This window comes from Bos mutus, chromosome 3 (assembly GCF_027580195.1).
Source record: "Bos mutus isolate GX-2022 chromosome 3, NWIPB_WYAK_1.1, whole genome shotgun sequence".
In the NCBI taxonomy this organism is placed as follows: domain Eukaryota; kingdom Metazoa; phylum Chordata; class Mammalia; order Artiodactyla; family Bovidae; genus Bos; species Bos mutus.
The window spans coordinates 107,474,481-107,762,838 of record NC_091619.1 but is presented as its reverse complement, the minus strand read 5'-3'; the positions used below and the strand labels follow the sequence as shown (position 1 = coordinate 107,762,838).

Here is a 288,358-nt window from a genome sequence, read left to right as displayed (position 1 = left end):
GACCAGCAGCCCAGACCAGGGTTGGAGTGTCACAAGCAGCATGGGTGGCTGGAGCCCTGCCATCTGGCACAGCGTCCACTAGCAAGGCTCCCTCTGGCAGCATCTGGTCTCAGGGGGGAGCACTGATACATTCGAGAAGGCCAGTGCCATTCATAAACCTTGACTGAGTGAGTTCTGGCTTTCACTCTCAGACGGGTTCGCCAAGTGCCCGTCCTCAGACGGCTCAGACATAGGATGTGTAAACACGCTCAGTCGCTGACGGCTCTGCTCCCCTCTCTAGGACAGAGCTGAGATTATAAGCTCACTGTCTCTCAGGGGACAGCAAGACAGCAGCAGGGGAGTAGCTTTTAGCTGTGGGAAAGGAGGGCAAGGAGGAGAATTGGTTACTATTGTGGGCAATGGCACCCCACTCCAGTACTCTTGCCTGGAAAATCCCATGGATGGAGGAGCCTGGTAGGCTGTAGTCCACGGGATCACAAAGAGTCGGACACGACTGAGTGACTTCACTTTCACTTTTCACTTTTATGCATTGGAGAAGGAAATGGCAACCCACTCCAGTGTTCTTGCCAGGAGAATCCCAGGGATGGAGGAGCCTGGTGGGCTGCCGTCTATGGGGTCTCACAGAGTCGGACACGACTGAAGTGACTTAGCAGGGCAATCATTCTGTTCCATACACCCAGGAACATGCACATCTATGGTTTAACTTCTTCCTCACAACATCCTTCAGCAGTAGGTGAAGGGGCCTGTCCCAGGTTCGTAGAGCTAGTATGCTGTGGAACTAGAATGTGAACCCAGATTGGAAAGTCTGCTTTCTGGAGAAGCTGGGAATTCACCCAGAGCTTTCCACCTAAGCCCCTCCGCTGGACCATTTCTAGCTCCCACAGTTTACCCATTACTTGTTCATTCATTTATTATTCTATACATTTCCCCAAACAGGCATTTGGTGCGAAGTAACATGTTAGGCAGAGAAGGCAATGGCACCCCACTCCAGTACTCTTGCCTGGAAAATCCCATGGACAGAGGAGCTTGATAGGCTACAGTCCATGGGGTGGTGAAGAGTCGGACACGACTGAGCAACTTCACTTTCACTTTTCACTTTCATGCATTGGAGAAGGAAATGGCACCCCCTCCAGTGTTCTTGCCTGGAGAATCCCAGGGATGGCGGAGCCTGGTGGGCTACTATCCATGGGGTCGCAAAGAGTCGGACACTGAGCAACTTTCACAACAACAACACAACATGTTAGGCAACAGAAACACAAACCCAAATACCCAAATAAGGCATAAGTCCTGCTCTCAAGGATTTATAATGTAATGGGAACCAGTCTTGAATTGAGACATAAGACCAAGAGCTGAGCTAATTATACTACCAAGGGAAACCCTGTAGTAGCAGTCTGATAAGATGGTAACTGGTTTTAACATGAGAATGAGAATTCAAGGTTTGGTGACATGCGGGGAGTGGGGGGGGGGATAAGTGGGGACGTGGCAAATAGATTGTCAATTCTACACTCATCCCCCACCCTGTCCTGTAAATGTGTGTGGTGTGGGAGAATGAGCAGGCACCATCAGAGAGAGCTGAGGGGGAAGTGGTATTCTGGGGCACAGCTTCTTCTCAGCCACAGCAGGAAGTGGAAGGAGAGCTTGTCAAACATACTGAGGTTTAGGGGAGTTTAGTGACTATAGAACTTTGGGTTTGGGGGTTCAGTCAGAAGGGTCTTCAGAAAGGGGGCAGTAGTTGCCTGAAAGGGAGTGAGTTTGGGAAGAATGTAGATCCTCACAGCAGTCAAGAATGACAGGGTGAGAGACTGAGGGACTGAGGCACTGCAGTCCAGACTATGCCCAAGTACATTGCATACTCTGAGGTTTCTGAGGCTATTTTCAGTACAGGAAACAAGCTATGTTCTCTGCTCAGCATACCAAATAGAATATGGCAGGAAATTTGTTAGGAAGTGAGAGGGGGAAAGTCAGTCTCAAACCAGGCTGGAAGCTACCAGCCCTATGTGAAAGGCAAAAATTTAGCCTGGAGTGAAGGGAAGGGAGGTGGCTATTAGATTTAACTCAAAACTTGACCTTTAGTCGGTTTTCCTTATCCTCTTAACTGTCTACTACTCTGTTCATTTAGTGAGTACTTATTCCCCTGCAAACTTTCTGACCCCTATCATAGTTTTCAGTTAATATCTGGCTTAACAGAGAAGCACCATGGTGCTATGGAAAGAACTTGGAGTATGGTATCAACAGACTAGGGTCTAGTGACTTGATTAAAAGTCTCAGTTCTATAGTCAACCAGGGATGGAATCAGTCAGCACTAGACCTCAGGATTTAGAACTCCAATTTTTCCATGCTTCTCAGCTGTATCATGTATTGCAGAGCCTGACTTTCTTAGCTTCCCTGAGGTGCAGTTTCCTCATCTGTACAAATACTTTCCTTAATAATACCTACCTTACTTACAGGTGGTTGAGAAGACTAAATGACATGTGAAGCCCATAACACAGTGCCTGGCCATGGTGTGCCCTGAATATTTGTTTAGATCATTTTTATCATACAAAAATTTCTTGGCTCTATGGCTGCACATTGTAGATGCTCAAATGACTATATCACTACACATGTTATGGGATGGATTGTGCCCCCAAAGAATTCACACATCATTAAACTCCTAAGTCCCATTACTTCAGAATTCACTGTATTTGGAGAGAGAGTCTTTAGAGAGAGAGGTAATTAAAGTAAAATGAAATCTGTAAGGTGTGCCTTAATCCAGAGTGACTGACGTCCTTACGAGAAGAGGACATAGACTGTATATAGAGGAAAAACCATGAGAAAACACAGGGAGAAGAAGACATCATCTATATGCCAAAGAGAGAGCTCTCAGAAGAAACCAATGGATGTTGGATGTTTATCCTCTATAACTGCAATAAAATTACTTTTGGTTGTTTAAAACACTCAGTCCTTGATACTTTGTAATGTCAGCTCTAGCAAAGGAATACAAGAGATACACATTGTACCTTTTTAACTGGTAGCGGGAGCGCTGCCTTATTCTGAAGACTACAAACTGCTTTTGTCCTATGTTCTCCAACTCAAAGTCCCAACTGAAAGTCCCAGATGCTGGGTCTACTGGGCTGACCATGGAGCTGGGAATTGCTCCTTTGACTCTTGGCTGCCATCGTGAAGTCATCCAAGAAAGCAAAACTTTTCTCTCTGAAGTGACTGGTGACTTGCTGAGCAGAGGGCATAGTCAACGAGAGAATGCATCATTATCATAGTCCATTCCGGTGGTACTTTCGGCTACGAGAGTCGGGAAGGGCACCTAGGAGTACACTCTTGGATGAAGAAATAGAAGGAAATTGCTGCGTCCGTGTGACCTCGGTGTTCTCAGTCCCAGGACAGTGGAGAAAGAGGAGACAGAAGAGAAAGAAGTGGTCCGAGGTGGGAGGAAGGAGGAGAGGTGTCCGATGTGAATCTCAAGACACTTTCCACCGACGAAAGTGCAGAGCTGTGTCCTGATCAGCGGAGTCTGGAATGGCGACCTTTCTCCGGCCACCGGGTGTTGGGAGACTCTGGGTGGATAGAGCGTAAGCCCCCCCCGGAGCCCCGCGGGAGAAGGCCTCCCGGGGCCACAAGGCTGTGCGGGCGGGCGCGCGCGCCTCCGACAAGTCCTCGGGGCTCTGCCCTCCTCGGGCGCGCGCCCGCGCCCTCCCCACCCCGCCTCTGCCCCACGCCGGGCTGGGTGGACCTGGCGTCCCGGGCCGCGCACGCCCCCTCCGTGAGCCGGGACCCCGGGCCGCGCGCGCCCCGCGCCCCGTGCCCCCTCCCCGCCCGGCGGGCGCGCGCGCTGGCTCCCGCTCCCGCTCCCGCTGGCAGCCGCGGCTGCGGCGGGGATTGTTTTTGTTGTCGCTGAGGCCGGAAGAGCCGCTGGAGCCGGGTCCCTGTCCCCGGGCCGGGCGCCGCCGCCGCCCCTTGCCCAGTGCCCGCGTCTCCGCGGCGCACCCCGAGCGCCAATATTCCGGAGATCAAGCGTTACGCGGCGGCGGCGGCGGCGGCGGGGCCCGGAGCGGGAGGCGCCGGGGACCGGGGCGAGGCGGCCCCCGCCGCCGCCATGGAAGCGCTGGGACCGGGTGAGGAGCGCGCTCGAGCCGGGACCCGGACCGGACCTCGGGAAGCCTGGGCGGGCGGGACGGCTGGCCGCTCCGGGTGGCCCGGATCGGTTCGTGCGTACCTGGATTGGGCCGTCAGGCCTGGGGGAACGGGGCCGTGCCTCACTGCACAAGGCGGAGGGAGCTGACCCCGGCCTCGGGAGGCGGGCGGCGGGGGGACGGGTTCCGCGCCCCAGCCTGGAGAGATGAGCCAGTTCTCTAGGTCTAAGGAGGGGGAGGCCCAGGAAGGTGACCCACGCCCCTAGGTAGAAGGGAGAGCTGACCCAGCCTCAGGGAGGTGGTTTGTGCTCCAGGGTGGAGGCGAGGCCAGTCTGGGTCACAGAAGGAACGACTGTGCCAGGTACGCAGCGGGGGCCTGGCCCGGACCGGACCGGGAAGGACTCCACCACCAGGGATATTTTGGCTTGGGGCCGCACCCCTATTTTTCTTTGCCTTGGCAGACAGTCCAGAGCCGTCAGATAAGGAAGAAGAACTTCCCCTAAACACTTCTCCTTTGCCCTGAAGGCAAGGGGCAAAGTGCCCACCCTTTCTCAAAGGCCCTGAAGTCTCGAGGAATATGTATCTATGCCTGTGTCTACCTGTCATTCTGCGCAGCAGACCCGCAGTGGTCTGTCCTAGCGCCTCCGTGACAGGCGAGTTACCCACCGGCGACTCCAGCTCAAGCTTTAATGCCCTGAGTATCTTCTAATTGGGTTAGAAGTAGTTGTGAGGATCAAATGAAGGAGAAAGTGCTTTTGAAACTGTAATTCCTCGTTGTTATGAATGGCTTCTGGTTATCTCCCCAACTTTGCCCAAAGTAGAAGAACTATTCCAGGTTGTAACAAATGCCCTGCAGGTTGAAGTCTGGAGCTCCCACTTGGAATCCCAAGTTTCTAATGTAGGTCAGGGTTTAGGGGGTCTGTGTTAGAATTAACTTTAATATTATGCCTTATCTACATAGTTGACTTAGTTGTAGAGCATTTCGTTTTTTTAGTGCATAGAAAACTCAGTCTACCATATGAGTTTGAAAACTTTGAAGGTGTGTTTACCTAAAACTTGTTTACATGGCTGAATGATCCAACTCCACCTTTATTTGCTGCTTAGAGTATTTTTTAAAGGACTTCATAGTCAAATTTCATATGCCTCTGAAAAATAAATTGGTTTTGTCACATTAATATTATTTGATAAACCTCAATGTGAGTATTACACTGGGTTATTTCAGCTACATTCCCAGCTAAAAGCAGGATCTGGTCTTTAGGAATGTAACAGACTTCTGTTCAAATCCAATCTAGCAATTTAATAGTTGTATAACCTTGGGCAAATTATTTAATTCCTTTGAACTTTCATTTCCTCATCTATAAAATGAGGGTAGTAATAATTATGTCCTGCAAGATTGCTGTGAGAATGAAATAAGGTAATGTATGTGAGAAGTCTTGTAGATAGTAATGCATTGAAAATACTCAACAAATGTTTCTTCCCTCCCTCCCCTGTTAGTAGGTCATAATTGAATCAACTGTTGGCTTTATGAGCTGATATTGAAAGAGGCTTTGTAACTGTATACAAACTAAATTTCACGGAAAAGATCAATCTGGTGGTGTTAGGAACATCCCAGGGACTTTCTTTTTGTTTTTAGCTTTTGCGGGTTTGAGGGCTTATCAGTTCACCCAGGATTATGGAAAATTAATTCTCACTAACCACATTTACAAGACACTAATGAAGGAGCCAACACAGATCTTTTCTGTTGGTTGGAATATTTTCTTGCCTGCTGTCTAGCAAACTCCATTTTTGGTGTCACAGTACCTTGGAAACCCAATTAATAACAAGAAGCTGCTTGTTGAGCATAGAATCAGAGCAAAGGGAGTTGCTAGTCTTGTGGGATATTTCATCCAGGCCAAGAACCTGGAGAAGCTTTCTTGCTTCTTTGTTGAAGCACATAGATCTGTTGCACTGTTCCCTCCTCACTTGAATAATCACTGAAGCATGTTTAGTCTTGCTCTGCTCTCTCTCACCCAGTTTCAATTTCTAACAACAACTAGGAAGTTTTAGATTAGATTACCATTTATTTTGTTTATATTAATAGTAGGGCTTCCCTACTGCCTCAGTGGTAAAGAATCTGCCTGCAATGCAGGAGACCCATGTTCGATCCCTGGGTTGGGAAGGTCCCCTGGAGGATGAAATGGCAACCCACTCCAGGATTCTTTCCTGGAGAATCCCATGGACAGAGGAGCCTGGCGGGCTACAGTCCATGGGGTCACAAAAGAGTTGGACATGATGAGTAACTAACATTGTCATATTAATAGTGCATGCGTGCTCAGTTGTGTCCGACTCTGCAACACCATGGATTGTCCATAGAATTCTCTCGACAAAGATACTGAAATGGTTTGCCATTTCTTACTCCAGGGGATCTTCCCCACCCAGGGATTGAACCCAATGTGGAATTGAACCCACATTTCTTATGTCTCCTGCATTGACAGGTGGATTCTTTACCAGTGTGCTAACATTTATTTTTTACAGTGCTTTACAGTTTGGTAAGTGCTTTCTTAGCTGTTAGTTCATTTGATCCTCTGTGAGGTAGGTAAGGAAGGTATTATCCCCATTTTACAGATGAGGTTCAGAGAGCGTAAGTGACTATATCTGGGGCTCAAGGCTAAATGATAAGGATGAGTCTGGATCACCTGGCTTCTAGTCTAATGCCCTCCTCTTCTGTTAAGCTGACTTCATCCAGTCTGTGTTGAGTTACCTTTTTGGAAGATGTAATTCTCAGATTTTGTCACTAAGTTCTTGAGATGCTCCCAACATGAGGACCTTTGAGGAATAACTGTAACATTTATATACAAATGCAGTCATAATAGCTAACACATATCGAGTGCTTACCATTATGAGGCACTGTGTTAAGCCTTTTGGGCTTCCCGTGTGGCGCTCGGGGTAAAGAACCCGTCTGCCAACGCAGGAGCCTAAAGAGACGTGGGTTCCATCCCTGGGTTGAAGATCCCCTGGAGGAGGGCGTGACAACCCACTCCAGTATTCTTGCCTGGAGAATCCCATGGACAGAGGAACCTGGCAGGCTAAAGTCCATGCAGCAGGCTGCTGCTGCTGCTAAGTCACTTCAGTCGTGTCTGACTCTGTGCGACTCCATAGATGGCAGCCCACCAGGCTCCCCCGTCCCTGGGATTCTCCAGGCAAGAACACTGGAGTGGGTTGCCATTCCCTTCTCCAATGCGTGAAAGTGAAAAGTGAACGTGAAGTCACTCAGTTGTGGCCGACCCTCAGCAACCCCATGGACTGCAGCCTTCCAGGCTCCTCCGTCCATGGGATTTTCCAGGCAAGAGTACTGGAGTGAGGTGTCATTGCCTTCTCTGGTGCAGCATGGCACATCAAGCCTTTTATGTACATCACCTCATGAGATCCTCACAATAGCCTTATGAGATAGGTGCTATTATTATCATAACTCTTCCATTTTATAGATAAGGAAACTGATTGGCTAAGAAACTGGCCCTAGGTCATGCAGTTAGGGAGTGGTAAAACCAAGGTTGAAACCCAGGCAGTTTGGTTCCAGACTTGATTTCTTCAGAAGTTGCTTGATAAATTCAAAGAAACCAGCTTTGGGGATGGAAAAGTTTAGAATATATTTTTCTAAATAAATCTTCTAAACTTATTAAAAGGAATGATCACTCACTTTCTAACTTTTCTCTCTTGCCATGGAAAAGAAACACACTATTTGCTTTTCTCCACTTCTTAATCCCTTTCCCTCATTTACTCTGCCTTCATTTGCTCTGTCTCTTTAAAGAGCATCAAGTACTTCTGAGAGGTATAAATGCCATAGGATTGTGAAATATACTGAAGAAGAAAAAGCCCTGAACTGGGAGTTAGGAGACCTAGATTCTAGTTGTGATTTAAAATCCAAGTCATATGTCCTTGGGCAAGTCATTTGATCCAGATTTTTGTTTGTAAATTTCTATCATAAAGCTGGATTTGTGATACAGTGACTGCTTAAATGTATCTTGGAATATGCAAGGCTGACTTACCTATATGATTTAGTTGGGTGAATTCAGTATACCTGTCCACCTCTGATGTTATTTATTATCTACTTCTTACATTGTTTATAAATGCTTTATCACACCCAGAGTAGATCCCCTTGTTCACTAGAAATGGAACTCAACTCCAAGAAATAGTTTTTAGTATAAATTATGTGCTTTTGTTTTAATGAAAAATAATCCTTTAATTTTAGACATGACTAGATTTATGTTTCGTTTCTATCTGAAACTGCTACAGAGATTATTAGTACTGTTCAGTTCAGCATTCATTGAATTCCTACAATGTGCTCATCATTGAATTAGGTTTTAAGATAACTTTGAATTGGAAGTCCATTTTTTCTAAAGGTTACAGTCTAGTGAAGGAAACAGTAATTTAACAAGTTGTTTCTAGATCCTTGTCCCACGTGTTCCCTATACAAAGGATCTTGGGGACACAGAAGATGCATCCTCTAGCCTAGGAGAGTCTGGAAAAGCTTTCCAAGGAGGTTGCACTTGACCAGAGTTTTGAAGGACGAGTATAATTCACAGAAAGAATGAACAGTGAATTTAATACATGAAAAGATTTTCAGTATTTTAGGAATTAGTGTGTGGTGATCCGTCAACACAAATTTCATTGAAGTGTTTGCTTTGATTTTCCTAAGTGATATTGGACCAGAACAGCTTCTTACTTCAAAGTGTTCTCTCCTTGGTGAATTGTCTTTGTTCCTGGTAAAATACCATTGCAACAAGAGAACCTGTTGTAACTTTCCTTTGTAAGTTCAGCTCACTTTGCTCAACACTTATTCATAGCAGAAAAAGTGTTTATTTTTTGGACCAGTGTCTATTTGACAATCTCATCAGAAAGGAATAAGGTTTTCTGTAGACAGATATTTCCCAGACTGTTTCCTTAAACCCTAATTTACTGACTATTAATAGATGTTTGATTTTAAAAACAGAGAAAGAGTTGTGTGTGTGTGCATGTGTGTGTGTTCTGGGGAAAAATAAGTCAGGTAAATGATAAATTAAACAAGCTTATTTATTACATGACTTGTTAGAGAATTTAATGTGATAATATATATATTGGAGTTTTAAGAAGGGAAGAGAATATGTAGGGTTTTTTTAGCTGATGGAAACCTTTCTTTTTTTTATAGAATATCTTGTAAACCACCAATAGAATAATTTGGAATGACTGCTCTATCTAGACCAGGGTTTCTCAGCCTCAGTACTATTCGATACTTTGGACTGAATACTTCTATATTTTGGGGGGCTGTCGTGTGCATTGCCAGTATCATCCCCCAATTCGTGACAACCAAGAAGGTCTCCATATATTTGGCAAATGTTTACTGGGGGACAAAAGCTCCCCCAAGTTGAGAACTGCTGGTCTAGACTGTCAGTTCCTTGAAGGCAGAGGTTCTATCTTTTTTTGAATCTACAGTACAGCTTAGACATGGAATAAATGAATAAATGTTTGTTGAAGAAATAAACTAAATCTTATGGTCAGGAAATACCAGATTGTCCAGATTTTTTAAATATCAGGTTATAAGGAAGAAAGTAGCCTCACTGGTATTGTTTCACTATCCAAATTAGCAATTAAATTGATAAAGATAGCTGCTGTTTAATCTCTGACAGTCTGTACAAAACTATAACAATCAAGCTAATTTGTGGAGGATTAATGGATCATCTCCAGCATGAACTGATGATGGCCTCCAGAGTTTAGAGATGATTTTATTTTAAAATGCATACAATTTTGTAAGCCTAGCTGTAGATCTACTGATACTGATAAAAGGTTTTAGACAGTAGAGTGCATCTGAGAGTTCATCATATTGTATCTACTATTGACATCCCCCTTATTCAAAATAATAGCAGCGTGGAAAAAATATTTAGAAATCTAGAGAATCTTAGGCCAAAAAGCTTTTGACATAACTTTTTATATCGGAGTATGTTCAGTGAAGTATAAGATCACAGTAATTGTAGCTGTTTTTGTTTTGTTTTGGCTGGGCTGCACAGCTTGTGGGAACTTAGTTCCCTGACCAGGGACTGAACCTGGGTCCTGGGCATTGTCAGTGCAGAGTCCTAACTGCTGGACTGCCAGGGGATTCCCAACTGTAGCTATCATCATCATCATGATGAAGGGAATATTATCCTTCACAAACAATAGTACATCAAATAATCTTTCAATCTCTTCAGGACCTCCAGCCAGCCTGTTTCAGCCACCTCGTCGTCCTGGCCTTGGAACTGTCGGAAAACCCATTCGACTGTTAGCCAACCATTTCCAGGTTCAGATTCCCAAAATAGATGTGTATCACTATGATGTGGATATTAAACCAGAAAAACGGCCTCGTAGAGTCAACAGGTAAGGATTAAAAAGAATAGACTTCTATATGTATTTAAATACATATAGTTTATTTATTATGAATCATCTTGTTCTCTAAACTCTTTTAACATGTAAGCTTTGTTTTTCTCTAAGACAGTGAGTTTCTTGATAGCAGATATGCTATCTCATACTTGGTTCTCCTTCATAGATGCTAGCAGAGTACTGGACATATCATCCTTCAGTCAGTAAATAATGAATGAAGAATTGTCCCTCTTTCACTGTCCAAAGGTAGCAGAAATTTATAAGAAGTAGATGAAACCATTGATATCCATGGAAAATAGAACTATCTGGAAATTCAAATTTTATTATTAAGTGTTGGCATTGGACATGAGAAAAATGTAAGTGTAAAGACAGAAGAATCATCTTGGGGTATTGAAGAAATTAAACTCAGAGAGAAGCTCTGTTTAATTCTAGCATTATCCAAGAGGGGTCTAGATAGGATGATTTAAGTATTGTGGTCTGTATAACAGGAATTTACCAAGGGTGAAGATATAGCCCTATAACAGATCTTATTCTAGTGTGCTGAGATCACTCACTTTCCTTGTCTCTGTTTCTTCACTGATACTCAGACAGTCATTAATATTATAGTTCTTGCCTTTTCAAGAATACTTTTACTGTCAAGTGAAATATTTTTTTGTGGCTTGATTTTTTTCTCATTGTAGATCAATTTTTTGGCTTTCTGGTATAGTTCAGTCTCATGTAAGCCTTTAATTGTTTGACTGTTGTATAACTGAAACCAACAGTAATAGAAGTGATAGTAATGGCTAATATTGATTCATTCAACATATAGTGCTCATTGTATGTCAGGCATTGTTCTGTGTCCTGGGAATATAACATGAAAAAACAGGCAACAGTTCCTACCCTCGAAGAACTTATGCTATAACGGGGGAAAAGTCCAAAAATAAATGAGTAAACAAATAAAACATATTATTGCTAGCTGATGATAACTTCTATGAAGAAAAATAAAACAAGGATGGAAGGTACAGGTTGAGGATGGGCCATTGATTTTATGTGTGTGTGTGTGTATAGATACATACATATGGTATATATGTATATTGTAAATATGTATCTCTTAAGACAGTAAAGAGGCTACCTGCAATGCGGGAGACCTGGGTTCAATCCCTGGGTCAGGAAGATCCCCTGGAGGTGGGCATGGCAACCCACTCCAGTATTCTTGCCTGGAGAATCCCCATGGACAGAGTAGCCTGGCGGGCTACAGTCCATGGGGTTGCAAAGAGTTGGACATGACTGAGCGAGTAAGCATGTATATGTGTTGCATATATATTATGTAAGATGTGTGCATGCATGCATGTGTGTATATATGTATGTGCATATTATATGTACATGTAATATACACACAATGTGTGTGTGTGTGTGTGTGTGTGTGTGTGTATGTTATAATAGTGTAGTTAGGGAAAGTCTCACTGAAAAGTGACATTTGAGGAGAAACCTAGAGGAGGTGAGGGATAGCTCCTTGAACAGAACCCCAGGCAGAGGTAGCAGCTTGCGTGGTGTATTCAAGGAATAGCAGATAAAGCCTGTATTGCTGGAGTAAGTGAGGGGGAGAGTGATAGAGAAACTCCTAAGGGCCTTATCAAGCAGAGTCTTGTAGGTCGTCCTAGGCCTTTAGCGCTTACTCTGATTAGATGGGTTTTGAGTAGACATTTGATATGACTAACTTAGATTTTGAATGGTGGATCGTTCTGGCTGCTGTGTTCCAGATGGAGCCTGGCAGTTAAGGCTGAAAAGCCAAGAAATCAATTAGGAAGCTCTTGTAATGATTCGAGTGAAAAGGGATGGTGACTTTAACCTGGGTTGTAAAAGAGATGGTGATAAGAAGTGGTCAGAGTCTACAAATATTTTAAAGGTGGTGTCAGCAACATCTGTTGATGGATTAAAGGTGAGGTATGAAAGAAATGAATCATGGCTAATTCCAGGGGTTTTGTCCTGAGCAGAGGGAAAGATGGAGTTGCCATGTATCGAAATGGAGAAAACTATGGGAGAGGCAACAGGGGTGGCAGGTCAGGGGAGCTGTAGTTTTTGAAATGCTATGATTGAGATGTCTGCTAGACATCCCAGTGGAGACCTCAAGCAGGAAGTTGAATAAATGAGGTTGGGGCCATCATCAGGGGCCAGGTTACAGGCTGGAGACAGACATTTGAGAGTCATCAGCATATTGATGGTAAAACCATGAGACTGGGTGAGATCATGTAGGAAGTGAGTGTGGTTAAAGAAAGTGAGACTCCAAGACTGAGTCTTGAGGTAACAGTGCTTGCAAACTGGGGAGATGAGGAGGAATCAGCAAAGGAGACTGGTGGCATGGAGAGAGGCCACTGGGATGAAAGAAAACCAGGGCAGAGTGAGGAGGCAAGGGAAGAACCTATTTTAAGCTGAAAGAATTGATCATCTAATGTTCAAGGAGCATTTAATTTTGCAATGTGGGGCTCACTGGGAACCTTGATAAGAGTAGTTTTGAAGGAGAAAAAGCCTCATGAAAGAAGATTGAAGAGAAAATGGAGAGAAGCAGTTAGAGACAACTTTGTCAAGAGACTGACGCAGTGGGAAGCAGAGAAATGTACTGCTCAGATGAGGAGGAAGGGTCAAATTTCAGTGTTTTTAAGATGAGAGAAATTATAGATATTTATATGCTTAAGAGAATAATTCAGTAGAGTGGAAAATTTTGATGATTCAAGAGAAATGAAGATTCCTGGAGTTATATCCTTGAGCACTGGTTAACAGCCATTTAGTCCTTTTGTTTTATTAAGAGAGTCCTTTAAAAAAAATGTTTGTGTTAGTTGCTCAGTTGTGTCCAACTCTTTTGCAACCCCATTGACTGTAGCCCGCCAGGCTCCTCTGTCCATGTAATTCTCCAGGCAAGAATACTGGAGAGGGTTGCCATCTCCTTTTCCAGGGGATCTTCCCTGGCCCAGGGATTGAGCCCAGGTCTCCCACATTGCAGGCAGATTACCCACTGAGCCACCAGGGAAGCCCCCTTTTTAAAAAATACTGATTTTTATTTATTTATTTGGCTGCACCGGGTCTTAACTGTGGCACGTGAGATCTTCGTTGTGGCATGCACACTCTTAGTTGTGCAAACTCTTAGTTGTGAACGTGGAATCTAGTTCCCTGACCATGGATTGAACCCAGGCCCCCTGCATTGGGAACGCTAAGTCTTAGCCACTGGATCACCAGGGAAGTCCCGCAGCCATATAGTCTCGTCCAAAACATCCATAAGATATTTGGTCCACGTCAAAAGGTCCCTGAAATTTGGTCCTATTCAAAACCTCTGTGAACATATTCAGCCCATGCCAGATTTTTGTTTTGGACAGAGCTGAATATGAAGGCCCTCTTGATGTGGACCAAATGTTTCACGGATGTTTTGGACCAAATGTCCTGCAAGGAGCAGGCTTATTGCATGACAAGCACTGTTCTTGTCTATGTGTACTTATTCACTTAATATGATGATTTTTGTGGTGGGCTTTATGATTATTGTAATCCTACAAATGAAGAAATAGATGTGAGAGAGCAAGTAACTTGTCCAAGGTCATACAACTCTGCCATTTAATCCTTGTGTGACCAGGGGCAAGTTACTTGCCATTCTGAATTCTTATTTTTTTCTCTTTGAGAAAAATTATTGCACTGCTTGTCTCACAGGTTGTTGTGAAGATTAAGTGAGAATAGAGGTGAAAATATGTTTTCTTACTGTAAAATTTTATGATTATATTTGAAGAATGTAAGATAAGAAATTACCCTCTCAGTCTGAAAATATACTATTCTTAAGTCAACTTTTTAAAATTGGGAATGTATGAAACTATATTTCTCCATCAGTTTTTTGCAATTGCATGACTTAGTTTGAAAAAATATGACTTTCCCACAGATTTCGTTTGTGGTAGTGTTAATGCCTTAGCCTTTTGTGTGTTGTTGTTTAGTTGCTAAGTCATGTCAGATTCTTAGTGACCGCACAGACTGTAGCCTAACAGGCTCCTCTGTCCATGGGATGTCCCAGGCAAGAATACTGGAGAGGGTTGCCATTTCCTTCTGGAGGGCATCTTCTCCATCCCAGTGATCTAACCTGTGTCTCTTGCATTGGCAGGTGGATTCTTTACTGCTAAGCCACTAGGGAAGCCCCAGTGCCTTAGCTAGTTGTGATTTATTTTGACTTTTAAGATACAATTCACACACATGGGCTCACTAATATTGGTGAGACATAGCACCTGATTTTTCATTGACTTTAGCATTCCAAAGTCTCACAGATTCACTTTTATCTATCTTAAACAGTAGATTCTAGTTTCCCCACGTCTGCATTAATCTTAGATCCTGCATACAGTGTGATCTGGTGTATATGACAAAACACTGTTCATGTTTGATTGAGAGAAAGGCTTTCATTCTAAAAAGAAAGAAACTACACTAGTAATGGAATGGGGATATTTTATGGGAGGAGGAAATTTTATGATGTTCCCTTCTTTATACTACTTGGAAGCAATTTGGCATATAATACGACATTAGAAGGACTAAAGCTGAAGCTTCACTACTTTTGGCTACCTAATGCGAAGAACCAACTCGTTGGAAAAGACCCTGATGCTTGGAAAGGTTGAAGGCAGGAGGAGAAGGGGACAACAGAGGATGAGATGGTTGGGTGGCATCACTGACCCAATGGACATGAGTCTGAGCAAGTTCCAAGAGATAGCAAAGGACAGGGAAGCCTAGTGGGCTGCAGTCATGGGGTCGAAAAGAGTCGGACATGACTGAGTGACTTCACTTTCACTTTTCACTTTCATGCCTTGGAGAAGGAAATGGCAACCCACTCCAGTGTTCTTGCCTGGAGAATCCCAGGGACGAGGGGAGCCTGGTGGACTGCTGCCTGTGGGGTCGCACAGTCAGACACGACTGAAGCAACTTAGCAGCAGCAGCATTAGTCAAAGGAGTTGCCTTAGTCTGTTGACTATGATGCATCTTAGATTTATTGATCCTCAGATGTCTGCCTACTCTTTTTTCCAAAACCAGTGTACTTGAATAAGGATGCATATTTGATAACAAATGTATTATCATTCAGTTATGAACATGCCAAATTTAGATACCTAAGATAGGTTACTCTTATAAGGTTCTATTTATCATAGGAGAGGATTTTCGAAAGCAAGAATTTGAGAAGGTGCTGCAAATTTTCTTCTTTCCTTTTATTCCTTCCTTTTGTGTTGTCATCCCATGACTGCTTTTGTTCACTTGCTTTTTTTTTTTTTTTAATTATTTGAATCTGTAACTTTAACTCTTGCTTTTTCCAAAGAATTTTGATCCTCATATTCCAGGCAGAACTGGCCTGGGTCATCTTTTTCTTTTTTTGTTCTGAGCCATTTTTAAACTCTTTATTGACTTTGTTACAGTATTGCTGGCATCTTAGCTCCCCAACCAGGAATCGAACCCATACCCTCTGGGTTGGGTTCTCCAGGAACCCAAGTCTCAAGACTTCTCCAGGAAGTCTTAACTGCTGGACCACCAGGGAGGTCCTCCAAGGAGTTTTGACCCGAATTTAGATAATTAAGGTATAGTGATAGTTTCCTGTTCACCACCATTTCTCAGAGCTAACCTCCACTGTCTCCATTACTGTTAAGGGAGGTAGTAGATACAATGGTGCGGCACTTCAAGATGCAGATATTTGGTGATCGGCAGCCTGGCTATGATGGCAAAAGAAACATGTACACAGCACATCCACTGCCAATTGGACGGGATAGGGTAAGTGTTAACAGCAAGAAATGTTTATTAGACCTAGGTCATTTAGTAGTAATTACATAGGACAAAGATGTTTCCCTTTCTAATGACAATTCAATTCTTAAAGCTGTTTCTCATGGTGATGATAGATTTGTTATTCTGTACATATTCTCTTGTTTTTTAATTAATCAATAATTGACTGTTAGAATTTAGGTTGATTATTTCCACAAACTGTGGGAAATTCTTAAAGAGATGGGAATACCAGACCACCTGACCTGCCTCCTGAGAAATCTGTATGCAGGTCAAGAAGCAACAGTTAGAACTGGACATAGAACAACAGACTGGTTCCAAATCAGGAAAGGAGTACGTCAAGGTTGTATATCGTCACCCTACTTATTTAACTTATATGCAGAGTATATCATGCAAAATGCCAGGCTGGATGAAGCACAAGCTGGAATCAAGATTGCCAGGAGAAATATCAATAACCTCAGATTTGCAGATGACACCACCCTTACGGCAGAAAACGAAGAACTAAAGAGCTTCTTGATGAAAGAGAAAGAGGAGAGTGAAAAAGTTGGCTTAAAACTCAACATGCATAAAACTAAGATCCTGGCATCTGGTCCCATCACTTAATGGCAAATAGATGGGGAAACAATGGAAACAATGCCAGACTTTGTTTTGGGGGGCTCCAAGATCACTGCAGATGGTGACTGCAGACATGAAATTAAAAGATGCTTACTCCTTGGAAGAAACATTATGACCAACCTAGACAGCATATTAAAAAGCAGAGATATTACTTTGCCGACAAAGGTCCGTCTAGTCAAAGCTATGGATTTTCCAGTAGTCATGTATGGATGTGAGAGTTGGACTATAAAGAAAGCTGAGCACTGAAGAATTGATGCTTTTGAACTGTGGTGTTGGAGAAGACTCTTGAGAGTCCCTTGGACTGCAAGGAGATCCAACCAGTCCATCCTAAAGGAGATCAGTCCTGAATATTCATTGGAAGGACTGATGTTGAAGCTGAAACTCCAATACTTTGGCCACCTGATGCGAAGAACCGACTCATTGGAAAAGACCCTGATGCTGGGAAAGATAGGTGGGAGGAGAAGGGGACGACAGAGGATGAGATGGTTGGATGGCATCACCGACTCGATGGACATGAGTTTGAATAAGCTCCGGGAGTTGCTGATGGACAAGGAAGCCTGGTGTGCTGCAGTCCATGGGGTTGCAAAGAGTCAGATAACAACTGAGATACTGAACTGAACTAATTTCATCTTTACATATGTTCCCACTTTCTCACAGTGTGAAAGTGCCACCTGAATCTGAACAGTAGAATTTTTATTACTTGTAAAATATTGTGTAACACTCACTTATGAAAATATTTATAATACCACAATAACTTTTTAAGACATTTGCTCTTAAAATTTAAAAGCAATACATAATTATATACTCGTTATAAACGTGTTCAGACAGTCTAGAAATGCTATGGTTTCCTGCTTCCCCACCTGCTCGCATCCTCAATCCCTTTTCATTTTCCGAGGAAACTACTATAATAGTCCGGTGTGTGTCCCTTCAGGTACTTTTATGTGCATTAGCTATTTACACATGCTTGCTGTTGTTGTTGTTTAGTCGCTAAGAGGTGTCTCACTCTTCTGCGACCCCATGGGCTGTAGCCCGCCAAGCTCCTCTGTCCGTGGGGTCTCCCAGCCAAGAATACTGGAGTAGGTTGCCATTTCCTTCTCCAGGGGATAGTCCTGGCCCAGGGATCAAACCTGTTTCCTGCATTGCAGGTTTTTTCCTGCATTCCCTGAGCCACCAGGGAAGCCCATTTCTGCATGTTTATATATATTATTATTTGTTTGCATATTGTTCTGTGATTTATTTTTTCATCTTTCACTTAACAATATATCTGGGAGATATTTCCATCTACCTTACTTAAAAAATTTTTTTTATTGCGGTTAAATAATATATAACATAAAATTTACTATTTTAACCATTCTTAAGTGTACAATTCTGGAGAAGGCAATGGCACCCCACTCCAGCACTCTTGCCTAGAAAATCCCATGGACGGTGGAGCCTGGTGGGCCGCAGTCCATGGGGTTGCTAAGAGTCAGACACAACTGAGCGACTTCACTTTCACTTTTCCCTTTCATGCATTGGAGAAGGAAATGGCAACCCACTCCAGTGTTCTTGTCTGGAGAATCCCAGGGACAGGGGAGCCTCATGGGCTGCCGTCTATGGGGTCGCACAGAGTCAGACACGACTGAAGTGACTACAATTCAGTGGCATTAAATATATTCATATTATTATGCAACCATGACCACTATCCATCTGTAGAACTTTTCATCATCCCAAACTGAAACTCTGTACCCATTAAACAGCAACTCCCTATTTCCTCCTCGCCTATGTCTGGTAACCACTGTTCTAGTCTTTATTAATTTTTTTCTAGGTACCTCATATAAGAGGAATCATACAATATTTGTCATTTTATGTCTGGCTATTTCACTTAGCATAATGTTTTTAAGGTTCATCTATGTTGTAGCATCTACTTTATTTTTAACTATTATATAATATTCAATATTAAATTATCCCCCTACTGATGGAGCATAGGTTGTTTCCAATGTTTAGCAATTACAGAAAGTGTTAGATATCCTTATAGGTATACTATATTGACTATTCCTGGGGTCTCTCAGCCTTTGTAAATGTGTCTGTATATGTATTTTTCCTTAGGTTGATATGGAAGTGACCCTTCCAGGTGAGGGTAAAGACCAAACCTTTAAAGTGTCTGTTCAGTGGGTATCAGTTGTGAGCCTTCAGTTACTTTTAGAAGCTTTGGCCGGGCACTTGAATGAAGTCCCAGATGACTCAGTTCAAGCACTTGATGTTATCACAAGACACCTTCCCTCCATGAGGTTAGTTTGAATTCTTTGCCACAAATGTCAGACTTTTGTTGGTAGGTTGCATTGGTGCCCATGACTTCTGCATAAGTCATAGTTCAAACTTGGTTTCAGTTTGCAAAGTTGAGAGTGAAATGAAAGATCCTTTCAAGTTTTTATTGTGAAACATGCAAATTCTTGTTTCTTCAGGTACACTCCAGTGGGTCGCTCCTTTTTCTCACCTCCTGAAGGTTACTACCACCCTCTGGGAGGGGGCAGGGAGGTTTGGTTTGGCTTTCATCAGTCCGTGAGACCTGCCATGTGGAATATGATGCTCAATATTGATGGTAGGATGGAACTCCGTTACCATTTATTCTTTGGGCTGGTTTTTTGGTCTTTTCCCTTTCCCTGAAGCTAAGTATCCTTCTCTGTTTTAGTATCTGCAACTGCTTTCTACCGGGCTCAGCCTATCATTGAGTTCATGTGTGAGGTTTTAGACATTCAGAACATCAATGAACAAACCAAACCTCTAACAGACTCCCAGCGTGTCAAGTTTACCAAAGAAATCAGAGGTAGGTATTTGCATCATTGTGGTCTTGGTCAGGCAGCTCAGTGTGGTCCAAGGAGCACTGTCTTACAGATGGAAGCCCAGACACCCCTGGGCTTAGTGTATTCATCTCTAAGGTAAAAATAATAATATGAATCTTGTAAGGTTGCTGTGAGAATTAAATGCAACTGGGTGTATAAACTTCTAGCACATGTCAGGCACTTAGTAACTGTTACTTTTAGTTACTTGAAAACCTCTATTTTAATAAAACGGAAGGACTGAAATGTCTCATGGGCGCCCACTCCTTCTGTGATCTTCCCCCAGTGTTCTCTGATTGGGGCAGAGATGGATACCCCTGGTGCTCGCCTGTGTGTGTGTGTGTGGGCATGTGTGTGTTTCCCCAGGTGTCTAACTTCACATGCTGTTCTTGCTCCCCTTCCCCCATCCCTCATCTCTCTGCATTCCCCTGTGTCTTCCTTCTATGCTCTGGGGTTCAGGGTGGCCCTCCTCCTGGCTTCCTGAAGAAGCCTAGAGAAGGATCAGGATGAGTGAGTCTCAGATTTCTCAGATTAATACAATAATACAAGTTTGTTTATCCTCAGAATTTCTTTGCTTCTTTACTTGTTAGCTATCTTCTCTCATTATGCCATAAGCTTCATTAGGGCTACCTCTAGGTCTAAGACTAAGTAAGCACTAAATCATTATTGATGCATGATATATATTTATTGAATGAAGTAATACATTTAAGTAGGATGCTAGTCTTCACTCATCTGGGTTCTAATTTTTTCTGCTTGGCTGAGGCTTTTTTGGCTATGCATGATGAAATTGTTCCCATATGTTTGCAAACTTTGTCTTGTACAATGTCATGCCTTCCTGAAGAAAACCTTCAAATCTTTTTTTTTTGTGGTCACTATGATTTTAATTACTACTGATGTTTTGATGTTTTTTTTAAATTCAGGTCTGAAAGTTGAGGTGACCCATTGTGGACAGATGAAACGAAAATATCGAGTGTGTAATGTGACGAGACGGCCAGCCAGTCATCAAACGTATGTTCAGTTCAGTTGCTCAGTCGTGTCCAACTCTTTTCGACCCCATGAATCGCAGCATGCTAGGCCTCCCTGTCCATCACCAACTCCCGGACTTCACTCAGACTCACGTCCATTGAGTCAGTGATGCCATCCAGCCATCTCATCCTCTGTCGTCCCCTTCTCCTCCTGCCCCCAATCCCTCCCAGCATCAGAGTCTTTTCCAATGAGTCAACTCCTCACATGAGGTGGCCAAAGTACTGGAGTTTCAGCTTCAGCATCATTCCTTCCAAAGAAATCCCAGGGCTGATCTCCTTCAGAATGGACTGGTTGGATCTCCTTGCAGTCCAAGGGACTCTCAAGAGTCTTCTCCAACACCACAGTTCAAAAGCATCAATTCTTTGGTGCTCAGCCTTCTTCACAGTCCAATTCTCACATCCATACATGACCACAGGAAAAACCATAGCCTTGACTAGACGGACCTTAGTTGGCAAAGTAATGTCTCTTCTTTTGAATATGGTATAGGTTGGTCATAACTTTCCTCCCAAGGAGTAAGTGTCTTTTAATTTCATGGCTGCAGTCACCATCTGCAGTGATTTTGGAGCCCAAAAAATAAAGTCTGACACTGTTTCCACTGTTTCCCCATCTATTTCCTATGAAGTGATGGGACCAGATGCTATGTTAACCACATCTAAAATTGTACCATTACATTTTTTGTATCGAAGGAAGCTACTATAATAATTTGAGAAATTGGTATCCCATTTTAGCGCTAGTGGTAAAGAACCCACCTGCCAATGCAGGAGACACAAGAGTCATGGGTTCGATCCCTGGGCCAGGAAGATCCCCTGAATGAGGGCATGGCAGCCCACTCCAGAAGAATTCCATGGATAGAGGAGCCTGGAAGGCTACAATCCAAAGGGTCACAAAGAGTCAGACACAACTGAAATGACTTAGCAAGCACACACACATTATAATTAAAAAACTCACCCAGATCTTCATTTTAAATACCAAAGCTTTTAAAGAGCTTTTAAATGTTTTTGATAGAAATACTAATAAAATGTTTTCCTTGCCTTTAAAGTATGCTGAACATAGATCAACTTTCATATAATGATGCAGAGTCATCATTATAAACATCATTTATTCTAGTGTTGTAATTCTCAATGCATGGCCCAAAAGGATCTATTAAGAACTGTATGTCATAAAAGCTGTCATGGGAAGATATATATTGCTTTGAGTTTTATGTGGATTTTTCTCCCCCCTTTTGTAGCTAACTGTCATTTCTTCCAGCTGTCAGTGTGTATGGCATGCCTCCAGCAGCAGATTCATTTATCCTTCCTCAATTTCATTTTTCTAATCACCTAACTTCTAATCCACTGTGAAATGTGCCTAATGAGAAAATATATATGAAAGTGCTTTTAAAATTACCATATATGTAAGTTTTATTCTTGTAATCAAGATCATTAAACTCATGTCTGGCATAAATATAAATATTGGCTTTTCTAAGAGCATGAACTTAACTATATTAACTTTATATTATTTTACATACTTACTAAGAAGACTTTTTCAAACAAGTGTAATCAAAATCACCTACATGACTTTGCTCTAGATAACTGAAATTTTAGAGTGGCCTCTGGATAAATGTAGTATATCAATTCAGTCTGATTTGAATACATTCTTCAATATGAATTCATGTACACATCACATGATTTCTTGAGTTATAAAGTGATATTCTATTTATTTTTCGTGTTATACCATTGAATATATTCTCTAGGGAAAATAAAAGTCAATATAGCATTTGTTATAGTGACAGATTATAGCATTTTTTTTTTTTCTTTTTACATCCTGTCTTTTTTCATTATTTAATTACTGCATGTTACCCTATAAGAATGGGCTTCCCTGGTGGCTCAGAGGTAAAGAATCTGGTTGCAATACAGGAGACCTGGGTTTGATCCCTGGATTGGGAAGATCCCCTGGAGGAGGGTTTGCCACCCACTCCAGTATTCTTGCCTGGAGAATTTCATGGACAGAGCAGCCTGACGGGCTGCAGTCCATGTGGTCGCAAAGAGTCAGACACAACTGAGTGACTAAGCACAGCACAGCACTCCTGATAAGAATAATTAAACTTATAGAACTATATAATTTTTGCTTAAAAATTAAAAGCACATAGATTTAAATATCACATAGATGATCCTCACTGCATTATTACTTCATGGGACATTAACAGTTAAAAAACAAGATTAAAGGTATTATTGTGCCAAGTTGTTTGAGATAATTTGTCTCCTGGAAGAGCCAAATAAGGAGTCTCTTAAATCACATTCTCCAGTTTGTATCAAGTATCTTGACATGGTCTCAAGTTCATGTATTTGGTTTTGTGGCCTCCAAATCCACATATATTTGTCCTGGTTTGGGGATCTAAAAATGTGACCCCAGTAACTATGCTGCACTCATTTTACCAGAAGTTCTCTTAGCAATTAAAACTCATATGTGGATGGTCCAGGACCTTATTTGCATTTACTCATCTCTAAGAGGATGAGTCAATGGCACCCCACTCCAGAACTCTTGCCTGGAAAATCCCATGGACGGAGGAGCCTGGTAGGCTGCAGTCCATGGGGTCGCTAAGAGTCAGACACGACTGAGGGACTTCACTTTGACTTTTCCCTTTCATGCATTGGAGGAGGAAATGGCAACCCACTCCAGTGTTCTTGCCTGGGGAATCCCATGGACAGAGGAGCCTGGTGGGCTGCCTTCTATGGGGTCACACAGAGTCGGACACGACTGAAACAACTTAGCAGCAGCAGCAGCAGCAGCAGCAGCATCTGTAAGAAGTCAGCAAGAGGGACTTGCTGGTGGTCCAGTGGTTAAGACTCCATGCTCCCAATGCAGGGGGCCCAGGTTTGATCCCTGGTCAGGGAATTGCATGCTGCAACTAAGACCAGTGCAGCAAAAAAAAAAAAAAAAGCCAGCAAGAGATTGTATTTATATTGATAAGTGTTAACGGACCTTTAGTGAATCTGTATTTTCTGGTTCTGCAGCTTCTTCTTAATATAAGTTCTTTTTCCATTTTAATTAAATTTTTTTCTCATCCTAGCTTCAACAAACATGGAAAATTCCAACACAATCGCTGTCTTGATTAAATACTAAGATGGCTTAAGTGAAAATGGCTAAATAAAGATTGACCTTTGTTTTTTAAGTGATTGGTCAAGGTAGAAAATGTTAGTAGGCTTTTGTTTGCTTGCTTGTTTAAAAAAAAAAAAAGAGCATGAAGAAATTTCTAAAAAGATATTCTCTCTTATAGTTTTCCCTTACAGTTAGAAAATGGTCAAGCTATGGAATGTACAGTAGCTCAATATTTTAAGCAAAAGTACAATCTGCAGCTGAAATACCCCCATCTTCCCTGTCTCCAAGTGGGACAAGAACAAAAGCATACATACTTGCCACTTGAGGTAAGCTAAACTAAATTTTCTTTTCCAGTCTGCCAATCTCTTGAATGTGTGCTTGTGTGTTTTAAAGTCATGTTCTAAACTAGTGATAGAATATAGTATTAATCTCTGAAGTATTTTGGATGGGTAACTTCACCTTATAGCAGAATTTTCATTTGTTTGGAAATGGAAGATGTAAGCTGCACTTCAGCAAATATTAAGATACAGAAGCCCAAGACACAAACTAATTTCTCTTTGCCTCTTGATAGGTTTGTAATATAGTGGCAGGACAGCGATGTATAAAGAAGCTCACAGACAATCAGACTTCCACGATGATCAAGGCCACAGCAAGATCTGCTCCTGACCGACAGGAAGAAATCAGTAGACTGGTCAGTAAGGCATGGTCTTTAAGATACGCTAGCTTTCAGATTACAAAAAGAAACAATAGAAAATGCCGGATGGGACACAGTTACTCTTTGGTTTTATATATGCAGGCTTTCCTGTTCTTTAGGTGAAGAGTAACAGCACGGTGGGTGGACCTGACCCATACCTTAAAGAATTTGGTGTTGTTGTCCACAACGACATGACAGAGCTCACAGGCAGGGTTCTTCCAGCACCAATGCTGCAGTACGGGGGCCGGGTAAGCCTTTGTTTTGTTCAGCAAGTTTCTTCTAGCAATACCACACTGAATTGACCCATTGCTTTGCTCATTGCTGCTTTTTGTCTTTTGACTAATATCAAATAGAGTTCTATGTATCCTCTCATCAACTTTAAAATGGACTTAGATTGTAATGTCTTTTCTCTTTTGTTTGTTTGTTTTAAAGAATAAAACTGTAGCCACACCCAACCAGGGTGTCTGGGACATGCGAGGAAAGCAGTTTTATGCTGGCATTGAAATTAAAGTTTGGGCAGTTGCTTGTTTTGCGCCTCAGAAACAATGTAGGGAAGATTTACTAAAGTGAGTATCTTCATATTTTCAGCTTAGTAATATCCCTTGCAGATATGAAAATACCATCTTTATGTGAACGTGCTGTGTACACTGGCACTGAATCCCTGACTCCTATAGTGACACCATCTGGCTATAGGAAAAAGACATTGTTCTTATAATGAATTGCAAACTTGGGAATTACCTTGAGAATCTGACTCAGCTTCCTACATTTAGAGCAGAAATCTGTGACTAACAAGGTTGAAGTGGTGCTGATTGGCAATTTCTTGAGTTCTTAGTGAAGCTTCCTTTGGGGTTAATTGTATCTTTCCAGCTAAGATAAAAACTAGTTCATTTTTAATCATTGTAATTAACTAGGGAGCTTGTCTTACTGCAAGGTCACTGATTCAGATCTTTGGTTCACATCTTACAGATGCAGTTATCTATATAAAGGAAGTTAGTGACAAGGGTGGAAAACTTACCACAGGAAAAGTGAACTAGGGTGAAAGAAAGGAATCCTACAAAATGTTGGCAAATGCACAAAAGAAATTATCCTGAAAACTTTATTACATAGACTGGAGTAACTTCTCAAATCTAAAATTTAAAACTTGACTGTGAATTTTGCTTTTTCTTAAAATGATGTTTTCTTTGGCATTGTTACGGAATCAAATCTGTTATGAGTTTGAATATAATCCTAAATATGGTGATTTTGTGACAGAGTGTTTCAGTGTTCTCAATTGAACACAAGTTTACCCAGCTATTCTTGTACCTGGCTTGCCAAAATACACGTTACCTGAAATTTTGACCTTGCTTTTATCTTCGGTCCTGAATCACTGACTTGAATGTTTAAAGAAATTCTTTGAACAGAAATGCTATTCTAGGCCCTGAGGCCCAGCTGAGGCATAATTTTTTTAAAATTCCAAATGATAATCTGATAGTTTAGTAATACAGAATCTTCTGCATTATAATTGCAGTGATAGAACTTCTAGGCTGTTTTTGGCAACCATTTAAAGATGGGCTTTTTTTGTTTGTTTGTTAATAATTTTGGCTAAAAATTTACAGAACTGAAAGAAATATCTTAGAGGGAGCTAAATGCTAAGAATGTGCCCTGAAATGAAAGCACTGTGCCACCGGTTGTATTTTAACAGGAGTTTCACGGACCAGCTCCGTAAAATCTCTAAGGATGCAGGAATGCCCATCCAGGGTCAGCCATGTTTTTGCAAGTACGCACAAGGTGCCGATAGCGTGGAGCCCATGTTTAAACACCTGAAAATGACGTATGTGGGCCTACAACTTATAGTGGTTATCTTGCCTGGGAAGACGCCAGTATATGGTATGGACCCCTTTAATGTTGAATGAGGGATGATTTCAAGTAATTGGTGTAGCATTCAGGATAAACTAGGCTATGCTGCAGTCTAAAACAACCCCAAACTCTCAGTGGCTCAAAACAACAAAGGTTTTTTTTTGCTCTTGCTGTGTGTCCATTGAAGGTAAATTACAGCCTCTGCTCCATATCATCATATCATTTTCACTCTGGAACCCAGTCTCTGTTTGGAATGTTGCTGGCCCCAAGGCAGAGAGAAAAGAACTCTGGAGATCTGCCTTTTTTTTTTTTTTTTTTTAACACAGAAAGCCTGGGGAGGTTTTTATTTATTTTGTGTTTTTTTTTGTGGGGGAGTTGTTTTGGCTACACCCCGAGGCATTTGTGGTCTTTGTTCGACCAGGGTTCAGACTCACGCTCCCTGCATTGGAAGCGAGGAGTCAACCATCCAACCAACAGAGAAGTCTCTGGAGGGTTCTTAACTTCTGCAGTTTCTTGGCCACAGCCAACTATATGGCCCACCCGACCTGGGATAGGGGGCAGAAAATGCAGTGGGAATGAGGGCAGTACAAGTCTACCATAGCCCCCAAAGTAGGGAGAACTAGAATGTCTGGTGAGAAGCACTTAGGAGTATCAGGATGGGGGAGCCTACCACTTCCAGAACAGGAACTGCTTAGTTTGTATCTCTTATAAGAGGAATGATACAAATTTCTTTTGGCTATTATCTAAGCAAAGGCTTTGGAGACTACATAGACCAGCGATTTGAACTTTATAAAATGTCTTCAGCTCTCTGTATATTTGTATCTTTTGTTAGCTTCTCTTTTTCTGTCCTGTTTAGAGCAGGGAGGGGGGTGGAGGAAGGAAAAGAATCCCTTAAAATTCAAACGGCTGGTGTGTGTACTAAGGAGGGGGAGCTGGAGAGATTAATTTCTTCGCCCAGACCAGTCCTGTGAGAAAAGGAACCTCAACAGACTTTTGAGAGAGTGGTGGCAGGCAGCATGGTGGAACAGAGGAAGTGGGCCGGCTTCCAGGCCTGCAGGAGAGAAGGGAAGGGAGAGGACCTATCCAAAAAAAAGAATTGCCCTCGGGGTTTAGCAGATAAAAGGACCACATGTGAAAAGCTGGTAGCACAATGTACAATATATGGTAGGCACTCGGTGGAAGTTAATATGTAGGAGTTTCCCTCTTTACTTCTAGGATTTTGGAGAATATAGCAACATTTACAATGAATTAATAAACTTATTTTTATAGCGGAGGTGAAGCGTGTTGGAGACACACTCCTAGGAATGGCTACACAATGTGTCCAGGTAAAAAATGTAGTGAAGACCTCACCTCAAACCCTTTCCAACCTTTGCCTGAAGATAAACGCAAAGCTTGGAGGAATTAACAACGTGCTTGTACCTCATCAAAGGTAAGATTCTGAACTCTGTGTTTTCCATTTGTTTTTTAAAATCTAACTTACATGATTTACACTAAAACAGATCTCAAATATACCCCTTGGTTACTTTTTCTGATGCACAAACGCACTCATGTAACCACCACCCAGGTTAAACATAGAACATGTCCAGCTCTTCATCAGGCTTCCTTGTGGCCCCTCTCAGTAGATAACCCCTGACAGTACCACTAGACTTCCCTGATGGCTCACAGGAGCCTGGCGGGCCTGGCCCGACATGTGTGTGTGTGTATACACAATAAGTAAAATAAATGTAAATTACGTGGTCAAAGTGATAAACACTATGGAGAAACACAGAATAGGGACGGAGACGAGCTTTGTTCTCTTCCTTAAGTCTCGCGTCTTGGGGTTTGGTCCTGGTTTCATGTGCATCCTGCAGTTCAGCATCCACTGTAGAAATCCCAGGATTCTAAGAGAGACTGTTCTGGGAAAGTTTTTCCTTTGGTGGTGGTTTAGTCGCCAGGTTGTGTCTGACTCTTGCAACCCCGTGGACTGTAGCCTGCCAGTCTCCTCTGCCCAGGGGATTCTCCAGGCAAGAATACTGGAGTGGGTTGCCATTTCCTTCTCCAGGGGATCTTCCCAACCAGGAATCGAACCTGGATGTCCTGCATTGCAGGCAAATTCATTACTGACTGAGCTATGAGGGAAACCCAAGTTTCCCCTTTACACATAGAGATTTTGTTAAATTTGAGTTAGGTTCTTTTCTTGACTCTTTCCTTCCTGCTATTGCAGAAGAACCATGTTGGGCTTCCCTGGTGGCTCAGCTGGTAAAGAATCCACCTGCAATGTGGGAGACCTGGGTTCTATCCCTGGGTTGGGAAGATCCCCTGGAGAAGGGAATGGCTACCCACTCCAGTATTCTGACCTGGAGAATTCCATGGACTATCCATGGGGTCGCAAAGAGTTGGACATGACTGAGCAACTTCCACTTTCACTTGACTCTTTCCTTCCTGCTATTGCAGGAGAACCATGTTGGCTTCTTTAGTCAATTCAGATTCATGATACTGGGTGGTAGGCACTCAGTGGGCTTTAGAAGTCTCTCCCAGTGGGCACACCTTTATTCTCTCTTGCAAGATTGTGTCTGTGATTGTATCTGGTGAGCTTGCTAAATGAAAGCATTTTCATCCATATGTCTGAGTGGCAATGTCTCCTTAAATCTGATCAGGCCCTCAGTGTTCCAGCAACCTGTCATCTTCCTGGGAGCAGATGTCACACACCCCCCAGCAGGCGATGGGAAGAAGCCATCCATCGCGGCTGTGGTTGGCAGTATGGATGGCCACCCCAGCCGGTACTGTGCCACCGTTCGCGTGCAGACCTCCCGCCAGGAGATCTCCCAGGAGCTCCTCTATAGTCAGGAGGTAATCCAGGATCTTACCAACATGGTTCGAGAGCTGCTGATCCAGTTCTACAAATCCACACGCTTCAAACCCACTCGGATCATCTATTACCGTGGAGGCGTATCTGAGGGACAGATGAAACAGGTAATCTCATTATTCTATAGCTTCCCTCTGGGGCATCTACATTTTTTTTTTCTTTTTTGGTCACACCATGTGGCATCTGGGATCTTAGTTCCCTGACCAGGGATGAAACCCATGCCCTCTGCATTGGAAGCATGGAGTCTGAACCACTGGGCCACCAGGAAAGTTCCCTCTGGGGCTTCTCAGTGTCTAATGGAACTTCCTCCAATCTACCACTCTGGGTAAATCAGATCTGAGAGATACCTAAGAGATAGGCAAGTTCTCAATTAAACGTCATTCCATTTCTAACTCCTAGGTAGCTTGGCCAGAACTAATAGCAATTCGAAAGGCATGTATTAGCTTGGAAGAAGATTACCGGCCAGGAATAACCTATATTGTGGTGCAGAAAAGACATCACACACGACTCTTCTGTGCAGATAAAACAGAAAGGGTAAGAACACATAGGATAAGCTTTATTATCTGATGCAAGTGAATGTGGTTTTGAGCAGGCATACATACAATTTTTTTCTAAAAGCAGAAGTGCCTAATAATAATTTAGTAAACATACTAACTCCAGTTGAGCTTAGATGAGCAATTCTGAACGATATAGGTTTCAAGACTGAATATTTCTGTTACGTGACAGCAATACTGGTTTCTAGAGTTTTTAGAGGGGGAAATAAAAAGCTTGCCAGGTACACTATGGTGATATAGACAAGCTCCAAAGAGAGGGGTTATTTATTTGGACTTTATTGCCATTTGCTACTTTTTGTTATCAATGTCTAAGGCATGGGTCTAGGGTATAAAGAAGCATTTCTTTTCCAAATAATTTTATATCAGTGCAGAGGATTTTTAGGGTATGCACTTTGAATACTTATGATGTCATACTTACTAATCATGGGCAAGTTAAGTTCTCTAAGCTTAATGGTTCTAACTATAAAGTGTGGTAAACAAAATACCTAGCTTCCATGGTTGTTAAGGGTTAAATTAGTAAATGAATGTTAATTTTGGATACAATTGCCAGCATTTGATTAAAAAAAACATTTTGTGTAACCTATTTATAATCTGATATTAAGGTACAAGCTAGGTAAATTATAGGCACATAGTGTTGAATGACTTTAATTCTATGGTCTTTTCTGTGACATTACTTTATCTTTTTCAGGTCCCCTCTGACTGGCTCCCAGAGAGACCGGTTCTGTCCATTGCCCAATCTTGTGGTCTTGTGGGTGACCCTCACTGTTTTCTAGTGCTTGCTTAGTTTTTGTCTCTGATCCAAAACTGAGCTGTTTCTTCTCATTTTCTGAATCATTAGAGAACTAAGGTTTTATGCTTGGGCCATAGGTTCATCAATCAGCACAGATTCAAAATACTGTCTTCCAAATTGCCCAGACTCTGACTTGGTAGTACTTCTTAGATTCTGCTAATTCACCTTCTCTGAACTCTTGCCTGAGCTCTAGGCACAAAGTATCCTACCATCCCCTCCTTAGGAGGGAATGCATAGTCACTCTCCATTCCTCTGTCAACTTGCTATTCCTGCAACTTAAGACCTGGATTATGTTTCTAAAATCCCGATCTCATAGCTTTATTTTTGACTATCTGGTGTTACTCCTGACCTTTGAAGATTGACAGTCCCAATCCTTGGTCCACTTTACACCCCTAACACTTACCAACATCTTCAGTTCTCTAAATATGCCTCTTGCCAGTCCCCAACTCTGAATTAATGCACTTGCCTGTTTCCTTTGCTTCTACTCTTAGGCTGGTTGAAGTTGCTGAGGAAAAAAGTCATTTATTCAGTAATGAACCATGTTACAAGTTCTTGATAGCAAATCTCAGCCAGGCCTTTGATGCCGCAATTTTTTTTTTTCGTTTTTCCTATTCTCCGTAGCATCTGTTCCAATCCTTTATACTCTTCTCAAGTCCCCAACCCTAACCATGACACCTTCATTGCCAACAACTTACATTGCCAGCAATAGAGCAACCTTCTGTTTCCTCCAGAAAACAAAATTGTGAAGGCATGAATTTTCTCAGCTTCCTCTCCTCTGCTTTCAAATTTAGCTAAATCTTGTGTTTTCTTACCCTGTTCCTTGAATCTTGGACGCTAACCGCTCCCACTTACGCTTCCCCACTCCAGCCTGTGCTTTTGGTTTTAATCCTTTCTGCCTTCTCCAGAGCCTCACTTCATTAATTATCCATTATTTTTCAGAATTTCAATTTTCCCCATTCCATTGGCTCCTTCTCCTCATCCTCTAAAGTTTCTTAACTTTTCCTCAGGCTTCTCTAAAACTTCCCTTCTCTCTCAGTCTACCTGCCATTTTTTTCCTTTCGGCTCTTTAATGACCAAACTTATAAGAAGAAAAGACTTGACTTTCTTTCTGTACCTTCTCACGTAATATTTCAGTTCTCTGTTGCCTGACTTTGACTTCTTTGACTCCACCAAGGTTGTCTCTCAATGACTTGCTCATTTTGAATCCAGTGACAGCTTGTCGAATTCCCACACTGACCTCTTTGCAGCACTTACGGATGGTTGCCTTCTTTGGACTTAGCAATGTGATTTTTCAGGTTCACTACCCACCTCTATAATTAGGCTTTCTTTGACTCTTCTTCTTCCTCTCTCCATTAAACACTAATGCTTCCTGGAATTTCATATCTCTCTCTTCTGAATTTCAACTGTCTTTAGTCTCACCTACTTTTCTGGCTTCACTGATTTGCTTATTGATTACCAAGTCTGTATTTCCAGCCCCAGATTTTCTGTGCAGCTCCTGATCTGTACTTCTAATTGTCTGTCGGTTTACTTAGATGCTCTGTAGGCATTGTGTCAGTCAAAATAGGCGAGGCTGTGCTGTGGTGACAAAAGACTCCAAAGTCTCAGTGGCTTACAAAGATTTATTTCTTGCTCACATTACACATTCATTGTGGCCCTCCTGAAGCTGTGACCTCGCTGTGCTCCCTTTGGAACCTAGGATGATGGAGAAGCATCTGTCTGGAACTTGGCCAGTCATTGTAGCAGAGGAGAAAAAAGATACATGTCAAGCCATATTCTGGCTCTTAAAGCTTCTGCCTAGAAGTGGCGCATCTCAGACCACATTTTATCAGTCAAAGGAAGTTACGTGGCCACTTGTGAGTTAATTGGGTAGGGATGTATAATGTACCCCCACCTCCTAGCCCCCCCCACCCCCACCAGAGGGTCTCTAGAATATTTGGCCCCAGTGATCCAATCTACCACAGGCGTTTCAAGCAAAACACATATAAACCCTTTCCTGATTGTTTTAGGATAATCCAAAACAATAGGATTCTCCTCATCCAAAAGGTATTCCTCCCCTGATTCTCTGTTCTTCTGTTGCTTGGTATCACTGTGTTAGTTAGCCAAGCTAGACAATTCTTAAGAGTTGTCTTTAAATTCTTCTCCTCTATTCCCCTCCTCCCTTCCTGTGTTCAGTTGGTCAAACAGTCTTCTGTGCTCTGTCCTGAAATCTCTTGTCTCAGCTCTTCTCTTGTGTGTCCCATCTGCCCTAGGCAGAACTCGTTAGGATTGCAGAAGACTCATAGAGGTCTCCTTTTTTCCATTCCTCTTTCACAGATGCATCCTCCACCTGCTGTCAGGGCTAGGTTTTTAAAATACAGATCTTATCCTGCCACTCCACTGCTCAAAAGTCTTTGTGTTTTCCCCCATTGCCTATGCTTGAGGGTACGAAATGCTTTCTTATGGTGTTCAGTGTCTTCCCGAGGTAGCCAAAGCATAATATTTCAGTTTGCTTTTTCAACATGTACTCATACACCTTCTATTACTGATGTGATTATTTCCATTTCCTATGTATATTGTATATTTTTATCCCTGGAATGACCACATCCATCCCACCTTTTTCCCCCCTCGTTTTTATAATAAGATATAATGTAGACACAGTAAAATTCACCATTTTTATTGTGCTGTTGTACAAGTTTTGACAAATGCATATAGTTGTGTAACTACACCCTAATATGAAAATGATTCCATCGTACACACTTGTCTTGTGCCGTTTGTAGTTAACCTTTTCCCTCACCTATAGCTGCTGACAACCACTGATATATATTCTGTCCCTCGAGTTTTGTCTTTCTCAGGACATCATATGAAAAGAAGTCATAGCCTTTGGTCTGGCTTCTTTTACTTAGCATGGTGCATTTGAGATTCAACCAAGTTTTTATATGTATCAGTAGCTTGTTCCTTTTTATTGGTGGGTAGTAATTTGTGATACAGATGAATCACAGTTTGTTCATCCATTCCTGACTTTAAAGGATATTGGAATGTCTTCATTTCTATTCCGTCCCCTCTCCATTCAACCTCTATGTATTCTATAAGGCAGGGGTCCCCAACCCATGGACCACAGACCAGTACCAGTCCAAGGCCTGTTAGAAACTGGGCTGTATAGTAGATGAGCAGTGGGCAAGCAAGTGAAGCTCCATCAGCCACTCCCCATCACTCCCCATTGCTCACACAACTGCATGAACTGTCTTCCTCCTCCCCCTAGTCTGTGGAAAAATTGTCTTCCACGAAACTACCTGGGCTCCAGAAAGGTTGGGGATCACTGCTATAAAGCATGGCTCAACTGTTTCCTCTTACCAACTTTTCTCACTGCCTTCCGTAAGGCCCTTACTACATTGCGTTGCTGTCCGTTGCATATGACTGTGATGAAGAGTAGGAGGGCAGGGTTATTAGTTCTCTCTGTGCCTCTGTCTTCATCCCCAGCATCTGCTGCAGAGCCTTGCACATGGTGCTCAAGCAATAATTATTAAAATGAACATGACGGGACCCTTTTCCCCCAGAGCAGCACCTCTTTAGGTTCTCATCTGTAGATTCCAAGAGATTTTTAAAAAGGGGATTCTATGGTCAAATAAGTTCAGGAAGTGCTGTATACTCCTTCTCCCTCTTGAAGGTTATGCATGACTAGATAAAGATTCTGAGAAGTCATGCAATAGAAAGGCCTTTTAACTTTGGTTTAAACCAGTGTCCCTCAAATTTATTTGACCATAAAACACCTAAATACATCCTGCAGAACTAACATTCCTAAAGCATACAGTTTGGGGAAGGATACTAGAATGATTACAACTCAGTTACATTTCCTCTTGTCTAGATAGGTACCCAAGGTCACATATGAATTTGATGGAATGAGACTTTTCTATACTCATGTATTTTATTATATGAATAGCATATGATACTCAACTGAAGTGAACGATAGTTAAAATGGAGTCAAATAAATTCCCATCAAATTTGTGCCAACATGCTAAATATACTTCCTATATGGAATCTTTCTGTACAGCAGAAGTGGTTGGAAATTGACCAAATAGCAAGATTTTTCTTATTTCTGCTTTTCTGGAAGTTTGATTTTAGAGTTTGATTATAGAAGAACTTGAGAATTTTTAAAATGTAAGCAATCATCACCTAATTTTGTGGATGGTTAGATTGAGGCCAAAAGATACTATGCTTGGTTCAATGCATGTAGTTGCAAGGAAGGGCTTAGAACTGAAACTTTGGTTTTCCTAATTCTCATTTCAGTACACTCCTCCTGATAATGCATGTGCCAGTGAATTCTTTTATTGATCCTGTACAAGCATTAGTTTTGTTGAACCTGGTGAACCAGTTCGAAGATTCCTTCATCTTAACTTTTACTGGAAGTTGACTTTTTTTTTTTTTAACTCCAAATAAAGAATAAAACTGATTTTTTTCCCTCAGGTAACTTGTCCATCTTAAATGTCTTTTTTTCCCCTCTGTGAACATACCAGTGTGTCATCTAAAAAATTGATGACAATAATGCAGCCCAAAGCCACAGGTAGAATAATTCATTGTCTGGATTCCCTTAGTGAAACCGTGGAGTATATTTGTTTGTGAAAATATTTAAGGATGAAATAGTTGGGCCAAGGGAAATTTACAGAAAATTCAACATCTTGAATTAAACTGATTTTCAAGAGTTCACTTAAGAGCAGTTTACTTACTTGTTACTAATGGCCTGAACCCAACTTAGCTCTTTGATGACTAATTATACCCTTTTTTTTTGGTAGGTAGGGAAAAGTGGCAATGTACCAGCAGGCACTACTGTGGATAGCACCATCACACATCCATCCGAGTTTGACTTTTACCTCTGTAGTCATGCGGGAATTCAGGTAATTTGGAAGCTGGTCCAGATACTTGTCTTGATAGGGAGGTGTTTGAAAATTCAGGAACTAGTTTAAGTAGACTTGTCATTAAACACTGTACATAACTTTGTTAATACTTGTGTCCTAAAACTGTTACCTCTTGGTCTGAGTATCTCCTTGTAGGTGTGCTAGGCAGGACTATTTCTGAATTTAGGTAGGTTTCCATTCTCCTCTCAGGTAGTACACCCATGTCAGAGACAGTAATCATACAATTCTTTCTCCAGGGAACCAGCCGTCCTTCACATTACCAGGTCTTGTGGGATGACAACTGCTTCACCGCAGATGAGCTCCAGTTGTTGACTTACCAGCTTTGTCACACCTATGTGCGGTGCACACGCTCAGTCTCTATTCCAGCCCCTGCCTATTATGCCCGGCTCGTAGCCTTCAGGGCAAGGTATCATCTGGTGGATAAGGATCATGACAGGCAAGTTTCTCAGGCAAATAAAATCTTTCTGTTTGTGTTGGCAGTATGTTTCTTTTTAAAAATGAGCTTCCATTGAAAACTTTTAGGAAGAGCTAAACTTCCTTTTAGGGTCTACATTTCATGGAGCAAATAAAATTACATGTTACGACTTTTGGTCCAAAAAGCTGATATTGTGACTTTTGGTCCAAAAAAGTGCCCAGGCTCGTTCACACTTGTATGGTATGTCTGTCCCCCTTAAAAAGGAATCTTATTTGGAACTGCCTGTGGTTTTCCTTTAGAGCCAAATGCATTTCAGTTCTGCTCAAATACTAAGCAGCCTCGCAAGACATCCAGCCCAGTGCCCTGGCTCCAGTCAGAGCAATTACAGGCCTGTGGATTCCAGTTCATGCAAGGGGGAGGTCCTGACCAGGTCACTTTACTTTCAGTACAATCTTGGAGAATGCATTAGAAGGAACCTGGGTTTGTGTTGGGAAGAGGTGGGGTACCAGACCATTCTCACCCCTAACTAAAGATCTCAAAAGAATCAGACATATTGACCTGTTACTGAGCTACTATTGAGTAGCTAAACAAGTTCTCTCCATTAATTTTTCTTTTCAAATGACCATCTGTGAAGTATAGCAGTTTCTGGGCTCTTCCCCAAGTCTGAATTCAGCTGCTAAATAGTAGACATTCCACTGCGAGTCTATTTCTGTACGGGTTGAAAGTACTCTATTATGGAAAATGCCCAGCTGTGGCTTTGTACCTTTCATTCTGTAATATACGTATTCATTCAACACAGTTATTAGGTATTCACTGTGTCCCCAGCACTGTGCTAGGTACTACAATCAGTAAGTTGAGGAAGACATGTCTCCTGGGATTTTATGTTTCAGTATGGTAGACAATACAGGCAAACATAAAACCTGACGATTAGCTCAAAGCAGTAGAGATGAAAGTGCAATTGAACATCAGAGGAAGTCTGTTAGAGATTTCGTAGCTGGATGGGTAAGATTTGGCTCTATAAAGAAGAGAAAAGAATTTTCCAGGCAGAGGGAATAACAGACACAAAGAAGACAAGACAAGTGACGTGTTTGGACAGTAGCAAGTTTTCTTTGACTGGAGCATTTGAATAGAGATAGCAGGCATGAAGCTGGAAAAGTATGTTAGAGCAAGATTATCTTTGTTCAAAGTAAAAGGCTAGTCATGGGATTAAATAGATATTATTTAACAGTCAGTTGGATGTGCGTGACAGAGAAGAGGATGAAGTAAAAGATGACCAAGATTTTGAGCCTAGATGATAGGGGGTAATAATAATTTAAGTAGAGAACTCAGGAGGGATGATAATTTCCCATTTACTAAGCCCTTTGTATCACATGGTGCTCTTAAGAGGTATGTTCAGAAGTTATTGTTATCCTAAAAGATCAAGTTCAGAGGGGTTGTTACTTGTCCAAGGTCCTATAGCTAGTAAGGGGAAGACAAGAAAGGCTGGTGGCACAGTATCATTTGCTGAGTATCTGTTATGTTCCAGCAGTGTGCTCAGCACATTCACTGATTCATCAAATGGTTATTGAGACACTGTTATATGCCAGGCACTAAGGATTTCCTGGTAAAACACAAATCTACTAGTTTCTTGGAGATTCTATCCTGGTAGAGGAATAAATAATTATCCAAATAATGATCTTTTAAGTGAAATAAAAGTAGAGGATTTCATGAAAGTATAGTTCATGTGGCTCTGACCTGAACTTCAGAGTCAGGGAAGATTTCTTTGGGGGAAATGACATTTAACTGAAAACTAAAGAACAAGTGGGCATTAACCAGACATAAAAGACAGGGAAGTCCCTGCTTAGGCACTGATAAAGATCTGGGTCTTTGCAGACACTATGCTATTTAATTATTGCAACAGTCTAAATAAGTTGTATTTTTCAATTGAGCAAACTGATGTTTAGAGAGACATTACAGATTACTTAAGGAGTCACAGTTTGAGCTCAAGATCTCAAATCCAGTACTATTCATGCTATTTGAAACCTGAAGTTTGAAGTGGTCTTTTGTTACACTATTTTTTTTTTTTTTTTTTGCTTTCTTTTTTTTACAGTGCGGAAGGCAGTCATGTGTCAGGACAGAGCAATGGCCGAGATCCTCAGGCCTTGGCTAAAGCTGTGCAAATCCACCATGATACCCAGCACACCATGTATTTTGCCTGAGAATCTCAGAAAAAGAACTCAACCAGTTTGTTATCCCACGCAGCCTCAAAATGTTTCAAATGCCTACTGCCTCTAGAGAGAGTCAAGTTGACTTCAGGTGGTCTTCTACCAGCAACTCGGAATAGTTGCACTGAATCTATACTTCACAGCACTGTCTGATGCATCAACAAAATTGAGCCATTTTTTAAAAGTAATAGATACTCATAGATTATCTTTTCTGATGCACTGGACTGAATTTTTACCTCATCATGCAAAGGCTGATCAGCCTGAACTTTCTAAAGGACTTTATGAGAAAGGTTTCTATGGACTATTTTGCTAGCTGTGGTGTTCACCGCATCCCTCTAGTCTTACCAGAGAAGATTTTTTTTCCTTTTTTCTGTATTCATTGAGTGGGGTGTGTGCATAAATGGGAGAGAAAAACCAAACAATCTACTTTAGTTCAGTGTAACTATTTAATTGTGTGGGTCCATAGGCTTTTTAATGGAGATTTCTGACTTCGCCACTGTAAATGCCTTGAATGAGCATTAATTTTTTTGTAAGTTTTACAGAATTTTATGAGTTTTTACTACTTTTCTCTGTTGATCTCTACAGACTGGTGCTGGTGCAAGTACAGGCTGCCAGGCAATTGCACTATATTTGGCTGCAGATTCAGACAGGCAGTTCTCTTATTTGGTTGACTTTTGTGAATGTGTAACACAGACAGATGTGATGCATGCCATGATGACAGATAACACTGCCATGGCAAAAGTACTCATCTTTCCCCCTCTTTGGAAAAAAAAAATTAGCTTTTAGTATTTTTCAGAGTTCTCAAAAGTGCCCATTTTATGCTGCTGTGTGGTTTGTTAGATCTAAATGATTTTTAAACTTTTCTCATAGAAACTTATCTTTGGCAATAAACATTTTTTAAAGTCCCTCCTCTTCCTCCCCCTGACAATGTACTTTTTTAGATGAGATTTCGGTATGATTTTTATCAGCTGTTTCTTATAGATCATAATCTGGCAATTTCTGAAGCTGGTCAGAAAAGACATATATTTCCATGCCTTTTTAAATAATTATTTTTAATCTGTTTTATAGTCACAGTTGGTGTCCTATCACTTTGTTTTAAAATAAGCTAGAACCAGGATGCTTCCTTATTGGATAGGCTCTGCTAATCCTTAGGGTACCTTGAGTGATGCTGCAACTTGCAAAAATGTACCAGCATTTAAAACTTTTTTTCCCTGGAAATCAAGGTCACTCACAATTACTTGTAGCGCAAATGTTTTGCTTCTCTTTCAACCTGAAATACACTTGGTGGGGTTTCCTTCCTTTTATTAAACTAAAACTGCATAGAAAAGGTCGATTTTTCTTAATAGATTTTGGATCCTGTTCACAGGGAGACAGGATTCCTTTCTTCTTCAAACAAAGGGAGTTGATCTAAAGCAAGCATCAGTTACAATGTGGGGGAAAATGTATTTTGTATTTAGTGTAGATAATACTTTGTGAATGGACAACAGTTACATAGAGTCTTGATAGTTCCAGGCAGTGTTTCCCAGCCCACCTTTTACTGACTTGTAATTCTCTGTCCTGGAACCTTGGGAGTGAGAGCTGGAAGGAGGGATAAAAGGTCCAGAGCCCTTCCATATGGTTGAGGAAGGTGCCGGGGGAGGAGACAGATACAGTGTGGTAAAACATTTTTGCCACCTCTGTCTGGAAACTGCTGGTGGGGGAAACACTGGATCTAACAGTGAAGGATGTTGCTTGAACTCATTAGCTGATCCAAATCTCTTAAACTAGCCTTCTCAAAACCCCAGCAATATAAAGCACTGTTTTCCTTCAGTCTTTTAAACAAGCTTGTAAATACATTAAAGTTTACATTTCCATGTGCTGTTGATCAGCGATGCCACCAGTGTTTGCTGAGACTGGTCTCCGAGAGTTTTATAATGTATATCGAATCCTAAAAGCTCATTAAGATACGAGTGCAGACGTCCTTGTTCTCTGCATAGAGTGGGATGAAAGCAAGCTCTGTAATTGAGGCACAACATGGGCAGGAGTGAAGAAGATGGCAGATGTTAATTTCTTAAGATTTTCCTTTTTTGCAAATACCTCACTTGGGCACTACAAATCAGGACACGTTGGTGAGGCGCTGGCTGCTGCTTTTTATTCACACTTGTTCAGGGAGAGCACAGAAAATATCCTTCAGCTTGGCTACCCTTGACCCAAGAGGAGGAAAAACAAAAGTTTTCTTAGGAGATGGAGGACTTGCTGGAGTCCAGGATGTGAAGAACTCTTGGTGGCTGGCTGGCTGATGGGCACCACATCTGGACTTGAGTGCCTCGGACTTGCTTGTTAATAATGCACAGAAGAAGCGTCCCTTCTCACCATCTCCTGGCATGTATGAAGCAGGGAGCGAGGCAGAGTGCCAGGAAGCCCTGACTCGCCTGCCTGCTCTTGGGCTATATGCTCGACCTTGAACTATAGTTTGTAAGACCTCAGTCAGTCCTAGTACACTGGGGCAAATCAGTGTAGTGGTGGAGGAAAAGCCGGGAGGCCTATTTTTATAGGAAAACAGTACCTTGAAGGGTGCAATGCTATAGTTTTAGACAAAAGGAAGGACAGAGAACTGAGATTGTTGGGGAAAAAACTTGCTGAGGGGTGAGTAAGAGGTAATCACTGCAGAATCAGAGTTGCAGCAATACTCTTGCATGCAGGTCTGAAAGCATAGTTTTAATTTGGCTTGACAGTTTGAACACAGTAAACCCTTGGGACTGAATCATTATGCATGTGTCAATCAATGGGAAGTGTGCATTCTCTAGAAGTAGGTTTAGACTGTTTGGTTGTTTTTTTTTTAATGCCGCCTGTTTAGGCACTGTCATGTGGTGTGAAAGATTTAAATGTAGCAATGCTAAAGAGTAACAATTTGGGGAGAAGGCACAGGGACCTTCAAAGAGTGGTGAAGATCCAAATGTTGAACCCATTATGTTTTGTTGTGGTGGTTAGCTGCAAAGTGAACTCACTGGCTTAACACAGCCAGCAGTCTGGGCAGGCAGAACATATTCACTCGTACTATAATTTCTATTTGCTGCTTCCAAAGGTGACGATTTACAAGCAGACATATTCTATACAGTCTGTGTTTTAGGATCTGGTGCCCAGTCTATATCAGAGCTTACCTAACTGGTTCAGCTACCTGTATGAAAAGGTAATCCGCTGTTTAATCGGGCCCACCCTCTCCACCCTGCCCTAGCGACCCTCTGTGGATGTGCTGTAAGATTTTCTTGCTCGATAGCAAGGTGGTAGCTCTGCTTTCATTTTAAGAAAGTGGAGGCTGAGGGCATTGTATCAATATTGCTTCAACTCCAGGGACTTTTTCCTTGTAAAATTAAAAGGAAGATCTTGTTATTGATTAACCATTTTCTTATCCCTTGCTATTGACATATTCATGCTCTTTCTATGTCTAGTGACTGAAAAAAATGTTTGCATTTGTTCATTTGACTAATGGTGTCATTTTTGTTTCGATATTGTTAGACTTGTAATGTTTTAAAATGTATTTTTATTAAATTTGGACTGGATGTATGTCTCTAGCAATACGAGGTACTTTTTAAACTATTAAGGGAGGGGTGATATCCCCATGTTGAGATAAGATGATGGTTGTTTAAATTTGCAAATTTTTTTTTTGGCCTGCAGGGATATTTTGTGTTCATGTGTCCAAAAATGAATAAATTGGCATTCTTTTGCCAAATGTTGTTTTGTTTTGTTTTGTCAACTGCCTAATAAATATAAATTATACTATCATAGCAATACACATGGTTACTTTTTAAAAAGAAGTTTGAAAAAGAACAATGGGAAAAGTTCATGTTTTTAACTCCTGGGTCTCCCTATTTTTATAAATTGTTATTTGGGAAATTTAGAAGAGCTTCTCGGAGCATTTCACATGTGAAAACGGACAAGCTTCATCCCGGTTCTGGGTATAGCTCTTAACAGGAAGATCTATTTCAGTGATATTCTGAGAAAAATCTTCAGGCTCCAGAGGGCAGTATGGCCATGTACTTTATAAGGCTGACTTCTTGAGAGGAGGAGCTGCCCGAATTCACCCATCCTGCGGCTATCCAATCTCCTGTCTTTTAATTTTTAACAGCAAAGCTGTTTTGTTAAGTTATGGCAAGGATAATGCAGAGATTTACACAATGTGGCACTTATACTCAGGTAATTTGTAGTTTACCAAAGGACCAAGTCCTGCTAACAGCCAACTTTACTACAGGTAGTTATTTTTTCCCATCAGTACAGTATCCTCTTCTCCATATTTGTTATCAATCATTTATCATGAGGCCAGAATATGCCAAGCTCTGCCTAGGTTGCAACACAGAAAAGTAAAAACTTAATTCTTCAAAGAATTCATTTTAATACAGCATAAGGTGGGGAGGAGGAGGCAGCAAGATTAACATTATCTGAGTGCCCAGTGTATGTAGTCACTTTATATTGACATCCCCAAAACAATCTTTTGAGGTCGATAGTGGTAGCCCCATTTTAAAGATGAGAAGTCAAAGCTAGAATCTGAATCCAGGCCTATCTAACTTCATTATACCTGCTACTGAGCATGAAGCTATAGGAACTTAAAAAGGGAAACAACTTTGGTCATGGGATGTCAGGAAAGACTCTACAGAGTCATGAATTTTGGGGTAGTTCATGAAGCATGACAGTTTGCCAGGTGGACAAGAGGGGAACAAGGGGATTCTAGACATATTGTTTCCTTACAGTAGGTTATAGTAGCTATAATTTTTATCTACCCAAATTCTTTCACTTATTACTTCTTTAGGTAACAGAATCCCTCTTTCCTATGGGAACCCCATTATTTGGTGTGTTTCAAGTGAGTCCAAATGGCCTTCCTCCTGCTTCATCCTCTACCATTTGTGTTACATTCATGTACATCCCTGGGGGATGTGTTACAACAGCTACGATGGATCATGTGCCCACTGTTGTGGGGGGGTGTGGCCTGGCCAGCAAGCAGGGAAGTCACAACATAGTTACAAGGCATGTGCCTCTTCTGTCTCTTTTTCTGTCTCTTGGCTCAAAGCCCTTGTCTTTATTCTCCAGAAGCTATTGGCATGTCTTTAAGGAGAAGAAAAAAATTAGATGGGGAAACTAGCAACTACATTACAAGTTGACTGGAGAAGGAAAGAAATTATTTTAGTTTAACAAACATTTCTGAAGCTCCTATTTTGTGCCAGGGAATACAAGGATGAAAGACAAAGTTCTGGCCATTGAAAAGTTCACTTGGGGGCCGTATATGTCACAAGGTAGCTTTGAGGGTTAAGTACTATGAGAAATATATACACGAACCATGGGACCCCTTCAGTTGTTAACCCAGTTTGGGGAGATTAAGGAAGGCTTCTTAGATGACATGATGACTGAGCTGTTTTACAAATAATGTGTGCGTGCTCAGTCATATCTGATTCTTTGCAACCTTGTAGACTGTAGCTTGCCAAGCTCCCCTGTCTGTGGGATTTTCCAGGCATGAATACTGAAGTGAGCTGCCATTTCCTCCTCTGGGGGATCTTCCTGACTGAGGGATTGAACCTGCGTCTCTTGGGTCTTCTGTGTTGCAGGTGGATTCTTTACCACTCAGTCTTACAAAGAATAAATGAGTTTTACAAGGTGAAAGTACGAATTCTTGTCACGGGCAAAGACACGAGGAGAAAACAAAGATCATGACTTGTTTGGATGAATTACAAGTAATTTCAATACTCTTAGATTGTAAGGGGTGTGTAGGGAGAAGTGATGTGTTAAAACTGGATCATAGAGGCAAGCACCAGCTCCTGACAGGACAGGACTTGAATGGCATTCTAAGGAGTTTAGAGTTTGTCCACAGGTACAAGGGAATAGAGCAGTCTGATTTGTGTTACTTATGCAGTCAGTAGTGGAGTGGGTAGTTTGAAGCTGAAGTTCTGTTGAAGGGAAGTTAGAGTTGTATTGTTGGTAACTCAGCTAAAGATGATAAGGCATGAACTTGAACAGTGATGATGCAGTTGGAGAGAAGGAATGAACACAAGAGTTATTCAGAAGGTAACAGGGGCCTTCCCTGGTGGTCCAGTGGTTAAGCATCTGACTTCCAAGGCAGGGGTTGCAGGTTCAGTCCCTGACTGAGGAACTAAGGTCCATCATGCCCTGGAGCAACCAAGCCCGAGAGCCACAACTAGAAGAGAAGCCCCTTTGCTGCAACAAAGACCCGGGACAGCCCGAAAGGAAAGAAAGTAGAAGAAGCAGAACTTCAGGAAAGTGGATTTGGAGAGTATGGAGGAGGAAGTAGACTCATTAGAAGGGCTCCCAGTTTTCTGGCTTGGGTAGCTGGGTAAATAACAGGGCCACTGAGACAGTAAGCACAGAAGGAGTAAATTTGTGGGAAGGAGAAAGGCATGAGTATATCTATCTATATATCTATCTATGCGTGTGTGCGTGCATGCTCAGTCGCTCAGTCACGTCTGACTCTGCGACCCTATGGACTGTATAGCCCACCAGGCTCCTGTGTCCATGGAATTATTTTGGCAAAAATACCAGAGTGGGTTGCTATTTCTTCCTCCAGGGAATCTTTCTGACCCAGGGATTGAACCTGAGTCTCCTGTGTCTCCTTCTTTGGCAAGAGAATCCTTTACTACTGAACCACCCGGAACGCCCATATCTATCTATATGCACATCCGTACTCTATTGGTTCTGTTTCTCTAGGGAACATTGATTCAGATAGGCTGCTCTTGAACGAGGGCGGGGTCCTATGTTCCTTGCACCACCCCTCCCCTTGCACCACCCATGTCCTCTGCCTGCCTTTTGCCTGTGGAAAACTTTAGTCAAAGCATAAGTTTAATCAGAGAAATGAGAACATACAGAAACAAAGGAAAACAGTCAGAGGAGACCAAATAGTAGCAGTGTGCTCATTAAGTGTTCGGAGAAGGCAATGGCACCCACTCCAGTACTCTTGCCTGGAAAAGCCCATGGACAGAGGAGCCTGGTGGGCTGCAGTCCATGGGGTCGCTAGGAGTCAGACACGACTGAGCGACTTCACTTTATTTTTTCACTTTCATGCATTGGAGAATGAAATGGCAACCCACTCCAGTGTTCTTGCCTGGAGAATCCCAGGGATGGGGAGCCTGGTGGGCTGCTGTCTATGGGGTCGCACAAAGTCGGACACGACTGAAGTGACTTAGCAGCAGCATTAAGTGTAGTTGAAAGCCTTTAGTGGCTATAGATAATATTCTGAGCCATGTCCTGTGAGCTGTCTTAAAGATACTGAAACCCTCACCAGGTGAGGAAGTTAACTACATGATGACCAGACTGTACCCACGACATGAGCTGCCACAATTCCCAGAATTGTCCTCAAAGAAATGGAAACACACCAACCCTGGAACTGAAGATTAACTGTACCTCAAACAATCAAGATGACACTGGTCAGACCACTGATGACCAATCTGAAGATGACTGTCAGAGCTTACTGTGCTGTTTCTGCATGTAGGGCCCTCTTTCTGTCTATAAAAGCTCTTGCCCCATTGATTGCCAGTGTGAGTGGTGGTGGGAGATAGCCTCTGGATAGATGTCCAACATCCCTCCCTGCCCCAGTTGCCAGCATCCAAAATAAAGGAAACTTTCCTTTTCACCCCTAAAACCTGTGTGGCTCAGATGGTAAAGAATCTTCTTGCCAATGCAGGAGATCAGGGTTCAATCTCTGGGTCAGGAAGATCCCCTGGAGACGGGAATGATAATCCACTCCAGTATTCTTGCTTGGAGAATTCCATGGACAGTGGAGCCTGACAGGCTACAGTCCATGGGGTCACGAAGAGTTAGACACGACTGAGCAACTAACACTTTCCTTTTCACCAGTCTGGCCTGTTTATTGGATTTTGAGTGGCAAGCAGCCAGACCCCAAGCCTTTTGGTAACACTGTTACTATCTTTTCTTTATTTTTGATTTTCTACACATTTACTTTAATAGGCCTAGGCATCTTTGTACTTACCCTGCCTAGAACTTTGTCTTATTCACCTTTGTGAAACCAGCATGCAGTGTCTGGCATATAGTAAATACTCAACAAATGTTAGCTAATATTATTATTTGAGGAAATCCCTCAACACAAAAGTCAGAAGACAAAAAGTAAAGGCAACTCAAAGAAAATAGAGCATGCAAAGGGAGCACAAGAAAGCTCCCCCCAATCCAAATTGTATTTTATATTCTCAGAAAGATAAAAGAAGATACCATATTCATTCAACAAGAAGAGACTGTAACAATAGGAACAACTTGAGGGAAAATAATAAGATAGCAAAAATTTGTAAATTCATTCACGAAACAAATAAAATCCATAGCCTCCCACAGATATTTAAGAAAGTCATGCTTGAACTCCCCTCCATTCTAACCTTTGCTCACCAGTGATCCTCTCTTCTAATTCTGCACTCCAATCTCTGTGCTCTCTTTCCTTGTCCCTGCTCCTGGCCCCTGAACTTGATTGGCATTTGGATTTGGTTTCTCTCGGTTTTAATCCTGTTTTCTCCAACTTCCTTCACTTGGCTGCCCTTAGAGTCTCAGTGTCCCCTGTGACATTAACTACCACAACCCTCCCACAACCCATATGCATGGGGAGGGAGGTGCTGGGGGGTAGGCGATTCAGACTTTAGCAGTAGTGAAAAGTTGAAAAAATTATTGTTAGAAAGTTACCAAACACAGGGACTTCCCAGGTGGTCCAGTGGTTGAGAGTCCGCCTGCCAATGCGAGGGACACAGTTTCCATCCCTGGTCTAGGAAGATTCCGTATGTCACAGAGCAACTGAGCCCACGCACCATAGATACTGAGCCTGAGTGCCTAGAGCCTGTGCTCCTCAAGAAGAGAAGCCAGCTTACTGCAAAGAAGAGTAGCCCCCGCTTGCCACAGCTAGAGAAATCCCACACACCGCAATGAAGACCCAGCATAGCCAAAAATAAATAATTTTTTTAAAAAGATACCAAACACAATGGCAACTTATTTTACATATCACGTTTCAATGAGCACTCATTTTTATATATGTACAGGATTTTGCATTATGTTATTTCATTAACTATTACATAATGAACAGTTACCCTTTTTCAAGACTGAAGTCATGTCATTTTGTGGGTTAGGCAACCATTTATTGAATACCTATTGCCTGCTTGGCATTGTGCTAAGCACTGAGGCTACAAAAATCAGTAAAGTATGGTTTTTCTTCATGCTTTTGAGACTTTTACACATTTAAAGGGAGGAGGAGGAAGGAGAAGGCTATATCAATAAAGGAGAGCAGTTAAGTGTTACCACATGCACCACAGGAAGCGAAGCAGGGACACGTGGGAGGGAACATCAGGAAGTTGTCACAGACACAGGAAGCCTTGAGCTGAGTTTTCACATACAAGTAGATTTCACCAGTCAGATGGAGTAGATGTTGAGGTTTTAGGCGGTTAATAAATCATACCCCTTTCCCTACAACAGTTCAGAACCAACTGAAAAATAGCCATAGAGATCAGATGGTGGGGCAAAGAGCCAGATGTCAGCTTTATTGCTGATAAGACTTAGATAAGAGGACTTGCTTAGAATTGAGGGCAAAAGAGAGTATGCTAAGTCACTTCAGTCGTGTCCGACTCTGTGCAACCCTATGGACAGCAGCCCACCAGGCTCCTCTGTCCACGGGATTCTCCAGGCAAGAATACTGGAGTGGGTTGTCATTTCCTTCTCCAAAAGAGAGTATAACATTCCCCTAATAGCTCAGATACTAAAGAATCTGCCTGCAATGCAGGAAACCTGGGTTCAATCCCTGAGTCGGGAGGATTCCCTGGAGAAGAGAATGGCAACCCACTCCAGTACTCTTGCCTGGAGAATTCCATGAACAAACCATGGGGTCCTAAAGAGTGGGGCAAGACAGAACTATTAACATACTTACTTAACATATTTGCCTTCCTAGTCACGGTGAGCACAGGAAAAGCTTGGTTTTCCACAAAGGGAATTTACTGATTAAGCAATTTTCCAAATTTACTGATTAAGCAATTTAAAATAAAATGGAAAAATAATTAAATCCCATTTAAATAGCATCAAGAATAAAAGTGTTTAGGAACAAATTTGAAAAAAAATGTGCAAAATCTGTACACCGAAAACTATAGAAATTAAACACCTACATAAATGAAGAGATGCACTATGATTATGGATCAGAAGACTCGATAATAGGTGGCAGGTGGGAGGGAGCTTCAAGAGGGAGGGGACATACATACACTTATGGCTAATTCATGTTGATATATGGCAGAAATCCACATAACACTGTAAAGTAATTATCCTCCAATTAAAACTAAATAAATTTAAACTTTAAAAAAAGCCAAAAAAAGAAAAAGAAGACTCAATAGTGTTACCCAAATTGATCTATAGATGAATTCCAATAAAAACTTCAGCAGACGTTCATAGAAATTTATTGCTAATTCTAAAATGTATACAGAAATTCAAAGGACCTAGAATAGCCAAAAACAACTTTGAAAAGAAAAACATACTTGGAACTTATCTGTGGAGGATGCAGTCTAAGATGGCCCCATGTCCCCACCTCCTGGTATACAGGGTCCTCCAGACCCGGGTTCGATCCCTGTGTTGGGAAGATCCCCTGGAGAAGGAAATGGCAACCCACTCCAGTGTTCTTGCCTGGTGAATCCCGGGGATGGAGAAGACTGGTAGGCTGCAGTCCATGTGGTTGCTAAGAGTCGGACACGACTGAGTGACTTCTCTAAGTGTGGACAGGGCCTATGACTTGGTTCTAACCAGTAAAGTCTGTCAAAAATGATGGGATGGGATTTTTGTGATTACATTATGTCTGATTCTGTTTGCTAGCAGACTCACTAGAAAGTCCTTCTCCCCACTCCCCTCCCTTCTGACTGTGTTGGGATGCCAAGGTGGCAAGGAACTGGGAGCGGCCTCTAGGACCTGAGGGCAGTCTCCTGCTGCCAGCCAACAAAAACAGAAACTCTTGGTTATACAGTTGCAGTGAACCAAATGACAAGCATAGGAGCTGGAAAATGGACTTTTTTTCCTAGTCAAGCCTCCAGATGTGAACCCAGCATGGCCTGTGCTTTGAGATATTAGGTGGATGATCTAACAAGCCATGCTTGGATCCTTAACACACAGCAACCGTGAGATAATAAATGTATATTGCTTTAAGCCTCCAAATTTGTGGTAATTTGTTACGCAGGAGCAAATGATTAATATGCTACCTCATTTCAAGATTTATTATAAAGCTACAATAATCAAGACAGTGTGTTGTTGGCATAAAGATATACATATATGGAACAGAATAAAGAGTCAAGAAATAGACCCATATATAAATGGCTAGTTCATTTTCAACACAAGTGCCAGGGCACATTAATGGGAGGAATCTTTTCAACAAATGGATAGATGCGTGCAAAAAAAAAAACCTGACTTTTACCTCTCACCATATATAAAAAGTAGCTCAAAATGGATGCTAGAACTAAATATAAAAGCTAAAGCTATAAAACTTCTAGAAGAAAACATGGAAGAAAATCTTAGTGATCTTGAGTTTGTAAGTATTTTTGAAACACAAAAGTCAACCACAAAACAAACATATCAATAAATTGGATTTCATGAAAATGAAAAATTTTACTCTTCATAACATACTGCAACGAAAAAGAAGAGGCAAGCCACAACCTGAAAGAAAATATTTGCAAAATGTATATCGGATAAAAGACTTTATCTAGAATAAATGAAGAGTTCCTACAACTTAAGAAGGCAAGTAATCATATTAAAATGATTGACAGGGACGTCCTTGTCCATCCAGGAGTTTAGACTCCACACTTGCATTGCAGAGGGTGCAGGTTCCATCCCTGCTTGGGGAACTAAGATCTCACATGCAGGTACTGCAGCCATAAAAAGTTAAAAAAAAGATTGATAGATTTGAACAGACATTTCACCTCAGAAAATATACGAATGGCAAATAAACACTTGAAAAGATACTTAACATAATTTGTCATTGTACATGCCAAGTCACTCTTTGCGACCCCGTGGACTGTAGCCCGCCAGGCTTCTCTTGCTATTCTCTAGGCAAGAATACTGCAGTGGGTAGCCTTTCCCTTCTCCAGGGTATTTTCCCAACCAAGGGATGGAACCCAGGTCTCCTGCATTGCAGGCAGATTCTTTACCATCTGAGCCACCAGGGATACCCGAAATTCTCATACACTTCTGAGAATGTAAAATGAGGCAGTCACTTTGGAAAACAGTTCGGCTACTTTTAAAAAGTTTTTTAAGTTCTTTTAAAGTTACACACCTACCCTAAATCCTGCCCACTTGCCTCCTAGGTGTTTACACAAACAACTGTCCCTAAGACTTGTAGACAAATATTCATGTTTTATTTGTAATGGCCTCAAATTGAAAACAACCCAAATGCCCATAAACATGTGAATGAATGAACTAATAGTCCTATATCCACGTAATGGAGAACTATTCAGCATTGAAAAGTAATTGACTCATACACACAGCAAGGTGCTTCCCTGTTGGCTTAGCCGGTAAAGAATCTGCCCTCAGCACGAGAAACCTGGATTTGATCCCTGGGTCGGGAAGATCCCCTGGAGAAGGGAATGGCAACCCACTCCAGTATTCTTGCCTGGAGACTTCTACGGACAGAGAAGACTGGCTAGCTATAGGCCACGAAGGCATCACAAAGTGTCAGACGCTACTGAGTGACTAACACACACACACACACACACACACACACAGAGCAACTTGGGTGAATCTCAAAATAATAATGGTGAGAGAAAGCAGCAGCCAAAAGAAGAATTTATTCTGGTTATATAAAATACTAGAAAATGAAAACTAATCTATTACAAAAGCAGACCGGTGGTTGCGGAGTGGAAGGCAAGAAGAGACAAGAGGTAGGATTACCAGGGGTGGTAGGAAAGTTTTGAAGTTGATGGATGTGTTCATTTTCTTAATTGTGGTGATAGGGTCATACGCGTATACTTTATGTCAAAACTCATCATATTGCCCATTTATTGAATGCCAGTTAAGCATCAGTACAATGGAAAAGAGCAGTTGCAAGACTGCAAGCTTTCTGCAGCCCAGAGACTGAAATTAGGGGTGATGCGCGGCGCTAGGTCGCGCATGCTCAGTTCTTTCTTCGTGCTCACCAATCAGATCCCAGCTCGACGACCTGGCCCGCTGAGGCCAGTGGACCTCAGAGGCCGCCATGGTGAGATGGAGTCACACAAGAAGCGCGTGGCAGGGCTGCCTGAAGCCTTCCAGAACTCTGTGGCTTTCTATCCTGAGCGTACAGAAGCGCCAGGGAAGAACTCTAAGCAGGTAAGTGGCTTAAACTGGCGTCCATTTTGAAACAGTATTTTGAAAGTGTATGGAAAATAGGCCCGAGACGGTAGGGAGATAGCCGTCGATAGGCTGTGGTAATTTTTTTCTTTCTCATTGGTCTCTTCGTTCAATCGTGAACTCTTGGAGGGATAGGACTATTTCGTACTTATCACCAAAGTACTCTTGTCCAGTGGCTGGTGGTCAGAAAATTTTTGTTGAAGGGGTTGAGTAATCTCAGGTCACACAAGCTTGTAAGTAAAGCGCTTTTGACTCCAAACCCTGAACTCTTCCCTTCCAAGCAAAATGAAAATGTGAAAAATATTGAACCTTCATTTTGGGATTCAGCAGTCTAATCAGTACAGTGACTTTGCCAGCCTTAAAATGCCTGCCATCAGTAATAAGGTATTTCCTAGGGTGAGTGGAGAGACTGGAGTGTTTTTAAATATTAGGCAAGATTGATTTAATAAATATTATGCACTTACTTTTCTCCAGGCAGCTCATTTGGCTCTGGATGTATCAGTGAGGAGGGTGGACATTGTCTTTGCCCTCACATAAAACAGACAAGGCTGTATATTGTCGTCCTGCTTATTTAACTTCTATGCAGAGTACATCATGAGAAATGCTGGGCTGGAAGAAGCACAAGCTGGAATCAAGATTGCCGGGAGAAATATCAATCACCTCAGATATGCAGATGACACCACCCTTATGGCAGAAAGTGAAGAGGAACTAAAAAGCCTCTTGATGAAAGTGAAAGAGGAGAGTGTAAAAGTTGGCTTAAAGCTTAACATTCAGAAAACTAAGATCATGGCATCTGGTCCCATCACTTCATGGGAAACAGATGGGGAAACAGTGGAAACAGTGTCAGACTTTATTTTTGGGGGCTCCAAAGTCACTGCAGATGGTGATTGCAGCCATGAAATTAAAAGATACTTACTCCTTGGAAGGAAAGTTATGACCAACCTAGATAGCATATTCAAAAGCAAAGACATTACTTTGCCAACAAAGGTCCGTCTAGTCAAGGCTATGGTTTTTCCTGTGGTCATGTATGGATGTGAGAGTTGGACTGTGAAGCAAGCTGAGTGCAGAAAAATTGATGCTTTTGAACTGTGATGTTGGAGAAGACTCTTGAGAGTCCCTTGGACTGCAAGGAGATCCAACCAGTCCATTCTAAAGGAGATCGGTCTTGGGTGTTCTTTGGAAGGAATGATGCTAAAGCTGAAACTCCAGTACTTTGGCCACCTGATAATGAAGAGTTGACTCATTGGAAAAGACTCTAATGCTGGGAGGGATTGGGGGCAGGAGGAGAAGGGGATGACAGAGGATGAGATGGCTGGATGGCATCATCGACTCGATGGACGTGAGTTTGAGTGAACTCCGGGAGTTGATGATGGACAGGGAGGCCTGGCGTGCTGCAGTTCATGGGGTCGCAAAGAGTTGGACACGACTGAGCAACTGAACTGAAAACAGACAAAATAATTAATAGAAAAGTGTGCTAAGTGATCTAAGACCTCTTTTTATTTTCCCTCTGAAATTTGAAATTTTACTATGATCTGCTCTTATGTGAGTTTTTCACGTCCCCCTACCTTTTCCCAGTGTGTTGAGCACAGAATAGTTCCCCATTGGGGTGCTCAGCCTGTTAGGTCTGAGAAAGTTTTTTTGTATGAGATGTTTGATAATTTCTTCTTTTCCATTTTTTTCCCTCCTCTTTGCTGAATTGGAACTTCTGTTGTCCAGCTGTGGAACCTAATAGGTGGCACCTCTAATTTTATTTCATTTTCTGTTTTCCACCTCTGCTTTGTTTTACTTTCCTGGGATAATTTCTCAACTTTGTTTTTCATGTGTGAATTTACAGTGTTAGCTATTTTAATATTTTACTTTAAATCTTTCTTTTTGTTATAGTCTCTTGTTTAGTGAGTGAAGTATCTTCTGTCTTTCTGAGAATGTAAAATGGTTTGTGGGGAAGTTTTCTGGTGTTGCATTTGCATGTTCTCTATTTCCTTTGAGTTGTGTTTTCGGTTTGTTTTGTTCTCTGACTTTCATGTTGGAGACTTTCCTCAAAAAATATTAGCTAACATTTATCGAGCACTTACGGTGTCGTGGGCAGAGTTCTAAGCTCTTACAGATACTATTTAATCATCATAGTAAGTAATGAAGTAGGTGCTATTACCTGGAATTTATAAATGCTAAAATGAAGGAGATGAGAGCTTGAGTAACTTAACAAAGCTGACATAGTTTAAAAGTGGTGGAGCCAAGATAATCAAGGTAGTCTGGGTTGTGTGTTCTTAAGCTCTATTCTATTCTATATTGCCTCTTTATTTATTTAATTGAAGTATAGTTGATTTACAGTATTGTGGTAGTTTCTGGTGTACAACCAAGTAATTCAGTTACATATATGTGTGTATGTGTATATATATACACATATACATAATTTTTTTCAAATTGTTTCTATTATAGATTATTATAAGATGTTGAATATAGTTCCCTGTGCTATGTAGTAGAATCTTGTGTTTATCTATTTTATCTATATATACTGTATCTGTTAATCCCTCCTCCCCTTCCCCTTTGGTAACCAAGTTTGTTTTCTGTATCTCTGAGTCTGTTTGTAAATAAGTTCATTTGTATCTTTTTTTAGATTCATTATGTAAGTGGTACCATGTTTGTCTTTATCTGACTTTCTTCAGTTAGTATGATAATACCTAGGTCCATCCATGTTGCTGCAAATAACATTCAGTTCAGCTGTTCAGTCATGTCTGACTTTTTGCTACCCCATTAACTGCAGCACGCCAGGTTTCCCTGTCCATCACCAACTTCTGGAGTCCACCCAAACCCATGTCCATTGAGTCGGTGATGCCATCCAACCATCTCATCCTCTGTCGTCCCCTTCTCCTCCTGCCCTCAGTCTTTCCCAGCATCAGGGTCTTTTCCAATGAATCAGCTCTTTGCATCAGGTGGCCAAAGTATTGAAGTTTCAGCTTCAACATCAGTCCTTCCAATGAACACCCAGGACTGATCTCCTTTAGGATGGACTGGTTGGATCTCCTTCCTGTCTAAGGGACTCTCAAGAGTCTTTTCTAACACCACAGTTCAAAAGCATCAATTTTTCTGCACTTAGCTTTCTTTATAGTCCAACTCTCATATACATACATGACCTCTGGAAAAACCATAGCCTTGACTAGACGGATCTTTGTTAACAAAGTAATGTCTCTGCTTTTGAATATGCTATCTAGGTTGGTCATAACTTCCCTTCTAAGGAGTAAGCATCTTTTAATTTCATGGCCTATCTGCAGTGATTTTGGAGCCCAGAAAAATAAAGTCAGCCACTGTTTCTACTGTTTCCCATCTATTTGCCATGAAGTGGTGGGACTGGATGCCATGATCTTAGTTTTCTGAATGTTGAGCTTTAAGCCAACTTTTTCATTCTGCTTTTTCACTTTCATCAAGAGGCTCTTTAGTTCTTCTTCACTTTCTGCCATAAGGGTGGTGTCATCTGCATATCTGAAGCAAATGACATTAGTCCATTCATTTTTTGATGGCTGAGTAATATTCTATTCGGGCTTCCCTGGTGGCTCAGATGGTAAAAAATCTGCCTGCAATGCAGGTTCGATTCCTGGGTCAGGGAAGATTCCTTAGAGAGGGGAATGGCTACCCATTCGAGTATTCTTGCTTAGAGAATTCCATGGACAGAGGAACCTGGCGGGTTCTAGTCCATGGGCTTGCAAAGAGTCAGACATGACTGACTGACTTTAACTTTCAATATTCCACACACACACACACACACTCACACACACATATGTATCACATCTTCTTTATCCATTAATCTGTTGATGGACACTTAGGTTGCTTCCATGACTTGGCTGTTGTAAATAGTGCTGCTATGAACATTGGGGTGCATGTATCTTTTCAAATTAGAGTTTTCTTGGAATATGTGCCCAGAAGCAGGATTGCTGGGTACTGTTTTTAATTTTCTAAGAAATCTTCATACTGTTTTTGATGGTGGCTGCACCATTTTATGTTCCCACCAGCAGGATAGAAGAGTTCCCTTTTCTCCACACCCTCTGCAGCATTTATTATTTGTATACTTTTTGATGATGGCCATTCTCACTGGTATGAGTTGATACCTCATTTTAGTTTTGATTTTCATTTCTCTGATAATTAGCAATGATGAGCATCTTTTCATGTGACTGTTGCCCATTTTTATGTCTTCTTTGAAGAATATTTAAGTTGTCTGACTTTTTTAATTGGGTTGTTTGGTTTTGCTTTTTTTTTTAAAAAAAATATTGAGCTGTTGGAGTTGTTTGTTTCTGATTTCCTTTGCTTACACTGCCTCATATTTAAGAATGAGAACTTGCTTCTGATTAAAGATGGTGGGTCACACACCCATATTTACCTGTTTCTTCCACTAACCCCTCAAAACAAGAATAAATGAGTAAAATAATAAGTAAATAAATAATACATTGAAAAAAAAGATACAAACCCATAATGACCTGCATAAAAAAGGAAAGGAGAAAAAAGGAATAAAATTTTGGAAGTTAGAAATCCTGTGGACCAATGGTAGCTGAATTTGCATGTCCCAGAAAGCTAAATCCTAAAGTGATGTGGGTAGTAATGGTGGTTTAGTTGCTAAGTCGTGTCCAACTATTGCGACCCCATCAACTGTAGCCTGCCAGATTCCTCTGTCCTTGGGATTCTCCAGGCAAGAATACTGGAGTGGGTTGCCATTTCCTTCTCCAGGGGATCTTCCCAACCCAGGAATCGAACTCAGGTCTCCTGCATTGCAGGCAGATTCTTTACCAACGGAGCTACGAGGGAAACCCTTGATGTGGGAGAAAACCAAAAGGCAAACTAATTTTTCCTGCAGTCCACCTTCATTTTTTTCTCTCAAGCTTTCCATCTTTCTCTCAAACACACGCAGATACACACACAGGTTAGAAATTGGAGACACCAGGAATCTTTGGACATGGGGATGAAGGTAGGGCAGAAAATAGGAAGGTAAGTTGAAAGAATAGTAAAAATCTATTAGGCTCCCAGAGCTTCTCTAACTTCACAGTTGTCAAATGACAGCCCATCTCTGCTATATTCAACCTGACAGAAGATTGAAAGTTTATTCTCTAGAGAGGATAAAACACTCTTAGTATATAAGAGTCTAGAGTACCACACTGAAAACAGAGAGTAAGTGAATGCTTACATACTAAATTGAGGCACTTGAATATATATTAAACAGTTAAATTCTCCCAACAGCTGTGTAGGTGTGGGCATTACTGCTTTTCCCTGATTTACAGAGGAGAAAACTGAGGCACAGTAAGACTAAATTAATTGTATAACATCACATAGATAGTTACAAAAGAATATAACATGTATATATATATAGTGTATAGTATATGTATATATATATATAGTATAAAGAAGAAGCTGTAACAGATACCTATAACGTAACATTCAACCATTCAGTTTACTAAAAAAGAAAGAAAGAGAATATCACTTTCATCATTGTGGGTTTTTGTGAAGCTTTACCTTTTGAATTGTGTTCCTTTGAAGTCCAGTTCCAATTTTTTCCTTCCCAGATGTAACTACCGTCCTGAAATTTGGGTTTACTGTTCCCTTGCTTTTCTGTTTTCCATATGTTTTCATCTTTAAACCATACATTTTACTTTTGTTTATTTTTGAATTTAAAATAATTAGAGGTACGTTGTATGCATTCTTCTGCAGCTTGTTTTGTCACTCAGTGTCATATTTCTCAGGTCTGTGTGTCATAATTTATTTACCTATTCTATTATTAATGGTGTTAGTATTTTTTTCAATATTTTGCTATTACAAACAGTGCTACTCAGAGCATTCTTATACATATCTCCTCTTAGCAAAAGCAGAAATTTCTCTGGACCACAGTTGCTGGATTGTAGGGTATGCACTTTTCAGTTTTACAAAACAGTGTGTTCATTGTACCGATTTACCCTCTCACCAACAGTATCTTAAAAGTTCTCATCATTCTCCATCAATTTTTATCAAATTTGGTGTATGAAATTGTCTCATTGTGATCTTACCTTTTATTTTCCTCATACGTAATAAGACTGAACTTTCAAAAAAAGTATTTTATTGAAATACAGTTGATTTATAACGTATTAATTTCTGCTGTACAGCATAGTGATTCAGTTATATAAACTGAATCATGTGTAAACATGAAACCTATATAAACATTCTTTTTCATTATGGTTTATCACAGGATATTGAATGTAGTTCTCTGTGCTATATACAGTAGACCCTTGTTGCATATCCATGCTATATGTTATAGTGAGACTGAACTTTTTAAATACCTTTTTTCATTCTTCATGTTCCCCCTTTTAAAAAATTGTCTTTTTCTTATGGATTTGTAGTTCTTTTTTTTTTTTTTTTTTAGCAGTGCTGCATGGATTATGAGATCTTAGTTCCTGACCCAGGAATGAACCCAGGTCACAGCAGTGGAAGGGCCGAGTCCTAACAATTGGACTGCCAGGAACTTCCTGTAGGAGTTCTTAATATGTATTGGATACTAAAATTTGCTGGTTATATATATTTGTTTTGCCTTGTCTTCACTTTATGTCTTTTGATGAACTTCTTAATTTTAATCTAGATGAATTCATAGTCTTTTTTTTTAAATAGCTAGTATATTTTTGGTTAAGTAGGTTATACTTAAGAAGTTCTTCCCCATCTTAGGACTTCTGTCGTGGTCCAGTGGTTAAGACTGTGGCTCCTAACGCAGTGGGTGGAGGTTTGATCCCTAGTCAGGGAACCAAGATCCCACATGCCATGCAGTGTATGCTGCTGCTAAGTCACTTCAGTCGTGTCCGACTCTGTGCGACCCCATAGATGGCAGCCCACCAGGCTCTGCTGTCCCTGGGGTTCTCCAGGCAAGAACACTGGAGTGGGTTGCCATTTCCTTCTCCAATGCATGAAAGTGAGAAGTGAAAGGGAAGTCGCTTCAGTCGTGTCCGACTCCTAGCGACCCCATGGACTGCAGCCTACCAGGCTCCTCCGTCCATGGGATTTTCCAGGCAAGAGTACTGGAGTGGGGTGCCATTGCCTTCTCGGCATCGTATGGCAAAAATTAAAAAAATATTTTTTTTTATTAAAAAAAGAGAAGAAATTCTTGTCAATCTCAGGTAGCTTATATTTTTTTCCTACACATTTTTCAAGACTTGCCTTTTCATAGAAGTTGATTTTTATGTGTGGAGTGAGGTAGGTCTCCAGTTTTATATTTTTCCATGTAGATAATTTGTTGTCCCAGTTCCATTATTGATTAGTTTGTTCTTTGCCTAGTGGTTTGCAGTGCCTCCTCTATCATACCTGCGTTGCTTCCACACATGCATGGGTTTGTTTCCAGACTCTGAATCTGTTATACTAGTTGATTTGTTTAACCCAAGGCCACTACTTCACTGTCTTTATTATCACAGTTGAGTACAAGGTTTTATATCTAGTAAGACAAAGTCTTCCACTTTGTTTTTCTTTGTGTCTTTGCTATTCTTTGGGTGTTTGTTCATCAATAAACACCTTAAAGTAAGCTTGTCTGGTTATATACATACAAACTCACACAAACCTGGTGGAACCTTTATTATGATTACACCGAATCTGTAGATGAATTTGAGAATACATCTACGTCTGTTCCTGTCCAATACATCTGCTCCTATCTGGGAGCAGTTTCTCTCCTTTCTCTCCATTTTAAATCTCTCAAAATATTTTTCAATAGAATTTTTATAACTTTTTTTCTGTCTAGGCTTTTTCCAGATTTATTCTTCAGTGCTTTGTTATTTCTATTACTATTGTAAATTATCATCTTTTTAATACAGTAGATTTTAAAGAATATTAATCTCTTATTCTTCAGTCTTCTTAAAAACTCTTATTTCTTATATAATAATTTGTCTATAGGGTATTTGGAGTTTTCATTTTTGACAGGTGTATCATTTGAAAATAATAACCATTTTATTTCTTTCCTTCTAGTCTTCTTTTTTCTTTTGGTCCTACTGTGTTGGCTGGACTTCCAGTATAGTGCTGAGAGAAGTAAGGGCCTGTTTGTTTTATTCTTGATTTTGAAGACAACGCTTCTGATGTTTTACTATTAAGAATAAAGTTTGCATCTTATAATCCTGATTTCTGGGGACTTGCCTGGTGGTCCATTGGTTAAGACTCTGAGCTTCCACTGCAGGAGGCATGGGTTTGATCCCTGATCGGGGAACTAAGATCCCATATGCTGCATGGCATGGCCAAAAAAAAAAAGTAAAATATCATTGTCATTTCTAGATGATGGGTACATGCGAGTTCATTATGCCAGTCACTCTAATTTTGTGTATGTTTGAACATTTTCACAATATAATAGTAATTAAAACAGTGTTTGTTACAGGGTTTTGGTAGATACTTTTTAATAGTTTGAGAATTTCCCCTTTTCTTAGTTTGCTAAGAGGTTTTTTTTTTTTTCCCCCCAATCATGAATGGGTGTTGTGTTTTAGTAAGTGATTTTTTCCCCTTCATCTGTTGGCTGGTCATATTGCTTTTTCTTCTTTAATCTGACATTTATGTATTTTCAAATGTTAAACACCTTGCTTCCTAGAAATAAGTACAATCTGGCCATGATATACATATTATGTATCTATATATAAATATAGAGCTTCCCTGGTGGCTCAGAGGTAAAAAATCCACCTGCAGTGTAGGAGCCGCAGGAGATGCAAGTTCAATCCCTGAGTCAGGAAGATCCCCTGGAGGAAGGCATGGCAACCCATTCCACTATTCTTGCCTGGAGAATCCCATGAACAGAGAAGCCCAGTGGGCTATGGTCCGTAGGGTTGCAAAGAGTCAGACATGACTGAAGCGACTTAGCATGTATACACACATATATAAAATATTAAAAATACTAGATTTAGTTTCTGTTCTTTTATATTCTGTTTCTATTCTTTTAATAGCTTTTAAAGCAATTTGATGTTGCTTACCAAATTCTGAAATGAATCAACACCTTTTTCCTTGTCCTAAACAATACAGGGACCTTTAGAACACTTTAACCCTGATTACTCCACCTCCCAAGTTATGTTGATGATCATTATTTTAGTTCTATCCTACTTGTGAAATACCTCCATCTTTATTGACAACTGATATCAAACAGTTGTCATCTCTGATTATTTTCTTTTTCTGCCTTACATCAATCTTTTGTTTTCCTTCCAAGCGTTTATCTTGAAATAAATTTTATTTTTCTTGTTGATTATCTGTGTCACTGTAACTTTGTGAGAGCTGGAAACTATATGTCTGCTTTATTCACTGCTTTGGAGGCAGTTAGTAAATGTTTACTGAATGACTGAGTATGTATTTTTATTTTTGAAAGATCACCCTATATGCAGTTAGAGAATGGATCTAAGGGTGCAAGACTAGATGTAGAGAATTAAGAGTCTGTTGCACTGATCCAGGTAAGAGTTACGGTAACCTGGACTTGGGTAAATAGTGGTAGGGATTAGAAAAATAGAGAGGACTGAAAGATATTAGGAGGTAGAATCTACTGGATTTTATTACCATTTTGATAGGAGGGCATACGTTCAGTGTTTTGTTTTTTTAGGGTGATAATTTATCTTTGCTCTCTTCTGTCTTTGTGCAGCATCCCCTCTTTGAAAATTATTGTTGATGCCTGTAACTTTCAAATACGGATCTTTAAATGTAACATCATTTTTGGGTTCCACACCGTGTTTTTAACCATGCAGGATATCCTTCAGGCACTTAAACTTGTCAGACACTACACTCATTATCTTTCTTTCTAAACCTGCTTCTCTAGTGTTTTCAATCCTCTAGTGTTTTAGGATCAGCACCACCAACCTTCTACTTGCTCACGCCAGACAACCTTCTACTTGCCCAACCCATAATAGGGGTTCTTTTGAAGCCCAACCTAGGAGGGAATAGGGGTATAAGAAACTGTCCTTTAAATGGTGTGATTAATTTTCTTTCCTCTTAATTTTATGTTTTTATTTACTGTTTTTAAAAGAATTAAAAAAAGTAAAGCCATGAAAATGATTGTGATGAGGTAGAAAGAAAAGAAATAAGGACCTGTCCCAGGAACAAAGCAGAAGGCCATGGGAATTATCAGGTATTGAGCATGTATGAATACTAAGCTCTGTGCTTAGCTTTTGACATTTATTAATTGAAAGCAATGTGAAAGTGAAAGTCACTCAGTTGTGTCTGACTCTTTGCAACCCCATGGACTGCATAGTCCATGGAATTCTCCAGGCCGGAATACTGGAGTGGGTAGCCTTTCCCTTCTCCAGGGGATCTTCCCAACCCAGGAATTGAATCAAGGTCTCCTGCATTGCAGGCGGATTCTTGACCAACTGAGCTATCAGGGAAGCCCAAAGTGAAAGTGAAAGTTGCTTAGTCCTGTCTGACTCTTTGTGACCCCATGGGTTGCAAATGAATTCAATTCATTAATTGAATCCTCCCACAACTCTATGAAATTTTTACAAATGAGGAAATTACAGTTAATAATGGGACTATGCCTTTTCTTGAGGTCAGATGTTTACATGTGGTAGAGCTTTGACCTGGAGAAGGCAATGGCACCCCACTCCAGTATTCTTGACTGGAAAATCCCATGGATGGAGGAGCCTCGTGGGCTTCAGTCCATGGGGTCTCGAAGAGTCAGACACAACTGAGCGACTTCACTTTCACTTTTCACTTTCCTCATTGGAGAAGGAAATGGCAACCCACTCCAGTGTTCTTGCCTGGAGAATCCCAGGGACGGGGGAGCCTGGGGGCCTGCCGTCTATGGGGTCGCAGAGAGTCAGACACGACTGAAGCGACTTAGCAGCAGCAGCAGCAGCAGCAGAGCTTTGACCCAGGTTTGTCTGATACTAAGTGTTTCAGTAAGTAACTGGGTGGCATATTGTAAGTCACAGAGCAGAAACATTGTTATAGCTTTTGATAAATATTGCTACATTGCTTCCAAAGGATCCTACTGGTATAAAATGCCAGTGTACCAATTCCTTAACAGTATCTTGCTCAGTGAGTATGTATAAGAAATTTTTGAATTAATGGGTATAGGATTATTATTTTATATTGACTTTCTTATGAAGGAATGATAATTATATAGTTGTGCTTGTGCAGACTGTCCTTTTCCTTGGCCCACTGATACACTGAGGCCATATTTATTATAAATACTTTTCCATTGAGCCCCCTCGTACATTAATGGAGAAAACAAGGATTAGTTCTGCTCCTGTCCTTTCCATTAATCAGCAGCTTGATAACTGATAGATTCCGAGAATCAGAACAGAACCAGATAGATTCTGAGTGGAATTTTGAGCTGTAGTTTACATTCACTAAGGGATTAAAATAGGACAACACAGATGACTGCCATCTTTGAAGTTCATTTGGTATAGTAGATCTGCATCTGTTTTATTTTAAAGAGGATGCCTTTCTTGGACATACCTGACCCTAAACTTCAGTATCCCAGAGTTCTGTTCCTAGACTTGGATGTTCCTAAAATTCTCTAACCCACTAAGGGCTAGCCTGTCCAAAGGACTCTCCTGTTCTACCAGGCCAAGTGTAGGGTTTGGGGGCTTCCATGTGTGCTTCAGAAGACCCAAAGAAATAGGCTTGATCTCTGTCAGTTCCAGCTTGGGTGGCACTACACTGCAAATCTGCCTTGGTGTCAGAACCAGGGACAGCTCCTTCTATCCCTCCCCCAGTGGCCCCTCCCCTGGCTTAGGCTGGGGAGAGATGGGCGCATTCGAGAATGGTGTACTTCTCTAGCCTCTTCTCAGTGTTTCTTGCTTCCTTCTTTATGCTAGGATAGCAATATTGAGAGTTTCTGGTATAAGTGCTATTTCTCACCTTCATGCTCTCAGCTGATGCTGCTTAGAATATCTTTCTCCCATCCTTCCTTTCCCTGGCTAATCCTCCTAGGCCTGTTTAAGTAGGTATCTCTTCTAGGAAACCTACGCTGATTACCGGAGGCTGAGTTAGACTATCTCCTCTTAGTTCCCATGGCACCCATGCTTGCCTTTGTCATACTCAGAATTGCATTGAAATGACCATCTGTGCTGTCCAGTACAGTAGGCATTGGCCACATATCTTAAGCACTTGAAATTTGTGGCTAGTCTGAATTAAGATGTGCTCAGTTCAGTTCAGTCACTCAGTTGTGTCCAGCTCTTTGCAACCCCTGGACTGCAGCATGCTGGGCCTCCCTGTCCATCACTAACTCCCGGAGTTTACTCAAACTCATGTCCATTGAGTTGGTGATGCCATCCAACCATCTCATCCTCTGTTGTCCCCTTTTCCTCCTACCTTCAGTCTTTCCCAGCATCAGGGTCTTTTCAAATGAGTCAGTTCTTTGCATTAGGTGGCCAAAGTATTGGAGTTTCAACTTCAGCATCAGTCCTTCCAATGAATATTTGGGACTGATTTCCTTTAGGATGTGCTATAAGTATAAAATATGCAATAGATTTCAGACATATTTTTAAATGTAAAATATTAATATTTTTATATTGGTGATATGTTGAAATGATATTTGGAAATTAAATAAAACATATTACTTTTAATTTTTTATAACGTGACCACTAGAAATCTAAAATTACATATGTATCTCACATGATATTTATATTGGCTAGCACTTATCTGTATGTTTGTCTCTTCTTAAGGGTAAGAACTGACTCAAATACATTCTTATCTCTTTGTATTTCTAAAGCACGATACATAGGGAATGATGGGAATACCTGATGCTAGTCCTCAGAACTTGGGCCTGGAATAGCAAGGGTCCAACAGACATCACATGGTTTGGTTTTTCCATTCAGGAACTTGGCCTTTCTCTCTACTTAACCCAGGCTTTTTTTATATGTCTTCTTATTGATTCTTAGGAATTTTCTTTTAGATCACAAGCATCTCTCATTAAATTTATTCCTAAGATTTTAAATTAGCTATTTTACCATTATAGTTTCTAATTAATTAATACTTGTTCTAGGAGTGAATGCTGTAGATTTTTGCTATTTTCTTGAATCTTTCCACTTAGTCTTACTAATTTTAAAATTAGTGAGACTGCATATTTTCTTATTATATAATTGCAGCTAGAATAAAGATTTTTTTATTATGTGTTTAAGTTTATTTCTCTCTCTCTCTCTGTTCTGGCTAGAATATCCAAACCAGTATTAAAATAGTAGTAAAGAGTGACCTCATTTATTCCTTAAAAACAGGAAAGCATCTCTGCTTCTCCACTAGCTAAAGATAGATAGTCTATTATCTTGTTAAGGTAATTGATTTTATTTTTATTAAGAATGGGATTGAAAGAAAGTGAAAGTCACTCAGTCGTGTCCAACTCTTTGCGACCCCATGGACTATACAGTCCATGGAATTCTCCAGGCCAGAATACCAGAGTGGGTAGCCTTTCCCTTCTCCAAGGGGTCTTCCAACCCAGGGACTGAACCCAGGTCTCCTGCATTGCAGGAGGATTCTTTACCAGCTGAGCCACCAGGGAAGCCCAAGAATGGGGTTAAAATTTATCAAATATTGTTATCTATTGCAATTATCAGGTTTATTTCTTATTAATCTACATATATGGCATGTATTTATTTTTGAACCACTTCTGAATTACCCTTAGGTATGTGATATGCTGTTCTTTTAATAATAATATCATGTAATGTTGTGGTTAAGAATGTTGATTTTGGAACCATCCAGCATGGGTTCATGTTCTACCTCTGCTAGTTGGAAACTGTGTGATCTTGGTCAAGCTTCTTAGCCTCTCTGTGTCTTTATTTTTAATGATAATAAAATATCCTGTGTGTGCTCCTTAGCCCAAACTCACCTGTATGTTCTGTAATACCCCAGGACTTTTGTGAGGATTATGTGAGTTAACTTATGTAAAGTGTTGGAACAGTATCTGGCACTTAATATTAAGGAAATGTTTAATAATGTTAGGTGTTAATATTATTATCATAATTTTAATAAATCTCTTACAGAATTCTGTAGGTTGGTATTTGGTTTGTCATTATCACATCCATATTCCTGAGATCTCTTTTTGTAATATCATTGTATGATATGAGATGTAGATCTTTATCTGCTAATGTGAACAAATTGGGAAAATTCCCCCTTTTCTCATGTTCTGGAACCATTCATATAACATGGAGCAGAATTATGTCTTTAAGGAATGATTGGATGCATTACACAGTAAAACATCTGGGCCAGAAATTCTTTGGCAATTTTTGATAACTTTCTCAGTGTTCTCTTTAATTGTTGCTTAATTGTTGCTTTTTATTCCTTTGCAGTTTTTAAAGAAAAAACTTGTATGTAGATTAAAAGTTTGATCAAGTATCAAATTCATTAGTTTATAGTTACGTAAAAAATTCCCTTGAAACTGTTAGTCGCTCAGTGGTGTCTGACTCTTGCAACCTCATGGACTGTAGCCCACCAGGCTCCTCTGTTCATGGGATTTCCTAGGCAAGAATACTGGAGTGGGTGCTGTGCTGAGTTACTCAATCATGTCTGACTCTTTGCAATGCCATGGACTGTAGCCCACCAGACTCCTCTGTCCATGAGGATTCTCCTGGCAATAATACTGGAGTGGGTTGCCATGCCCTCCTCCAGGGAATCTTTCCAACCCAGGGATTGAATCCAGGTCTCCCACATTGCAGGCAGATTCTTTACTGTCTGAGCCACTAGGGAAGCCCAAGAATACTGGACTGGGTAGCCTACCCCTTCTCCAGGGGATCTTCCCGACCCAGGAATCGAACTGGGGTCTCCTGCATTGCAGGCAGATTCTTTACCAGCTGAGCTACCAGGGAAGCCCACTGGAGTGAATAATTAGTTCCCTTATATTTATTAAATCTCTATCATGAGTTTTAAAATTGGAGGGCTATAAATATGTTCACTGTCTTCATTGTGATGATGGTTTCACAGGTTGATACACATGTTCAGTCCAGTTCAGTTCAGTTGCTCAGTTGTATCTGACTCTTTGTAACCCCATGGACTGCAGCATGCCAGGCCTCTCTGTCCATCACCAACTCCTGGAGTTTACCCAAACTCATGTCCATTGAGTTGGTGATACCATCCAACCATCTCATCCTCTGTCATCCCCTTCTGCTCCTGTCTTCAATCTTTCCCAGCATCAAGGTCTTTGCCAATGAATCAGTTCTTTGCATCAGGTGGCCGAAGTATTGGAGTTTCAGCGTCAACATCAGTCCTTCCAGTGAATATTCAGGACTGATCTCCTTTAGGATGGACTGGTTGTATCTCCTTGCAGTCCAAGGGACTCTCAAGAGTCTTCTCCAACACCACAGTTCAAAAGCATCAATTCTTCAGTGCTCAGCTTTCTTTATAGTCCAACTCTCACATTAATACGTGACTACTGGAAAAACCATAGCTTTGACTAGCTGGACGTTTGTTGGCAAAGTAATGTCTCTGCTTTTTAATGTGCTGTCTAGGTTGGTCATAACTTTTCTTCCAAGGAGCAAGTGTCTTTTAATTTCATGGCTGCAGTCACCATCTGCAGTGATTTTGAAGCCCAAAAAGATAGTCTGTCACTGTTTCCACTGTTTCCCCATCTATTTGCCGTGAAGTGATGGGACCAGATGCCATGATATTCGTTTTTTGAATGTTGAGTTTTAAGCCAACTTTTTCACTCTCCTCTTTCACTTTCATCAAGAGGCTCTTTAGTTTTTCTTCACTTTCTGCCATAAGGGTGGTGTCATCTGCATATCTGAGGTTATTGATATTTCTCCTGGCAATCTTGATTCCAGCTTGTGCTTTATCCAGCCCAGCATTTCTCATGATGTACTCTGCATATGAGTTAAATAAAGCAGGGTGACAGTATACAGCCTTGATGTCCTCCTTTCACTATTTGGAACCCATCTGTTGTTCTGTGTCTGGTTCTAACTGTTGCTTCCTGACCTGCATACAGATTTCTCAAGAGGCAGGTCAGGTGGTCTGGTATTCCCCTCTCTTGAAGAATTTTCCACAGTTTGTTATGATCCACACAGCCAAAGGCTTTGGCATAGTCAATAAAGCAGAAGTAGATGTTTTTCTGGAACTCTCTTGCTTTTTCTATGATCCAGTGGATGTTGGCAACTTGATCTCTGGTTCGTCTGCCTTTTCTAAATCCAGCTTGAACGTCTGGAAGTTCACAGTTCATGTACTGTTGAAGCCTGGCTTGGAGAATTTTGAGCATTACTTTGCTAGCATGTGAGATGATTGCAATTGTGCGGTAGTCTGAGCATTTTGGGCATTGCCTTTCTTTGGGATTGGAATGAAAACTGACATTTTCAGTCCTGTGGCCACTGCTGAGTTTTCCAAATTTGCTGGCATATTGAGTACAGCACTTTCACAGCATCATCTTTTAGGATTTGAAATAGCTCAACTGGAATTCTGTCACCCCATGAACAGTATGAAAGTGAACCCCATGAAAAGGCGAAAAGATGGGCCACTGAAAGATGATACATATGTTAGGATTGGTTAAATTTTATATTTTGTATATGTGTAGTTTACCTCTGTGAATGATACCCTAATTTTTAAAAGTCTGCCAGTTTCATCTTTCCAAAGTAGAAGCTGACATTTATTAATTGCATTGTTCATGATTTCTGATTTTTAAAAATTTTCCCTGAAGTAAGAAATACATTTTATTATTGATAAAAAGAAATGGTGTATGCTGGAAGTGTTGGTGATTTATTTCCTGATAGAAGGGTATATGATTTTATGTTTATTATACTACCTTGATTTCATTGTCCCTAGGCTGTTACATAAGTATTTTTAAAAAGAAAGCATTGATGGAGATACAGTTTTTTTTTCTTAAGCCATTCTTATTGTTTGGGGGCCAGAAACTCTAGGTTCTGAGAGGGTGTGTAAGTGGAAAGACCTGAGTTTTGGCCCACATAGTAGAGGTGCTTGGGTGTGAATTAGCTATGAATTGAGATGCAGGGATTAAACTGGAGACAGAAGGAGCCAGTAGCTTTCTGGGAAGGTACATCAGGAATTACTGGAAGAAGTTTGTCTGCATAAAAAAAACAAGATGCTGTCTGGAATTCCTTTATACTCTACTACTTTGCCTAGCCAAGAGTGAAATCCTTGATAATGAAGACACTCTGCAAAAAGACCCTCAGGCCAGAGCCAGGCTTGACTTCACTAGCCACTTTGGAGGTGGATCAGAATAGTGACCAGTGCCTTTCCACAAAGTTAAGGTGCCTTTCACGGAGTGAGGCTTGGCATTTAGAACAGGAGATTCAAACTCTTCTTAAGAATGCTGAGCTTCCAGCTTAGTTACACCAAGGCAAAGACCTTGGTGTTTCTGAGGATGTTTTGATGCCTTGATTCAGATCTTTCTGGATTTAGTAATCATTCTGGGCACTGCTTGTGTGAAGCACTAAAGGGAGACTGAAATGCATCTTGACATAGTCCCTGTTTTTAAAGAATTTAGAATGTAGTACAAGAAGCAGACAGTAATTATGGGAGCAGCCAGTACTTTGCCTGCATTCTTCTAGGTAATGTCCTAAGCTTTTATATGTATTAATAATAGTCCAATGAGGTAGGTACTATTTTCATCCTCTAAAATGGAGGAGGAGGAAATTGTGACACGTGTGTATGCTAGGTCACTTCAATTGTGTTTGACTCTTTGTGACCCTATGAGGCCACAGCCTGCCAGGCTCCTGTGTCCTAGGATTCTCCAGGCAAGAATACTGAAGTAATGGCTGCATCAGGGTTGGAAGCGAAACACTGTGGTTCTGGAGTCTTTGTTCGTAACTTTATCTTGTAGAGCAGTAGTTCTCAAAGTGTGGTCCCCCAGGTCAGCAGCATCAGCTTCATCTGGAAACTTATAAGAAGCATATATTCTTTGGCTCCTACTCAAGAGCTCGGAGAAGGCAGTGGCACCCCACTCCAGTACTCTTGCCTGGAAAATCCCATGGATGGAGGACCGTGATGGGCTGCAGTCCATGGAGTCGCTAAGAGTCGGACACGACTGAAGTGACTTAGCAGCAGCAACAGCAGCAGCAAGAGCTACTGAATCACAAATTCTGGAGGTGGTGCTTAGCAATCAGTGTTTAAACAAGCCCTTCAGGTGGTACCTGCTGTTGGAGAACCTCTCCTAGAGAAAAGCAAAAAGCATACTATTATGAGAAGTGTCAAAAATTAATTTTCCTAGTGGGTAGCAACTGGGTATGGCTTCTCTTCTTGAGTTCGTAGCATCTGGTGTAAAGTAGGCATCAAAGATACAGATGGATTAATACATATGAATGAATATATGGAAAAGTGATGTTTGAGCTGGGTCTCTTAGCACCTATCAGTTGATGCAGACTGAATAGGAGAAATGTTGGTAGAAACTGTGAAACTAACAAGGAGGTGACTGTGATACTTTTGTCAAGATATGCTAAGGGTCTGCATCAGCACAGGGAGCCATCACAAGAATGTCAGGAGATCATGTGAGCAGGTAAACAGGTCAGGACTTTGTGAACTGCTGTATAGGGTTAGAAGCAAGGGAGAGAGAGAAACTGTCATTTCTGGGATGAAGGTGCTCTTTGTAGAGACAGGAGGTATAGGGCAAGCACTTTTGTGGGAGGAAAGATGAGTTTGGTTTTGAACTCTTTAAATTTGAAATGCTGGTAGATCCAGGTGGAGCTGTCCAGCAGACACTTGGAAATGAGTCTGAGACATGGTTGGAAATAGAGATTTGGAAGGATAGTTAAGCCATAAGAATGGATGAGACCTTTAAGCAAAAAAGTGGAGAGTAGAATGAGAAGACAGCTAGGTTTGAAAACAAGGTGAACACTTTTCTAATGGATCAAAAACAAGAGGGGGGGCTCTTGAAGAAAACCGAAAAGGACTTAGGCAATAGGAGACCTCAGAAAATGCTGAAGCCAAATAAAAGACTCAAAAAGGAAGGAGAGGCACAGTGTCAGATGCTGCAGCGAAATAATTGAAAATTATCCTTTGAATTTTGACACAAAAAGTGTTTTAAGTGACATGGTGAGGTCAGAAGTGGATTGACTGAATTCAGGCGTGAGCTGTAAGTGAGAAAGTGGAGACAGGTGCTTCCCAGCCCATAGGTAGAGCTCAGTAGATGCACTTAAGTTGAGACGGTGACATCTTCCAGGGTAGGCAGCGTCTCTTTCATATCTCTGGTCTCAGCGCCCAGTACTCGGCCTGGAAGAGAGGGTGGCGTCAGTGAGTTCAGTGACTAGGGACGGAGAAAGGCTTCGCGGAGGCAGTCGCTTTGCAGCCGAGGCTTGAAGGATGAGGGTGATTGGGAGGAGAGGTGGGAGGCAGGGCCCCTGGGTGTTGGGGCTCTCGGAGTGTGTGAGGGTGGCCTGGGAATGAGGTGGCAATGTGCGCGTGGCTTGCGTGGCTCTGTGCGAATGGGGGGAGGTTGTGTGTAGGCTTGGAGGAACATGTTTGGGGAAAAGACAAGGCCGGAGGCTGCTGCGGGGTGGGGGTGGGGGGGTGTGTTGTCCTCCCGCCCCGCCCCACTTACGCCACTGCGCGGTTCCGCGGCGCCTTTACCGGAGCCTTCCCGCCGGGCTGCATGGCAATGGGTGACCGCCAGGGGCCGCTGCCTCCGGTCCCCGGTGCCCCCGCCCCTCTCCATTGGCCTTTGTTGCCGTCGGAGCGCCCCGTTTGACTCGTTCCCGTCCGCCCCCTGGGCCTGGCGGTCGCGCCTGCGCACTGGCAGCTGGCCGGGCGCTCGCAGGGGGAGCTGCTGCAGGCTCCGCGGCGGCGGCGGCAACGGAGGCTGCGGGGGCGGCGGCGCGAGCGGCCGGGCTTGGGGGGGCAGCCGAGCCCGGCCCGGGAGCCCAGGCAGCAAACGTGCGGGGTACCTAGGCCCCTCACGCTGGACTCCACAGTCTCCGGGCCGCCTGATCTCCGCACGGGTATATGGGATGGAAGCGGGACCCTCGGGAGCAGGTAAGGGCCCCCAGGAGCGGGGACGGTGCATGCTCCAAGGACTAGGGGACTCTCGCGTGAAGAACAGGATTTCGGAGTGAGGAAGGGTTTCCTGAGTGGGGAACGGGGCTCTTCTGGGATGGGGGGCCCAGTTTGAAGGGGGCTGTGTGCAGTTCCGGGGGAAACCTTGCGAAGGGAAGCTCTGAGACGGGGGCCATTTATCAAAGGAGCCTGTATGCACTCGTGGAGGTGGGAAGTGCTTTGGAAGAAGGGCCTGAACGCACAGGAGGACTCCTGGAGGTACCAGGAGGCCTTGGGAGAGGCCCGGCAGGTGGCAGGGGGCGGGCTCCAGGTGTCCAGGAGAGGGGGGTCGACACAAATGGGCCCAGAGCTGCCGCATGCCCTGGGCGGGGGCTCAGCCGGTATGGGTTGGGCTGGGTTGATGTCTTTTGGGAGAAGGCGCCAGAGCTGGGCTGTGAGCTCCGCCCCAGCCGGGCCTGACGTGGGGGCGAGGGTCAGGGGGCAGTGGGTGGGGATCCAGCCCTGGGATTCCCCCCCTTAAGTCTGGGATCTGGAGTGGAGGCGCCGGAGCATGCGCGGAGGCAGCTGGAAGGGGCTGCCCGATGTGGTGGGGGCGTGGCCGCCCGAACCCCACTACCCCTAATCCCGCCAGGTTGACTTGGTAAAAGGAGCGCGCTGATGGGGTGTAGTCTCTCTTAGGTTATACTAGCAGGACACAAATGGAAATGGGTCCCTTCCCCATCTTGGGGGTCTTTCGCTTGGCTCTGAAACCTTCAGTCTCAATTTGCCAAGAATAGGTTGAGGGAAATGGACAAGTTTCTTCTGCCACTAGGATGAGGAAAGACATGGGAGCAATGTTTTAGGTTAGGGACAGGTCCTACTTGAAGACAGGCCTTAGAGAATGTATTGGTTGCTGAGGGACCAAAGCCAGGACCAGGTTTCCGTAGAAGGGATTGTTTGCCTGGTTTGCATGTTTCTGGTTCAATAGCGAGCAGAGTTGGGATCTTTTAATCCAAGGATAATGACCTCTCTATTTGAATGTTTCCTGAGTTGACAGCCTAATCTTTCTATGCCTTAATGTTTTTATGGTTGCTGTCCCCTACTGGGTATCTTTTCTTTTTGCTCTCTCTACTCCCCAGAAATTGTCAGAGCCATGTTATTAGACCCAGCGTTGTCAGGCTAGCCTTTTGTCATATATAAGTTGTGTGGGGTATGGGGAAGTTTATAGCCTTCACCATAGTGTGTCCCAGGTGATAGCCTTAACTTCTCCTTATTCACAATCAGGAGAAAAGGAGATTAGAGGGGAAACTGAGGCAGGGCTGTCCCAAGAAGGCCAGAGTCCCTGGATGGGGTGAGGGTGGTGGCACCTCCTGTGTTCTAGGTGTCTTATCTTTTTGGTGGGAGGAGCAGTCTGGACCTGGGAATCTTTTAGATCTTGTCTCACTACTTCCATTTGATCTGGAGGGGAGAATAGAATTTCCATTTGGGACATGAATTTTATTTCATTTGGGACATGAATTTCATTTCTGATTGAAGCAAGCATCTTTGTCTTTTATACCAGATCTTATACCCTTAAGGAAATAACTCTTGCCAACTCATTCAAGTCATTCATTCAGTGATCTTTTACGTGTTTAGTGACTACTTTCACCAAGATGGAAACAACCTTGTAAAGGCTGTATAAGCCTTAAGGTGGAATGCAGGGGGCAACCAACTTCAGAAAACTATTAATACTTCCTTTTCTCTTAGGCTGCTCTCTCCCTTCCATGAACTCTCTTGGTTTTCTGGGCTAGAGACTACTTGCAACAACCCCTGGAGCTAGAGTAGTAGGACACGGAAGTCCAGATGGGTTGATGGGAGCTGGCACCCATACCAGACTGCTTGTGATTTTATTCTGATGAATTCCTAGTGGTCTCGAGAGTGATGAAAAAATTAACGTTTTGTTTTTGGTTGTTGTTACAATAAATAAGCTTCTACGGAAGGAACTAGAGCCTGGTATCTGGAGTTGGCTGTAGCCTGATGGGGCAGGCTTTACCTCATCAAAGGGTGTAATTGAAATTCATTCTGGAAGCTGTGAGTAGAGGGATCCCATAAGTGCCTCCTTCCTAGGCTAGGACTATTTTCTTGGAGGTTGGAGGACATAGTACACAAAGCAGTGTATTGTTTCTGGCTTCACTGGGCTCAAGGCCAGATGTGCCGTCTGTGCTTAGGTGTGTTTCAAGCACATATACTGGACTGGGAGCTCCTAGAGGGTGGAGTTGGTGTCTGATTTATCTGTGGAACCAACTAATGTCTAGGCCTTGATACAAGTACATCTTTATTTTTTGAATTGAGTCACATTCCATTGTGAACATAAATGGTTAAGTACATTGTATGGCTATCTAATAATTTGTGTGTACTTAGTGTGTGGATAAATTCTTTTTGAAGAGTTTGTCCTCTTCCTCTTCGCTTACTGGACAGCTAACCCAGCCTTGAGTTTGTCTTTTGAATGGGTAGTCTAGCTTATTGGTAGGTATGTGGGCCTCAGAACTGCAGGGAAGGGGTCCCTGAGCCAGGCCTTTCGGCTGTTACTTTTCCTTCCCAGGGCTGGTTGGGGATGGGGGAGGGGGAGTGTCCTTTTCATAGCCCCTCCCTCCTTGCTTTTGTCTGCAGAGGACGGCCCCGCCCCCTTCCCCCAAGGCCCAAGCTTTGTCCTCCGTGCTGGGGCCCTCATCTGCATCACAAAGTGGCCGTCTGTCCCTGTCTGGGTCTGAAGGGAAGTGTCTCCCTTTCTCAGACTAAAAGCTGGGGGCAGGGTGGGGTTGGGGGAACTTTGTACTGCCGTAAGACTTGCTGGAGGATGGGGTGGGAGAGAGGTTCTCTCTTCCTGCTGCCTTCCCTAGTTTGGGTATGAAGGGCAGGGTGGGGGCCTCCCTGTTTTCTCAGAGCCTCCTAGGAATGGAGGGTGCCTAAGGCTAAGCCTGGTGTGTAGTCCTATTTCTGAGGAAGAGAAGCCTCTGAGGCTAGAGTGTCTGTCCCATCCCCCATCATTTCTACCCAGCCCCTAGCTTTAGGGGATGTCTTTCTCCCAAGACTCCAAACAATTATTCAGCCTGGGAGGCTACGGAGGTGAATGGAATGTAAGAACTTGGGGAGGGGAAGGGTATCTCTTACCAGCTACTTCCTCTAGGGTCTTGTTTGTTCTGAGCTGGATTTATAATTGTTTCTGAGCAGTTTGCAGGTGTGTGTGTGTGCGTGTGCGCTTGTGCTTGTGTGGTCTTTGTGGTATGTCTACGGTTCTGTTTGTTAATTGGTTTCTTATCTGTGTGTTGAACACCTCCTGTATGCCAGACACTGGAGATTCAGCAGTGACCAAGGCAGATACATACAGTCTTTGTATCTTTGAAGAACTCACAGTCTAGGTTGGTGAGGGGTATGTGTACGAAGGTAAACTGTCCAGTTCTAAGTATGTGTTTGGATGTGTATGTCTGACTATGGCTTGTATATAATGTCTGTCCAGCTCTTTCTACAGTTGGTGGCCAGGGGCTAGTAGTTAAGCTTTTACTTCCCCAGGTAGCTGAGTTCTGAAGGCCTTTTCTCCCCAGGCTGGGCCTCCATTTCTCTAAGTTTCCCTGTAGGGTAGGCTTGACCAGTGGTTAGAAGGAGACACAGCAGTTAGCTCTGGGAAGCATGCCCCTCCTTGAAGGGTTCTGACCTCTTCCTGACCCCCCCAGCTGAGGATATGCCCCATCCCCCCAGCCTGGCCACCTGTGAAAGCAGATCTCTCTGATAATGGGAGGTTCTCGGCTGTTTTATCCCTCTCTCCTCCCAACTGGGCTGGTCCTCTCTTGGCCAGGACAATAGTAGATGTGGACAAAGGGTTCTCTTAGGCAGTTTTCCTTTTGTCTTCCCTTTCTTCTCAAGCTAGAAAATAAAACTAGGGGCAGCAATCAGGCTGGTGGCAAAAGAGGAGAAAGTAGTGGGAGTTGGCCCAGCCCTAGCCCTTTCTCAGGGGCCTCTGGTGTCTTAAAATTGACCCCTACTGCAACTGTTGGGGCCCTCTGTGTGGAAGGAGATGTGGGCCTGGAGAATCTTGTATTCTTCCCAGAGCCAGTAATCTCATCTTCTCCAGCATGATAATTGCTGCCCCTCCTTCCTAAGTCCTCTACTCTAGCCTGCTCTTGCCTTAGTCACCTATGTTTAGCGGACCTTCATTCCCTAGATTTTTCTTCTTTTGAACTTTTGCTTCGTTCTCTCCCCACTAGCAGCCTTACTTCCTGCCTAGGCTGTCAGCTCTAACCTATCTTGCCCCAGCCCCTATTCCAGCCTTTCCTCCTTCCCAATTCAAGAATTTTTCTGCTGTGATCTCCAGTTCTAGCCTCTGTAGCAGCTCCCTGTGTCAGCCTCTCTCCTTTCCTTGGTCTCCAGAATCTGTCCTCTTAGCCTTTTCTCCTTTTCCAACCTCAGCCATTCTGTTGCCTTAATCTTTTCCCAGACATTGGCCTTCTTCCTTGCTTGTTGCCCCACCCAACCCCTTTCCCTGGCACTTGGCCTTCTTTAGGTCTTCCTCCTGCCTGCAGTTGGAGGAGCTTTAAGGTGATGCTTTTTTGTGTGTTCAGGATGGTGATGAGTGAAGTGAGCATCTAGCTGACAGGTAATAGGGTCTGCTGGGTACCTGGTGGAGGCAGATGTCTCAATCTAGTAGAGGAAAGAAAGAGCCAAATTTAGTCCCTTTATTTAACCTGTAATAGGAAGTTATTATGTACTCACTTGATGAATTTAAGATAGATAACAAGGGTAATTTTCCTAACTGGAAGGAAAAAAAAAAAAATGGCCTGGGTTTTAACCAGTGGAAGTCCTCATTCAGGTTGGGTAGGCAGGAAAGAGGCTTCCCCTACACTCTGCTGCTCTCATGCTAGGAAGTCTTGTGCTTTCTCTGATCTGAGTGGTAAGGAGATTACCAGACTACCCTCACCAGGCTTTCTGTCTTGTAGCTGCAGGCGCCTACCTGCCCCCCCTGCAGCAGGTGTTCCAGGCACCTCGCCGGCCTGGCATTGGCACTGTGGGGAAACCAATCAAGCTCCTGGCCAATTACTTTGAAGTGGACATCCCTAAGATTGACGTCTATCACTACGAAGTGGATATCAAGCCAGATAAGTGTCCTCGCAGAGTCAACCGGTAAGTGATGCACATTTAAGCCATTAAGTCAGGTAGTCCTTGTTTTCCTGAGTCTCACAGCCTTAAAAGAATCCAGAGAGGTAAAAGAAAAACTCGTTGAAGGTGGTATCACCAAATTCAAGAACGTTTTCCAGGAAGAGATTCTAACTTAAGGTAAATGTTGAAATAGATCACTGGATTTGGCTATTTGGAGACTATTGATAACCTTTTGCTACAGCTGTTCCAGTGGAGGAGTTGGGCTAGTAATCTAAGAGTAAGTTAAGGAATAGGGGCTTCCCTGGTGGCTCAGTTGGTAAGAGTGAGTTAAGAAATAAGTGGAAGGTGATGTGGTAGGGATAGTGAGAGCAGATAGCTTTTTTCTAGATAAGTTGACAGTGAAGCATGGGAGAGAAGGAATGTGTTGGCTTGAGAAGATTATAGGGCTCAAGCCTGCTGCATTTCATTACTTGTTGAAATTAATAAATGAAAAATTTTTAAGAATGAGACATGGATATGTTTATAAACCAAGAAGGAGCTAGTGTAGGAGAGGTTAAAGGTACAGGACAGAGAGAAAAGGAATGAGTGGGATGTTCTGGCTAAGGCAGGAGGACATACAGGATACACAATTTGAGGAATTAGCCTTAGAAGAAGTAATAGTTCTTCTTAAAATTAATTTATTTTGTTATTATTTGAAAACTATTCATGCGCAGTATAAAAAAAGTTTTTAATATTACAGAAAGAGTAACAGTGAAAAATGTCTCCTATTACCCTGACCTCCAGTCCCCTAGTCCCTTTCCCCAGATTCATTTGTTATTACCCTTCAGTACACTTCCAGATATTTTTCTATACATATACAAGCATATCTGTATACAAACATTTTAAAACACGCGGAATACAGAATCTTATACATCTTGCCCTGCATCTTGCTTTTTCCACTGAGCAACGTACTTTGGAAAATGATACATATCAGTACCTACAGGTGCCTCATTCTTTATTATAAGATATTTAATAATAATCTCTTCAGGAGCATCTAGGTCAAGTCTAAACTTTTGCTACAAAAATGAAACTCTGTAGACTATTAATAGAGATACATTTTTGCTCTCAAATATGAGTGTATCTGTAGGATAAAGTCCTAGGACTAGAATTGCTGGCATAGTACATTCACCATTTTTGAGGTAGTGCCAGTTTTTGTTTTGTTTTTAAGGTAAGTTATACCAATTTATATCCCCATTAGTAAGGTATCCCCCCATATCTGCACCAATTCGATATATTGGATTTTTTAATCATTGGCATTCTGGTAAGTAGAGAATTATATCTTGGTCTGATTTTAAATTGTATTTCTCTAATGAGTGATGTTGAACATATTTTCAGATACTTAAAAATTTATACATAGAAGGGATATTTCAAGTGTGAGAGGAAAGAAAAAGGAAAGGCTTGTGTATATCAATGTGTTTGTTTATATGTCTGGAAACTTGAGGGTGGCCTTGCCTTCTACACTGTGTTCTTTTCAAAATTATAAAAGATGCTTTTTGATCTGAGGTAGGAATGGGTGCTATTGTTACGGGGGTAGTGGAGAAGGTTTGCCACAACCTACGAGGATGGAAGTGATCAGAGTTAAGAAAAAGATTGCTGGGCAGCACCGAGGCCTAATTGACATTGAAAGCATGTGTTTACAGTTGGCTTCCAATAATATTCTCAGTCTTTTTATCTGGCAGTATTCAAGATGTTTGATTTTGAAAGTGAAGAGGTCAGATGGGTTGGGATTTTGAAGGATAGATGGATATTCTGGAATCTAAATACAGAGGACAGGAAGTGAAATCAAGAAAGAGAGAATAATGGAGAGAAAACAGGATGGTAGCACTAAAGGCTTCAGAGAGAGATGGAAGAGATGAAGTTCTTCTTCCACACTTTATTCCTATTCCAACTCAGGCTTCTTCCTCTACCTTTTTTGATTATCCATTTATCAGCCTGCATTTTTGTTCCTGATTCTGGATGGACCCTGAGATTAAGCTCTTGTCCCCTCGGCTTCCTCTTTTGTTCAGAAGGCACTCACAATCATCCTTTTGGGTCCTTTGGAGCCTTGGTGATCCAAGGACCAAAAATACCACCTGACAGCACGTTAGAGATGTAGAACATCAGACTTAGCTCTAAATCTGCTGAATCAGAATCTGCATTTTATATCTCCAGGTCATTCATATGAAGCTTGAGAAGCACTGTTATAGAGATTAGTAGCTGGTAGGACAGAATTAGTAGCTGGTAGGTAGATGGAACATTGCCTGGACTTTAAATTAGTTCCAGGAGTTTGAAATAGTAGTCTTTCAGCTTCCTCTGGCCTTTCCCATTCTCCACAGGGAAGTGGTGGAATACATGGTCCAGCATTTCAAGCCTCAGATATTTGGTGACCGCAAGCCCGTGTATGATGGAAAGAAGAACATTTACACTGTCACAGCACTGCCCATTGGCAATGAACGGGTACGGTTGAGAGTCATGCTGGACCTGTGTCAAGGGTCTGGGGAGGAACAGAGCTCAAGTAAGCCTGTTTGGAGTCTGGTGTTCGCACATCCCTTTCATTGTTTGTGCTGAGAAAGTGTGTTTTAGGTTGAGGAATGGGTAGGTGCTTATGTTTATTTAGCCTACTGTATGTCTGTCTGTGTCCCAAACAGACTGAGATTAGACTTAAAATAGACCTGAAGGACTTCCTACGAAGTGTGTTTGAGAGGGGCAGAGAGATACACTGAGCCAAGATGGCTGGAGACTTAGGGGCTGGATTTACTCAGAAGTCTTCACTGTGAGTCCTTATCAGCCTAAGAAGCAGATTCTTGGCAAATCTTAGGGGTTAGGGACAGTAGGGGCAGGGCAAGAACACTGAACTGTGGGAAAGCATTGGAAATCTCTCACTCCTTCCTCTTTCCTGAAGGTTGACTTTGAGGTGACAATCCCTGGGGAAGGGAAGGATCGAATCTTCAAGGTCTCCATCAAGTGGCTGGCCATTGTGAGCTGGCGCATGCTGCATGAAGCCTTGGTCAGTGGCCAGATCCCTGTTCCCCTGGAGTCTGTACAAGCCCTGGATGTAGCCATGAGGCACCTGGCATCCATGAGGTACTTGGTGTAGTTAATATCTGGGCTACTAGTGGTGGCAGAAGTGTATGGGAGGAGGAGGGAAGTGAGCATATATTTTAAGGTCCCGCAGTATGCCTTTCAAATAAAAAATTCTTTGAAACCCTACTGTATGCCAGGCAAGTGTGCATATACAATTAGGTGGTACAAAGCTTTGGTCCTGTCCCTTTTAGTTATTTTTGGACCTCACCCCATCTGTCTCTGCAGGGCAGAAAAAGGGTAGAGTCTTGTACAAGGTCAGTCACACAGCTAGTAAAAGATGAGAGCTGGAATTAAAGCCCTGGTGTCCTGCCTTCCAGGCCAGGGCTCCTCCGTGCCCAGGATGCCTCACAGGGTGGGGGCCTGTGCCCGAGGGACCAGTTCTCTGCCTGTCCCTGCCAGGTACACCCCTGTGGGCCGCTCCTTCTTCTCACCGCCTGAGGGCTACTACCACCCGCTGGGGGGTGGGCGCGAGGTCTGGTTCGGCTTTCACCAGTCTGTGCGCCCTGCCATGTGGAAGATGATGCTCAACATTGATGGTGAGTGGGGAGAGCTATGGAGCCAGGGGCACCCCGAGTCCAGTGACCACACTCCCAGCCTCATCCCTCCCAGCTCTGTAACCACACTCCTAGTCTAATCCCTGCAGCCCTGGGAGCCCTCCCCCTTCCCTATACCCTATGAGGAAGAGGGTGTAAAGAGCAGTGCCTCCCTTTATTCTGGAAGACAGAATCTGAGTTGAGCTGTACCTACCCTGTCCCCACAGTCTCAGCCACTGCCTTCTACAAGGCACAGCCAGTGATTGAGTTCATGTGTGAGGTGCTCGACATCAGGAACATAGATGAGCAGCCCAAAGCCCTCACGGACTCTCAGCGTGTGCGCTTCACCAAGGAGATCAAGGGTGAGGACCCAACCAGGTGGGGAGGGGAATCAGTGCTACTTTCTCGTGTGCGCTTCACCGAGGAGACCAAGGGTGAGGACCCAACCAGGTGGGGAGGGGAATCAGTGCTACTTTCTCTTTAGTTCTAAAAGGAAATCCCCTTGGGATATATTCAGGCGAGAGGCCAAGCCTGGGCACATGAGCAACCTTTTCCAACTCTGACAAGCAGTGTGTATATCCCAGGCCTGAAGGTGGAAGTGACCCACTGTGGACAGATGAAGAGGAAATACCGCGTGTGTAATGTTACCCGCCGCCCTGCCAGCCATCAGACGTAAGTTGATGGGCTGCTAAGCCATACCACTGGTGGAAGAGGGCCACCAGGAAGATATTTCAACATACTCCGTTCACACTCTCCACCCCCCAACCTGGCCCTGAGGATAAGCTCTGTGTTTGAAGATAAACTGTAGGAATTTGGCATCCCTCCCCTAACATTCCCAGATCCATTGATAGAGACTCTCCCTACCATTTTTACCTTCTTGGTCTCTACCTTTCCTTCTTGGACTTTTACTGTAGAGCAAGTGTCTCCCTGGCTTCTTTCTCAGTTCTATAAATGTTAGAATCTCTCTGAACTTACTCCTGAAAAAGAAAGCTGAGATCCTGGGTTAGACCTTGGGGAAAGTTGTCACTGATTTCATCTAAAATCTTCACTTCATACTGTGCTGGACCATGAGTGACTACTGTTTGTCAGACTTCATGCTCAACATTAGAAATACAGATGAATCAGATATGATCTGACCATTGTATAACTTGTTTTTCAAATCTTTGGCTTCACTCTTGGAGCCCTGTGTTGCCTCTGCTTTCCTATGAGTGGCAGGAGTGTTCACAGAGGCTGGAAAGGAATGAAGTCAAGTCTGGCTCCATGCATGGTTATAGGTCTAGAAAGGTGTTATTGAATGCTGGACTATGACACCTCTTTCCCTTCCCCCAAACAGGTTTCCTCTGCAGCTGGAGAGTGGACAGACTGTGGAGTGCACAGTGGCCCAGTATTTCAAGCAGAAATATAACCTGCAGCTCAAGTATCCCCACCTGCCTTGCCTGCAAGTTGGCCAGGAACAAAAGCATACCTACCTGCCCCTAGAGGTGAGGCTGCCGAGTAATGGCCGGGCTGGGGAACAAGCATTGTACCTGCACACAGATCGCCAGAGGTCTGTTCTTCCGTTCATAGTCTCATCATTTTAAGGCTTGGAAAAGTGATATTCTGAGAGGTCGTTCTGTGAAACGCAGTCATCGTTCTTAACTGCTGAATTCTTTACTTCCGTCCTGCTCTCATGGTTTTTCAGGACTTCCAGGCAGAGGCGAAGCTGTATGTATTTACTGTTTAATAAGTAATCAGTTCATTCAGGACAGAGATTTCAGATACCTGCACGCATGTCCTTTATTTATTTATTTACTTATTCATTTCTGTATGGCTTTATTTATAGTTGACATACAATAAACTGCACATTTTACGTGTACCATTTGATGCGTTTTGACATCACTACAATAAAGATAATGAACACTCTGAGATACACTCATGTCCTCTTAATTTCTCTTTCCCTATCTGGAGCTGGGAATCCTAAATAACCTAAATGTACAAATGTACTTTATTTTACAGATATTGGAGGTGAATGTTACCTGTAATGGAAATCCTATTTCCCCAGTCGTCAATGCATTCGTTTTGAAAAAGTTTTAACCAAGATTTGTCATATTTTTATGCTTCAGCCAATCTTTGAAATTCTACAATTAAAGAAAGAATAGTAATGCTCTTTAAGTCATAGAATGCAAATGAAGAACCACTAGTCTGTATTTGGTTGTTATACACTAGCCATAATGTTTAGGCCTTCCCTGTTGGCAGCCAGAATGTGTACTGAGAACCAACCTCTGACTGCTTCACTGTCTAGTCCAGTGCTGCTCAAAGTGTGATCAGCAGACCAAAAGCATAGTTATTACCTGAGAGCTTGTATGAAATGCAGAATCTCAGGTTCCGCCTAGGCTTGCTTTATCAGTATCTCTTTTTACAGAATCCAAAGATTGTGTCAAATATGAATGTTTATGTTGACGAAGCACTAGCCTAGATTACTGTCTTATTCTCTTCTAGCAGTGGGGGTCAGATATCTGGGGGTCAGATATCTGGGACCTAAACCTTCTGTGAGCTTTTGGGATTTCAGAACTAACCAGAGGAAGTTAGGCTGAAGGGAGAAAGAAGAGATCCCCAAACCCAAGAACTCTGACATAGTTAATAGCTGCTGATGCATAGAAAATGAGATGAGGACAGCATGTTCTCTGAGATGTAAGCAGAAGTCTTTAGGGACAGTTCCAGCTAAGTGGATAGGCTTTAGGTAATAGCTATTGCAGCTGAGATCTATTAGCAAATTGACATGATTTCTGTTTAAACAATAGTTTCCATGGTGAATAACTTATATAATGACATATTTTGATTTTTACTGTTGCTTGTTTATTAACAAATATTTATTGAGCTCCTGCTAAAGTCATATACTCCTAGGTGCCAGGAAGGCAACAAGAGAGGCAGGGTCCTTGCTGTCATGGAGCTTAAAATCTAAAAGGGGAAAATAGACAAATTAAGGTAGTTTCAGATGGTGGTAAGTGTCAAAAGGTTGAGGTGAGGTGAGGTGAGGTGAGGTGAGGTGAAGTCGCTCAGTCATGTCTGACTGAGCTGTAGCTCAGTGGGCTGTAGCCTACCAGGCTCCTCCGTCCATGGGATTCTCCAGGTAAGAATACTGGGGACAGTCATAAACTGGAGGGGGTTGGAGATTCACTTTAGTTTCTGTGGTCAGGGAAGGCTTCTTTTAGGAGATAATTTGAGCTGAGTCCCAAATTATGAGATAGAACCAATCTTTTAACAACCTGAAGGAAGAACCTTTTAGGCATGAGTTTAATAGCAAGTACGTAAGCAGCAAAGAGCTTGGATATTCTTGAGAGAGATAGAAGGACGTAGTGACTGGCATGTAGTTTAGGAGAAAAGTAGGAGATGATTTTGGAGAGAGGTACAGGGTCAAATCATATAGGCTATTGTAGGTGATATATTTTTTTCAGAATAGCTTTATTGAGACATAATTCTCATCCCATAAAGTTTGCCCTCTTAAAATGTACACTTCAGTGGTTTTTAGTGTATTTACAGAGTTGCATAATCATTACCATTGTGTGATTCTAAAGCATTTTCATCATCCCTCAAAGAAAGACCACACCCATTAATAGTCACTTACCATTCCTTTTATCCTCCGCACTAGCCCCTACTAATCTCTGATCTGCTTCTGTCTTTATGGATTTGTCTATCCTGGACACTTCAAATAAATGAAATTATATAATACATGGCCTTTTTAAACTGGCCAATTTCACTTAGCGTAATGCCTTAAAGGTTCATCTATGTTGTAGCGTATGTCAGAACTCCCTTTTTAAGGTTGAATAATATTTCCATGTATGTATATAACACATTTTGTTTATTCATTTATCGATGGATACTTGGGTTGCTTTCACCTTCTAGCTATTATGAATAATGCTGCTGTGAAGATAGATGTACAAATATTTGTTCTAGTCCCTGCTTTCGTTTCTTTTGAGTACATACCCAGAAGTGGAATAACTGGATCATATGGTAATTCTGTGTTTAATTTTTTGAGGACTCACCATACTGTTTTCCACACAGGTGTACTGTTTTACATTCCCACCAGCAATGCACAAGGGATCCAGTTTCTCCACATCTCTGCTTTTTTTTTCCTAGTGTTGATTCTGTAATTGAAATTATCTCCACCTTTAAATTGCCTTCAAGAGAGCAACCTCACAAATTTTAACAGTTCTGGGTTTTCATTAAGTAATTGACTAATGTGTATTCTTTGAAATACAGAGTTTAAGGGTAGGTGACCTTGTCCTGGTTTTCCCTACCATTGTTCACCATGAACTCTGGAAATTAGGCAGAGAATCAGTACTTAGAGTGTTGGCCCTATGGGAGCAAGTTTTACATTTCATTTCATCTCAGTCCTCACAACAGCTTTAAGAGACAGCTAGTGTTTTTTCCTGTGACTAAAATTAAAGAAGCAGAGCCTTCGAGTGGTTAAGAGTCCTGCCCAAGGTAACGTCATCTAGAATTGGCAAAGCTGGACTTCACACTCAAGTCTTCCAAACCTGTTGTTTCTCTCTCCTCTGCCAAAAGGCTTCCTGTTCACAGCTTCCTGAATATCGTGTACATTCAGGAAGCAATAGAGTGGAAATCTTACATATCACTAGAAAGTCTTTTCTGGTCTCCACTGTGTTCTCTTAGGCCCAGTGCAGAGGAACCATGTGGTAAGATGTTCCTCATACCAGCAGAGGACACCGTCAGTCAACAGAGACAGTGATTTCTATAGTCCGAGGGCTCAGTGATCAGCTGTATACTGGGGCTTAAGAACTAACCAGGTCTGGTTCTCCTGGTGTGTTGCAGGATGGAACAACCTGCTGCCTGCTACCATTGGACAGCTGCGTACTAAGAATCCAGTTTGTGTATATTGAGTGTTCTTAGTATTCAGAAAAGTTCTAGGTTGGGTCCTTTGGTAAATAATAATTTATGATACAACTTACTAAGTGTTTGGGGATGGCAACCCACTCCAGTATTCTTGCCTGGAGAATCCCATGGAACCTGGCAGGCTACAGTCCATGGGGTTGCAAGAGTTGTACACGACTTAGTGACTAAACCACCACCACTGAGTATTTACTGTGTTCAGAACTGTACTTGATTCTTTAAGTGCTTTATTTTATTTAGTCTCCAAACAATTGTTACTGTTCTCTGTATTTAACATATGAGCCCTGAACCCACATCTGGCTCTGGATCCTAAGCCCTTAATCACAAAGTGGCTGTTTAGACTTTTGTATTGCACATGAATGTTTTCTAACTTACCTGTCTGTGAACAAGAGATTTTGTAGTTCATTTCTCAGGACTGGCAGCCAGGGCCTTTCTGTGGGGCTCTGGGTACAGGGTAGACTCTACTCAAGCCAGCGCTACCTGTTCTTCTCGTTTCCTTAGGTCTGTAACATTGTGGCTGGGCAGCGCTGCATTAAGAAGCTGACTGACAACCAGACTTCAACCATGATAAAGGCTACAGCTAGATCGGCCCCAGACAGACAAGAGGAGATTAGCCGCCTGGTCAGTGAGGATGCAGAGAAACGTATGCTTGGTTGCTCAGTCATGGAAGTCCCTGGTAGCAAGTAGATGCTTTTCTGCCTTGGCAGGACTCTTAGGAAAACAAGTCTGGATTGGTTACCTGGGACTGCTTTTCCTTCTTGACCCTATAGCTGCTTTGCTTCCTATCTCTTTTTTTCTCCTGTATTACTTCCCTGTGTTATCTGCTCCCACTTACCTCATCTTCTACTTTCTCCCCCTTTCTAGGGGTATTCCTTACCAGCCTCAGCTGCTCTTCAGGGGGACCCGGAGGGTGAGCAGTATTGCCAAGCTACTGCTCTCCTGAGATCCCCTTCTTTTGTCTTGCAGATGAAGAATGCCAGCTACAACCTAGATCCGTACATCCAGGAATTTGGGATCAAGGTGAAGGATGACATGACGGAGGTGACGGGACGAGTGCTGCCGGCGCCCATCTTGCAGTATGGCGGCCGGGTGAGCAGGGTCAGGGCCAGACAACGTCTCTGGGGCTTATGGGGGGAGGTTGGGTTGTTATAGCCAGTGGCTTTTGCTCTCCTACCCACCTGGCTCTATTGAAGCTCACCTGGGCACCCCCTCTGCCTATCCCCAGAACCGGGCCATTGCCACACCCAATCAGGGTGTCTGGGACATGCGGGGGAAACAGTTCTACAATGGCATTGAGATCAAAGTCTGGGCCATCGCCTGCTTCGCACCCCAAAAACAGTGTCGAGAAGAAGTGCTCAAGTAAGGAGGTTGAGTGTATGGGTGGAAAGGTGGGAAGGACCCTAGAGTTGGCCTGAATTCCTCTACTCCCAAGGGGCCAAGATTTGCTCTGTAGTCTGTTTTTTCTGACTTTTGACTCTGCCCCCTGTGCTATCTGGCTTAAACTTCTCCCTGCTTCTTTTCTGTCCCACTGTGGTCAGGAGTCTTGATAAGGAGCCATATCTGTGTCAGAGATGATAATTTCAGGACGTGAACCTCCTAAGGGAGGCCTGAATTGTTTTATTGTTACAGTATTTAACATGGGTAGTAAATAGTAGTAGTGATGACTATAATATTTATGCTGATGTTGTACCTAATTCTATGTTCTCTTATTTCATCTTCACAGTGAGTAGTGGTGGTATTTCCATTTTCAGCAGACTGAGGCTCAAAGAGGTTAAGTTAACTTGTACAAGGTTCGCATTATCAAGAAAGTGTCAAATTGGGGGCAAATCAGATCTGAAGTTTCAGAGCTTATATTCCTAATTAGAAATAAAAGTTCAGCTGGTACTCTGAGCTGTCCTTTCCTATGGACAGAATTTGTTCGGTTGGGTCCGAGTGACCTGAGTTAGGTGAACATGAGTTGTAAGGGCCTCTGAGCCACTTGTGGCTGAGTAGCTGGGAGTAGATGACAGCAGTGAAGAAACTGATACAGCCAAGCGCTTAAAGGAATTGCTTAGGGTAATAATGGTCTTGAATGAGTGAGTGAGTAAGTGAAGAAATCATTGACCCTCCCCCTGCAGTCTTCTTTTTTATTTTTCAAATACCACAAAATTTACCCACTAGAAGTATGCAGTTCAGTTCCTGCTGTCCTTTGAAGTGCTGGCTCTTTGTTTTCTTTGAATCTGGAGTATAGTCAGTGCATTCTGGAGCTGAGAAAGAATCAGTGGAGCTGACCACTTTGGGCAGTGATGGGAATCAGTAGAGATGTGTGCCCTGGTGAGTTCACCTGACCTTGGGATTTTCATAAGAATGGGTCATAGCAGCCCCTGATGAATGTGGAGACTGTGGCCCTCCTCTCCCCTCACAGATGCACAGCTACCTCCATCACAATTATAGTTCTCTTAAATGAGTATCTCTTACCTCCTCTCCTGAGTTCTTGGGATTTTGGCCCCATTTAGGCCTGCTGTTAGCCTTGGGCAGGCTTTGGAGGGCTGATTTCTTAACCAGTATTAGAAAGGCTCTCAACTTTGGCTTTGTGTCACCTTGTTGGTTGTTCTGTACTGGGTGTGTTTCTCTCTCATTCTCATGTCTTTCCCCTGTCCTGTCCTTTTGAGGAGCAACTTGTTGTTTGGATATTTTGGGGCACGAAACCTGATAAAGCTAGAATCTTTGATTTGGAAGTAGTCAGTTCATCAGACAACAGCCTTCTTGCAGTGATCTCTGAATGCAGGGGGTAATAAGTGACTTGTACACCTGGGCCAGTTGCTTGTATAGTCCTGGGCTAAAGATTTAAGATTTGGGAGTTTTCAGCTGTGGCAGTGGATGAGATTGTCTACGGAAAATGTGCATAGTGAACAGAGGCTGAAAATAGAATTCAGAAAAACTAGAAAGGAAATAGAACAAATTTCCCACATGTGTATGAAAGAATGGGATCCAGAGCATAGGAAAAGCCATCATTTCCACTGAGACATAAGGGGAAGAGAGGAAGATGGCCATGGAGGTAGAGAAATTGGTAATTGGGGATGGATAAGGGAGTCCTTGGAGAAGGCGATGGCACCCCACTCCAGTACTCTTGCCTGGAAAATCCCTTGGACGGAGGAGCCTGGTAGGCTGCAGTCCATGGGGTTGCAAAGAGTCGGACACGACTGAATGACTTCACTTTTACTCTTCACTTTCATGCTTTGGGGAAGGAAATGGCAACCCACTCCAGTGTTCTTGCCTGGAGAATCCCAGGGATGGGGGGGAGGCTGGTGGGCTGCCGTCTTTGGGGTCACACAGAGTCGAACACGACTGAAGTGACTTAGCAAGGGAGTCCTAGGGTCAACCCTCAGAATTTTTCTTCTGGCTAAAGAGGCCCTGTTACCTCAGCTGTGTCACTTTCAGGACAAGATTTTAAGACAGTCCCCATCCTAGAGTTCTCTCAACACTTTGTGGCCCCCAGCACTGGACATAATATCCCAAGTGTGATCTGGTAATATAAGATAGGGAATACCACTTTCCTTGAAGTAGAGATCCACTTATTAACGGAAGGTAGTTAACACATTGGCTTTTTTAATAGCTATGCTGTAGTTGTATGCAAAGCAGAGAAGTGGCAGAAACACTCTTAGTAGTCCTTCAGAGCCCTGGTACTTAGTTACATGAAATAATAGATTGTATTTTTTATTCTAGTGTTTATTTGAGAAACTTAAAAAAATAGAGTAATATGGAAAACATCCATGTGTCTCATCCAGAGTATTGTCATGTTTATTTTATCCTTTGTAAAAAGTAAATAAAATATTTCAGATAAATTTGACAGTCCTTTATATCCTCCGTTATAGTCTCATTTCTCCTTTCTGATGCAGTCACTTTCTTGAATTACTGTAATCTTTCCATCCAATTTATATGTATTATATACCTATATAAGTGGTTTAAAATTTTACACAACCGTTTTGTACTGTATTAATCTCATTTTTTTAAACTGATTGAAAACATTTATTTTCTCACTGCATAGGTTTTCAACCCATCTTATTGATATTTGTGTGCTATATAATAACATCCCTTAAACAATTGCTTTTATTCTCTATTTGTACACTGTTGCTTTTAATCTAAACGCAGGTTTTTCACAAATTGAATTTCCTGCTGCTCCTTTCAGTCTGTCATATTTATGTAGCTTGATTTTTTTTTTAATCTATTGCATGTGTACCCTCTTTTCCAACTTTGTCTTCCTTTCTTAGGGTAAAGCTCTAAAGCCCAAAGAAAGAAGCTTGTTTAATTATTTGCTCTCAGGCTTCAAATAACCCATAGGGGAGGAGGGAGCACATGTTTTCCCAAGCATCTCCTGTGCTCTGATCACTGTTGGAAGCTCATTTGTTTTAATTTGAGCCAAGAGGCCTTCCTCTTGGACATCTTCCTATTGCTGTAGACTTAGAACACAGGAACCAGCTGCTTGAGTGGGACAGGTGGGAGACTTCGAGAATTCCCGTTTCTCTGGGCTCCCTCAGCTCTCTGCTTATACCATTGAACACTTAGCAAGTCCTACGTTGTTCTACCCAACTATAAATGTGGTTTTTACACTAGATGTGATGATGTCTCATTCCTCTTAGAATCTGTTAGTGCTTGTCATAGTGCTGGGGACCTAAGATGGAGGCGTTTGGTTAGAAGTATTCCAGTGGGACTTACTGCCTTTTGTCGTGACCACGCTTGTGCTGCAGGAACTTCACGGACCAGCTGCGGAAGATTTCCAAGGATGCAGGGATGCCCATCCAGGGCCAGCCTTGCTTCTGCAAATATGCACAGGGGGCAGACAGTGTGGAGCCCATGTTCCGGCATCTCAAGAACACCTACTCAGGGCTGCAGCTCATTATCGTCATCCTGCCCGGGAAGACGCCAGTGTATGGTACAGTTCTCTTGGAGTAGTGATTACAGTGATAGGACTCTTCTCAGGGTGGCTCCCTGGAAGATCCTAGGGGTGACTCAGTCTGGGTTCTTGGCCCTAGCCAGAGCCGTTCCTTAGTGTCAGTGCTCCTCTTAGAGGAGAAATATCAACTTGTATGAGCCAGTCAGTCACCTCTGGTCCTGTTTACCTGCTCACCCTCCCTTTCAGTAGCATTTTCTGCAGTCCTCTGTGTGCTGGTGTTTATGCCAGGCTAAGCTGAGCCAGATGCAGAGATCGGTCAGTCCAGGTACCTTTCCTTAGGAGGTGTTGTCCGTCAGGCCACAGGGCAGCACACCCAAGCACAATTTGTGGTGCTTCTGTTGGTGTTCCATTGCTGGGAATGGCTTAGACTCTTTGAGAGGTTTTCCTTCTATTTTTCCTCTCTTTTAAGAATGGAAATGACTATATCCATCTCTGACTCAGTGTTTTTCTCTCACTTTTTTTTTTCCTTCTCCAGCTCTTATCTTCAAATGAAGAGGTGTCTCTCCTCTGATCTTATTCAACCCATGTGTACTCTTTGTTTCTCTTTCATCCTGCTACCTTTGGGACACTTTAACCCTAAAACATCTTTAGAGTGCATTACCACAGTCATGCCATTTCCTTTAGTTTTTTCTTCCTATTTTCTTGCTTTTCTTCAAGAAAAAAAAAAAACTTGAAGAGTTTTTAAATGTGTTCTGTACATTTTCTATCCCCACTTCCTCACCAGCCACTTACTGCTTAGCTTTTTTCCATTTATCTTACCTCTTCCAGTCTCCTAAACCTCCTCTGCAGAGGGTCACCAATGACCTTTCTCCTCTTGACTTCTTGACACTTTCTCCTGTCTCTCCTTAATTGTTTTTCTTGTTACCAGGAATGCCTGGCATTTTCCAGAATTCTGTACTCTGCCCTCTTTTTCTCTCTTTTCATTCTCGTGAAATTCTCATACATTTCAGTTGTTTCAGTCATCAACTATTGTTAGATGTTATCATGTATTATTAAGATCTTCATTCAACACTGACCTCTCTGCAGTTCCTATTTCTTCCTTTGACTTTTCTTCCTTCCATAAGAGTTCATTGATCACCTACCGTGTATGACAAGAAATGCTGATAGATCCTTAATACATTTGTGGATAAAACAGTTGTGCCCTTTGCTTTTATAATGTGTTTTGGTGAACTGCCTCTTTAGTAGCTTGTCTTCTTTGTCTACCAGTAAGCTCTTCTCGTTGGTATCACAATTGCTTCTGGGTACCTTTATCCAAACTTTGGGGGCAGTCTGTCTTCTCTTTGTTTACCTCTAATGCTATTTTTTTTTATACAGTGTTAAGATGTATTCCCTGTTCGCCACCCATTCTTCTCAATTTAATTCTAACATTTCTTCTTAAGTCTTTCTTGTATAGATTACTGGATGAGACTTTTTGTGATTGGTACTCTCAAAAAAAAAACCTTCATTAGTCCCTATTCACAAAATAGAAGTTTTTTTGGGCCCTAATCTTAGTTTAACCTTTTCAGCTTCGTATTATACATGTCTTTGCTACATATACCAGAAAGATCACTTGTTCTGGAATTAGATAGAGCTGGATTTTAATCCTGACTATGCCAGTTTACTGTCTTAGGTTACCTAACCTTTCTCAGCCTCATTAGTTAATTATATAAAAGACAGCATCTAACACAGGCTCTGTGACCTAGTAGATGCTCTCCAAATGCGCATTCTTTCTGTGCTTTCCAGTCTCTGGTTTTGCTTAACATCATTTGCCTTTGCCTGAAATATCTAAATACTTTTTTTATTTGCTCTTAGTAGTATCTGTATTTTTCCAGTAGGACAGCCTTTTGGTTAGGTTTCATTCTGGTAATGCCACCTTGCAAGGAGTAATCCCAGTTTCCTCACACACAAATCATCATGTCATTGGTCTCAATGTGATACAGATTAACAGCAAAATAGAAGCAAGCAAGCACAACTTCCAACGCCTGGAAATCAGAAGCTCTTAATTATTTAGTCTTTTTTCCTCCCAAGCAGGTATTTATTGAGAGCCTACCATGTATTGGCCATATCTTGGTGCTAGGACTTCAGCAGCAAAACAGAGTTGTGCCCTGAGGAGTTTACATTGCAGTCGAGGAGCAAGACAAGAAGTGCTGTGAAGAAAGGGTAAAGGTGTAAAGAAAGTGAAGGATAAGGTGACAGAAAGAGATAGACTGTGATTTTAGGTTAGATGTCTACTCTTTTTATGCCCCACCTTGCCCTTAAAATTCTATCTTTCAAATTCTAATTTAAATGTATTTATTCCTGGAAGCTTTCTCTTGTCATCCCACCTTTCTGTATTCATCCAGAAATTGCATCAGGTTGCTGATTAATTAATTGTTTTGAGCATGGAGTGGATCTGATTCTGCTCAAAATCTTCTTCCCTCTGTACATACATACCCAAGGTAGAGCCTTCCGCTGACATGATACTCAGTACTTATGAAAGTTGGTTGATCTCCAATCCACATCTCTCTTGGGCCTTAAATTGATGTCCCTTGGTTAGAAAATAAGGATGCTTTTTAGGAGAATTGCCTTGAATAATTAACCATGTTTCTGGTTCCCTCCATAAAGGGAGAATCCAGTATTTTTGGCCTCCCTGTGTAGTGTAGTGTGGCATGCTTGGAGAAGTCAGGTGTTACTCAGAGTTTTCCCTACCCTGGGCTCAGTCATGTTATACCTCTCTCCAGCTTCATACCTTGATCATGACCTTGGGTTTCTTTCACTTACATGTTCTTTGATTATACCACTTAGGTAATGGGGGCATTTGACTAGGAATTAAGCCTGCATATAAGAGGAGCAGTCAGATTCTTCGAAAGATCCTTCACTGTCCTTCCTGAGAGGCCAAGTGATAGTCAAAACAAGGTCCACATGCATTAAATTGCCCCAAAAGTATAAGAGGACAGTGTCACATTTCCAGTTCTAATCTGCTAACATGCCTCATCCTGTCCTTAGTATTTTTAACTCCTTCCTCTCCACTAAACTGATATAATTTTTTAATGTAATTTTTTTATTGAAGTATAATATACATATAAAGATCTTTTGTGGTCAATTCAGTGAATTCTCACAGTGTCACAGCAGGGGTACCTAGTTCTGATAGTAAAACATTACCACAATCCCAGGCTACTGATTACTACAACTTCCTGTCAGTGATAACCACGATTATTTTGGTTTCTAACACCTTAGATTGGTTTGGACTGTCTTTGAACTTTATGTGAATGGAGTCATATATCATGTACCTTTTTACGTGTCTGTCTTCTTTCACTCAACATTATGTTTGTTAGATTTGTCTGTGTTTGTTTAATTGTAGTTTGTTATAGTTTTTCCATTATATGATTTTAACACAATTTACATGTATTTATCCATTCTACTGTTAATGGACATAATTGGGTTGTTTCAGGCTTTTACTGTTATAAATAATGCTTCAGTGAACATTCTTGTACATGTCCTTTGAATATAGTGCCCATTTCTATTGGGTGTGTAACTAGGAGGGCTTTTAAGTGTACAGATGTATACTTCCATCAGCAGCGAAATGAGGGTTCTAGTTATCTACATCCTTATCAAACTTGGTATTGTCACTTTCATTTTAGCCATTTATATGGATGTTTGTTAATACTGCATTGTGCTTTTTAATTTGATTTCTCTGGTGATTGATGAGGTTGAGTATCTTTTTATATTTTTATTGGCTGTTTCACTGGCCTCTTTTGACAGGTGCCTGCTCAGGTCTTTCTCTTTTTTTATTGGCTTAGATGTTCTTTATAATTCCTTTATTAAATATGATGTGTACTACACATATCTATAGCTTGCCTTTTTACTTTCTTAATGGCTTCTTTTGTTGAACAGAAATTTTAAATTTTAATGTAGTCCTGTTTATCAATATTTTTCCTTTATGGCTAGTACTTTCTGAGTTCTGTTTAAGAAATACTAAGGTCACGAAGATACTAGTCTGTGTTTTCTTTTAAATGTTTTTTTTAACCTTTCACATTTAGAACTAGCTTGTGTTTGCCAGAAATGGCTGTTACTTTCTCTGTCCCTTGGCAGTGGTTCCTCTTTTGGTGCAAAGCCTAGAATCCCAGCCTCTTGCCCACATCTAGAATCAGCAAATGTACCCAGGGCAAAGCAGCTGCAGCAGATGGCTCACCTCTGTGAGATTCTCATCCTCTCTGGAGTGTTAGCTCTTCCAGTTCTTTTGTCTTAGCACCTCTCTACTACCTTCAGAAAGATGATTTATGAATTTTATTTGGTTTTCTTGAATGTTCTCAACAGACACTGGTTTCCTTCTGACCGTATCTCTTGGAGATAGAAATGATCCCTTAGCTTTTTAAACAGTCTCAAATTTCTCCCATTGAAAATATATTGTACTGTTTATTGATCCCATGTTTCCTCCATGGTATTTGATATTACCAAAAACAGTTTTTGCCTCTGTCCATTAATTTTTGCCTTGGTGTCACAAAATTCTGGTCCTCGTTTTACCTCTTAGCAGCATTTGACTTGGTTGAACACTTACTCCTTCTTAAAGCACTCTCTTCTTCCCTGGTATTCATGCTGCAACACTGTCTTGATCTTCCTCCTAGATAATCTGGATTTTTGTCCTTTGCAGACTCATCTTCTTCCTGTTCTGCAAGTATTGTGAGCTCCTCAAGAATCGAGTTTAAGCCCTCTCCTTTCACTCCATTCTCTTCCTTGTTGATCTCAAGATCATGTGTTCACTTACTGCTGCTGCTAAGTTGCTTCAGTTGTGTCCGACTCTGTGCGACCCCATAGATGGCAGCCCACCAGGCTCCCCCGTCCCTGGGATTCTCCAAGCAAGAACACTGGAGTGGGTTGCCATTTCCTTCTCCAATGCATGAAAGTGAAAAGTGAAAGGGAAGTCAGTCGCTCAGTTGTGTCTGACTCTAGCGACTCCATGGACTGCAGCCTACCAGGCTCCTCTGTCCATGCGAGTTTCCAGGCAAAAGTACTGGAGTGGGGTGCCATACCTGTACCTAAATATGTCATATTTTACATCTCCATTTCAGACTATTCTTGAACTTCCAATTGCTGTACTCAGTTGCCTGATTGATGTCTTCACTGGGATGACCAAAAAGCACTTCAAACTCAAAATGTTTCAAAAAGAACTTAAGATCTGTCTGTTCTATTACAAAAGTCTAGAAACTCATAAGTTATCCATAAAATTATTTTCCCTTACATAGTCTCTTGAATCTGTTTCTCTCCATCCTGACAACTGCCTTCTTAAACTACCCTCGTTTCTTTCCTAGGTCGTTCTAATCACCACTTTCTTTCCCACATGGCAGTTCCTTTGCTCTCCTTTATAGCTGGATTGACCTTTCAGTTTCTTCAGTTTGTGTTTCTATCCCCTATCAGAGTGCGTTTTGCCTGCTCTTCCCTTGGCCTGGAATGCTCTCTTTCATATTCTCTCTCCCTTTTAAGTTCTTTTCTACCTTTAAATTCAGTTCAGTAAAGAATCCTTTCCTGGCTAGGTTATTACACTATATCATATGCTCTCTGTGTCATAGTTCTGTGAAGTTTCCTGTTGTAGCATTTATCATTGTTATGTTTTTTATGATTTTTAAAATTAGTCACTAGATAGTAAGCACTGTAAGAGTAGGGACCCTATGTGTTTCTGGTCACCATTGTGTTCCCTAGCACCTCATATACTTCCTGGAATCAAGTAGACATTCAGTAAATATTTGTTGAATGCACTAATCAGTTCTTTCCCTGCTCATAGCTGAAGTGAAACGTGTTGGAGATACTCTGTTGGGAATGGCTACACAGTGTGTGCAAGTGAAGAACGTGGTCAAGACCTCACCTCAGACTCTGTCTAACCTTTGCCTGAAGATCAATGTCAAACTTGGTGGCATTAACAACATCCTAGTCCCACACCAGCGGTATGAACTCTATTGCTTACTTGCCCTTGTCAAGCAAGGTAATATACTGGAGATTGATGAAAAGATAGCACACTGTCCAGGCAGAGTGAGCCACAAGGGAGAGGGGGCCAAAGTGGGTGCTAGATGGTGCCAGGAAAAGAAGACCCAACTCCTCACCATTTGTTTTCTCTTCCTTGTTTAGCTCTGCAGTCTTTCAACAACCAGTGATATTCCTGGGAGCAGATGTTACACACCCACCAGCAGGGGATGGGAAAAAACCTTCTATCACAGCAGTGAGTGACACTTTCCAACTTCCTCGTAAGGTTCTCTTCTGAGTCCCCAAGACTACACCTGATTTCCTTCCCTCAACTCTGGTGCTTGACCCTTCACAAGATCTTTTTATTTCAGCTGATCATCCCCATTAACCAGTCCCTTGGTTTTTTAATAAAGGTAACTCTGTATGATACCTTCTTTTCAGAGAGAGCAGTGAGAGAGTAGACTGGGGTCAGAGACTTGGTTATGTCTCCATCACTTTTGTTCCGTGTTTGAATTTCCCTCTTTCTCCCTGTACCCACTTTTGGGATATGGGAAGGACCATATCTCCTCTCCAAAATCCCTTTTAAGTGAATTACTTAGTTACTGGGATTGCCTTTTTCTCTATCTGTACCCCTGACCCATCTAGTAGATTAGATAGCTCTCTAATCCCTCTCCTGACAGCTCTGCTCCCTGTCTCACAGGGCTTCTCAATTGACTAATGGGACCAGGCCTTCTTTTTCATTTCTTTTTCTTGAACCTTCATGTTTCTCTAGGCAGACTGGGCCTATCTCAGTAAATGTGGGGAAACCCTACACTATGCTTATCTTTATTTTCCTTGTGGCCATCCATCCTAGTCTCTGGCCTTTGTCCCCTTAGAAAATAATGTTGTTCCTACCATCCACAAGAACACTGTTCACTGTAGTTCCTGGGGTAGATTAGCACTTGAAGAAAAGATTAGCTTGTTTTTTGGATGAGGTCACTCTTTGAGCTAGTAGTGCTGAACCATCACATGCCCCTCTGTAAGGTGTGGGAAAATCAAACTTAGCAAGTACCTACTGCGGGAGAGGTCCTGTGCATGATGACTTACCTGCGCCACAACAGCACTGCAAGCAGGTGTTACTCTTATCGCCATTTGAAAAGAGGAACAAGAAGATCAGGTGGGTTAAGTAACTTCCATGTGTGTGATAGAACAGAGATGGAAACCGGGACTACTGAATCCAAAAAACCTACACATTTGATTTCTTAGGTTGTTTGTTCCCCCCTCCCTGCTCTCAAGAGGTCTTTCCCCAAACCCAGAACTAACAGTGTTGGGAGGGTGGAGGTTTTAGGAGCTGATCCTGCCTCTTTGATTATCAGGTGGTAGGCAGCATGGATGCCCACCCCAGCCGTTACTGTGCTACTGTGCGGGTACAGCGACCACGGCAGGAGATCATTGAAGACTTATCCTACATGGTACGTGAGCTGCTCATCCAGTTCTACAAGTCCACGCGCTTCAAGCCTACCCGCATCATCTTCTACCGAGATGGGGTTCCTGAAGGCCAGCTTCCCCAGGTAGGGCCCACAATAGGTCAAGAAAACCTTCACATTGAGGCCATAGGGCCTAATGGTAGCAGAGAGTACTGCTCCCTTTCTTAAGCTGTTGGCACTGGGAGGTGCTTCTACTTACGGAGGTTTGCTAAACGGAACAGGCTTGGAAGCAGAGATCCCAACTGAGAGATGGTGTGTACAGTCATTGATAGACCTTTCTTCTTGTAATAAAAGACTCTCAGTGCCTGTTTACTAGTTAGTTCATGTTGAAGACTGATTCTTTAGACCAGTGGTTCTCCAGCTTTGGGCTTCCCTGGTGGCTCAGCTAGTAAAGAATCCACCTGCAATGCGGGAGATCTGGGTTTGATCCCTGGGTTGGGAAGATCCCCTGAAGAAGGGAATGGCTACCCACTCCAGTATTCTGGCTTGGAGAATTCCATGGACTGTATAGTCCGTGGTGTTGCAAAGAGTTGGACACGACTGAGCGACTTTCACTTCACTGTCCAGCTTTAGCATCCATCAGAATCTTTTGAAGGGCTTATTAAAGCAGTTTGCAGAGCTCCACTCTTAAAATTTCTGCTTCAGTGATTCTAGGATGGGGTATTAAAATTTGTACCTCTGATAGGTTCTTAGTGATCCTGCTGATCTGGTGGCCACACTGCTATTGACCTTTACAGTGTCCTTACCATTCTGTTTCCCTGCTAAGCCTTCATAGTTTATTGTTTAGACTAGTATATTGAACTGATCTCCTTTTCTACCATTTAATAAAAAGTAATATAACTACCATTTACTGGGTATCTTATGTGCCATTAACTCTGCTAACCACTTTGTATATGCTCTATTCAGTGCTTACAAGAATCCTATGAAGTAATTATTATTCCACCTGATACATGATGAAACTGAGGCTTGAAAATGTTAAATGATTTCTTCAGTGTCATCCAGGCTAATAAGCAGTGGAGCTAGGATTCAGACAAGTTGGTCAGATTCCAAAGTTCATGCTCTTAACTATTATGCTCAGTTTCCTCCAAGTCATACAATGTTTCCTAAAGTACCAGATAAATTTATAACATGTATCTGTTCAGAGATGTCCTGTGGCTTCAGGTAGCCTAGGGTTAAAATTCAAACTGCTTATGCAAAGCAGTCAGCAGTCATCAAGCCCCTATTAGGGTTTTTATCATTGGAGAAGGAAATGGCAACCCACTCCAGTATTCTTGCCTGGAGAATCCGGGGGATGGAGGAGCCTGGTGGGCTGCTGTCTGTGGGGTCGCACAGTTGGACACGACTGAAGTGACTTAGCAGCAGCAGCAGCAGCAGCAGCAGCAGCAGCAGGATTTTTATGCTTCCACTCAATTATTTGTTTTAGTCTTCAGGACAGTTTTGTGAGGATGATCTTATTAGTAACTTTAGTAAATGTGGAGAAAATGAGACTTAAAGGGGTTAAGTAACTTGCTCAAAGTAATAAAATTAGATAAAGCTTGGGGTTTAAACTTAGTTCTAATTGATTCTAAATTCTATTTACTTCTACCATATAGTTTTTACTCCCTGTATCTGACATCCAAGGCAACAAGGCAGCTACTGCCTGTGGTTTTTCACCTGTGGCTTCTTTAGCTAGTCTGTTTTCTTATGATACTGCTTTTTTTATAGAACTGAATTTATCTATTCCCTCTACAGCCATTCCTGAACTTTGTGTCTATTCTTTCATGGTGGTCCCAACCCTGTCTGCTCCCATGGGGAACGCCCATTTTCCTCCTGATCCTAAAATTGTCCTTGCTCTGGACATTGTGATTTTTCTGTGAACCTTTATTCTGTGTCTTGATGTTAGGTCTCACTATGCATAGGAACCAGGTGAGTGCTCTCTGTGGATATTAAGCCTCCCAGCTAGGTTTTATAGGAACATAGCAGGTGAACTGTCTACAGGCATACCTCGTCTTATTGCACTTCGCTTTATTGTGCTTCACGGATACTGTCTTTTTTACAAATTGAAGGTTTGTGGCAACCCTGCGGCCAGCAAGTCTGTCGGCACCATTTTTCCAAGAGCATTTGCTTACTTCATGTCTCTGTGTTACATTTTGGTAATTCTTGCAATATTTCAGACTTTTCATTATTATATTTATTATGGTGATCTGTGGTCAGTGATCTTTGATGTTACTGCTATGACTCAGTGAAGGCTCAGGTGATGGTTAGTATTTTTTAGCCATAAAGTATTTTTAAAATTAAGATATGTACATTCATTTTTTTTTTTTAAGATATAATGCTACTGCCCACTTAATACACTACAGTGTAGTATAAACATAACTTTTGTATGCATTGGGAAACCAGAAAATTCGTGTGACTTACTTTATTGTAGTGGTCTGGAATTGAACCTGCAATATTTCTGAGGTATGCCTCTGTAAGGCTGATTTTTGGTAGGAAGGGCTTATCCTCACTAATGGTTGGGTGTCAGCTATAAATATTATAAAGGGAGGCTGAACAAAAAGCCTTATAACAAGTGGCAAACCCTTAGTTCAGAAAGATGAATGAACTCAAGAGGAGCTGTATGTCTCTTTGTCTCCCTCCTCACCCTGTGCCTAGATCCTCCACTATGAGCTGCTGGCCATTCGTGATGCCTGCATCAAACTGGAAAAGGACTACCAGCCCGGAATCACTTATATTGTGGTGCAGAAACGCCATCACACCCGCCTTTTTTGTGCTGACAAGAATGAGCGAGTGAGTGAGGGATTGAGGAAGTCACTGTTCCCTGGTCATGTCTCCCTTCTCTGAGTATGAAAGGAGCTGTGGAAATGAAATCTGGGGCTTAGTCCTTGGCCTGTCCATCGCCCCTGGCACTTTTCTTCCCCCTGACTCTTGTGGTCCTTCCTCTGCTGCTTCCTTTCCTTTGTTTCCCCCTCTCCCCGCCTTCCCTTCCTCCCTTATACTTGATCTCCCTCCTCCTAGCTCCCTGGCCTATAGACCCCATATATAGACCAGCTCCCAGAGATGGGAAAGGGAACTTGAATTTATTGAACTTCTATGTGCCAGACACTGTGCAAGGCGTCTTCCTCACAGCACCCCTGTGAGGTAGGTACAGTTATTATCTCCAGTTTAACCTCAGAAAGGTTAAATAACTTGCTAAGATCCCACAGCTAATAAATGGTGAAAGCAGCACTTAAACACAGGTTTGTGTAACTTTAGAAGCCTGTTATTTCAGCGCCCAGCACTCTCTCTGGGAACAGCAACTTCTACCTTACTTTTGGGATTCTGATGGAGTCAGGGTAGAATTGAGTCGAGGCCCTAGTTAGGGCCAGGCAGGTCTTGGGATCTTGGTTGTCTTTGTTTCTATACAGATTGGGAAGAGTGGTAACATCCCAGCTGGGACCACTGTGGACACCAACATCACCCACCCATTTGAGTTTGACTTCTATCTGTGCAGCCACGCAGGCATCCAGGTAGCTGGGCTGTGTCCTGGGGTATCCAGTGGGTCAAAGATAGTTGATCATTCCCATTGCCTCTAGAATATATCATTCATCACTGAGTGGCATTCAAATCAGGATTGTTCTCTTAATAAGCCCTTTGTGCACTTGAACTTAAGTGTACTTTCAACATCTTAGTCAGGTTGCCCATACAATGGGTGCTTTATGACAAAGGTGGCTTTGTGTCTGCCTTTTCATGGGTGGGCCTTCCAACCCAGCCATACTCATAATGGTAATCCTGTTCCTTACTGTCAGCCATCCCGTCTGCTCAGCCTGGGGCCCCTCACCTTCCTATCTTCCCAGGGCACCAGCCGACCATCCCATTACTATGTCCTTTGGGATGACAACCGTTTCACAGCGGATGAGCTCCAGATCTTGACGTACCAGCTGTGCCACACTTACGTACGATGCACACGCTCCGTCTCAATTCCAGCACCTGCCTACTATGCCCGCTTGGTGGCTTTCCGGGCACGATACCACCTAGTGGACAAAGAGCATGACAGGTGAGGCCTGGAATCAGGCTGGCTTCCTTTTTGCTTCAGCCTCTGGTACCAGACCCTCTCAACTTTCCTTGGGTAGAAGGAAACAAGGATTGTCCAATTTGGTGTCCTGGGGCTTGTCAGCCCAAATCTGGGTTGGGGTTTTCTCTTAATTGGTATGGGAATTGGCACCCTAGGGGTGGGGGAAGGGTTAGTGGCAACTCAGCTCACCAGGAAGGACTTCTTTCATTTTTCCTTTTCAGTGGAGAGGGGAGCCACATATCGGGGCAGAGCAATGGGCGGGACCCCCAGGCCCTGGCCAAAGCCGTGCAGGTTCACCAGGATACTCTGCGCACCATGTACTTCGCTTGAAGGCAGAACGCTGTTACCTCACTGGATAGAAGAAAGCTTTCCAAGCCCCAAGAGCTGTGCCGCCCAAATCCAGAGGAAGCAGGGAGGAGGGAGGTGGGGTAGGGAGGAATGCAGAAGGCCCTGTTTCCTTCTGCAGAGGGGGCAAAAGCGGGGGGAACAGGGCCAGTAAGCCAGACCACCAGCCAGAAATCTCTGATATTCACCTCATGCCCTCAACCCCTCACCCCATCTTGTCACATCTGGCCCTGAACCCACTGGACCAAGACAGGCAGCAGCGGTGCCCACCATACACACAGGTGTCTCATGTGACTCACAGTGCTAAAGACTCACGCCTGACAGCTTGGTAAGGTCGGCTCTGCAGCCCTGCGGACAAAAGCTGGTAGGTTTGGGTTTGATACTTTAGATGGAAAAGTGAGGGGCTTGAGAAAGTGGGTGGGAGGAGGGAAGGATTTTTTAGGAGCCTTAATCAGAAAAGGTCTAGATTTGTTTAAGAAGAAAAACGAAATCAGATGCAGATCAATATTTTAGGATACTAGATGTTTTAATGGGTTGAGAATCCAGCCTGTAGGAAGATTTTTAATGCTAATGATTTTGGTTGCCCCCTCCCCCAGCTGCCACTCCCCTTTCCCTTATTCCTCTTTCTCCACCTTTTCTACCCCACCTTACACCTGACAGACATCCAGCCCCTAGTAAGACTTAAGGCACTATGGCACTTAGCTCTGAAGTGACACGACCCTGTCTTCCTTCCGCCTGCTGGTGGGTAACCAGTGCCTTCCCTGTAATGGTAATGCTGCAGAACTGCAACCTTTTGTACCTTTTGGGGGGTGGGGGCGGGGTGGGGGTGGGAGAGGAGGTAGGTTGGGATGAAATACCCTGTACCCAACAGGCCTCCAGCCAGAGCGCCAGCTATTTTGCATTAGAAGGAATTGACTTCCATATTCATTGAGCTTTTAAAAAGATCACGACCTCAAGATGGTTAAAATCCATTGACATTTGCACTTTCAGACATGACAAGTCTAGGAGCTGCTGAGATGACTGGCCCCTGGCCTTTCCACTTATGTCTCCTTTCTTCTTGTCCCCGCTTTCTTCCCACCTGCCTGGGTCTGGAGTTAACTTTCATAGCATTTCCCACTCTTGGCTTCTTTTCCCTGATGGTCAAGCCTCTTTATGTTTCAATATTTTTTAACTGGGGTGACTTACAACAGATGATCTTTAGGTCTAAAATAAGGGGGAAAAAAAGCAAAAACTAAACATTATTTTTATACTATAACCTGAGTCCATTGCCAAAATCTGGAACTAAATCCCTCCCATGCCCAGTGAGTTTACATCCCAGAAACATTGAGCCATCAAAGGAACTATGTACCTGACTTCTTTGGCCTGCTTTGGCTTGGCTCTGTAGGGTGTGGTTATCTCCACACGTGGGGCTCAGGCTCCACCCTTTGTGCAAATAATACCTTTCTCTTGCTGCAGGCACCTCTGCTGCACTGCCCTGCACTCTTCCTGCAAGTGCATCTCCTCCTCTGGACTATCCTCTGATGCTTGGCTTATCCCAGATTTCAGCGTGTCCTGTGGATAGGCTGGGGGATTTTGCTGCTCCCTATTGCTTCTGTTTACACAAATGACTTTTTCCTGATTTCCCACTAGGGCATGTGAGTGGATGGCATGGGCTTTTTTTTTCTCGTTTTTTCCTGTCTTCCTGGGTAGAGATGGGGTTTGGCTGTCTTGCAGAACTGGAAAAGTAGGGGGTTCTAGCTTGGGGCCTGTTGGCCTTGAAGCAAGGCTTCCTCTTTCCTCGACTGTTCCTTTTTTCCTGTCCCACTGCTTGGGATGAGGAGTTGCAGCTTCAGTGTGGAAATTCCTCTTTTTGAGGAGCCCGGGCTTGGGTTTACCCCAATCTGGTGATGAAGCCATGACTCTTCAGACCTAGCTCAGGCTCAAGGCCAGCCAGCAGAAGGCTGGTCTGAATATGGGCCTATGCAGTAGAGCTACCATTTCCCCTCCCCAGCAGCGCTTGTACAGACCCAGATTTGCTATGCAAAACAGTCTATCCCAGGTTCTGTTCTGGTTGGCTACTTTGTTCAGCAACTTCACAAAACGTAGCACAAACATTATGGAGAAGGCATCAGGACTGTTGAGTAACTCTTTCTTTACTTCTTTCCTACTGGCAACAGTATGGGGTGCCCTGTGGGCACAGCCCAGCTGAAAACAGAATGGAGGGCTCTGGGAGGAGGCAGCTCACTGGAGAGCCTACATTCCTTACACAAGTGCCTAAGAGAGTGATGCCAACACTCCCATCTGCCCTGTCCATCGCCTTCATATACTGTCTACTTCGTGTTTAGTCACCCTTTAGGGAGGGGAGCTCTCTTGGGACAGTGGGCTCTGAGGGTTCTCTTCTCGGGTGCGTTTTGGGGCTGGGATCAGGGCAGTATTCCTGGAAGGTCCAGTCATTCACCAGCATTTGCAAATGTCCATTGAGAGCTGGTGGTAGCCACCTACTCTCAGCAACAAGTTTGTGTTCTCTCCTTTTTCTCTCTTTGCCTCACTCTCTCCAGTTGGGTCTTGAGCTGAGGCTTGGCATTTTTTAGCCCTTAGGCATTTACATGCCATTTAATAAATAAAAGAAACAGCTTGGGCAATGGCAAGAACATGACATCTTGCTGTGATTTTCTTTTTTTCTTTCTTTTTATCTTTGAGACTTGAAAAACACCCTTAACCTTGAGGATTCTTCTTCTTCGAAAGGTGGTGCATGCAGATTGAGAAGTGGTGTTGGCAACAAGCTTGGCTTTCTTTGATTTGGTTAAAGTGGTGCTTCTTACTTAGGCTCAGAGGAAGTGCTGAGGAGACCCCAGCCTCATCCTCTTAGACAAGTCTCCTGGTCCCTTTGTTCTACTCTTTTGCCTTCCTTTTCCTACTCTCTCTTTCCCTGGCCTCGTTTTATTTTTTTCTGTTCATTCAGCTTGCTTGCTGGCCTGCCTATCTGCCTATGTGATGATGAATTCTCTGCATGGCTACAATGATCCCACTGTTAGCTGGCAAGGTCAGGCTTAGCTCTTTGGCTGCAGAAGACCAAGAATCTGCTTCCCAAGCCTAGTGATGTCCTTCCTGGGTTGGACCGCCCTCAAACTTATGTGAAGGTGTAGCAGAAGGCCTGCCCATCTGGCATGAAATCAGGAAGGCTTCTGGCAACTTCCACATCTGTCCACTCTTTGGAGTTGGCTTCTCTTGTTGCTTTTTCTAGATCTGGTTTCATTTCTCTCTACCTGGGGCTTCCCTTTTCTGAGGATGTCCTAGCATTGACCTTTTTGGCTATCCAGGGTTGAAGGGTTAGGGGATAGACATGGGGGAAGGAGGGATGGGAAGAGAATGGAGAGAATTTGGCTAAAACATGGGAAAGGAGAGCCCTGCTCACTGATCACTTTTCCAGTCCAGCCTGACTCATTGGGGCCGAGGTGCTACGGCTGGCCTCTGGGGATAAGCATGAGGCTGTTGTTGCTGGGAACTTAGGATTAAATTAACGTTGAAAAAGAAGGTAACTAAAAGTGTGAAACCTCCCTAAAAAGCTCCTGGTTCCCGTCTACTCAGTATCTCCTCTATAGCCTCCTCTTTGGCTAAGCAATGATGTTTTTTGGATAGTTTTCTTTTTCTTGTCCAGAATTCTGTAAATGAGGCCAGCAAGATGGGCAGCCAAGGGGACGCAGTGATTTCTCAGCTGACCCATAGGACATCTGCAAGGCTAGTGGGACAGTGTTTTAGACTTGGCATTATGTGTAACAAAGAAAGGTGAATGGTCCTTCCCCTTCAGGGTAGAAAGTCATTTCAAACTGACTAAGATGCAGTTTTGGAAACTACATCAGGGGGAAGTTATTTTTATTTATATTTGCTGGGCCACGGCCAATCCTGGATGGTAGCTGGGATGCCTTCCTTCTTAAAGTCTGATCATGGCAGGGTTATGCAGGGCACTCTTTCCTCTTTGGCCTTCTAAGCTGATCAGGGAGAAGGGATTCTCTGGTTTTCTCTTCTCTCCCATTTATTAGGACTTGCCTTCTCCCTGGGCAGGGAGAGAGGCTAGGTTGGTGCTCTCCCCTTACTCTACTCCTACCGACTTAGAACCTCTGGCTGCTGTTCGGGAGCCCAAGAAAGGTGGTGGAGGCAATGGGCTCAAAACAACAACAACAAAACCAGAAAAAGGTGAGGAAAGGCAGATTTCCTTCTTTAACAAGGAAAATAGGAAACCCTCCAAGGATTGTGCAAATAAAGACAATGTGTCAAATGCACTGACTCCCCTGGTGTAGTAGCAATAAGGAAAAATGAAATGACTTTCCTGTGCACACGGTCCAACCTGATTGGTGTGTGATGTTGCACTTAGCAGCCATCTGGTGGGCATGTGTGACTACTCTGGGTTTCACTTTAGTTTCTAAACTTTTTATCCCTCTCAAGTCCAGCATGGATGGGGAAATGTCCCTGGAGCCCCACAGCTGTGTACTTGTTTGCATTTGTTTCCCTATGAGACTTGTGTTTGTGTCCTGCTTTGAGCTGTACCTTGTCCAGTCCATTGTAAAATTATCCCAGCAGCTGTAATGTACAGTTTCTTCTGAAGCAAGCAACAGCAGCAGCACAATTCTGTGTTTTATAAAGACAACAGTGGCTTCTATTTCTAAAGTGCGGTCTCTCTCTCTCTTTTTTTTTCTTAGCAAAGCAAACCGTTGGAATTAATTATATTCTGATAGATTTTACATTAGAATAATAGATTGTGAGAAGAGCAGAATCATCACTTTCTAAAGGAGTAAAGTGGGTAAAACAAATTCCAGAGTGTTGAAACTGCCGATCATATGTAATCATTTCACAGGGTTTCCATTTATTCTTCATTCACCAAACATATAAAGCACTGTGTCTAGCAGTTTTGTTGGGGAGTAAGCAGGCATAATTCAAAAATGAGGAAAACAGTGTTTCTCTCCTTAAGGAGCTTAAAAAGTTTGGTTGGGGATATGAGTAGCGAAATGGTTCTTTGGTACCATTTAGAGAGATTATAAGGATTGGGAAGAAGGCTATAATGCTGCAGCAATGAAGATAGAAAGGAAAGAGCAAATAGAAGAGATACTCAGGAGGTAAAATTAATAGAACTCAATGGATGGTGGAATGAGAAGAACCAAGTAGAGGCTACCATCCACTTGGCTTGAGCAAGTGAGTATGTTGGGACATCCTTCCTCTAAGCCAAGATTGGGGGAAGGGAGACCGTAGAAGGAAGGTGGTGAATTTTGTGAAGAAAGACCATTAGGCTTTTATAGACTGAGTTTTGAGGTTCCCAGGTTTCCAGTAAACATTTATATTTTGGTGCTCAGGGAAGACTCCAAAACTGCAGTTATAGATATGAGATTCATAATCATAGAGATGGTAGTTAAAGCCATAGGAATGAACAGGATGGCTTAGGAAAGAGTAGGGCAAGAGAAACCTAGTGTACAACTCTAGGAAACGAGATCAGGAAATGGAACCTAAGATGACTGTCACATCACTCATAGATAGCTTATATGGTTTTGATTGATTTAATGGGGTGGGAGAATAGTGAGGAGAGTGGAATAGGATTCAACAGCGACATGATTAACAGCAGGAAAACTACTGTGGTGAAGGGAGGGTATTATTTTCTACTTGTTTTACCATCCTTCACTCCATCTTCTCTGGGATCTTGTAACTATATGGTCATTCTCCAATTTTTCTTGAAAATGAGCATTGGAAAACCTAACTTAAATCAGGCTAAGACTGAGACTTCCAAGTCGTTCACAGTCACCACCACCACTACATCCACCTCCAGCTTCCTCCTATCCTCAGGAGATACTTGTGAAACAATAAAATAAACAAACCTAATTTTGTTCCTATCCAGTGTCCTAGATCGTATTCCAGTGCACTTGGTAGCACTTAGCAGCTTGCTCTATTTTCTCCTATGACTTGTTTTCCCCAGAGCCTGCGAACTCCTAGCCGCAGAAACTACCACTCATTTTTCTCTCAGGGCCATCCATAGTGTATATCAGGAGGGGTCAGTATTTATGACTAGGATTGAAATGAGCTAGAAATCTGTGGTTCTTGAGTACGGAGGGGAAACTCAAGAAGTGATACTGAGTCTGCAGGATAGACTCAGCATTCCTGAATCTTCAGGTAAGCAGAAACTTTGAACCAGATCGTCATCACCTTTTCTCACTCACTCCAGCCTTGAGGGTCTAAGATTTTGTGCCTTAAGTTCTTGGTGCACTTATTAAGCACGTAAGTTCAGCATTCCTCCCTGGTACTCCTAGAGCATTCGTTATTTCTGTGTACTGGGAGAAGATGGCACAGGGAAGGATTCTGGCACAGTGCCCAGTGAGAAATTTCAGTGGCAGCTAGAATGTACAAAAGCGGGCCTCGCATTCCTCTGGAGGCCAAGTGTTGTGGACGTCAAATTGCAGTGCTAACCTGTGGCTACCCCTGCCAGATTCTCTTGGAAGCAAGCCAGCCAAAACCATGCTTCTCTGCAGCATGGAGTAGTGAGGTTGGTTGGAGTTGAAGAGCAAATTGGAACATGTAGGAAATTTTTCCCAGTTGAAACAAGACTTAAACTTAAGACCATTAATGAAGTAGAAAGTGTTTAGCAGAGCAAGTGGGAAGATGATCATTATACCACATTTTCACCATAAATTTCATAGCCATAAACGATTGATATTAAAAAAAATTTCAGGATTTGGCTGATGGTTGCTACTCAGGTGTTGCTAGCACCCGTGGATATCCCTTTTCAGGAGTGGTTGAGCAGCCTTTCCTCTGTCCTTTCAGTTGGCAGAATATACTGTAGCACTTTTTTGTCACTACAGTCAAGTGCCTTTAAGATAGAATGAGGTGGTATATTCGTTGGGTATCACTTGGCTTAACAGACCCCAGAATCATGGAGTAGGTTTGGCAGCTAAAGGAAAGGGTTTTATAGTGCAAAAAGAAGAATATTTTCAAGCTCTGAGTCTGGGGCATCCTCAGACTACTGGCTCTACTGCTTGAATGTGAAATAGCTTTGAATTGGAAAATCAGCTCTGTTTTCAATCCTAGCTTTCAAGGTATTTATTCCTTTGGCTATAAGCTGAGGAAACCTTGCAGGCTCAGAAGGTGCACAGAGCATGGCAGAAGCACTCTTAAAGCAGCAATGTCAAGAAGCTGGAAAAGTGGACTTGCTGAGGATGAGGTGCATTTTGAAGCTCTCCATTTAAGTACCATAACTACCTTCCCAGGATACCAGATCAAGACTTGTAGGCTACCGTGGCTTTCCCTGCAGGAACCCACTGTCCTCTTACTCTGGACCAAATCAGCTTCACCACTATCCTCTTGGCAGTGTCTTCTGGGGACAAAAGAAATTTTGAGGAACCTTTCTAGGAACCTTCCTCACCTTCTATAGGCAAGGAACTTTCCTTATAAAAAAGGCAGGTTTGGGGGTTGTTGAATGGAGGTGAATTGGAAAAGGAATAGGAAGTGGGTACTTTGAAGTACTTGGTCAGGTGTTTTGTACAGTATCCTTTATAATTTGGTTGCATCTTCCACAGCATTCAATGAAGTAATTTATCCGTTGCCTTCAACTGCACGTAACAAAACCTGATTGGTTTAAATAAGGAAACTACCACATGACAAGAAATGCTGATTTATGTGGCTCTAAGGTTGGATAATTCAAGGGCTCAGTAATAATACCAACATAACAGATTCTTGCTCTCCTATCCTTTATGTTATCTTACCCTCATGCTTGTTCACCTCAGAATCCCAAGACTGCTTGTATAACTCCAGGAAGGAAATGCTGACAGAACAAAGTCTAGCAGAAGAGGGACTAATTCTTCCCAGTGTTTCATTTTAAAGAAAGGAAATCCCTGGAAGCCCCAACAGATCTGGCTTAATGTCTCATTTGCTAGAAATGGGTCATCTTGCCATTATTCTGTCATTGGCAAAGCAAATGAGATCATCCATCATGAGTGGCTTAGATTAATTACAAGTTATCTTATGAATCATGTGAATTAAAAGGACAAGTTATGTGCTAGGCAAGAAGGGATAAGGACTGTTGGTTAGGCATCCAGCAGTGTGTTGTGTGTAGGTGATCTGTTTTTACAGAAGAGGAATGTGATGTTCAGAGAGGGTGACTGGCAAAAGCCTTCAGTGTCAGTTCTGTCCCTAAAGCCAGTATGTTTTATATTGTGTTCTGCTGCAATACAGAGTAACTTACTTTGTGCTGTGTAAAAACTGCTTGTCTAGAAGAGATTCCAAGTGTCAAGCCCATCCAAGAGGAAAGGATGCTATCCAGTTCTTTCCTCATGCAGTGATTTTTTTTTTCCTAGCAACTTTCAGAGGGCACTGATTTCTTTGCCCCCAAGATTTCTGTACTATTTTATAGTTCTTCCTCTGAGAGCAGCCAGTACCACAAGGGATGAGGGCAGAGTTACCATTCTTGAAGCTCACTTATTTATCTCTTTGTCCACCTGCCCAACAGATATTTATGGGAGGCTGCTAGGTACCAGGCACTGGCACTGTGCTAGGCACTGGAGCTATAATTAGGATACACAAAAACCTGCACTATGCCCTTAAGAGGCTCATTTGGGAATAAGGTTATCCAGAACTAGGAAATGCATGTGGTTGGGAGAGCCTCATACAACTTGGCTTTTGGCAGAATCATTCAAACTTTTTTGCCTTCCTACATCCTGATATTACAGTTCATGAGCCTTCCTATGAACTCATATGTGAGGTCCCTAGATAACAGTAGATGGGAAAGCATTATTGACATTTATTACATTGGACTGAATTAGAAGGTCCAGATCCTGTTACATCCATGTCAACAAAGAATACAGTGGTCCACCTCCAGCATTCATCACCATGTTTATTCTAGGAGACACCCAAGAAACCTGCAGTCATTTAGGGAGCCAGTTGTAGGGATTTGAGGGTGTGAAAGGCTGTTGCAAAAGTTGATATTCATCCCTGTTAAATGTTGCTAAGGACTTGGATTGTGTATAGTTTAGGATCGAAAATAACTTTTAGGATACAGTGTTTCATCTAGTGACATCTGATACTGTAAAATTGAGGGAATTTTCAGAAAAAGGGCTAAGGATGAGAAGGAAGAAGTGAGGCAGAATTGGAGTCATATGTGGGCTTGAATCCTATCCATTTACTGTTTGCTGTATAGTAGATGCATCTAATTAGTGCTTTGAAATAACTAATAAATACCTTCACTAACATTTAGGGAGGATTTTCTCAGTGCTTTATGCCCATTCCCTAACTTCACAACTGAGGACACTGAAGCCCAGAGGCTCAAGTGACTGATCTGAAGCCCCATAGTGACTGGAAGAGTACTAAAGATACGATCAAAGTGAAAGTTGCTCAGTCCTGTCGGACTCTGCGACCCCATAGCCTATCCAGTCCGTGGAATTCTCCAGGCCAGACTACTGGAATGGGTAGCCTTTCCCTTCTCCAGGATATTTTTTTCCTTTTTCTCTTTGTCCCAGGGTTTAAAAAAAAGTATTTTCATTATTAACATTCTAAACGTTGCTGATACTAGGGACAGGGAAAAATCATTAATCATTTCTCAGCCTGAATGAAATAGTTATCGTTTCTGTAAGGCAACAAACACTAATAGGCTACGCAATAGCAAACAAAACTTGCAGACTGGGAGAGGGTTTGTTAAGGAAATACTGTAATAGTATACAGGAATGCCTCACCATAGGTCCAGGAAAAGCATCAGCGATTGGCGGGCACAGGGGATGGGGTGAGCGTGAGAAAGGAGAGGGCTCCTGGTCAAGAAAATCCAAGTGTAATAGAGAACCGCTTTGCCCAGTGCCGGGTAAGCAGACCACTGTAGCTGTAGCATAATGATGAGGAAGAGTCTCGCTTGAAGGGAAAGGCAAGGACCTCCCTTTACGCCTCTAGGTTGGCCCCGGAATGGAGTTTGGGCCTTAGAGTGACCAGGCGTTATTAAAGAGTTTTTAACATGGAAATTATTCGATCTGACGTTTTTGTCAAGTCATCTTTTCCCAAGTTAGATTGTACGAGAAATATTCTCCCCAGAAATTGTCAAAACAACTCTACAAATTTGAAGTGATAAACCGTGATGGTCACTCGACTGCCTGCAGGGGAGGAGGCACGTGGGGTGTTCTCAACTGGGCGTGGTGGGAGGGCCTCAAGAAGAAAGGGGGCACTTTCCCAAGACAAGATCAGTCTGGGGCCCTCACAGCTCCTGCACCTCAGACCAGCCAAACTCCGAGGAGGCTCTCGTCCAGGTCAGCGAGGCCGCCCTCCACGACTGCGCCTCGCGCCGGCACGGCCCCGCACCAGGGCGGCGGGAGGAGTCCAACCCCTCGGGTTTGTCTCCGGCCGGCACGGCCGGGTCCCGTTCGCTGTCCCGGGTCTCAACCCGTCGCGCTCGCCCCGAACTCCGCCCAGGCTCGGCGCCCGCGGCGCGACGCCTCCCCTGCGTCCACCGCGCCGGCCGCGCCCGCACCGACGTCGCGCCCGAACGGTCAGGGCGGAGAGGCGAGGCCTGGACGTCTGGCGAGCCCGGGCGGCGGAACTGACGCCAGCGGGCTTCCGGGGGTGGCCCCCGGGGAGGTCGGCGGCGGCGTCGCAGTCGTGGAGGGGCAGTGGGAGCGTAAGCGGCCGTGGGCGACGCAAGTTCCGCACAGAGCTCTTCCTTCTCGCCTCACGCTTCTTCCTCTCTCCTAGTCGCGTGCTGCCTCCCGACGGCCGCTCTTCCTGACCAGAGCTTTCGGAGTGCGGTGGCTGAGGAGAAGCCGTCACCACCCCGCCTCGGGGCCGCGTCAGGGTTCCAGTCGCGCCGCGTCGCCCCCTGCGCCGCCTCCTTGCCCTCAGTGGCGGGCGCCCTTCTCACTCGAAGCACTCCCCCCAGCTCCATGAATGGAAATCGGCTCCGCAGGTGAGTGAGTCAGAGCTGCTGGTCTGTTCGGTGGGTGTAGGTAGCCCCAGAGCATCCTCGCCCCCGGCGCCCCGGCCCAGGTGCGCGAGGTCTGCGCCGTCCCCCCTCCGCCCCCCGCCCAGCCCTTCCTCCGCCTCCCCGCAGCCCCGCCGCAGTTCACCGGGGCCGCGGAGTAGGCGACACTGCGGGGAGGGGGCGCTGCTCTAGCGATGGAAGTTTGGGGTTCCTTAGGGGATATTACTCTTTTCCCTTCGGAGTCTAGAAGGGTTTGCCATCGTTTTCGTTGTTCCAGTTGAAGATATAATGGGGTGTGTGTCCCGTAGAGACAGAGGGTGGCCAGCCTTCTCCCTTATGTATTTCTTAAGGTAGTTGTGAAGATACATTAAGATAACAGATGAGAATTGAGTTTGAAATAGATGTTAGTGCAACGTCAAATGCAAGATGGCATTTCTTCCATCCCTGAGTTCTCGTCTGATGTTCGTGGCAGCTTGGTATGCAGTTCCTGAGAATCTTGGAAATGTCATATCAGCCTGGATCACTGCTTATGTGAGGAGGTAGATCTTAAAATTGCTGACTATATATGTATCTGTTCATTCTTTATTCCCTAGAGAATCGGCTGTCATATTCTTGGAAATTTAGGATTTAAGAAAACTGCTTCTCTCCTTGGGAAAAAATGATAGTCTTGAGGAAAAAATTGCAACATGAGCAATGCTTACATTTAAAAAAGAAAAAGCACTCTTTGTGGTCTGTAATTAGTTGAAGGACATAAGTAGGTGTTACATAACAGTTTGCTTTCCAAATGATCATATTTGGTATGTTAAATTTGGAAGTATGCTTCATCTAGTTACAGATTTATAAAGTAATTTTGAAAATGTAGAGTGGTTGGTGTCTTCTTACTAATAATACTAGAAGTCCCCGAATTTCACATCTCATTTTGTCAATTGATGAGGCAACTGAATATGAGATAGAAAAACTTACATGAGAAACCAGTGACATAATGACAATAAAGATTTTGTTGACTATATTAAGGAGTATAATTGTCAAGTAGATGTGAAAAACAGAAGTTGTAGAGATGGGCTGGGGAGAAGGGTTTATTACAATTTCTATTCTATGGAATTTTCTCTAATCAGTATCTACCATTTCTCTTTTGCATGCTCCATCTTTTTTTTTTTTTCCACCTTTTCATGTCTTCTTGAAAAGGGGAAGTTTGTCTAGACTGTGAAGAGTTTTACTCTGGTTTATCAGTGATTAGTATATTTCCGAAACTGTCCTCTGTTTTTCAGTTTTCTAATACAGTATTTAGGGAATGTGATAATTTGGGAGATATACATAATTTTTACATAATTGTTCATTGTTAAGCCTGTAAAACAAGCATGGAATTTAAATACTTTCCTAATTATCCTAAATTTCCACACACAAAAAAAAATTTAAGGTTTTCTTCTTTTTCATCTTTGGATTTTTCATATGAAATTACTCCCAAATACACGAACAACATTTTAGAAACTACTTCTGGAGTCAAATGATTTAGCCAATGGATCCAACTTGCCAAGTATGATTCAGTAAATTTTCCTATAAATTCTTGAGTTATAGATAAGTTTTACCTCTTCTTGCATGGGCCATTGCTGAAATATATACCCATTTAACTGTCTTCACATCTCTGGAGGTATAGTTTGATTTATCAACCATATGGTTGGACATCTTGGAACACAAGGTTTATTCTTCAGTGCAGTTTATACATGATTGACTGTAATTTAATAAGATAAAGTGTAATTTGGCTTAAGAGTGTCATCATCAAAAACAGAATTTTCATTCTTCCTGAGACTTTTTTCATGTAATTGTTATGCTGCAAGTGAAATTAAAAGCATAGTTGGGAAAAATGTGCAACTGAGTTTAAAATCAAGAGTTTGACAGATGTATATTTTTTGAAAATTTTAGATGCATATGTTCTCTGATAGTCTATTGAGTCAGTGTTGGATCTTGGCTCTCCAGTTCTGTTCTGAGTTTTTCTTTCTTGTGGAGATTCTCAGGAATCGGCTTATGGCAAAATTTATTAAATTCTAGTTGTTAGGTGGATACATAGAAAACTTAAATTTATTTACATTAGAGGACTTCAGATACAAATTCTATATATGTGTTGCTTAGGGAATCGTTCTTCACTAACAGTTAATATTTGTCTAGTCTCCTTTTAGGCATATAATATTTTAAGTGATTTTTTTAAAGGGTGTCCTGTACAGTGTACTGACTTAGTGCTGTGTGAACTCAGTGATTTAACCAAAAAGCTGCCAGGCACGATTGGTTTTTAAATAATGATAATCAATAGTTTGGCATCTGTGCCTAGGATTCCTTAGTTAGGGGAACTTCTGATGGAACTCTTCTATGCTTTAATTACAGCTGGTTTAAGATTATATATGTTATATTTTCATTCCAAATGAAGTGGGAATAAAAGAAGTAGAAATGTTCATTGAGATAACAGTTCTCCTGGGTAGCTATTTTTTAGGACTGCACTATTCTAGTCTGTATTTTTAGGTAAAATCAGACTAGTGTTGAAGGCAGAGAGAGTTGTATTTACCTTCCAATGGAAGAAAAACATTTTCTGTTATCCTAAATGAATGACAGTACAAAGTAATTTGTTTGATAGTTGTCTTATACAGTCTTGCAAAAGTGAATAGACTGTGTTTCTTAGTTATATTCTTGATTTCCTGTTTGAATGTAGTTTTTTTAGGACTCTGCATTTCTTATGTAATAAAAATCAAGAAAAGTCATTTGAGAAATTTCAAAGGATGTATGGAAGCTAAGTTTGAATAAGATGAATAAAAGTTGTGGATTCAAAGTACTGAAGTATATAATGCCATTAGGTTCTCAGTTTAGTATTTCTTTAATTGCTTGGGAAATGTTTTTATTGTTATATGGATTTTCTCACTTGTAGAGTTTTGTCTTGAAGAAGGTAAGATGCTGCTCTGTCTAGAGGAAACATTGAAAAATTTAGCTAGTGCTGCTCTGAAGTGGCCATTGTAATGTTTTTTCCCTAGTATTTGCTGCTCTTGACTGGTATTGGGACTTATAAAAATGTACAAGATTATTTTGATTTTTGTTTTAGAATTTAATTCCTCTGACAGTGATGGAAGACCCTGAGGGAAAACTGAAAAGGAAACAAGAAACAACTGTTTTCTTCTAAACAAAGACTTAAAAGTAAAGGGGGTGGGGGGGGTGGGAAACATATGAAATCTTCAAATGTAATCCAGTCAACATGATGAGACTTTAAAAAATTATCCTGATTTCATCACCTTGGTATAATCTTTAAAGTTTTAAACCAAATTCCAAGTTAATAAATGTGTTAAAGATTTTTTTAGCTAAATAATTTAGGAAAGTGGTTAGAATAAATAAAATAGTTTCTAAATGCTATTTTTGCTCCTTCAGAGAACTGTATGTAATAATTTGATAATTTAGACTTAATTTATTATTTTCCAGTGGGAACATTACATTTGTTTGTTTCTATATGCCTGGTCTGATAGTATGCAGAGAGGCCAGAGGCCCTGTAAAGGGAACATTTCTGGAAGCATTCTCTGTTGTATGTGGAAAAACCCTGCCTCAGGATAAAATTCTTGCCAAATTGTCATAATCTTGGGTTCTAATTGAATACTATCTTATTTTATATCACAGCCATCTTTCTTCACATTGGGTTTCATAGTCTTAAGTAAAATATTTGAGGATCTCCTTGAAAGATGAATTAAGTATTTCATAATCTAAAACAAAGTTGTAGTCTTGTAAAGCAAGTATACCCCAGTAAAATTTTTTAAAAAAGAAAAAAAAGAGGGCTGCCTTGTCATGTTACGTAGTTGAAAGTCAATAAATAATTATATGAATCTGAAAAAATAAAGTAACATGTTTTTGCTTATAATACTGAAAACCAGGATTTTAACTAATTTATGTGTAGTTTTGTTTTGTTTTAATGGATTGGGAGGAAAAGACAAGTGATCTGTTTTCAGGAAGGTAAAACTAAAAAGATAATTTATTTAAGAAAAGTATTCTTTCCAAACCTGTTTAGTCTTGGTTTGTTGGGATGAACAGCATTCACCAGACATTCCTGCTTCTCATTCAGTTGTCTGGGATACTCAATAGACCCTCATTCTTGGCTCATTAACAAAACAGATGTGAGAAAGAATATTGTGTGGTGTTTCAACCATAGTGGTTATGCTGTTAGGATACATGAACAGCCTTTCTGTGTTTGGAGGTTCTGTAGTTTTCTGCCATTATCTGTGTTTTTAATATTAATGACTTTCATTGGCTACCCATTGCTTTAAAAAAAAAAAAAGACTGTTGAGAGTTAGCAAAATCTTGTCACACAACTGATGCTTTCTCTTATATCTTAAATGTGGGCTCTTTGTGATTTGGTTGCAATAAAATATTATATACATTAATCTAGAATGTTAGTTTAATGAAATCGTAGGGAAGAATTCTTTGTTTTATGTCAGCCAGTTTTTCCCACATTATTTCTGAATTATTGAGTTCTTGAGAAATCAGAATATATCTGTAGAATATAGACTTTGGATGTTTTTATATTTTTCATTTTTGCAAGAAAATGTTCTCAACTGTAGGCTTACATAATTCTCCTTTTGAGTCATTACCAATATTTGATGTTTTAACTGATTTCTAAATCTAACAGCAGAAGTTCAGTAGTGTATCTCTCAATTTTAAAAAAGTTGAAGAATAGATTGCAAAATAGGTTTATATCTTAGCAGTGAAGTCCTTTTGTTTGAAGAAACTTCTAGCTTCTGAATTGGGACTTGCTATCTATCTGTATATTTGACATAAAATTACTCAGATTTTTCTAAATTTTTGCTTGGGTGATAATAAGTTTTTCAAAAGTTATCCAAACTTTAATTATAAAATAAATCTCAAGGCATTTCCATAGTGCATGGACTGTTTGTTTTCTGAAGGGGCGGGGGAGGGGGGACGGCGAGGTGGGGGAATGTCTTTGAAAAAATGGTTCCCCATATGGCATCTGAGAAATTTAACCCTGAACAGTCTGGATGTTCTAGAGTGCTGATTTAGCTACAGTGAATATAATAAATGTAATCTGATATGAGTACACTGTGTTTGTACAGGTTCATTGAAAAAATAGGTAGAATTAGTAGATAGGAAGTTATTAAAATCTCATGCCTTGTGAATTTAACTAGTAAACAGACATTTAATTATGTCAAGTTTTGAAGTCAACACAATATATATATTTTTTCAAAACAAAAATAGAAAACTTTTCCTGATTATAAAAGTATATGTTTATTGTTTTTTTAAAAGCAAACAGTATAGGAAAATCTAGAATAGAAATTAAAATAATATGATCTTATAATCCAGAGAAAACCATTGTTAATTTTTTCTTGTATATTTTCTTATATGTCTATCCATCATCATATTAATTGTTTTTAACCTGCTTTTTCTACTCAGTTATGTATCGTGGATATTTTTTTCTTATCATTACTTATATCTATGTAGCAATATTAGTTTTACTAATGCATAGCATTTAATTTTTAAATTTGTATTTTTTTTTTTTTGCCATGCCATTTGGCTTATGGGTTCATAGTTCCTGGACCAGGGATTGAACTTTGGCAGTAAAAGCACAGAGTCTTAACCAATGGACCACCAAGGAATTCTAGCATTTAATTTTATATTATTAGTCAGGCTTAACTGATGGCATTTAGATTTTTTCCATTTTTTAAATAAAATTTTAACTGAAACTTTGGTAAGTATCCTAATATATAGATCTTTGTATGGTGGTCCATTGATTGCTTTAGGATAAATTCCTAAAAGTAGAATTGATAAAATGAAGTATCCCATGAATATGCAAGTAAAAGTTCCCAGTGAAAATCCATAATTTGTTAATAGGCTATAGTTGATTCTGATTTGTTAATTGCTTATTTTTATTTATTTTTGTTGTTGTTGTTCATTGCTTATTTTTCATCAGTCACATTTGCTGTAGGCTGTAATTTAGCTTTGGATTCACAAGTAGAACATGTTAAATTCTTAGGTCAGTGAACACCACATACATATGCTTTGAAAATGTATAGTTTGAGGTTTATGTGGTTAGTTGTTATTTAGCCAATACTTGATATAGCTACCAGAAGAAAAGTTTGGGGTAGAAATTCCTGATAGTGCTTTTTATTTCTATTTAATTACATTTTTAACTCTAGTGGACAATATATGTATTTGTTAAATAACTAAAATATGGTTCAGTGGAAGTTTAATTTATTGTATTGACAGAATTACTTCTTCCATTAATATACATTAACTTTTTTTTTAATACTTTGAATTGATGGTTTTATAGTCAATAGAGTTCTGTTACATTGCTTATTCATGAAACAGAATTTTTATTTTTACCAGTTTGTATAAAAAGTATCAAGCAAAATAATGGTAACGGAATAAAAATGACAGTGTAATATAGTGTAGAAAGCATGGGTTTTGGAGACAAATCCTGGTTCTCAAATTAACATAATAATGATATGCCATTGCAGGTTCATCTATTGTAACAAATGTAACACGCTGATGTGGGGATATTGATAGTTGGGGAGGCTGTGCATAGGTGTGTGTAGCAGGCATATAGGCCATCTCTGCCTTCTGCTCAGTTTTACTGTGAACCCACAACTACTCTAAAAAATAAAATCTGTTAAAAGGAACTAACTGTGATTTTGGGTAGTACATTTAATCTTCCTTAACTTTAATTTCCTTATCTGTATAATGGCATAGTAAAGAGATTCAGTATGCAAAGGAAATACCATTCTTCACTTCCTAATTTGTAAGACATTTTACTATAGAAGATTGAGGGTGTATAGGCAGAACTGTAATAAACTCCCATATACTCATCACCCAAACCCAACATTCATCAACCCGTATCCAATCATGTCCATTCTACTTTCCTCTCTCCTGTATTTTTTGAAGTGTATTCTGGGCATAATATTTCATTTATAAATATCTGCTAAGTATATCTATAAGAGATATAGGGGACTTCCCTGGTGGCTCAGTCTTAAAGAATCTGCCTGCCAGTGCAGGGGACACAGGTTCAAATCCTCTTATGGGAAGATTCCACATGCTGCGGAGCAACTAAATCTGTGCTCCGCAACTACTGAGCCCGTGCTCTAGAGCCCAAGACCTGCCACTGCTGAAACCTGCACGCCAAGAGCCCATGCTCTGCAACAAGAGAAGCCAACAAAATGAGAAACCCGTGCACTGCAACTAAGAATAGCTTCTGCTCACCCAACTAGAGAAAGCCAGTACAAAGCAATGAAGACCCAACATGGCCAAAAATAAATAAATAATTTTTTTTTTTTTAAGAGAGAGAGAGAGAGAGGGAACTTCCCCGGTGATTAAGATTCTGGGTTTCCACTGTGGGGGGCGTGGGTTCAATACCTGGTTGGGGAACTAAGATCCCACAAGCTGTGAGATGCAGCCAAGAAATGAGAGATATGTACTCTTTAAATAAGCCACAGTACCATTCTTACAGCAGAATAGTAACAGCGTAATCATTTATATCAAATATCTAGTCAGTGTTCAGTTTCAGCTTGTCTCAGATATTATACTTTATTTTCTTAACAGTTTGCTTTTTAAAAATATATTTCATTTTTGAATCAGGATCCAAATAAATTCCCCACATTGTAAATGATTGTTACATATTTTAAGTATCTCTTAATTTGTAAGGTTTCTACCCTTTCCCCCTTTACAATGTATAGATTGTTTGTTCTTTTAGACTTACTCACAGTCTGGATTTGGCTAGTTCTGTCTTCATGGTATAATTTAACATGTTTCTCCAAGTTTACTGTAAACTTTTGTTGTTGTTGAGTCGCTAAGTCGAGTCCAACTCTGCGGCAACACGCCAGACTCCCCTGTCCTTCACTGTCTCCCAGAGTTTGCTCAAACTCATGTCCATTGAGTCATTGATGCCACCCAATCATCTCATCCTCTGTTGCTCCCTTCTTCTCCTGCCCTCAGTCTTTCCCAGCATCAGGGTCTTTTCGAATGAGTCAGCTTTTCACATCAGGTGGCCAAAGTATTGGAGCTTCAGCTTCAGCATCAGTTCTTCCGATGAGTATTCAGGGTTGATTTCCTTTAGGATTGACTGGTTTGATTTCCTTGCTATCCAAGGGACTCTCAAGAGTCTGCCCCAACACCACAGTTCAAAAGCATCAATTCTTCGACATTCACCCTTCTTTTTGGTCCACCTCTCACATCCATACATGACTACTGGAAAAGCCATAGCTTTGACTATACAGACCTTTGTTGGCAAAGTGATGTGTCTGCTTTTTAAAATGCTGTCTAGGTTTGTCATAGCTTTTCTTCCAGAGGGTAAGCATCTTTCAGTTTTGTGGCCGTAGTCACTGTCCACAGTGATTCTGGAGCCCCCCAAAAATAAAACCTGCCACTGTTTCCATTGTTTCCCCATTATTTGCCATAAAGTGATGGGACCAGATGCCGTGATCTTCATTTTTTGAATGTTGACTTTTAAGCCATTTTTTTTGCTCTCCTCTTCCACCTTCATTAAGAGGCTCTTTAGTTCCTCTTTGATTTCTGTCATAGGGTGGTGTCATCTGCATATCTGAGATTATTGATATTTCTCCCCGGCAGTCTTGATTCCAGCTTGTGATTCATCTAGCTCGACATTTCGCATGATGTACTCTGCATTTAAGTTAAATAAGCAGGGTGACAGTATACAGCCTTCACGTACTCCTTTCTCAATTTTGAACCAGGACCTAAAACTTGATCAGATTCAGGGCATTCTTTTTCTCTTTCTTTCTTTCTGCCCACGCCTTGTGGCATATGAGATCTTAGTTCCTTGACCAGGGATTGAACCTCCACACAGTGGAATGGGAAATCTTAAACACTGGACCACCAGGGAAGTACCCCCAGAGCATTCTTTTTGAACTTCACAAAGAATCAGTCAGGTTTTTGTTCCCAGCACTTTGCTAAAATTGCTCTTATCAAAGTCAACAAATTATTCGTTAAGTCCAGTGAAAGTCACTCGGTTGTGTCTGACTCTTTGAAACCCCATGGACTGTAACCTGCCAGGCTCCTCTGTTCGTGGAATTTTCTAGGCCAGAATACTGAAGTGGGTAGCTGTCTCCCCTTTACTTCTCCAGGGGATCGTCCCAACCAAGGGATCGAACCCAGGTCTCCTGCATTGCAGGTGGATTCTTTACCATCTGAGCCAGCAAGGAAGCCAGTTAAATCCACTAGTCAGTTCCCAAATCTTAATTTTGTCTCTTCACCCATATTTTATTACATTGCTTCCTTCTCGAAACACTGCTATTCCACTTGTCTTCCTGACTACCACATTCTCTAGGTCCTTCTCCAACCTTATTGGCTATTACTTTTCTTCTTCCTTTGCTGTTTCATCTTCATCTCCCCAGTCTCTAAACATTGGGAGTTTCTCAGGATTTATTAATATTCTTATGTATCCTGCCACAGTTTGGGTGATCACCTCTGGTTCAGTGGTTTCAAAAGCCACTAATATGCCAAGGACTGTCATATCTACATGTCCAGCCTATACCTCTTAAAATGTCCTAAAAATCTTCTTGATTTCTTCTCAAAACTTTCTATTATTCCTGAGTTATTCCTATCAGTATGTGACATTTCAAATTCTTTTAGTTGCTTAGACCAAAAAGCTTTTAGAGCTCTTTTCTTTCATACCCCACACCTAATCCATTAGCAGTTCCCACTAGGTCTCTTGTCTAAATATTTTCCACATTGACATCATTCCCATAGCTGCTACCACTGCTGCCCTAGCCAACATTATCTTTTGCCTGGAAAGTTGACTGGCCTACTAACTGATCTCTTTGCTTGTGCTTTTACGCATAATTTTTCAGACAGCAGTTAGAGTGATTGTTTAGAAAAGTTTAAGTCAGATCATAATGCTTCTAGATTCAGAACCCATTGTTGATTTCTCATATATCATAATCAGATCCAAAGACCTCATGGCTTGCAAATCCCGTGTGATCTGATCCCCCATTATCTTTCTGACCTCATCTCCTACTATTCTCTCCTGTTCACTTTGCTCCAGGCAGAATGGTCTGTTTGCTGTTCATTGAATACCAGGCAAGCTTTTTGCTTTATACTTGATTTTTCCTTTGCCTGGACTACTCTTTCAGCTATCTATAATACATGACTTTTTCTCTCACTTCTGTTTTCTGCCTCAGTTCAGTTCAGTCGCACAGTCATGTCCAACTCTTTGCAACCTCATTGACTGCAGCACACCAGGCCTCCCTATCCATCACGAACTTCCAGAGCTTGCTCAAACTCATGTCCATTGAGTCAGTGATATCATCCAACCATCTCATTCTCTGTCACCCCCTTATCCTCCTGCCTTCCATCTTTCCCAGCATCAGGGTCTTTTCCAATGAGTCAGTTCTTTGCATCAGGTGGCCAAAGTATTGGAGCTTCAGTTTCAGCATTAGTCCTTCCAATAAATATTCAGAACTGATTTCCTTGAGGATTGACTGGTTTGATCTCCTTGCAGTCCAAGGGACTCTCAGGAGTCTTTTCCAACACTACAGTTCTAAAGCATCAATTCTTCAGCACTGAGCTTCTTTATAGTTCATCTCTCGCATCCATACATGACTACTGGAAAAACCATAGCTTTGACTAGACAGACCTTTGTTGGTAAAGTAATCTCTCTGCTTTTTAATACGCTGTCTCGGTTTGTCATAGCTTTTCTTCCAAGGAGCAAGCATTTTTTAATTTCATGGCTGCAGTCACCATCTGCAGTGATTTTGGAGCCCAAGAAAATAAAGTCTGTCACTGTTTCCATTGTTTTCCCATCTATTTGCCATGAAGTGATGGGACCAGATGCCATGATCTTAGTTTTTTGAATGTTGAATTTTAAGCTAGCCTTTTCACTCTCCTCTTTCACTTTCATCAAGGGCCTCTTTAGTTCATTTTTGCTTTCTGCCATAAGAGTGGTGTCATCTGCATATCTGAAGTTATTGATATTTCTCCCGGCAGTCTTGATTCTGGCTTGTGCTTCATCCACCCCAGCATTTGGCATAATGTACTCTGCATATAAGTTAAATAAGCAGGGTGGCAGTATACAGCCTTTATGTACCTCTTTCCCAATTTTGAACCAGTCTGTTGTTCCATGTCTGGTTCTAACTGTTGCTTCTTGCCCTGCATACAGGTTTCTCAGGAGGCAGGTCAGGTGGTCTGGTATTCCCATCGCTTGAAGAATTTTCCATAGTTTGTTGTGATCCACATAGTCAAAGCCTTTAGTGTAGTCAGTGAAACAGAAATAGATGTTTTCTGGAATTCTCTTGCTTTTTTTTAATGATCCAGTGGATGTTAGCAGTTTGATCTCTGATTCCTTTGCCTTTTCTAAATCCGGCTTGATCATCTGGAAGTTCACAGTTCATGTACTGTTGAAGCCTGGCATGGAAAATTTTGAGCATTACTTTACTAGCATGTGAGATGAGTGCAATTGTGCGATAGTTTGAGCATTCTTTTGCATTGCCTTTCTTTGGGATTGGAATGAAAACTGACCTTTTCCAGTCCTGTGGCCACTGCTGAATTTTCCAAATTTGCTGGCATATTGAGTGCAGCACTTTCACAGCATCATCTTTTAGGATTTGAAATAGCTCAACTGGAATTCCATCACCTCCACTAGCTTTGTTCATAATGATGCTTCCTAAGGCCTACCTGACTTTGCATTCCAGGATGTCTGGCTCTCGGTGAGTGATCACATCATCCTACTTATCTAGGTCAGTTCTTCTGTGTATTCTTGCCACCTCTTCTTAATATCTTCTGCTTCTGTTAGGTCCATATTGTTTCTGTCCTTTATTTTGCCCATCTTTGCATGAAATGTTCCCTTGGTATGTCTAATTTTCTTGAAGAGATCTCTAGTCTTTTCTATTCTATTGTTTTCCTGTTTCTTTGCATTGATCACTGAGGAAGGCTTACTTATCTCTCCTTGCTATTCTTTGGAATTCTGCATTCAGATGGATATATGTTTCCTTTTCTTCTTTGCCTTTCTCTTCTGTTCATTTCTCAACTATTTGTAAGGCCTCCTCAGACAACCATTTTGCATTTCTTTTTCTTGGGGATGGTTTAGATCACGGCCTCCTGTACAGTGTTACAAACCTCCATCCATAGTTCTTCAGGCACTTTGTCTGTAAGATCTAATCCCTTGAATCTATTTGTTACTTCCACTGTATAATCATAAGGGATTTGATTTAGGTCATACCTGGATGGTCTAGTGGTTTTCCCTACTTTCTTCAATTTAAGTCTGAATTTGGCAATGAGTTTATGATCTGAGCCACAGTCAGCTCCTGGCCTTGTTTTTGCTGACTCTATAGAGTTTCTCCATCTTTGGCTGCAAAGAATATAATCAGTCTGATTTCGGTATTGACTGGGTTTTCTGCCTACTTGTCGCCTTTTCAAAGAGGACTTTTTTGACAGACCTAATATGGCTAGCTACCCCCTACCACATACGTACTGTCTATCCCCTTAACCCATCTTATTTTGTATAGCTTCCATGGGCAGAGGAGCCTGGTGGGCTACAGTCCATGGGGCTGTGAACAGTCGGACACAACTGAGCAATTGAGCACACACACTCATTTTTTATAGCAGTTATTATTACCTAACTGGCAAAAAAGAAATATAGTATAATATATCCTCCCACCCCTGTAAAATCTTCATGAGGATCAGGTCTTTATCGTATTTATTAAAATTACTATTCACCTGAACAATGCCTGGCACTTAATATACAGTAAATATTTGTTGAACACATTTATGAGTCAGGAAATAAATGACTTGATGAATGATAGCCTGTAGTGTAATGTGCTGATGAAAACTGCAGGCTCTGAAATCAGACTACTTATTTGCAAATCCTAGCTTTGCCATTTTCTTCCTGTGAACATGTTTTTTTAAAACATGTGCTCCTTGTGCTTCATTTTCCTCATTATAATATAGTACCTGATGCAAAAGTTATGTTGTAAGAAATCACCAAATGTATATCACATATATAATGCTCTGTATATGTTTCTGTTATTATTGTTGTAATTTGGGGATATCCCCCATTATATTATGAACTACTTCAGTAAAGTAATTGTGACTTATTAATTCATGTATCTATAAGACCTCGAACATAATATTTGTTCAATAAAAAGAATAGATAAATGACCTTTTATATTTCTGATTTTTAAAAAAAATTGTAGGTGCAATGAGTTTCATGAGAGAATAATGAATATAGAATAATAAAACATTTTTAAGCCTATCTTGATGGTTATCACATGTAAATAAAACGGCAGAAGGCGGGTTTTTTTTGTAACATATAAAAGATTTTAAAAAGTTGTAATGCCTAATGCTAGAGAGGGCATAGGAGAGAAAGAAATCTCGTGATAGTAATGTGTTCATATGCCAGTTTGGCAGAAAATACCAAGTCAGAAATATGTTTCTGTTCCTGTCCTTTGACCTGGTGGTAGGTCTATTTGTGACATTTGTCTGAGGGAAAATTTCTATATGCCAGTTTCCCTCTCTAGTTCCCCCAAATAAAACAGTAGGTGCTTGATGCAGAGAAATTTCCTTAGCATATTTATATGACATGTAGGAGTTTATTAATATTTATTGAAGAACTGCTGCTTTTTTTAATGACTTCTATGCCTGGCACATCTAGAATATATAGATCATTTTATCTCATTTTTAAAATAAGGTAACTGAATGTACTGCAGCATTATAAAGGCCATATTTGCCGAAGTCCACAGCTAGTATCATAGTCAATGTGAAAAACTGAAAGCTTTTCTTCTAAGATCAGGAACAAGACAAGAATGCCTACTGTCAACACTTTTTTTCAACTTAGTGCTGGGGACTTACCTGATGGCACAGTGGATAAGAATCTGCCTGCCAGTGCAGGGCACATGGGTTCGATCCCTGGTCTAGGAAGATTCCACACGCTGCAGAGCATGTACGCCCACGTGCCACAACTACTGAAGCCCGCACACCCTAGGGCCCTTGAGCTGCAGCTCCTGAGCCTGTGTGCTGCAAGTGCCAAAGCTGGTGTGGCTAGAGCCTGTGCTTCGCCACAAAAGAAGCCACCACAGTGAGGAGCCCACGCACCATGAAAAGGAGCCTCTGCTCACCACAAGTAAAGAAAACCCAAGCAAAGCAACAAAGACCCCACGTAGCCACAAATAAATAAGTAAAAGAGAAAATTGACTTTTATACCTTTAAAAATAACAACAGTGCTGGACAACCTAGCCAAAACAATTAGGTAAGAAAAAGAGTAGAAAAGGCATTCTTTTTTCTTTTTTTGCTATTACGATTGGTATTTATAGAGTATGCAGTAATACAGGAAAAATATTTGAGCTACACTGAAAAAAAATCAGAATACAAAAAATACATATAAACAGAAAACCACTACAATGTAGAAAAAAATTTTTATAAGAGAAGATTATACATAGAAACACCAGTGTTCAACATGGGTGATGGGACCACGGATTTTTTTCCTCTGCCATTACCAGGTATTTTCTGAACTGTATATAATTAACAATAAATCCCAATTTTAAAAACACTGCAAAATCCAGTTGAGATTTTTGCATAGAGCAAATTCAAAGAGTAAGTAAGAGAGTACACTGGAACACTGTGAGTGGAGTTTGTCAGTGTCAGGTCAGACTCAGGCTTTTCATCGCTCCTTACCAGCAAACTTGATAATGCTGCCCCAAAATGCTTTTCAAATAACAATTTATAACCACTGACTATATATTTGACCCACTGAAAAACACCCACCTTGGCTCCTGAAAGAAGCCCTGAGAACAGTGTGTGTGTGCTTAGTCACTTAGCTGTGTCCGACTCTTGGACCCCATAGACTGTAGCCTGCCAGGCTCGTCTGTCCACGAATTCTCCGGGCAAAAATACTGGAGTGGGATGCCATTTCCTTCTCCAGAATACTACCAGTGCTGAAACAAGCTGATGAACAATTCTTAACCCGTTCACACACTGGACTGGAAGGAGTAAAACTGTATTTGCAGATGATGTGCTATTATATATAGAAAACTCTAAATTGTGAAAAACTGTTGGAAATAATAATTGAATTTAGTAGAGTTGCATGACACAAAATCAACATACAAAGCCTAGTATATTTCTATATACTAACAACTATCAAAATGATAGAATTTTTAAAAATCCCAGTTACAGTAGCATCAAAAACAATAAAATGCTTATGGAAAGATACTCTATGCTCATGGATTGGAAGAATTAATATTGTTTAAATGTCCACACTATTCAAAGTTATCTACAGATTCAGTGCAGTCCATATCAAAATTGCAATGGCAAAAAAATAAATCGCAGGGCATTTTCTACAGAAATAGAAAAAGCAATACCGCAGAAGACCCCCAATGGCTAAAACAATCTTGAGAAAGATGAGCAAAGCTAGAGGCATCACACTTCGTGATTTCAAACTATTTTACAAAGCAATATCATAATAGTGTGGTATTGGCATAAAAATAGGCATATAGATCAATGTGAGCCTAAAAATAAACCCATGCATATCTACTCAGTTTTTGACAAAGGAGCAAAAAGTACACAGCGGGGAAAGGATAGTCTGTACAACAAATGGTGTTGGGAAAACTGGATAGCCATATGCAAAAGAATGAAACTAGACCCTAGCTTATACCATATATAAACATTAAAATGGATCAAAGACTAACAGAATACCTGAAACCATAAAACTAGAAGTTTTACTCCATAGCACCTAAGCTTCTTGACATTGGTCTTGACAGTGATTTTTTTTTAGCTTAATACCAAAAACCAAGTTAAGGCAACAAAAGCAAGAATAAGTGGGTAAGACTATATCAAAATAAGTCTCTGTTAGCAAAGAAAATCATTAACAAAAGGAAACTTTATAGAATGAGAGAAAATATTTGCAAACCACGTATCTGATGAAGGGTTAATATCCAGTATATACAAGAAGCTCTTACAACTCAATAGCAGAAAATAACTTGATTGAAAAATGGGCAAAGGACTTGGAATATACATTTTTCCAAAGAAGACATGCAAATGACCAACCAGTACATAAAAGGTGCTCAGCATTACCAGTTATCATAGAAATGCAAATCACAACCACAGTGAGATATAACCTCATACCTGTTGGGATGACATTTTATCAAAAAGACAAGATGATAAATGCCAGTGTGAGTGTGGAGAAAAGAGAACCCTTATACACTGTCGATGATAACATAAACTGGTACAGCCACTGTGGAAAACTGTGTGGAGGTTCCTCAAGAAATTTAAACTAGAGCTACCATATGCTCCTTTACCAGCTGGGGAAGAGTAGGGGGAGGGATAAATTCGGAGTTTGGGATTGACACGTACACGCCGCTGTTTTTAAAATAGCCAACAAGGACCTACTGTATAGCACAGGAAACTCTGCAATATTCTAAATGGGGAAAGAATTTAAGAAGTAATAGATGGATGTATATGTATAACTGAATCACTTTGCTGTGCATCTGAAACTAACAGAACATTGCTGCTGCTGCTGTTGCTAAGTCACTTCAGTAGTGTCCGACTCTGTGTGACCCCATAGATGGCAGCCCACCAGGCTACGCCATCCCTGGGATTCTCCAGGCAAGAACACTGGAGTGGGTTGCCATTTCCTCTAGAACATTGCTAATCAACTATATTCCAATATTAAGAAACAAAGAATAGAGCTGCCATGTGTCCCAGCAGTCCCACTTCTGAGTATATATCTGAAGGAAATGAAACCATTACCTTGAACCAATATCTGTACTTGACTGTTCATTGCAGCATTCACAGTAGCCAAGGTATGGAAACTATCTTAAATGTCCATCAGTGGATGAATTGAAACAAAATGTGGTATGTGTGTACACACACACACAGTGGAATATTGTTCAACCTTTGAAAAAGAAGGAAATCCTGTTACTTCTGACCATGGATGAGCCTAGCTGTCAATGAGCTAAGTATAATAAGACAAAGACAGATACTGCTTGGTATCACTCACATGTGGAGTCTTTAAAAAAAAAAGTAGAAAAATGGTTGTCAGGGGATGAGGGAAATAGAGAAAGGTTGGTACAAGTGTACATACTTTAAGATGAATAAGATTATACTGTGAGTAAGAGCTGCAGATTAATGTATACCATAGTGACTAGAATTCATTATACTGTGTTGTGTAATTGAAATTTGCTAAGAGTGTAGAACTTCAGTGTTTTAAATCCTCCCCTCCTTGCAAAAAGGTGAATATGTGAGGTGATGGATGTGTTAGTTAACTTGGTAGGAAGAATCTGTTCACAGTGCACAGGTCTATCAAACTATCATGTTGTATGCTGTAAATATCATTTAGAAAATTAATAGGCAAGTGAGTCAGAGTTGTGCCTTTTCCCTGATCATTAGATCTGAAATTTGAACTCAGATCTGAGACCATACTTCAGTTGAAGTAATTTAATATATTACTCTCTTTATATGTTAAGAGTTTAGCCTACTGCCCTCCAGGCTTATCCATGCAAATAACAGAAATCAAACTGAAACTAATTAAAGCAAAAGGGGTTTATTGACTCATGCAATCTAAGGAAGGTTGAGTGGCAGTAGGAAGAACAGATTTGCAGCTGAGCTCACATCTGGAGCAGTTGGAACTGGAAACTCATGGTATCAGACTACTACTCCATCTCTTATTTTGACTTCACTGTACATGTAGCTCTAGTATATGTAGTTTCCATTTTATCCTACTGTTGATTGGCTTTTTCTACACGTCAGAACATTTGATCTCCAATGGCTGTTATATCTCACAGCCTTAGTCCCTGAAGAGGAAATGCCTGATGGTTGTTTAGGTCCCAAGTTAAAAAAAAGTCCCAAGGGAAGGACTACTTATTAGTTTTTCTAGGTTCTGGTGTCTGTCCCTGGACCAGTCAATTGTGGGGCAAGTTCATGTAAGAACATATCAACTACAGGTATTCTTTAGTACTTGGGAAAGTGTACAGTATTCAAGAGAGTAGCCATGAGGTAGAGGAAAATGATGGTGTTGTGCTTGGCATACAGTCCTGTGAATATCCATTACAGTTGCTTGTTTCATTGTTTATAATAGTGAAAAATTGGAAGCAAGCTAAATATCCTGGAGTGAAGCTTGGTCAGTTGTAGTTCATCAACTTAATGGGTCATTAAATAGCTGTTAAAATTATGGTTATTAAGACCTTGGGCTTCCCTGATGGCTCAGTGGTAAAGAATCCGCCTGCCAGTGTAAGAGACACAGGGTCAGTCCCTGTGTCAGGAGGATCCCCTGTAGAAGGAAATGGTACCCCACTCCAGTATCCTTGCCTGGGAAAGCCTGAGGGCAGAGGAGTCTGGCAGGCTGTAGTCCATGGGGTCACAAAACAGTCAGATACAACTTAGCTACTACACAATAACATATGAAGATATGCTCATGATGCTACATTAAATGGGAACAGAATATAACATTTTATATACAGGAGCCTGGTAGGCTGCAGTCCATGGGGTCGCGAAGAGTTGGACACGACTGAGCGACTTCACTTTCACTTTTTCCTTTCATGCATTGGAGAAGGAAATGGCAACCCACTCCAGTGTTCTTGCCTGGAGAATCCCAGGGACGGGGGAGCCTGGCGGGCTGCCGTCTGTGGGGTCACACAGAGTCGGACACGACTGAAGCAACGCAGCAGCAGCAGCAGCAGCAGCATACAGTGTGTTTGCTACTGTGAAACTTCAAAATTCAGATTACTGAAACAGATTTACAAAGTCATATGACAGAGGATCGGGTTTCAAGCAGGAGACACAGGTTTGATCCCTGGGTCAGAAAGATCCCTGGAGAAGGAAATGGCAACCCATTCCAGTATTCTTGCCTGGGAAATCCCATGGGCAGAGGAACATGGTGGGCTACAATCCATGGAATCACAAAGAGTCAAACACAACTTAGAGACTAAACAACAACAGCATTGACAGAGGGTCACTGTGGTCCAAAGTCTGGTGCCTAACTTTGTAGATCCTGACCCTTTGTCTTGCCAGGCATCCAGAAACCATCATCACCATGAGGAACTGACTGATGCTAACCAGAGTTCACAGGAAACTGATATATAAATCATAATGTTAATCATTTGCAAAGAAAAATACTATTTCCAGAGCATCAAGCAGATTCATATTGACTAGTCATGAGGCAGCAAACTTCTCTCCCTCCAGTGGTCTATATGGGCATCCAGACAATAATTAGAAGATTGGTCTGAAATTGTGGAACCAGGAAAAGGGGCTTAATATGAGGCACTTGTAAGTATTAGGGATAGAAATATCACTCACTCACAAACTCTGTCCTCAGATCACTCAGTTTATATGAAAATACAGGTGTTAAATAGCTATAGAATTTTCTCTGTATAGAGTAGGCAGGCTATTTTATTAGGCTCAGAACTCCCACTAAAGAAAACTAAAATATCTGAATGAAATAGAACAAAATGTCTTATTAAAAGCATGGAATAATTAAGAATAGGTTGCTGAAAATCAGACATTCTGCATCACAACCACTAGTTGGGAGACTATTTGCCATTATGTTAAATGGGAGAAAGTATAATGTGTTAGATATTGGCCTAACCTCAACTGATTTCCCCAAATGAGAAATTGATGCTGGGAAGGACTGAAGGCAAAAGGAGAAGAGGGTGACAGAGGATGAGATGGTCAGATAGCATTACTAACTCAATGGACATGAGTTTGAGCAAACTCCAGGAGATAGTGGCCAACAGAGGAGCTGGTGTGCTGTAATCCATGGGGTCTCAAAGAGTTGGACACAACTTAGCAACTGAACAATAACAACTAACTTAAGTACATTAACACACTGTACATCTATCAGAGTGTCATGTTAGGATGTAAAATGCTTAGGAACATCTTTCCTGATCACGATAATTAATATGGTTGGTTATAAACAGTTGTTTTGTGAGTAGTACATGACAAATGGATGAGCTTTTAAAAAATTATCATTTTACTGCATTCTTTCCTTAAATTGAAATATAATTGATATATGTTTCAGATGTACAACATGATTCAGTATTTGTAAATATTACCTCCACAATAAGGAGGTAATAACATCTGTCAACATAGTTAGAAATTTTTTGTGATGAGAATGTTTAAGGTCTACTTTTTTTTCTACTTTCAAGTATACAGTACAGTATTATAAACTATAGTCATCATGTTGTACATTACATCCCTGCTGCTGCTACTGCTGCTAAGTCGCTTCAGTCGTGTCCGACTCTGCAACCCCGTAGACGGCAGCCTACCAGGGTCCCCCGTCCCTGGGACTCTCCAGGCAAGAACCCTGGAGTGGGTTGCCATTTCCTTCTCCAATGCATGAAAGTGAAAAGTGAAAGTGAAGTCGCTCAGTCATGTCCCACTCTTATCGACCCCATGGACTGCAGCCTACCAGACTCCTCCATCCATGGGATTTTCCAGGCAAGAGTACTGGAGTGGGGTACCATTGCCTTCTCCACATTACATCCCTAAGACTTACTTATTTTGTAACTGAAAGTTTGTACTTGTGATCCCCTTCGCTCATTTTGCCTACTCCCATAATGCTAAAGAGGGCTTCCCAGGTGGTGCTAGTGATGAGGAGTCTGCCTACTAGTGCATGAGAGGCAAGAGACTCAGATTCGATCCCTGTGTTGGGAAGATCCCCTGAAGTAGGAAATGGCAACCACTCCAGTATTCTTGCCTGGAAAATTCCATGGACAGAGGAGTGGCAGGCTACAGTCCATGGGACTGCAAAGAGTCAGATGCAACTGAGCGACTGAGCACACACATGGTGATAAAGAATCTGCCTGTCAGTGTGTGAGAGGCAAGAGACTTGGGTTTGATTTCTTGGACAGGAAGATCCCCTGGAGAAGGGAATGGCAACCCACTCTGGTATTCCTACCTTGAAAATTCCATGGATAGAGAAGCCTGACAGGCTGTGGTCTATGGGGTCACAAAGAGTCGGACACAACTGAGCATGTGTGCACCTCTGGCAACCACCAGTCTCTTCTCTGTTATCTATGAGGTTGGGTTTTGTTTTTTTTTCTCTCTCTGTCTCTTACATTCCACACACAGATGAGGTCATGTGGCTTTGTCTTTCTCTGTCTGATTTGTTTCACTTAGCATAATGTTTTCAAGGTCCATCCATGTTTCAGATGGCAAGATTTCCCTTTTTATGACTAAATAATTTTCCATTTTGTATATAGAGCACATTTTGTTTATCCATTCATCCAATGGACACCTAGGTTGTTTCCATATCTTGACTGTTGTACGTAATACTGCGGTGAACGTGAGAGTGGATATGTCTTTTTAGGTTGCTGTTTTCCTTTTCTTTAGATAAATATCCAGTAGTGGAATTGCTGGTGGTTCTTCTAGTTTTAATTTTTAAGGGAATCTTCATTCTGTTTTTCATGGTACATGTACCAGTTTACATTCCTACCGATAGTGCACAAGGGTTTCCTTTCTCCACATTCTTGCCAACACTTGTTATTTCTTGTGTTTTGATAATAGCCATTCTAAGATGTGAGGTGATGTCTTATTGTGGTTTTGACTTGTATTTTCCTGGTGATTAATGATGTTGAGTGTCTTTTCATGTGCCTGTAGTCCATCTGCATGTCTTCTTTGGGAAAATATCTGTGCAGAGCCTCTGCCCATTTTTTTAATTGGATTTTTTTTTCCTGTTGAGTTTTATGAGTTCTTTATGTATTTTAAGTATTAACCCCTTATCAAATATGTGTTTTGCGAATGTATTTTCTCAGTTTATGCTTGTATATTCATTCTCTTGTAGAACAGGTTTTATTTTTAATGAAAACATCAATTTTTTATTTAATATGTTGTGCTTTTGGTATCTATGTGTTTCTCCTAAAAAGTCATCACCAATGAACACTGGGGTACATGTGTCTTTTTAAGTATACATTACCATATGTAAAATAGACAGCTAATGGGAAGCTGCTGTATCACACAGGGAGCTCAGTGCCGTGCTCCATGACAGCCTAGAGGGCTGGGATGGGATAGGGTGTGGGAGGGAAGTTCAAGTGGGAGGGGACATATGTATATATAAGTATACATATATATTCACATCGTTGTATGCCAGAGATCAACACAACATTGTAAAGCAATTATCCTCCAATTAAAAATTAAAAAATGTTTAAAAATCATCATCAAGGTCACTTATGTTTTGAACTAGGAGTTGAGTAGCTCTGCATTTTACGTTGAGGTTCACGAGCCATTTGAGTTTGTTTTGTTTGGGGTTTTTGACCATACTGTGTGTCTAGTGGGATCTTAGTTCCCTGACCAGGGATTGAACCTGGGCCCTCAGCAGTGATAGTGTAGAGTCCTAACCACCGGACCACCAGGGAATACCCTGAGTTAGTTTTTGAAAAAAGTTTTAGATCTGTGTCCAGATTCTTTTCTTCTTTTTTTTCTTTAACACGTGGATATCCATTTGTTTAACAGCACCATATTTTTAAAATGTCCTTTTTCCATTGAATTGCCTTTGCTCCTCTGTCAAACATGAGTTGACTGTGTGGTTCAATTTTGGGGCTATCAGTTCTGTTCCTCAGATCTATTTTTCTGTTTTTTAATAAAAACCACACTAAAGTAATGCTAAAAATTCTGCAAGCCAGGCTTCAGCAATATGTGAACCGTGAAATTCCAGATGTTCAAGCTGGTTTTAGAAAAGGCAGAGGAATCAGAGATCAAACTGCCAACATCTGCTGGATCATCGAAAAAGCAAGAGAGTTCCAGAAAAACATCTATTTCTGCTTTATTGACTATGGCAAAGCCTTTGACTGTGTGGATCACAATAAACTGTGGAAAATTCTTCAAGAAATGGGAATACCAGACCACCTGACCTGCCTCTTGAGAAACCTATATGCAGGTCAGGAAGCAACAGTTAGAACTGGACATGGAACAACAGACTGGTTCCAAATAGGAAAAGGAGTATGTCAAGGCTGTATATTATCACCCTGCTTATTTAACTTATATGCAGAGTACATCATGAGAAACGCTGGGCTGGAAGAAGCACAAGCTGGAATCAAGATTGCCGGGAGAAATATCAATCACCTCAGATATGCAGATGACACCACCCTTATGGCAGAAAGTGAAGAGGAACTCAAAAGCCTCTTGATGAAAGTGAAAGAGGAGAGTGGAAAAAGTTGGCTTAAAGCTCAACATTCAGAAAACAAAGATCATGGCATCCGGTCCCATCACTTCATGGGAAACAGATGGGGAAACAGTGGAAACAGTGTCAGACTTTATTTTTGGGGGCTCCAAAATCACCGCAGGTGGTGATTGCAGCCATGAAATTAAAAGACACTTACTCCTTGAAAGAAAAGTTATGACCAACGTAGATGGCATATTGAAAAGCAGAGACATTACTTTGCCAACAGAGGTCTGTCTAGTCAAGGCTATGGTTTTTCCTGTGGTCATGTATGGATGTGAGAGTTGGATTGTGAAGCAAGCTGAGTGCCGAAGAATTGATGCTTTTGAACTATGGTGTTGGAGAAGATTCTTGAGAGTCGCTTGGACTGCAAGGAGATCCAACCAATCCATTCTAAAGGAGATCAGTCCTGGGTGTTCTTTGGAAGGACTGATGCTGAAGCTGAAACTCCAATACTTTGGCCACCTGATGCGAAGAGTTGACTCATTGGAAAAGACTCTGATGCTGGGAGGGATTGGGGGCAGGAGGAGAACGGGACGACAGAGGATGAGATGGCTGGATGGCATCACCGACTTGATAGACGTGAGTTTTGAGTGAACTCCGGGAGTTGGTGATAGACAGGGAGGCCTGGCGTGCTGCAATTCATGGGGTCGCAGAGTCGGACATGACTGAGCAACTGAACTGACTGAACTGAACATTTCTATTATTGTAGTCTTACATATTAGCACCAAAAAACCCCCCAAAAAACTTAGGTATGAATCTAACAAAATATGTATAAGATGTATGTGAAGGAAACTGTGAAACTTTGATTAAAAAAACAAAGAAAATCTGTGGTTTGGTGGTGTAGTCTCTAAGTTGTACCCGACTCTTGTGACCCCATGGACTATATAGCCTGCAAGGCTCTTCTGTCCATGGGATTTCCCAGGCAAGAATACTGGAATGGGTTGCCATTTCCTTCTCCAAAAGAAAATCTAAATAGAGATATTCTATTATACATGGGTAGGAAGACTCATTATCATAAAGATCTTAGTTCTTCTCAACTTGATTTATGTATTTAGCACAATTCTAAACAAAATCTCAGCAAGTTATTTTATGGACATTGAGAAACTGATTGTGAAGTTTATATGGAAAGACAAAAATACCCAGAAGAGCTACATGATATTAAAGGAGATTAAAGTCATAGAACTGATTGACAGTACCTGATTTCAAAGCTTACTATAAAATATCGTAATCAAGACAGTATATGTTATTGACAAAAGGATAGATACATCAGTGAAACAAAATAGCACAGCAGAGTGAGTTCCAATCCCAGTTCTGCTACTAAAACAAAAAGACATCCTACGGACTGGAAGAAAATATTTGCAAATGATTCAACCAACAGGGGCTTAATTTCCAAAAATACAAACAGCTCCTACAATTGCATAACCATAAAAAAAAATAACAAACAAAAACCCACTCAAAAAAACAGAGTACCTAAATAGACATTTTCCCAAAGAAGACATACAGAGGAAAACATGCTCCACATCACTAATTAAAAATGCAAGTGAAAACTGTAATGAGGTATCACCTCAGGCCAGTCAGAATGACCATCATCAAAATGGCCATCCTACACATTGTTGGAGAGGGTGTGGAGAAAAAGGAACCCCCTACAGCGTTGGTGGGAATGTAAATTGTTGCCGCCACTATGGAAAACAGTATGGAAGTTCCTCAAAAACTAAAAATAGAGTTATCATATAATCTAGCAATCCCAGTCCTGGGCGAGTACCCATACAAAACTATAATTCAAAAAGATACATGAACCCCTAATTCATAGCGGCACTATTTACAATATCCAAGGCATAGAAACAACCCAAATGTCCAACAGCAGTTGAATGGATAAAGAAGACGTGAGTTACATATATGGGCTTCCCTGGTGGTCAGCTGGTAAAGAATCCACCTGCAGTGCGGGAGACCTGGGTTCCATCCCTGGGTTGGGAAGATTCCCCTGGAGAAGGGAAAGGCTACCCACTCCAGTATTCTGGCCTGGAGAATCCCATGGACTGTATAGCCCATGGGGTCACAAAGGGTCGGACACGACTGAGTGACTTTCACTCCACTCCACTTCACTTCTTCATACATGGAATATTACTCAACCATTATGTGTATATAAATATATATAGATAAAGAAGATATGTTACATATATGTAACATAATATTATGTTATTATGCAGCCATTAAAAAGAGCAAAATAATGCCATTTGCAGCAATATGGATGGACCTAGAGATTATCATATTAAGCAAAGTAAGTCAGAAAAAGATAGGGACTTCCCTGGTGATCCAGCGGCTAAGACTCCATTCTCCCAACGAAGATCGCTTGGGTTTAATCCCTGGTTAGGGAACTGGATCCCACATGCTGCAACTGAGGGTTCACATACCTCAACTACAAGAATCCTGCATGCTACAGTGAAGACCTGGCACAGCCAAATAAATATTTTTTTTTTAAAGAGACAAATGCCATGTGATATCACTTATATGTGGAATCTAAAATACAACACAAATGAACATGTCTAGAAAACAGAAACAGACTCACAGACATAGAGAACAGACTTGTGGTTGCCAAGGAAGAAGCAGGTTGGCAGCGGGAAGGACTGGAGTTTGATAGCAGATGGCAACTATTATATGTAGGATAGATAAACAACAAGGTCCTACTGTATAGCTCAAGGAACTATTTTCAGTGTCCTGTGATAAACCAAAATGGAAAAGAATATGAAAACGGATGTATAACTGAGTCACCTTGCTGTAAAGCAGAAATTAAACACATTGTAAATCAACTATACTTCAGTAATGTTTAAAAAATAAAAATAATTGTTATAAGATGTAGTAAGAGCTTGGTAAATTTTATCTATTGTTTATGTTCTGATTTGATCCTGACAAGATTCATGAAAAAGGCAGATTAGGTATTATTTCCGTTTTATAGATCAGGAAATAGAATTTAAGGGCTATTGTTGCTGCTTAGTCGATTCAGTCGTGTCCGACTCTGTGCGACCCCAGAGACGGCAGCCCACCAGGTTCCCCCGTCCCTGGGATTCTCCAGGCAAGAACACTGGAGTTGGTTGCCATTTCCTTCTCCAATGCATGAAAGTGAAAAGTGAAAGTGAAGCCGCTCAGTTGTGTCCGACTCTTAGCGATCCCATGGACTACAGCCCACCAGGCTCCCTCCGTCCATGGGATTTTCCAGGCAAGAGTACTGGAGTGGGGTGCCATTTTCTTCTCCTTAAGGGCTATTACTGTGTAACGAAGAGCAAGTGGTTAGGGGCTTCCCTGGTGGCTCTAGTGGTAAAGAACCTGTCTGCCAGTTCAACAGAGGCCAGTTCAATCCCTGAGCCAAGAAGATCCTTTGGAGTAAGAAATGGTAACTCCAGTATTCTTGTCTGGTGAATCCCATGGACAGAGGAGCTTCGCAGGCTACAGTCCATGGGGCTGCAAAGAGTCGGACATGACTGAGCAATTAACACACACTTACTTTGTTTATTGTGAATAGTACTGCTATGAGCATAGGTATATAATTATCAATAGCCCACTTTCAGTTTTTTTGGGGTTATACCCAGAAGTAGATAATAGATCTATTGTATCATATGATAATTCTGCTTTTAATGTTTTGAGGAACCACTCTACTGTTTTCCAAAGCAGCTGTACCATTTTATATTTTATCAACAGTTTTTCAAATTTTATCTGCTTTTGTGTACCAGTAAGCTGTATTTTTCTAAGACTTTGTCTAATTCATCAAACTTTCAAATTTATTAAGTGTTTGTAATGTCTTTGGTATTTGTGGTAATACATTTTTTCCATTTATATTGGTTACTTCAACCTTTTTTCTCATGTTATAAAAGTTTGTGTTGTCTGGAATTTATCACTTTATTTATCTTTTCAAGTAATTGATTTTGTGCTTTGTTGATCTTTTTTTTGTTTGTTTGTTTATTTTGTTCATTTGCTCTTACCCTTCTGTAAGATTATTCTGCTGTTGGTCACACACTCTTTGGATACGAGTGGTTTGTGGATTTGTGGTTTGCTTATGCTCACCTGGGTTTGTGGGATTGTTTTTTCCACCCGTTCCAAAACAATTTTTCAGAGGTACCCCGTTTTTTTCTCTGTATGTTTTAATGAAGAAAGTAAATTGGAGTGAAAGAAAGGGGTCTTAGAATTGACATCATTTTTCAGCACTAGGCTTTAGTCATTATCAGCCGTACTTAAAATTCTAACCTACTCTGGTTGACAGGATTATCAAACACAGCTTGTAACAGTGTTTCTGTCTCTCTTTTTTTCCCCTTCCCTGGCAGGACCCGTTGGGGCCCAGCCCCTACTCATGGTGCCCAGAAGACCTGGCTATGGCACCATGGGCAAACCCATTAAATTGCTGGCTAACTGTTTTCAAGTTGAAATTCCAAAGATTGATGTCTACCTCTATGAGGTAGATATTAAACCAGACAAGTGTCCTAGGAGAGTGAACAGGTAAGAATCAAGAAGTCACAGAGATCTTTTGCTGTTGGTTTTTGTCTTTGCTTTAGAAATTATGTTTATCTTATATGTCTAAATAGCAGTGTTTAATGTCTAAATTTGACCAAGAACACATGGTAATTTTCTTTGAAATTGACTGTACTTCAGAGGTGTGATAATGGGGGAAATCTACAAATAGTCTTGAAATTTTTCTGTTACAGTAACCTTATATGTTTTCTCTGTGATAATAGAAAAGGTCCAACTCATTGTTACGTGCTCTTAAAATCAGACTGAACATTTTTTTCCTTTGCTATTAGGTAATATCTATCTGTGCTTTTCTTTTCTCTTCCCACCTACCTTGAACTTATTTACCCCTTCTGTAATATTCCCTTTGAGACAATGGTGATTGTCATGATTTTATGCCTTCCCATCCTCAACTCCTCTAACTGTTCCCTACTCTTATACAGGAATAAATATATATGATATATAAAGATTTGCAGTCTGCTGTTAATAAGCTTCTCTCACTCCCTCCAAATACTATGGATGTGGATATGGTTTATGTAATATAGGAAATGTGAAAGGAATTTATGACATGATGTACACCACAAAGGAGGTTTTTTTAATTGAAGTATACTTGCTTTACAATGTTGTGTTAGTTTCTGCTGTACAATAGCATGAATCATCTATAAGTATACATAGACTCCCTCCCTCTTGAACCTCCCTCCCACTCCCTCCAGGTCATCACAGAGCGCTGAGCTGAGCTCCCTGTGCTGTTCAGCAGCTTCCCACTAGCTGTCTGAGTAGTGTACATATGTCAGTGCTACTCTCTAAATTTGTACCACCCTCTTCTTGCCCCCTCCTGTGAGATAAGATCCATAAGAAATATGAAATAAATTAGTACTAAGAATCTTTGTAATAACATGTAACAGAAAACCCCTATCATATGAATGTTACAATTAACGTAATAACAGAGTTCTTTCTGAGGTCAGGAGGCAAGTTGTAGAGTATTACAAGTGGAGAAACCTAAGGTATCAACTAATCTGATACCTTTTTTTCCCCCATACCTTTTTTATAGCTGAAATCAAGAAAGGTTGAGAGGCTTATTCAACAACGCTTACTAGTAGCAAATGTGAGACCAGAACTCCAGAATCCTGACTTGATAGTCGTTAAGAAATAATTTGTAAAGCAAGAAGGGAAGGAATTGAATTAATCTAAAGAGTTGGTAGAATTGCAGATAGCTGTAGTAAAGAAAGCACTTTTTGTTTTGTTTTTAAGATAAGGCAGCAGTAACAAAGATACAAACTCCAGGAGATAGTGAAGGACAGGGAAGCCTGGCGTGCTGCAGTCCATGGGGTCGCAAAGAGTCGGACATGACTTAGCGACTGAACAACAACAAAGGTATGGCAGTTGAGGAGAACCAGGTGTACTGACCTAAGCCAGGCTCAAAGGGGAGGTTCTAGTCAGTTACTGCAGTGCTTGCCATCTGACTAGATGATTACCTAATCTTGCTGTAGCCTCTGCCTCTTTCCTGAGCTTTGGACTGACACCTTACTATCTATAAAGGACTTCAAACAACTTACTCTCTGAATCCTCCTCCCCACACTCTGCTCATGTTGCTGTATTCTTTTTTTCTACCTAAATTTCCAAACTAGAACTTCCTTTTCCTCCTATTGGTGATCATGTCCTATTGCTTCTTTTTCAGAAACTATTCCCTAATCTGGCCCCCTCTATCCGTATTACTGCCACCTTGGTTTCAGACCCTTATTTGTTGCCTAGACTATTTTAATGACCTTGTCTGCCCTAATGTCTCTTTCTCTCTCCATTCTCCTAACATATCTACACTTTTGGCATAGTTATCCTTTTAAGTAAGAAATCTGATTATTTCACTCGCCTACTTTTAAATGTGTTCAGCTGCCTATTGCCTACAGAATAGCATCCCAAGTTTAGTATAGTATGCCCTTCTTAGTTTGGCTCTAACCTTCATCTTTTTTCATATTCTGCGACTCCTGCCTTTATCTAGCTGGCAAACTTCTATTATTTTTCAAGACAAACCTTTTGAACTCCATAGTCAGATGGTAGTTCACTTTTTAAAATAAATAATAACTGGCAGTTTATTAATCGATGGAGTATATTGCACAACAAATTCCCTCACATCTTTCAGGAAGAAAACCCGTTAGATTTGAAGAATAAAGACATCACCCACTGAATTTGGACATCATTAAAAGGTGCTTTAAATATTTCTTTGGGAAAAGGGACACAACACTTCTACTCAGGAGAAACATACAGTCCAGGTCTTTTATTTTCTTTGTAGCCATTGTGGCATGAATTCATGGAGAAGGGGCTCAGCAGTTCAGGCTCCTTCCCACTGGTTCTCACAGAGTGTGTATCTCTGGGTGGAGCAAGCTGGTGCTTCAGCTGAACCCAAATACTTTTCTTTTTGGCTCCCTTCTTTTTCTAATCATTTTCCTTTACACATTTCAGGAAGCTGTCTTGGCTCTTAGACTGCTTAATGTGCTCCATGTGCACATTAATTCTCTTGGCAAGAACCTTGCCCTTAACTTGTTTGTTTACACGGATGCCATCAGCATGCTAGGTAACACTGTAGACTCTTCCAGTTATGCCACCGTAACATTGATGGGGCATTTCTTGTCAAGAATGGTGCCCTTCCCTTGTTATCTACAACATCACCTCTCTTGTTGATGTGCATGATATATGTGGCCACAGGAGCAACTCCATGTTTCCTAAAAGGCCTAGAAAACATACGGCGAGTACCCCTCCTCTCTCCCTTCGTGTTGGTCATTTTGGGAAAATGCTGGAGGGTGGCGGTTCCAGCCAAAAGGCCAGCTCATTCTACTATGACCTTGTAGTACTTGATTGGTATGCACTTTTGTTATAATATATTTAGTACAATATTTGTTGCTACCTTCTTCTCTCAGCATAACCTCTTCATGAAAAGTTATATTCTTTATCATCATCTGTATGATCATGTGATCTTAGCTCAGTGATTGGCACAGAGTAAATACTCAATAAAATGAACAAAATGCCTATAAAACTAAGAGGGGATGAGTGAATTGGTGAGAGACAGGAAAGAGAACTGGACATTACAAAGGGCTTCGTATGGATGTTCAGTACCCTATCCTCTCTCCTAGAATATGCAGGTTAGTCTTTATCATAGTATCCTTTTCTTTTGTCTGTCTTTGTGCTTACAGGGATTACCCATCTCATGCTGCACTCTCAAATTCCCTTTTTCTTGTTTCTCAAAACTAGGGTGTTAATGTGTAAATTTGAACAAAGGATAATCCTGGCCTTTCTGGTAGATGTTTACATTTTTTAAAGGCATTTATTAATCTAAAGAAATCTCTTAACCAATAGAATGTCTAAGGCAAATATTTCTTAGCTGAATTTCTTATTATCGCCTCTCCAGCTTGCCCTACCTGAAAGAATTGTCCTTAAATTTAGCAATATATAGTGGAGAATTCTCATATGTTATTTATTGAATAGCAAAATTATATAATTATAACATTAGAAACAGAGATCAAATTGCCAACGTTTGCTGGATTATGGAGAAAGCTAGGGAATTCCAAAAAAATTTGCCTCTGTTTCGTTGACTATGCCAAAGGCTTTGACTGTGTGGATCATAATAAACTGTGAAAAGCTCTTAAAGAGGTGGAAATACCAGACTATCTTACCTGTCTCCTGAGAAATCTATTTGTGGGTCAAGAAGCAACAGTTAGAACCCTGTATGGACAGGGTTGTCTGCTGTCACCCTGTTTGTTTAACCTGTACACCAAGCACATCATGAAAAATGCCCGGCTGGATGAACTCATCCAAGCTGGAATCAAGATAGCGGGAGAAACATCGACAGCCCTAGATATTTGGATGATACCACTCTAATGGCAGTAAGCTATGAGGAACTAAAGAGCATCTTGATGAGGGTAAAGGAAGAAAGTGAAACAGCCGGCTTAAAACTAAATATTAAAAAAACTAAGATCATAGCATCCAGCCCCATCACTTCATGGCAAATGGAAGGGGAAAAGGTGGAAGCAGTGACAGATTTCCTCGTCCTGGGCTCTGAAATCACTGTGGATGGTGACTGCAGCCATGAAACCAGAAGATGATTGTTTCTTGGCAGATAAGCTATGACAAACCTAGACAGTGTGTTGAAAAGCAGAGACATTACTCTGCCGACAGAGGTCCGTATAGTCTAGGCTATAGTCTTCCCAGTGGTCACATACGGTTGTGAGAGTTGGACCGTAAAGAAGGCAGAGCACCTTCATTCAAACTGTGGTACTGGAGAAGACTCCTGAGAGTCCCTTGGACAGCAAGGAGATCAAACCAGTCAATTGTAAGGGACATCACCCCTGAATACTCCTTGGAAGGACTGATGCTGTAGCTGAAACTCCAGTATTTTGATCATTTGATGCAAACAGCTGACTCATTGGAAAAGTCCCTGATGCTGGGAAAGATTAAGGGCAGAAGGACAAGAGGGCATCATAGGATGAGATGGCTGGATGGCATCACCAATGCAATGGACATGAATTTGGGCAAACTTCAGGAGATGGTGAGGGACAGAGAGGCTTGGCATGCTGCAGTCCATGGGGTAGCAAAGAGTCGGACATGACTATATGACTGAACAACAACAACAGTGTTAGAACAGCAAAATCACTTGAAGACAAAATGGGTTGGAATTGAGGGAATGATAGGAGTTGGAGACTTGGGACTTAGAGGTATGTCAGTTAAGGGTTTTTTTTTTTTAATATTTCAGATGAGTCTCTCATAAGAGACTGAGGCAGTCGCAGTAATGTTGGGTATAAAAGACCAAAATTATTTATATTAGATTTGTTCCTTTTCTTACCTTTTTTTGGTAAAGGAATAATCACATGTTATATGTGTGTATATGAAGTTGTGTACCACAGAGTTTCAACATGTTGGTTAAATTTGAGAGGAACATATATATAATAAATTAGTGTGGTACATTCTGGTTTTAACTTATGGCCCTGTTGACATCCCTAATTGCATTTCATCTTTATGTTGCTTTGTCTTCTTATGTTATTTGTCAGTAGAAGTAAAGGATCTGTAATTAAGATGTTTCCAAATGGAAATTTTTTTATCATGTACCTTTTATTTGAGTTTTGACAGGAGCTAGAGGATCTCTTTGGGACTCTAAAATTGGCATTAACCAACTTTGTACTTTGCTAATAATATTGACTTAATTTTATGTCAACATCCACGAAACTTATTCCTTTTGTTTTCTTCAGAAGACTAGTTCTTGTCTTCACTTTTTGCAGTATTACATACAAGTAGTCATTTAAAATTGTTGATGGGCTTCCTAAATTGATTTAGTTCTTACACGTCAAAAACTAGAATTCCAAAAGTTGGAAACTCAATAGAACCTTACAATTCCTTTTCAATATTAACTAAATAGTTATGAGCCAAAATGTAGCAGTATTTAAATCAACACATATGAGGTTTCTCTTGTCCATATGCCACATGCTCAAATATTTGGAACTATGACATTAATCATACTAGTAGAATGATGTATTGCAGCCAAGCAAGTTTCCACTTTAGTCAGAAGAGTTTTCTTGGACAAAATATGCAGGAAATGCTTGTGAATCATCTTGTGAGTCAATTTTTCTACCTTAGATTTTCTTTCTGTTGCTTTTTTTGTCCTTTCCTCACTTCTTTTCTGGAGTATGTATCTATGTGTTTCTTTTTTTCCCTATTTAATGATTTCATTTTAAAATCATCATTAGTTAAAAGAGTAAAGCAGGTTTCAGATGTTTCTAGGTGCTTTTTTACAAGTGAATGGTATTAATAACTAAAAGTTAATTTTTAGAAGTATTATGACCTAGAGTGTAAAATCTGTAACTTGAGATTTTTATGCTCGTTTGTCCAACTACTAAATGTATATCAGGGTAAATCCTCAGTAGGCTGTCAATGTACTTATTCAAAGTTGTTAAATAGTGAAATAGATGTGAAAATTGTTTATGCAGCGTGATTATAAATGCAAGATCTACTTGTATAAAGATAGAAGGAATCTTGAAATGGTAATAGAGTGATCAAATTTTTTATTTAATTTTCTTTCATAAATTAAACATTATCTGACAGTCATTATATTAGGATGATTGTGCTTACTCAGTCAGTCGTGTCAGTTGTGACTCTTTGCCACCCTTTGGACTGTAGCCTGTCAGGCTCATCTGTCCATGGGATTTTTCAGGCAAGAATAGTGGAATAGGTTGCCATTTCCTTCTCCACAGGATCTTCCTGACCCAGGAATTGAACCTGTGTCTCCTATGTCTCCTGCATTGCAGGCGGATTCTTTACCCATTACTATTTTATTACGATTAATGACATAGTGCTGAATATTTGTGCATATTGCATACAGAGGTAATATAATTCTGATGATTGAATTTTAGAAGGAAAAAATATATCTATATTGAAAATATTTTGGCTTTTATGTAGAAATCATCACAAGTCAGAGTGTTTGAAGAAACTCTCTTTTGTTATTTGGAATATTATTGACAGTGTTATACTAGGGTAGTGTTCCAAGAAAGGGACATTCTTTTTTTAAATAGCAACTTTATTGATATACAATTCATATAGTACACAGTTCACTCATTTAAAATGTACAATTCAGTGTTATTTAGTGTGTTTACAGTGATAGTGGACAACCATCACCCCAGTCATACTTTAGAACATTTTGTCCTCTGCCAAAGAAATCTCATTAGCAGCCACTCCCCATTTCCTCCCTCTCTGCATCCCTCCCTCCTTGCATCCCTGCCCAACACTAGCCTACTTTCTGGCTCTGTAGATTTGCCTTTTCTGGACATTTCAATATAAATGGAATCATACAGAATGTGGCCTTTTGTGTGACCGACCTCTTTCATTTCACATGTTTTCACATAATGTTGTAACAGAAAGAAGTAAAACTGTGAGTCGCTCAGTTGTGTCCGACGCTATGCAACCCCACAGACTGTAGTCCACTAGTCTCCTCTGTCCATGGGATTCTCCAGGCAAGAATACTGGAGTCGGGTAGCCACTTCCTTCTCTGGGGATCTTCCTAACCCAGGGACTGAATCTGTGTCTACCTGCAATGCAGGCAGATTCTTTACAGTCTGAGTCACCAGGGAAGTCCCTTAATGTTGTAGTATCTATTAGTATTTCATTACTTTTTATTACTTAATAAGATTCCATTGTATGGATATTTTGTGTTTCTGTTCACTTGTTGATGGATGTGGGAGTTGTTTGCACTTTTTGGCTCTTAAGATTCATGTTGCTATTCACATTCATGTTTTCATTTCTCTTGAGTGTATACCCAAGAGTGGAATCAAGTAGCAACTCGATGTTTAATCTTTTGAGGAACTGCCAGAATCTTCCAAAATGGATGCATCATTTTACATTCCTGATAGCAGTATGTGGTGATTCCAGTGTCTCTACATCCTCATTAACATTTGTTATCTGTCTTTTTCACTAGCTATCTTAGTAAGTGTTGAGTAGTATCACATTGTTACTTTGATTTGCATTTCCCTGATGGCTAATGATGTTGAGCATCTTTTTGTGTACTTATTGGCTATTTGCATATTTTCAGAGAAATGTCTGTCCAAGTCTTTTGCCCATTTGAAAATTAAATCGTTTGCCTTTTTTGTTACTAAGCTGTAGGAGTTCTTTATACCTTATCAGATAAGATGATTTGCAAAAGTTTTCTCCTTTTCTGCACCGTGCCTTTTTTACTTCCTTTTAAAATTTTTTCTTTTTTCTTGCAATTGAGATATAGTTGATTTACAATACTATATTAGTTTCAAATGTACAACATAATGATTTGACATTTAATAGATTATACTCCATATAAAGTTATTATATAAAATATTGGCTATATTCCTTTTGCATTTTCACTTTCTTTGAAACACATTTTTTATTTTGATGAAGTCTAGTTATTTTTTCTTTTGTCAACTGTTCTTTTGATGTGTTTTGAGGGGTATACTTCTGATTAAAATGATTTAGAAGACAAACCCCAAAAAACACTGCCAGTGAAAATTAAATGGTTTAGTTTTGCATGTTCAGCTGTCTTGGGGAAACTTTACCATACAAAATATATAATTTTTAAAAAGCAAGTTTTATTTGCCTTGTTAGTCGTTAGTCACTTGTAAGATAAGAAAGCTAATAGATGGTGAATATTTCAAATCTCAAAATTCTTTTAAAGTAGCATCTAAATAAATTACTCACTAATCTTTTGGCTGATATTCCTACAATATATTTGAAATTGAAAGGTATTTTTCAAAGATACTGTTGTAAATAAAGATATGTCTAAACATAGGGACTGTAGGTAGGGTTTATTTTTAACATCTATCCATTTGTGTAGATTCAAATTACAATAACAGCTGTATAATATTCCATTGTAGGATGTGCCTTGATTGTTTACTTCTAGGCTGCTCCTTTTTTTTTTTTAGACTGAGTTAATTTAAAGCAGTTATCTGAATGTGCTATATTATTGTACCAATTAAGAATGCTATTGGTACTAGATTTCAAAATTTATGGATCTGACTAGAACTATAATTCTAAATCTACGGTAACTTTTAAAGCCTTAAAGATCGTTTTTTAAATCTTGCCTATGTTTTCTTAACTGTTTAATTTATTGTGCGTCTGTTTTGTGTCAGGCACTGTGCTAAGCTCTGGGGATAACAAGATAAATAAAACATGATTCCTGCCAAGGATTTTATAGTCTGTGTAGAGTGACAAGTTCTGTGAGATGTGTGGAGTACTGATTCCCAATTTTGGTTATGGAGATAGAGTAGATGACATGCTATCTGAGCTGAATAGTTACCTAGTGGAGCAGGGGAAAGAATATTCCATATAGGGAACATGAGTAAAGGTATGACATGTTTACATAACAGAAATTAGCCAGTAAAAATAGAGTAGATAGAGTCTGAAAAGTTGACCAGGGAATAGGTTATGAAGGATCTTAAGTCCATGCTAAGGCTTGTGAATTCAGAAAGAGTAGAGAGCCATATTCCCATGGACAGAGGAGCCTGATGGGCAACAGTCCATGGGGTCGCAAAGAGTCGGCCACGACTGAGTGACTTCACACCCTCATTCAGCAATAAATAAATATATATATTTATATACAGAAATTAATTTTTAATTATTAAAAAATTATACTACTATTCTAACTTTGTGTAACTATCAAAAAATTAAAGGTGGGAAACAATATTTGAAATAAACTAAGACTATAGTAATTTGAAATGTTCTGATTTCTGTACCAGAAACCTGATAGAATATGTGCTGCACACTTGAACAGAAAAAAGTTACAGCTTGCTGAAAATGAATGAATGAGTGAGAGTTTCACTGTTAACTCACATTACAGAAATCCCATTATTCCCTTAGGATTTCTTGTGTACCTACATGTGTTGTTACACCTGACCATCTCATGTGGACTAAGTGAGGGCACCAGTGTCAATCTCTAATCATGAATATTAGTCCATCTTGATTAGTAATTGTTAGATGAAAATTAAATATAAATACTTCTAACGATTTTTTCTCATACTCTACATACCCTCTAGCACCTCTAGTACTTGCTTTTTTAAATTTGAAGTACAGTTGATTTATAACATAAGTTTCAGGTGTATAGCTTAGTGAGTCAGTATTTTTTGCAATTATACTTCATTATAGTTTATTAAAAGATAATGCTTATAATTCCCTATGCTGTCCTCTTTGCTGATCTGTTTAATATTTTATGCTGCTGCTGCAGCTGTTTAATCCCTAATTTGTGTCCAACTTTTTGCGACCCCATGGGCTATAGCCAACTAGGTTCCTCTGTCCATGGGATTTCCCAGGTGAGAATACTCTGGTGGCTTGCCATTTCCTTCTCCAGGGGATCTTCCCAACCCAGGGATCGAACTCACATCTCCTGCACTGCAGGCAGATTCTTTACCACTGAGCCACCAGGGAAGAGGTGATAGTTAAAATCTAGGGAGAGTGCATAGAATCAAGATAAGAAGACTGAGAATAGATTCCTGGGATAAGACTCAGGTTTGTCAATGAAGACACTTAGGAGATTGGAAAGGTAGGAAAACCAGGACAAAGTAGAAAGTAAGTCAAGTATCATGATTTTCAAGGATAGATCACAGTTGCAGATGCTCAAAGAAGCCAGAAATATAGAGACTGAAAAGAGACTGTGTCTGAAGAAGTCAATGGTGGTCTGGAGGAGAGTGTTCTAGAGGAGAATGGTTAGCGTAAGCCACCTTGAGTTTAAAATCTATTACTCAATCTAGTCTGTCAGTCGTTTGTGAATACTAGAAGTGTTTATAGATTAACTACTGTGGTTATATAAGGTTATGAAAGAATTCATACCCATGTGAACTGGCAGTGAAGATAGTTTATGGTGAAATGCTCTGATGTACTATGAATTTTGTAAAGTATTAAAAATTTGATCTAAAGTATAACTCTACTCTGCATCTTTAAACTTTATTTTGACACAAAAGTATTTATTGGCTACCCTCTCTGCTACTTAGCACAGAGGTATGAAGTTAAATTAGAAGTTGGAAGGATACTAGGAGAGCTTGTCAGCTGTTTGCATTGTGTTTTATAAACCACTGGGTGATTTTAGCATCTTGTTATATCTTAGCAGTATTGTTATACCTTCTCCAGTATTCTTGCCTGTAGACTCCTCATGGACAGAGAGCCTGGGGCTACAGTCCATGGGGTCACAAAATCGGACACGACTGAGTCACTCAGCACAGCACATACTTCAGCCATCTTCCTTTATTCTGTCTGTGCTATAGTCACAGATTAATTTATTAGCTGGGAATACTAAATTAAGGTGAAAAGTCACTTCAGAGGAATGTATTATTTCATGCCTTCTCCTAAAGACTAATGTAATATTTCCCATTCTACCTTTAGGGAGTAGAAAATTAAGAGGTACTTAAAAATGAGATGAATGAAGATGGGTGTCTGTGAGTTTATAGTAACAATTAACAGGAAAGGAAAATAATTTCCTCTCCTCCTTTTTATGTTAAAATTTCCCTCTCCTACCATTTTTCTGTTGTATGAGTCAGGTGATAAAGTGGAACTTACTGAAACCAATATTAAATTTTACTTTACAGTCTGTGCACCAGAGCATGATGGAATCAAAAGACTTGGTACCAGAATGTAGGAAGTGGTGGTTGAGGTAAGAGTGGGAAGGTAGGCTGTAGCCCTCTGTAAGACCTAATGTACTCAGGTAGGTTCCATTTTTGTAGTGATTGCCAGATATTCTTCAGAATTTAAAAATTGTATCCTGAGGTTCCTCAGAAATGCATCATATTATTCTCTGCAAGAATTCTTCCTTCTTCAGACTAAGATTATTACTAAAAGGAAGCCACTGAAAAGTGGTTAGAAGTTCTTATTCCCAATTATTTAGATTTTCTTTCCTGCATGCTGTTTTAGAAGTTAAAATAGTTTATGTATTTTGGTTATTGTAGCTTTACTTTTTATTGTAAGCTAAGAAGCTGGCTTAACAATACACACTTAAAATATTGTTCTGAAATTTCTACATTTGAACAAGAGACCCCCCCCCATTGTTATAATAAAAGGCTAATGCTCCCCAACTATACTGTGCAGAAAATTCCATTCACAGTTTCTGTTAATTACCAGCATTCATTCTTTGTATTATTTACAGTATTTGATGCTGGTACATTATAATGTATCTGTTAGTTGTTTGGAAGAGTTCAGTATATCAGTATAGTTCTTGAAGCATGTTTTTGAGATAATTATGCTTAAATTTTTATATAAAAATAGTACCATTCATATTTACTTTTTTCACCCAAGGTACTTTCACTGATATCCCACATTATCCTTGTAACAGTCCAAGACTATTAACCTCAGTTTTATTGATAAAGGAACTAAATTTAGAGAGGCCAAGTGAATTTCCTAACAATTTAGTGGCAGAATGAGACTAAAACCTCTTGTCTGCTTATTTTTTCTCCAGTAGTTATGTTACCACATATTATAAAGATTTTTCAAATTGGCCATTTCTCAGTTCAGACTTTATTCATAATTCAGTGAGTACTTTTGCTGCTCTAGCTGACTAGATGACTAGATAAATTAGTATTTTGGAGAGCTTTTCCTCTAGTTTTACATCCCTTCCTGATGGACATTCTGATAAACTACCCTTTGCCACTGTATCATTTGAGATAAAAAGCAATAAGTTGCAGTCCCTGGATTTGTCAGTTTGTTAACTTGAATAATAAAATTCCTTTAAAAGTCAAATATATCATTTAATTATATTGTATTAGTGAGAGGTTAAAGTTAAAATTGTTCAATGTGTCTATAATTCTAATACCATTCTGTAAAGACTCTGAAGTCTTGAGTTCAAATCAATTTTTGGTGTAATTACTCATAAAGGAGTCTCTGTATCTTATACTATGATAAAATCTGCAATTTCATATTTGATACTCTTAATTAAATTTTACTGTTAGAGGGCATTGTAGATATTATTCATTTCGATCTTCTAGTTGGTATCTTCCCTTACATAACTGCTCCTTGAACAGTTCTAGCAAGGATGAACTCAGGTACTTTATGAGATAGTGTAAACCACTTGTGAATAACTCTGGTGGTTAGAAAATGTTGGAAATTTTTGTTCCAAAATACTGCTCCTTATATTTTCCAACTATTTGTCTGATTTCTGTCCTCCCATACAAGGAAGATACTCAGGTTTTCACGTGACAGACAGTCTGTCAAAATAACTGAAGACTTCTCTAATTTCCTTTGACTCCTTCCTATTTCCAGAGTAAGAGTCTTTACTTTGATTTATTTTTATTTATATTATGTGAGGTTCGGTCAGAATTATCTTCTTCTGGTTGTGTTACATCTGTTAGGATCTTAAGTTTTTTTCAAATTGAACAGAGTACTCCAGAATTTGAAATGACCTGTGTAATAGATGGTGGGAAGGTTACCTGCCTTATACTGGCTATTTAAATACATGCAACTTGAGTTCTTTAATTTTGAAGAAACTACATCACAATATTAGTTCATTTTGGATTTATAGTCATCTAAAGCTTCCCTGGTGGCTCAGATGGTAAAAAATCTGCATGCAGTACAGGAGACCTGGGTTCTATCCCTGGATTGAAAAGACCCCCTGGAGGAGGGCAGGGCAACAAACTCCAGTATTCTTGCCTGGAGAATCCCATGGACAGAGGAGCCTGGCGGGCTACAGTCCATGGAGTCGCAAAAAGTCGGACACAACTGAGTGACTGAGCAGAACACAAAGCCCTTTTGCATGAAAGCAGTGGATAAGTTCAGATCCTTTCATTTATTTTTATTGCTATTGAACTTTTCAAACATAAGTGTTTCGACTTACAGTTACCATTATTATATTTCATCTTCATTTATTTAGTTTATTGTTGCAATTTGTCAGTAGCTTTTAACATTACTAATTTGTTTTTGGCATACTAGCCTTTCTTGTGTTTTTTATCATTTGAGAGTTTCTTAACCAACAGATATTTTTTGATTACTTATTATATGTAGGGCACTAGATATGTTTCTTTTGCTTATTGTATTAATAGTTTGGATGTGGGGGAGAACGTTACAGATTTATTTTGATAAATGTTTCCATGAATATCCAAGTTAACTTAGAGAAAGAAAAGGAACTTGCCCTGCCCCACATTATAATTTAATAAAACACCCCAGTAATCATGGAATCGTAGGATACTGGTCCAGGAACATCCAAGTAGACCACTGGGACAACATAGAAAACTCAGTTCAGAACTTAAGATAAACTGTTCTTATAAATTGATCAGTTAAGTATAGACTGTTTTAGTAGACAGTATGGGAAAATTGATTCACTGTATGGAGAAAAATAAAATTGAGTTCTTACATAATACTATTTATAAAGAAGAACCTAAGATGGATTAGTGACCAACATAAGATAAATAAAATTAATAAAGCATAATGCATCTTTGTGACTTAATATTAGCAAAGTATTTCTTAAAACCTTAAAAAATGAAACCATGATTCATTTGATGATACAGCATTAACGTTTTCAGTTCAGTAAATATATGGACATTGTTAACAGGCAGATAACATTTGGGGGAAGATATTTGCAACAACTAAACCTGTTAATGAAATAATATTAGAATAACAAAGAAACTCCTTTGGTTCAATGAGAAGACTGGCACCCCAATAGAAAATGAGCAGAGGAAATAAACAGGGAGTTCACAGAAGTAGGGAAATAGGACCCTCCAGGGGGATGGTTTAGTGCAGGCATTCTGAAGAGCAGTTTGGCAGTTCTTTATCATTTAGTTGATAAAATTCACTTGGACCTACCAGTTCTCAGTATATATAGCCAGAGATTATTCTCACAAGTTCATAAAGGGACATAGAAGGAGACAATGCCTTGCAGCATTGTCTTGGTGGCTGACTGTTAGATACTGAGTCTGTATTGCTGGGAGACCAGATAGACAACATGTAGAGTTCAGTTCAGTCGCTCAGTCGTGTCCGACTTTGTGACCCCCTTGGACTGCAGCATGCCAGGCTTCCCTGTCCATCACCAACTCTCGGAGCTTACTCAGACTCATGTCCATCGAGTCGGTAATGCCATCCAACCATCTCATCCTCTCTTGTCCCCTTCTCCGCCTGCCTTCAATCTTTCCCAGCATCAGGGTCTTTTCAAATGAGTCAGTTTTTTGCATCAGGTGGCCAAAGTATTGGAGTTTCAGCTTCAGCATCAGTCCTTCTAATGAATATTCAGGACTGATTTCCTTTAGGATGGACTGGTTAGATCTCCTTGCAGTCCAAGGAACCCTCAAGAGCATCAATCAGAAACAATGAACTAAGTGTCCCACAGCAATTTAAATAAATTTTAAAAACCTTAGAGGATAACGTTGGAATGTATACAAACAGAAGGATGTTCATCAAACATATTAGAGAAAGTAATTTATTGAGAAGAACGGAAATAGGGAAGTGGATATGGAAGGACAAGTCAGGGGTCTTAACGGATGAATGATGATAATGTGGCAATGAACCGAGGAGCATGATTAACCTAACCTTTTGTATCTGGAGAGTAAAAGTGAGGTTTGGAGGCTCAGGTGGCAGTGGTATAAAAGTTGGGCTGGAGAAGAAAAAATTAGAGGCCTAAAAGTTAAAACAATCCAGGTAGTAGGACATGAGGTTTTAGGTTGGCGGTAATTGGAATAGAAAGTAAAAGAGTGGTGCAAGAAATACTTGCAAAATAAAATTGAAAGTTGAGGGAAATAGAAACTGAGCATTTGGAAAGTTTCTCTGGGTGTCAAATCAACGTAGTTTTGTTCCAGAAAATGCTTCTTTCTCCTTTCTCTTCTACTTGACTGGGCTAGAATTGAAATTTTTTTCTCATTCTTTTAAATGTACTATAAATTATATTTAGTACTATGTGAGTATACTGTCACTGTAATATATTTAGATTATATAAACAAAATAAAAAGTCATTCTTCACTTCTTTCTCCAGAGGTAACTAACCATTGTATCTGTGTGGTACATACCCTTCTAGATATTTTTCTGCTGCTTTTACAAATTAGGTGTGTGTAAAAATAAATATTGATTTGTGGATATTTGGTGTTATTCTGTCTATAATCTGCAATTTTTTTAAATGTCTAAAAAAGAAACTTTTAAAATATCTTACCATGTAAGTATATAGGATAAAAATATTTGCTGGGTAAAAAATAGAGGTTTCAAAACATTTTTATTGGCCAGATACCATTGGAATGGGATGGAGGCGTAAGGAGTTCGGGTGTGTTTCTTGCTCTTAAAATCTCACAGTCTAGTAGAAGTGAGGTCTATGATACTACTACTACAGTGAAGTAAGTGTTCTAAGAGAGACATGTACTAGGTGCTATTTGAGCGCAAAGGAAAGAGCACCATATTCTTTGATAAATGTGTCAGTTAGTGCTTAGATGGTGAAAGGGATCTTAGATCATCTATAAGGATAATATTTTGCAGGTCAGCTGTGTCCCAGAATAATTAAGTGATTCACTGGAATCATTCCCAGGAATCAGTCTTTCTGGTATCCTAAACTATAATCCAGAAGGGAAAATCTTTGTCATGTATAATGATCTTTTAGAATTTTGTGACAGCTTTAAATAGTGTAAGAAACTACTTTAGTTAAGATTTTTGTATTTCATCATGCAGAGGATTATATGAATGCATTTTTTCCCTTTTTTAGGGAGGTGGTTGACTCAATGGTTCAGCATTTTAAAGTGACTATATTTGGGGACCGTAGACCAGTTTATGATGGAAAAAGAAGCCTTTACACAGCCAATCCACTTCCTGTGGCAACTACAGGGGTAAGATGCTAAGATACATTCCTTTATCAGAAAACTATACATTTGCAGTGTCTTTTAAATGCTTTTATGACCATTTTATTATGGTCTATATGTATCATTTATCAGTTTTAACATGTTATTTTTAAATAATTTCAAACTTAAACTTGTAAGATTCATGCAGAGAACTCATGTATACCCAGATTCATTAGCATTCTTAAAGTTTGCCATTTGTTTTATCGTTCTCTTTTTTCTTTTGCTCTCTTTGTGTCTATAGAGACAGCTATATATAAAGATAAATATACATCCTTATTTCTTCTTGAACCATTCAGGGGTAGGTTTCATACGTTATACCCTTTAGTGTGTTTTTCCTAAGAACAAGGATAAAAACCACAGTCCAGTCACCAACTTGCCTAAATTTTATGTTGGTAATTTTTGTCTGCTCTGCCCTTAGTCCAGTTTTGCCATTGTCCCAGTGATGTCCTGTAGCATTTTTTTCCCTTTAGTACAGAATCCAATCCAAGTTCCTGAATGTATTTATTTTTTTCTTAATTTATTTATTTTTAATTGAAGGATAATTACAATGTTGTGTTGGTTTCTGCCATACCTGAATGTATTTAGATGTCATGTCTTCTTTGTCCTGGAAAATTTCCCAGACTTCTTTTTTTTCTTTTATGACATTAGCATGGTTGAAGATTACAGCCAAGTTATTTTGTAGGATGTCCCTCTGTGTTTTTCTGGAGCTTCTTCTTGATTAGATTCTGATTGAGGTTTTTGGGCAGGAAAATTGCATACATGTTCTTTCCTTATAGTGTATCATATCAGAAGGCGCATAATACGTACTTGTTTCACTAATGGTGAGGTTAATTTTGATCACTTGGTAAAGATGATATCTGCCAGGTTTCTCCTTTCAAGTTATTCTTCTTTCTTATGTGGGGAATAGAGTTTTGTTTTGTTTTGTTAATTATAATTGTGGTAAAGTATATGTTCAAGCTGGTTTTAGAAAAGGCAGAGGAACCAGAGATCAAATTGCCAGCATCCACTGGATCATTGAAAAAGCAAGAGTTGCAGAAAAACATCTATTTCTGCTTTATTGACTATGCCAAAGCCTTTGACTGTGTGGATCACAATAAACTGTGGAAAATTCTTCAAGAGAGGGGAAAGAAATGGCAACCACCTGACCTGCCTCTTGAGAAACCTATATGCAAGTCAGGAAGCAACAGTTAGAACTGGACATAGAACAACAGACTGGTTCCAAATAGGAAAAGGAGTACGTCAAGGCTGTATATTGTCACCCTGCTTACTTAACTTATATGCAGAGGACATCATGAAAAACACTGGGCTGGAAGAAGCACAAGCTGGAATCAAGATTGCCAGGAGAAATATCAGTAACCTCAGATATGCAGATGACACCACCCTTATGGCAGAAAGTGAAGAGGAACTCAAAAGCCTCTTGATGAAAGTGAAAGAGGAGAGTGAAAAAGTTGGCTTAAAACTCAACATTCAGAAAACGAAGATCATGGCATCTGGTCCCATCACTTCATGGCAAATAGATGGGGAAACAGTGGAAACAGTGTCAGACTTTATTTTGGGGGGCTCCCAAATCACTGCAGATGGTGATTGCAGCTATGAAATTAAAAGACGCTTACTCCTTGGAAGGAAAGTTATGACCAACCTAGATAGCATATTGAAAAGCAGAGACATTACTTTGCCAACAGAGCTATGGTTTAGTCAAGGCTATGGTTTTTCCAGTGGTCATGTATGGATGTGAGAGTTGGACTGTGAAGCAAGCTGAGTGCCGAAGAATTGATGCTTTTGAACTGTGGTGTTGGAGAAGAGTGTTGTGAGTCCCTTGGACTGCAAGGAGATCCAACCAGTCCATCCTAAAAGAGATCAGTCCTAGGTGTTCATTGGAAGGACTGATGCTGAAGCTGAAACTCCATTACTTTGGCCACCTGATGCGAAGAGTTGACTCATTGGAAAAGACTCTGATGCTGGGAGGGATTGGGGGCAGGAGGAGAACGGGACGACAGAGGATGAGATGGCTGGATGACATCATTGACTCGATGCACATGAGTTTGGGTAAACTCTGGGAGTTGGTGATAGACAGGGAGGCCTGGCGTGCTGTGGTTCATGGGGTCGCAAAGAGTCGGACATGACTGAGCGACTGAACATTGAACATATATAACATTGGGCTTCCCTCATGGCTCAGTGGTAAAGAATCTACCCGCAATGCAGGAGCTGCAGGAGATGCAGATTTGATCCCTGGGTCGGAAGATCCCCTGGAGGAGGGCATGGCAACCCACTCCAATATTCTTGCCTGGAGAATCCCATGGAGAGAAGAATCTGGTGGGCAACAGTCCATGGGATCGCAGAGTTGGACACAACTGAAGCGACTTAGCACACATGCACACACACATAACATTATCATCTGAGCTATTTTTAAGATATGGTTCAATGGCAAAGTACATTCACAACCATTGCCACCGTAAATCTCCATCTTATAAAACTGAAGCTCTGTACCCATGAAACCCTTAACTATCCATTTTTCCTCCCTCAGTCCCTGGCAACCATCATTCTACTTACTGGCTTTATAAATTTGACCTCTCTCAGTACCTCATTTAAGTGGATTCATACCGTATTTTGTGTTTTGTGATTGGTTTATTTCACTTAGCATAATATTCTCAGGGTTCATCCATGTTGTCATGTGTCAGAATTTCCTCCTTTTTAAGGCTGAATAGTATTCCATTGTATGTATATACCACATTTTACTTATCCATTCATCTGTTGATGGACATTTGGTTTGCTTCCCCATTTGAATGTGAGTTTACTCTAGGGACCTCATATAAGTGGAGCCATACAGTATTTATCCTTTGTCTCTGGCTTTTTTTACTTAGCGTAATGTCTTAGAAACTATACCATTTTACATTTCCATCAACAGTGTACAAGGGTTCCAAATACTTCACACCTTTGCCAACATTTGTGGGTTTATCAGTTTTTGATAGTTGTCATTGTAATGGGTGTGAGGTAATATCTCATTATGGTTTTGATTTGAATTTACCTAATGACTAATGAAGAACACCTTTTCCTATGCTTATGGGCCTTTTCTATATCTTCTTTGGAGAAATGTGTATTCAACTCCTTTGCCCATTTTTTAATTTTATTTGGTTTTGTTGTTGTTGAGTCTTAGGAATTCTTTATGTATTCCTATGGGATATATGTTTTAAAATATTTTCTCATATTCCATAAGCTGTTTTTTCACTGTTGATTTTATTCTTTGCACCAAAGTTTTAAGAAAGGGAGATACTTTTAAGCACGTATAGAAAGTGCTTAAAGTGCTCAAAGCTTGTTTCTTTTAATTATCTTTAAACTTACAAAGATACTTAATAAGGGAGATACTTTTAAGAATCCTGATTCTCATTAGACTTTTATTAACTGACGATTCTTGCTTGGAAGGATTGTTATTATATAACAATGGTTATTTTTGTAATTCTGTCATTCCTTCTACATTAATAATTGGTGTTCTACTGTAAAGGAGCACATTTTCTTCTCTTCTATTTATTTATCCTTATTTATTTGCCCAAATTGTCCCAGATTTGGCCTGCAGGAGCCCCTTTAAATTTGTGTGCTTTTGTCATGATACATCTTTTTTTTCTTGAGTACTTCCTTACTTTTGGACCCAAGATATTCCAGGTTCATCTAATGTTTTCCCTCTGATAGTCCTGCAACTAGCCATATCTCAGAGGTACACTTGTTTCTTTTAGTTGAGGAATACAATTTAGAAACCAAAATCTGGTTATTGGATGTGCTCATTGCTGAGTTCAAACTGATTCTACTAGTTCTAGTCTATCCCCACTGGATTCTTCCTTCACTCCCTATGTAGCATATTTATAACTTGCTTTTCCTTTAAACCCCTGACTCCACAAAATATCACCACTTTTACGTGTTTATTCAGTCATACAGTACATATAAAATAGTTTCTGAATTACTACCTGATGTCACTATAGAAAACAAATCTGATAGTAGGAATTTAAGGTTTTATTTTGTATGCAGTTCTTTCCCACTCACCCCTCTCCCACACCTCTAACTGAAAATGTAGTCAGCATATGTTATTATGTTCAGAAGTTTTGCATTAGTGTTTTTTTTTTTAATATTCTTTCAATCTGGCTGTTATTTGTTTGAATTGCATTTGGTTTCATTTGATTTAGTATCTATTCAATTTTAGCTTTTCCCCTCCATCCTTATTTGTTTTTTTGTTGTTGTTGTAGAACTTAATTTAACATGCTTACAAAGATCAAAACTACACTGGAAAATATGCTCAGAATTGTTAATCCCTCACTTATTTCTTCCAGTCTTTTCCTTCCTATCCTTTGAAAGTTAGCTGCTTTTTCTTATTTCTGATTCATGCTTGCTGTTTCTTTTTACAAAAATAAGCAGATACATGAATGTTTTTCTATTTACCCCTTTCTCATGCAAAAGATGGCATACTATTTATAATCTTCTGTACTTGCTTTTTTAACAATATTGCTTAGAAATTATTCCATAGCAGTTCCAACAGGTCTTCCTCATCCTTTTTTTATAGTGCCTAAATGGGCATTTAAGTCATTTCCATGTTTTTCAGTGACAAAGAGTGCTAGCATAAATGACTTACTGACATTTTAGTCTATTGATTTGACATTGAGATTGGTAATTTTTTTGTATTTGCCTTCTCTTCTCTTAAATATTTTTATACGTTAAGCTTAAAAATAATTATATTTATCTTTTTAAACTTTTACCAGTTGACTCTTTTCCCATCAACAGGTGGATTTAGATGTTACTTTACCTGGAGAAGGTGGAAAAGATCGACCTTTCAAAGTGTCAATCAAATTTGTCTCTCGGGTGAGTTGGCACCTACTCCATGAAGTACTGACAGGACGGACCTTGCCCGAACCACTGGAATTAGACAAGCCAATCAGCACTAACCCTGTCCATGCCGTTGACGTGGTGCTACGACATCTGCCCTCCATGAAGTGGGTCTTCTGGCTTTTTTTTTTCCTCTTTAGATTTTAAGTAGGAAAGACCTTCCCAAGAATAGGTCTTGCAGTCTTTCCTTGGCTAACCTTCAGATGTTGTATATTTTGATTATCTCAGTTGAGGAATAGCATCCATACCAATTCAATGACAGAAGTAAGTTATATAAACTTTTCTGACTTATGAAAGTAAGTGTACATCATTAGCTTAGCTATTCTGTTGGATATTTTTCAGAAAAAAATGTCTAACCCTTTTTCTTAGGAGCTATCCATCTTGAGTAACTGATACATTTTCAGTTTTAGTATTTTAGTTAAATCACCTTGTCTTAAAGGTGATTTCATTATTTTTATAACAGTATCAAATTATGTTGAAATTATTACTGTTTTAATGGTATTAGCATCTCACACATGTATATGTGTATCTATGTGTATATGTAAAGGATCAGTGTGTCTTTTTAAAGAAAAATATTTTCTTGAGACTTCCTGGCAGTCCAGTCAGTGGTTAAGACTCTGCGCTTTCAATTCAGGGGACGCGGGTTCAGTCCCTGGTCAGGGAAATAAGATCCCACATGCTGCACAGTGCAGCCAAAGAAGAAAAATACTCTCTTACAAACACATTTATCGAAGTGGCTTTTTGGTCAGTGATTGTTTATTCTGTAGCATTTTTTAAGGTTCAAACTATTTTTTAAAACTTTTTAAAGAAAATTAAGCCTTGCTCAAACTAATGTTAGTTTTAAGTATAGAGAATTTCAGTGAGAGATTTTTTTCATTTTGAATAGCTGCTTTTTGCTTTCACAAATTCGGAGAATGTTTAGTTTCATATATTCATAATGATTGGCATTTTACTATGATAAGATTATGTACTCTAGACTCACCTGTTCTTCAGATTTAAATATTAAATAGGAAGGAAAATATTAAATATACCATTTTAATTCTTGTAGATATACACCTGTGGGGCGTTCCTTTTTCTCAGCTCCAGAAGGATACGACCACCCTCTGGGAGGGGGCAGGGAAGTTTGGTTTGGATTTCATCAGTCTGTTCGGCCTGCCATGTGGAAAATGATGCTTAATATTGATGGTAAGGGAATTTAAACCATATTCTGTGTTGGGTAGTTGATTTCCGTATGGCCTCTGTGTGTGTGTGTGTGTGTATAATTTTATATATAATTATATGTACTGGTGTCTTGAATTAATATTTGGACATGTATTAAGACAAACATATATTAAGAAAAACCTTTATTTCTTATTACATTTCATTTAGAAAACATTTATACAGAATTTCTCCTGGAATGCTGTTAAACTTGAAGTAAACAAATATAAAAGCCGTGACATGATCACCTGAGCTATTTATTATAACTCATTTTTGTCCTTAACTAGATAAGCCAGTATTTCATTGTGAAATACATATTTTAAAGGAAGAGAAGAAGACTGCTGGTCTTGGTGACCTGTAGGTTATGCCTGCCACTGATGTTTAATGTTGTACCAGTTGCATTCTCATTTTTAGGTTTGTTTTTTTTTTTAAGAATATTTTTAAGCACATATAAGTAGAGAGAATAGTATGATAAACTGCTATCTGTGTATCCATTATTCACATTGCCCAGATTTTTCTACCTTTGCTTAAACTATATACATTTCTTCCTCTACTGTAGTAATTTTAAATCAAATCCCAAACAGCATGTTATTTTGTCCCTACTACAGTATGCACCTCTGAAAATGTGGGTGTTTTCCTACACAGTCACAGTGCCACCATCGTATCTAAGAAAATTTGATCATTTTTTTGTAGCTTCTAATTCCCTGTCCATAATCAGATTTCCCTGATAGTCTCAAAGGTATCTTTCTGTAGTTAGTTGGTTCAAATCAGGATTCAAGCAAAATGCACGCATCACATTTGGCTACTTTGCCTTTTAAAAATGTAGTAGTCCCATTTCCTTTCCTTTTGTTTTGTTTTTTCCTATTTTATGTCATTGACTTGTTGCAGAAACTTTCACTTTTCCTCTAGAATATCCAAAAATCTGGATTTATCTTTTGTTTTCTTGTAGTGTCATTCCCTGTTCCTTTATCTCCTACATTCCCTGGAAATGGAAGTTGGTCCTGGAAGCTTGATTCACTTCTGATTCATAAGTGCTCCATCATGTATTGTGTTAGGAGGCACCCAGTATATAGTAGACCCAACTTCAGTGGTAACTAACATTGATCAGTATGTTCAGAGATCAGTATGCCAGAGCTCTCCATTGTATATTTCCCAATCAGTCTTTCAGTTACTGATATTCCATTCATTGACCATTGTCACCTGAATCATTTATTTCAGTGCGGATTACCAATTAGAATTTTTTCTTATTCTGATATTCCTTTTGCATTAGATGGAATTCCTATATGGAAAAGTGCATTGTCTTGTTGGTAATTCATTGTCTTTGATAGCTTTCTTGCTTTTTGGCACAGCAGAATGTTCCAGATTCACCCTGTATTTCTTCCTCTGTACCTGGCATCAGCCATTCCTTCAAGGATCCCTGGATCTTTCCAGATCAGTGCATAGTCTCATCATCATTTTCAGCTGCATCTACCGTTGTAAAGATGTATTGAGAAGATATTTTTTTAAAGTCATCTTTAGGTGTATACTGACTGCTTCCGTGGTGACTCAGATGGTAAAGAATTTGCCTGCAATGCAGGAGATCAGAATTCGATCCCTGGGTCAAGAAGATCCCCTGGAGAAGGGCATGGGAACCCACTCCAATATTCTTACCTGGAAAATCCCATGGACAGAGGAACCTGGAGGTCTACATTCCATGGGATCGCAGAGTCAGACACAACTGAGCAACCAGCATTTCATTTTCATTTAGGTGTATACTAGGGATGTTTTATTTTTTTTCCATTTCAGAACATCATTCGTATATTTGTATTTTTAAGATAGATTCCAAGAGATGAGATTGATGGGTCGAAGGCAGATATGTTTTTAATTTTGATTGTTATTGCTAGATTGCCCTCCAATGAGATTGTAAACATTTTGCATCAGTAAATGAGGCTACCTGTTTCCCTGTACCTTTGCCACTAGATGTGTCAAACTCTAGATTCTTGTCAATCAAATTTGGAAGAAATAGTTTCCTTATGTACCATTTTGCATTTGGCCATCCTTTCTCATGTGTATGGGTCACCTTATTTCTTTTTTAAAAAATTAATTCTTTATGTCCTTTGCTCCTTTTCTTCTGTTGGATTATTGGTCTTATTTACTGAGAGAGCTTTCTAAATCAAGGAAATTAGCCCTCTGTGGTATGAATTGCAGATGTTATCCCTGGGTTGTTATTTGTCTTTTGATCTTTGATATTATTTTTGGTTTTTATCCTGTAGAAATTTTTCTTTTGGTGACAGGTGTGTGTCTCAGTTGATCCTTTCTTTTGTAACTTTTAATATCAACTAGGGCTTATGTCATTTTTCTCTTCCAAGATTTCTAGGCTGTTCTTTTGTATATCATTGTATAAGCTTTAGAAACACCTTGTCAGATCTAGTGGGTGTGGGAGGATGAGCTATTACTTTTACTGTGACTCCATTATATTTTTAAATTAAGTTACTGAGTCTTAAACACTGAATCTTTCTGTCCAAGAAACTGCTATGCCTTTCCATTTGTTCAGGATTACTTTTTTTTCCTTCTGGAGTGTTTTAAAGTTTTCCTTCCCTAGTGGCTCAGACAGAAAAGAGCCTGCCTGCAATACAGGAGACCTGGGTTCAATCCGTAGGTTGGCAAGATTCCCTGAAGAATGGAATGGTGACCCACTCCAGTATTCTTGCCTGGAGAATTCTGTAGACAGAGGAGCCTGGCCGGGCTATAGTCCATAGGGTCGCAAAGAGTTGGACACGACTGAGTGACTACCACTTTCACATAAAATTTGCTGTTTCGTATTATCATTCCTGGATATTTTCTTTTTCTCTTTTTTTCTTATTAAATGAACTTATATTCCAACTAGTTATTGTTTATATACATGAAGTCTTTTAATTTCTATATAGTAACTTTTTTCTCTCTGCCTTATTGAATTCCATTAACTTTTCAAGTTATTTCTTAGCAGTTTCTAGATTATAATCATTTTATCTGCAATAGTGATAGTTTTACCTCTTTAGATTTTTACACCTCTAATATTTTTTATCAGGTTATATTGACTAATTAGAACAGTTAACTGTTAGAGAATAGTGGGCATCCCCTTTGTATTCCTTACTTTAGAAGGAATGCTTCAGTGTTTCTGCATTAAGTCTGATGTGTGCATGTATGTATGTATATGCTTAGAAGCCTCTGTTGGTTTCTATTTTATTGAGTACTTTCAATCAATAATGTATGTTTTTTGTCAGATGTCTTTTTAGTATCTGAGGAATTATTTATATGCTGTTTTCTCCTCTTTTTAAAAAACACTGAACTAAATTTGTGTTTTTAGATTCTTTTAATGTGGTGCTGAATTCTGTTTTTTAGCACTTTACCTTTTTAATCAAGTTGCAAAAAAAAAGCAAGATTGATCTGATCTGCAATCTTCTCTTTTTTTATGCAGTCTTTTTCAAGTTTTGGTATTAATGTTTAGTTTCACAAAAAATTTGCAAGTTGCCTGTGCTCTAAAATGTACAACAGTTTTTAAATAGTGTTAAAATTATCAGCTCTTTTAAGATTTCATGAAATTCCCATGTAAAATTTTGTAGCCTGGTTTGTTTCATTTTGTTCAGTGAATAGTTCTTTTAAAGCTTTCATTTATTTTGTGAAAATCAGTCTGTTTAGGTTCTCTGTATTCAGTTTTGCTTTGTTATATCTTATTAGAAAATTATATATTTTATCTATATCTTTACTAAGTAGTCTTTCTTTTTTTAAAATTTTATCTATTTCTATGGTTTATCCCCATTGATTCTTTTTAATCTTTGTGCTTTGTCCTTTTTACTCTTAATTAGGAGAGGTAGTACTTTAATCAGCCTGTTTTCTGCTCCTCACTCTGCTACCTGCCTCCACCAAAGAGGTTTTGAAATTTTTTCTTAGCTCTCTGGCTTTGTCTTCTGACTCCTTAATTTCTTTTTTAGCTTAATAAATTTTTTCCTCTACTTTTCTTCAGTTAATTTAGTTGTTTTTCCTTTTTTTTCTCTCCTACACTAGGTCTTCTTGTGGCCCGCCAGCTTTCTCTGGTTGTGGCATGTGGGCTTTAGAGGGCACTGGCTCAGTCGTCGTCTCAGTGGGCCTCTCTGGTTGCCATGTGTGGGCTTATTTGCCTCCTGGCCTGTGGGATCTTAGTTCTCAGACCAGGGATCAAACTAGCATCCCCTGCATTGGAAGGCGGATTCTTTACCACCGGACTGCCAGGGAAGTCCCTTTCCTAACTTTTTGAACTATAGTCGTAACTCAGTTAATTTCATTTTTCTCATTAAAAAGAGAATTTAAAATGATTATTTTGGAAATTCCCTAGCAATTCAGTGGTTAAAACTCCATGCTTTCATGCTGAGGGTCTGGGTTTTGTCCTGTCCCTGATCAAGGAACTAGCATCCCACAGGATTATATTATTTTCTCAAAACACCACAGATTTCATTTGTATTTCCCCTATTAAACCCAGTGTTGTTTGAGAGACTTTTTAAATTTTCAGATTGAAGATCTTTTTATTTTCAGATTGTGTTGTAAATTTCTAGTTTCATTGTATTGTTTATCAGAGAATGTGGTTTGTATTTCTGTTTTTAGAATTTATTGAGGTTTTTTTTTTTTTTTTAGTAACCTAACATACTCAGAATTTATGAAATGAAAGTTCAGTAGCTCTTTGAGAATAAGATAGAATCATTTTTTAGGATAGAGTTAAATGAATATCCTTTAGCTCTTCAGTTTTGATTATGTTGTTTACATCATCTATTTCCTTATTTATTTCTGTTTACTTGTCTCAGAATGGGAGAAATAAATTTAAACTTCCTGTTGTGTTTGATGGAACAACAGACTGGTTCCACATAGGAAAAGGAGTACGTCAAGGCTGTATATTGCTTATTTAACTTATATGCAGAGTACATCATGAGAAACCCTGGGCTGGAAGAAGCACAAGCTAGAATCAAGATTGCCGGGAGAAATATCAATAACCTCAGATATGCAGATGACACCACCCTTATGGCAGAAAGTGAAGAGGAACTCAAAAGCCTCTTGATGAAAGTGAAAGAGGAGAGTGATAAAGTTGGCTTAAAGCTCAGCATTCAGAAAACGAAGATCATGGCATCTGGTCCCATCACTTCATGGGAAATAGATGGGGAAACAGTGGAAACAGTGTCACACTTATTTTGGGGGGCTCCCAAATCACTGCAGATGGTGATTGCAGCCATGAAATTAAAAGACGCTTACTCCTTGGAAGGAAAGTTATGACCAACCTAGATAGCATATTGAAAAGCAGAGACATTACTTTGCCAACAGAGCTATGGTTTAGTCAAGGCTATGGTTTTTCCAGTGGTCATGTATGGATGTGAGAGTTGGACTGTGAAGCAAGCTGAGCGGCAAAGAATTGATGCTTTTGAACTGTGGTGTTGGAGAAGACTCTTGAGAGTCCCTTGGACTGCAAGGGGATCCAACCAGTCCATTCTGAAGGAGATCAGCCCTGGGTGTTCTTTGGAAGGAATGATGCTAAAGCTGAAACTCCAGTACTTTGGCCACCTCATGTGAAGAGTTGACTCATTGGAAAAGACCCTGATGCTGGGAGGGATTGGGGGCAGGAGGAGAAGGGGACGACAGAGGATGAGATGGCTGGATAGCATCACCGACTCCATGGACATGAGTTTGGGTGAACTCCGGGAGATGGTGATGGACAGGGATGCCTGGTGTGCTGCGATTCATGGGGTCGCAAAGAGTCAGACACAACTGAGCAACTGAACTGAACTGAACTGAATTGTGTTTCTATTTCTTTTTATACTTCCACTTTCTTAATGTCGCTACCATAGTATTAGGAGCATATGTATACCTATCTTTATTCTTTGTTGTAATTTATACCTTTACAATGATAAAGTGACTTTTTTTGTACTTTTTGGCAAAAAGTCTACATTATCTAACAGAAGGATTACAATCCATGTGGTCTGTTTTCTGTGCTTTTTAAATGCTAGTTCTGTTATTAGGAACCCCATCAGTGGTTACCTTCATACTTTCATTTAATACTCATCTTTCTCCCTCTTTAAAGCAGTATCTTTTGCTTTCCTTAATAAGTAACTTTTATATTAACTTTATTCTCTTCCTTCCCCTCCTCTGCTTTATTAACTAGTTTTAGCCAATATAGCATTATTTTATTGTTCGTTATGATTTTACTTAAATTTTTACTACTTGACTCTCATCTTTGACTCTGTTGCTGTTAAGTGTGCCATCAGTAAGTTTATTCTACTTTTTATGATTGTTCTGTTTTTCATGTGTTTGCAGATACTGTTATTCCCATGGGTTTTGAGCATGTAACAGTTACACTCCATTCTGTCACCTGTATGTCCATTTGTTTTCATCTTAAATCTACAGTTATATGTATTGGTGCTAATTGCAAGTCCTTTTGCTGAAATTTTTCCTGTCATCTCTTGGTAGCAGTTTGTCCTCGAGTTACTTCAGAAAGGGCTCATATGAGTAAGAACTGAGTTTTTTGCATATTGAAAACCATTTGTCTATAGCCTTATTCCTAAAGGGGACTGCTTGGTTAGACATAAAATAATTGAATCACACTTTTTTTTTTAATTCTATTTTTTTATTGAAGTATAGTTGATAAATTGTGCCAGTCTCTACTGCACAGCATAATTACTCAGCTATAGACATATATACATTCTTTTTTTTTAATATTCTTTTCCATTATGGCTTATCTGAATCATACTTTCTTGAGTTTCTTATACATACTTTCCCACTGTCTTCTGACATTGAATTTTCAATAGAGAATTAGGATGTCATCTGGTTTTCTTGTCCCTCATAAGTACCTTCTTTTTTTGTCTGGTTGCTGAAAATATTTTTTACAATTATTTTGCTAGATTTTTTCCCTCAGTGTTGACTATTTTGAGTCAGTTTTATTTAAAGCATGGGATCCCCTTTGAGGATGTAGGTTTAACTCTTTCATCTTTTTTTTTAATCTGTCATTTTATTTTATTTTTAAAAAATTCTGTCCTGCTTGTTCTTTACTTATGGTATAATTTTTACCATTTGCTCATTGTAGTTTTGTCTTCATTTTTTTAATTTAAAAAGTGTTTTTCGTCCATTTCTTTCATGAGTTCTGCAGTGCTTATTTCATTTTCTCCTCTTAGCTGTTTGTCTTTCCCTGAGTTCTTAAATTTCTGCTCTGATATCTTTCTTCATAGCTGCATTAAGAAATTTTGGATTCATATTGAAAAGTAGTGTTATAGTTTTATCTATTTTGCAGTGGTATATTCTGTTGAGTTTTCTTTGTCCAGGATGTTGTGCTGCTTTTTTACATTTTTTAAATGGTATTTTTGTATGGATACTTGCCACTTTTGTTACTCGTATTTGAATGAGATAAGTTTTCTCAAACCACCTGTTAGAAAAGACTGGAGTGGGAGAAGGAGGTGGGACAGGACATTAGGAGCAAGGCTGTTTTCCAGGTTTCTCTGCTCAAGATCTCTATTCTCTTCTGTTCTGATAGATTCTTTCTTCAGAATAAAGCCACATCTCCTTTGCCTCTCAGTAATATATGTTTAAGGAGTTTCTGCTACCAAGGAATTCAGCTCTTGGCTTTTAAAGTACGTGCTCAAATGTTAACAGTTAGAGAATCTGTGAAGGGTATATGGTAGTTCATTGTACTATACATTTAATTTTTCTTCAAGTTTGAAATTACAGAGGGGACAATGCATGCCTTGATTTTAAAAGGGAGTCCTATCTGAGACCTGTCACTTCTAGTTCACCCTCAGGTGACTGATGACACTTTCTACACTCCTTGCTCTGCTTCCTTCTGAGATTCCCCCATTCAGTTTCAGTACTAAACATTGCAGTTCCCATTTAGGAGAAGACCCTCTCTTTCTGGAGTAAAAATTTGCTGCTGTTGCCCCACTAGACTTTCTTTAATCTTTCATGACTTTCTCCTTTGCAGAGGTTCCCAAGTATTTTGGGCCGTATTTACTTACAATTTGGCACTTTCAGGTTTTAATTGTCTCCTAGGTTCATTGAAGATACAGGGTTTCTTCTCTTTTCTTTTCTCTCTCTCTCTTTTCAGATTATCTTTGTTGCTCTGTAATGAGTTCTAGGGGGAAAGTGGGAAATTTTGGAAATAAACTGCTGCTATTTTCCTATTGGAACTTACAAAGTTCTGCTTTGGATATTACAGAAATTTCTAAATAACTCATTGGTCAAAGAAAATTTTAAATATTTTAAACTAAAGGGTAATGAAAATAGTACATACCAGAATTGGTATGATTAGCTAAAGCAATTCTTAGAGAGAATTTAAAACCTTAAATGCCTATTAGAAAGGGAGAAAAGCAACAATGACCTATATATGCATCTTAATAAGTTAGAAAAGTAACATAATTAAATGCAAAGAAAAATAGAAGAAAATAAGAGTTTAAAAAAAAATAATGAAATAGAAAACAAATTTACTTCTATCCTATACGTAGGACGACTTCAAAAATTTTAAAGAAGGATAGTGACATGATCATATTTGTTTTCCAGAAAGAGACCTCTGGCAGCAGTGTGGAGAATAGATAGAGGAGAAAAAAACTAATCTGAGAAGCCAGTTAGGAGGCTTTTTCAATCACTAGTTCAGGTAAGAGATGGTGATGGTCTAATGTGGGATGGAGAGGAAGGAACATATTACAAGATTAAGTTGAAAAATAGGTTTAAAAACCATGTCCAGAAAAAAAGTTTGGGTGTAGTCACTGGTACATGGAACTGATTGGAAACGAATAGACCAGAAGGTTAACTAGGTTTTTAAGGAATTGGTTTTTGGATATAAGAAAATATATATAGAGAGATTGGGTTTACACAGTTGTAGGGGCAACCTAGTCAAGTCTGAAGTCCTTAGGATAGGCTATCAGGAAGGGCAGGCTAGAATGAATGGGTGTGGGCTGAAGCTCTGTCCATAAACGGAATTTCTTTTCTCTCTTAGGGACACCTCAGCCCCATTTTTAAGGCCTTTCAACTGACTGAATGAGGTCCACCCACATTATCCAGGATAATCTCCTTTACTTAAAGTCAACTGATCATGGAATTTAATTATATCTGTAAAATACCTTCACCACAATATCTAGATTTGTGTTTGATTGAATGCAACTAGTAGCCTAGCAATATTTATATATTTAAAATTTTAAAAATAAACTCGTACCTGGCCTATAAAATTCTATGATTAAAAATATAATAATAATAAAAAAATTCTGTGATTATTCAGTCTTTGAAACAATCTTCATATTCCCAAACCTTTAGTAACTGCATTTATTTTATAAACTGTCTTTCAAGAAGAGCATACTCACCAACATACATTCAGAATAGTGACTCATTCATATCATTATGAATGATTATTCTAATATGGGAGGGAGATCTGCTTTCACTGGTTAGTTGGCAGTTTATACCATGTATAAAAAGATCAAATGTTAATATGTCTAACACTTGAGGATTCTGTAGAACATATAGAGAGTCATCTAGTATGTAGTTGGAAATGCAGATGTGAAAATCTGTAGTGGAGTGAGTAAAGGTAAAAGTTTTGGGAGTCCTTAGTACATAAATCCATATTTGAAACTCTGAAAATGGAAAATTTCCTTTAGAAATAATTATTTAGATTGAAAAAAGAAATGAAAAGGAGAGAGCCATGGAGAATACTAGCATTTAAGGAAGAAAGAAGAACCAGAGAGCAGTTAATGATTATTGTAGGCAGTATTAGAGCCAAGAAATTGTGTCAAGGGAGGAAACATATTCAGAGAATAGATGATTTCACAGTTAAGCAGTGGAGCTCTTCCAATAAAATCAACAGTAAGACAGGGATGTCAGTACTATGTTATTTAGTCACTATTGTGTTTGCTAACTTCTGTTCTTCTTACAGGTTTCAGTCTACATGTTACTTCCTTGAAAAGCAGTAACTGACACCTTCTCCCCCCCATCCAACCATCCCCCAAGAGTTACATATTTCTCTCAAGTATTCTTATAGCACAGTATACTTCCCTGGTAATACCATGTGTCACCTTGAATGTGTTTATTATTCTTTGTCTCCTGTTAGAATGAAAGCTCTGTGAAGCTAGGGACTGTAGGTATATATATAACCTCTGTGCCTGACACAACTCTTGGGCATACTAAGCCAAGAATGAATAAATAAAACTAAGAACATGGAGGAGGAGTGTCTAATTGAATCTGGAAAGTTAGGAAAATATTTGTAGGAGTAAATGATGTCTTAGCTAGGCTTTTGTCAATGTGATGACATCAGGAGTTTGGGTCAAAAAGAGGGTACACAGGAATGAAAAATTTCTGAGAGGTCTCTAAAGTAAAAAAAATTTATTGAAAGATATAAGCAAAAATCTGAATGAATGAAATATGTTAAGCTTATTGAGAAGACTCTGTTTGATAAGGTGTCAGTTCTCCAAAAATTAATCTGTAAATGAATTTTAAGTAAAATCCCAATAGGGCATATAGTGAAACTTGAAAAGTCAGTATTAAGATTTATATGGAAAAATAAGCGACTGTGAAGAATCAGTGTAATTTAATATTAAGTTGGCATTTTGGATCACTGAGGAAAGAGTAAAATATTTAATAAATGGTATTTATATAGTTGTTAACTGTAAGAAAAAAAATAATTAAACCCATCTCATATCATATCCCAGATTTATTTCTAGGTAGATTATAATCTAAAATTTGAAAAGCAAAGCTTTAAAATTCTTTCAAGAAAATACTGATAAGCTTGGCTGCACAAAATTTAAAACTTATTTGTTACAGATGAATCATAAACAAAGTTAAAATGCTAAGACAGTATTTACAGCATATATAACCAAAAACTTTACAGGGAGATCAGTTGAAAAAAAAAAAGCTAATTTACAAAAGAGGAAACACGAATGGTCAATAAACCCATGAAAATCAAATTCTCAAATTCATAATTAGTCAGGAAAATGCAAATGAGATCAGTACCATTTGACACCTATCAGATTTATAAAATTTTAACAGATGTTGGTGAGGATAAAGTATAAGGGAATATCTTGTGCACTGTTTATAGGAGTATGATTTGATACAAAAACTTTGGAGAGCAGTTTTCAATATCTAGAAAAGATGACATGAAAATGAAATTGAACATATCTTAAAACCCTTAATATACCATAGAGGTGTCTTGCGTACTGAGATATTTTTTGCTGTAGCAGAAAATTAGAAACATCCTGATTCCTGTGAATAATAGAAAAAGCAAATATTGGAATGAGTACGTGAATATTGTCATATTGTGGTATATACTATTATATGTAAGTTAAATGAATGAACCAAATATACATATATCAACATGGATTTTTCTTAAAGTTCTCTCTTATCTTAATGAAATGAAATAAAGCTTAAAATTTTAAATGGGTTTATTTTTAAACTGTCAATAATATGTACTGGTGCTGTGAAAAATAATGAGGGATCGTATTGCACTCACCACCTTACTTGCTTATATTTCCTTTCTCGTTTGTATGATTTTGCAACCTTTGCACTTGGTATATTTTACTGAACAAAATAGTCTTTATTGAACTTGAGATCAACTGGAGAAGATTATTTTATTGAGCAATATATGATGAGTATTATGGAGAAGTAATGAATACAGTGGGACTGTGCAACAAAGGAATCCATTCTAGTCTCAGTGTTGGAGGAACTTTTCTCTGAGGAAGTAACAGATGGGAGCTTAGGTAAAATTTGTGGTGATGATAAACATGGAAGAGTACTTTAAGAAAGCAAGCAATTTAATTCTAATTGTGTGACTTCATCTTATTTTCAGAATGATTGTTTTCATGGTATATAGTATCTTAACTCTCAACTATATGACTAAATTTAATGAATTTTACCAATCTATATGTACTGGTGCTTTTCACATTTCACATTTTCACTTTTTTCACATTTCATCATCTCTGAAATTGGGAGATGTCTTGCAGTGGATGGTTTGTCACAATTTAATTGGAAAATTTGGCAAATACAGTACTGATGTACCTTACCATAATTGGGCTTTTAGAGTCAGTGAAATACAGTATACTCTTTTATGTTAGGCCAGACTCAGTTGCAATTTGCATTTTGTTTTTCTAAGTATGCATTTTAAGAGTACCAGAGTAACTATAGGGAATTCCCTGGCAGTCCAGTGGTTAGGATTCCATGCTTTCACTGCCAAGGGCACGGTTTCAATCTCTGGTCAGGGAACTAAGAGCCTACAAGTCACAGTACAGCCAAAAGAAAAAAAAGAATCTGATAGTTACTAGTTGTATCTCCCCGAAAATACCTGTCACAGATAGAATGCTAAACATTTTACATTAATTACAGTCAGCCCTCGTTACCTGGGTACCATGGATTCTGAGAGCTGACTGTAATGCATCATTTTGTATAAGGGACTTGAACTTCCACCGCTTTTTGATGTACAAAGGGAGTTCCAGAACCAATCTTCTGTAGGAACCAAGAGACAACTGTATCTCATCTGAACTTCATCACCGTTGTATGAGTTAGGTGATACACCCAACTGAAGTTTAGAAACACAGTCTCTAAATTTTCTCTCTCTAAAGTGACTTTCTCCCTCTAAAGATCACATAGTTTGTATTTTATATTTATATTACTTTATATGTAATGTAAACTATTAAGTGTAGAGGCACAGTCATTTATTTACATTTAAGTGATAGAGGTTAACTTTTCTGTTTCCAAAGCTTATGCTCTTAATATTCACAGCTTTTTCCTGTATCCTTTAAGAAGCAAGTTTCCTGACAGGACAAATCTCTGACCCAGGACATCTGAGTTGAGAAATGTTTTTTTATTTTTATATACTTTATTTGCTTCTTTGTGCTTTTCAGTAAAATGTAGCTTTCTAAGGAATATTCACTGTTTTGCTGCTAGAAGAAAATAGAATATATAAGCAGAATTTGATAATTATAATTTATTCTGCTTGAATCAGAAGTTCACACTGAATATGCTTTCTTGCACGGAAAACAGATTTTCAATAAATAATTTATTAATCACAATATTAGTGTCACTTGCTTCATATGATTGCCTTAAGTTCAGGTATAAGATCCCTCAGTGAAAGTGAAAGTCAACAATTTGATTTTTATAGTATTCAAATTAGTCCTCAGAAGCAGAACAAAGCAGAACCTTTCTTTAGGGTGAAATAGGCAAGCAGCAGGTTTATCAACACTGATCAAACTCAGCCAAGTAAAGATACCTGTATCAGGCTTTATTTAGTCTAACCTCACATTAGAAAAAGAGTATTTTCCAGCAGGAATTTCAGTGACAGTTTCCAACAAATCTGTTTCTTGATTCACACTGCTTCAGGCTAATTGAGTATGTTCTTCATATTTGATGCACAGCTGTCGTCTTGGGATCAAACATCATTCTCTGTATCCATTTCTCTCCCTACCCCTCATTTTTTAATATTTAGAAGTTTCATGAGAAAAGGGTACACAAGAAGCAAAAATTTTTGATGCTTTACACATTGGAAAATGAATCAACAAACCTAAATGAAAGTTTAGTTGGGTTTCTATGTTGGAAATAATTTTTCCTTCATAAATTTAACAGTGATGTTCCAACTTTTTAAACAGCTGTGGTGAAGTTTTGTTTCCCTTATATTACTTTGCTTTCTCGAAAATTTACTTACCTTTATCCTTTAAACCTCTTCACTTTTTCATTTTTGCTATTATGCTTTTAATTTCTAATCATTCTTTTTTATTTCTTGAATGTTATTTTATAATAGCATACTATTCTTGTTTCACATATGGTAGTATCTTCTCTGTGCTCACTGAAGATAATTTATCTTAGAGTTTTCTTTTTCTTGCACATGCTTATGCTTCCTCCAAATTCTGTTTTGTTTGTTTGTTTGTTTTGATCACTGTCCTCCATTTCGGAAGCTTCCTTCAAGTATATGGTGTCCTTGATTATTTATTCATGATGCAGTGGGAATCTAAAACATTGACTCGATGCTTTGAATTCATTAGTGGGACTAGTTGACTTTGAGCTTTATCATAGAGTGGTTTAATTGGGCTGATCCTAGGGAACCTATAATGTTAGTGACCTTAGTTAGGTCTTTCTTCTTAGCTGGTCAATTACCCAGAGATGAGACTTCCAGACTCCTGCCTGAAGGGTAATAGTCTTGTTACCTGCATTCTGGAAGCCAAGTTGGGGATTTTGGCTTGGGGAGTGTCTGCATTCAGGAATTAATATTTATTGTCACTTAATTCTTTGTTTTGGGTACAGTCTTGTGCCCTCAGCTGTGCCTGACATCATCCCTCCAAAAAGTCTTTTACGTTTGCCAGAGAATATGCTTACAGATTATGCCAGGATAAAGATGAGGCAGTGGTTCCACAATGTGAATGGAGCTAGACAGGAATCTAGGACTCTACCTGCTTCTCAAACAGCTTTTGTCTTTATTTTTCTGCAACACCTCCATTCTTTTATCACCAGTTTCAGAGGTACCTGATACTGCCATTTCTCACACCTTTTGAGAATTCCATCTGCTCTGTCAGTTACAGCTTGGCTACTTGTTTTTCATCTTCTAAAATGGTACATTTTCTATTTCGATCCTCCCTTCCCTCTAGATTTATGCTTTCTTTTTTTTTTCTCCTTAATTCCTTACCAGAGTTTTAGTGGAGTTTGGGGAAGGAATGAACTGAGTTGCTTGACCAGAATCTATTCTTAAAATGGAGAGGCTTTGTCTGGTTTATCTTTAAATTCCAACCCACAAAGGAGTCCCTGATGTAGTAGATACTTGAATGTTTAAATGGATGAGTAAGTCTTGTTTTATTATCTGTAAAACTCAATTGGTAAGTTTGTGCTAGAGACCTAGTTTCTTGCCACCTGGACCTCTCAACAGGCAGGGTTGGTTAAGTGTTCTCATGATGTTGTGGCTGGCTTCTTTGGAGCAAGCAATCCATGAGAGAGCAAGGCAGACGCTATAATGACATTAAGGCCTAGTATTGAAAGCTATATTCTGCCAGTTTTGTAATGTCTTATTAGTTACATAAACCAGTTATATTCAGTGTAGGAGAGACTTACACAAAGGTGCAGAGTCCCATGAGGCAAGACTTATTAGGGACCATGTTGGAGGCAGACTACCGTATGAAGTTTCTATCTTCAACTAGAAGAAAAAATTAAGCTCAAATAGAAAGTAAGAAATAAAACTCCGAGCAAAAGTTAATTAAATAGAAAACAGTATAGAAAATGAATGAAACCAAAAGTTGATTCTTTTAAAAAAGTTAATAAAAATTTTAAACTCGTAGGAAGGCTAATCAAAAAAAAGAAAAAACCAAACAGATTACTAGTGTCAAAAATTTAAGAAGGGTTTATCATTAAAGATCTTTCAAAACTGAAAGGTTGATAAGGGAATGTTGGGAACAGTTTTATACCAGTTAATTTGATAACTTAAACACAATGTTAAAAAGTTAGCTCAAAGAAAACTGGAATAGTCTGGTATCTGTTAAGGAAATTGAATTCATAATCCTTTCTAACAAAGAAAACTCCAGTGCCAGTTGATTTTGTTGCTAAAATTTATCTGACATTTAAGAAAAAATGATACCAATCTTACACAGATGCTTTCAGAAACAGAAGAAAAAAGGCGTTTCAACTCAATTTTATGAGGCTCGTATTCCTCTGAATCTGACACCTGACCAAAACAGTGTAATCTTCTCAACAGACAGAAGAATCATTCGACACATTTTAATGTTATCATGATGAAAATTTGTAACACACTAGCAGTAAAAGGAAACTTCTCCAACCTGTCAGAGAATCTAGAAAAGCAGGCAGGCATCATCATACTCAGTGTCAAAAAGAGTGAACGACTTTGTCCTAAGATTAAGAATAAGAGGAGGATGCTTACTCTCACTACTTCTATCCAGCAGTGTGCTGGTGGTCCAAGAAAAAGGAAGGTGTAATATTGTAAAGGAAGTAATACAACTGTCGCTGTTTGCAGAAGACATAATTGTCTACATAAAAAAATCCTAAGAAATCTACTCCCCCAAAAAATCCTACTAGAATTAATAGATGCATTTAGCCAGATCACAAGACACTAGTTGCATAATAATACTAGCAGTATAATAAATAATACTGGCAATCAGCAGTTGGAAAAAATGAAAAACACATGTACCATTCATAATAATATTTTTGAAATATTTAGGAATAGATTTTTTTTTCATCTTTGCGCAGGGGACATGCTAATCTCTGTATCATTCCAGTTTTAGTACATGTATTACCAAAGTGAGCACTAGAAATAGATTTTAAAAGAGATGTGTACACAGATCCTATACACTGAAAGCCTATAAAACATTCCTGAGAAAAATAAGAAAGATAAATAGAGATACCATGTCCCTGGTGGCTCAGATGATAAAGAATCTGCCTACAGTGCAGGAGACTCAGGTTCGATCCCTGGGATAGGAAGATCCCCTGGAGAAGGGCATGGCAACCCACTCCAGTATTCTTGCCTGAAAAATCCCATGAACAGAGGAAACTGGCAGCTTGCAGTTCATGAGATCACAAAGAGTTGGACACGACTGAAGTGACTTAGCACGCATGCAGACCATGTTCTTGGCACAGAAGACTGAAATAGTTAGGATACTCATTATTGCCAAATTGATCTGTAGACTCAACACAATCCCAGAATCTCACCAAAAATCTCACTTAAAAAAAAAAATTGACAAGCTGATTTTAAGATTTATTTGAAAATGCAGAGAATCTTGAACAGTTAAAACCATTTTGAAGAAGAACAGAGTTGGAGGATTTATAATCCCTGATTTCAAGACATGCTATAAAGCTACAGTAAGCAAAACTGTGATACTGAGGTTAAAGATGGACATATAAATCAAGTTATGAAATAGCTATAGATACTACACTTGATCTTAGCCAAAAAGCTAAAAAGTAATTAGAATAGCTATAAACACTTATGTGGTTGATTGATATTTGACAGAGGGGCCAAAATTCAATGGGGAAAGAATAGTCTTCTCAGTGATACTAGAACAGTTGGGTATTTGTACAAAAAATAAACATTAAAACTGAGAAACTTCTAAGAAAAGAGGGAAAATATTCATGCCCTTGGAGTAAGCAAAGATTTCTTTGTATGTTGGAAACCTAATCTAAGTGAAACCATCTCTTAAGAACACTGTTAAGATGAAAAGGGAAGCTATTGAAATTTGAAAAAGTTTCAAATATTTGCATAATATATCCTGAACAAAAGGTTTGTGTCTAGAATTTATGAAAAACTTGCATAACTCAAACTATTTTTAACAGTGGTCAAAAATTTACACTGCACAAAAGATTATGGGAATGGTCAATAGCACCTGAGAAGATATTAAACATCATTGGTCATCTGGAAAATGCAGATAAAAACCACAATGAGATATCACTTCACACTTGCTAGATTTGCTAAAGTAAAAAACCCAGCAATGCTAAGTGTTGGCAAGAATATGGAACAATTGGAAACGGTAGGAGTATAAAACAGTACAACCACTTTGAAAAATATTTTGGCAGATTTTAAAAAATTTAAATATTTTCTTGCCATATGTCCTAACTATTCTTAGGTCTTTCCCCAAGAGAAATGAAAAAAATAGGTCCGTACAAAGGTTTGTACATATTCATAATAACTAGGATCTGGAAACAACCCAAATGCCCAGCAACGAGTAAACTGAGAAACAAATTGTGATTTATTTACACGATGAAATACTATCCAGCAATTTTAAAAAACTAATTTATAAAATGGTATAGATGAATCTCAAGAAAGATGTGCAAAAAGCTAAACGAAATAATGTATACCATATAATTCCATTTATGTGAAATTCTGGAACAAATTTATTATGAAAGGAATCAGATCAGTGGTTGCCTGCAGCAGATGTGATGGAAGCTGATTAAAGAGGGGCAGGAAAGTACTTTCGGGGGTGATGATATATTTTGTCTTAATTGGAGTGATAATAGCATAGAGGATGAGATGGTTGGATGGCATCACTGACTCAATGGACATGAATTTGAGCAAGCTCCAAGAGATGGTTAAGGACAGGGAGTCCTGGCATGCTGCAGTCCATGGGGTCGGAAAGAGTCGGACACAACTGAACAACTGGACAACAACAACAAATAGCGTTGAGGTATATGTTTGTCAAAATCATTGAGCTGTACAGTTAAAATGCATTTTATTGTATGTAAGTTATACCTCAAATAGTTTTTTTAAATGAGATGTCACATCCCCAGAAAGGCTAGCAGTAAACTCTTAAACTCTGCTTGTGAGAGAGTTAGTTGTTAAAACCACTTTGGAAGATTTTGGCATTATCCAGGAAAGTTAGAGATACACATCCTTAGTTCATTTCAGTCGCTCAGTCATGTCCAACTGTGATCCCCTTGGACTGCAGCACACCAGGCTTCCCTGTCCATCACCAACTCGCGGAGCTTGCTCAAATCAATGGACTCATGTCCATGGATTCAGTGATGCCATCCAACCATCTCATTCTCTGTTGTCCCCTTCTCCTCCTGCCTTCAATCTTTCCCAATCTTTCCCAGTCAGGGTCTTTTCTAATGAGTCAGTTCTTCACGTAAGGTGACCAAAGGATTGGAGCTTCAGCCTCAGCATCAGTCCTTCCAATGACTATTCAGAACTGATGTCCTTGAGGATTGGCTGGTTTGATCTCCTTGCAGTCTGAGGGACTCTGAATAGTCTTCTCTAACACCGCAGTTCAAAAGCATCAATTCTTCGACGCTCAGCTTTAGATTCAGCAATTCTACTGAGATACCACCTTTTCTATTAGAGAAATACACATGTGTATGTATATCAAAAAGGCCATCTATAAGATAGTCATAACATTATTCTAATAACCAAAGGAAAGTGCCAGCATAAATAGTCCACCACGATTAATAATCAGGCTTTTGTTTGTTTGGTTTTTGCCGCAGGACACCTTGTGGGATCTTAGTGGCCTGGCCAGGGGTTGAACTTGAGCCCCTGGCAGTGAAAGCACAAAGTTCTATCCACTGTCCACCAACATTAAAGTGAATAAACTGTATTTTATTCAGTGGAGTGTTAGGCAGAGCAATGGAAATGAAGAAAATAGTTGTTTAAATAGAAACAATGTTTAGCAAGTCTCAAAAAGATTTTATGTTTTATGTTTCCAGTTAGATAAAATTGAAGAACTGGAAACAATAAATTGTCCTTAGTGATCTGTACTTACACGTTGTAATTCTGAAAAGAGAAAAAAGTGATTACCATAAGAACCAGGATTTGAGGGTTGAACTGTAAGTTAAGGTTGGGAAGGGGATAGGGAAGCGGTTTTGAGAATACTACCAATATTTAGTTCTTGATATGAGTGTTGGTTATGTGAATATTTGTATTCACTTTATAATTTAGTGACCCTTTAGTAACCTTTTAGTGACCCTTTAGTAAATATATTTTTTATTAAAAACAGAAAAAAAACCCAACCCTTTGATTTATCAATGTCTCCTGAGTACTATGTCAGTAATACTTTGCTAGTTAATGATAGACATGCAGAGATGTCTAACGTGGTGTCTAAATTGTTCACTATTACCATTAAAAGGCATTGTATAATAAGTGACCTTAATTTTTGTTCTCACACTTTCAGAGCCATGAAAGTAAACGTATAAAATTGAGGCATATAACCTCTCAGGAGGTTGAAGTATAATTGCAGTTATGCTTTTACCTAGATCCAACATTATTTACTGCTTTATTTTACACTCTTCTTTTGGACTTGGACTAATTTGGAACATGTAGTCCTTATTACCTTAAATATGGTAAATATTTATTATTTTTTCACGTCTGTATTTTAGCTGCATCCTAACAGAAAATTTCAGTTTTGACACAGTAAAGTGCAAACTAAAGAATCCTAATCACTTCTTCATAGAACATTCTCTCCCATTCAGCTTCTTCAAGGAGTTAGTTTACATTGACAGAATGATTTTGCCTAGAATTAAAACCTCAATAAATCAGAGCGCAAAAGACATGAGTAATCCTTCAAAAAATGAGAAAAAGAGTTCTGATGAGTTTCTGCCATTTTCTGGGCACAAGTAGGTATCTTACATTGAATCTTCACACTAATGCTGTAAGTAATGGGCGTTTTGCTAATTTTCCATATGAATGAATGGAAATTCTGAAAAATGATAATTAGTAAGTCTGGATCTAGAATTAAAATCTGTTTCATTTCCAAGCTTATTTTTTTTCTCTTTATTCTAATGCTGCTACCTATGAAAAGAAGAAAATAAACCTAATTTAAAAAATAAGGATAGGGACTTTCCTGGTGGTCCAGTTTTTAAGACTCTAAGCTCCCAGTGCAGGGGCAAGGGCTCAATCCCTGCTCAGAGAGCTGCATCCCACATGTTGCAACAGCAAAAAAAGAAAAAGAACCTGCATGCCACAACTAAGACCTAGAGCAGCCAAATAAATTTAAAAAAAATTTTTTTAAAGGATACATTTCCAACAGTAAAATAATATTTTATCAATTATCAATAAGTGAGTTATAAAGTATCACAAAACCTTAATGAGAATATTTTTTGCCTAAGTTGTGTATTGTACATATCTAGATACTAACAATTAAGTAGTTGGTAATATCTCATTTTGTACAAATTCCTCTCGTTTTTTATTCTCTATTTATCTGCATTCTAGCACCTGCTCATTTATTTTGTTTATATGAATGTAGTACAAATGTATCCATCTGACTGATGGTTATTTAGGTTGTGTCCATTCTTTTTATCATTATAAACTGTCCTACAGTAAGCATTCTTATTCATGTTGCCCTCCACAGATAATGGGATTTTTATAGAGCATATATTCCAGTAGAGTGGAGTTGTTGAGTTGGAAATTATGCTCATCTTCAAACTTACTATAAATTACCGTTTGCTCCTGACCATATCACTTTATATTCCTAGATACTGTATGAGAATTTTCATTCTTCATTCTTCCTTTGGCTTATTGTCAGCTTGTATTATCCATTGTAACGTTTTTGGCCCATTTTGATTGGTATAAAATGATAGCTCAATAGAGTTTTTATATGTATTTCCTTTATTACAAATAAAATAGTGAAAAATTGTTTTTTGACATTTAGGTTTTCTCTTCTGTGAAATACCTAGCCATGTGTCTTTTGGCACTGTTACTGTTTTAAGCTTGATTTATAGGCACTCATGACATATTCTGGATAGTAATCATTTGTTGTATGTATTATACATATCCATTTGCCTGTTGTTGTTTTTTTTTAATTTTATTTTATTTTTAAACTTTACATAATTGTATTAGTTTTGCCAAATATCAAAATGAATCCATCACAGGTACACACGTGCTCCCCATCCTGAACCCTCCTCCCTCCTCCCTCCCCATACCATCCCTCTGGGTCGTCCCAGTGCACTAGCCCCAAGCATCCAGTATCGTGCATTGAACCTGGACTGGCATCTCGTTTCATACATGATATTTTACATGTTTCAATGCCATTCTCCCAAATCTTCCCACCCTCTCCCTCTCCCACAGAGTCCATAAGACTGTTCCATACATCAGTGTCTCTTTTGCTGTCTCGTACACAGGGTTATTGTTACCATCTTTCTAAATTCCGTATATATGCGTTAGTATACTGTATTGGTGTTTTTCCTTCTGGCTTACTTCACTCTGTATAATAGGCTCCAGTTTCATCCACCTCATTAGAACTGATTCGAATGAATTCTTTTTAATGGCTGAGTAATACTCCATTGTGTATATGTACCACAGCTTTCTTATCCATTCATCTGCTGATGGACATCTAGGTTGCTTCCATGTCCTGGCTATTATAAACAGTGCTGCGATGAACATTGGGGTACACGTGTCTCTTTCCCTTCTGGTTTCCTCAGTGTGTATGCCCAGCAGTGGGATTGCTGGATCATAAGGCAGTTCTATTTCCAGTTTTTTAAGGAATCTCCACACTGTTCTCCATAGTGGCTGTACTAGTTTGCATTCCTACCAACAGTGTAAGAGGGTTCCCTTTTCTCCACAGCCTCTCCAACATTTATTATTTGTAGACTTTTGAATCACAGCCATTCTGACTGGTATGAAATGGTACCTCATAGTGGTCTTGATTTGCATTTCTCTGATAATGAGTGATGTTGAGCATCTTTTCATGTGTTTGTTAGCCATCTGTATGTCTTCTTTGGAGAAATGTCTATTTAGTTCTTTGGCCCATTTGTTGATTGGGTCATTTATTTTTCTGGAGTTGAGCTATAGGAGTTGCTTGTATATTTTTGAGATTAGTTGTTTGTCAGTTGCTTCATTTGCTATTATTTTCTCCCATTCTGAAGGCTGTCTTTTCACCTTGCTGATAGTTTCCTTTGATGTGCAGAAGCTTTTAAGTTTAATTAGGTCCCATTTATTTTTGCTTTTATTTCCGATATTCTGGGAGGTGGGTCATAGAGGATCCTGCTGTGATGTATGTCAGAGAGTGTTTTGCCTATGTTCTCCTCTAGGAGTTTTATAGTTTCTGGTCTTACGTTTAGATCTTTAATCCATTTTGAGTTTATTTTTGTGTATGGTGTTAGAAAGTGTTCTAGTTTCATTCTTTTACAAGTGGTTGACCAGTTTTCCCAGCACCACTTGTTAAAGAGATTGTCTTTAATCCATTGTATATTCTTGCCTCCTTTGTCAAAGATAAGATGTCCATATGGGCGTGGATTTATCTCTGGGCTTTCTATTTTGTTCCATTGATCTATATTTCTGTCTTTGTGCCAGTACCATACTGTCTTGATAACTGTGGCTTTGTAGTAGAGCCTGAAGTCAGGTAGGTTGATTCCTCCAGTTCCATTCTTGTTTCTCAAGATCACTTTGGCTATTCGAGGTTTTTTGTATTTCCATACAAATTTTGAAATTATTTGTTCTAGCTCTGTGAAGAATACTGTTGTTTTTTTTTTAGCTTTGTTTATGGTACCTCTTTTTAATCATTTTTGTATCTTAAGAAATTCTTTCCTGCTTTAAAGATCATAAAGATGTTCTATATTTTCCTTTAAATGTCTGTTTTTCTTTTCATGTTCAGTTCTCTAAATAGGAATTTGTTTCATATACTGTATAAAGTAGACTTTGAAGGATATTCTGCTGGTCTCTGTGTTTGTCCCCACAGTCTCTTGACTTGAATAGGATTATAACAAATCTTGATGAATGTTAGAGCAGACCTTATTCTTAGAAACTCTCTTAGCTGTTCTGGTTTAATTTCTCTTTCATGTTAATTTTAGTATCAGCTTCTTAAGTTCCAGAGGTCAAGAGGGTTATATCTTATTGGCATTTGATTGAAATTGCTTTGAATTTACAGATTAATTTATAAATAATTTATACTAATAAGGTATATTGCTCCATTTATTAATATTTAAATCTATAGTAGTAAAGACACCTATTATTTCAGTAAGTCTTCTACATCTTTTGTTTAGATTTCATCCCAAGTGTCTATACTTTTTGTTGTGATGTTAAGCGGTATCTTTTTTTTTTTTAAGTGGTATCTTTTTAAATTACATTTTAAGTTGATTGCTAATATATAAGAATATAATTTATTTTTATCTGTTGACCTTAAATCTAGCAGATTTACTGAACTCTCTTATTCTATAATTTATCTATAGATTAGAGGGTTTTCTCTCTCAACAATCATACTGTAAAGAATAATAATTTTGTTTCTTCCTTTCCAATCCTTTTATCTTTTATTTCTCTTAACTTGCATTCCTATGCCAGCTAGCACTTTCTATTAACTTAAGTTGAATTTACCATAGATTTTGGTGAATAACTTTTATCAAATTAAGGAAGCTCCTTTCTAGTCCTGGTACTGTGAAAGTTTTAGTTATGGTGCTGAAATTTATCTGATGCTTTTTTCAGAGCAATTATCTATAGAAATGATTGTACATTTATTGCCCTTAGTGTTTTAATGTCGTATATTTTGTTAATAGGTTTTTAAAATACTAAATGTAAATATTACTTGTTCAGTTAAACTGAGTTGATTTGTGAAAGGGAATGAAGGAAAAAATGCATGTATATGTAGGTTTATAAAATGTTAGGGATAGAGAGACAGATCCTTGCTCTTTGAAACTCATGCCTAATTCAGCTGTACTCACCGATTTTATCCCATCTTGTGTAAGAACTTTCTGTCACCTCAAATGCCTACATTGCTGTAGGGAAGATGGTAAATAGTAAAATGATTAAAAGTGTAAACACTAAGGAAAATTAATAGAATGTTAAACAGGATAATATTTGTTTAGTAGTTTCAGCTCTGTGAGATAAGATGAATTAATTGTGAGTGCTAGTATTATAATAATCCAGTGAAGAAAGTTTACCTGTAGGATTAAAGGAAAGACAAAATAAGCATGTTAATGACCATATATTTATTTTCCTTTATCCACTTATTTTTTTTAATTTAACACAGAAGCAGTATATGTTTATTTGATATATTTCCTGCCTGCCTCATTTTAATGTGCAACAGTATTCTCACATTTTTAATAGAAGAATGTAGGTATACAGTTTTTTAATGTATAAGATTTAAATAAGATACCCAGAATGCTGAAATAGTCTTATCAGTCTCTCTTTTTTTAGTTAGCTTGAAATTGTAAAGGTATTTCTAACGTTTATTTGGGTGGAAATACAAAACCAACATAACTGTCCATCATTAGGGACATGTAGTAAATCCAGGTAGTGAGATATCCTGCAATGTGAAAAGGAATGATATAATTCCATATTAGTACATATAAGATCTGTCTCTAAGATACCTAATGAGAAAAAGAAATCAAAGCCCAAAATAGTGTTTCTAATGTTTTATCATTTGTGTTCTTTTTCATTAAGAGAAGAATGCGATATATATTCATATATATTCACTTAATTACCATGCACCCAAATTACAGAATAATATGAAGCCATTAAAAAGAAATTATTGACATGGAAAGATCTCTAAGACATTGTTAGTTTTAAAATAATAAAACAATAAAGCAAGTCATAAAACATTTATTATCTGATCTCATGTTTTTAAAAGTTATATCTCTATTTTTATCTCAAGTGTATATTAAAAGAACGAGATATGGAAGTACAAAACCAACCTAGCTATCTATTGTTAGGGACATGTAGTAGGTCCATGTCCATAATTAGTACATGTAGTAGTTAAGTATTAGTTACTAATAATGGTTGCTTCTTAAAGATACTTGGAGACCAGAAGTCTTTACTGTTTGTATCTATGTTGTTTAGATTTTTTATGCTGAGACTTCATTCATATATTATTGAAATAATATATATATTGTTTATATATATATGTATATATATACATATATATTGAAATAAAGGAAAATGTAATATGTGCTATTAAAAAGATTTAAAGAAAAATAAAAAATATCCACAATAGTCTCACTACCTAACTACTTCAAGCCTTGTTAAATATCCGTCCAGACATTTTGTGGAAGACATTTAAACCTAAACCAAGGAGAATAAGAGAAAGGGTACCACTGTGGACATGTCTTTTAGGTAGGGAAATAATATGATAGCATGTTGACTCAGGTAGTCAAGAATCTGCCTACAGTGCAGGAGACCTGGGTTCAATCCCTGGGCTGGGCAGATCCCCTGGAGAAGAGAATGGCAACCGACTCCAGTATTCTTGTCTGGAGAATTCCATGGACAGAGGAGCCTGATGGGCTACAGTCCATGGGATCTCAAGGAGTTGGAAACGTCGGAGAGACTAGCACTTTTCACTTTTCAGCCTACTGTCTGTTTTGGTTTTACTTTTCACTGTACCCCCAGTATCTTTTAGCACATAATAGCAGCCCGTAAGTATTTAAGAAATGAATGATGGTGATCTACTAACTATTGGTCAAGCTCTCTTCTAGTTCCAAAATCCAGGATTAAGAAGTCATACTAGTTGGCTCCTCAAAGACTGCTGATTGTAGCTAGATAACATTGGGCAGATATTGTTACTACCTGTAGCTTGGATTAGCGCTAGTAACATTTAATACCATTGTCTTCTCAAATCTGTACAAGACAGGGAAAGCTCTCCTTAGAACAGATAAGCAATCTGGGGTGGCATGCAAGGCTTAGTTTAAGAAATAATACCTAACCTTGTCTTCTGAGGCACTCTGGCCTTCTTTGTCCCTTTATAGGTCTTGTCTCATAGCCAGAACACTGCTGTGTACATGTAGTAGGGAATGGAATGATTCAGATACCCATGGTGAAAGAGATTATAAAAACTGTAATATTAGGTTTCTCTGTTGTTGTGCTTGTCTTGTAGTCAAACAGGTCAAGTTGAAACTGCTTAATTTTGGAAATATTTTTATATGTATTGATATATAGGTATACGTAAGAGGGTAATTTTAACTCTATAATTAGTTATCATGGAGCCTTAGATTTGAGTTTTTTTAAAGAAACATTAATTTGTACCCTTTGTGTTTTTCTTCTTAGTTTCTGCCACTGCCTTCTACAAAGCACAACCTGTAATTCAGTTCATGTGTGAAGTTCTTGATATTCATAATATTGATGAGCAGCCAAGACCTCTGACTGATTCTCATCGGGTAAAATTCACCAAAGAGATAAAAGGTGAGTTAATTAGCATTTGGAACAACTTAACTGTAAAATGCATGAATATAACAAACTTTCATGGAAATTTTTTAAGATTTAAATCTGTTCATGTAACATCACCAGTAAAAATACGGATTAATTTTAAAACGTTACGTTAAATTCATTGTCATAACATCTTAGGTAGTGTTTCAATGAAAGAAATACCAAGTAATGGAATTAATACTAGCTAATTTTTTGTCGATACTTTCCCTTATTAGCTGAAGGCATAAAGAGGTACTCTCATAGAAAAATGCTCCTATCATACTGTTTAAAATAGGAAATTTATTCCCAAAACATTGACACTTCAGGACTGGAGCCATTCTTTGAACATATTTTAATATAGTGACTTCTTTATTTTTCTGAAATGATAGCAGAATATTTTATTTCTTTGTAAATTTGTAGATGTGGGACTAGCCTATTTCATGTGTTGTTCTAGAGTTGAAACTTAGTAACTTCATGTACTTTATTTAGTTGACCATTGATCTTGCCTGTTTTATAGTTAGCGGCTAAAATTTATACAGTGGTGTTACATCATATATATATTTTACTAATATAAATTCATTTCTACATGGTCTTCCAAAGAGAAAAATTAAAAATTAATTTCACTTATATTCTAAAATTTATATTTTGTATTTATTTATTCTTTATATAATTGTAGCTTTCTATGTAAATATACAGTCTTATGTGCAAACCCATATACAATGGGTTTATCAGCAATTTAATTTAATTTAATATCAGTGTACTTTATCAGCAGTTTAAGGGATTTTTCAAGAATAATTTTGATTATGTAAGATTCTTGACGTGTTCATAACTGTGGAACTTAGTCCTCATGTAAGATGTGACTCCACTGTATTTAGTTCTTTATTATTTAGGCACAAAGAGAAATTTGATATTCTCTAATTAGAATGAATACTATAAATTCTGTTTATAATAAGTGTTACATCTCAAATAGTCAGAAATAATTATGTTGTTTAATTTTAAGGTTTTACCTATTTGTTGCAGGTAATTTTTCAGCTTGTGAAGCATTGAAGTTATTTTCTGAACATCTTTCAGTCCCCCAAATCAGTTAGTATAGTTGAATACATCCTGCTAGCTCCAGTAATCATTTATTCTGTGCCATTCAGTAACCAAGAGAGAGATAGTCATTGTAGTAAAACATTTAAAGGAATTTCCCTCCTGCTTTGAAGATAAGCATCTATTTATGTCAAGATTTTTGTCAGAATAAGAAAGTGTTATATATTCTTGTATTGCAGTCATACCATCGTCCTGTCATAATCTATATTAACTGCACAGTTAGCTTTGTTGGAAGGTAGTGCATTACCCACCATTAATATGTGATCATCTAAATGCCATGGTTTCCAGTGGAGTTGCTGCTTAGTTACCACCTCTGATATCATGAAGTCACTTACATTATTTTGCGGTAACTATGCAATCAACTCATATCACCACTCTATCACAGAAAATACAAGATGTACAGAACAAGGATTCAACTGCTGCCCGAAGAGCATGGACTCGATCTTAACTTCAACTGCTCAGGGGGCCAAAGAAATGACTGAAAAAATGACTAGAAAGCATTATAAAGTTGATGTTATAGTGAAGGTAAAGCCAAGTTTATAGGTTCAATATTTGATTTATTAAAGCCAAAAACATTTTTCGGTTGGATGGAGGGTTTGGGGAGGGACCTGGGCAGAGAATTATCTAGTCCATTTTTTAAAAAATTTCAACTCTTTGCTAACCCTGAATTTGGATGTAACCTTAGGCACCTATGACTGTAGATTTGGGGTAGAAAAATATGAGTTAGATCTAATTGACAAACTGATGATTTTTTCCTCCATTCAAAGTCAGGAAAGCTTTTAAAAGAGAGAGAGAGAACTCTTTAAAGTACATCATGTATTCCTATCTCAGTAACACAAGAGAATCAAAGTTACATGTTTTATACTATATATTTAAGTTTAATTTTTAGTCAGCATGAGAAATTTGATGAAAACTGTTTAATAATGGTACAAATTGTGGTATAATGAATACACTTCCTAGTACAATATTCATTTGATTCCAGTTGAACTTTTTCCTAAATAATTAATAATAACTTTAGGGTGGTTTCTTTTGCAATAATTCATCATAGTTAAATAGCAGAAATATTGGAGGAAGTTTATGGTAAAAGTACCATATGTATGTAAGAGTGTCAGTTTTATTTTTGATAAAAACTTATTTAGTAGGCTTGTATAACCTTACTGATAATTTTTTTTAATTCAAAGGGAAGATTGGAAAACAAATTGCTAAGTAGTATAGATAACAGAAATTTGTTTTAAATTTTTCTATGTTTTCCCCCAAACAGTATTTTTACATCTTGTTTACTTCATATAGTTGGTATTTCCTTCTTGAAAGACCTTCTCTTGGTAATATTTTCTATTTTCATTTATAATATAGAAGCATAATAAATGCTCTAATTGACCTGAAAGTTTAGTTTTGTAAAGATAGTTACTAACAAAAACTATTTCTCACGGACTCAGTTAAGAGTCAAAAACCCTCGTACCAGTCTGGTATAGCGGCACTGTGTCCACGTAGCGTCTTAGTTTGTGCTGATACGTCCTAAGAAAATACTACTGTGATTGAACTTTGTGTTTGGTTCTGCAGTTAGTAGATAGGAAAATAAGTTATACTGTAGCAGGGTTTCTCAACCTTGGCACTATTGATATTTTGGGCTGGATAATTCTTTGTTGTGGTCGGGGATGGGAGGTAGTGCTGTTCTGTGCATTGCAATATAATTTAGCAGCATCCCTGGATCCACCCATTCCTAAATCTAGCATCCACTAGATGCCAATAGCACCCCCAGTTTTAACAATCAGGGAAGCCCCCAAAAATGTCTCCAGACATTACCAAATCTCCCCTGGAGGTCAGAGTCACCTCAGGTTGAGAACATCTGCACTATGGGATACAGAGGTACAAAAGAAAAAAAATTTTTCAGTCACAGTAGCTATATTTCATGTGCTCAGGAACATTACTAGTAGTGATTTTAGTACAGGTGTAGAAATCATATCATCTCAGAACATCCTTTTGGACACCATTGCTTAGGAAAATTCATCCCAAAGAATTTCAGCCAATGGTTTAAAAGCCCACAGCTTCACCTTCTAAAGCAGACCTGGGATCCTCAAACCCCTAAGCTCCACAGATGGACTCATGGATCCAGTAACATCTAAATTCACATGCTGCATTAAGTGTATGTTGCGTTTTTCTGAGAATTTATTGCTTTTGTCACATTCTCAAAGGGGTCATTGATTCCATAAGAACGTCTGGATTACTTGCTGTAGGAATTAGTTTGGTTACATTTGATATTTTGCCCTGATTTCTAATGGTCAGTAGTGAAAGAACTGTATCACTATATTATCCTTTAACAAAATTGTCACTCCACTTCTGTTAAAAGGGCCTGGGATTTTTTTTTTTTTCTTCCTGGTTTAAAAATCTGTGAAGACTTTCTTCATAAGGACTTTATGAAATTATGATCTTCAGTCAGTATGTGATGCCTGGGGAGTTGAGATATCACATACTTTGAAGGTTACAGAATGTTTTGAGAGTTATGGTAACTCCTTTCCATTGCTCCTTCCCTCTCCCAGCATAAAACCCTGCAATATAAGCAGGACTTTTTTTGTAATTAATGAAGAACTTTATCCCTTGATCTAAAGGCTTTGCAAATTTTATGCTGTTTTTAATAGCTTGATAGAATAGGGAAATGGTTTGGAGTTAGGTCTGTCATGATTGTACCCATTATTAACTATGTTTTATATATATATATAATCCTTTGTTAATCATATCACCTATTTCACAGATTTTCTGTTTAGAATTTTGAGTTTTTATAGTGGTGAGCAGGCTTTAGAGTTATGAATATGTCACTTGTGACAGTTCTGTAACCTCAGTTTTTCTTGTTGGGAACAGGTCTGAAGGTTGAAGTGACTCATTGTGGAACAATGAGACGGAAATACCGTGTTTGTAATGTAACAAGAAGGCCTGCCAGTCATCAAACGTAAGAAAAGCTGGTGTTTGTCAGAACAGAGATGATGTGAGGCAGCTTACTCTAGTTGGTAGATTGGGACTTTTGCTTGCTCCTAATGGGATGAGTTGTTAATGTGTAATTTTTTTTTTTCCAGCTTTCCTTTACAGTTAGAAAATGGCCAAACTGTGGAGAGAACAGTAGCACAGTATTTCAGAGAAAAGTATACTCTTCAGCTGAAGTACCCACACCTTCCCTGTCTGCAAGTGGGGCAGGAACAGAAACATACCTACCTGCCACTAGAAGTAATGTGTTTAGGCTGCTTATTAATATCCTCTTATTCATCATTCTGTTAAGGTTTTTAAGGACCTGTAACTTACTTTATACTCTCACATTTATTTTTAAATTGAACTGTCTTTAAATTTCCTTATTTATTCTGAATTTTCAATTATGAGATAATACGGGAAAAAAATTCATCCACAGTTCTGCCCCTCTAAACATAACTGCTGTTAGCATTTTGGTACACTTCTTTCAGCCTTTTTATCCAGTGTACATTGTACCTGATTATAATCATACTGTGAAGCAGTATTGTTTACTGCCTTTCTACTTGACATGATACTAAACAAAAGTGGCTTAATGGAGTAGATTTTAAATTTTAAGTTAAATTAAAATTTAAAATATCACATTTAATTGCACTCAATTTTAAGAAAGATGCATATATCTAGTACAAAACTTTTTTTCCATTTATAGGTCTGTAATATTGTGGCAGGGCAACGATGTATCAAGAAGCTAACGGACAATCAAACCTCCACTATGATCAAAGCCACAGCAAGATCTGCACCAGATAGACAAGAGGAAATTAGCAGATTGGTTAGTACTTAACCCCAGAAATAGAAATTAAAAACATATTAGGGTGAGCTACTAAAGAAGAATGTCCACTATATCAACTCCTGTCTTATTATTATTTCATGGGCTCAGAATTAAAAGAGATTATGGAAGTATTCTAGCAGTAGCCTAGGGGTAAATGAAGAAGGTTCAGTTCAGTTCATTTCAGTCGCCCAGTCGTGTCTGACTCTTTGTGACCCCATGAATCGCAGCACGCCAGGCCTCCCTGTCCATCACCAACTCCCGGAGTTCACCCAGACTCACGTCCATCGAGTCAGTGATGCCATCCAGCCATCTCATCCTCTGTCATCCCCTTCTCCTCCTGCCCCCAATCCCTCCCAGCATCAGAGTCTTTTCCAGTGAGTCAACTCTTCACATGAGGTGGCCAAAGTACTGGAGTTTCAGCTTTAGCATCATTCCTTCCAAAGAACACCCAGGGCTGATCTCCTTCAGAATGGACTGGTTGGATCTCCTTGCGGTCCAAGGGATTCGCAAGACTCTTCTCCAACACCACAGTTCAAAAACATCAATTCTTTGGCCCTCAGCCTTCTTCACGGTCCAACTCTCACATCCATACATGACCACAGGAAAAACCATAGCCTTGACTAGACGAACCTTTGTTGGCATAGTGTCTCTGCTTTTGAATATGCTGTCTAGGTTGGTCATAACTTTCCTTTCAAGGAGTAAGCGTCTTTTAATTTCATGGCTGCAGTCACCATCTGCAGTGATTTTGGAGCCCCCAAAAATAAAGTCTGACACTGTTTCCACTGTTTCCCCATCTATTTCCCATGAAGTGATGGGACCAGATGCCATGATCTTCGTTTTCTGAATGTTGAGTTTTAAGCCAACTTTTTCACTCTGCACTTTCACTTTCATCAAGAGGCTTTTGAGTTCCTCTTCACTTTCTGCCATAAGGGTGGTGTCATCTGCATATCTGAGGTGATTGATATTTCTCCCGGCAATCTTGATTCCAGCTTGTGTTTCTTCCAGTCCAGCGTTTCTCATGATGTACTCTGTATATAAGTTAAATAAGCAGAGTGACAATATACAGCCTTGACGTACTCCTTTTCCTATTTGGAACCAGTCTGTTGTTCCATGTCCAGTTCTAACTGTTGCTTCCTGACCTGCATACAAATTTCTCAAGAGGCAGATCAGGTGGTCTGGTATTCCCATCTCTTTCAGAATTCTCCACAGTTTATTGTGATCTACACAGTCAAAGGCTTTGGCATAGTCAATAAAGCAGAAATAGATGTTTTTCTGGAACTCTCTTGCTTTTTCCATGATCCCGCGGATGCTGGCAATTTGATTTCTGGTTCCTCTGCCTTTTCTAAAACCAGCTTGAACATCAGGAAGTTCACGGTTCACGTATTGCTGAAGCCTAGCTTGGAGAATTTTGAGCATTACTTTACTAGTGTGTGAGATGAGTGCAATTGTGCGGTAATTTGAGCATTCTTTGGCATTGCCTTTCTTTGGGATTGGAATGAAAACTGACCTTTTCCAGTCCTGTGGCCACTGCTGAATTTTCCAAATTTGCTGGCATATTGAGTGTAGCACTTTCACAGCATCATCTTTCAGGATTTGGAATAGCTCAACTGGAATTCCATCACCTCCACTAGCTTTGTTCGTAGTGATGCTTTCTAAGGCCCACTTGACTTCACATTCCAGGATGTCTGGCTCTAGGTGAGTGATCACACCATCGTGATTATCTGGGTCGTGAAGATCTTTTTTGTACAGTTCTGTGTATTCTTGCCCTCTCTTCTTAATATCTTCTGCTTCTGTTAGGTCCATACCATTTCTGTCCTTTATCGAGCCCATCTTTGCATGAAATGTTCCCTTGGTATCTCTAATTTTCTTGAACAGATCTCTCGTCTTTCCCATTCTGTTGTTTTCCTCTATTTCTTTGCGTTGATCACTGAAGAAGGCTTTCTTATCTCTTCTTGCTATTCTTTGGAACTCTGCATTCAGATGCTTATATCTTTCCTTTTCTCCTTTGCTTTTCGCTTCTCTTCTTTTCACAGCTATTTGTAAGGCCTCCCCAGACAGCCATTTTGCTTTTTTGCATTTCTTTTCCATGGGGATGGTCTTGATCCCTGTCTCCTATACAATGTCACGAACCTCATTCCATAGTTCATCAGGCACTCTATCAATCAGATCTAGGCCCTTAAATCTATTTCTCACTTCCACTGTATGATCATAAGGGATTTGATTTAGGTCATACCTGAATGGTCTAGTGGTTTTCCCTACTTTCTTCAATTTAAGTCTAAATTTGGCAATAAGGAGTTCATGATCTGAGCCACAGTCAGCTCCTGGTCTTGTTTTTTCTGACTGTATAGAGCTTCTCCATCTTTGGCTGCAAAGAATATAATCAGTCTGATTTCCGTGTTGACCATCTGGTGATGTCCATGTATAGAGTCTTCTCTTGTGTTATTGGAAGAGGGTGTTTGTTATGACCAGTACATTTTCTTGACAAAGGTTAGAGCCTTCTAATTTAGCCCCAAGCTCTTTAGTTAGATTCAGAACAGATAATCTCAGAACTAATGTTTCAGTTTAGTGAACTGGACTTTTATCACCTCCCACCTAAAATAGGAAAGGAAAGTCAAGGTTTTATGACTAGCAATAGTGAGAAGCTTAACACACAAAGTAGGATTGCTTAGCCCCAGTATCTACACTGGTAACTATAGGATGAATAAAGAAGTTTAAGACAGCTCCAGCCTTATAGGGTGTCTAAGCTCTTCTTATTCTAAATGGGGAGAAAAGAGACATTAATACATTATAAAACTGACGGAATTAGGGCAAAGTGAAAAATAAAGGCACCTGGATCTTATCTTTGAAAGTTAGTTGTGCCTGACTTTTTGCTACCCCATGGACTGTAGCCCGCCAGGCTAGCACTTGGAATCTTAACAGCTCTAAGTTCAAAGTCTAACTTCTTTACTTACTTACAGTTACTGTTGCTGCTGCTGCTGCTGCAAAGTCGCTTCAGTTGTGTCTGACTCTGTGTGACCCCATAGACGGCAACCCACCAGGCTCCTCCGTCCCTTACTATATTTATAATTATAGCATCCGGTAGGCTAGAACAGTGACTGAGAGTAGGAACTCTAGAAATCAGAATGTACAGATTTCAGATTATATGTCACTTGCTTAGCTATATGGTTTTAGACCAATCATTTCACTTTACTAAGCTTTAGTTTTATCCTCTGTAAAATAAAAAGTATAAAAGACTTATTTGTAATTAAGATTATTGTAAAAATTAATCATAAAACATTTCACACCAAGGAAGTCTTGGTGAATAGTTGTTACTCTTTGTAATCTTATAGAAACTAATGGCATTTAAGCTTGAAGAAAAAAATCATTAGTGCATAATTTAGAAAACATTTCCTGCTTATTGTGGGATTATATATGTAAATTTATATAGTGTTTTTACTAGATTTTTACTCAAAGACTTGAACATTGCCCTTTTTGTAACCTTATATGACCTTTACCCTGAGACTAAAAAAATATGTTTTGAAAAACACATTATAGCACACTATAAACATGAATTACACTTCTGAGATTACAATAAATTCTTTGCATATATTGGTATATTATGTAAAAATTATAATACGCATCTCATCGTGGCTTTCTTGTCTGTCTCAAGTATATCTCTTAAGTAAATTTTATCTTCTGCTATGTTTTATTGGAAAATATTCAAGTAGATTTTATATAACTTGTTATCAATTAGGGAAAAAAGCTTAGGATTATTGATATTTGCTATCAAGCTCTACTTGCCTGGAAAATCCATGGACGGAGGAGCCTGGTAGGCTGCAGTCCATGGTGTCGCTAAGAGTCGGACATGACTGAGCAATTTCACTTTCACTTTTTACTTTCATGCATTGGATAAGGAAATGGCAACCCACTCCAGTATTCTTGCCTGGAGAATCCCAGGGACAGAGGAGCCTAATGGGCTGCTGTCTATGGGGTCGCACAGAGTCGGACATGACTGAAGCGACTTAGCAGCAGCAGCAGCATCAAGCTCTACATAAGATTTCAATATTATATGTCCAGATCCTCTGATTAGAAATAATTAACCATTTTTAGGTCAGGTATTTCTCTTGCAATTTCTTGACCACCCTCCCCAAAATGTATTAGGCTTAACCATATAAAATTACCATTTTCATGAGTCATAAATAGTTGAAATTTCTTTTTATCCAACCTAATACATTTAAATATTCTATAAATGAACAGGAAGTTCACAGACTTCCTACTGTCCACTTATGGTCTGTAGTCCCCAGGTTAAAAATCTGCTCTGTAGTTTGGGTACCATTATCTAGCCCTATTGGAGAAGGAAGTGGCAACCCACTCCAGTGCTCTTGCCTGGAAAATCCCATGGATGGAGGAGGCTGGTAGGCTGCAGTCCATGGGGTCGCTAAGAGTCCGACACGACTGAGCAACTTCACTTTCACGCATTGGAGAAGGAAATCGCAACCCACTCTAGTGTTCTTGCCTGGAGAATCCCAGGGCCGGGGGAGCCTAGTGGGCTGCCGTCTATGGGGTCGCACAGAGTTGCACACGACTGAAGTGACTTAGCAGCAGCAGCATCTAGACCTATTATAAAACATTATTGACACAGTGAAGAAAAAAAATTAGAGGGTTCTAAAGGGAAATTAGGGGAATTTTGAAAGTAACTACAAACCTTTTGTGTTGTTAGGTAAGAAGTGCAAATTATGAAACAGATCCATTTGTTCAAGAGTTTCAATTTAAAGTTCGAGATGAAATGGCTCATGTAACCGGACGCGTACTTCCAGCACCTATGCTCCAATATGGAGGCCGGGTAAAACCTCTTGATATCATGTTTAAATTATAAATATACAGTTTCTGTGTTTTGAGAGAAGGACATCCTAGCTGAGTCTAGAATTTAGAAAGTATTTTTCATTCCAACGGTGTTTTTGTTTCAAGTTGAGTGTCTTTGCTTGAACTTAATGGAACTTTTGTTTTTCTGTGATAAAAATATAAAATATTGATTTAGAAAAGCCTATTCCAGCAATTTGAAATGCTTATTTTTAGCTCATTCAAATAAGTTATATATTAAATGTTTGTTCTTTTTTGCCTTATTATTTCTCTTTCTCTGTAGAACCGGACTGTAGCAACACCAAGCCACGGAGTATGGGACATGCGAGGGAAACAGTTCCACACAGGAGTTGAAATCAAAATGTGGGCTATAGCTTGTTTTGCCACACAGAGGCAGTGTAGAGAAGAAATATTGAAGTAAGGCTTGTCATTAGTTTCACTTTGGGACCATTTTGTGTTTCAATTTTAAATTATTCAGCTAATGTTCTAACCAACATTGCCTCAATATGAAGTATATTTAATCAATGAACCTTTAAAAATGTTTCTTCTCAGTACTTTGATGAAGATTCTGAATTTTTTGGTCATATCCAAGTCACTGATTGATTCTTATAGGCATTCTAATAGACTAGCTTATATGGTATAGCAGGAGTACCATTGACTTTTGATGGCAAATAGTTTAGATTTAATTCCCAGGTTTGCCACTTCCTAACTTTATTACCATGAACAATTTATTTGATCTTATTATGCTTCAGTTTTTACCTTTTAAAAATAGAGATAATAGTACTTATTTACTGAATGAAAGTTAAATAACATCCTTATTTCTCAATTGAGTTCCTTGAAAGAGTCATTTAACTTCTCATTTTCACTTTCCAAAATTTGGCCTCCATCTCCACTACTTTTCATCTTCTCCAGATTCTTTCCCTCAACAATCTTCTGTTTAAAACAAATCTTCATTTTACCTTGACACTCTCTCAGGATTCCAGGCTTCCATTCAGTCTCCTTCCTTGAAGTTTTAGTGCTCTACCAAAATTGATTCCTGGAATCAATTTCAACCACAAAAGTATCTTTGTGATTATCAGTTCTAATGGTCTATTCTCAATAGCTGAGAAAAGAAGAGAAACTAAAGGCAAAGAAGAAAAGGAAAGATATACCCATTTTAATGCAGAGTTCCAAAGAATAGCAAGGAGAGATAAGAAAGCCTTCCTCAGTGATCACTGTGAAGAAATAGAGGAAAACAATAGAATGGGAAAGACTAGAGATCTCTTCAAGAAAATTAGAGATACCAAGGGAAAATGCAAAGATGGGCACAATAAAGGACAGAAATAGTATGGACCTAATAGAAGCAGAAGATAGTAAGAAGAGGTGATAAGAATACACAGAAGAACTATACAAAAAAGAACTTCATGACCCAGATAACCATGATGGTATGATCATTCACCTAGAGCCATACATCCTGGAATGTGAAGTCAAGTGGGCTTTAGGAAGCATCACTACGAACAAAGCTAGTGGAGGTGATGGAATTCCAGTTGAGCTATTTCAAATCCTAAAAGATGATGCTTTGAAAGTGCTGCACTCAATATGCCTGCAAATTTGGAAAACAGCAGTGGCCACAGGACTGGAAAAGGTCAGTTTTCATTCCAATCCCAAAGAAAGGCAATGCCAAAGAATGCTCAAACTACCGCACAGTTGCACTCATCTCACACGCTAACAAAGTAATGCTCAAAATTTTCCATGCCAGGCTTCAACAGTACATGAACCATGAATTTCCAGATGTTCAAGCCGGATTTAGAAAAAGCAGAGGAATCAGAGATCAAACTGCTAACATCCACTGGATCATTAAAAAAAGCAAGAGAATTCCAGAAAACATCTATTTCTGCTTTATTGATTATGCCAAAGACTTTGACTGTGTGGATCACAACAAACTCTGGAAAACTCTTCAAGCGATGGGAATACCAGACCACCTGACCTTGCCTCCTGAGAAATATGTATGCAAGTCAAGAAGCAACAGTTAGAACCGGACATGGAACAACAGACTGGTTCCAAATCGGGAAAGGAGTACGTCAAGGCTGTATATTGTTACCCTGCTTATTTAACTTGTATGCAGAGTACATCATGCCAAAGGTTGGGATGAATGAAGCACAAGCCAGAATCAAGATTGCCAGGAGAAATATCAATAATCTCAAATATGCAGATGCCACCACCCTTACGGCAGAAAGCAAAAAAGAACTAAAGAGCCTCTTGATGAAAGTGAGAGTGGAGTGAAAAAGTTGGCTTAAAACTCAACATTCAGAAAACTAAAATCATAGCATCTGGTCCCATCACTTCATGGCAAATAGATGGGGAAACAATGGAAACAATGAGAGATTTGATTTTGGGGGGCTCCAAAATCTCTGCAGATGGTAACTGCAGCCATGAAATTAAAACATGCTTGCTCCTTGGAAGAAAATTTATGACCAACCTAGACAGCATATTGAAAAGCAGAGACATTACTTTGCCCACAAAGGTCCTTCTAGTCAAGGCTATGGTTTTTCCGATAGTCATGTATGGACGTGAGAGTTGGACTGTAAAGAAGGCTGAGCACCGAAGAATTGATGCTTTTGAACTATGGTGTTGGAGAAGACTCTTGAGAGTCCCTTGGACTCCAAAGAGATCCAACCAGTCCATCCTAAAGGAAATCAGTCCTGAATATTCATTAGAAGGACTAATGCTGAAGCTGAAACTCCAATACTTTGGCCACCTGATGTGAAGAACTGACTCATTTGAAAAGATCCTGATGCTGGGAAAGATTGAAGACAGGAGGAGAAGGAGACGACAGAGAATGAGATGGTTGGATGGCATCACCGACTCGATGGACATGGGTTTGAGTAGCCTCTGGGAGTTGATGATGAATAGGGAAGCCTGGTGTGCTGCAGTCCATGGGGTTGCAAAGAGTCGGACGTGACTGAGCATCTGAACTGATTCTGACCCATTATTTTTTCAATAGTTGTGCAGCATTAGATACAATTGACTGCCTTACTGACAGTCTCTCCATTCTTGCCTTCCTGGTTTTTTCATCACTTTGGTTTCCTTTCTCCTTTGTCTCCTCTCCTTTGGAACACCAATCTTTGGGGCTGTGGCCCTCTTGAGGGCTTCTGCTGTTACTCTTGTTTGAGGAGTTGTGCTATAGTGAAAAGAGTACCAACTCCTCTTGTGATTAGCTCCATTCTAAAACTTTAGGCTTCTGATTAACAAAGAATAACATTTTTAAAGTTTTTCATTTGCCTCTTTAAACCCTTTCTCCATGTTCATATATTTTGGACAAAGAAACTGAACACTGTATGCCCTCAAACTCTCTGGTGTTCTTTTCCATTTACACTCATGCAGCTCTTTACTAAGATGCCTCCATTCTGTGTCTACACTTCTAAATGACACTCAGTCTTCTGTAATTTGTGATGCTGGAAATAATCCATAATAGTAAACTTAGTAGTTTGTCAGTATCTTCTCCATTTGTACTTGTCACTGCCTGTATAAAATAAAGTTATAATATTTGTGTAAAGTTGTCTCCTCTCTAGAATCTAATCCTAAGAAAAATTATTATTGTCTGATGTAAGTCCACTAACAGACCCTATATGCCCGTAATGAATAGTTCTTGAGTGACGTAGAGATCAGTTTACCCCAGGATCAATTCAGAATTTGTTTTGCCTCCCTCATGTGAAAAACTTTTTTTTTTCCTATTTAATTCTGTTCATGGATGTGTGCATGCTAAGCCATGTCCAACTCTTGGCAACTCTATGGACTATAACTCATCAGGCTCCTCTGTCCATGGGATTCTCCAGGCAAGAATACTGGAGTAGGTTGCCATGCCTTTCTCCTGGGGAGCTTCCCGACCCAGAGATGAAACCTGCAACTCTTACGTCTCCTGCGTTGGCAGGCAGGTTCTTTACCACTAGTGCCACCTCCTTTTTATTGGCTCCACATCTCTAAATGTATGTCTTGAGGTTCACTTAGTATATTTTTTCTCTCCGAACTTGTTATCCTCTGACTTTCAAGTAAAATGTCTGGAGCTCAGTTAAGTACAATGCTGCGATTATTTTTCTTGACCTCCAGAGACCAAAGAAAACACCTCCAATTGTTTTTCAAGCTTTGAGGTACTCTTTTCATTTTACATTTGTTATTCATGGCTTGATAGAAGTCTCATAATCATTGGGCTTACGGCTCTTGTTCAGGCTAACTGAAAATATTCAACTTCATACTTTCTTGAATTAGATACTAATAAGGAAAAGGAGGAGGAGGGAATTCCTACAAACTTCATCTCTGTCCTGAGGGAATCAGAGTTTCTGAGCAAAGACCATTCAGATCCTTGACTTAGGGATGTATTTGTTTTAAAAACAAGTAAAGTGATTGTTAAACCTCAACATTATTACTTATTTATCCTAGGCTAAGTGCAGAATTATTAAAGTGCTGTCTACCTCTTTTTTTTATAATGTTTTCTTTTTCCTAAATCTTTTCTGAGGACAGAATCTTTCCTGCTATCCTAGTTTCAAATAGGTATTACTGTAGAAAGAAATTCTGAATTAGGTCATAGTTCTGGGTCTTGCCACTTATCCAAGCATTTGACCTTGATCTAATACTTAATGTCCCTGAAGCTATTTCCAGATCTGTAAAATGGTGATAACACCTACCCCCTTTTTATAAATCTTGTCAGGATCAAATTAGAAAATGTATAATAGCTTAAATATATCAAGCTTTTACACCAGGTCTTGGGCAGTACACTAAGTGCCTAATGTGTATTATCTCATTTAATCTTCACACCAACTCTATATTGGAAGTAGTCATTTTACAGACGAGAGAAACTGAAAAAAATTTGCCTAAAATTCTATAGCTAGCAAGTAACAGAACTGGAACCCATCATGCTAATTCTAGAGCTGAGCTCTTAACCAGCACACTCTATTACTGATATCCTTTGTAAACTACAAAATGCCACATAACCGTACAGTAGTGTTCTTAGTTTGCAAAATAGACTACTGACCAGTTGTTGGCCTTTCACCTCACTACTCTGGTGACCTCTTGCTATATGGAGCACACAGATCTTTGCTTTGTTTTCCATTCCCTTCCCAAACTTTGCATTACTACTTTTTAGATGTTGATAACTAGACAAAAGCTTTATTTTTAGTGATTTCTCCTTCCAGGGGTTTCACGGACCAGCTGCGGAAGATTTCCAAGGACGCAGGGATGCCCATCCAGGGCCAGCCTTGCTTCTGCAAATACGCACAGGGGGCAGACAGCGTGGAGCCCATGTTCCGGCATCTCAAGAACACCTACTCAGGGCTGCAGCTCATTATCGTTATCCTGCCCGGGAAGACACCAGTGTATGGTAAAGATACCGTATTAAGATTGCATTTTTCCTCAGGTACTTTCTATTCCTTTCAGGGACTTTCCTGGCAATCCAGTGGTTAAAACTTCAAGCTCCCAAGGCAGGGGACATGGGTCTGATCCCTAGTCAGAGATCTAAGATCCTGCTTGCCAAAAAAAAAAAAGTTCCTTTTAAAATTATACTAACACATATCCTAAAACTTTCAAACATAAAAATACATTTTATAACTATAGTCTTTAAAACCATGTATTGTTACTATAAAAAGAGAAATCATGAGAGCAAACTAAATAGTCCAAGACTCTATGAAAAGAATTTCAGTGAAGGAGGCATTACAAAACAATGATTAAGAGAATTGTTTATTAAAAGTGTCATTGAAATAACTTGAGTATCAGTATAATGTATGTTAAAAGCACAGGCTCTAGAGTCAGACTCTGCTGCTTAATACCCAGGTATTGCCAGGTATGCTACTTGTGTGATACTACCTGAATTACTTAACTACACAAAGCCTGGGTTTCCTCATCTGTGAAATTGGGGTACTACAAATATTTAAGTTGTAAGTGTTAGTCACTCAGTCGTGCCCGACTCTTTGCAACCCCATGGACTGCAGCTCACCAGGCTCCTCTGTCTATGAGATTTCCAGGTAATGATACTGGAGTGGGTTGCCATTTCCTTCTCTAGGGGATCTTCCCAACCCAGGGATTGAACCCAGGTCTCCTGCACTGCAGGCAGATTCTTTACCGAGTGAGCTACAAGGGAAGGTAATTGTAAAGTTTAAATAAATTTACATATGTAAACAGGGCTTCCCTGGTGGCTAAAATAGAATTAAAAATCTACCTGTAGTGCAAGAGACCCAGGTTCCATCCCTGGGTCAGGAAGATCCCCTGGAGAAGTGAATGGCTACCCAGTCTAGTATTTTTGCCTGGAGAATTTCATGGACAGAAGAGCCTGGTGGGCTACAGTCCATGGGATCACAAACACTTTTATGTAAACAGGTTTATGACAGCACCTGTGATATAGTGAATGCTCAGTAAATGTTAGCTATTATGAGTGTAAACAAGCTAAAGTTTATGAGCGTAATAAGTTAAAAATAAATCATTTAAACATGGAAAAACACAAAGAAAATATAATTTTCAAATTACTGAATGGACTATAATCATTTAAGCTTAGGATAATAGAATTGACATAAGAAAATTTATTTGCATAAAAATTAAATTTTCTATCACAAATGTATAACTAAAATTAAAAGGAAACCATAGAACATCAAAAATATTTGCAGCAAATTGAAACAACAAAAGGCTATAGTTTATTAGTAAAGTATTCATATGGATCTGTTATTGTAGTCAAAGGAAAAAATTTTTATGTTCTCCTAGATTAATAAATGAAGAAAATCAAAATTTCTCAAGAAAAAACAAGTAAATATTTGAGAATATGTTGGTTTACACCAATAAAGAAATAAAGAAAAGTACAAATTGATAAAAGGACATTTTTATGCTACTAAATTAGCAAATATATTTAAATACTGTAATACCTAGTGATTGTGAGTATGCAGTGAATCTAGTATTTAACATATTGCTGATAACAGTACAAATTGATAATATCCTTTCATCGAAAGTATAAAAATGTGTTTTCAGTCACAACTTAAGTATTTCTTATTCCAAAAATATGTTCAAAGGAAAGAATTCATAATATAAAAAAACTGTGCACAAAATTTTCATAATGATATCTGTGACATTAAACAACTACTAAGAACTGGTTTTAAATAGTAAGTTTCTGGTGGTGAGATAATATGTAGTGATTAAAAATGATGGTTATAAAAGTCAAAAGATATTTTTTACGTTGTGATAAAATACAGAAAGTATTACCTTGTTTTGTGTGCCCGGATATGTTCCAGTGTCTGCTAGTTTATAGTCTACGGGAACTTGAATAGAATTTATACCCTACTGTTGTGTGAAAATTGTATAAATCTTCATTGTGTTCAATTGGATCATGGTGCTTTTCAGGTCTACTGTATCCTTTTACTTTTCTGTATATTCATTCTGTTAAATTTTGAAAGTTTGATATTGAAACTCCAACTAAAAATCTTTTTTTTTTTTGCTTTCTTAAATGTTTAATAGGAAGAACTTTTAGTTGACAAATTTTATATTGACATTCTCAAATCAGGAGAATATTTATTTATTTTTAATATAAATTTATTTTTTTAATTGGAGGCTAATTACTTTATAATATTGTATTGGTTTTGCCATACATCAATATGAATTTTCCTACTTAGAAAAACAATTGTAATATATAGTGGAACTATATGTGTAGCTTTGATCTGTATTTCCCAACTCTCCTGTAAATGTGCTATCATGGTTTCATAATTTAAAAAATAAAAGAAAAAGAAAAAAATACAGAAGGTGTTAAAGAATTTGTAAATCAAGGAAAGAACAAATAACTGAAAAAGACAAAGGACACAAAAGAAGTACAAATGGTCAGTTATCTATGAAAAGATGCTGGGCCTCATTAGACATTAAAGAAATGTGAATTCGAATAAATTATTTTTCACCAACAATGATAGCAACTTTTGACAAAGATGTGAGTAAGTATACACTGTCGTACACTGTTGCTGGGAGAGAAAGTTGATATTGTCATAGCCTCCACACTGATCTTCTTGCCTGCATTCTCTTTAGTTCACTTTCAGTGCACTTTCTACACTGCTTCACTCAGTGGATTCAGTGAGTGATTTTTCTAACTAATAGGTTTTACTTTTTAGAACAGTTTTAGATTTACAGAAAAATTCAGCAGATAATATAGAAAGTGCTTATATACCTTCTTTCCCCTGTACACAGCTTTCCCTATTTTTAACATCTTAGAGTGGTACATTTAATGAACCAGTATTGATAAATTATTATTACATATTATCTGCAGTTTACATTAAAGTTTACTCTTTGTACAGGTCTGTGAGTTTTGACAAATGCATAATGTCATTATCTACTATGACAGTATCAAAGAATAATTTCACTATTCTAAAAATCTCCTGTGCTCTGCTTACTCATCTCTCCCTCAGTCTCCTCAATCCCCTGGCAATCACTGGTCTTTTTAAGTCTCTATAGTTTTGCCTTTTCTAAAATGTTGTATAGTTGAAATTACACGGTATGTAACCTTTTCTGAACTGGCTTCTTTCAGTTAGCAATATTTAAGATTCTATCTTGTCTTTTTGTGGCTTATAAGTCATTTCTTTTTAATGTTGAATATTACATTGTGTGAGTACTACAGTTTGTTCTACATTTACTTACTGGAGGATATCTTGATTTCTTAACAGTCTTTGGCAATTATGAATAATGCTGCTACAAACATTCACATGAGGTTTTTGTGTGGACAGAAGTTTCTAACTCAATTTAGTAAATAAGCAGGAGCACAATTGCTTTATCAAATGATAAGACTGCCAAGAACAGAAACGGTAAAGACCTAACAGAGGCAAAAGAGGTGGCAAGAATACACAGAAGACCTATATAAAAAAGGTCTTACTGACCGGGATAACCACAATGCTGTGGTCACTCACCTAGAACCAGACATCCTGGAGTGTGAAGTCAAGCGGGCCTTAGGAAGCATTACTACCAACAAAGCTAGTTGAGCTGTTTAAAATCCTAAAAGATGATGCTGTTAAAGTACTGCACCCAGTATGTCAGCAAATTTGGAAAACCCAGCAGTGGCAACAGGACTGGAAAAGGTCAATTTTCATCCCAGTCCCAAAGAAGGACAGTGTTAAAGAATGTTCACACTACCAGACAGTTGTACTCACTTCCCATGCTAGTAAGGTTATGCTCAAAATCCTTCAAGCTAAACTTCAGCAGTACTCGAATCAAGAACTTCCAGATATACAAGCTGAGTTTAGAAAAGGCAGAGGAACCAGAAATCAAATTGCCAACATTCACTGGATCATAGAGAAAGCAAGGGAATTCTGGAAAAACATCTACTTCTGCTTCATTGACTATGCCAAAGCCTTTGACTGTGTGGATCACAACGACCTGTGGAAAATTCTTAGAGAGATGGAAATACCAGACCATCTTACCTCTTGAGAAACCTGTATTCGAGTCAAGAAACAGCAATTAGAACCTTACATGTAACAACTGACTGACTGACTGGTTCAAAACTTGAAAAGGAGTACAACAAGGCTGTATATTGTCACCCTGTTTATTTAACTTATATACAGAGTACATCATGAAAAATGTTGGGCTGGATGAGTTACAAGCTGTAATCAAGATTGCCACGAGAAATACCAACAACCTCAGATATGCAGATGTTACCCTCTAATGGCAGAAAGCAAAGAGGAACTAAATTACCTCTTGAAGAGAAAGAAGAGAGTGAAAAATCTGGCTTAAAACTCAACGTTCAGAAAACTAAGATCATGGCATCCAGTCCCATCACTTCATGGCAAATAGATGGGGAAAAGTGGAAGCAGTGACAGATTTTCTCTTCTTGGGCCCCAAAATCACTGCAGATGGCAACTGCAGCCATGAAATTAGAAGACACTTGGAAGGAAAGCTATGACAAACCTAGACAGCTTATTAATAAAAGCAGAGCCATCATTGCCAATAAAGGTCCATGTAGTCAAAGCTGTGGTTTTTCCAGTAGTCACGTACAGATGTGAAAGTTGGACCATAAAGAAGGCTGAGTGCTGAAGAATTGATGCTTTTGAATTGTGATGCTGGAGAAGAGTCTTTGAGAGTCCCTTGGAGAGCACAGAGATCAAACCAGTTAATCCTAAAGGAAATCAACCCTGAATATTCATTGGAAGGACTGATGCTGAAGCTGAAACTCCAATACTTCGGCTACCTGATACAACAGCCAAATCATTGGGAAAGACCCTGATGTTAAGAAAGATTGAAGGCAAAAAGAAGAGGGTGGCAGAAGTTGGATAGCATCACTGACTCAATAGACATGAACTTGGGCAAACTTCAGTAGGTAGTGAGGGACAGGGAGGCCTGGTGTTACTGCAGTCCATAGGCTTGCAAAGGGTCAGACACGACTTAGTGACTGAACAACAATAAGACTGTCAAATTGTCTTCCAAAGTGATGTACCATTTTATTTTCCCATCAGCAGTTAATGAGAGTGCCTATTCATTCAACATTCAGTATCTGACAGTTTTTTGGATTTTAGCAATTCTAATAGGTATGTAGTAGTATCTTGTCATTTTACTTTGAAGTTTGTTAATAATATATACTTGAACACGTTCAGTTGTGCTCATTTCACATGCTAGCAAGGTAATGCTCAAAATCTTTCCAGCAAGGCTTCAACAGTATGTGAACTGAGAACTTCCTGATGTACAAGATGGATTTAGAAAAGGCGGAGGAGCCAGAGATCAAATTGCCAACATCCGTTGGATCGTAGAAAAAGCAGGGGAATTCCAGAAAAACAGCTACTCCTGCTTCATTGACTACCCAAAAGCCTTTGACTATGTGGATCACAGCAAACTGTGGAAAATTCTTCAAGAGATGGGAATACCAGATCACCTTACCTGTCTCCTGAGAAACCTGTATGCAGGACAAGGAGAAACAGAACTGGACATGGAACAACGGACTGTTTCCCGATTGGGAAGGGAGTATGTCCAGGCTGTATACTGTCACCCTGCTTATTTAACTTATATGCAGAGTACATCATGTAGAATGCCGGGCTGGATGACTCACAAGATGGAATCAAGATTGCTGGGAGAAATATCAACAACCTCAGACACGACTTAGCAACTGAACAACGACAATAACACATATTATTGAGCACCAGGACTTCCTGGCAGACCATTGGTTAACATTCTGCACTTCTGCAGGGGGCATGAGTTCAGTCTCTGGTCAGGGAACTAAGATACTACACATGTGTGGCATGGCCAAAATACGTGTGTGTGTGTGTGTGTGTATATATATATATATATATAGAGAGAGAGAGAGAGAGCACCTTTTCATGTGCTTCTTTGCCATCTGTATATCTTTGATGAAATGTCTATTCCAGTCTTCTACTCATTTTTTAATTGATATGTTTGTTCTCTTATTGTTTTGGTTTTAAGAGTTCTTTGTATGTTTGGATACAAGTTCTTTATCAGATACCTACTTGGCAAATATTTTCTCCCAGGCTCTGGCTTGTCTTCTCTTAAGCGTGTCTTTCATAAAGCACAAGTTTAAAATTTTAATGAAGTCCAAATTTAAATAATGTCATCAGTATATTCTTTCACATATCATTTTTGGTGCTATATTCTAAGTTTTACTTTGTATAATCTTTTAGCAGTTTTATAGTTTTCTTTTTTACATATAGATACATACATACATTTTCTTTTTTACATAAAGTTTTATAGTTTTCTTTTTTATAATCTATTTTTACTTAATTTTTATGAAAGGTATAAGGTCATATCTAGATTTTTTTTTTTTTTTTTGCACGTGGATTCCAGTGGTTTTCAGCACCATTTGTTGGAAAGATTATCTTTCTCCATTAAATTGTCTTTGCTGCTTTGTCAAAGATTGACTGTATTTGTGTGAGTCTGTTTCTGGGCTCTGTTTTGTTAAGCCTTGAAGTCAGGTAATGTCAGTTCTCTGACTGTATTCTTCTTCCCTGTTGTATTAGCTAATAAGTCTTTTGCCTCTCTATACACTTTAGAATCAGTTTGTCAGTAATCACGAAGTAACTTGCTGAGACTTACTGGGATTACATTGAGTCTGTAGATCAAACTGGGAAGAATTGACATCTTAGAATTGATATCTTCTAAAAAAAGAATTGATATCTTCTATTTTTTAACAAGAAATATCTCTGTTCAAAGCTTCTTTGATTTCTTTTATCAGAGTTTTATAGTTTTCCTCATTTAGATTTATATTGAAGTATATATTTTTTGTTTTGTTGCTAGTATAAATGGTTATTGCACTTTAAATTTTAAATTTTAGTTTTTCATTTTTAGTACTTAGGAAAGCAGTTGATTTTTTGTATATTCACTTTGTATCCTATAACCTTGCTAAGTCACTTACTTGTTCCAAGAAGCTTTTGTCAATTTGGGGGGTTTTCTGCATAGACAGTCATGTTCTCTATGAACAAAGGCAGTTTTATTTTTTCCTTCCCAGTCTGTGTACTTTTATATCCTTTTCCTTGCATTAGCTTGGACTTCCAGTATGATGTTGAATAGCAGTGGTGAGATGAGACATCCTTACATTGTTCCTGACTTTAGGGGGGAAACATCTAGTTTCTCAGCAATAAACATGAAAGCTGTAAACCTTCTAGTTGTTTTTTTATGAAGTTAAGGACGTTCCCCTCTAACCCTAGTTTGCTGAGAGTTTGTATTATGAATGGATGATGGATTTTTTTCTACATGTTTTGATATGATCATGTGATTTTTCAATTTTTTCTCTTAATATGATCAGTCTGTTTTTTCAGTCATTCAGTTGTGTCCGACTCTTTGGGACCCCATGGATTGCAGCATGCCAGACTCCCCTATCCTTCACCATCTCCTGGAGCTTGCTCAAACTCATGTCCATTGAGTTGGTGATGCCATCCAAACATCTTGTCCTCTGTCGACTTCTTCTCCTGCCTTCAATCTTTTCCTAGCATCAGGGTCTTTTCCAATGAGTTGGCCCTTCGAATCAGGTGGCCAAAGTATTGGAGCTTCAGCGTCATTCCTTCCAATGAATAGTCAGGGTTGATTTCCTTTAGGATTGACTGGTTGCATATAAATGGGATCAGTTACTTTAATTGATTTTCAAATATTGAACCTGGCTGACCATAGGTTTAACCTGTGTGTGTTGGGATGACTCACAAATCCTGCTATCTGCTTAGTTTTTTTCTGGTACATTCCATGTAACACTCCATGTAAAAGAGATCACAAACTGGATCTCTGCCTACTAGAGCAGACATTTCTGCTACTCTTTAGCCATAACCATGAGGACACCCCACTTTTCCATGACAGTAGGGTAATACCCCTGATACCATCCACGTACAATGTGGGAAACCTTGGTTTCATCCCTGAGTTGGAAAGATCACCTGAAGGAGGGCATGGCAATCCACTCCAGTATTCTTGCCTGGGAAACCCCATGGACAGAGGAGCCTGGCGGGCTATAGTCCATGGGGTCACAAAGAGTTGGACACGACTGAAATGACTGACCACGCAGGCAACATGTAGTTTGTGTCTTAGTTTTTTTTTTTTTTTTTTTACTCTTCTCCCTTTTTTCTCCCTTTTATGGTTTTAAACGAGCATTTTCTATTATTCTATTTTCTCTCTTCTATGAATTATCCTTTTTTGAAAAATGTTAGTGGTTTCCCTAAAGTTTGCAGTATACATTTACTAGTAATCTAAGTTTGCTTTCAATAATTCCGTACTACTTCACAGATAGTGTAGATACCTTATAATAGAGTATCAATATTCCCAGTTTCTCCCTCCTGTCCCTTCCAGTATTGCTGTCATTCATTTCCATATAATACATTGTTGCTATTATTATTTTGAACCGCTATCTATTAGTTCAGTTAGGAATAAGAATATAAAAGATTTTATTTTTTATTTATTCCTTCTCTGACCTTTTTTTGTATGTATAGGTCTGGACTTCCAACCTATATAATTTTCCTTCTCTCTAGAAAACATACTTTTATCATTTCTTTCAAGGCAGGTCTACTGTCAATAGATTCCCTTAGTTCTTATTTGTCATATTTCCTCTTTATAAAAAAAAATTTATTTATTTTCAACCGTGCTGGGTCTTCGTTGCTAGGTGGGCTCTTCTCTAGTTACGGCAAGAGGGAGCTACTCTCTACTTGGCGTGCGGTCTTCTTACTGCAGAGGCTTCTCTTGTTGCAGGGCATGGGCTCTAGAGCGCAGGCTCAGTAGTTGGGGCTCACAGGCTTGCTTGCTCCGCAGAACGTAGGATCCTTCCAGACCAGGGATCAAACCCACGTCTCCTGCACTGGCAGGCAGATTCCTTACCGCTCAGCCACCAGGAAAGCCCCTTTCACTTTTTAAAAAAATGTATTTTCTTATGTTTACTTATAAATCAGTTTATCCACTCACATAGTTTCAACTGTTAAATTGTTCTGGAATTCTTATCTTTCAAATTCTTATCTTTCAGCACCATCATAGCCTTCATCCTATTTGTTTTTCTCATAGAAAAACTCATCGATTTGCCACTTTAAGTTTAATATTTGTTTCTTGAGTGCTGATGCCTGTATTTCAGGCTCCACTGTAGCCCTCCCTCTTTAGCCAGAACCCTGGAATCTCTACATTTATCTCATGTTGGTATAAGTGATGCCTTCTATCAATTAGTTGCTTGGTGTCAGTTTTGTTTCTGGCCCTGCCATGCAGCATGTGGGCACTTAGTTCCCCTACCAGGGATGGAACTGGTGCCCCCTGCACTGGAGTCATTGGACCACCAAGAAAGGCCCTGGTGTCAAATTTTGATTGTAGTGTTCATTCTTTCTGATATACTGTTTTCATAGGATGTTCTGGAATTAACTATTTTTTAACAAGTTTTGGTGTGTATGCATGGTAAAATATACATAACATAAAATTTACCATTTTAACCGTCTTAGAGTACACGGTTCAGTGGCGTAAAGTATATTCACAGCACTGTGCAACTATCACTGCTATTCATTTCCAGAATTTTTTCATCATCTCAGACAGAATTCTGTACCCATTAAACAATAACTCCCCATTCCCCTACCCACCAGCCCCTGGTAGCTTCTATTCTACTTTCTGTCTCTATGAATTTACCTATTCTAGTAACTTGTGTAAATGGAGTCGTACAATACTTATCTCTTTGTTCTTGGCTTATTTCACTTAGGGTAATGTCCTGGAGGTTTATCTATGTTGTAGTATGTATAAGAATTTTATTCCCCTTTTTTTGTGGTAAAATAAATATAAAACATAAAATTTACCATTTTAACAAGCATACAGTTCAGTGACATCAAGTACATTCATGTTGTACAGCCATCACCACCATCCATCTCCAATCATCCCTAATTGAAACTCAGCACTAACTCCCCATCTCTCCTTCCCAACTCCTAGAAACCTGTATTCTACTTTGATTGTATGAATTTGACTATTCTAGTTACCGCATATAAATGGATCATAATAGTATTTGTCCTTTGTAACTGTTTATTTCATTTAGTATAATGTTCCTCAGGTTAATCTGTGCTAGAGTATGTATCAGAATTTTCTTCCTTTTTAAAGCTAAATAATATTCCCTTGCATGTGTATCCACACTTTGTTTATCTATTCATGTATCAGTGAGCTCTTGGATTACTTCCACCATAACGCTGCTTTGAACATGAGCATACAGCTCTCTGTTCCAGTCCTTCCTTTCCCTTCTTTTGGATCTATTCCCAGAAGTGAAATTGTTGGATTATATGGTAATTCAGTTTTAGTTTCTTGAGCAATTGCCTTGCTGTTTTCCACGGAATCTGCACCATTTTACGTTCCTATCAGCAATGGGCAAGGTTTCAGTTTCTCCACATTCCTGCCAGTACTTGTCATTTATTTTAGCCATCCTATTGGGTATGGGGTAGTATCTCATTATGGTTTTGATTTGCATTCTTTAATGATTAGTGATGTGGAATATCTTTTCCTGTGTTTGTTGACCAACTGTAGATCTTCTTTGGAGAAATGTCTATTCAAATCCTTTGCTCATTTTTATTTGGATTGCTTGGGTTTTCTTCTTGAGATATAGGAGTTAGTGTGTGTGGTTTTCTGTGTGTGTGTTTTGTTTTGTTTGTTCTTGGCCACGCTGCGCAGCTTGTGGAATCTTAGTTCCCCGACCCAACCAGGAACTGAACCCTGGTCCTTGGCAGTGAGAGCTTGGGAGTCCTAGCCACTGGGCTGCCATAGAATTCCCAGGAGTTAGTGTTTAATTGTTCCTGCAGTTAATGGCTTCATCAGTTTCTGCTTCTAATAAGCTGATCTTGACTGTGATTCATTGTATTCACCTGTTTTGGGGTGGCAGTTCTCTTTGTTACCTCATTTCTCTGATGGATTTAAGACAAAGACAAATCATTGATTTTCAGTTTTGTTCAGCTTTTTCTGTTGTTGTGAGGATGGAAGTGATGACTTCTAATCTTTTATGTGTTAGTGCTATAGCCAGTGTCCAGAGTACTATTTTTAAAGTACAGATCTGATTTTACCACCTTCCCAATCACCCCCACTTCAGTAGTTTTTCATTATGCAATTGATAAAATTGACACTTAAGATTATCTTCCAAGGGTTTGCATGTTCTAATCCATGACTTCTTACCTCTTCAGAATTCATCTTCTTGCTTTATGCTTTTTTCCCCACAGGATCTCTTTGATTACCCTCTTCCTTCTACCTATATTGCTTCTCATAACTCTCTTCCACCCTTCACCAAGTAAACACACATTCTTTTTTAGTTCTGACATCCCTTCCTTGGGGGAAGCTTTTCCTGACCTCCCTGACAAGGTCAGATTCTCTTAACATTTATTGTCTTCAAGGCAATGGCAACCCACTCCAGTACTCTTGCCTGGAAAATCCCATGGGCGGAGGAGCCTGGTAGGCTGCAGTCCATGGGGTTGCTAAGAGTCGGACGTGACTGAGTGACTTCACTTTCACTTTTCACTTTTCATGCATTGGAGAAGGAAATGGCAACCCACTCCAGTGTTCTTGCCTGGAGAATCCCAGGGACGGGGGAGCCTGGTGGGCTGCCGTCTCTGGGGTTGCACAGAGTCGGACACGACTGAAGCGACTTAGCAGCAGCAGGAGGAGCAGCAGCACCTTGTTACCACTCCTTTATGTTGTTTCACAGTTGTGATGTTAAATTTAAAATTATTTAACTAATGCCTATTTCTCTGACTAGACTATAAATTCTATGAGGGCAAAAACAGTGTCTGTCTTGACTTAGCATTGTATCCCCAGAGCTTCACACAGTGCTAGCATGTATCAGATGACTCGATAAATATTTGTTAAATGAATTAATAAATCTTTTTGGAGGGTGATTTTTCAGTATCTATAAAAATTCTACCTATAGAAATTTATCCTGAAGCTATAGTTACACAACCAAACAAAAGTAAATATACAAAGATGTTATTCATAATGTTCTTTGAAATAATAGAAATCTATTTGATATATTATTGATGAAATAATAGAAACCTATATTCAGTTCAAAAATATGTCATTGTGTGAATACTTAGATAAGAAAAGGAAACAGGATAAAGAAAGGGACAGGATAAAAGCCTGTATACTGTAATACCTCTATATTTCTTTTTTTTTTTTTAATATTTCTAAATTAAACTTTGGAAAATAGGATTGAAAGCTATAAGTATACTGTGATTATAACTGCATTAAAATAATACAGATTAAAATATTACTGGAAGAAAGTACAATTAAATACTAATAAGGGTTTATGTATTGATATTTTTCTCTGGTTTTTCAGTTGCAGTTATAGTATTTTCATGAAGACAAAAATATACTTTCTTATATATGAAGAAAACAACTGGAAACATTATCACTAAATGCTTAAGCTGATCTTCAAGGCAGTATACTTTATATTTTAGGATAATTTTTCATATTTTATAATTGTCTATTTTAGAACAGAGTTTTCAGAAATCCTGGAAACAGTTAATTCAAAAGATCCAGTTTATTTTAATTGGCTAGACATCAGTTTAAAACATTTAAGATAGAAATTATATTACTAACTGCACTCTTGAATGACCTCAAGACACTACACATTTATATAATCAAATAAGGCAGTATAGGGAATTCCCTGGCAGTCCAGTAATTAGGATCAGTTGGCTCTCATTACTAAAGGCCCAGGTTCAGTCCCTGGTTGGGGAACTAAAATTCCACAACCCACGCTGCATTGCCCAAAAAAAGACAGTATACTATAAATTTTAATAACATTGTTTTAGTATTGGTATAATTTGGGGTATCCTGTAATACAGTGATATATTTCACAGGGGAAAACATACAAAGCAGCTTAATGGTCAGTAAAATTTGACCTTTTTTAACTAGAGATGTTTGTATTTGTTTCCTAGCGGAGGTGAAACGTGTCGGAGATACACTTTTGGGTATGGCTACACAATGTGTTCAAGTCAAGAATGTAATAAAAACATCCCCTCAAACTCTCTCAAACCTGTGCCTGAAGATAAATGTTAAACTTGGAGGGATCAATAATATTCTTGTACCTCATCAAAGGTAAGATAAGCTAATCACCTAATAAGATATTCATTTTTTTTCCATTAGTTTTCATACCTTAATTTTTCTATGTTTTGCCATACCTAGGAGAAGGCAATGGCACCCCACTCCAGTACTCTTGCCTGGAAAATCCCATGGGCGGAGCAGCCTGGTAGGCTGCAGTCCATGGGGTTGCTAAGAGTCGGACATGACTGAGCGACTTCACTTTGACTTTTCCCTTTCATGCATTGGAGGAGGAAATGGCAACCCAGTCCAGTGCTCTTGCCTGGAGAATCCCAGGGACGGGGGAGCCTGGTGGGCTGCTGTCTATGGGGTTGCACAGAGTCGGACATTACTGAAGCGACTTAGCGGCAGCAGCAGCCATACCTAAGACCTATGTAAGAGACAACTTTGGTGATTCCTGCCATAGGCGATAAGTAGAAATTTTGGCAAAAAGTAAAGAGTTTTGATTGGCAAAATTTAAGAGACTGCTTTATGAAAAATCCCATTTTCATTTAATGTACAAAGTTCCTCAGCTCTCACTAGAAAGTATTGAGAACTTTATTTTTTCAGATGCATCCAGCTTGTAAAATTTTTTCATTGTTTGGTAGTCACCTTCTTGTTTTTTCTTTTGGCTGCGCTGGGTCTTTGTTACTTTTAGGCAGGCTTTCTCTAGTTGCAGCGAATGGGGGCTACTCTGTTGTGGTGCTTGGGCTTCTTATTGTGGTGGCCTCTCTTGCTGCAGAGCACAGGCTGTGTGTGCACGGGCTTCAGTGGTTGCAGCACGTGGGCTCCGTAGTTGCAGCTCCTGGGCTCTAGAGCAAAGGCTCAGTAGTTGTTGCACACGGGCTTAGTTCTCTGCGACGTGTGGAGTTTTCAAACCCATGTCCCCTGCATTGGCAGGTGGATTCTTATCCACTGCACCACCAGGTAAGTCCAGTAGTCATCTTCAAGCTGGTGTCTTGAGGCCACTCACCTAGAAAGTGAGGGAAGCCTTTCTTCCTCCTTTAGGGACTTAGGGTGGGGTTAGGGGAGAAGGGAAGTGAAGTGAAAGTCACCCAGTCATGTCCGACTCTTTGCGACCCCATGGACTATACAGTCCATGGAATTCTCCAGGCCAGAGTACTGGAGTGGGTAGCCGTTCCCTTCTCCAGGGGATCTTCCCAACTCAGGGATCCTCCCGCATTGTGATTGGATTCTTTACCAGCTGAGCCACCAGGGAATCCCAGGGATTAGAGGAGAAAGTGAAAGTGAAGTCGCTCAGTCATGTCCGACTCTTTGCGACCCCATGGACACCAGGTTCCTCTGTCCATGGGATTTTCTAGGCAAGAGTACTGGAGTGGGTTACCATTTCCTTGTCCAGGGAACTTCCTGACCCAGGGATCAGACCCAGGTCTCCGACCCAGGTCTCCCACGTTGTAGACAGACGCTTTACCGTCTGAGCCACCAGAGGGGGCATGTCAATTAAGTAAATCAGTTAAATAAGTCATATCAATTGCTGGGGTCAATTGGACAACAGATGTTACTGTTACATTGCCATCATGTCTAAGAGCTCTTAGGACCTATGAGACATGATGACCTAGAAATAGGGTGCTGGGGAAGAGGCATAATGTTATTTGGAGAATTAAACAATAGGTTTCCTTTTAATAGTTGAAGCAACTAGGGCTCTAAAATCTTAAATGTCTTGTTGACACAAAAGCTCTTTTTTTTCCCTGTTTTTCCATACTGCCTCTATTTCCCATCCCTATTAAATATAAATGAGATTCATAAATGAGATGAATATAGAATTTTATCAAGCCCAAGAACTAAGAGAAATAGTCATTTGACTTTCAAGAATACAATTTTAAAATAAAATGAACCACTAGCTACTTTATGACTATTAAATATATGTTACTCAAATTTTACACTTTTGTTCGGGGAGTAGTAGACTCCCTTAATCCCTTCCAGTGTGGTTTAATGATTCTTTATCTCCTTTCAAGATTACACTGGCTTAAAATGTAAGTAGATTAAAGAAAGGTTGATATAAATTGATGGGTTAATATGAGGAAATTTTATCATTTTATGCCTATTATGAAGAATGCTAGCCGCAGCTGCCCTTTACAACCATCAGCACAGCTGCTTAAGGCAGAAGCTGTCTGAAAAGGATCTTCTCTGTGCTATACCAACAACTTGCAATTGTGCTGCCCTAGTGTGAGACAGATAAAAGCATAATGAAAAAATTTATCTAACTCTTGTTAAAAATGTGTTTAAGACCTTCTGTGTTCCAGCAACCAGTGATCTTTTTGGGAGCAGATGTCACTCATCCGCCAGCTGGTGATGGGAAGAAGCCTTCTATTGCTGCTGTGAGTATCAGGCAGGTTTATCTTATCTCAAATTTACATGAAGATCAACATTTTGGTTTTAACTTTCTGAATTTTAATGACATTTTCTTTGAAATAAGCTTTTGTAAATATATATAAAGTTTTAAAAATACATTTGTGAAGTTTTACAGATTATGTATATTTATGTAGATCTATCCAGAGCCAACTTTCAAATGTTCTTTGGATTTTTTAAAAGAATGATTATTCTCTAGTTCGGAGGCTACAGGTTCCATATATATCGATTAGATCAAGTTTACTAATTGTATTACTCAACTCTTCTGTGTCCTACACAGAAATTTGTCTGTTTGGCCTCTCCATAATTGCATATTTTCAGTTACTTTTTATAATTCAAAGAGTTTATGTATTTCAGTCATGTCATTATTACAGAAAGATGTATCACATACAAGTTTGGTGCATTCCTTTTTTTTCAGTATAAAATATCTTCACCTTTGTCCAGTTTAATACTTTGCACTTGAAATCTTTAATACTGCTTCTCTTAACATCTATCTTAACATTCTATCTCTTGCCTACCTTTATTTATTTCTTAATTTTCATTTTTGGCTGTTGTGGGTCTTCGTTGTTGCAAAGGCTTTTCTCTAGTTGCAGTGAGTGGGGGCTACTCTCTAACTGCAATGCATGGGCTGCAAACACAACAATATTAAGACACAGAAAGAAAAAATTAAGATAGCTACTCTCAGAACCAATACTAACTTCTCCAGTGACCAGATACAAAGCATAAATACAACACAATAAGACTGAGTATAGAGTCAGGACTTTTTATCTAGGGCATTGCAGTAAAAGAGGAAAAATTCTTTTAAAAATTTAGGAAGCGTAACAGATCATGGCATTCGGTCCCATCACTTCATGGGAAATAGATGGGGAAACAGTGTCAGACTTTATTTTTCTGGGCTCCAAAATCACTGCAGATGGTGACTGCAGCCATGAAATTGAAAGACACTTACTCCTTGGAAGGAAAGTTATGACCAACCTAGATAGCATATTCAAAAGCAGAGACATTACTTTGCCAACAAAGGTCCGTCTAGTCAAGGCTATGGTTTTTCCAGTGGTCATGTATGGATGTGAGAGTTGGACAGTGAAGAAAGCTGAGTGCCAAAGAATAGATGCTTTTGAACTGTGGTGTTGGAGAAGACTCTTGAGAGTCCCTTGGACTGCAAGGAGATCCAACCAGTCCATTCTGAAGGAGATCAGCCCTGGGATTTCTTTGGAAGGAATGATGCTGAAGCTGAAACTCCAGTACTTTGGCCACCTCATGCAAAGAGTTGACTCATTGGAAAAGACTCTGATGCTGGGAGGGATTGGGGGCAGGAGGAGAAGGGGACGACAGAGGATGAGATGGCTGGATGGCATCACAGACTCGATGGACATGAATTTGAGTGAACTCCGGGAGTTGGTGATGGACAGGGAGGCCTGGCGTGCTGCGATTCATGGGGTCGCAAAGAGTCAGACACAACTGAGCAACTGAACTGAACTGAACTGAACAGTTCTTAAAGTGAAAGAAAGTGAAAGTCGCTTGGTCATATCTGACTCTTTGCAGCCCCATGGACTACACAGTCCATGGAATTCTCCAGGCCAGAATACTGGAGTGGGTAGCCATTCCCTTCTCCAGGGGATCTTCCCAACCCAGGGATCGAACCCAGGTCTCCCACATTGCCGGTGGATTCTTTACCAGCTGAGCCACCAGGGAAGCCCAAGAATGCTGGAATGGCTAGCCTACCCTTCTTCAGGGGATCTTCCCGACCGAGAATTGAACCAGGGTCTCCTGCATTGCAGGCAGATTCTTTATCAACTGAGCTATCAGGGAAGCCCCCAAAAGAGGATGCCAAAATCTTCTGAGTATGACTTCTGGGGTAGTTTGCTAAACTGTAAGAGAAATCAGGTGTTTGAATGGTGGTGATTTAGTTGTTAAATCGTGTTTGACTCTTGGAGACCCCATGGACTATAGCCTGCCAGGCTTCTCTGTCCATGAAATTTTCTAGGCAAGAATACTAGAATGGGTTGCCATTTCCTTCTCCAGGGGATCGTCCCCATCCAGGGATCAAACCTGGGTCTCCTGCATTGTAGGAGGGTTCTTTACCAACTGAGCTCTCAGGGAAGCACAGGTGTTTGAATGGATCCTCTTTTTTACTTTTATTCTTCCTCTTGTTCTCTTTATATACATCTTTTTGTCTATCTTTACCAGTATTTAGGTTTACCAGCAACATCTGTAAATTAGAATCAAATTGTTAAATGTAAAGTGCAGCCTACTTAGAGGAAAATAGTTTTTGACCCTAGACTGGGTCTTTTATTCTGTTCTTCACTTATTCTGTTCGTCACTGGAATTGTCTGTTTTCATTACTTTCAAAATGAACAGTGATTGTTAAGGTTATAGTAAAATACACATTTAAATGAAATCTAGGTATTTTTTTTTCCAATTTTTTATGGTAAAATTCATACTGATACACTTTTGATTACCTTAATTTCTATTTTTTTTTTTTTACTTCTTCCAACCTAGGTTGTAGGTAGTATGGATGCCCACCCAAGCAGATACTGTGCTACTGTAAGAGTTCAGAGACCCCGACAGGAGATCATCCAGGACCTCGCCTCCATGGTCCGAGAACTTCTCATTCAGTTTTATAAGTCAACTCGATTCAAGCCTACTCGTATCATCTTCTATCGGGATGGTGTTTCAGAGGGGCAGTTCAGGCAGGTTGGTTGCCCGGGATTCTCCCGTACTATGGTTATATCAGGTACTGTATTTATAATGTGGTGTCTAGTTCTGAAGTTAGAAGCTTTAATTAAGTTGAGAGCTCCTACAGTCAAATTTTGACCCTTCCTTAGATTTTCCCTTTTAAAGTGTTTATTGTGGATGTGTAAACCTTGATCACTAAGACCATGCTCTGGTATTAGTCAGGATAAAATAGAGAAGTATAGTTAGCTATAAAGTAATGAGTTAAACTGAGTGTAAATCAGTATCTTACTTTGAAGTATGTATAGAACTGATTCTATCAAATCTTCCCATTTAATCTTCTCTAGGTATTATATTATGAACTCCTAGCAATTCGAGAAGCCTGCATCAGTTTGGAGAAAGACTATCAACCTGGAATAACCTACATTGTAGTTCAGAAGAGACACCACACTCGACTGTTTTGTGCTGATAGAACTGAAAGGGTAATCTTGCATCTGTTGTAACACTTATTGTCCCAAGCAAAGGTTATATCATATGGTTCATAGAGCACTTAACAAAGGCTCTCTGCCAACAGCAGGATTTCTAACATATGGTAGTAGGTTACAACAAAACAGCTTGATTATGAGTATAGAGGCATCAAAACAGGATAATTTTTTTAACCTCCTAGAATTTCTGGGAGCACTCCAGATGTTCAGAATCCCGTTATACTTTTTTGTTGTTGTGAAGAAATTTAGAGTTTTTAAATTATTCTTTTTATTCATATTTTCCTTCAGTGTTCAGAAGAAAAAAGTTACGTCCTAGTTTCAAAATCTCTTGTAAAAATTAATTTTACAAATGAGGGACATCATAGAGTGATTAGTGAAAATTCATGCAAGCTAACTCATTTCCAGTGTTTTGCCTCCATCTTGCGAACCTTAGAGCAGAGAAATCTGAGGATTGCAAGGGTTAGTGTCCTCTTGGGAAGGGGGATCATTAGAAAAGACTGAGAAAGAGAGGAGTGTGTCTTGTCTTTGGTATATATTTTGATACCTGGTCTTTGCTTGCACTTGTTGTATAACTTCGGGCAAATAACTTAAAATCTCTGTGCCTGTTTTTTTTTTCTAAACAAGGTTTGGATAGCATTAATATTTGCATTATTTTGGGTTTTTGAAATAATTTTTTAAAATTAAAACATGTTAATATACTTAGAACGGTGCTTAGCACACGCTGAACACTCGGTGGAAGTTAACTAGTTGTAGGATGGTGGTAATGGTTGTTGTGATAGAGAAAGAGGGCATGATGACAGGCACTGTTCTGGGTCTTCTTTATAAGTTTAACTCATTTAGTCCTCACAAACAACACTATGAGGAACTTTATTATTATTATCCCCAGTTTTCACAGGAGGAAACTCTGCCACATGGAGGTTAAATAACCTCCCAAGGTTACAAAGCTAGTACTGGGCCGAGCTGGGACTCGAATTAGGCAAGCTTATTAGGCAGTCTGGCTCCAGGGTGCTTTTACTACTGTCCTTTGCCACACCTCTCATAGCAGTAATGGTAGTTTTATTCTGGCCTCCGTGTTGTTAAAGTCCTTTGCCCCAAATTACTAGCTACATTTCTATACCTAGGAAACCAAAGCTTTCTTCAGAAGTTGGATTAGGAAAATCTAAGTTAGATTTAATGATTTCTTGCAACTGGTGTTTAATTGTGCCTTTCCTTCATTTATTTGCTTCTCTTTCACCTTTGCTCTCAATACCTCCTAATCATAATAGATGAGAGATCATTATAAATGAGGAAATAGGCACAGCAAGGAAAGCACTGTGTCCTAGATCTCATGACTAGAAACTCGGTGGCGCTGTGATATGATCCCAGGCATTCTGCTGCCCCTGTAAACAGAGTGAAACTGTTTATATGTGTTAATAAGGAGATCTGGGTGTTAAGAATAGGCGTAATTTAGTAAGACTGTGAACTATTTTCTTTGTTTTGTGACTTGGGGAAGGCTAGCTGGCTGCCCTGCAAGGCTGTAACTGAAGCCCGCACCTGGTGGTGGGCCCTCACATGGCAGAAAGAATATCTGAGTCATTAGGATAGTTTCTGATTTGTTAGTCTTATAAACCTCGACTTATAATTAATGATTTTAAATGTGTTAGGGATAAGGAGCTAGAGGTAAGTATATATATGCATTTTAAATTGTTTTGTTAGGAGCCTGTCATTATCAGGAACTTCTACCTGTTTTGTTCACATCATGTATTACTTAGAGACAATCATGGTGTCTATTTCCTTATAAGATGTTGAACCTGCTAATATGAAATAAAAGAAATAAGGCCTTTGTAATCATTTCCATGTTTGACTGTCCTGGCCTATACTGTATGCTACTGGGCAAGTTATTTTATATTCCTGAGCCATAGTTTGCCCCAAAATGGGAATGCTTAACTTGCAGGATTATCAGAATTAGAAATAATGTATGTAAAATCCTGACATATAAATAGCTACCAAATGGTGACTCTAGCTTACTTATGTTGTTGTCAGCATCCTTTCACTCTAAAAATATAGGATTCTCTGAGAAAAATGCTAATTTTCATAAGAATTACATATTCAGAGAACCTGCCATGCACGGATGTTATAAATTGGAGCACTTAAAGTTACTTCCTAAAACAATTTTTTTAAGTGTTCAACCCATATTGGGATCAACTACCAGCTAAGCATCCATGGAGATGAATAAAACATTGTTGATCAGCTCTCACTTTTAGCAACTTTTAAGAATAGGAACTAGGACTAGAATGAGGTCTGCTCTTAATACCTTCTCAAGTATTATTTCAGGCTGGAAGTAGTGAAGCATGGGATCAGCCTGTGTATTTATATCTTTTTACAAGTGCTTTCAGATACATTCTTTACCTTTGACTTGTTTGTTTAAATTTTGACCAAATGAATCTAGGTCGGAAGAAGTGGCAACATCCCGGCTGGAACAACGGTGGACACAGACATTACCCACCCGTATGAGTTTGATTTTTACCTCTGTAGTCATGCTGGGATACAGGTAAGCCCAGACTTTGGGTGAAGTAATTCAAGAACTTCCATTCTTCTGCATCTCAGAAAAAGGAGAAAGAAATATTCTTTTCCACACTTCAGATTGTTTCCGTCTGAAGTTAGATGAAACTCTCAGTAACTAAATCGTATCCCCTTTTTCACATTGAGGAGGACTTATTTCTATGAAAATACCAGAATATAAGTAGTTTAATGGAAGTCGTCTCCCGAAACTGGGTCTTCAATTTAATGTAACCTGACTGTTCCTTTGATATATTCTTTTTGATAATAATACTTCATAGAAAACTTCTTCATTTATTGGCAGATATTGAGCATGTGAGAGAGTTTAGTTGTAGAATTACAAACTTTAAGTTTCTGTTACATAACTTTTTAAGTCTTTTATTTTCAGAAAATCTTTTTGTCAATTTGTTAGCTATACTTAGTAGCACATAAGCTGTAATTCAGTGCTTCTCAAACTGCTCAGCAAAGGAGAGTGAATCCACATTCCCGTGATGTCTGAGAGACATCTGTAGCCCTAAACTATGTTAGTTTACTTGCTATTGATTAAAATAGAAACTTCAGGAAGGTGCACCTAACTGTATATCTTAAAGCTTTATATGTTCCACATACACTAACCCCGGTTTCACTCTTAGGGCTTTAAAATTACTGTCCCGTTCATTTATATATGTTCTTAAATCTGCTCCTCTTTACAATCAGTGTGGTACATTTTTATGGTGGGTGGTAACAGTCAACAAAACAAAGTTAAAAGTACCTTCTGAGTTAAAATCTGTATCATTTGAGTACATAATGTTTCCCTCCATGTATCTGAACACTACTGCTATAACTTCTTAATAAATATAACAGAGGGGAGAAAAAGATTCTCTGTTCATGTAAATTTTAGAAATGCTGATTAAACAGGTAGGGTTTTTTTGTTTTGTTTTTTTTTTACTTTAGAACTTTTGGATGCTATTCACATGCAAATGGTTATTATAAATTTTCAAGACAGGACTATTTCTCCAATGTATTTAACCAGAAACTTTAGGAACCAGTACTTTGGGGGTACACCAAATTGAAAATTAACTCTAGTCAGCAAATAACCAGGAATATTTCATAGGGACCAAAGACCATTCTTTACATGTCTTCCCAGATTTATTATAATTTCAAACTTCTCTGAAATCAAAAAGAGAAGTCTTGGGACTTCCTTGGCAGTCCAGTGGTTAAGACTCCATGCTTCCACTGCAGTGGGTACAGATCTGATCCCTGGTTGGGGAAGTAAGGCCCCCCATGCTGCAAAGCATGTCCATGAAAAAAAGGAAGTATGTTCCCTCCATACCCACATTGTTGAGAGTTTTCATTATAAATGGGTGTTGAATTTTGTCAAATGCATTTTCTGCTTCTATTGAAATGATCATATGACTTTTATCCTTAATTTTGTTAATGTGGTCAAATCACATTGACTGATTTGCAGATACTGACCCATCCTCACAACCTAGAATAAATCTGGGCTTCCCTGGTGACTCAGACTGTAAGAACCCTGCCCACAGTGTGGGAGACCTAGGTTCAGTCCCTGGGCTGGGGAGATCCCCTGGAGAAGCGAACAGCTACCCACTTCAGTATTCTTGCCTGGAGAATTCCATGGACAGAGGAGCTTGGCAGGCTGCAGTCCACAGGGTAGCAAAGAGTTGAACACAACTGAGTGACTTTCACTTTCAGTCATGGTTTATGATCCTTTTAATGTACTGTTGAATTTGATTTGCTAGTATTTTGTTGAGGATTTTTGTGTCTGTGTTCATCAGGGATATTGACTTGTAATTCTTTTCTTGAGACGTCCTTGTCTGGTTTTGGTAGAAGGGTGATGCCAGCTAACCCTGTAAAATGAGTTTAGAAGAGTTTCCTCCTCTTTTATTTTTTGGAAGTTTGAGGAGGATTGGTGTTAATTCTTCCTTGAATGTTTAGTAAAATTCACCAGGAACACTATCTCGTCCTGGACTTTTATTTGTTGAGAGATTTTTGATTACCCATCATCAAAATCAGTTTGATTCAATCACTAGTAATCAATCTATTCAGATTTTCTATTTTCTGCTCCATCATGATTCTGTTTCTAACCCATCCTCCATATTACTACTGACATTATTGATCCTACATTAACCCCCATTCTTACCACACCTAAAATCTTTACTGTTAAACAAAGCTGTGCAGTGCTTTCCCTGCTGCCTACAGATAAAAGTTCAAATTCCTAAGCATATCATTCAGTCTCATTCCATATGTTCATTTCAACTTCATTTTTTTCTCCATAGGCTCCATATTCTCTTCATCTTAGTCAATTAACTGTTCCCTAAATCTACCATGGAGTTTTATGCCCCCTGTGTTTTGTTAAGGCCATTCACTCTCTCTAGTGTCTGCTCACCCCACCCACCCCCAAAAGGCCAAATATCCCTCATTCCTCTCTTGGTGAAGAACCCTCAGGGCTCACTCTCATAGTTACTTCCTTTGGTATTCTTATACAGGACTAAGTACCAGTAATACTGTAACCACTTATTGGTTGTTCTATAATTGTAGATGCTCTGTTTCCTTTACTCTTCTACTGAATTATGTTTTCCAAGAGAGGACAAACTTTTGGCTTTGCTTTGTTTTTCTTTGCAATTCACAGTCTGTAGCATAGTAACTAATATATAGGCACTCAGTTAAATGTTCTGGGTTTTAAAAAACACATAACATACAATGTACCGTTGTAGCTGTTTTTCAAGTGTATAGTTCTGCGGCGTTAAGTAATTCACAGTATTGTCCAGCCATACCACCTTCTGTCTCGGGAACTTTCTCATCTTTCCAGACACTCTGTTCTCATTAAATACTAACTCCCTGTAGCTCAGCTGGTAAAGAATCCACCTGCAATGTAGGACACCCTGGTTCGATTCCTGAGTCGGGAACATCCACTGGAGAAGGGATAGGCTACCCACTCCAGTATTCTTGGGCTTCCCTGGTGGCTCAGCTGGTATAGAATCCGCCTGCAATGTGGGAGACGTGGCTTCAATCCCTGGGTTGGAAAAATCCCTGAGAACGGAAAGGCTACCCACTCCATAGTGGAATTCTACTGGAGAATTCCATGGACTGTATGGTCCATGGGGTCGCAAAGAGTCAGACAGGACTGAGCGACTTTCACTTTCACTTTTCCCCATTCCCGCCTCCCTCCAACCCATGGCGATCACCATTCTACTTTCTGCCTCCTGTGAATTTCACTATTTCAGTTACCTCATATAAATGAATTCTACAATATTTGTACTTTTGTGACTCGTTTTAGCATAACGTCATGAAAGTTTAAGGCTTCCCAGGTGGCACAGTGGTTAAGAATTCGCCTACCAGTGCAGGAGACACAAGAGATGCTGGTTCAATCCCTGGATCAGGAAGAGTCCCCTGGAGAAGGAAATGGCAACCCATTCCAGTATTCTTGCTTGGAAAATCCCATGGACAGAGGAGTCTGGCGCGTCATTGGGGTCACAAAGAATGGGACAGGACTGAGCATACATACACGCATGTTAAGAACATAAGCTTTAGAAACAGAAAAGTTGACCTTTATCACAAATATAAAGGACCGTGCCTTGGAAACATCAGGTTTCATCCATGTTACAGTATGTGGCAGATTTTTCTTCCTTTTTCAGACTGAATAGTATTCCCTTATATACACACACACACACTCGTACACACACACACTACCCTTTATTATACATTCAGCCATCAGTGGATACTTGAATTGTGTCCACCTCCTGCTATTGAGAATTATGCTGCTTTGAACCCAGGTGTGCAAACATCTGTTTGAGTCCCTGTTTTTACTTCTTTTGGATACATACCCAGAATCAGCTAAATTTTGTGGTTTTTTCCCCCCCACTGGATTATTAAACTAAGATGTATTTTGTTAATGTACAAAGATGTGGTAAATATTTATTTAGAAGTTTAGAAATCAGCAGAATATTCCGTTGCCTCCTTAGGGTACCAGCCGACCTTCACACTATCATGTTTTATGGGATGATAACTGCTTTACTGCAGATGAACTTCAGCTGCTAACTTACCAGCTCTGCCACACTTACGTGCGCTGTACACGCTCTGTTTCTATACCTGCACCAGCGTATTATGCTCACCTGGTGGCGTTTAGAGCCAGATATCATCTCGTGGACAAAGAACATGACAGGTAATACAGACGCATAACAAGCACAGATTCTCACCCAAATCCAAATACACTGTGTGTTAGGATTTTCTTGGGAAATATCTTTTTAAGTATTTATGTGTAAGTGAGCATATATGTGCCTCTCTATTTGCCATAAAGTACTGCCACTGAGAATTAACATTCCACAGGCTATTAAAAGAGTCAGTGAGCCAAATAAAAAGCACTGATAGAACTAATTGTCCAAGGTGAGGGTTCCTATTAAGATGTACAGTCTAGGCTTATTAGTAATAGTGTGATGTAGTGATTTTGTTGCTTTACCATTAGTTCAGGGGAGAGATTATCAGTAATAAAAGTGATATATTCAGACAGAATTGTAGGATGTCTTGGATTTGCTTCTAAATAATCCTGGGGGGGGGTGAGAAAAGTAAAACAGAATTGGCGTTGAGTTCATAATTATTGAAACTAGATGACAGACATGTCAGGGTTCATTACACTGGCCACTTTGTTTTTAATTTTAAAAATTTTTCTACAAATAATATTCTTCAGAATTATTACATCAGAATAGGGTTTGGTTTTGTGCTCATTGCCACTTTTCTTACAGTGCTGAAGGAAGTCACGTTTCAGGACAGAGCAATGGACGAGATCCACAAGCTCTTGCCAAGGCTGTACAGATTCACCAAGATACCTTACGCACAATGTACTTTGCTTAAAAAGTCTAAGAATATTCTCTGAGAGGAAGAACTGGAAGATGAATCGACATACAACTTATGTTTCCAGTGGAGTCAGCTGGGTGAGGATACCTCCAGCCATACAGAAACCAACACTGTGTGGGGGCCAGGGTCTGATTTTATGTTGATACAGGAAGATTGTTTACTTCATCAAGGAACACAGCACCATTATGCAATATGAAACCAGCCAACTGCTTTTTGTGCGGTCTCCTGTAGGAAGTATCGCGGTTGTTTTGTTTTCACTTTCTTGTAGTCTAACCCTTTTAATGCCTTTACCTCAAGTTGCTTGGCAGCACAACTCTTTGCAAAAAAAAAAAAAAGTAAAGAAAAAGTAAATGAAGGTTTTTTTTTTTTTTTAAAAACTACACCTATATGAATAATCAAAGTGATTGTTCACAATGATGTGTGCAAAAAAATTAATGTGCATTCATGTATTCTTGTAAAAGTTATCTGTATATTTTACATATATACATGCATACTGCATATGCATATATATCTGGATCTACACTGATAGTAGATATATATGTATCCCTGTATATATTTTATAGTTCATTCCGTCGGGGAACTGTCTTTCCCTTTTATTATTCTCCCACTGCCACTTTCATTTTTCTCTCTACCTCCCTTGCCTTCTTCACCTACATTTTTTTTCCCTGATGCTACCAGTGACATTCAAATATTCATGTATCTGGTTCATTTGAATATGAAGCATGGCAAACTAGATTTTTATTTTGCACACCCTACTCCTATCTCTTGTCTCATACACAATTTTGAGTCCTCAACTCTTGGTATTGCTTTCCTAAGAAACAAAATTATTTTATATATACATATATATATAAAATATGGTTTTGTGAGAGCGAATGTCTGCCCCCTCCAGCCCTCAGCTTACATTTGCCGTTTGTGCAATGTGTACATAAGCAGTAGCACCTAAACCATTCTTTTTCTTTAGTGAATTTGTTCAAGCTGCTATTAAAAAAGAAAACTTGTCAAAAGTTGTAACTCTCTCTATAACTGATGCTACTATTCTAAAGTCTTCTGTTTCTATGTGTTATACATGGAAATTCCTTAAAGCTTTTATAAAGGGTAAATGTTTTACATGATTGGAATCGTGTAGGGTTGAGGTCTCTGAAATTGGGTAGAGAGAAGGGTTGTTGAGGTTTCTTTTAATTTTTTTTTGCTAGTTTACTTGCTGCCTCTCATACCTTAATGTGATTTTCATATATATATTTTTATATATATGTGTTGTATATATAAACATATATGTATGTGTTTTGAAGTATAGCTTCCTTTTCTTTTATATTTATTAGAATAGTGCTTTAATAATTATAGAATCGTATTGGCAACATCTTTTATAGAAATATAATCATGTTTATTTTAAGAACTGACAATTTGTTTTTGCTCTCTTTTAGTGCAATAAGCAGTTTTAAAAAGAAAGCTGTGTCTGTTTTACATCTTTACCACAAATCATGGGAGAAACAGGCACCTCCATAATTTTAAAAGGGCAAAGTAATATAGCCTTAATTTCAGAAGGAAAGTTTTATAATTTTCAAGTTTAAATCATGTCTGATAAAAATCATTATGAAAATGAAGGAAGTTAAATTTCCTAAATGAGTCTTGACCTTGAATATTAAAGTTGAAAAACTTTGATTTAATTAATGACAATGACTAGCTTAAGATATAGAAGACATTTAAATTTTTGAAAAGAGCTCGTGTTTATTGAAGAATCATACTGGTAAGCTGCCAGTTTTCATTTACTAAAATGTGTCAGGAAAATATAAAATGATATTTTTAAAACTTTATTTGCTAATTCATCACTAGTGTAACTTTCCTTTTAAAATTAGGGAGATGGTGACAAAGGAAGTTATCATTTGAAATGAGTTAAATCACTGAAATGTTGAAAAACTTTTTTGCAGAACTTTTGTTTTTATTAACTTCACTTTAAGATAGTAAAAAATACTATAAAGCTGTCAAAACCGAGTTTATCAGTAACCTTGGATTCAAGGGAGCTTTGCACTTTGTAACTCATGAAAATTGCATTTAAATTTTTTTTTTTTTTTTTTTGCACTGGTTCAGAGTGTAGATATTACAGATTGTTTCCAGTGGGCATTGTTAACCTTTCAGAATTCCATCTGCACATGAAAACAAATGGATTAGCTCTTTAGTTTCTCTCTTACCTGTTATCCATGTAATGCCAATTTACTGTATTTTGAGCCTAAAATCTGAGCCCATGTCCTCCAACAGGTATGAAATCTTTTGTCCCCCTGCCAGAAAATTAAGAAAGTACTGTATTTTGTATGTTTATTATATTGAAGTTGCTGAGATGCAATTTACAACACTGTTTCAAAGCTCTTTACATAAGGTGATGTTTGTGTAGTATATACATTTTTCTCCCAACCGCCTCTCCTCCTCCAAAAAATGTCTATAAAGGTTGTATTTTTTTTTTACATTGAAGTTTCACTGAATATAATCCAGAACATAGACAGGAGAAGGAAATAGTGTATCTTAGATGGTAAAACCTGATGGCGTATGTTTGCTCAGTATGAGTAAAGCATCTTCTTTATCAGTGGGAGTTTCACAGATTCATGTGGGAGACTTTAGGGCCTAGGGAAGAACTGTAGATAATTTCCCCCTGTTTACCTGGTTTACCTAATTTCAGTCACCTAATCTCACATGTGCTAAAGTAAAGCCCACAATTTAAATCTATTTAGAAGGACTTTTACAGAGGAAAAAAAATTTTTTTTAACATAAAGCTTTACCTTTGAAATGAGTTCTTTATAAAGGGTGCTCTTAGAGTTTCAACATTGCTAGTTTAAAGTTGGTTAACTTGAAAGAATATGTATAGTATATTTCTATTTTGCTTACTAACAAATTGGTGTATCAAACTTAATTATAAGAAAATTTGTGCTTAGAATTTTAAGATAAAAGACTAAATGGCACATATTTTTTGAAATTTGTTTTAATTGTTATTGTACTTCTGGTGTAGAATCACTGATCTTTTTTATTTAAAAAAAGGAGGAAAAAAAGATTGTTTTGAGTTTAAATGGTCATGAAACTCAACAGTGACCTTTCTGTTCCTGCCCTTGCTCACTAACTATACATACGGTGAATGCTAAATTTCTCTCTGCTGTTTTCTGTGATATATGAGTGACTTTAAAATGTCAGTCCCAGCAACTGGTATAATAGATTTTCATGTGAAGAAGAATTGGGAGCTTAATGTATATTCTGGATGGCAAATATGTAAAGTGCTGATACATGTTTTATATTACAGTATCAAGTTAATGGCATTGAGGACCATGCATTTATAATACTGTAGCTGCTATATTTATTTAATGAAGTAGAGTCTGACAGTTACTGCACTAAACAGTAAGGAGATGAGCAGGATTCAAGGCTGGTGTTAAACTTTTTTTTTTTTTTTTTCCTAAATAAGATTTAAGAACATGAAATATCAAGATAACAAAGGGTGCTGCCAATTTAGGTTCAATTTAATGTCAGGACACTCTTTCTTTGTTTTAGAAATGTGGATTTTTACTTTAAGAGTTTTGAAAAAGGGTACCTCAGCCTCCTTAGTACTGGTTTTTGGCTTATTTTCACAGACATACAGATGCCCTTTATTTTTTTCTTAATATTTACCTTTTAACACATTTCTCAGAAAAAGTATTTGTCTATGAAAATCTTCCTGGTTATAACCTATTAATTTATTTATCTTCCTTGAAGAGGGTCTAGGTGGGATTCTAGTAGGAGTATACTGGGTGTTTTAGAAGGCACTTGATAAAGATTCATCTCTTCCTTCTAGCATGGAGACTCCTAGCCTTCTAAACACCTATACTAGTTTTCCAAACTATAATAGGTTCTCTAATGACCCACCACTGCCTAAAGTTTACTTACATATTCTCTAATGGATTTTAGTATGACAGACCTCATCACAGGCTTAGTCATGACAGACTTAAGCTATGTCTAGGAGAATAAAAGCTGAGTTGCCGTTCCTTAGAAATGATTGGCAGAGGATCTCAATGTTTAAGGAAAAGGTGAACACTCAGAATGCCAGTAATAAATCTGAAGGATCTATTTCTGATGAATTATAGACTAGGAATTAGAGATTCTTATCCAAGAAATTTTGTGGGTATTTGATTCAGAGGCCAATATGAATTTACCATAGGTAGTGATTTTTATGAAATTCATGAAGCTTAGCCACTTGGATACAGCTAGAATATTTTGTAGTCTTGCTATTAAAACTTGATAGTGATGTTTTTCCAAGAGGCTTAACTGACAGGTCTGCGTAAATTTTATTCAGTATCATTTAACCTGGTTTAAATAGTTGTTTTAATTCATCCTCTTAGATGTTTTCCTGTTGAATACTTTTTAAAGACAAGTTGCCACTAACAGTAACTTGCTACTTAAATTATCTTTTGTGAGTTATCCAGTCAAGCTGTAAAAAGACACCATTGGAATGGTATCTTTATTTTGGCTTTTTTAATCCTTTTCATTCTTTTTGAGAATTCATGGATATCCTAAAGCTTCAATAATAATACTTGCGAGACTTTATACCAGGTGAGACCTTTGTGAGTGGTAGTATAACCCTGACTCTAGAGGCTGTCTGTATTTTCCTTTTCTCCTCTCACTTGATCATATAAAGCACTTTGTGCTTCTGCAGGAGTCAAAAAGCAAAGAATAATGTGTAAAATCAGTACATAGATGGGAAAGTGAGAATTTTCTCCAAAAAAATCATTTAAAAAAATTCCTACATATACTAAGAACATTTGTGATCAGTGGCAATACTAGAAATGATACTGTGATTAGTGAAACCTAAGCTGATTCACAGGAAGAAAAATTCAGTCTCTCTCTCTCTCTCTCTCTCTCTCTATATATATATATATAGCCTCAAAGGGAAAAATATTTTTTACTTTTTCCTGCTTTTAAAAGTGGTACATTTCAGTTTCTAGTTTTCCATGTTGATCAAAATAATTTCTTTTAACTGAGATACAGTGGTCAAAGCTTGTGCTAATATTATCTACTACTAGTTGAATTTTATTTTTCTTTACCCATCAAAGATAGTGCTCTATATTTTTACATTGTTGTAAGAATATTTTGCTCTTGAAGTATGGAAAGTAAAGATTTTAATTTGAATTAAAAATAGAAGGTTAATAAATTTCATATGGAGGGTTGAGATTTACCAATGAGAAGCCCTCTTGAAGTATCAGGTAGCCAACAGAATGACAAAATTAAGATGCTGTTGAATCATCCATCCAGCCATTGGTCTCACTTCCTTTTTGAAATCAATATCTGAGGTAACCAAACTCTAATATTGTATCTATGTTAGGGTATCATTAAAGCAAAGATGTTCTTCAGGGTAGACGCTGAATTAAAATTTTAAATCATTTTTTAAAGCAAGGCGGTTCTTAGAAAGTGCCTTTTCAGAAGATGGTGCTGTAGACTTTTATTTTTCAAGTAGCATGAGGCTAAAAATTTAAAAGATAAATTATTTTAGAACTCCAAGAGTATGACCGTTTCATATAAATAATGTTATTTGTTGTCCTGAATCTGGTCCAAGGGAACCAAATATAGCTTTTATTCAAGTAAAGTATCTAAGTAAATGCTCACCAAATGTATTTTGTAGGTTTAAAAACACAGTTTTTAACAGAAGTAACCCTTTCAGTTCTCAGCTGTGTTGAAGGTAATCTATATGGCACATAAAACAGCGAGTTTGCTGAACTTTTTAGCAAGGGTACGAGTACGGTAGTAAACCCCCAAAGTCAATGGTAACTTGCCAGAAATTATGTGATAGGCTACCCTCTCCCCCTCCAGCATATTGACCCTTTTGTAAATATCTATTGGTGGCCTTTTCTAATTACTCTTTACTAAAGAAGACTGCACAGAAAGATAGAGCCAACTCACCAAGGAAATAGGAAAAGTAAAATGGTATGTCTCTATCTTTAGGGAAATCTTTTCTCTTTCAGGCAGCAAGATACATTCTAAACGTCTCCCTCTCTTTCTAGCGTAGATGGAAATGATGACAGTGCATCTGTACGATCGGTTAATTCGAAATTGAACGTGTAAAAATCAGGCTTTGGAGGAGAGAAGTAAAAGGAAGGATAATAGCAGAATTATTCCTACTGGTTGGAAAGTTAGTAATCTATCAGGAAGCAGTTTTCCCTTGAACTAGAAGTAGTAAACAGCAGTAAATGATCACCTAACCAGTTCTTGCTTGTGAACTTGGTGAGCACTCTTCCAGAAAAGAATAAACTTAAAAAACAGACAAAAGAACACCACACCTCAGTAACCTTGTATGCTGCATTATGTAATAATGATAGTGAAATTACATTGATTGTTTGGAGTGTACTGTGTCTGTCTGCAAACACACATGCACAGTAAACGTCTTCATTTTTATAATGTCATAATAGTGATTATGGGTTTATTTTTTTAATATTAATTTTTCTATTGTGATGTTTGTATTTATTGACAATTTGTGCACAACTTTTATATTTTGCTTAGATATTGGTTTTAAGGTATTTTATTTTTATAGATATTTCTAGCTTTTCCTCTTTCTTTGTAATATCAGCTAAGATAAGATGGAATGTTAACATACCAACCAAACTACTAATTCCATAAACTCTAGAGTTTGGATTTTTACCAATAAACCATTAACACTATTTTCTAACTTAGAATATTTAATGTTGTTTATATAGTGGGCATTAAAAAAGACAGTCTTTAGACAGATTTCTAAATGTGGAGGGGAAGTGGAACTTTACTATAGGATTTCCTCCCCTTAAGTATCTGACTAACAGACTGGATTGATTTCACCTGATCTGCGGATTGGTGCCAGCTTGTTACACTTCTTTTTCTAACTTCAGCTACAGTTGGAACTGCTTAAATGGTTACATCATTCAGCATTAGGATTATGATACCATTTTTATAGACCTGGAAAACAGCAAGTGATCCAGAAGTCAGTGATAATTGACTTTGAAATGGGGTGTCCCTCCTCTGCCATAATTATATTATATGGAAGACTTGCTACCCTGAATTTTTTCCTACTGTGCTTTTAAAATTGTTTTAACCCTACCATACTTTTAAAGTTGTTTCACAGAGTTTAAGTGGCTAAACTTAAGATAAAGACTGATTAATACTGTATTTCAGCTAATTAAACATTTAAGTAATAATTATGAATTTGAATTAATTGGAGGACAGTTAAAAGTATTATATAATATTAATTTCAAGTGTAATATAGTCACTTTAGTTTCCTAGTGAATCAGTTTAGTTCAGTCGCTCAGTCGTGTCCAACTCTTGGTGACCCCATGGACGAAGAGATCAAGATTATTTGTATTGACGTTAACTTTTTATAAAAGTACATGAAAAAAGTGAATTCTCTTAAACAGGTAAAACATTTCCATTGTATTTTTACACAGTGAATTTTCTTGGTAAGCCAATTTTTTTCTGTAAGAGATTAAAAGATAAACTTGATCCCACCCTCTGAGCTTTAAATTCTAATTTATCAGGGTTTAATGTATGACATTTTGCCGTACTATATTCTTTCACTGAGAGGGGTAAATGAGAAAGTTTCAAGTAATTATAATCAGAAAAATATTATTTTTATATTGTGTGAAACAGTTTAAAATGAATCAGCGTGTGATTTCATGAAGATGTTAGTTATATCACTTTTCCCCCACATTTTTGCCAGTTTCAGTGGGCTTTTAAATACTCATAATACACTAAGCTACTTCCTTTACCCTGATATCAAGTTGTAATTGAAGGTTGGTATCCGGGAGTTGGTGATGGGCAGGGAGGCCTGGCGTGCTGCAGTTCATGGGGTCGCAAAGAGTCACACACGACAGAGCGACTGAACTGAACTGAACTGATTCTGATTATAGGAATTTGTTGATACTAAAAAACTAAATATGTTTTGAGCAGTCAGATATGTTTTTGTTGCAAGTATACGCCCCCCTCTTAAGGATATTTATTGTGGTCATAATTTTAATAGTTTTATTCATTATGCTTCAACATTGCCCTAGACTGTCAGGCATATAATTCTTGTAGGCCAGTATTTTTAAGGCAGCTCTAAGTAGAAGTCCTCCTTTGTTTTCTTTTTTTCTTCCAAAAGCTCTTAGGAACCTGACATGTAGAGCTTATTTCACTGTTTATGGTTGGCTCCATAAATCAGGGTACCCAGCATCAGTGCTGAATTACCATGCTGAAGTACTGGGTGACGTGCTCAAGCTTACAGTCACCTCTTAGAGCTGTCATGAATAGTCTTATGTGAGTAGGAAACAGATAGGAATATCGATCATTAGAACTTTGCTTTTTTGTGTGATGTTTTATTTCTAAAAATTGACTATATGCAAATCTACAGTGTTATGTTTTAAGTTTAAAAGGCTGTGCCAGAGACTAGAGAGGGAGATCACTCTGGTATTTAGTGCCTAAAACTTTCCAGCTTTATTTACTTCATGGCTTTAGTTGGAAGGACAAACAAAAATCCTTTAATTTGGCCCTTTATTTTTAGAACCAAAGAAGGGAGAACTTTTCTACAAAAAATGTTGCAGGTGTGATAGGAGATCTTTGTGAAGAAATGGACTAGTGGGTTTGTAAGAGTATGTAGTAAGGGGGGAAATGAGGAAAAGGAAAAGGTTTCTTTGCTGGAATCCTTTTGGACAGAAAGCTTAAATTGTTTGATACTTACCTATTTCTCATAGTCACATTGTAAAAGAGGAACTGTTGTGATTTGAACCTAAGAAAGTGTCACTGTAAACTAACTGTATTTTATGTTGTTTGTTGTCCCAGATCTAAAGGTACATCTGTCTTCATCAGAGACGTTGCTTCTGAATTGTAATTTTAAAATGAAGTATTTTTCTTAAATAGAGCCGCGAAATTGCTATCAACAAAGCTTCTCCAGCTTTTCCCTTTATATAGAAAACACAAAACAGAACCTTCCCAGACAAGGTTGTCTTTCCTGTAAAAAAAAAATATTTTTTGATAAAAGATTTGGGGAAAACACTGGTAGGCTGTGATGAAGAGGGAATTTTGCCTAACATAAACAGTCCAGCCAGGTTAATGGATACAGTTTGATCCCAGGGAGTTTAACAAGAGGAACCTTTGGTAGCAGGTAAACATTTGGTTTTGGTAGCAACAGGCTTGGATCTCTGGTGGTGATTAACTGCGAATATCTCCCTGTTTCATAGAAAGGGAATGATCTCATAGTGTTGATGATGATCCTGCATGTGCTGTTTTTCTAATTCAGAAATCAGGTCTAGCAAGCACTAACCAAAATCTAATACTTTGTCCCCATAAGATTCTTAAAAAGTTTTCCAGGAGCTTTCTCATTTCTTAGCCCAGAGTACAGCCATTCTCCTCTTTAAAAAAGAAAGAAAAAGGATTTAGAGGCAGTTTATATAGAATTCTGCTTTGAGTAAGTGTCTTTAAAATACTTTGGAAAGAAAGATCACATACCACAAGTTATGGCTTGATTGAGAGACTCTCTGAATACTGTTTTCATGTTTGGGTTCTAAAGTTTTTTCTTTGACATACCATTCTTTGATCTACTTGAGTGCCATCATTCTGTTTGGGGATGTTGTCAGTGCTTTATGCCATTTATGAGTCGTGCAGTTCTTCTCTCTCCTCCCCCTTACAGACACACACAAACACACACACTATTAAAAGGGGGAGGGATAAAAGAAAAAAGATAGTAAGAATCATTGGAATGTAACTTTAGTTAATAATGATAGAGAGAAATCCTAACTTGGTTAAATGAGAATTAAGATTGAAAGTGTTAGTCCTGCAGCTATTCTCTCTGTCCATAAAGGTTTTTGCTACCTGTAGAGTGATAATGTGTACAGAATATGTACCTGAAATAGGATGTTATAGCAAAGTAATAGAGAAAATTATTCTTGAAAGTAACATTTCAGTTTTTTGCAACAGTGATGCCCATATTCTTAAGGAAAATTAATGTAGCTTCTAGTTTTAATGAATCAGACTCTGATTTAAACATCAGAAGATTTGTAACTGATTCTGACATGTCACCTTAAATATATAAAAATTGTATTAAATGAATACTTAAGACTATTATGTCCTCTTAATTTACATATTATTTCAGACCTTAGTTCTGTAGATAGATCTCTCACCTATACGCCTCTTAGTGTGTGCAAAGTTCCATATTAAAATTTTTTTTAATTCATTTTGTAGTCAAACCTGAACTATAAAGGAGAAAGCAAAATAAGTTTCAAATACCAGAACTTTTAGAAGATCACAACTGGAAAAAGATGGTTGAGAGCTTGTTGCCTTTGAGGGTAGTCAAAGTATTAGTCACTCAGTCAGGTCCGACTCTTTGAAGCCCCATGGACTGTAGCCCACCAGCCTCCTCTGTCCATGGAATTCTCCAGGCGAGAATACTGGAGTGGGTAGCCATTCCCTTCCCCAGGGGATCTTAAAGGCCTCTAAAACTTGAGCTAAGACTTGGAGTTTAGTCAGCTCTACCACTAATTTGCTCTGTGTCCTTAAGGCAGTTTCCTTAATCTCTTTATGTCTAGGCTCTTGTAAAATGGTATTGATAATACCTGCCCTCATCTCCCTCACAAAGTAGTTCTAAGATTAGGATGATTGTGACAGTGCTTGAGTTCTCCAAAAGAAAAGCGACTCAGAGGTTCAAGATAAAAGAATATTGTTGTATGAAGTGTTCATTTCCAGTTTGCCCCTATGAAAGTATCTTTAGTTACCACCCTGGATCATTTTATCAAACAAATGTAAGAGAAACGGAGGCTTTATCATGGTATGGCGTTCGCCTACAAACGTATCCTGTTTCATTTCTCCCCTGCTAGCTATCACACAGGTTGAATTTTTCTTTATAATCATTTTTGGAAAAAGTGCAACTCCAAAAACCAAACTCCTTTTAGTGGTGCTATGGCAGCTGTGATTGTATTTCAAGTTAGATTAATGTGATGAAACCATCAGATAATCAAAACTTAACTAACTTTGCCTTTTGCCTTCAGGCATTTTTGCTGTGGATTGGCATCAGAGGCTGTTGCACAACCAGATAATTATCCATTTGTTATCCCTTTGTTTCTTGCAGATCTTTTTGTACCTTTTTTTGGAGTACGGGGTTAGGTTTTAAGAAGGAAAGTGTGCTTCTTTCACTTAACACTTCACAGAGTTGACCTTGCTTTCCAATCACCATGTACCTGTAAAAAATCATATTAAAAGGGTTTTTTTCTTCATTTAAATTCAGTTCGGAGCATCTGCAGGTGATTTTAGGCAGCCTGTTGGTGTCTGACCCAGTTATCTTTATGGATTGTGGGCAGAACCTTACATTTTTACAGACTTACCCACTTTCCTGGGGGTAAGGGGCTCCTGTTTCTAGGAAAAAAACAAAGGGCACATCACCACAGGTTGTATAAGCAATTCCTTTGCTTGTTTGTTTTGTTAAGAAATAAAGGATGCATTTGAGGTACACAGGGTATGAATGCATTCAACATTTATTTTTTATTTCTATAGATGATCTCCCCTTCTTGCAGGCAGTTTGAGCTTTTAGCTCATCACTAACGCGGGTGATATCTGCCTTAGTTTTATAGGATAAAGTTGGGGAGGTTCATGCTTGGAAAATGAACAAAAAAAACTCCACCTTGCTGGGTGAGATAGCTGAGAACATTGGATATTTCAGGAATACTTTTAAACAGTTTTTGCTATAATGTGTAGCTTTAATATTTGTCTTCAGTTATAGACCCATGAAAGTATTACTGTATCTTGTGAATAAAGATCATTCTTGTGGACTATATGGATGCATTCATAGGCTGTGGGAAGCAGTGGCGTGTGTGTGTCCGTGTGTGTGTCCGTGTGTGTGTAAATATTCTATGTTTATAACACTGTGTATTACATAAGTTTATATAGAACAAATGTGTTTCTTTAATGTTTTGGGGGACTAAAATTGTAATACAACCATTCCAGTGTAATCTGACCACTCACTCTAGAGAACATTTATACTACACACAGATACACACCCCTAAAGCGTGGCTAACTGCTCCCACTTTAGATAATTGCTGCTTTTTTTAAAACCCAAAATAATGGAGGAGGAAATAGCACTCTTTTTAAAGGGGCTTTTCTGAAAAGTAAAATGTAAATATAGGACATGTGGGAAGGGTGGGGCCTTCTGCAGATGTCCTACAGGTGGACAAATAGCCTTTTAAATTTTACTTTTTAACCATCTTAACCGTGTGTGCCTATTTGTACTGCAGATGTGAAATATTTGGGGGGGTTAATATCAGTATGTTTTGAAACTGAATTATTACATAAAATCAGAGTAACCTCTTTCTCCATCCTCCTTTTCCACACTGACTATTCTTGCCAAATATTTCTACTGAAACCAATTTTCAGCATGGTAAAACGATGGACACTCAAACCTCCTTCTTCATCTTCCCTATCCTGTCTTACACCTGGTCTGGCCTTATATTTTTTTGTTGGCTTTTCATAAGTAAGAACAATTTACTGTAGTTTAGAGACTGCAGAATTTCAAAATGTTTATCTATAAGCCTTCCTTTGTTAATGTTCGGTTACACAGTCATATTAGTTAAAACAGTGGAGTCAGTGGAGTGAGTCTGAGTTCTTAATATGCTGTAAGATAAAATCTTGACTGATATTAAACTTGACGGCTGCATACTATTAAGAGGAAATTGGATTACATGGTGGGTGGGAGCTAATCTATGATATATATGTAATCACTGTATAATTAGAAACACCAAATGTTGAGTCCTATCACTGTGTACTTGGGGGCCAGGCTTTGGATATGGTTTTCATTTTAATTCCTTGAAGACTGTATGTCATTAAGACGAGCAGAAGGCAAATAAAGTTTTTAAACAAAAATGCTTTGGGGGGGTATTTAAATTATGTTCCCCCCAAAAATCTTTACTACAAAAAACCTAGGGTTGAGATTGAGACGCTTCAAGCCGCTTTTTAAGCAGTTCAGTCACTTACAATATTTTATGTTAAAGAAATTGTCATAATTCTTTCTGAGCCAAACTGTCACTAAAGTGTCCTGTGACAGAACCACTCCTTTTTTCTGCCATTCTGTGTATTGGAAGAGTTCTATGTTGTATTTGTTTTTAATCCTTGATTTTAAAATATTAATGGTTTTAGTGTTGCTTAGCATCAGTTTGAAGTGTAACTTTCACTAATAACTGCAATAAAAAGAAAAGCTTTGCTCCAAACTTTCTGTTGGTGTGTGTTCATCATTACTGCACTTCAGACTTAGGTAAAGGGAGTTAGTGTGAAAGAGTAGAAAGAATTTAGGCTTTAAGAATCGTAAAGTCCTGGATTCTAGACAAGTTCCTTGATGTTTCTAAATAATAGGGCTGTTGGGATATTCAATGAGTTGCAAAGTACTTAACAGTGCTGGGCATGCAGATGGAACCCAGGGTTTAAAGAGGTTCTCCCTGGGGACTTTCCCAGTGGTCCAGTGGCTAAGACTGTGCTTCCACTGCAAGGGGCACTCAGGTTTGACCCCTGGTCAGGGAAGTTATGCATGTCAAAAAAAACCCAACTCTGATGGGCCTGGAGCTCCCTAGGGGGGAAATAAAGTGATGTAAAATACGATTAAAAAACTCTCCCCCATCTAAATAAGACATTGGGTCTCTTAGACTCTCCTTCCTTTATTTAAACAACAGACACTGGGTGGGGTGGACAGAGGAGTAAGCAAGAAGTCAGGCTTGCAAACTGCCAAGCGGTGAGAGGACTTACTAGGTAGGAGAAGCAGAAACAGAAATGAGTTGGAGAATCTGCACAGGCCCAGAGGTGGGCGCACGGCCCGGGTACGATACGCAAGACAATCTGGACTGCACAGCCGCGTGGCCTCAGCTATATCACTTCTCGTTTCATAATTGAACTTAATAGACTAAACTCAGGGGTCTCAACTTGGCCGCCAGTTTCAGTCTGCAAATAATTTTTGTTCGGTGTTGAAAATATTTTTATTGGTTGCTAACATTTAAAAGGTAGCGATGGACAGTGAAGCCTGGTGTGCTGCAGTCCACGGGGTCGCAAAGAGTCGGACACGACTGAGCGACTGAACTGAACTGACTGAACATTTAAAAAATCAGACGATCTCACATAAAAATCCCTTCAAACGTAAAGCGATTCATCGGTTTCACTATTGCTTCAGAGCCCTTTCACAGCTGCCGCAAGGGGAAGCTCAGGAGTGGCTGTCCCCCTCGGATGGAGCTGACTCCACAGCCCCCATCGCTCTTTGCCCGGTCTGCAAATGTTTGACTCAAAGGAACCCTAGCAGGACCTGAGGCCTCCAACCAAGCAGGAATCCCCATAAGAATGAGCTCCTTACCTAGGAGGAACTCAACTACTTTAAAGGATTCCAACCTAAATATTAAAAACTTGTCCCTTCTTTATATGTTTACCCTATTTATGTTCTCCAGAACATCAGAGAATTCAGTCTGATGCCATCTTGCTATTATGTATCCTGCACCCCAGGCTTCCCCCACCTCCATGTCCCCAGACTCTGTGCAACCCTCATGGTACAGTTTGTGTTCTTGAAGGATCTTGTTACTGATGCTGAAGAAGCACTGGTTACCTTAACTAACAAATGCTGATGGTTTGAGTTTCTTTAACTATGTGTGTCAGCTGTTAAGTTTGACAAATAGAAGAAAATCACTCTAATGTCAGTCTTGCCCTAAAACCACTGATATAAGTTCAGAAAACATCAATAACTATATCCAGATTCATACACTTAAATGGGGGAAATATGTGTAACAGCGATGCTAAGACATGCCCTGATAAGTCAGGCTGTAGTAAACATAGTGAAAAAGTGAAAGTGTAGTCACTCAGTTGTATCCAACTCTTTGCGACCTCATGGACTGGAGCCCTCCAGGCTCCTCTGTCCATGGAATTCTCCACGCAAGAATACTGGAGTGGGTAGCCTTCCCCTTCTCCAGTGCATCTTCCTGACCCAGGGATTGAACCCGAGTCTCCTGCCTTGCAGGCAGATGCAGGTTCTTTACCATCCAAGCCACCAGAGAAGCCTGGTAGCATACACAAGTGTACCAGAAAATCATGACGTTTATCTTGGCAGACAGTAATCAACCAATTGCTCTGACTGATTAATAAGACAGGCTGAACTGGACAGAACAAGTCACCAATTCTATTAAAATCCAGCTGCTTGAAACTTTCTTCAGAGAAAAGGGTGCTCAGAGCACTATAGTAAGACATACAGAAGTGAGGTGGTCGTTCTAAGGGAAATTCCAAGGTGGTTTTTCATTTTAGGAGGGGGGGCCGTACATCTTGAACTCTTAAGTTCTCTTAGTTTCCATGTTTCAGTCCTTTGATCGTTTGACAAATTGTTTGGCTGCTGAAACTTGCACAGCTTGCAGCTGCTCTAAGGAAATTAATTAGGTTAATCTGTCAGTGCCAAGAGAGGACAAGATCATTTTTACAATGTTTGATATGTTTCTATCATAAAGGACAGGAATCTAGTTTTTATCTGTTGAAAAAAAGATGGCTATTTTCCTACCTTGTCACTTTTGTTACTTCTATAATTTCTACAATCTATAAAGATCTTTGCAATGCCTTTATAGAGCAGCACTTTTCTCATACTATTTTCCATTAAAATATTTTCCTTTAAGAATAATGCTTGAAAAAAAAAGAATAATGCTTGGGTTCACTTATTTAAAAAGAAAAGCAGACATATTCATGGCTTATGAATTATGAAACTTTATATGATGTCTGTTTCTCAGCTGAAACAAATTATTAATAGACTTTTTCGCTAACTGACCTCAGAAACAGCCCAGTTCAAAGATAGTTGCAACTGCTAACTGTACAGTATTACTCTTTACTGCAGCATAAAGTACTCTTTACCGCTAGATGGAATTTGCACATTATGTTGCAAAAACCGAAACCAAAAACATCAGAATAGTGTTGATGCTTTACTAAACAGGATTTCAGTCACAACCGTCATTCGGATGGTTTTCATTTGTAATTTTGTTTTGGCTGTGCTGGGTCTTTGTTGCTACATATGCTTTTCTCTTGCATTGCGAGAGCTTCTCACTGAGGAGGCTTCTCTTATCGTGGCACACAGGCTCTAGGGTATGTGGGCTTCAATAGTTGTAGCACATAGGTTCAGTAGTTATGGCTCCCTGGCTCTAGAATACAGGCTCAGCGGTTGTGGCACAGGTACTTGCTCTGTGGCATGTGGGATCTTCCCAGACCAGGGATCAAACCCATGTCTCCTGCATTGGCAGGTGGATTCTTTACCACTGAGCCACCAGGGAAGCCCCACTTGTAATATTTTTATACAAATGTAAAATTAAGGTTGCCGAACCATTTTATTAGTTTAATTTTTCTAATTTGTTTTTGTCCTCTTACAAAGATTTTAGGTTATAAAAATTTGCCATTTGTGGTATTCCCTTGAATAGTATTTTTTTTTTTTTTACTATATTGGAAGATGGTTTTAAATCTTATCTATGTTAAGACCCTTTAAGGGAGTGACAGAGCAGCTCTGGTGGCCAAGTGTCCTCTATGGTGCCTGAGGAGTACAGGCTCTGTTCCTCCAAACACCAGTGGTCAGACCCAGGCATCTCAGTGTTTCTCCAGGACTGACCCCCTCTGGGTTGGTGTGTGGGATACAGGCTGTTCACCCAACATGCAGCCACCATTCTGGATTCAAAGTTGCAGCTCCACTAGACTGGTGAGAGGGTTGTCAGTGTTTTGGCTGGAGGCCTACTTCCAGCAGCATGTTTGAATCCTTGCTCTGGGATGGACTGGCTGCAGCCCTCTCTCTTCACAGTCACTGGGGCACTGGACAAGTTGTGACCATGTTCCGGCAGAGGCATCACAGAAAGCTGCCACAGCAGGCTTTTTGGCTCTCAACTTTCACATTTGCGGGGCTTTGTTATTTCAACCATCATGATGTGGGCATCTATAAAGTCATGGCTATGCTATGAAACTGCTGACCTTTTAGACTTAACACCTTGAGAACTGATTGTACACCTCCTTGCCTCTGCTCTGTCATGCTCTTCAACTCACAATAAGAAGGCAATAACAGATAAAAGTCCATTGGTGAAACAAATCTCTTAATCACTTGATTTCTTTTTCAACCTGGTTATTTTGTAACTTTTAAAAACGTATTATTCATTTATTGGCAGCACTGGGTCTTTGTTGCTGTGATCAGGCTTTCTCTAGTTACACTGCATGAGCTTCTGATTCCAGTGGCTTCTCTTGTGGAGTGTGGGCTCAGCAGTGGCACATGGGCTTAGTTACTCAGGCATGTGGGATCTACCCGGACCAGGAATTGAACCTGTGTCCCCTGCTTTGACAGGCAGATTATTAACCACTGAACCAAAACCTGGTGATTTTTTTTTTAAGTATCTCTTTTTGAAAAAAAAAAAAAAAAATTATTTGGCCACATCGGGTCTTAGTTGCAGAACACAGAATCTTCGTTGCCTCACGCGGAATCTTTTGTTGTGGTGCGTGGACTCTCTAGTTATGGCACATGGGTTCAGCAACCATGGTGTGTGGGCTCAGTTGCCTGAGGTCTGTAGGGTCTTAGTTCCCCAATCAGGGATTGAACCCGTATCCCCTGCATTACGAGGCAAATTCTTTACCACTGGACCATCACAGAGGTCCCCCTGCTTGTTTTTAGAATATAATCTTTGAAGAAAGATTTGAGAGCAATTGTAACCAAGAAATTGTCAGGCTGAGTTCCGTATGCTGGGGAGTTATTGGGGTATCTCTCAGCTTCTCTTAAGACTCACAGTATAATTAAAGGTTACATATGAGCCTTTGCCTTTTAATTTATCAAACTTTTAAAGGGAATTCAGCTTTATTATTCTCAGTATCTGATCAGACTTCAATACTTGTCCTAGGATGGTAGAGAAAGGGAAAGACTGTTAATTCAAGAGTAAAGACTTCGCAAAAAGTTAGGCAGTGTTTAGTTTCTGCAAACTTCCCAGCGCTGTTCAGTTGATACTAGTTACTGATAGTTACATGTCTGAGGGAAATTTTAAAATTAGAAATGATGATATTTTACATTACTGATTTCTAAATCCTAGGAAGAAGAGCCTGGAGATTTTCTGAATACTCTGAACATACAGAAGTTTCATGTAGGGAAGAGGTCCCTTTAGATATGTTTCAAAATGTTACAGATGCTAAACTAAGACTTAATCCTCAAATGTGTTTACTTGCCCTAAAATAATCTGTCCATAAATATAAAATTATAAGTAATAAATTGTTCCCTCACTGTGGGAATCTCTAATGTGAAGATGAATTCTATGACAAAGTCTTTTTTAAAAAAATTGCTGTATAATAAAAATTTATTGTACTCCAAAAAAAGACCCTTTTGGTATTAATTTGAAAATCTGCAGAAATTTCTCATGTAACACTAAATTGTTGTTGCTTGAAAAACATTTTCACAAAGTTCTAACTTTTCTAAAATAGAAATTTCCAGAGGGATGACGAGAGTTTAATAGTAAAATACAAACTTGCTGTTATTTGCCAAGATTAATAAACTATTTAGGACTTAACTTTGATTATCTATATAAAATAGAAGAATGGTAAACGGTTAAATAGTTGGGGAGGGGGAGCTCCAAATTTGTACTTTGATTTTCCACTTAAAAGGGTAAAAAGGCTGAAATAGAACCACTTTTAAGACGTTCCATTTTACATTTCTGCATATTGGAAATAACCTGATATTTTAGCATGCCTCCAAACAGAAAAGGATGAATAAAATCATCATTCATCCTCTGAATTGTCTTTATTTTCCCCTTGGATTTAAATTTAATCGAAAACAACCTCACAGCAAGACCAAAATAGGAACTAGTATTTTGTTAGAAATTGTCCTCTTGAAAGAAAAATTTAAAAAATTTATCTGAACCCTTTCCAGTTAAGAAGTAATTAATAATCATGGAGAAATAATCCAGTATTTAATTAGTTTGTAATATCTACAACCATCAAGAAGCACAAAAACGTATTTCAGCAGGAAAGACTTGGAAGATGGAGCACCAAGGATACTCTATCTGCCTCTAGACACTGGAAGTGCACTCTAAAGAAAGAGAAGGCTCCGGGAGCAGGACACTTAGTAAGCTGTGCAAATACACACCTCCAAGAAAGGCACTACAGGCATAACTTGGATGAACACCTTATCAAGACATTTTTCATATTAGAATAAGATCAGCTGACAAAGCATTAATTAAGGGACTTTCAAACATGGTCCTCTTTTGAGAAAAAGTATATACTATGAGGGTCTTAGTCATTGGAATTCACTAAGTAAGGTAATATATGACATTTACTGGGAGGAGAAAATTGAGAAGAACAGAGAAGATACATACCATAACAGATTTTGAGAAAAAAAACCCAGCTTGTTATTACCAAAGCACCACATGTCTCCTTTGGCTAAATCTCAATCACTTAAAGAAGTTATGAGTTCATATTCTTCCGCTTCATGTTTTTGTCTCCACATTAAAAAAAAAAGTTTCTTGCTTCCTTGTTTAACATCTCTAGGAGCCTTTTTAATTCATGAGAATTCTGAATGGATAGACATGATATTTAAGTCTGACGAGAGAAAGCAGCCAACTGAAGAAGATGACAAGTAGACACATACCAGTCACGGACATTATCTTCCTCCTTATAATGTTCATACGAGAGGTGGCAGCTGTACTTAACAGCACCATTCCCAGGGTAATGCACATATAAAACAGAGAAATGATGTACATTTCTGCTACATACTGAAAGAAATACGTGTCTTGAATATAATGTGTCTGTCCTGTGTGAGTTTTGCTTTCAGCAAACGGGGCTCCTCGTATATGAATCCACATTCGACCAGATGACATCAAGATTACAAAACACAGAGCTAAAACCGCCCAAAAATTTTTGCTAAAAATAAACGTCCTCTTCCATTTCAATACATACACAAGTCCACCGATGAGAGCCACAGATATCCCTAACTTGAAGGGATAGTGAAAATGTACAGGCTGTCTGGTTGTGAAATTGCCCATCCATCTCCCAGTTCTGTCGTCTACCCATGTGAACATATGCTGCGCAGAGATATCCCTTACTTGGAAATTATAAATGTCATCTGCTGTGAATTCACTTTTAGCAGGAAGATGGAGGACAACTGGACCTCCCTTCACCTGGAGTGTTTTAAAGACCTCAGGGCTTTCATCAAAATCCAGCATAGCAAAAAATACCTTGTTGCTGAATGCACTGGAGAATTGCCAGGAACCTGCCAAGACCTGAAATTCTTCAACAGCAAGTTTGCACGGTGCACATGATCTAAACCTCTGGAGAGCAGTAAACATTGCAATAACGGAATAGTTTCTGGGCTTTTCTAATACAAAATGGTTGAACGCGGCAGTATTCATTCTCATCACTCTGTCTCTCTTAGTCCAGTCCATCAGCTGTCTGACCTTTTCTTCTAACACCTTCTGTCCCTGGTCAGGATGTGCCGAAGCCTCAGGAGTCATGAACATCAAGGCCACCACAGTCAGAGATACGTGCTGAAGCCACCAGCATTCTTCCATATTTGTTTACTTCTTCTGGTTACGTTTCCAAATATCTATGCCAAAATCCGATCATTTTTTCTAACAATTTGTCCAGGGATTTATATTTTTCTGTCTTCGTTAATCCTAGCATAAAGAGCTATATCACAAATTTCCATGCATGTCTGGCTTGTGAGCCATGTATTAGAGTTTAGAAAATATTCTGTGGAAAAAAAATTTTGTGATTAAAGAAGTCTTGGAAATGTTTCCAACCTCAGTCTCTCTGCAGAGTTCCAGACTCACATTTCTGTCGGCTAGACTGCGGTACCGGATCCACGACAATCACCTCAAACTACTCAAAAACCAACCTCATCATCCCCTTGCCTACCAAGTCCTAGGTTCTCTAACCTCTCTTCTCTCTGTGACGCGCTCCCCTCCACCCGCCCCCCACCCCCCAACACTCACTGTTGTTTTAAAACTGAGGAGTCCTGTTGGACTCCTCTTATCCTCCATCTATCAAACCTGAACTTAGCCTCTGAAGCAGACGGCCTGAGTTTGGATCCAGGCTCTACCACTTAGTCATGTGACCCTGGGCACAGGGTTCCTCACTTTTCTGAGCCTGTTTTCTCGCCGGTAAGACGGTGGTGGTCAGAGCATCCACCTCCTAGGATCTTTCTCCGCAGCCCTCCGAAGAGCAGCTGGCCGGCAAGCTGAGGCTGGCATCCCTGCCACCCTCTTGCCCAGCGCCACCACTAGAGGCAGTGTGGAGTCGTAACTGAGAGAAGATAGACCTAGGGACCAAACTTTTCCATCCTCGCCAGGCTCTTTAGTTGCTGGCGAAAATGGGGGTCATGCCTGCCTCACCTATTAGTTATGTACATTAACGATCAACATTTTCCAATACCTAAAACGGTCCTGGCACGGTTGAATTTCCCCCCCCTTCTCCTTTTAAAGAAATGGTCGAATTGTTTGCATTACTACTTCCAAAACCTCAGTGACCTCTCCCAGGGACGTGCTCTCTCCAAATACGATGATCATTCCTTTTATGACGTCAAGCAGATGATGAAATTGTTGGGAAATATAGGATCAAAAGAAGGTGCGTAAACAGTGTTAAATGTATACACATTCTGGAAGGATACTTACTGGGGAGTGAGCCTGAGGATGACTTTGGTATCTTTTTTTTTTTTTTTGCTATGTTGGTGGGTGACCTTTATCAAAATAAAAATGGTTGTCAACGAAGTGAGGGCCGTATCCTGACGCCCTCCTCCTCCTCGCTGCACCATCCGCAGCACCAGCCCAGCCGCCGGCCCTTTCCTACCTGGAAGGCCTCTGGGCCCCCAAAGCCGCCGCCGCCGCCCGGCGGTGGCCAAACTAAACAGGCGGGCGGAGGTGAACGGCGCGCCGAGAGCGGGGTGCCTAGCAACTGGGATGCCTGGCAACCGGGGGCGCTTAACAGAGGAGCTGGCCGAGGGAGGCGGAAGTGCGAGCGCGGAAGGAGGTGAGAGGACGAGGGGACCGGGCTGGCGGAGGCGGGGTGCTTACACCCAGGGCCGATCTCCCTCCCGCTCCTTTCTTCGTGCCGGGGTAGTAATATAAACTAAAGATGACTATCCTGGGAGAGGACGGGAGGGGCTGCGCTGGGAACCAGACAAAGCCCGGCTCCTCCCAGTGGGGATCCCTCACTGCCCCCCTCTCCTCCTCCTCCTCCAGTAGAGGGCGGAGAGAGGGAACGTGACGGCCAGGTGGGGAGGGGACCAGCGCCCCCACCCCCAGTTCCCTAGAGCCAACTTGTAGCCCCCGGCAAGACTAGCCTGTCTTTTCCAAACGGAGAACAGGGCTCCTTCTCTTCGATCCCTCCGGATCTTGTCCCAAAGCTAGGGCAGGGAAAGAAAAGAAAACCCACAGGACTTTAGTTGCTGCAAGTAGGGATGGAAATTGGATTAAGGTCTATTTTTCCTGCTACCCAGGGCTTCCCTGGGCTTCCCCGGGTGGCTCAGACGGTAAAGAATCCGCCTGCAGTGCAGGAGACCCGGGTTCGGCGCCTGGGTAGGGAAGATCCCCTGGAGAGGGAATGGCTACCCACTCCAGTATCTTTGTCTGGAGAATTCCATGGACAGAACATCCTGGCGGGCTACAGTCCATGGGGTCGCAAAGAGTCGGACATGACTGAGAGACTAACACTAGGGCTTCCCTGGTGGTTCAGCCCTAAAGAATCAGCCTTCCAGTGCAGGAGAGGCAAGTTCAATTCCTGGGTCGGGAAGATCCCCTGGAGAAGGAAATGGCAACTCACTCCAGTATTCTTGTCTGGGAAACCCCATGGACAGAGGGCTACAGTCCACGGGGTTGCAAAGAGTCGGACCAGACTTAGCGACTAAACAGCAACAATTCCTGCTAAACAACAACGATTCCTGCTACCCAACCACTCTGCCAGCCCTACTAAGCACCTGGTCTAACACACACACCCAGAGGGACCCCATTATCCCCTTTCACCTGCTCCAGGGTGAAGGTGCCACAGTAAGGGAAGGGTGCCACAGTTTGTGTCTGTGGATAGTCGGGTGGGAGGAAACTTAGTTAATGCCTCAAACAGTTGAATGTAGGGAGAGCTGTTCCCAAGCAGGCTTCCAGAAGGAAGGGAATTGAAGCAAAGTGGACAGGAGCATGTCCTTTAGAGGGGCTGCAGTCCAGGAGAGGCTCTCCTGCGTGGTCTCCTGCCACCTGTTTGCCCCCTCCTGCAGAGTTAGGTGTCCTGGAACAGGCCTAGGGGCCTGACCCTTCAGGACCTGCACCATGGCCACGCTGAGCGTCAAGCCCAGTCCACGCTTCCGGTTGCCGGACTGGCAGACCAGCAGCTACCTGTTGTCCACCAACGCCGAGCGCCAGCGAGATGCCTCACACCAGATCCGCCAGGAGGCCCGGGTCCTCCGCAACGAGACCAACAACCAGGTTGGGGGTCCAGAGTCCAGCTGGGTGGTGAAGGGATAGCTCCCAGCCCCCGACAGCCTCTTTATCTGTGTCTGTCTCTTCCAGACCATTTGGGATGAACATGACAATAGGACGCGGCTGGCAGAGAGGATCGATACTGTCAGCCGATGGAAGGAGATGCTGGACAAGTGTCTGACGGATTTAGATGCTGAGATTGACGCCCTGGCACAGGCAGGGAGCCAGGGCAGGGTGCCAGGAGATCCTGCTCAAGGACGACCTCCTCTCCTTCCCCTCTTTCGGGTCTGGGTATTTGGTGGCTTGTCCATCTGAGTCACTCACTGTCCCCTTGGCTAAAGTGGTGATGAGAGCTGCTTCCCAGTAGGATGGCCCCACCAGCCCCCTGTGCCCTCTCTCTTCTAGATGAAAGAGTCAGCGGAGCAAAACCTGCAGGCCAAGAACCTACCTCTGGATGTGGCAATTGAATGCCTGACCCTGCGGGAGAGTCGGCGTGACATTGATGTGGTGAAGGACCCTGTGGAGGAGGAGCTGCACAAAGAGGTGGAGGTCATTGAGGCCACCAAGAAGGCCTTGCAACAGAAGATCAGCCAGGCCTTTGAGAAGCTCTTGTAAGAGAAAGACACGGCATTCTCATGTTCCCCTGCCTTGGGAGGCTGTGTTTTCAACCCAGAACCTGTGTATCATGGGTAACTAGTCACTGCTTCTCAGGCTGCCTTCTGCCCCCTCTGTGCCCATGGCAGAAACCACTCACTCACTGATCGTAGCACTTTTTGCACCGCTTGGACATGGTCTCAGAATACTTCTCGTGACACTGCTCTCAGCAGCCATTATCTATTGATTGGAAACATGAGGGATGAGTCCATTTGCCATCATCCCTGACTTTCTGGGCACGTGAGCCATGTGGGTGTAGCTATTTGAGTGTGCCCTGTGGGTGTGTACAAGCATTTGGGTGCCCTAATTTTGTCTGTAGGGGGCTCATCCAGCTGTGCCCATCTTTGTCTCAACTGCAGCAGCAGCTCCTCTGTCAGCTCAGCTTTCCCATCCCTCCCTGTCCCTTCAGTACCAGGGTGGGGGACTGTGTTCCGGGGCTGCTTTGGAGGGATGATTCACTGATCCAGTCTCTTCCGCCGCCCCAGCCTCCTGCAGGAAGCCCGACAGCGGCTCAACTCTGACCATCGTGGCAAAATGGAGACACTGGACATTGACAGAGGCTGCCTCTCTCTCAACCTCACGTCCCCGAACATCTCTCTGAAGATCAATCCCACACGTGTGCCCAATGGGTAAGAAGGACATTTCACTCCCTCTCCCTCCCTCCCCGCAGAGGCCATGCTCTTACTATTTCCTGCCGCCTGCAGCTCCACCTCACTCCAGCAGTGGGATGACTTCAGTCGGTTCAACAAGGACCATGGAGAGGCTGAGATGAAAAAGGCCATTGAGCTGAGGGAGGCCATCGCCCTCACTATTGCTGAGGTGAGTCCCCCACCACCACCTCCCCGATCCTCCATGGCTAAGAGCTGGCCCCAGCGGGCACTCACACACCCTTGTCTTTCGGTCTCTGTCTTATGGCATCCCTCCCTGCACCTGAGCGACACCCTCAGGTGGCCAGAGCTTATTCCCTCCCTTTGCCCTGCCTACTTCCTGTCCTCAGACCAACAACGAGCTGGAAGCCCAGAGGGTTGCCACGGAATTCGCCTTCAGGAAGCGGCTGCGGGAGATGGAGAAACTGTACAGTGAGCTCAAGTGGCAAGAGAAGAATGTGAGCCTTCTCCACGTGGTCTCCTGGGGCATGGACTTCCGGCTGTGAGATGAGCCCTGCCAGGAAGCCCTGGACTGGGTAACCAGTGGAGACTGGGCGCTCTGTCCCCGCAGACCTTGGAGGAGATTGCCGAGCTGCATGAGGACATCCGGCACCTGGAGGAGGACCTGCGCAGAAAGTTACAGAACCTGAAGCTGTGCCACACACGGCTAGAGGCCAGGACCTACCGGCCCAGCGTGGAACTCTGCAGGGACCAGGTGCGAGGGCACCCCAGCGGGGCACAAGCCCCCTGCTAAGGTTCCTCAGGATGACTCACTTTCTGGTGGGGCAGGGGTGCTGGCGCAGGGCAACCACCCCCCAGGCCTGTGGGCAGAAGACTAGTATGGCTGACCTGGGATTCCCAACCTGCCCCTCTGCCTCCAGGCACAGTACGGCCTCACCGACGAGGTTCACCAGTTAGAGGCAACCATTGCCGCCCTGAAGCAGAAGCTGGCTCAGGCACAGTAGGTCTAGGGAGCGGGCAGGAGGGGCGGGGAGATACCTCCCACCACTGGGGTCCCTGGCTGCCTGCGGGCTTCCCTGCTGGCTTCCTGGCTCAAGGCTGGTGAGCTCAGTCAGCCCTGAGTTCTCAGTCTCATGCTGGGGGCAGTGGGCTGTTAATGCCTGCTCCCCAGGGACGCTCTGGATGCCCTGTACAAGCATCTGGCCCGGCTGCAGGCTGACATCGCCTGCAAGGCCAACTCCATGCTGTTGGACACCAAGTGCATGGACACCCGTCGGAAGCTGACCGTGCCTGCGGAGAAGTTTGTGCCTGAGGTGGACACCTTCACCCGCACCACAAACCGCACCCTGAGTCCACTCAAGACCTGCCAGCTGGAGCTGGCCTAGGCAGGGGGCTGAGGGAGGAGAGGAAAGCTGGTTGAAAATGGAAGGGATGGGGGGAGCGGAGAGAACGAATCTAATAAAGGTCGGGATTCTCAGTGCAGAGGGTTCTCTGCTCCCCCTGCATGTAGCCAGCGGGAGAGAGGGCTCTTGACCCTCCTGTGTGTGGAGGTGCAAAGATGGGAAACACCATCTCTAAAGCCAGCACCCTTGGACTCCAGCGGTGTGACCTCTAACCAGCTCTGCCCCCTCTCCATACCTAGAGGAGGCCCAGAGCGGGCTAGGGTGATGGGGAGGGCTTGGAGGTGGGCACCCAGGCCTGAATAGGGGCCACCCTATGGTTGGACAGCTGGCCAACCGTGCAGGGGAGGGGGGACAGTGACCCAAAGGTCTGGCTCATTGCCCAGCTCTCCAGGGCCCTTCAGTGGCCGACCAGCCGGCTAGGACCCCCTTTACAACTCTGGGGAAAAGTGAAAGTGTCAGTTGCTCAGTCGGGTCCGACTCTTTGCAACCACATTAATTGTAGTCCACCAGGCTCCTCTGTTAAGTTGTTCCCCGTAAGCACCTTCTCTGGAGAAGGGAATGGCAATCCACTTCAGTATTCTTGCCTGGAGAATCCCTTGGACAAAGGAGCCTGGTGGGCTACAGTTCATGGGGTCGCAAAGAGTCGGACACGACTGAGCGACTAACACACACATACACACACACACTCCTCTGTCCATGGAATTCACACACACACACACACACACACACACACACACCTCTGTCCATAGAATTCTCCAGGCAAGGATACTGGCGTGGGTTGCCGTTTCCTTCTCCAGAGGATCTTCCCGATCAGATGGTAAAGAATGCAGGTGGATTCTTTACCATCCGAGGCACCAGGAAAGCCCTTACAAGTCGCGGAAATGCGGGCTAAAGACATAGACCGGACCCCATCTGACCAGGGGACCGCCCCTGGTCTCTCGTGGGGGGCTCTGCGACTCCGGGCCGCGGGGCGGCGCTGTGGGGCCTGAGACGCCGCGCAGTGGGGGCGCGCGCCCGCCACGCCGGAAGTGGCGGCGAGTCCGCGCGGATGGCGGCGGCGGCAGCGATGACGGCGGCGGGCTGCGGAGGGGCTGGGGCGGCACGCTCCCTCTCCCGCTTCCGAGGCTGCCTGGCAGGCGCGCTGCTCGGGGACTGCGTGGGCGCCGTCTACGAGGCGCGCGACACCGTCGACCTGACGTCAGTCCTGCGTCAGGTCCAGGATTTGGAGCCGGACCCCGGCTCTCCCGGGAGCGCGCGGACAGGTGGGCGGGGCCGGGCGCCGCGGGCACCCGGGGCTCGGCGAGGGACGCGGGCAGGGAGGGGACCGCTGCCGGAGGAGCCCGGTCTGCACGACGCGGGGATACCTCGGACTCGGCGTGTCCAGGATCCGAGCCCCGTGTTCACATATCTCGCCCCGAACGTTCGCCGTCTCGGGGCACGCCACGCCTAGATTGCGCCTACTCCAGTACTTAACACCTCTGGCCAGTTTCACCCGTTTTACCCCGGTCTCTCAGAACATTGCGCCACCAGCCCATCTCCACGCAGCTGGAGTGCACTTCTGAGAACAGATATGGAGGCCTCCCCGGGCCTGAATCTCTGCAGTAGTTGTCCATTACCCTTAGGACAGAGCCACACTCCTTAAAGTACCCTACTTGGCCTGCCCTCGCCTGCGGTTCCAGTTCCATCTTCTAGCACCCTTGGCTTTGCTTTCTGTGCTGCGCTTCCTGGCACTTCGTGCCTCCTCTAACTCTTTTGCATGTATTGCGGTCCCTTTGCCTGTAAAACTCTATTCCCTCAGCCTCTCTCTCCCCTGTGCGGTCAACTCATCACTCAGAACTCAGTGCAGTGTCACGGCTGAGGAGGATTCTTCTGGGAGATCACGTAGAATAGTAAGAAAAAGGAGCCACACCCAGAAACCTGGAGAAAGAAAAGGAGCTAGAGAAGGAAAAAGTTTATTGGAGGAGAAGCAGGGGAGGTGTGTAACAATAAACTCAGGAATTTCAAGATGAAGACACTGGTTACTGATGTGAGGCCACAGAGAAGTTAAGTCGGGGGGAGTCTAGATTTAGGAAAGCTTTGTCAGTAGAAGGTTGAACCCTGGAAGCTATATTTCAGTGGGTTCCGGAGGGAATGAAAAGGAACTCAAGACTCAGTTCCTCTCCTGATTCAGATCTGCATTCTTTTGGGTGGGCTTCAGCCAGGCAGACCCTTTCCATGGGGTAGCCCTCAGCAGCTCCTAGCTCAGCATCTCCAGCAGAGGAAGTTTCTCTTTACAGAAGCCCCAGCAGAAGTCTCTGGTGGTCTCACTGGCCTGGCTTAGGTCACCCATTCATCCCTGAACCAGGGCACAGGATGTGCTTTTGGCTGGGCTGGAGGTGGCATTGGCGCCATCTTTGACCATCTAGGCTGGGAGTGGAAGAGACGTGGTTCCCTGGGGGGAAACTGGGTGCCAGGGACCAGTTGAATGGAGACTGGGTTCTGCTGCATCACAGAAGGAGAAGCTGAGGAGACAAAGGCAAGGCAAGGTCCCCTGGGAACTAGGCTGGGGCTAGACTGCAGGAGAGACTCAGTCCCTCTGAGGGGAGACTAGAGCGTGTGGCTGCGGGTAGGAGACTGTAGGCCTCTCTTGCTGGTAAAGTAGAGAGTGGGGGCCTCCTGAGAGTGAAAGGTAAAGAGAGGGCAGGGTTGGGGCTTGGGATACACAGAGCAGGGTGGGGCCGGGGGCTGAGGGCAGATGTCAGATGTGAGGAATAAGAAGGGGTTCATTAGGGAGTGTGCTTTGCTCTCTACAGCTGTGTCTTCTTTGGATAAAAGCAAGTCCTTGTCCCTAACTAGCTTATAGCCTGAGAAGCTACCAAAACCAGTGATGTGTGTTACAAGTGCCAGGGCAGAAGACCCGGGCACCTAGAGGAAGGAGAGGAGGTGGGTGGAGGGAGACGAGCAGCCCCACGTGGGAAGGATGTGACCCAGGCTCCAGGATTGGTTCTGAAGAGGTGGAGGGGAACAGTGGGACATAAGATGGATAAGGAAGGAAGGGCTTCAAATGGCCATGGCAGTGAATTTGGACCTCATCCTGAAGGCAAGAGCCAGCCATCTGAGCAGGAGAGTGTGATGACGAAAGTGATGCTCTACTCTTAGGAAGAATTTTCTGGCGGCACATATAGGCCAGGTTGGAGGGTGGGGAAGACACCGGAGATCTGAAATCAGCAGGACATGTGACCAATTCAGCGTACGGAACTGTCGAAAATCCCATGGCTGAGAGCCTGGGAAACTGGATGGGAGTGAGAGGCTGGCTTGAGGCCTTCTGGAAGTAGTAGATAAAAAGCGTGAGCAGGAGGCCGCAGCCGCCACCCTCGAGCCCTGCAGTTCCATCTCTGCCCCCTGCCCTCCCTGCAGAAGCACTGTGCTACACGGACGACACAGCCATGGCCAGGGCGCTGGTGCAGTCCCTGCTGGCCAAGGAGGCCTTCGACGAGGTGGACATGGCTCACAGGTGAGGCCAAGCGGGTGGGCGGGGTTACTGCACCCCTTGACCAGCGCAGCGATGTCCGTGCATGCCAGGACACCCTCCCCCAGACCCCGCAGCAGGACACCGTCCTTTGGGCCGCTGCAGCTTCCCAAACTAGAAGTGACAGCTCCAGGATTCCTCTTTTCCCAAACCAGCCAGGTTTCTTCTCTCCCAGCCATGGCAGGCATCTCTTAAATTGTGATCCTGTGGCCTCGCCCCTAGGTTTGCTCAGGAGTACAAGAAGGACCCTGACCGGGGTTACGGTGCTGGAGTGATCACCGTCTTCAGGAAACTCCTAAGCCCCAGATGCCGGGATGTCTTTGAGCCTGCACGCGCCCAGTTCAATGGCAAAGGCTCCTACGGCAACGGGGGTGCCATGCGGGTGGCCGGCATCTCCCTGGCCTATAGCAGCGTCCAGGATGTGCAGAAGGTATAGTCCGGGTGGGCTGGCCTCTGGGCCCTCTCATCTCCCTCCTGCACGCCTGGGTAACCACAGGTCTTCGCCTCCCTTGCCTTTGCCCTAGTTTGCCCGGCTCTCGGCCCAGCTGACACACGCCTCCTCCCTGGGTTACAATGGTGCCATCCTGCAGGCCCTGGCTGTGCACCTGGCCTTGCAGGGCGAGTCGTCCAGTGAGCACTTCCTCGAGCAGCTCCTTGGCCACATGGAAGAGCTGGAGAGTGATGCCCAGTCCGTGCTGGATGCCAGGGAGTAAGTAGGCGGGCTGGGGGCGCGTCTGTTGTGCATGTGTAGGCTGGTGGGGTCGCATTGCCTCAAGCGGAAACCTTTGTAAAATATGTATTTATTAAATATGTATTAGTACTTATTTAATACATATTACTACTTATTTTATACATATTTAATGAATACAAATGTTTCTATTACCGTCCATGGGATTCTCCAGGCAAGAATACTGGAGTGGGTTGCCATTTCCTTCTCCAGGGGATCTTCCCGACCCAGGGATCAAACCCAGGTCTCCCGCATTGCAGGCAGACACTTTAACCTCTGAGCCACCAGGGAAGCCCACTTAATAATATTAAGTATTATTAATTTGAATGTTAATGTTAATAATATTACACACGCCAGGTCTTAGTGGCGGCATGAGGGATCTTTGATCTTCCTTGCGGCGTGCGGGATCTTTAGTTGCAGCGTCTGAACTCTTAGTTAACGGCATGTGGGATCTAGTTCCCTGATCAAGGACTGAACCCAGGCCCCCTGCACTGGGAGTGTGGAGTCTTAGCCGCTGGACCACCTGGGAAGTCTCTGAAACCTTCCTTCTTTAATTGCAGGTCCTAAGGAGGGGTGGGAAGAGCCCTGTGCGTAGGCTGTACTTCAGGGCTCTCTGGGTCCCAGAGAACAAACCAGCCAGCTCCCACCCAGCCCTTCCCACTTCTTGCCCTGGCACCTGTGCCTGGGTATCAGCCTGACCACATCCCTGCCCCACCCTTCCCCACCTGCCGTCTCCACCCTGCTGGCTCCGACCTCCCTGCAATATCGCCCCCATCCACAGGTTGGGCATGGAGGAGCGTCCGTACTCCAGCCGACTGAAGAAGATCGGGGAGCTTCTAGAGCAGGACTCAGTGACCAGAGAGGAGGTGGTGTCCGAGCTAGGTGGGTAGCCCCCTGCCCCCCACCCGTCATCCTTCAGGGTTAGTCTTGGGCTCTTAGATGGGACAGGAGGGGTGCCTGCAGTTACTCCTCCACCATCACACTTCTGGGGCTGCCATAACAGGAGCACCATTCTCTGGAGGCTCCTTGGCAGGCTGGGCACAGAGCCTTCTCTAGGGCAACAGTGCCCTCAACCTGCAACACCCAGAAACGGCTGCTGGCCGTTAGTTGTTTTACGGCTGATGGTGATAACTGCTGTTTATTCATACAGCATTTTTCCATGTTTTGGGCACTCTGCAGAGTGCTTTACCTCTAGGATTTCATTTCACCCTCACACACCAGCCCTGCAAAAGTTCCTAACTTTATTTCCTCTCTGCACATGGAGCTAAAGCCAAGATACAGGAATCACACAGGCAACAGGTGGGCAAGCCGAGATTTAAACCCAGGCTGTGATCTTAATCCCAGCCTAACTTGAAGCCTAGAGAGTTGACTTGTGACAAGTGTCAGGAAACTTGGGGACACCATGGGGCCTGGGAATAGGGGTCAAGTTCCCATATTGTGGCCTCCCCACAGGAAATGGCATTGCTGCCTTTGAATCTGTGCCCACCGCCATCTATTGCTTCCTGCGCTGCATGGAGCCCGACCCCGAGATCCCCTCTACCTTCAACAGCCTCCAAAGGACTCTCGTCTATTCCATCTCGCTCGGTGGGGACACAGACACCATTGCCACCATGGCCGGGGCCATTGCTGGCGCCTACTATGGGATGGAACAGGTGCCAGAGAGCTGGCAGCAAAGCTGTGAAGGCTATGAGGAGACTGACGTCCTGGCCCAGAGCCTGCACCGGGTCTTCCAGAAGAGTCTCTGAGGGCCTCAGCTGCTAAGGGCCTGCCGTACGCAGCAGGACCAGCTACAACTCGCATTGGAAACCCTGGGCATCCTCAGGCTTGGCTCCCTGCTTCGGTCTTCCTGCCGCGTGGGCAGAGTGCACCGTGGGGCCAGCGTCTAGTCTGGGGAGGAACGGGTGCCTTCTGGTGCTGGGTTCCTGCCTTCTGCAGAGCCTCGGTGCTCCTGGCTCCTCAGTCAGACATGAGGGACCAGGGCAGGTTTTATTTTGGAGCAGTATTTGTGGTGTTTTCCTTGATTATCTAGGACATGGGATTTGGGGAGGTGGAAATGATCTGCGGCATCATTTCTTCTTGTTGGGATTTAGCCAGTTTGCCTGAAGCCTGTCTTTGGGCCCCGAGTGCTCAGTTTATGTGGATCAGGAGGTGGGCACGTGGATCTGGCCAGTCGAGATGCACACCTGGCCCTTGGCCGTCGTGGGTCTTGTGAACAGCTTCCAGAGAAAATCGCAGAGCAATAAACAGTTTTTGGTAAGTCCCACCACTGTTTCTTGTGTTTCTCCTCCACATGGATGGATTCTTCCCCTCACCTTGACCTTCTGCGCCTAGCACCTCTCTATCTGAGCCTCACTCGTAGGAGCCAGGGACCCACCTGCTGGGTGGTGGAGGCAGATTCCTCCAGTTGTCCATCCAGGAAGAGAGCAGGCATAGTTTGGTGCTTTTTCCTGTTGGAGATCCCTCAGAGTGGCCCAGGCAGTGGTCAGGAAGAAGTCAGATATTACTGCTCTTAGAGAACCTGACGACTTAATAGGTTGCCCCCCAGATAGGACCCAGGCCCCGCTGGGCCAGGAACCAGAACCCTGTGGGAGGGTGTGAAGCGAACTTTGGGTCACCAGATTGCTGACCTTTAGGGAGGGCGGGCCTCACTCTGCATCTTGGGCCTCCGTCAAGGGCCTTGGCCTGCCAGGAAGTTGTACACACCATCCATTTTGAAGAAAGGAAAATGGAAATGGAAAGGGCACCCCCCCTTAAACTCGAGGGCTCTTCCAGCCTCGGTGGAGATCTGTGCCCAGCCCTGCAGCTAGCCTGAGGTTTTAGGATTGTTGGGCAGGTCTGCTTTCAGTCGGGACGGGGTTCCTCCAGGATTTTTCAGGGCCTGGACTGGCCTCAGGTCTGCGGTCCAGATCCCCAGCGTGTGGCAGGCTGTGGGGCATGTGCTTTCTCCCAGGACTGCTCCCCAAGCCCTGCCTTCCGCCTTGGGCCTGGCACCAGCCTCGTCCACAGGAGCAGAGATCCCTGATTTCATTCATAATGTGTATCAGATGTTGAAACTTCGCCCCCGGGATCCTGAGCCAGCTGTCATGCTCCACTACCCCTGAGAGCTTGCAGGAATGTTCCAGGGAAGTTTGACCCATCTTCCCCAGCTCCAGCCACTGCCTTTCTTTGGTTTCTTAAAACGCTTCCTGGCATTTACTTGGTGCAGAGCCCAGGCATTTCTTGACGCGGGGGTGATAGAACCCCTGGCTGGGGAGGAATGCATGCTCTTTGAGAAGGTGTGGGACAAGAGTCCCAGAGAACTCCCCAGGTGCTTTATGAAAGCAGAGGCTCAAGACACCTCTACATCAAGGCCAGTTTCAGCACACTGCTGTTTATACAACAGGCTTTATTGAGATTGTGTCAATACAGTCAATACCATTGTTTTTCTTTTCAAAAAGAAGTTCCATTTTCTTTGATTACCAAGTGCATTTTTCCCGAATCTCCTGTGACACAGGGCACATAATAGGTATGTAGGGAACTAAGCCTCCTATACCAGGTTAGAAATGAAATTACTAATGGAAAACATTTAAACCTTAATCTTTAAAAAAAAAATGAGGAATTAGAATACAAAAATGCACAAGGTGATGTAGTTTTCATTGTTAAAACCTGACACAGTTTATCAAAGCTAGTCAGTTAAGTGGGCACCTGGAACTAAAGTCCCATAAACATTTTGGAAACACCACCCACCTCTCCCCAAAGGCTTCAGGAATGACACTTGGCAGAAACTCAGTTCTGTGAAACAGCTCCTTTGTTCTTTTTTTTTTTTTGGTTCCCTGTACCCTCAGGGCCCTGGACTTCACTGGGAGCTGGCGCCTTTCCACCCATCAGAATCCTTCCTAACAGGTCAGATGGCAGACTCAGTAAGGATGCTGAGCAGGTGGCCCCATGAGGTATGATTTAAGACTTAGTTCCCATGGTGCTGATGGATGAGAAACCCACCAGGAACCCTAGCCCAACCTGCTCTTGAAGTGCCACTTGGGCAGATTTGGGTTTTCTTTTCTCCTTTTGAAAGTTAAAACGAGTGGTCAAAGGGTCTGCTTGATTTGGAGAAGTTGTGGGTGGGGAGGAGGTCAGCCCAGGGGCCTGAGGGAGCCACAGCCTAACACGTCAGAAGTCGGTGATCAACCTCCTTCCTCAACATGGGCAGGCGGGGTGAGGGCCAGAGCTGCAGCACACCACGCTGGGTCCTCATCTCAGCGGTATCCACTCAGCTTGAACTAGGGGCCAAGGGAAGGGAAGGAGGTCTTGCCTGTTTCCTGCAGAGGGGAGCTCTGATTGGGGAAAACGGCAGTAACACCCACCTCATCCCAAAGGGGCCTTGGCACCCTTCTTCTCAGGGCCTCAGCCTCCTGCGCCCTAATCCTGCTTTGGACAGGAAATTGGAACCAGAGAGTGGAAGGAGAGGAAGCCCCTGCAGATTAACCCCTGGAGTCGACGCACACCCGCCATCAGGCTCTCATTAAGGAGAAGCGGGCGGCTGTCTTCACCCACGAGCTCGTGTGCACCTTGTTCTGTGGGTGAACAGGAAGCTCTCGGCCATGGGGCTGCTGGGGGTGGGGCTGGCAAGCACCCCTTACAGTTTTGTCTGAGTAAAGTGGCTCTCCCTCAGCAGGTGAAAGGAGAGAGGAGGAACACTCAGGCTCACTGACTGCCGGCCCTGCCTCGTGCCACCTGTGGCGGTCCGCAGGGGCCTGGGCGGCTGCCCTCACGCTGAGCAAAGCCAAAGCTGGTGGGTGCAGCCTTGGGGATGGAGATGAATGTGAAGAACGGCCATCCTGCGCCAGGCCCACGCCCCTGCCCCTCACAAGCCACTGTTCTCCGTGGCTGCGGTCTGAGCAGTGAGTGGGGGTCGGCACTGCCTAGGAGCCAGGAGGAGCGGTCACGCACCCGTACCCACTGGGGACAGGCCTGCATCCACAGCCCCACCACTAGGGTTGCAGTCCTGACAGGGTGTCCACACTGGCCACCACGGTCCCCCTCTTCTCCCTTCCCCTGGAGAGAAACAAAAACTCTTCGGGAGATCCATCACCTTCAGCTGGAGGTCCCAGGGCTGCTGGAGGAGCCCCAGCCAAGAACTGAGGGAGGCCACGCCCCATCCCTTGAGCAGGTGCCCTTTGGGGGCCAGCATGCTGGGCAGGGCTTGGGAATATGTCTCCCCAGGGGAATGGAGGGGGCTGCTCAGCCCCCTCTCACCACTGACTCGCTGCGAAGCAGCCTCCTTCACCACCCGGCAGAGCCCAGGACTCAAGGGGGCAGGGGTCTCCACCAGCCAGGCCGAACGTCCGGGGCCCTGCCAGGGGGCCAGGCAGGGCAGGAATGGGGGCACAACCCCCACCACTGCACAGACATGTGGGGGAGAGGAACTCAGGTCAGCTTCTTCCAGGAAGAAACCTCAGCCTGCGTGGAGAGAATCCAAGTCAGTCTCCCCAGGCTGAGGCCGCGGCCGCCTTTGTGCCCGCCTCTGTTTCAGTCTTTGGTTTTTTTCTTTAAATGGAGGTTCTTGGTAAGTGAGAAGGTCTCTCTACCGCTAAAGAGGAGGAGGCCAGGGCAGCACGGGTTATGTGGGACACAGCAAGAATCCCGAAAAGGAGGAGTGGATGTACTCGGTGGAGTAGAGGCCATTGGCCTGGTCCGAGGGCATCTGCACCCAGACCTGGTCGTTGGGCCGCAGCTGCAGCACGGCCCCGCCAGACGCCTGGTCCAGGTAGCCCTTCTTGTACTCGTCGTAGGTGTACGTGGCCGGCACGTTGTTCTTGTAGAGGGCCACCCACACGTTGGTGCCCTTGACATGCACGTGGTAGGCGAAGTAGTAGACCCCGCCCACGGGGCAGGTGAAGATGCCCGTGGCCGGGTTGTAGCCACTGTGGCCGTTGTAGAGAGTCCGGTCAAATTTGACGGGCATGCCCGAGGCGGGGAAGGGCGAGGTGAGCACAGCGGTGAAGGCGGGCGTGGCATGGGCCGACAGCTCCCCTAGCCCCAACTGGGGCTTCACCCCCTTGCCCAGCACAGCTCCCTCCACGCCACCGTTGGGCAGCTGCAAGCCGGCGATGCCAGTCTCGTCAAAGGCCCCCGGGGCTCCGGGAGGGCCGGGGGGGCCAGGAGGCCCAGGAGGGCCCGTGAGTCCTGGGGAACCTGGCACCCCGGGAGGCCCTGTCGGCCCAGCCATGCCAGGTTCCCCCACTTTCCCCTCTCCAGGGGGCCCCGGCAGGCCTGGTTCACCCTTCAGGCCTGGCAGACCCTGGGGCCCGATAGGGCCAGCTGGACCCTGGAGTCCCGGGATTCCTGAAGGGCCCCTCAGGCCGGGCTGTCCAGGGAGCCCCAAGTCACCCTTCTGCCCCAGGGCTCCTGCCGCCCCTGGTCCTCCAGGGCGGCCCGTGAAACCTGGCTCACCTTTGGGCCCAGTCGGTCCAGGAGGTCCATGAGCCCCTGGAAGCCCCCTCTCTCCTGGGAGCCCAGGTTTCCCAGCCAGGCCACTAGGCCCTTGGTCACCCCGAATGCCAGGCACTCCTGGGGGTCCTATAGGCCCTGTCTCCCCCTTAGGCCCAGGGACCCCACGTCTGCCAGGGAGCCCTGCAGACCCTGGAAGTCCAGGGGGCCCCCCAAGGCCCTGTGGGCCCTGTTCCCCTGGCTCCCCATCCTCACCTGGCTCGCCCCTGTCCCCCAAGAGCCCTGGGACCCCAGCTGGGCCCCTGTCCCCCTTGGGACCTGGCAGGCCTGGCATCCCATAACCAGTAGGGCCTATCAGGCCAGGGGGGCCCCGGGTCCCTGGTTCCCCTTTGGCTCCTGGTGGGCCCTGTGGCCCTGGCAACCCTGCTGACCCTGGTGCCCCCACCCCATCCACCCCAGGGGGCCCCTTTGGGCCCAGAGCCCCAGGCTCCCCCCTAGGTCCTGGCACCCCAGGAGGCCCAGTGTCACCCTTATCTCCAGGGGCCCCAGGAAGCCCATCCAACCCTGGTTTGCCTAAACCAGCCGGGCCTGGGAGACCTGGGGGCCCCGGGGCACCCCCCTGCCCTGGGGCTCCAGGTAGCCCTGGCTGGCCCACTCCATTTTCACCTTTGAGGCCTCGATCACCTGGGGGCCCAGGCTCTCCCTGGGGTCCTGGCTCCCCCCCAAATCCTGGGGGCCCGGGCACCCCCTGGGGGCCTGGTTTTCCAGGAACAGCAATGCCTGAGGGCCCAGGGAGGCCAGGGGGCCCTGGGGGCCCCCGGAGGCCCTGGTCCCCTCGAATTCCTGGCTCCCCCCGAAGCCCCGGCTGCCCTGGTGGTCCAACCTTGCCTGGGAGCCCTGGGGGACCAGCCTTGCCCATCCGGGAGAAGCCAGGGGGGCCGGCGGGGCCAGGTTGCCCGTGGAGCCCAGGTTTTCCGGTGCCTGGTTTTCCTGGGAAGCCAGGAGGGCCGGGGGGACCCCGTGGCCCAGGCTTTCCAGGGGGTCCAGGCTCTCCTTTCAGGTCCATCGGCAACAGTGGTAGAGGCATTTCTGAGAGAGAAAAAGAAAAGAGGCAGTCAGGGGCCTGGCCAGTGGGGCCAGGGGACCTATCTTCCCACTCCCTAGCCAGCATGGGGTACAACTTGAGAAGCTAGGGTTCTGTACCTGCTCATGAAGACCACCCTGGTCCTCCCTCCCTTCTCTCATGAAAGACGCAATTTAGGGGTGGTCTGGTGGCGGTCTTGGGAGCTGCAGGGTAGCCACAGCCAGGACTCCTGGTTCCCAACCTACCCAGGCTGGGCCTCCCTTCCCCAGCAGCCTCTCATCCCTGCGGAACTGTGGTGGAATGGCCACCAGGTGGCACCAGCAGCCCTCCTTAGAGCCAATCGGCGCCAACCCTTCCTATTTCCCCACAAACCTTCCCGCCCCTCCCCTACCCAAAGACCACCTCCGCCAGCCAGCTCCACCCCACTTCCGGGCGCTCTTGGGGTGGGAGGCCCTGGACCCGCATCAAGAAGCAAGTGGAGATGGGAAGGTCTTTGGTGGGATGGACGGGCTGTGGCTGTGAGGGGCCTGGGAAGAGCCGGTGGAGGTCAGGAGACAGGGAGCTGGGGGTGAGGACGGGCCGAGGCGGGGCGGGCGGTGCTCACCCAGGTACTGGCCCTTGCCCTCGCGGAAGGGCGGCCCCACGGGGCCTTTGTGCATGGGCTGCACGTACTGCGCCGGCGGGTAGCCCGCGGCCCCAGCGGCCCCACCGCTGGCGGCCGCCCTCGGCCCGCACCCCAGCAGCAGCAGCAGCAGCAGAGGTGGTGGCAGCGAAGACAGGGGCGTCAGAGCCCCCTGCATGGCGTCCGCGGGCGTGCTGCGGGGAGGAAGGAGAGAGGCCGTCAAGCCAGCTCATGGGTGGTTTGGCACCAGGCCCAGGAGCTCACAAAAAAGATGAAAATTTAGTTATTATTCACAAGCAATTCTCAAAGTCTCAGAGTCTGCAGAAGTTACTACTAAACCTCTCCTAACCCTGCCCATAGCTCTCTGTACAGGCAGGGGTGGGGGTGAGGTTCCTGGACAACAGCCTCCCAAACCATTCACTTGGCAGCCAGATGCCCTTCCAGAGCACCTCTAACCTTGGCACAGCCCTGCCAGACACTGTTTGATGATTACACACCCACTACCACGTGCTGGACTGGCTCTCTGCCAGGCATGAGGCTAAGCTCTCCAGCATGGGAGCTCACTTAATCCTCCCAGCACTTTAACGAGGTATTGTTACTGTCATCTGCATTTTCCAGATGACAAAACTAAAGCAAAAGTCTCTAGGAAGCAGCACTGGGATTTGCCTAAGGTCTGTCTGACCTCACATTAAGTCAAGGCTTTTCTGGGGTTCCCCACCATCTTCTGGATCGAGTCCTTTGTGGGAATTCCCTGGCTATCCAGTGGTTAGGACTCAAGGCTCTCACGGCCAGTGGCCCAGGTTCGATCCCTGGTTGGGGAACTAAGATCCCGCAAGCCTCGAGGCCATTAATTAATTACATATATATGTATGACTTCCCATATATGTATGGGCTTCCCTTACAGCTCAGCTGGTAAAGAATCTGCCCGCAATGCTAGAGACCTGGGTTCGATCCCTGGGTTGGGAAGATCCCCTGGAGAAGGGAAAGGTACCCACTCCTGTATTCTGGCCTGGAGAATTCCATGGACACGACTGACTTTCACTTCACATGCATATGTATGAGTCCCCTCGCTGTTCATGTGAAACTATCACATTTTGTTAACCGACTATACCCCAATACTTCCCAGGTGGCGCTAGTGGTAAAGTACCTGCCTGCCAATGCAGGAGAGATAAGAGACACAGGTTCCATCCCTGGGTCGGAAAGATCCCCTGGAGGAGGGCATGGCAACCCACTCCACTATTCTTGCAGGGAGAATCCCATGGACAGAGGAGCCTGGTGGGCTACAGTCCACAGGGTCGCAAAGACTCAGACACGACTGAAGCGACTTACATGCACACCCCAATACAAAAGAAAAGTTTAAAAAAATTATAAACAATAATTTTTGTAAAAGTCCTTGGTTCCCAATGTGGTGTTCTAATCACTGAATCAATATCTCTGTCTCCAACTCTACCATCTATTGCCTCTTTCTCTGCTGCTCCCCTCCACCATACCTTTGCCCCAGTCACCAGGCAGCCTCACACTTCCGGGCCTTTGCACCTGCTGTTCCTCTGCCTGCAGTGTTCTTCCCCTCACTCGTCCTTCAAGACCCAGGGAAGCTGTCACTCCTTCCTCTACAGAGTTAACCCCTCACTCCAGTGTCCTGACCTAGCCCTGTCTCAGCATTCAGCTCAGCTCTGAGAACAAGGACTGAGTTAGGAAGAAAAACAGGCTCCAGATTTGGATAGCCAGCCTAAATCCTCCATTCACCAGGTAAGGGAGCCTGAGCAAGCGATGTCCACTCTGTGAACTCAGTTTCCTCATCTGTAAAATGGAATAACATGTCCACACTGAAACGTGTACATGAATGTTCATACTGGCATTATTCATAACAGCCAGAAAGTAGAAACAATAGATGTACATCAACTGATGAATGGATGGTGTGGAATATTCAGGATATGGAATATTACTCGGCAATAAAAAGAGGTGCTGCTGCTGCTGCTAAGTCGCTTCAGTTGTGTCTGACTCTGTGCGACCCCATAGACGGCAGACCACCAGGCTCCCCCGTCCCTGGGATTCTCCAGGCAAGAACACAGGAGTGGGTTGCCCTTGCCTTCTCCAAAAAGAGGTGAAGTACTGATAAATGCCACAATACAGATGAATCTTGAAAACATCACCAACTGAAGAAGCCAGGCACAAAATCATATAACTCTATTTGTAGGATGGGTTTGCAATAGGTAAATCTTTACAGACAGAAAGTAGTTAGATGAGTGGTTGCCTAGGGCTGGGGCAGGTAGACAAGGGGAGTGATTATTAATCACAGGGTTTCTATTGGGAACCCCGGTGGCTCAGACGGTAAAGAATTTGCCTGGAATGCAGAAGTCCCAGGTTCCATCCCTGGGTCAGAAAGATCCCCTGGAGAAGGGAATGGCTATGCATTCCAGTATTCTTGCCTGGAGAATTCCACGGACAGAGGAGCCTGGCAGGCAATAGTCCATGGGGTGGCAAAGAGTCAGACATGACTGGGTGAATAACAGACACACACGGTTTCTATTAGGGGTGATGAAAACGTCCTAAACTGATTGTGATGATGGCTGCATAATTCTGAGTACCTTAAAAACCTCTGGATTCTTATATTTTAAATAAGCCAATTGCATGCTATGTGAACTGTATCTCAATTAAGTTCTTTTTAAAAAACTAGACTAGGACTTCCTTGGTGTCCAGTGGGTGAGATTCTGTGCTTCCACTGCAGGGGGCACAGGTTTGATCCCTGATCAGGGAAGTTCTGCATGCTGCAAGGTGTGGGGAAAAAAAAAATAATAATAATAATTAAAAGCTAGGCTAGGAGATTTCCTGTTGGTCCAGTGGTTAGGACTCTTGAGTTTCCAGTGCTGGGGGTCCAGTTTTGATCCCTGTTTGGGGTACTAAGATCTCGCAAGCCTGGAGATGTGGCAAAAAAAAAAAAAAGAATTTTCTTTTCAAGCTAGGCTAACAACTTGCTTCTCAGGATTGCTGTGATGATCAGAGTTGGTACCCCAGGGCGGGTACCCATCAATATCTGCATAGGGGACTAGCCTGACATTTCACACACCCCAGAAAGGTCCCACTTGCCCTGGCATCCCTGCTCTGGGCTCCTCTCACTCCACCCAGGGGCTCTCCACACCTGTGTGTGGCTGCAGGAAGGTGTGGCGGTGGGCTGTGCACATCCAGGGATACACCTGGGGCTGTCTGAAGCTGCAATGCAGTATTCTTCCAAACTCAGTATCATGTGGGCTTTGCAGGAATGAACGTGGGGCTTTGGGGCAGGATGGTGAAGCTGCCAACCCAGCTCTGCCATCAACCTCCCTGTCACCTTGGGCAGGTCTTCAGCCTCCCTGAGCCCAAGCGTAATATTAACACCTGCCACCTAAGGGCTCCCTGGTTTCACATCACTAACCCTCTCAATGACCTCCGACCAGCTCATACAATTACTGTCCCCTATTTTATAGATATAGAAACTGAAGCTTAGACTAAGAATCTTGCCCAGAACACCTGCCCTCAATGCAGGCCACCTGCTCTGTCTGCACCATGACTGGTTCTAGGCCTCCTATTGTGTAGGCCTGGCCCTCAGTTAACTGCTGACGAGGCTCTGGCCAGGCACTGCCCCAAAGTTTGACTTTCTATCCACATTCAGCCCTGCAAGGCTCATCAGCCCTGTTTTACAGGTGAGGCACCTGGAGTGCGGTCAGAGCCTAAACCCAGGCAATCTGACTCTTAAGCCCCAGCCGCTAACCACCGTACCATGAGGCCTCTTGAGAGCGGGATAAAGACCCTCCTGCCCTGGCCACCTGAGCTGGGGGAATGCGGGATCCTCATATATCACAGAGCTAGAATGTTCTGCCTGGAAGGGGAGCAGGGGGTTGGGCAGAAGGGCAGACCTTGCAGTAGGAAGCAGGAGGAGGGGAGTGAGCAGTTCTGGTCTGAATGGGCCAGAGGCCGAAATCACGGCACCCCCACAGGAGGACTCAAGACAGCCCTGGCTCCAGGGAGGACTTCCCTGTAGCTCATAAGGTAAAGGATCTGCCTACAAGGCAGGAGAGCTGGGTTCGATCCCTGGGTCAGAAAGATGCTCTGGAGAAGCGAATGGCAACCCACTCCAGTATTCTTGCCTGGTGAATCTCATGGACAGAGAAGCCTGGAGAGCTATAGTCCATGGGGTCTCAAAGAGCCAGACACGACTGAGCGACTAACACTGCTACTATTACTACTGTTACTACTACTGGGGAGCCTTGGTCCTCTTCCCGTGCTGGGTGAGGCCTCACGGAGGCGGGGGCTGATGGAGACTCAGCTGGGAGGGTGTCTGGGATGGAGAGAACTGTAGAGGGGCACAGGGCATCAGAGGAAGGCCCCCCCCCCCCAGTTCAGGCAGGAGCCCAAGCAGGGCCCCCTGCCAGCTCCCCACTTCTCACTCCTTCTTGGCAAGGCGGGTCTCCAGGAAGCATCCCCGCCCTACGTCCCCGTGGCTCCCTGAACTTGCCCCATCCTGGCACCTCCTGCTCCATGGAGGTGGGGCGGGACCCCGGAGCAGGTGTTTCCTCTGGAGCGAGGCGTGTCTGAGTGAGAATGACAGCTCACACCTTCTCTGGGGCACCGCCTAAGTGCTGCGTCACAGTTCGCGATTGATGTAATTCCCACCGGATCCCCGGGAAAGAAGGGCTATGGTGCCTCCTCTTCCTATAGACGAGGCGTCTGAAGCTGGAGACAAGCGGGAGTGAGGCGCCGCCCCCTGGCAGCCAGGGTCTGAGCGGAAGTCTGTTAAGAACCTGAGCTCTTAACTGCTGGGACAGACTGCCTCCAGGGAGAACGTGCCAGAGAGCACAAGCTAGACAGAGGCAAACAGACTGAGAAAGGGAAGCTCTTTTCCAACTCCAAGCTGCCTGTGGGTTTGAGGAGGGAAAACTTACTCCAGCTCTTAAAGGGGAGGCGGCCATGCCAGTCCAGGTTGGGGGCGGCGGCGGGGGGCGGGGGGAGAGAGGAACTGGGAGTGGAAGTGTACATATCACAGGAGAAGGGGGCTGCAAAACGATGGCCCGGGCATGGTGCCACATGGCTGCCCAGGTGGGAGGGACTGCCCCCCATGCCAGCCACCAGCAGAGCCGAGGGTGCCTGGGCGCCCCTGCCTCCTGTTCACGGTCATCCCTTTCTCGCCGCCCCCAACCCCGCCTGCCCCTGCCGCAGGCTCCCCAGGCTTTCTGGCCGCTGCACGTGTTCCTTCCCTCGGTTCCCCCTACTGCGTCCCCACCTCCTGCTCCTCTTCATTCTTAGACGCCGGGAAGCCTACTGGATGCCTCCCTGGGCCCCACTGACACCCGTAGGGCCCCCTCACAGCTTCGTCTCCCTCTTTGGCGTTTCTCTTCTCTCCCCGCTCCTCCCCTCCCCTCCATGCCCAGCCCAGGACTTGGCTGGCACAGAGATTAATGGATGATGAACTCAATTTGCTGTCAGATTTAAAGATCACACGAATAACACTCAGACCTTGCGCAGATCAGTGTCACACGGCCCTGGAAGCCCCTTCTTCAGCCCCTCAGAGGGGCTTATGTGTCAGCTAGAAAAGAAACAGGTGGGACATTCACGTGGCCTCGATCAAGAAACTTCAGCTAAGAGCTGCCCGCTCGGGGAATAGGGGCACACAAGGAGGAACAGCCGATCCACTTGCTTGCTTGCTCCTGGTCTCCCCTCATGGAACTGGTTGGCGAGAGCTCTGAGGCTCAAGCCTGGCTGGGCTGTGTGACCTTGGGCAGACCGTCACCCTCTCTGGTAACCTCTTAGGAAGGAAGGCAGGAGCCGAGGCGACCGGGAAGGGGCGGGGCTGACAGGGGCAGGAGGTGGGATGCAGAAGAAGACGCTGATTCAGGGGATGGAGCGGTGGCGGCAGCAGGGTAGACGCGGTGTTTGGACAGCTGCAAGTCCTTAACGGGGATTTCCCCCCTTTTCAACAAATCCCCGTAAAACAGCATTTTGTCCAAGTCAGCGTTTTGTGGCAGCCTGGGCCTCCTCCGGGGGCGGCAGAGGAGGTTGGCTGGGAGCGGGTAGGGTTCCAGGGTCCTTCAGACCAATGAGAGGGGAAAAGAGAATAGACCCCAGCAGGAAGAAGCGGCATGAATACAGACCCTTCTCTCCCTGGACAGGGCTTCAGGAGCAGAGGGGCCTTAGCAATGTGACCCCTCCCACCAGTCCTCTCTCCAACGGTCCCGTCCCAGAGACGATCAGCAGCCTGGGGGTGGGGGGGTGGGGGGCAGGTGATCTTGTGGAATTTAAGGGCCTGCCCCCTCCCCATCCCACTGCACACGTGAGCTCTCAGAGGTCGCGATGCAAAGGGGGGCCTGAGCGCGGGGCGCAGGTTCCCGGCGGAGCGTGCAGGGGTGTGGCCAGTGCGGCCCTGGCCGACCCCCGCCTCCCTTCGCCCCCGGTGGGTGGATGGAACGCAGCTCTGCGCAGGCTCCTGCTGCTCCAAGCCCCCTACCCCAGAAGGGCGGCTGCAGCTGAGGGAGCCGCGGGGAGCTCAGGCAGCCCCGGGCCTGGCCAAACCACAGGTATGTTATGAGACGCTTCCTGTTGTGGAGACATTTCTGCGGGATCGGCTGTCCCGCTTGCTCCTGTCTCCCCACCGGCCCGGCCGCGCTCTGTTCTCTTCCTGGGTCTCTGGCCCTGACCCATGTCTCTCGGTCCCTCTTTCTCTCTCTCTAAGCCCAGTCTCTACCACTTCAACAGGTGAGCAGCATCAGGCTCTCCCTATCAGGGGCCCAGCCCTGGGCGGGGTGGGGGGCCCTAAGGCCCTTTACATTCTGACTGCCCCTGAACTCTCATTCCAGCACAGCTACTTTCCAGCTGTGTGGTCTCAGGCAAGTAACTTAACCTCTCTGAACCTCAGTGTCTTCATTTGTGAAAGGGTTAACTGACATGGTCTAAGCCATCGGCCCCTTCATGCTGCCCTGTTCTGCTACCCTGATGGCCAGAGAGTCCTCCCTTCAGTCTAACCTTAGTGCCTCCTGCTGCAAAGCAACATCTCCGCCAACCTTTGAAAACCTCAGGTGACTTGCTGCCAAAAGCCAGGACCTTGTGAAGTTCCCTAAAAGTCAATTATCTGGGCTTCTCAGCCTTTTCTCTGACTGCTCCTGAGATGCTGCTGACTAGGGGTCACACAGCCTGCTCAGGCCAAGGACGGAGTTATGGATCTTGGAAAGAAGCAGAGGAACTGCCCTCCTCACCCACTGGGCATGATGCCCACCCACCCCACCCCCCGCCGCGACTCCACACTTCTCCAGGGTTCCTGAGCCCCCCATCCCCCACCTCTCTCCCAGCTTGCAGAAATCAGGAACCCTTTCCCATCCCCCTTTCCTGAGTCTCAGATGAAAGGGGTCCTGTCTCCTACTCAAGGTCCCCCCAGCCCCTCCACACCTCTTCCTCAGGGCTGGGTTGGGGGGCTCACTGTCTGTGGGTGCCTCCCCCAGTCCCAGCCTCTGCATCCCAGTCTATACAGGCCTCTCCCCTGCCCCCGGTCAGCCTCATCTTTCTCCAGCCCTTCTCAGCCAAGCTTCTTGAAAGAACTCTCTCTACCCCTCACCCTCTCACCTCGTGTGTTTCCTTCTCACCAGCACTGCCTCCCGCCTTGTGACCCTGCTTTCCTCCTTCCTGGAAAGGCTCCTCCTCAGATTCTTCTCTGCTCCTTCCCTCTGCCCACTTTGCAGACCCAGGCTTGACCCCAAGGAGCTGGCTCAGACCTCTTCTCTTCTCTCTGGATGTTTCTCCTACAGTTTCTAGCTCTCCCCAGCTCCCACAGTTCCAATCCCAGCACCAGGGACTCCCATGTCTGTTTCCAGCTACCACTCCCCTGAGCCCCAGACTCTTGAGTTCAACTATGAGCCAAGCATTTTCTCCTGGCTGTCCCTCAGATACCTCCACCCAAACTGCTGTCATTATCTTCTTCCCTATTACGTGCTTCTTCCCAACTCCCTGGTGCCCAGGCCAGAAATTAGGACATCACTCCTCACACTTCTGACCCTTCCTTCCTTATGTGGAATCTCTCTAGCCTATACACTGCCTTAGCACAAGTAGGAAAGGCCAACTTCTGTCCAGCCAACTCGGGCTTTCCTCATTGACTTTCTGCAGTGTCCTTGAACAGTAACCGACCTGCACAACTGTACATGACAGCCCTGTTCCTTCGCCCCCAAACCCCCAATCCAATCTTGCAGACTGTCTCCTCTGTTTCTCTCACTTCTCTTCCTTCCCCTCCTCCCCCATTCTCTCTGTCCTAATACAGACCTTGTATTCTCCCAACACACAGCCCAGAGCCGGGCACATTCCAGCCATTTAGTAAAGGTTTGTTAAATTGCCAGATCCTCACCTGGATTATCAAAACTGTTCTCTCCCACCCCTCAACCTCAGCTTCTCTGTCTTCCTCAGAACATCCTATAGATACTCCAACAGTGCTTCTCAAACTTTAGTGTGCATCACACGATTTTAAAAACACAGGCTCCTAGCCCATACCCTCAGGGATCCTGATTCAGTAAGTGTGGAGCAGGGCCCAGCATCTGCAGCTCTAACAACCACCCAGGTGATGCTAATGCTGCCTGTATGTGAACCAGACTTTGGCACAGCTCTGCCATGGCCCTCCCCGCTCTGGATTCTCCAATGACTCCCTAGTACCAAAGTGATAAATCCCATGTTATTCTGCAGTTCATGTGGCTTACTGGAGAAGGTATATAGTCGTCCCTCTGCATCCACGGGTGATTGGTTCCAAGACCCCCCGTGGATACCACAATCTATGAATGCTCGAGTCTTTTATATAAAATGGTGTGGTATCTGCATATAACCTATGCACATCCTCACATATACTTTAAACCATTTATAATACCGAATACAATGTAAATGCTATGTAAGTAGTTGCTGGGACACAAGGTAAACTTAAATTTTGCTTTTTGGAAATTTTGGGAATTGGCTTTCAAGTATTTTTGATTCACAGTTGGCCAGATTTGAGAATGGACGTGGAACGTGCAGATACAGAGGGCTGACTGTACTTTAGACTCAGTGGTAATGCGGATAAAGAAAGCAGAGAGGATGGCAAGATCATAGTGAGGTTGGCAAACCCATGAGACCACAGCTGGTAAGGAGACACACTCCAGGTCTAAGAGTCATGTTTGGGAACCAGCTTGTTGTGGGAACCATGTGGGTGATTGACATGCCCACCTGTGACCCTTCCGCCACGTCTGTGTCTCTGAATCCAGATCCTCATCTTCCTGTGTATCTGAGGCATCTCCTGGTAGGTCTCTCTCCTGTCTCTGTCACCATCCCATTTGCCCACCCTGTTTGTCTTCCTCTGCTCTCTCGTGCCTTATACCCAGATCCTGTTAGAGTTCCAGGCTCTGAAATCCCTAGCTGCTGGTCACTTGATGGGAGCCTCCAGAAGGCGAGCATTTGTGGCCTTAATGCTAACGTCAGGTCTGGGGCTGACCTCCCTAGATGATCCCTGAGCAGCCCCACAAGGTCTGGGTGGAGACTTGCGGGGTTCAGTCCCCATGACCTCACTGTCCTGCAGGTCACTGAGACTCTGAACCTCTCAAATTTAGATGTGCAAGCATGAAGACTGTTTCGAAGCTAAAGAGCTACCTGGAATCTGAGAGTTGGGGGATGGAGGGAGGAGGCTAGGCTGGGACAGGGCTGCCTGGAGAACACCCTATCATCCAGACTGATGGCAGGACAGGAGTGTCGCCTCTGCCCACCTTGTCTATACAATCAAGTTTCAGTTCCACCAAGAGTCCCAACACCCCTCACCCCTGCAAGTGAGGACCTTAGACCACAGGGGACCTCAACTTGCAAAACAGCATTGGAAGGAGGTTTTAAGGACAGATCAGAGTTCAACATGCCCATAAAGGCAAGAGATGGTGGAATACTCCAAATTGAGTGGACAAAGAAGACTGAGGGGCTTCTAGGATGGATTATATCTAAGAGGCAGAGAACCTGTGGGTCTGAAACTTAAGAGGGAGCGATATAGGCTGGAGATAAAAATAGGGCTTCATTGGTGGTGTTGCTGCAGCCTGGATGAGGGCCATGGGCTCACCCTTAGGGAAATCACCTATGTTTAGGGGTGAGAGGAGCACCAGCATCCTGAATCCAGACACCCCAAACTTCTTGATGTTTCCCTGTACCCACTGCCCACCTTTGCCTGCACAATCCTGTTTGTGTGAATTGCCCTTTCTTTCTTTCTCCTCTAGGTGGTGGTGGTTTTGGTCACTAATTCATGTCCGACTCTTGTAACCCCATGGACTGTAGCCTGCCAGGCTCTTCTGTCCATGGGATTTCCCAAGCAAGAATACTGGAGTGGGTTACCATTTTCTTTCTCCAGGCAAACATGTCATTCCTCATTTAAGACCCAGTTAAATGCCTCCTCCTCCAAGCAGCCTTCCCTGCCTCCCTCAGGCAGAACAGCTCCTCCTCCAGGGCCTGTCTCCCCCAACACCCATCTTATCCTTAGCTGGGGCTCAGCATATAGTAGGTGCTCAGTACAGTCTGCAGCCTAGGTGCTCTAACTCCTGGCCTCTGACAACCCCACCTCCAACCTCCTGCCAGCCTGCAAGATGGCTTCTCATAGGGTCCCTTTTCCTTGGTGGCTCTTCCAGAGTCCTTCTCAGCTCTCTGCTGGAGGGGGCTTGGGCTGACCTCCCTCCCTGAAGGCGACTAGGCCCACTTCCCAGGCCACCAATCTCTGCTCATCTCTGAGGCTAGCCAGCCCACTACTACCCTGGGGAGGAGCATCTTGGGGGGCAACAGAGTGTCCAGGGAGGTAGGAACAGCCAGGTGGGGGCAGATGAACCAGAAGAAGCTGGGCAGCAGACAGGAGCCAGGGCAGCCGTGTATCCTCAGGCAGGTAGCCAGGGGACGAGCCCTTCCTCGCCAGGGGCTCAGGCCTCAGCTGGTGCCATTGCTCACTTCCCAGAAGAGGCCTTGAGCTTTTGAGCGAGACCGGACATTGGAGGGCCACCAGACCCAGGCACCCCCAGGCCCTAGGCTGGGCCCCGCCTTCTCAGCCGCCAGTCCCCTACCCCACCCCCACCCCACCGCCTTCTGGTTCACATTTGCAGCCTTTTCCGGAGCGCCACCCGCCGCCCGCTGCCTCCGCACGCCTGCCAAGATTCCTAGGCCTTCGCGGCTTCCCTGCGCGGTGGCGGCAGCTTCAGTGTCGACAGGAGAGGCTGGGTTGGGCAGGGAGGGGGCCCGGCGGGAGCCCGGCCAGGCCACTGCACCCAGGCAGGCCAAGCAAACACGGCCGCGCCAAGGAGCTGGGGCGAAATAGTTCACAAATGAGAAAAAGCTGCTTCCGAGTTGGGCCGGAGGGAGCTGAGGTCACCTGCAAGAGGGGCTGCCCGCTAGGACACCCTGAGTCGGGGAGGGGCTTCCGCGGCAGCTGGGGGGGAGCAAGGGCAGACGGCAGCAAGCATAGGCCGCAGGCAGCCTGGGATACTGAAGAACCCCTGCCCCCAAATCTAGCTTACCTTTCAGGTCGGAGGGGCCTCTGAAGGTCCCAGCAGAGACAAGGCCTGAGAATTGAAAGAGGGAAACTGAGGAAGATGCCAGGAGCTGGGGAAGCCTCCTGCCCTAACTCACAGCCTCCCTAGGGCCTACCATGGGCTTTTTGCCAGGAGCTCCTGCTGGAACACTGGCCCCCAACCTCAGTCTCTGCTCAGGGAGCCAAGATGTGTGCCCCGCCACCGACTTCATTCATTCCATGCACACTCAGCAATGCCCACAGGGGACCTGGCCCTGAGCTGCTGGGATTCTTCCTGTCCTAGGGCCTAGGCTGAGGAATCCCCTTCTCTGTGCCAGGGTCCAGTCTGAAGAAGTCCCTACACCCTGCCAGACCCTAGGCTGGGGTGGTCCCTACTATAGACTAGGGTTCTATCTGGGGAATCTCCTACTGGGTACGGAACCCAAGGCTAGGCCTTGGCTCCTAGGCTCAGTGCCCTGCCCTGCCCTGAACTAGCACGAGGCATCAGACAAGTGGCCATCACACAGTTGATCAAGGTCTCTGGGCCATGGGAGTACACAGCAGGGAATACTGCCCTCCCTTGAGTTTCCCTAGAAGACTTCATGTAGGAAGGGGCTGGATCCTGAAGGGTGAGTAGGAGTCTGACAGGCAGGCAAAGTAAGAAAAGGAATCTCAGGCAGTAGGGAGCTGCTAGGCAGGCACAGGGAAGGCCCAGAGTGCCATGAGGTTGAGAGGATGAGCGGGAGCTGAGAAGGCCGGGCCAATTTAGTGGAGAGCCTTAAATGCTATGCTTGCGTTTCTCCGTGAGGCAATGGGGAGCCATGGATGGTTGTTCAGCAGGGGACATGATGTGGTTACAGCCCTCGATGGCCAGGTCCCCATTTCTGGCTCAATCAACCATGGTACCTGATGTCGTAAGCCCTAGTCCAGGTCACACAGCAGAGCTGGGGCCGCAGTCCAAGCCCAGACATGAATCCCGGGTGGATGGGGAGGGGATGCCTAGCCAGCCCACCTGGCAGGGAGGCCTGCCGGCCGCGTCACTCTCTCCCCCAGCTGCTTGCTCGCCTCTGCCCGCTCCCATGGAAACTCTGACATCCCAGCCCTCTCCCTGCACAAGCAGCCAGCTGCCGGAGCCAGCGGCTCCTAGGCCCTCTCTCCAGCTCAGCTGAGCCCTGCCCCCATCCATGCCACTCTGACACCGTGACCCCAGAGGTGGGTCATGAGGCTGCTCTCTCTGAGGGCCCAGCCTAGCTGACGGAGCGTGGGTGGGAGGTTCTCACTGCCCAGCTTGACCCTGGCTTCTCTGGCCCCAGTCCCCACCCTCACTGTGAGGCTCAGGAAGAGGAAGTGACTTATATTGGATCTGGGCTTTTGAAAGATGAACACAGATTTAACTGGGTGGTGGTGGGGAGAGGTAATCAGTCCAGGCTAAAGTAGCAGCATGTGTGAGGGTATGGAGGCATGAACGTTGTAAACATAATTGAAATAAATAAATGAACTAACTAATCATAGCTGACACTTATTATGCACCTACTGTGTGCCAGGCTCTCTGCTCGTGAACTGTCTCATGTAGTCCTCAGACCAACCCAATGAAGTATATGTTCTTTGTCTTTCCTTTTTACAGAGTGGGAAACCAAGGGACAGAGAGGTTAAGTAATTGGTCAAAGGTCACACAGCTCATGATGAGTAAAGCCTAGGCTGTTGGTGCCAAAGCTTGGGCTCCTGACCTCTCTAAATACAGATGGTTTGAGATGAGAACTGGATGAGGTCAGCCTGAGAAATGCCTTGAATATCAGAATCAAAGACTGATACTGGAAAAGACTGAAGGCAAAAGGAGAAGGGGTGGCAGAGGATAAGAAGGTTAGACAGCATCACCGATGACATGAATTTAAGCAGACTCTGGAGATAGTGAAGGAAATGGGGTCACAAAGAGTCAGACAGGACTTAGCAACTACACAACAACAGCAGCATCAGAGACCCCAAGCACAGCTTAAAGCTGGCTCTCCATGCCCTTCACACATTAGCCCTTAAGAATAATGGTCTCTAGAAATCCCAAGTATAAGGAATTCCCTGTCAGTCCATTATTTAGGACTCTGTGTTTCCATTGCTGTGCCATGGGTTCGATCCGCGGTCAGGGAACTAAGATCCCACGAAATGCACAGTGTGGCAAAAAAAAAAAAAAATCCCAAGCATACTTTATGCACCAGACGTAGCACTAGGCATGTTCCAGGCGTTTTTATCATGCTCTCCTGTAACCCTGTAAGGCGGGAATTCTATTGCTTTTTTGAGGAGGAGGGTTGAGGCCCAGAGAGGTGACATCCATTCTCCATGGTGAAGCACCAGGGCTAGGATCTGAACCTTGGGGCTTGCCAGCCCTCAAATGGCCAAAACCCGGTTCACTTGGGCTTCCTGGAGACTGCCGCCACGGTAATGCTCCCCACTTCTCCACCCTCATCTGTGCTGCCTCAACCCAGACGGCAAGAGAGACCAGCAAGGCTGGCAACAGAGTGGGCCGCTCCTATCCCGGGCCTCAGGAGCCCACTCCAACTGACCAAGGCTCCTCAGTCCTACTAAGTAGGAAGGTGGGGCGGGCGGGTGTGCCAGGGCAGGGCCTGAGCCCGCTTCAATGGGACTCTGTTCTTAACCTGCGCTCTCAGCTGCCTTCCCTAATCTCCTGAGCCCCTCCCCTGGCGACATCGCCTCCTTGCACAGTGCCTGCCTCCAGCTAAATCCCAGACCAGAGGTGGGTGGGACAGTCTGCACCCCCTTGTCCCCCACCATCTTCTGAGAGCTCAAGCTCCCTAAGGACACTGGCCAGGGCCCCAGGCCCGCTTCCCCATCCCAACTTTCCAAACAGAGGTGTGGATTGATGGCCAGGAGGCAAAGAGTTGACTCCTCCCAGAGCGGGGCTCATGGAAGAAGTCTCTGTTTTCTGAGCCCTTACCGGGAGCTGGCCGTCCGCTAAGAGTCCTGCTTAAAAAATCATGACAGGGTATGAACCGCTCTGGAGCCCAGCTGCTCACATTCCTCTCTCAGCCCTGCCTCTTACTAGCAGTGACCTCATTCATGTGTGCCTCAGCTTCTTCATCAGGAACGTGGGAGCAATTCCTACTTCGCCGAGCACTGGAGCGGATGAAGGGCGGTCATTTCAAGTAGCCGACTTCCACCAGCGCTGGGCATTAAGGGAACATTTGATATACGTTTGCAATTATCATCGTCTCCATCGCCATGATTGGCCTCCCCCAAAGCCCTGTGTGAGATTAAATTAGAAACCCTATTTTACAGATGAAGAACCGGAGGCTCAGAGACAAGTCACTCGCCCAGGTCTGCCAGCCAGCCCGTGGTGAATGATGCCAGAATTGGGACCCAAGCCCAGTGAGTTCACAGATGATGAGGGCAGCCTCGCGGCTCCCTGGAGCTGAGGGCCAGCATGCGTGCGTGCGTGCGTGCGTGTGTTGGGTTTGGGGCGGGGGTGGGGGGGTCCTCCACAGCCCCTCAGCCCCTCCTGCCTGACCCCCAGGGGCTCCGCTGCCCAAGCCCCTGCCGCTGCTGCAGGAGGGGGCTGTGCATTCCTGGCTAAGCAGCCGGATTTGCTGTGCTCCGGGAACTATGAAAAGAATGTTTGCCACGAGCTGAGCCGTGGTCGCCTGTCAGAGGGAGCGTGGCCTGGAGGGCCCACGCAGAGCTGAGTGGCGGCCAGCAGCCGCCGCGGTGGGAGGGAAGCAGGCTAGACGGGAGAGAGCTCCTGGTTAGCGAGGGCAGTGGATGCTGCAGGGGGCTGGGGACTGGAGAGTCGGCTTCCTGGGGCCTTTCGGGAGAAGAGAAAGGACCCTTCCCCACACACAAGCAACACTGCTCCTCATCACAGGCTCCAAGGAGATCCGAGGAGGCATTACTGGCCCATCTCATGGATGGGCTTATGGAGACCCAGGGGGAAGCTCACTGCCATGGCAGAATTGAGACCCGAGGCCTGGACCCCTTCCTCCCAGAAACCACCTGCCCTGACGGGGCCCACCAGGTCCACAGAGCATCCTGAGATATCAGAAAACACCATGCCAGCCCTCACAGTCGTAGCCGCGCTTCCAGCCTGACTTTCTCATGATTACTGCTCCCCACGTTCCCTGTCCCTCAAAAAAGTACCTTGTGTATGACAGTGCCTGGCACACGGTGGACAGATGAGAAACAATTAAGTTTCCATTCCCTTCCCCCACAAACCGAGCCCGGGAGAGGGCAGGAACCCGGGAGGTCAGCGAGGGAGGAACATGAGCTGTACATCCTTATGGACCTAGGAGCAAATCCCAGTTTGACACTCCGAAGAGGGGCGCTTGGCCAGGTTACGGGCCTCTCTGAGCCCTCCACTTCTCCCTCTGTTAAATGCGCTACCGCCCTTTGCCTTGCAGCAGAGTAATAAGGACTACATGAGATATGCAAACACAGGTCCTGGTGCATCGTGGCTGCCCAGTAAACTCTTATTGTTACTCTCCCCCAAGGGGACAGAAAGAATTGAAGTTAGAGAACCTCTGATGACAAGGTCCCCTCCATCCTAGGTTCCGGATGGCCCCTGTGAGAGGAGCACAGCCTCTGCAGGGAAGGGAAGCCGGCGCCCAGGGTCCCATCCTCGGGGCTCAATTCCTCCACTGGCTGCTGTGTGACCCTAGGCGAGTTCCTCTCTGAGTCTCTGTAATCCCGTCCAGGAGATGAGCCAGCAGTGCTGGCATGGCTCTCTCCAGGAGGCAGTAACCCTCTGCCACCCACTTCTTCTACCCTCTAAGAGCCAGAAATCTCAGCCTGCATGGGGACAGTCACCTCTCAGTTCAAAACTTTCCAAGAATCTGAATGGAAGAAGGGCCAGGCCCTCCCCCGTCCCTTCCCAGGATCCAACCAGAGGGGTGGAACAGACTCTGATCAGAAGTCTGGGTGAAAGTTCTTGGCTCTGCACCCTGATTATGTGTGACCTGGGATTACTCCTCACCTCTCTGCAGGCAAAAGGACCCTGGAGACCAGCATTAGCGTTCCCATTTTATAGATGAGGAAACTGAAGCACAGAAATGGGAAGACCCTTACTCAGAGTCACATGGAAAGTAACCCCATCTGAGTCCCAAGATCAGCTCTTCCCCTCACTGCACATGCTGCTTTCACTTAAGACCCGCTGTCCACATCCCACCACCCTGGAAATGCCCACAGAACACAGCAGGCCTGAAATGCCCTTTCTGGGACCAGGACTTCCCTAGCTGATATCTGGGCACACTTGTGCACACACATGGCCCCACACACCCACTTAGGCTTCTATACATACATACTCAGGCCTCACAGACACTAACTAGCCCCCAGACTCATGGCCATACTCAACAGTCAGGCCCCTGCACCTAAGCATACCAGACCCTGGGCTTCAAACCCACATCTCCCCTTGATCTGCCTCCTCTGGGGTCAGACCACAGCCATTCAGAGCACGGTTCCTGGCCCACCCTCTCCTCACCCCCACAGTCAAGCATCACTGAGGCTTGTCCAGTCTCTCTCCTTATTCCTCTCCATCTGTACCTTCCTCTTATCCCCATGGCAACCACTCACCTCAGCCTCTATCATCTTCCTCCTCAACTCTTGTCCAGCCTCCTAAGTGGCCTCCTTGCCCCCCAGAGCAACCAGAGTGATCCCCAATTTGCACCACTCTGCAGCTCACACCCTTTCTCTGAACAAGGTCCTAGGAAATCTGACCTCAAAGTAGCTGTCAGTCCCTCCACCTCACTCCCCCACTGTGTGAACCGTGAGTTGTGAGCCGAGCCGGCAAGTACTCACCACCCCCTGAGAGAACTCTGCAGCTTCCCACCTCCACACCTTGGCCTATGCTGTTCCTTCTGACTGGAATGTCCTCATTTACCCTTTCCTCCCTCTGCACCTGTCAAAGTTCTTCTCCCTGAAAGCCCCAGCTAGAGTCACCTCTTCGCTGCCTCTCCTGATGGCCCCTCCACACACACTTCGGCTTACAAGGTGCCTCCCCCCATGTACCTCAGTGGGCACCCTGAGACACAGCTGCACCCCATATGAGAGGCTGCTGCGCCTCTGTAAGTGCCTGAGGCCACAGATGGGACTGGTTCATCTGAGGCCCCACTCTCCTACAAGGGGAGCCCCATGCCTGCCACTGGGGGGCCTGGGGTGGGCTAGGGGACCAGTAGGGCAACCAGCCTTCAGTCTGGCTCAGACCCGGAGCAGGGGAGGAGGTGGGGTGCTGAGGCTGACAGCCCTCTTGGCTATCTGCCTGCCCCCTTCTTGCTAGGAGATATATTCACCTCCACTTTTCTCTCCTCTTCCTCTGAGCCAGAGAATAAGCGGAAACTCATTTTCACTGTGATAGACAGAGTGAAACTGGAGAGAGAGACCCTACTGAGAAAGCGTGTGTCTGTGTGTGTGTGCACACGCATGTGTGCTGTCCTGTCTGAGTGCGTCTGGCTGGGCCATGTGGGGCCTGCCATGTGTCTGCAGGAGTCCGTGTGGGCGTGCGTATGTGCGTGCGTGCACATGCCCTGTCTGTTGTTGCAGCGTCTGTCGTGGTGTATGTTTCAGTAGAGCATGTTCTGGTGTGTGATGTGTGTGACTGTCAATGGGAGGGAGTGTAGCTATGCAGCTGTGCGTGACTCTGCGAGTATGTCTGTGGTGTGTCCTCGTTACTGTTTTGGGGTAATTGCACGCCTGAGGGCCTGTCTGCATTCACCAACCCAGCAAGGGGCCAGTGGGGACGGCTATGCACTGACCGAGACCACCAACTCCCCGCACAGAGTTGCTGCCCTCTGCATCTCTGCTTCTGAGGTCTAAGTGGGCTCCCGGAGGGCTCCCCATCTGCTCAGGGCAGTGAGCGTCAGTCCCCTGAGAGGAACCCCAGACTCCCTAACCCTCCAGCGCCCCCAGGTCTTCCAGACACCCAAGGCAGCTCCCTGGGAGGTTGCCTTCACTAAGGGCGCTCCAAGGAGGAGGTGAACCCTACCATCAGACAAGCGCACAGATCTTAGCAAGAGATGCTGATGGCAAACAGGAGGAAGGGCTTCCGGGTTGCCAGGGTCCCCTGAGGGAGGTCAGTGGTATTTCTGTGTCAAAAGCCTAGCACGTTCTCACACACACCGAGGACCTCACGTAAGCACACACTGATTGACACACACGAATGACACACCGACAGACACTCGCTGTCCCCCTCACACCCCACAAAGGCACACACTGACAGGCTCACACACTGCACACACACAACAAGCAAACTCCGAGGGTCTGCCCTTCAAAGCTTATGACTCCCAGGCTCCTCTGGCTGAACAGTGTCTCCCCACGGCCCCCCACCAACCCCAGGGGAATCCTATGGTCACTATGTCTCCAGCCCCAGGACAGACACTGGGGAGGCAGTTCTGGGGCCCCCAGATCCCAGCTCCTCTGAGTCAGGCACCAGCCCCCCTCACCCCTCCGCAGGTCTCAAACCTGAGCTGCAGCAAGGTGCTGAGCCTCTGGCAGAGACAGCCTTCAAAACCCCAGTCTCGGTTTGGGGGATGCTGTTAGGGCACCCCGAATAGGAGGGACTTGGGGGCAGAAGCAGAAAAAAAAAACCAAAAACGGGAAACCGGGAGGTGGCCAGCTAACTAGAACCAGCAGAGAGATGGGGAGAGGAGATCCTGAGGTCTACAAGGGGTTCAGGGGGACTCTAAGGCCCCTGCTCCCTCCTGACCCTGAGATGGAAGCGTTGTCATCCCATTTCACAGGTGGGAAGGGAGACTCCCGGAGGTGAAATGACTGCTCCGAGCCACATGGTCAGGGATTCCACCCTGGGCCTGTCTGAAGCTGGAGCCCCCGCTTCTGGGAAGGAAGGGAGGAGGGGCTCCCTCGTGCCAGCGCCGACCCCCGGGCCGAATCCCCCATCCCGTCCTCACCCCGGAGTCCTAGGCGCCGGCCCAGGTGTCCCCGACGGTTTCGGGAGAAGCGTAGGCCGGGTCTTGCCCTCGGAGCCCCCAAGCCCGGCAGCCGCGCAGCCTCCTCCCGCTTACCTGCAGGGGCGGCCGCCGGGCGCCGTTCCTGGCCCTCGAGGGCGGCCCGGGGCGCGCGGGCTCCAGGCAGGGGCGTCGTCGGGGTCCGCGCCGGCGGGGCTCCGCGTCGCTCTGCCGGCCGCCCCTCGCGGCTGCCGGAGTGGGCGGGCGGCGCGGGGGGGCCGGGGCGGCGGGAGGGGCGCGGCGGGGCGGGGCCTCCTCCCTCTTTCCACAGCCGCCGCCAAGGCCCGCGCCCCGCCCGGCCGAGCGCGCGCCCAGCCCGGCCTCGACAGCCGCCTCCCTCCCGCGACCCACTCGGAAACCCCCACCCCGCGATATCCCGGGCAGCGCAGCCCCCATGCACCCTCGTGCCACGCACATTGTGCCAGCGTCTGGGGCCCCCTGCACTCTGGGGCCACCCGTCGAAAGGAGGACACAGACCCAGAGCTGGCTCCGGGGAG

At 41.7% G+C, this 288,358-nt stretch overlaps 6 protein-coding genes, 1 non-coding gene and 3 pseudogenes across 16 annotated transcripts; 6 read left to right on the top strand and 4 right to left on the bottom strand.

The window, feature by feature from the left end:
- The first annotated feature begins 3,706 nt into the window (after nucleotides 1–3,706).
- On the top strand, nucleotides 3,707–41,770 carry LOC102282722 (argonaute RISC component 4). Of its 2 annotated transcripts, XM_070368443.1 has the most exons (18): nucleotides 3,709–4,106; nucleotides 10,325–10,490; nucleotides 16,118–16,238; nucleotides 18,945–19,126; nucleotides 19,301–19,437; nucleotides 19,528–19,662; nucleotides 20,596–20,683; nucleotides 23,958–24,105; nucleotides 24,351–24,470; nucleotides 24,593–24,721; nucleotides 24,906–25,039; nucleotides 26,155–26,339; nucleotides 27,579–27,738; nucleotides 28,946–29,261; nucleotides 29,554–29,688; nucleotides 35,265–35,366; nucleotides 35,624–35,823; nucleotides 37,892–41,770. In XM_070368443.1, the coding sequence occupies exons 1-18, from the start codon at nucleotides 4,088–4,090 to the stop codon at nucleotides 37,998–38,000; spliced, it is 2,586 nt and encodes an 861-aa protein (XP_070224544.1). In that variant the 5' UTR covers nucleotides 3,709–4,087; the 3' UTR covers nucleotides 38,001–41,770. The 2 variants fall into 2 exon arrangements, 1 of the variants encoding a protein (XP_070224544.1); XR_011463755.1 differs by lacking the exons at nucleotides 35,624–35,823; nucleotides 37,892–41,770 and adding an exon at nucleotides 34,762–34,938 and having other exon boundaries at nucleotides 3,707–4,106.
- A 29,194-nt stretch (nucleotides 41,771–70,964) lies between these two features.
- Nucleotides 70,965–107,362, top strand: LOC102274081 (protein argonaute-1). 2 transcript variants are annotated; one of them, XM_070368436.1, is made up of 19 exons: nucleotides 70,965–71,165; nucleotides 76,136–76,319; nucleotides 78,650–78,770; nucleotides 79,216–79,397; nucleotides 79,797–79,933; nucleotides 80,158–80,292; nucleotides 80,515–80,602; nucleotides 81,264–81,411; nucleotides 85,322–85,441; nucleotides 85,787–85,918; nucleotides 86,046–86,179; nucleotides 89,548–89,732; nucleotides 95,491–95,650; nucleotides 95,832–95,922; nucleotides 97,022–97,216; nucleotides 99,764–99,898; nucleotides 100,516–100,617; nucleotides 100,945–101,144; nucleotides 101,384–107,362. In XM_070368436.1, exons 1-19 carry the CDS (start codon nucleotides 71,141–71,143, stop codon nucleotides 101,490–101,492), a joined length of 2,583 nt encoding a protein of 860 aa, XP_070224537.1. In that variant the 5' UTR covers nucleotides 70,965–71,140; the 3' UTR covers nucleotides 101,493–107,362. The 2 variants fall into 2 exon arrangements, with proteins under 2 accessions (XP_070224537.1, XP_005892707.2); XM_005892645.2 differs by having other exon boundaries at nucleotides 70,967–71,165; nucleotides 85,787–85,909.
- A 4,513-nt stretch (nucleotides 107,363–111,875) lies between these two features.
- On the top strand, nucleotides 111,876–230,361 carry LOC102274366 (argonaute RISC catalytic component 3). Of its 5 annotated transcripts, none has more exons than XM_070368437.1 (19): nucleotides 111,876–112,398; nucleotides 139,852–140,023; nucleotides 156,180–156,300; nucleotides 161,077–161,285; nucleotides 162,227–162,363; nucleotides 188,750–188,884; nucleotides 192,836–192,923; nucleotides 193,048–193,195; nucleotides 193,641–193,760; nucleotides 198,460–198,582; nucleotides 198,883–199,016; nucleotides 203,768–203,952; nucleotides 216,926–217,085; nucleotides 219,316–219,406; nucleotides 221,937–222,131; nucleotides 222,458–222,592; nucleotides 225,024–225,125; nucleotides 229,096–229,295; nucleotides 229,873–230,361. In XM_070368437.1, exons 1-19 carry the CDS (start codon nucleotides 112,380–112,382, stop codon nucleotides 229,979–229,981), a joined length of 2,583 nt encoding a protein of 860 aa, XP_070224538.1. In that variant the 5' UTR covers nucleotides 111,876–112,379; the 3' UTR covers nucleotides 229,982–230,361. The 5 variants fall into 5 exon arrangements, with proteins under 5 accessions (XP_070224538.1, XP_070224539.1, XP_070224542.1 ...); XM_070368438.1 differs by lacking the exon at nucleotides 111,876–112,398 and adding an exon at nucleotides 151,108–151,172 and having other exon boundaries at nucleotides 139,884–140,023; XM_070368441.1 differs by lacking the exon at nucleotides 111,876–112,398 and adding an exon at nucleotides 141,284–141,406 and having other exon boundaries at nucleotides 139,911–140,023; nucleotides 161,077–161,154.
- Nucleotides 134,660–134,732, bottom strand: TRNAD-AUC (transfer RNA aspartic acid (anticodon AUC)). Its single transcript has one exon. It is a non-coding gene; the product is annotated as a tRNA-Asp (tRNA).
- LOC102281615 (large ribosomal subunit protein eL21-like) lies at nucleotides 142,201–142,811 on the bottom strand (annotated as a pseudogene).
- On the bottom strand, nucleotides 178,513–178,610 carry LOC138987312 (U6 spliceosomal RNA; annotated as a pseudogene).
- Nucleotides 230,362–244,662: 14,301 nt separating the features above from the next.
- On the top strand, nucleotides 244,663–248,231 carry LOC138986267 (succinate dehydrogenase [ubiquinone] cytochrome b small subunit, mitochondrial pseudogene; annotated as a pseudogene).
- A 3,466-nt stretch (nucleotides 248,232–251,697) lies between these two features.
- On the top strand, nucleotides 251,698–256,099 carry TEKT2 (tektin 2). The gene is made up of 10 exons (XM_005892648.2): nucleotides 251,698–251,938; nucleotides 253,176–253,383; nucleotides 253,468–253,593; nucleotides 253,783–253,988; nucleotides 254,517–254,660; nucleotides 254,736–254,850; nucleotides 255,029–255,136; nucleotides 255,250–255,393; nucleotides 255,560–255,639; nucleotides 255,811–256,099. Exons 2-10 carry the CDS (start codon nucleotides 253,228–253,230, stop codon nucleotides 256,022–256,024), a joined length of 1,293 nt encoding a protein of 430 aa, XP_005892710.1. The 5' UTR covers nucleotides 251,698–251,938; nucleotides 253,176–253,227; the 3' UTR covers nucleotides 256,025–256,099.
- A 967-nt stretch (nucleotides 256,100–257,066) lies between these two features.
- ADPRS (ADP-ribosylserine hydrolase) lies at nucleotides 257,067–262,540 on the top strand. The gene is made up of 6 exons (XM_070368435.1): nucleotides 257,067–257,304; nucleotides 259,439–259,535; nucleotides 259,773–259,980; nucleotides 260,075–260,259; nucleotides 261,059–261,159; nucleotides 261,730–262,540. The coding sequence occupies exons 1-6, from the start codon at nucleotides 257,091–257,093 to the stop codon at nucleotides 262,020–262,022; spliced, it is 1,098 nt and encodes a 365-aa protein (XP_070224536.1). The 5' UTR covers nucleotides 257,067–257,090; the 3' UTR covers nucleotides 262,023–262,540.
- Nucleotides 262,541–263,635: 1,095 nt separating this feature from the next.
- Nucleotides 263,636–288,078, bottom strand: COL8A2 (collagen type VIII alpha 2 chain). 4 transcript variants are annotated; one of them, XM_070368432.1, is made up of 4 exons: nucleotides 287,919–288,078; nucleotides 279,914–279,958; nucleotides 268,392–268,603; nucleotides 263,636–267,792 (listed from the first exon to the last, which is right to left on the bottom strand). In XM_070368432.1, the coding sequence occupies exons 3-4, from the start codon at nucleotides 268,585–268,587 to the stop codon at nucleotides 265,874–265,876; spliced, it is 2,115 nt and encodes a 704-aa protein (XP_070224533.1). In that variant the 5' UTR covers nucleotides 268,588–268,603; nucleotides 279,914–279,958; nucleotides 287,919–288,078; the 3' UTR covers nucleotides 263,636–265,873. The 4 variants fall into 4 exon arrangements, with proteins under 4 accessions (XP_070224533.1, XP_070224535.1, XP_070224532.1 ...); XM_070368434.1 differs by lacking the exon at nucleotides 287,919–288,078 and adding an exon at nucleotides 287,805–287,873; XM_070368431.1 differs by lacking the exon at nucleotides 287,919–288,078 and adding an exon at nucleotides 280,813–280,953.
- Nucleotides 288,079–288,358: the final 280 nt, after the last annotated feature.

What these genes read in the sequence shown, in the direction of transcription:
- LOC102282722 (XM_070368443.1), top strand. An exon ending in ATACATACTTGCCACTTGAG is followed by an intron (nt 24,106 to 24,350) that starts GTAAGCTAAACT and finishes GCCTCTTGATAG; the next exon opens with GTTTGTAATATAGTGGCAGG. An exon ending in TGCTGCAGTACGGGGGCCGG is followed by an intron (nt 24,722 to 24,905) that starts GTAAGCCTTTGT and finishes TTTGTTTTAAAG; the next exon opens with AATAAAACTGTAGCCACACC.
- ADPRS (XM_070368435.1), top strand. Translation starts at nt 257,091, where the DNA reads ATGGCGGCGGCGGCAGCGATGACGGCGGCGGGCTGCGGAGGGGCTGGG. An exon ending in TCCCGGGAGCGCGCGGACAG is followed by an intron (nt 257,305 to 259,438) that starts GTGGGCGGGGCC and finishes CCCTCCCTGCAG; the next exon opens with AAGCACTGTGCTACACGGAC. An exon ending in GCGTCCAGGATGTGCAGAAG is followed by an intron (nt 259,981 to 260,074) that starts GTATAGTCCGGG and finishes CCTTTGCCCTAG; the next exon opens with TTTGCCCGGCTCTCGGCCCA.
- TEKT2 (XM_005892648.2), top strand. Translation starts at nt 253,228, where the DNA reads ATGGCCACGCTGAGCGTCAAGCCCAGTCCACGCTTCCGGTTGCCGGAC. An exon ending in AGATTGACGCCCTGGCACAG is followed by an intron (nt 253,594 to 253,782) that starts GCAGGGAGCCAG and finishes TCTCTCTTCTAG; the next exon opens with ATGAAAGAGTCAGCGGAGCA. An exon ending in CAGGCCTTTGAGAAGCTCTT is followed by an intron (nt 253,989 to 254,516) that starts GTAAGAGAAAGA and finishes CCGCCGCCCCAG; the next exon opens with CCTCCTGCAGGAAGCCCGAC.
- LOC102274366 (XM_070368437.1), top strand. An exon ending in TTCCTGTGGCAACTACAGGG is followed by an intron (nt 156,301 to 161,076) that starts GTAAGATGCTAA and finishes TCCCATCAACAG; the next exon opens with GTGGATTTAGATGTTACTTT. An exon ending in TGCTCCAATATGGAGGCCGG is followed by an intron (nt 198,583 to 198,882) that starts GTAAAACCTCTT and finishes CTTTCTCTGTAG; the next exon opens with AACCGGACTGTAGCAACACC.
- COL8A2 (XM_070368431.1), bottom strand. Translation starts at nt 280,877, where the DNA reads ATGTCTGGGCTTGGACTGCGGCCCCAGCTCTGCTGTGTGACCTGGACT. An exon ending in ACTAGGGCTTACGACATCAG is followed by an intron (nt 279,959 to 280,812) that starts GTACCATGGTTG and finishes TTCAATTCTCAG; the next exon opens with GCCTTGTCTCTGCTGGGACC. An exon ending in AGGCCCCTCCGACCTGAAAG is followed by an intron (nt 268,604 to 279,913) that starts GTAAGCTAGATT and finishes TCCTCCCCGCAG; the next exon opens with CACGCCCGCGGACGCCATGC.
- LOC102274081 (XM_070368436.1), top strand. Translation starts at nt 71,141, where the DNA reads ATGGAAGCGGGACCCTCGGGAGCAG. An exon ending in ATGGCGGCCGGGTGAGCAGG is followed by an intron (nt 85,919 to 86,045) that starts GTCAGGGCCAGA and finishes GCCTATCCCCAG; the next exon opens with AACCGGGCCATTGCCACACC. An exon ending in ATCCTAGTCCCACACCAGCG is followed by an intron (nt 95,651 to 95,831) that starts GTATGAACTCTA and finishes TTCCTTGTTTAG; the next exon opens with CTCTGCAGTCTTTCAACAAC.